General features: G+C 41.6%; 4 protein-coding genes across 5 annotated transcripts; 3 read left to right on the top strand and 1 right to left on the bottom strand.

Annotated features, from left to right (window-relative positions):
* Window positions 1–5,915: 5,915 nt before the first annotated feature.
* Window positions 5,916–11,223, bottom strand: LOC122780403 (regulator of G-protein signaling 4-like). Its single transcript, XM_044043310.1, has 5 exons — window positions 11,018–11,223; window positions 10,743–10,856; window positions 8,900–8,964; window positions 7,368–7,531; window positions 5,916–7,081 (listed from the first exon to the last, which is right to left on the bottom strand). Exons 1-5 carry the CDS (start codon window positions 11,059–11,061, stop codon window positions 6,842–6,844), a joined length of 627 nt encoding a protein of 208 aa, XP_043899245.1. The 5' UTR covers window positions 11,062–11,223; the 3' UTR covers window positions 5,916–6,841.
* Window positions 11,224–30,606: 19,383 nt separating this feature from the next.
* On the top strand, window positions 30,607–39,452 carry fetub (fetuin B). Its single transcript, XM_044044520.1, has 15 exons — window positions 30,607–30,890; window positions 31,001–31,114; window positions 31,787–31,874; window positions 31,991–32,157; window positions 32,334–32,447; window positions 32,587–32,673; window positions 33,311–34,044; window positions 34,798–34,802; window positions 36,041–36,309; window positions 36,546–36,659; window positions 36,957–37,035; window positions 37,127–37,293; window positions 38,121–38,234; window positions 38,439–38,573; window positions 39,014–39,452. The coding sequence occupies exons 1-15, from the start codon at window positions 30,681–30,683 to the stop codon at window positions 39,269–39,271; spliced, it is 2,655 nt and encodes an 884-aa protein (XP_043900455.1). The 5' UTR covers window positions 30,607–30,680; the 3' UTR covers window positions 39,272–39,452.
* A 6,305-nt stretch (window positions 39,453–45,757) lies between these two features.
* nos1apa (nitric oxide synthase 1 (neuronal) adaptor protein a) lies at window positions 45,758–189,380 on the top strand. 2 transcript variants are annotated; one of them, XM_044043644.1, is made up of 10 exons: window positions 45,758–46,206; window positions 46,473–46,544; window positions 108,638–108,730; window positions 112,186–112,244; window positions 137,917–138,025; window positions 150,654–150,789; window positions 155,325–155,509; window positions 170,853–171,014; window positions 183,779–183,944; window positions 186,396–189,380. In XM_044043644.1, exons 1-10 carry the CDS (start codon window positions 46,102–46,104, stop codon window positions 186,953–186,955), a joined length of 1,647 nt encoding a protein of 548 aa, XP_043899579.1. In that variant the 5' UTR covers window positions 45,758–46,101; the 3' UTR covers window positions 186,956–189,380. The 2 variants fall into 2 exon arrangements, with proteins under 2 accessions (XP_043899579.1, XP_043899578.1); XM_044043643.1 differs by having other exon boundaries at window positions 155,277–155,509.
* Window positions 189,381–205,720: 16,340 nt separating this feature from the next.
* On the top strand, window positions 205,721–215,549 carry LOC122780583 (uncharacterized protein C1orf226 homolog). Its single transcript, XM_044043645.1, has 4 exons — window positions 205,721–206,879; window positions 207,518–207,717; window positions 208,081–208,196; window positions 211,058–215,549. The coding sequence occupies exons 1-4, from the start codon at window positions 206,849–206,851 to the stop codon at window positions 211,671–211,673; spliced, it is 963 nt and encodes a 320-aa protein (XP_043899580.1). The 5' UTR covers window positions 205,721–206,848; the 3' UTR covers window positions 211,674–215,549.
* The last annotated feature ends 5,321 nt before the right edge of the window (window positions 215,550–220,870 follow it).

Here is a 220,870-nt window from a genome sequence, read left to right as displayed (position 1 = left end):
AAAAAAAAACAAACCTCCACGTACAAACTCCACTTTTAAAGTAAAAGTAAATCAAGCGCTGTTTTATTCCATTTCAAGTTCCTTCACTCAGCAACAAAGCGTGCAAACAGAATAAAGATGCAGTAAATATTTAGGCATATTTGCCATGCTCTCTTTCTGCTAAAGTTAGATGTTGCACAAGATAGCGGTCGGCTTATTGACCGTGCCGTGAGTCACGGGGGTCTCATATGTTGTCCTTAAATAGGCACGAAGTCGGAATGTAATCGCGAATGCAGCCACACTGATCACCTAAACACATCACGGAGGGGAAGTCAAACAAATAACTTAAGAGGAGGATGCAATGAAGATAATCTGAGTCATAATCTAATATGTTGAAGTGGACATGAATTCAAAATGGCATTAAAGTAGTTGGAAAAAGAGTACAAACGGACTAAAATGTGCATGAAATGGAATGGTGTTGCGTCGTAAGCATTATAAATGGAAGCAACATAGGACACACCAATAAAAATATCAAAACCGCAAAAGACACACATCATTTCTAATATAAAACAACACAAAAAATGCTTTGTTATCACCTGGTGCACAAGTCATACAAACAAATAAAAAAGTTGCCGGGGGAATGCACTGATTGGGAGCACAAATCAAAACCGTATTCCCATCTGGACCCAGCAGGGTGTTTGCAGGGTTGCCGGTTTGATCCCCAGCCTCTGCTACACACAGTGAAATGAGTGCTGAGTGGCTCCCGCACGTCTCACCGATGCCTTTCCGCTGCTGCCGGTGATATTGGATGAGTGGAACTCATTTTACCCTTCGATGGTTCTCCACACGCGGCACACACATTTGTTTTGAGTGTTGGTTGATTTTCTCTGCAGATGCTGAGGATGATGAGTGATAAATAACTGGATGACGAAGCAGTTACAAAGGCAGATATTTGGAACAAAACGTTTGGAGCACATTGTTCTCCAGTTCTATAAAGTCTTTACACCACTCAGTTACAGAACACACTTTAAAATGCTGCTGCTGGTCTGCAAACCAGGTCCCGAATACATTAAAAGAACATGATCCTCGTTGGGCTCTGAAATCTCTTGACTCAGGTTAGATAGTGGAGCTCAGAGTTCAAACCAAATAGGGTGATTGAGCCCTTTTAAAGCATATATAGCATCATATTTTATGCTTCAGTTTAGTCTAACTATTTTTTATTATTCTGTACTTCTGTGATAATTGAGTTGCCCTTGTGTATGAAATGTCCTGTATGAATAAAGCTGCCTTGTTTTACTTTCACAGTCTTAAACACGGAACTGTGTTCAGTCTCCTTTTCACCAAAATGTCTGAAAGACCATTTTTATTTATTTTTTTCTGTTTATGTTAAAAAAAAAAATGTATATTTCAAAGATGAAGCAGGGAGACAGTATGGCGCATGACACAAATCCATAAAATGAGGACGTTGATGTGTCTTTAAAGTCCAAACCTTTGTTGTCCACCGCAGCTCATGTTTGCCATGTCCTCGCAACCCCCCTTCACCGCCCGTCCTCACCACATGCAAATACAGAGGCACACAGGTGATACACAGTATTTGGACAAGCATCGCGTCTCCACCATTTTATTAGGCCAGACTGTCGCCTAATACCCAGCGCGTCACTCACAGAAAAGGTATTTCTCCCCCACTGGTGAAACTCTGGCCTCCTAAAACTGGATCCCTCCATTATAGGCACTCTGTCGCTGACTGTCGGGGCACCGCTTCCTCTCCTGCACCCCTCTCCATTTCTCTGCCCGTCCTGTTGTGTTGGTTTGTTTTCTCTTTCTCTCATTTCTTGGGGCTTTTCACGCCTGCTGCCCTTTTCTCGTCTATCGATTGCTGATAATGAACGCTTTAATGATGAAATCACGATGCTCCTTCTTGGACTGAATGACTGCCTTGAATGACAGGATCATACACACACACACACAGGAAGACGCGTGGAGTGGAAACTTTGCATCGATTCTGTGTGAATTACCTAAATAATGCTGTAGGCTACGCCACATTATTCAATTCAGTTTTATTTGTATAGTGCCGGATCACAACATACATTATCTCATCATCATGGAGAGCAAAGAAACCCAACAATTCACACGCACTATAGGCATCAGTGGAGAAGCAAAAGATGTGCAGCCATCTGCCTAGACAGGTTGGGGGGAAAATGGGGACAGAGATGAGGGAGAGAAAGGAGAGAGAGAGACCAGGAGCAGAAATACAACAATTGTATCAAGTTATAAGTTTAGACAAGACAGTGATGACTAGAACTACAATGTCATTTATACAAGCAGCAGCTAACGAATTATACTGATATCAACTTTAATTATAGCATAATAATCGAATTCTTGAAACTGGATCTGGATCCTGCAGCCTGCAAGACAAGGACAGACAGAAAGAGAGAGAGAGGACAGGAAGGAAAGACACAAACTAGGGACAGAATGAACAAGGTTAATGACATATAATGAAGTCATATTCATACCCTGAGTGTGAGAGAGTGTGTGTGCGTGTACCACAGGGAATTATTCCAGCAGTCTAGGTCTATAGCAGCATAACTAAGAGATGGTCCAGGTTTCCCTGAGCCAGGTCTAACTATAAGCTTTATCAAAAAGGCAAGTTTTATGTCTAACTTTAAATACAGAGAGTGTCCGCCTCCCAAACTGTCATTGGGAGCTGGTTCCACAGGAGAGGAGCCTTGTAACTAAAGGCTCTGCCTCCCATTCTGCTCTTACAGATCATTAAAATGAATACATGCCATTAAACCTTAATGTACTGAGGGTTGAAGTGACGCATGGATGAAAAGCGCAAAAGCTACTGATTGTAACAGGCCTTTAGTTGCAGGTTTCCATGGTTTCCAAGACTTCCAAGACTTCCAAACGGATATAAATGTTTTCTCATGTCTGAATTATGACAGATTTTCAAATGGTGACTGTGGCACGCCGACAAGAGAGGCCAGAATTTTTGGTCAGGGATGCATCTGTTGTTCACTCAGACAACATCATGCGGGCTAGGTGTGGAGGTTACAGCAGCCTAGATAAACGGCCTTGGGGAATAAAGTGCTTCACAACAATTTGGATAAAGAGCATTTGCTGTGTTGTTGCTACTTTAGACTCTGAAAGGCACTGAGGTTTGTTCTCTCATCTCAACTGTGTCCAAGAGCCTGACCCAATTTGGATTTATTTCTTCAGAGCGTAAACTTGTAGAACAGAGGTTTTAATTTGGATGGAAAGGAGCTGAAATGATCATTAAAGCTGTCCAGCAGAGCGCTGTTCCTGTTTTTATGACCTAAAATGGAGGTACATTGTGAAACACAGTGTGGAAATATTAAAAGAAAAAGTCTGTCCATGTATTTCCATGTAGATATGCCAGTGGCATTGATATAAAATAAACTCCAATGGAGTTTTGAGATGTTTAACCTTAATAGGGAAAAAGTCAAATTGAGTTGAAGAGCCTCCTTGCCAAGACGAGCAGCAGCACAAATAAAATACCACATTGTCAACATAAAAGACGTGAGAAAGCTTAATTCAAAACATCTTTAAAAATCCCCCTGCAGCTCTTTCGTTCTGATTTAAAATCCTTCGGTCAGATTGACCCGCTTCCGTTCCGTGGCGACGGTGCATCTAAAGATAGTCGTGTGACAGCAGAAAGTATTAACCAGTTGTTGTTGTTTTTCTGCGGAACACAGAGAGAGAAGTAATAAGGAAGTGGACCAATAAAAACATGACCTATCAGATAACCTTCATCAAGCCCTTTACTTGAGATGTGTGATGTTTGGCTCTTTTAAAGCTGACCAGAGATTTTTTTGTGACACATACTGTACGTGGAAGCCAAACCCTTGAGAAGAAACTGCAAACGATCAACAGAATCAGGTTTTTTGGGAGAGGAAAGGTAGATATTTCATTATTTATTACAGTGACTGTGCCGTGGGGCGAAAACACGGTACAAAGTGCACACATTTTGGTTTAAAGTTGTTGCTGACTGTTATATTTGTGTGCCTACGGGCAGTTGTTCATCTTTCACACCGGGCTGGGTCTCAAGCTCATGGATAAGCTGGTGTCAGGGTTGGGGAGATGACACTTTGTCCACATTTAGACAACTGGAACATGACATGAACCCCTTGGCAACATGCTGTGTCCAAAACCAGTCAGTCCAACTGGAATTTGATTATTGACGGAAGATCATTTTGCCTGAAGGACAATCAGAGCCTGTCACGTCACAGTAAATCCTAAAAGCCACGACATGATTCTCCAAAATTTGTATTTTTGCTCTCGTTATCACACGTGAGCATGAGTGAGGCTGTTTTTTGTCCTTGTCAAAGACCAAAGATGGGAGTTCAGGTCAGATGTCAGTGCACATACTTGAAAACTGTTTGGATTTGAGGAGTTGATGGTGAGGCGTGATCCTCAGACACTGATGGGCAAGTATTGATTTGCGTAGAACAGAGCTGACCAGCGATTGGAGGGTCATTGTCCAAGAGAATGAGACGTATAGTGACAGAATGAACTGTGGCTTGCTGGGGAGAATTATTGGATTTTGTTTGACCACCTGCATGGAGCACTGTGAAGAGCAGGGGGGGGTTCACCTCTGACGAGAGAGTTGCCAATCACCGCGTTGGCTAAGGCTTTAAGCTGTGCGAGCCCCCAGACCCAGGCTGGAGTAATGCCTCTGGCTTTGGGTAAGTCGAGGATCTCTGAATTAAATTCCTCATGACGGGCTGTGATCCCGGAGTTGCTCCAGGCAGCTGATGGGGGAGGAATGAGTCTCAAACATTTCAGGTTCACACAGATCCACACCGAGAACAAACAGATGTATGCAGTGTCGATTTCACAACAGGAGGTGTAAGGCAAAACCAGATGTGTGTACATGTGTACAAATGATGAACAGCAGCTAAATGAGTTATGGACACACTTGAATGTGAGTCTGCACCTCGCTCTTTACAGCCTTGGACACCCGGCCCGAGGTGGCAGAGGCAGTTCCGAGCGGGGGCACGTCTGTCTGTGATTTACTGAGCAGTCATGGCCCTAACTCTTACCTGCCCACACTGCAAATCAACATAACAAAAAAACAAAAAAAAAAAACAAGCGTCAGATAATAAAGCAATAAAACCCCATGTCCGTGTGGGGGCGGAGTGATTCAGAGACGGAGCGATTGCCTCACATTGTCTGTCTTTCTTTTACAACCAGGAGATGAGACTCAACAAACATCTATTTCTCTTAATCCTGCCCGCAGTAAATCACTGAGGTTTTTACTTTTACCAGCAGTTCTCAAACTTTTTTATTACCAAGCAAATACCACCTGAGGAAATATTGAGCTCTTGAGGTAACAACGTTAAAATACAGTGGCGTAAATAGGCAGCTATACGGACGTTTTATTCCCAATAAGATAATCTGCTCTCTGATCATCCTCCTCCTCTTCCTCACACAGACTTCACACACTGGTATAGTGACATTAAATTAAGAGCTTTTATTATTATTACTACATTTATTATTTTTGGTGTCTACACACCAAGTAGGAAAACCAGGGGTAGCACACGCACCACAGTTTGAGAACCATGGGGTCTAGCTAATCTAGAACGGACGTGTCTAGTCTGGCCAAGAGGAGGAAAAAGTGGGGAAAACAACTGTTGGGCCACAATATTCCATCTTTATATCCCAGTACAGATCCAAGTATATGTGATGATATTTCCCAAATTTCAAAGTAAAAGTCTTTGTTTTGATATGGGATTATAAAATAAAATAAATCAAAAACGGACAGAAATAAATGTGAAATGAAGTAAATAACAACTTGTGTATATAATTTACTGCTGAATATAGTACATTTAACAATTGTGAAACTATTCTAACAGATTGGGGGGGGCACATGTGGCCCACGGGGGAATGAAATGACGCCAAACGGAACACAACTCTCAGATGATGAGAAACGTGACTTTATTTGTGTAATAATCGCACATATACAATAGATAAACGACAATTATTTGCTTCACAGACGTCGTTTACTGTCATCGGTGTACATCCCAACAAAACACGGAAAGCCACCTAGAAAATACAGATTTTGCACAAATCACAGAACTAACCATTTAAATGCATTAGTATGATCTGGATGAAAAATCCATTAAACTAGTCACAATCGTTACACAACATGCAGGACATGATGAAATCATAATAAATAAACATGTCCACATCAGCTGTTCTGGTTTCATGATATTCTCTTTATTTTGTTTCTTTTTTTTGTACTTTTTTTTTTCTTTTTTTAAATGTATAACTATATTCTTGCAAATCTTTGAATTACATAACAACAACATTTTTAACACTGATGAGGAAGTCGACGAACACACACACACACACACACACAGGTGGAGCCCGGCGGCGTCGCCTGAAGGTGTTTCCTGTCGGGCGGAGGTAGCTTTTTAGATCGCGTCCCGTCACGTCGATACAGCGTCGGCGTGAGCGCGGAGAGCAGCGTGTTTGCTTTTGCGGTAAAAGCAGAGGCAACGGTTACACTTCACAATGCAAACATTGACACATCCGTATAATGTGCACATTCAAATATTAAATATTTATTCAGACGCCGACGTCAACCATCGCGAGTTTAAAAAAAAAAAAAGAATACAGGATAGCTGACGGCCGAACAATGAACGCGCGAACGTCGGCCCCAGAAACCCCGTTTTTTTCAATGACAATGGAAATCTGTCGGGCAAGAAGAAGTATCAAAAAAATAAACAAAAGTCAGCTCATGTGAACCTTAAAGCCCCACCCCCCCGTCTATACCACTGCTCTTTCTAAACCTCAACAAGAGAAGGATCAAACCCAAACCCCTTCTCGCCTTGCACTCTTATGCGCCGCCGGCCAACACCTGCCTGTCCTCTGCAAAATTGCACAGTTTCATCTCCTTCCTCTCCACCGTGGCCTGCGTCTGAAACGGGCCCTCGATCCGCTTGGACTTCAGGAAGCGCCTGTAGGAGTCCTTCTCCATCAAGACGTAGATCACCCGCTGAGCCTCGTCGAAACAGGACGGGCACGCGTTCTCCATGTTCTGCCTCGTCTCTTCTCTGGTCGCCGCGTCTAAGTTCACCTGGAAGAACACAAAGGTCGACGGTTAGTGTCCATAAACCACGGGAAGAGCAGAGGATACGGCGCATGTTACGCAACGCTGATTTCCTGTAGACCTTTCGTAAAAGAGGCGGCCCATTGAACGGTCATTAGCGCAGCAGCATTAGCATTATTCATGTGCGTGTCCACAATCAGCTGCAGTTCAGCTTAATGTAATTTTTTGTCCGTCGTCCAACTGTATACTTTTCCCTCCCTTTGCGCGCACTCTCTCTATAAATCGCCAACGTCCTTTAGAGAAAATGAATCACCTCCTGAGGCGCGTCCGTCTCGACATACTGCCGGTAGATCTGCTTGGCTTTCGTCACCAGTTTGGGAGGTGCTGTCTTCTTGTAGTCCTCGCAGGCCAGCCAGAAATGCATGTTCTCCTCACTGAACTCGGACCGCAGGAAGCTGGCGAAGACCGCCCGGCCCTCTAATACAGACAAAAAATTACAAACGTGTTTACAGAGAGTCTGCAGTGAGTGGAGGTCACGTCAAACCATGAGAGAATAACAAAATATGAATCAGAAAATAACAAAAACCAGAGAAATTTGTATTGGCTGTTGTAACAGTGCAGAAAGGTGCATTTATATTTCAATATATGAATGAATATCTGTCTTTATAATAAGTTTCTTATTTTGTTACAGTTCCACAGGTAGAGCTATGAATCAGTCGAGACAATACGTCGGTTTAAAGTGTAATTACTCTTTAATCTACTGTTTATTACGCAGGTTTTCACATTTTTGGGAACAGTAACAACAGAAAGTGAACTGCTCCAGGTCACTGAAAAGCATCTGCCCCCAGAATCGCTCACTGTTCGCTAAATAAAATGCATTCCAACTCCAGCACCCAGTTTTGGGTTCTCAAACTGTGGCACGTGTACCCCCAGTGGTACGTGGGCTACCTCTGGGGGTACTTGGCGTGGAGACAAATGATAAATCTGACTTGGCTCGGCCTATTTTACGCCACTGTGTTTTTAACGGTGTCGGAATAGAACGCACACGTGTTGGAATACAGCACCAAGAACTCCAAAGGCCAGTGTGACCTTGACAGACATAAGATACGTTTAAAGCCTGGACAAACCAGAGCTGACGGATGAGGACAGCGAGGCAGCGGGGAGGACGTGACGATGTCAAAGGTCAGGGAATGAGATCATGGAACAGAGCTGGTTTGCACTCAACTGTTTCCCGTAGGGCCATTGCTCCCCTTCCAGTGTCCATGCACACACACACACACACACACACACACACATCCCCCTGAGGGGCCGTCCACCAGTGACTCCAGACACGTAGCCGAGAAGCAGTTCATGAGAATGCAACAAAGAACGTGTGTGTGTGTGTGTGTGTGTGACTTTCTGCTTCGTGTGTGCATCATCATTTCAGGTTCAGGGGCCTCCTCTCCTCGGCCTCTCTGTTCAATATCGTCTTACTGATGGTGACAAAGCCTGAAAAGAGGATTCGCTGGGGGAGCTAATGAGTCGGTTCGTGCGCGTCCATGCACAGCTCGCACAACTGGACGAGTGAAATTGATCCGTTGGAATCAAATGTGTCCACCGGGGGCGAAATGCCACTTTTCAGCCGTGTTAGTAGCGAGTGATTTCCTGTTGAGTATGCGGCTTGTAGATCAATCGTCTAAGTTGACGGCGTAAAATCACTCCTCCTCGCTCCAAAAACTGTACCTGATTGAAATGCACCATGTTTTGTCCAACTGTGAGAAATTCACTTTTCACTGCAATTTCCGAGCGATTTCTCTGGGCCTTGGTTGACAAACAATAAAACAATAACGGTGCGTTGACGCTTACTCTCACTGCTCATGACGTGGCTGAAGGACTCCTTCCATTTCTTCACCTCGGTTGCAGACGGCACCCTACAACGCACACAGGGAGGCGTTTAAACTCAGGTCACACGGCACAGGTTCTTATGTAATTCATGAATTCATCTTCAAAAGTCATCTTTCAGTCCACTGATCAATAACGGCAGCAGATCTAATCGGACCATCAAGCCCGTGCAAGCATTTAACCTTTAAAACCTAAACAAATCCCTCGAGATTGAATCACAACAGCAACAGTGGCAAAAAATAGCCAATATAGAGCGGTTCCGATTCTGATACCAGTCGAAAGCCTCCGATACTGCCGAAAATGCTGGTATCGGTATCGGCGAGTACTGGAGTCCAGGCACCGATCCGATACCACGATACTGCACTATTTAAAGATTTAAATGCCTTTTTATTTTACTACATCATGGCTGTTCTATTTAAGAATAAATATAAAAATAAATGGCTTCCATTTGCTGTATTCATTCATGTTTTGCAAAGGGTTTAACCTGAGCAATGATAATCATATCACAGTATCACACACAGGCATAGCGTCTTTGAGTGTCTAGAAAAGCGCTATATAAATGTGATGTATTATCATTATTATTATTATTATTATTATTTATAGTATGATTTATTTTTTTTAAACACACTGGTATCGGTATCGGTACTCGGTATCGGCCGATACCGACAGCACGAGTATCGGAATCGGTATCAGGAGGGAAAAAATGGTATCGGAACATGTCTAATGAAATATCATATAACATTCAATTCTAAATAAAACACACTGTATAGCATGAGATACTCTTTGTCTCAGGTACTGTACGAGTTACACGACCCTGGAGAGGAAAGGTCACGGTAATCGTCATGAGGACAGGTCCTTAAGCTTTGGACCGCGTCCAAAACTGTCCTAATGTGTCCCTCAGGGGACATAATTCAAGATGAGGCATTGCATTGTATACAGAAAGTCTAATTACATGTCTTATTTATCACGAGAGCCATTATATACACAAAGGAAGAAAAGAGAGTGGGAAGAGACGGAGGCTGAAGTCAAAGGAGAAAGGAAACGATGATAATGACAAGTGACGTCACGCGCTGACCAGTCATTCATCTCGCTTTGTCACTGGCTTTTCATCTCTTTCCTCGCGTCTAATGAAACCTTGTAATTAAGCTTGCCCGCTTCATTCAGTGTCGCGTCGATCCTGCAGCGACATCAAGACGGAGCGTTCCAGCCTCTCATGTATTGTATTAAATATAAATCATTGTTTTTAGCTGATTTTGGTAAAAGAAGCCTTCCAATTTGACGCAAATGACCAGGTTTTTCTGCCATTATTACACTTTATTATTGTTTTTTGATTATTATTATTATGCTTTTTGATTTAGTGTATATAGAATAAGAACGAATAAGAAAACATTAATAAAACACATTTACCATTGAGCAAATAATAAAGAGTATCTTTTTCAACCACCTTTATTTTAATATGTGGTCATTTGTTTATTTTCAGAGCATTTTTTTTCTCCTCCCTTTAAATCTACATTCAGTTGTAATAGAAAATGGCAGCTGATTCTGTCCCCCCTCCCCCCCTCTATGTTTGACTGATCTTTCTATTCTGTATAGTAAACACACCTCTGTTTATTATTTTAACTAAAGTGTATCCGGTGAGTTGCTCTGGCGCAAAAGAGATCACTATCTCAAACGGTAGATAAATAAAAATAACTTTCAAATGCACATGCAACTTTTGCAACAGAGATTTTCTTTTCTTTTTTACATATATATATATATAAAAGAAAGAAGCACACAAAGTGAGGTAGCACGGAATGGTTTCCCTGACCTCTTTGCAGCAGATGATGTCTTCTCTTTCTGCTGCTTCTGCTGCTTCTGATCTGCCTCTTGGGCTTCAGGCTTCTGCAGTAAGAAGCTGATTTTGTGCTTGATGTCTTTTGCACTGTGGGAGACGCAGGTGACAGAGCAGTGAGTGAAATGCACATTTCAGTAGTTTCAAATGAGGCATTTCCCACAGTCAGCGTGCAGGGTTTTTTTTACTGTAAAAATAACACCATCATCCACACTTCTCTCCACTTGTTGATCGAACTGAAGAAGCCTTACCTTTTCAGGCATGTTGCAGGAAGTGTTGCAAGTCCTTTACACATTGCGGCGACGTAAGGGATCCAAAGTCCGTGCTGTTGTGGCAGAGGACAACAGGGGAGTCGACCGAGTGATGGCAAGCAGCAGAGTTTGTTTTTTTTTTTAAATCGCACCCTTCTTCACTGTTGAGAGAATGAGGCTGTGGGTGTCTCCTGCCCCAGCGGAAGCTTTATACCTCCACTGTGCTCACTGACAGAAAACTGACCAATCACACCAAACAGTGAGAGGCAGAGAGAGAGAGGGAAGGAGGGAGGGAGGGAGGGAGGGAGAGAAAATAAGGGGAATTTTACAGCAGATGGGATCATATGTCTTCTCTATGTGATCAAAACAACTGCTGAGACCATGACGTTTACGTTCACTGATGTTAGGTGAAGCTGGACGATGATGAGACGAGCGTATATTACATATACCATCATGAATCCAGCCTGATTCATCAGTCATATACAGTGTGTCGTTATTGAGCGACTTTGTAATCACTGTGGTCATTGATGTGTAGTGTGTGGGGTTCCTGCGCTGGGGAACCAAACTCTCCACAGTCCTGAACCCCCCCTACTCTCATACACTTAAAAATCCCTTTAAGTGACAGTAGCCTTAGCATATTTTTGGCAATGCGAGTGGGCACCTCTGACTGTATGTATGCCAGTTTCAATAAATGTTTGTGTACCCTCTACATTCCATTACATACCCCTGGGGGTACATGTACCCCAGTTTGAAGAAAAATACCCCAAATCATTAGAAGAAAAATACTTAAGTACAAGACCTTTGCTTTTACTCCACTACATTTACCCTAACTGTCTTCGACACTACCAAATAAAATCAGAAGAAGTGATGGACAAGATGGTGCCAAACACCTGGACCTGGATTTGCTGAAATCTTTCCGGTGGCGGTTTGCAAGCTCTCCATGATGCTGAACACGTCGTCCGTCGGAGAGGAATCTGACGACTGAATTCCCACAACTTTGAAAATGAACAGACACTTTTACAATTTCTGTGAAAAAAATTGCCCTCCTGCCAGTTGAAGGACAGGTGCAGTTTGTCCTTATCACGCACATGGAGGTTGACAGCACAATGAGAGGGGAGCTCGTTTGAGTCGTTTGAATTCAGTTGAAGTTTCGTTTTTAAACACTGAACAAGGTCAAACTTCTACTTCGAGAAAGCCACAATAAAGTTCTTTATTAAAACTCCTCACTTTTACCTTTACTTCTAAAATCTAAAGTACATTTTCTGGTACTCAAATATCCCTTTGTCAGGTACTTTATACTTAAGACTCAGAAAAAGAAAGCGATATGTTTTCATTATCTATACCACTTATCCTGTAAGGGTTGACGTGCAGAGTTATATTCATTTAAGACTCTAATGGTTGTAGGTGAATGTGGTTCCATGTCGGCTCGGGGTCAACATAGAGGCTACATCCACCCAATCTTGTGTTATACTCGGGATAAAACTGCCCATGCAGAGTATACGTGGGTGGTTTCAAGCCATGGAAATAGTATTGAAGATGTTACTGGCTCAGGATTTGTTTGAGAATAAGCTAAAAGTTATGGATGACCTTTTCAAATTCATGCCTCAACAGAAGAGCCTTGATCTTTGCTACGTGCGTCAAATATCAGCTCCTTTTATATATTAGGGTTATACATTCAGCTTTGGTTTCTCCTCCCGACATTGGTTGTATTCCCTGCAACTGAGTAAATATTTAAATAGGTGTAAATAAGGTGATAATTCTTCTTACTGTTTACACTGTGGTCACGTCACCTGCGTCCTCAGGTGTGTTGGAAATGGTGGAAACGACTGCTGATACAGAGCTGGAGTGTGCAAATGAAAATGTACAGTATATTCTATCTATCTATCTATCTATCTATCTATCTATCTATCTATCAAACACTACACTATTATAAATACAGGCATGTGATTAGGCAGCACAAAAATAGACGTGCTCTATGATGATGTCAATATGTCAATAAAAGATAGTTGACTTTAGTGATGGGTCAAGAACACCAACATCCAGCTTTATGATAGCCAGCTAGTTCACGTTAGCTTAGCTGCGAAGCGAACACCGCGGCATGTCAGGAGCCTGGCTACTTCGCGAGCGCTTACCCCGTTGAAGGGGGCGTTTCATGGTGCTTCTTCCATCTCGAAACAAACTAACAAGCAACGGAAGGGCTCTCCATGCAGGCGGGCGGCAGAGCGAGAGGCGCAACGGAAGCGCGCGCTACAGCGAAGTAGCTCTACTTCGTTACTGTACATCTCTGCTGCCGTGGGAACGGATTAAGACCCACACAACACCCCAATAAGCGGTGCAAGGACAAACAAAGGAAATACGTTGTGGGATATGGTATGTGTGTAACTGAGGTGCACATAGATTTGTAATGGGGGTCATGCCTTGCCTGCTCCCTGTGACCGTCAGTGTCTATTTTCTATTGAAATCGGAGGAGATTGGATGAAACCATTAGTCCCCCCACCACCTCCACCAGTCCCTTCATCCCTTATCCAAGGCCCTAGGAGGGAGGGGCCACGGCTTTAGATTGCCAGTGAACTCTATGTATTGTCTTGCCAGCTAGGATTGGCTCCCCCATGACCCTCAAATGATCAACTGGCTGCTTGGATGAATGGCTGAATGGCTGACTGGCCCGTCAGTAAACCTCTGAGAGTTCTGGCGGAGAGAATCAATGCTGATAGACTTCTATCCATCTGTCCATTATCTGCACCACTTATCCTTGAGTGTCTCGGGGGGGGCTGCAGCCAGCTGATTGACTTGATAGACATACAAACATGGTTACAGTGAAGTGAAGTTAACACTAAAGTGTCCTCCCTTTTGTGAGACGGATGATTTAAAATGCTGTAGAGACACTATAAAGGACATCCCATCAAGGTGAGAGGAGATTGTGTGCTTACACCAAACCCCAACAATCAACACATGCATTGAAAATGGTGGGCGCTCAGAGGATAACATACCATATAGTGACTCATCTTTTCTGCTGAATGTGTCCATTTTTGGAACCCATTCAGACTTCGTCATTTATTGTCTTCGCCTCGAACTGTTTGGGGCCTGTCGTGATGGAAACACAATCTCTGAGCTCCTGAAAAGACAAAAGTGCTATAAAACCGTATCGCCACAAATCAGATTATACTGTAGCTGTCGCTGCTTAACTGTGATATTTTCATATTTATAGCTGCTCTTTATAACCTGCAGAGGAGCAGCTCCCATCGGCTACCATCCCCCCATATGAAAATAAGTCAATGACATTGTACTGATTGAGATGCACACAACTGTACACACCTAGTTTCTCCTTTAATTAAATTAAATTAAATTTAATTTAATTTAATTTAATTTAATTTAATTTAATTTAATTTAATTTAATTTAATTTAATTTAATTTAATTCAGGTTCGAGTCAAATAGTTAAAAAATCGTTTCACTCACAAAAAAAGGGGCTAAAAAAATTCACCACGCCAGGAAGGGTGAAGGCAATTGGGTCGACCGGCCCTGCCAATGAGGTGTCCCTTATTTATTTTTCAGGGAGTTGGCAACCCTAAGTGTGAGTGAATGGGTGAATGGGTGAATGGCAAAGCAGCATGGGTGTAGTATGAAAGCAACTTTGAGTGGTCCTCAAGTGCTACATATAAATACAGAGCATTTACCGTGAGCTGGCTTGTATGGGGTCAACATATACGATGTAGCTCGGGGCCAGACTCCCTCGTCCACACCTTGAATAATTGCGATTCCAACAACCTGAAACTGGATCAGGGGTGAATAACCTGCTTAGGGAACCAACCCAAAAACAGGTAACAGTCTAGGTAACCGGCCTAACACCCGAGACGTATAGTATTCAACTAAAGCAAGTCCTTTTGCTGCATAAGACGCTGCTATGGACAGATATACTTAGCCCCAGAAACTGTGTGAAAGCTATAGTGTTCTATACAGAAAACTGCACTGCCTTTATGCAGTAATTTCTATTTCCCAGTTTCCTCTTGTAGCACATTTATAGCTGCTTTTATAACCTGCAGAGGAGCAGCTCCCATTGGCCACCACGACCTGTGAACCTCGTTTTGTTCTTCTTTCGCCCCCAATATGAAAATAAGTAAATGAGATGTACTGAGAGTTAAACGATGACATGATAATATTCTGATGAATTCATTCATTTGAGTCTGATTTACAAGTGAAATGTGGAAGCGTTAAAAGCTTGGAGGACGTCCAATGGTTTCCTTCTATAAAAGAGAGTGAATTCAAGCTGTGGCCATTTTTTTCCAATTGATAAAATCATAGAGGAGGTTGAAACGGTAGTTTGATGTATAAAGTGCTCTCTAAGTGATGAATGTTTTGACTTCCTATCATTTTTCTGACAGGAAAGTACTTTCCAGTGAAAATGACAACCTCAAGCTGAACACACTAATGCCATCGCTCCCATGGACGACATCCGTGTATGTTCTTTAATTTACACGGCGAACTCTTGCCCATGAGCTGGCACGTTTGACATTTCACAACGTCTCACCTGGAGAGTTTCTCCGGATAAAAATGCAAACGTCAACCGATGTGTTTCCACATTTGTGACTGACTTCCTCTGCAGCCATTAGAAGCAGAAGGGTTCAGAAATGGGTCTTACTACTAAAAAAAACATCCAATATTGGAAATACACGCTCAACAGTGGATACAGTGTGGAGAAGTTATGGAAAGTTTTGACGCGTTTCCACTGGCTCTTCTCGTCTCGGCACGACGTGGTTAAGTTGTGTTTCCACTAGCATAGTACCTGGTACCAGGTTCTTTTTTCAAGTAACTGCTTTGAGGAAGAGACGTCCGACACAATAATCAAGCCGAACAATGCCGAACTGTAGATCAGATTAAAAGACTTAACAATCCTAAAAAACGTAGGTTATTTTCCAACAATTACCAGAGAGATGTCTAAAATCTCACGATTTAACACAGGAGTCTGGTGTTTTTTAGCGCAGATGCAACGGAAACCGTGCCGTGTTGGGACCCTAGTGGAAAAGGGCCATTTGACTTTAAACTACTGGTTTTCATTCACTTCTCTTGGGTTTCCTTATCTGTTTTCTTTTCCTTTTCCCTTTTATTCCACATTCAAAATGAATAAAATGATTTATTTGTTCGTGAAGGCCGTGTACTATTGCAGAAAGCCATAGAAAGTTAAACAATAACTACTAACACACAAAAGGCAAAATGAGAATTTAAAGCTGAAAAACAACAAATGAAACAAATAAAAGTAATTAAAAAAAGAACAAAAAGTGGCTGTATGATATTTATTTGAAATAAATCACTGAATCTGGGAGCCGTATCTCATCAGGAAGGTTGTTCCAAAGTCGAAGGGCCATTCACACTGATCAGACCTGATTGTTAACGCTTCTGTTCAAACATGCTCAGAGACCGTTTTGGGGGAGACATGGCTCATGCATTCTTTTTTCATTCAACTCCTTTCTCTCTCGCCCTCGTTCTGTCTCTTCGTGTCAAAACTGTACTCGATAAAAACGCACACATTTGTCCTTGTGATTAGAAATGGCGTCTGGATGTAAAGGAGATGCGATCACGTGATGATGACAGTATGCACCTGGGACACATTTTGATGCCAGATGTGAATGTTAATACCAGGTCTGAACACACAAAAGGGCCCTAAGCCATATTACCATATTATGAGCTGGCTTGTATTGGGTCAACATGAAGGCTGTAGCTCGGGGGCCATAAACATAAACTCTGAGTCAGGAATGTTTTTGTCTCAAAGTGTTTGTTTTGGCAGTATATTTACCCTCATTCACACCTCCAATGGGGTGATTTCAACAACCTGTTTAACACAACGACTCTCTAAAAAGGCCTAAAAACCAAATGTATGGGTCTTTCCATCAGTCGGTCAGAAGTGAAGACTTATTTCATTCCAAGAGGCAACTTTGGATGCTCGTTCCGCTGCTATGGACAGATGTGTGACTGTGTGAATGCAACTCTCGCCATTGTGTCCCCCCCCGCCCCCCAAAATCAAAACATATCAAATCATCGTGATTTATTTCTTCGCCTCATCAGTGACAATAGCGATCGCGTCTCCTCATCTTGTTGAACCGCGAGGTGCAGCACGTCCAACCTCTGAAATGTGGCCACTTTCCAGATGAGTAGAACATTCTGTTCCCTCTTCACAGTTTCAATGGTTATGTATGCATTTGGTTTCTGTCAATTAGGCCTTGATTACACATTTTAATCTCCTGTTTCTCAGACAGACGACAGGATGTGATTAGAGGAGCCGAGGCCTGGTTTACACACACACACACACACACACACACAAGCCCCATGTCTCAGTTGGACTTTTCAACCTCAGCAAGCAGCAGCTGGACACAGATGTGCAGGTCCCTTGGTAAAACCCGCTGATAGACCGGGACGTGATTTAAAGAGATTAAAAGCAAAAAAAATAAAAATAATGAATTGTATTCAACAAATGAAAAGTTCAGCTTCCCACGAGGTCAAAACACTTTGAACACACTAGACGCGGTTGTAGTTGTCGATTTCAAATGAAAACAGTCACTCAGGAGCCAAATTATATTCAAAGACATGCCTTCAATGCTGTCTGGATGCTGAGTGGATTATAACGTGGGAACAGCAGGTCAAGGGGGCGGGGCATTGGTGACCTGACGGTGGTAGCACTCACATGACTTGAAACAATGTACCCACTGATATCAGGGAATACAAAATCTTAATTCCTGAAAACCCCAAACTTCAAAAGGTAAGTTGTTTGCAAAAGTACCAATATTACTTTCTATTACACAGTATTACTTTCTATTATACTGTATTACATTTATAGTTAAGGCTGATGACAATGATTTTGTCTTTTGGTTCATTTCCTGTCGAGGAACTTTCGCCTCCCTCGTCCTCATGTCACCTCACGAATATATCTGCTCAGCGCCTGATTGCTGACTATGTGATTATACATCTGTACATGTACTTTAAGTAGTTTATGTATGTTTCATTTTATTACTTTTTTCTCATTTTGTTTGCGTATGCCTGAGTGACTGCATCTGTGCCCCAGAACCTTTTCTCCCTGGTGCCATGTGAGTCTTTGGTACTTCCTGTTGTACAGATGATGACAACAGGAACGCGATCGGGGCTAGCCGCTCACACAGAAGGTCAGAGGTCACAGACTTGTTGGTAATAAATGGCTCAACACATTTCAAGGTGGAATTCTGATTTCTGAGCTCTGATTATCCATGTGTCATTGGCACTTTCTAAATTTTATACACACAAATATAATTTGAATAACCTCGCAACTTCAGAGCTTTTTTTATACCTGGTTAAATAAATATTATGATAAGAATAATAATAACAGTAATAATAATAATAATAATAAAGTAATAATAATAAAGAAGTAAAAAAAAAAACTGTGCTGACTATATATTAAGTCAGGATACACATGTCTTGATAGAGTGAGGGCAGATGAGGCGTTCAGTGTCGATGGTGTTCATACATTTGGAGCCGATGTCTTCCTCTTCCTCTGCAAATAAAAAGCAAAACATCTCTAAATGCCTGACTGAAGTGTAGTTTTGACCGAAATAAGTCAGTCGGATGAAATTGGCAACACCGCATGTTATTTCAAGAAGCCGGGCTGCTAGAGAGGCAATCATCTGAGGGGAGAGAGCGAGAAAAAACACAGGAGTTTAATGGGAGCAGGGTTCATCACATTTACAATTCTATTCCTGGCTCAACGGGTCAAGAGGATCAAAAGCAACACCAGAGTAGTGGGTGTGTCCACTTATAAACCACATCAGGGGACAGGGAATGGCTTCATAAATTATCCGCCTCCAGTCAGTTTCTCAATTCACTTCAGAGTTCTTCTGCACACCTCAGTTTGAACCATGAAAATGTCACAAAAATGAAAATATATTACTTTAGACATGTTTTAATACATTATCGGACAAGCAAATTACAGCACCCACAGCAACATGCAAATTGACAAAATTGACGTTGATCTTTGGTGCATATTATGTAATATCGGGACATCCCTAACAGTAAGCACCACCTGAGAAAGTAACAAGCTCTCGAAGTGACACCATTATCGCGGACGTTAAAATACGCTGGTGTAGGCCGAGCAAAGTCAGCTATACGGATGTTTCACAGGACGCAGATTTATTCCCAGTATAAGATCATTTGCTCTCTCATCATCCTCCTCTTCCTCACACATACTGTACTTCACACACTGGTGTCATGAAATTAGATTAAGATGGAGTGGGATACAAGGTCACTCTAATTATTATAATTATATATACCCTGGTTTATACAGTGGAGCAGCATTTCTGGTTTTCTGAAGATTTCTGAAGTACCACCGGCGGAAGCTTGCGTACCACTGATGTTATATGTGCCACAGTTTGAGAACCGTGGCCCTCGCGTATTAAATTGCTGCTGTGTGATTGGCTGACTGGATATCTCCATTACCAAGTAGTTTAACAGGTGCTCTTAATAAAGTGACTATATTTCATTTTTGTTGAAAGTAAAAGAGTTGAAAGTAAGCCGAACGCTGGAGCCAAACCCAGTTACGAGCCCTGACACAGTGGTCGAAAACTGCCGGAAAAAAGGACGCAGGTCCCTCAGAGCCGGTGTTTTTGTTGTGTCAAAATAGCACCCCACTGTGAAAAAAACACTCCTTCTGTGCCGTAAATAGAGGCAACGCATTCCATGAAAACGAAGTCCCGGGGTGCTGAGGGAATACAGCGTAAACGAGGCTGCGTGTCGTGTGGCCACGCGGACGGCGCATATTGAGTAAAGCATGACGTGTGGAGTGACTGTGTGTCATTTGCGTTCGCAAGGAATTGTTTTTTAATTGTTAATACACTATTTTAACATGCCATAAATTTAACTGCCAGATATTGAAAGTTATGGACACATTTTCTGTCCCTTGTATGGTTAAAAAAGCCCAGACAGACATTTTGAGACTTAGGTGTTAAAGGGTTAAAGAAAAACTTTATTTTGGTGGCATGAGAAGTCAAAATAAAGGTTCTCATGACGTTGAATATTTGCTCAGAATGCGCTTAATCGACATGTCACCATTATTATCCATATAATCACACAAGCAGTCTAAAACTAAAAGCCACTCATTTTGTCTGCCATGTGCTTATCGGCTTCTCCTTGGCCGGCGATGGAAGGAAAATAAATGACACACAAAAGAGCTTTTGTGGGTTAGTAATTTATTTTTTGATAATAAAGACATTTTTCAAGTCTTTTCAAGAAGTTTTTTGGACTTAAACTTGATTGAGTCTTTGTCCTGTACGCCTCCAGGTTATTTTTAACATCAGTTGATATTTGACTGATGGGATCGTGAGGTAATGAGACTCAGGAAAAACACACGGGGAGAACAGGAAATAGAACTTACCATACATAAATATAATTTAAAGTAAAACGGACAAGAGACACACGAAAATATCCAAATAAGGCGTGCAACATAAGGCGATTAAAATCATTTGCATTGCCAGTTGCTGGTCTAAAACTCAACAAGGAGGAGGAGGAGGAGGGAAAGCAGCAACAACAGCACGGTGCTCATTATCTACTGTATGTTATGGTGCTTACTGTTCTGTATCGTTTCCTATGGTCCCGCTCTCAATGAATCATTCAATTAATCCCATTGATGATCCTACAGGTTCCTACAGGTTAAAAGGTTAGAAGTGGGAATGACCCAAAGTCCAAACACCGAATTCAGCAGGATAAAAAGGGTCCAAAGTGAAGTTTCAAAAGACCTATAAGTGAAACCCAGACCCCCACTCCACTGTCAAACCTCCTCCACGTTTTGTCGTGCGTGACAGGTACCTCCGACGGTAAAGCCTCCTCCTCCGGGGGTTGACCGCGAGGACAGCTTTCATTGCGAGCCCCGAGCCGTGGCAATTAGCATATCGAACCCAAACATAGAAGTAGACTTTTCCAGCCGCAGCTTAATGAGCCGTTGCGCAGGCTGGTGCAGAGGACGAGAGACGGCCACACTGTGGCCGCATTGTTTATAGTCCTCGTCGGTAAGTCAACCTTGGCCCCCCCAATTATGAGCTGTGATGAGGCTACGTGTGGAGCTGCATGCAGGTTGAGATGCCTATCGGTGCCACCGTCGCCACATTCACGGCGCTGATCAAGCACAGTGTTTGTGCGCGGATGAATCGGTGTCGAGTTCATGCGCTTGTTTGCGAGAGCATTTTTTTGTCTCCTTGTGCACAGAAGTGATGAATGGTGGCTGGCAGAGAATGGAACACAAGGACAAACATGTTTCAGTGAGCAACGCTCTTTTATAACTCAATTATTTCAACAACAAGAAAAAGAGATTTCAAAATAAAGGTCACCTCATGATGAGAGCAAACCCGAACTGCAAGGCCTCACAGAATGTTGACGCAGTTATTGCACAAGCACTCGATGTTCTTGACTTCAAAACAACCTTGTCCTACAAAAACTCAGTCAGAGATGAGGCTGAGGGACAAGGTGGTGAAAGCGTGTTACCAACAGAAGGTGTGTTCTCCGTCTGAAATCAGCGAACACTGCCACTTGAACATGGCTATGAAATGGATTTTTGTGGTTCAATCCCCATGAGTTTCATCAAGTGCATCAAAGTGTCCTTGAGTCCATGATGCAGCTCCATTACAGTGTTTTACTGTTAGATAAACAGGGAAAAAACAATGTATGCAACACACTCTTGAACACACCTGAACTCGTTTTCAGATCAAATGAATTCCAACATCTTTGACTTAATGTTCCTCCCATGAATAACGTCACCTGCACTTGACGCAAAAAGAAAAAAAACAAAGCACACTCCTTTCATTCAGTCCTTTTCAACTGTAATTGAAATGTGCAATGGCCACTTGAAGACCCCCCATTTGCAACCTCGGGATGCAACCAAGGATTTATTTACTGTGCTGCGATAATGACGACGTTGCTACAAACATACACATCAAATAAGATTAGTAGAGTTTCTGAGCAGACGGGTCGGTGTATGGCAGGAGTTACAGGGCACTTCCTGTTTAAAAATGGCAAAACAGCGGGTAAATTCAAAATGTCCGACTTCCTGTTGTGTCGCGTTCGTGTTCGTAGGCGTGTACAGGGTCAGTCTCTTGTGTCACGTTTGAAGTTTTGAGCCGATTGGTCAATGAATGTTACAAAGTTACAAGGCACCTCTTGCTTAGTGGCAAATGGTCAAAATCCCAACGGTTGCCGTGGCCACGCCCCCTTTGAACCTGTGAGACTTGTTGTAAATGGAGGTCGTCCATTTACAAAAATAGTGTGCGAAGCGCTGTGGAGACTGTTTAAGGTCACGCGTTTCTGTTTTGTTGGTCTTCCTGTTTTATTTTGTAATAAATCTGATTTACGGTGTCTTGACTTCCTGCCCTCATGTTCTCCTGTGTGCTGATTGGCAGCAGCCCCGCCCCTGATTGTTTTCACCTGTGTCTTTGCCCTCCCCCTCCCCAAGTGCATTTAAGTCTGGTGCTCGGCGTTTGTCTTTGCCGGTTCGTCTCATCGAGCGTCCCAGCCGTGAGTGATCAAGTCGAGCCAGGAGTTCTAGTCTCGAGTCTAGTATTTTGTTTTCGCCCTGTTTCGCCCTCGTGCATTTTATTTGAGTTGATTGAAACTGTCTCTGCTAGTTGAGTCGTGCATTGAATCCCTGACAATCGCCAAGATGGGCTCCAAATTTAAAATGGCCGACTTCCTGTTGCGTTGAGGCCATGGTCTCAAATGACTTTTTTGTTCGTCTTGGGCTGGGACATGTTTCCACCGAGTTTCATGACATTTGGTGCAACTTAGTTTTGGCTTTATCCTGCCGGGTTTCACCATCGGGAAGTACTGAAATATTTTTGCAACACTTTGTCGCCAGTCCTTGTGTGTGTGTGCGTCAGTTTTCGTCCATTTTCACCAACGTTTAGTATCTCAAAAATGCAAAAAAGAAATAAATATATACATATATATATAAACATATATATATATATATATATACTGTGTATTAATTCCAGCAATTCCTTAGGGCCCTAGTGAAGCAGCTGCAGCTGTATAAAATGTGGGTACATGTAGACATATCAACACTGACGCTGTGTTTATATCATATAAACACTGACTGCTGCAGTCATTGACACAATTTGACCACAGGCCTCTCCGGACACAATCTTTAACATTATGCATCTGCACACACACACACACACACGCACATACACACACACACACACACAGTCTCTAAGTGTTTCCAGGTGCAATAATGTAACCAACGGTCAGCCGTGTGGTAACCACAGGCCACAGCTGTTGTATTGGAGGATGCCTGGGTAATATCTACTAATATCAACAGGGTTTCATGTGACAGAGAGGGGAGAAAAAAAAAGGGAACCTATGCCTACTGTGATAATGTCAGAGCCCATGTGCTTTATTATGCATCCAATTTGTTTTTAATATCACCAGATGGACTGGACACGCCTCATGTTGCTGCTTCCCAGTGTAGTATATCACACCGTGGCTCCTGAAGGAAGGTAAACAAGCCGTGATGCATTGTGGTTGTCGTTCATAGCGAGACAGCGGCGCAGAGCGCTATCAGCCGTTAAGCCGTGGCCATAAAGTGAGGCTCTACACCGGTGTGGCATGCGAGCTCGTAAAGAGAGAGAGAGCCCAAAAACACAAGCCACACCATCACACCATTATCACACCGCCATGCCTAGTTGTGTTGACACAAAGCAGGCTGGTTCCCATAATGATTTCATACAGTGCGCCGCTGCCACGTGACAATAACATGAATAAGCCGGGGCAAATCTTCCCTAATGAAGTATAAATGTAAGGATAAAAGCACACGCGTGTGTCATCTGGCTACTCAAATGGCATGTCATGAGGTGTATCATGTAAATTGGCTCATTAGAGTGCAGTTAGTGATGTTTTCTCTGTCATGGAAAATGCTATTTCTGGCTGGCACTAAAGTCAACACAGTAGAACTGATTTGGGATTGCACTTAAAGGTGTGTGTGTGTGTGTGTGTGTGTGTGTGTGTCAGACAATAGCCCTTTAAACATCACTCTCCTATCACCTGGTAACTTCTCATGATAAATCGACAAAATAAAAGCAGTATTCTCGACAACAACAACAACAAAAAGCCCAGTCTGAATCAAAGTGTATTCAAATTCTCCCGCACACCAAGTCCTAGAGTATAAACAACTCAATTTAAGGTGTCCTTCTTGACTTTAACTCCCCCCCCATGAATTATTCAGAAACTCTAACAACATGTTGTGTTCTCCCAAGGTTCATGAAGTGCTGACTGGTGGTGTCGCATGTACATCCTTTAATCATGTAGCAGAAACACCCGGCAGCAGCATCATCTCCTGCTGCTGCTGCTCTCAGCCTTTCCTTTCATTACAAAGTAGCAATTATAAAGTGGCCCATTACACTTAGAGGGCACAAAACACACTTAAAACCAAAATAACAGTAGACGTCAAGATGATGGACTGAACATGTCGCAAATGAATAAACAGTGGGGGCGGTGTCTCAGTTGGATCGTTAGTATGTTAAAGGTGCAATGTGCAACATTTATCCTGACAAGATCAGGGGAGAAATTTAACCAGAGAGTCTTCTCTCTAGAAAATAAGTGACAAAACACTTATTTTCTGTTTCTTTCTGTTAGTCACAGGTGTAGCTGTTGCATTCCAGTTGGAACCAGTAGAAACTAAAGATGCCAAATTGTGATGTTTGTAATTAAGGCCGAAACAATTACTCGACTAATCCTTTTTATTATTAATCCATTACTGAATTAAATTTAATGGGGTTTATTCCCAAATCAAGGTGGTATACCCTGGTATACTCGCACGTCAGGGTCCTGTAGTATCTCAGGGCTTATTCTCCACCTACTCTTGAGTCTTGAGGATCGAACCAGGAGAAACATGAGGGGAAATGGCAGATCCCTGGCTCAACATCTGAGGTCTCCACTTTGCTGAACCTTCAGACCCTGAAGGCCACTCGTAAAGATAAAGGAAGACGCGCACCTCCTCCAGCCCATGAAGGGGCTTCAGTTGGTGCTAGAGTGCAGCAAAGCCCAAAGATGAGCTAATTCCTTTTCATGCTTCATGGTGTTCATGGTGCGTCTCATCAGGACCGCTATGGTGCTGTGCGGTAATCAGCGCCTGCACGAACACAATAGATGCCAGACGAACACTGCTGTCGCCGTGGTTTTCGGCTGCAGTTGCGTCATAAATTGAGTCGTCACTGATCGACAAAAAACAACAAAAAAAACGATCGAAAAACCAATATAAATTAGTATTTTGTTGTTTTTCTATCTCTTTTGCAATCAGCTTTAATGTGTCCACTTCAGTATGGGAGTAAAAATAAGCCAGCGTGGACATACTGTGCTCATATAAACTTAATTTTTCACCCAAACAACTGAAGAACATGTTATATAATATCCATAAGAGTTTATGTTTACGTTCATGTGTGTCGAAGCTCTCGGCGACCCAGGCTGTATCTCCTTGAGGGAGAAGTGGCCCACCGTGCAGCAGAGTGGACATTTGATCCCAGAGGGAAGAAACATCAGCGGACGTAATCTAATTTAATCTAATGTACAGCCATTAGACGTAAATCCACTTAAACCCCCTTCATATGTTCCATGTTTATCTTTATTTCATGTAGAATTACATGAAATAACGGGGTTATTATAATCGGAATAACAGTACAATCTGAAAATAATCTGTACCTTCACCTTGTTTGATGTTTTCCTGATGCCAAACTGATGCTTTTTCCATTCATTTATTGAACAACAAATATTGGTTTGACTGGGGTTTGGATGTGGATCTGTACGGAAGAGGATCAGGGCCAACTAGGCCAAAAAATGTCCGAATTCTGGCTGGTTGTTTTACACGTGGCCCTAATCCTTGAAAAAAGTGGGACAAAAACAGTATAGCCTTATTTATATATGTATTTATTTGAATGCAAGTACTGGTATCCCGTTTATTCATGATGCGAATTGAGAGGACGCTCAAACGAATTCACCCCCACGTGCAGGTCCTTGGTTTTGTCACCCTAAATTCACCTGGTCATACCTCCCTCTGCCACCAGAGGCTGCTCAACAATCACGAGTAATTAATGAGCTGCTTGCACAGATGACCTTTGTGCATGTTCTACCAAGGAGACCAAGTCTCTGGAATTTAAATGCATTGAATGAGGAAACCTCTGCGTGAGATTAAAAGATGACATGAACAGTCTCCAGAGACGCAGTCGTCCATCATCCTCCTGGTTACTGCTGCCTAGTATGAGTCACTGACGGTATACGTCCAGTGATTGTTGAAGTCAGAGATGTGTTCCTGTTCTGCTGTGGATGTGTGAGTCTGTTCCATGTCTTCCTCTGAATCCACTCAGTGTAAATCAGTCCTAAATATTTCCCGGAGCTCTGCCTCAGAAGTGTAAGCAACGCACTGAGCAGGTCTGTGTTTGAGGAAGTGCAGTGTCAGCATTCAGCGCACTGATGTGTGATACTTCAGCGCCACCTTGTGTCCGATGGAAGACCATATAGACTTATATAAGGCACATTCTTCAATTAAAGTAATTAAATTCAATTTGGTGCGAAATTAAATTAAATTAACCATTTGACTTTTTCCTCTTTATCCTCTTTTTGTTAAATTTTAAAGTTTTAATGTCATGTTTTTTTGTTTAATTTAGAATGATTTATATTATAATATAATATAATGTAATATAATATAATATAATATAATATAATATAATATAATATAATATAATATAATATAATATAATATAATATGATTTAATATAATATAATATAATATGATATAATATTATATAATATATAAACACAGTACAGCAACACAGCACAGATGTTTTTAAGATGTCTAATGTGAACTAATGTGTATATATAAAAGCTTATTCCCTGTATCATTCAGGAAATTAAAGAATAAACTGAATGAACGTCTGAATATATTGAATGAAACTTGAACATCCAGTTGCCATGGTTACTATGATGAAACCACACACTATGAATTCATTGTAGTACGGCCTAAGGGAGGGAACGTATAATTTAAAGATGTAGTCATGTATCTATAAAGTGAGAAAATAGAAATGTATTTCAGTGTCATGTCAGGTGGTCTATGTCTCTGTGGAGTTCAAATAATCAAGGACTGTATCTCCTTTGTGTGAAATATGTAGGATTATTTTTCATCTCTCTCTCAGTTGCATATTCGCACAAATTGTCATGCTTTGTAGTTTATCATGAATAACCCTTTCATACATTTATGGACATGTTTAGAACAAATAAATACTTTTTTTTTGTACATTCCACAACAGGTTTTACAATCTTTTAAACAAAAGGGTTAAAACAGTACATGAAGCAACAGTTGCTATACATAATAATCTGTTCTTAACCCAAACCTGCACAGGGTTTTTTGCACTTTCACTTTTTGCCCACATACAAAGTCTGTGTATAAACTAGATATGACTGTGTGCTCTCCGTCCATATAATCAGGGCAGATATATCCAAATATTGATTCTTTGGTCACTGTGTTAGATTTCACCACGGCATAAAAATCGATAAAATCGACACGTTAAGATTCACAACAACAACTTCTGCAATGCAGCAAACACTGCACTCTTCTGGCCTCGTCTGAGTTATTGACCATGATTAAGTTAAACACGTGCCACGGTGTTTCTGCCCACTCACCAAATGTGCACACAGTGCAAGGTACAAAGGTTGAATTGCACAGCGGGAATCACTGATGCTCCACTTTTCCCAAATACAAGTCGCTGAGCCATCAAAAACCCGGGCCTTTTTCTGACACACGCGCCGTATATGTGACACATTTTGGGAAACGCGTGCCAGGGTGGAGGATTTCTCTCCATCTCCATCTAAAGCGTAGCTATGGGAATATGATGTCATCACATTTGTTTAGGAGGGACGTTTATGGCGGGATAATGGCGGAGAGAGTTAAGCGATGCTCCATCCACGTTCAGTCTTCACAGACGTGTTTTTTTATGTTTAATAAATTAACCATGATTTGATTTTATGATGCACGGGTCATTTTAAAAAGTCAACTAAGATACAGTTTAAAAAAAACAAACCTGTCCTGACCCAGTGTCTGGGAATGACTGGACTATTTTATTCCATCAATCAAATCTGTCTTTCTGTAAAAGAAAGTCTGTTGTGTGCAGTCAAATTGAAGCACTTTGCTCCCTTTGTCCAAATACCTCTTATGTAAGTGTACAGAACAGAAGTTACATCACAGCAGCGCCACAAAAAAAGGATGGATTTTTTTTTTTGGGACTATTCCAAGGATTCTCATTCTTGTTATAAAGGTCAACATACAGCATGTCACTGCTGTCTTGCCGGTGACTTTTACGCCTGCATCACGACGACTGACATAACGGGGAAGTGATTTCAAATGACACGTTTTCAACTTGAGTCCTCGGAGTTGACCTTTGTAATAAATGTCACCTAAATCTGAAACGCTCCAGTCACTGGGCAACTGTGTGTTTTGTTTTTTTTTTACTTTTCAGTGACTCGTGGGATTTGCAGATATTGTATCTCGTCGTCCAAACACAAAGTTTGAACGTTACATCGATTAAAGTGTTATTTCAACACCGTCGAAGCACATTTCAGCATAAAGGCTTCATCGGGGAGTCGCACAGGTCATATAAGAGCATTTCAATCCCTTGCCACTACCGCTGAGCCTCTGTTTTTCTCACGTGGAAACATTATCCTGTATCCTTGCACTCTTGTGTTACTTCTTAGACATATCTCCTCGAAGCAGAATCCTTTCTTTGTATATGGCTTGATTTTAACCACTATCCCTTGTGACTCAAGGGTCTTACTCCAGAAGAGCCATCTTAAAAGTCACCTTGACATCCTGAAGAAGGGTTGAGGCCCAAATGTATCATAAATGCATTGAACATGACCGCGACCACTAAACTTAATGTATTTAACTAGAGCTGTCAATCAATTAAAAGAAAATGAACTAACTAATCACACAATTTTCTGTAAGGAATTGCGATTAATTGCTTTTTTTTTTTTTACTTTAAACACATTATCACACATTATCTCCTGTGTAGTACACATTTGTCACAAAAAAGAGGCGTCTTTCTTATATTCTGGAATAGAAATAATAACCCAGGCCCATGTTTAAGTATGAGGGGCTGTATAGGCCATAATTCTTTTTTTACCTCACACATACACAATTTTACCTCTCACATACACTCTTTTAGCTCTTACATTCACTTTTTTTTAGCTCTCATATTCACTATTTTTGGCTCTCACGTACACAATTTTACCTCTTATTCTTTTTTAGCTCTCATATTCACTATTTTTGGCTCTCAGCTCTTACATTCACTTTTTAGCTCTCATATTCACTATTTTTGGGGCCTCATTGCTTTTGCTCTCATTCACATTCACTTTTTCTTTAGCTCTTTTCGGCTCTCACGCACACTTTTTTTTTTAGCATATTCACTATTTTGGGCTCTCACACACTTTTTTAGCTTTTTAGCATATTCACTATTTTGGCTCTCTCTCATATTCACTATTTTTGGCTCTCATACACTTTTTTAGCTTTTACATTCACTTTTTTAGCTCATATTCACTATTTTTGGCTCTTTATTTTTTTTAGCTTTTACATTCACTTTTTTTAGCCCCCATATTCACTATTTTTGGCTCTCACGTACACTTTTTTTAGCTTTTACATTCACTTTTTTAGCTCTCATATTCACTATTTTTGGCTCTTACATACAATTTTTGTGTGTGTGTGTGAAGCGTTTATGTGTGAATGCAAGGTACAAAAAAAGTATGTGTGAGAGCGGAAGGCCTTCCGGACAAGTGACGAAAAGCAGGAACTGTGAACAGGTAGCGCATCATGGCGGCTGGGAGAGAACGAGAGCGCCTCGGCCAAGTAAAGTGGCTGACATTTACTGTACTTAAGTGTTAGAAGTTAAAGGAAAAGTACTGGTTGAGCCCCTTAGCTGACGTCACCAACTCAACTTTTATTTTATAGTAACGAGTAACTTCCCTGGCTTATAAATATCACATCATTTAACAATCATTTCTAGAGCTGCCGCTAACGATTGTTTTCATAATCAATCAATCCGTCGATTATTTTTCCGATTAATCGATTAGTCATTTGGTGTTCGGAATATCAGAAAGCCTTAAAAAATGTTGACCAGTGTTCGTCAAACCGTTTTAGACCAGTACTTTATACTATATTTATAAAATAGAGGTACTTTTTCTTGAGTAGAATATTTCAGTCAAGGCCAAATGCATAACAAAAGTGTTCCTGCTGTGACTGCTTTATGTGGTAACTCGCATGCAGTTGAAACGACTATTTGTGTATCTGTATCTCTTTCAGCTCGTGACCCAATCACTGGTTTCGGAAATGAGTAAATAAATAAGAGTGTCACAGCCTCTGTTACAGGAGGAGAGGAGCATGACTGCAGGGGCTGATTCTCTCCGGACTGATAAGCTCCATTGTGCGGGGCAATACAGATAGAGAAAAAATCAGCAGATGCAGCGTTCCTTGAAATGGTCGGGATCAATGGTTATATTTACTTTTGCGGGGTCGGAGGGGGGGCTTGAAACAGCAGCATATAAAAAGGTCACTCGATCCCTCTCTGGGCATCGCTCCTCGTCCGTCTCTTCAGCGTGTGAGAGACAGACTCGTCCCAGGCCTTTTGAACCATGAAGCACTGTGTGTGGCTGTTGCTGGCGTTGGGCTGTGTGCACGTTCACGGTGCACCAGTGGAGAGCGTCGGCCTCGAGCAGGGTTCGTGCACTGACGCGTTTGCCCTGAGTGCTGCGAAGGAGGCCCTCACCAAGATCAACCAGGACCGGCAGGACGGCTACATCTTTGGCCTGCACCGGCTGTCCAACGTGCACATTGGAAAACATGTGAGTTAAGAAAGAAAGAAAGAAAGAAAGAAAGAAAGAAAGAAAACATCCTCAGTGATGTTAGGATGTTACTGACTGTGTGTGTGTGTGTGTGTGTGTGTCACACACAGAAAGAGACTGGTGTGGTTTTCTACCTGACTCTGGATGTTGTGGAGACCAACTGCAGTGTCCTGAACAAGAGGCACGACAAGAACTGCGAGGCTCGTCCCATCGACAACACACCGGTGAGAAAACACACGCTTATATAAACACTCAAGACTGTCAAGACTGTAAAATGAAAACGGTCAAAATGGCAGTAACACCTGAATGAATCAAGTTCTTTCACACTCAAGTATGGAAGTAGTCTGTTATTCCCAAAGTGTGAGCCCTGGCCCCCTAGTGCACAGTTATGGTACTGCATGTGGGCCATGCTCATTAAATACAATTATATAAATTGTATTTAAATACAGATTAAAATTATTATATGGAACAAAATAAAACCATTTAAATTATGTTTTATTTTTATTTTACCTGACCTAGTAAAGCAGGTTATATACTGCACTATAGCGATGCGTGCCAGTATCCAGCGTCAGCCGCTCGGCATACAGGCCTAACATTTCGGTAGTTGCACTCAATGTTAATGTGTTCATTTTAATTCATAATTTGTTATTTATGTGGATGGATAATTTGGCACTTTGTTGTGAAGTGAAACCTTTGCAAATATTACACGGAGCCCAGTTGTAATAACCTGAAGTGAACTGATTATTCTATATTATTGATGTGAGTCTTTAATTATTAATCCTAGTCCTGTGTGTTGATTAGAAGCATGATTTAAGGTTTGAGTGTGGACCTCTTTATAAATGTTGTAGTACACTGAGACATTATCGCCGGTGCAATTACTGTGTTTGTTTTTGCAGGTTTACGGACAGTGCAAAGCCGTCATCTACTTTAACAGGCCACACAGAGTGGTGCGTCTCATCAAATACGACTGTAAACTAAGACCAGGTAAAAAAAAAAACAAAATAAACCAAAGATTTTGAATGAAACACAATTTCTCAGCCTGAGATGTTGTGTCTTGCTTGTGTTCCCAACTCATCACCCTCTCTTTCCTCTCCGTCTAGTTCCCGCTGGTAAGGTTACTGAGGTGTGTCCCGACTGTCCGACTCTGTGGAACAACGACGACCCTATGATTCAGAAGACCGTGTCTGAGTCTCTGGAGAAGTTTAACAAGGACAGCGGGCTGAAAAAACGATTCGCCTTGCTCAAAGTCGCCCGCTCTACCTCTTCGGTAAGTGTTTTCATCTATAAGACACATTTATAACATAGCTTTTGCATTCTGGACCATGGAGAGAATATAGTGGCTGATAAAGATAAATGATATGCGACAGACATTCTCCTTTGTCCAGTCAAAACACCTCTGTTAAACCTTCCCCCCTTTGTTCCCCTTTGTGTCTGCACACCCAGATGGGCATGGCGACGTTCTACAACGCAGAGTACGCCATCCAGGAAACCACCTGTGTCAACAGCGCAGATGCAGTGGCGGCCGATAAGTGCCCGCTCATGGACTGCGAGTTCGCTGTGAGTCGAGCTGAAATTCAGATGAGAGACCTAAACGCTGTCCGTCTGTGTGTGTTTTTCAAGTCCAAATCTAAATGAACATCTCTTGTTCCTCTCCCCTCCCCTATCTCTGTCTTGTTTCTTTTTGTTGTGTCCACAGCACAAGGGCTTCTGTAAGGCATCTCGTCACACCGCTCCTGATGGGGAGGAAGGCATCACTGTAGAGTGTGAGATCTACGAGCCTGAGGTAAGACTCAATTAATGTCCCTCAAACTCCTGGCATTATGTTTGTTTTTCCTCCCAAAAGGATCGCATTTTTAAATGAAGTTTGTAAAAGTCTGTTGGGACCATGAGCTCAACTCAGCAGGAAGTCGGCCATTTTGAATTTGGTGTCCGTCTTGTTTCAAAAATGAACGAACTCGTTCATCGTACCCACATAAACAAAACAAAACAGACACATCAAAGATGCAACGTTATGAAAGCGTGCGTCAGGGAATAAAAGGCTACTTTTTGGTGAATTGCCACCATTCACCACAAAACAGGAAGTGGCCTGTAGCTTTGTCGTACGTTGACCAATCTGCACGAAACTTCACACGTGACACAAGAGACCGAACATGTCTACAAATAGAAACTTAGTCAGCCACATTGAGCCACACTCATGATGGCTCACTTCCTGTTGGACTAAGTTTCTATTTGGCCACAAAACAGGAAGTGCACCACCTGCTGCATTCATTCTCAATGGGACTCCCAAGTAAAAAGAAAAATGCCTTTACGATCATGACAATTTCATACTAAACCCAAATTTAGACATTCGTTCATCTCCATAGTGACAGTCGATGTTTATCTACCACACATCAGTAAATGTGGCTTTGTGTGTTCTCCAGGCTGGCGAGAGAGAGAAGAAACAGCACCTGCTGGGCGGCGAGACCGACCACAGCCACAACGACACAAAAACGCACAACCACGACCACGACCACGCCCACGCCGCCGACCAAGCACACACACACGACCACGTGCACGACCACACCAAGAGCCACGCGCAGCACGTCAAGACCCACACGCACGCCGACGACAGCGCCCACCACCACACCCACGACCACGGTGCGGGCAGCGCCCACAGGCACGCCCACGCTCACTCCCACGACCACGGGCACGGCCACGACCACGCGCACGCCCATCACGCCAAAGCACATAACCACAGCGGCGACTCGGCAAACCATCACCACGACTACAAGCACGCCGGCACCGAGCACACGCACGAGCACGACCACGAGTTGGCCCTGGACCACGACCACAAGCACGCTCACCTGCACGAGCACGAGCACCACCACCACCACCACGACCACGAACACGAGACCGCACACCACGACCACCCAGAGGGCACGGTGATGATGTTGCCCGCCGTTGACAAGCCCGTGACTCTGCCCTTCTTCCCCGAGAACCCCCACGAGACTGGAGTCACCCTGCCCTCCCAGCCTGACCCTCAGATCCCCGGAGAGAGCAAACCTGTCATCGAGCCCTTCCCCACCTCACTCTCAGCCCAGTGCGTCCAACCATCGGGCAATGTCAGCCTGGTGGACACACTCCTCATGGAGGACCCACGGTTCAAAGCAGATGCGTAAGACGGACCCATGGAACTCAATCAGAAACTGAACTGACCTTTGGAAACAATGTAGAAAATCAGGAAAAGTCAATTTGGCGTGTGACTCACTGAGTGACACTTTGACTGCTTCCCTGGGTGATTATTGGCAACAAATAATTGGCTTTATGCATGAAACACGTGACGTTTCCTTTTTTTCTTCATTGTGGCATCTAATAAAAGTGAGTGCATTAAATAAACACTCAACACTTTTTTCCCCCCACACATTTCCTCTGTCGGTGATCATTGTTCCTAAAATACTGACTCTGTCAATGTATAAGTGTTTTTATATCTTACATACAAATATGAAATAATAAATCATGACAATTATGAATCATTCTTGTGTCTTTGTGCAAGAAAGAGGAGGGGGGCGTGGACTGGAGGCCTACACGATCATCTATTATTCAAACTGTGGTGCAAGAGCTTTCCTTTGGTGGTACTTTGGGAGGAAAATCAAAAATACTGAATCAAACAAAAATAAATAAATAATAAGAAGTGGGACCTTATCTCTCGCTCCATCTCACTCTAATTGTGTGTGAAATATATGTGAGGAAGAGGAGGATGCTGAGCGGTCAAATGATCGTATTAGGGATGAATCTGCCTCCTGTGAAAAGTCCACAGCTGACTTTTCCTGGGTTGGTCCATTTTGGTTTTAGTTAGTTTCAGTCGTGGCTGTTTGCTCATGCTCTGTTTCCGTGTGTTCCTGCTCTGCTCCGTGTTGTTTTTCTGCAGTTTCAGTTTGACCTTATGGCCTTTTCGTAACTTTTATTTACTAAGGACTAACTTTTTGTTCCGTCCTCCGAATTTTTTTTTACACATCCTTTACAGAATGGACCAACCCAGACTCTGGGGAGCACAAATACAATCAAACACAGGTGAAACTAACAAGACACAGGTGAGACACATTAGTGTGCGGCAGACAACTGACAGGCAGGACACGACAGGAAGCAAAACCGGACAAGATGCGCACAAGTAATCCAGAGACTTGAAAAGAACTCAAGGTAAAGAAAAACAGAGCAATCCTATGTCAGGAACCATCTTGTCACCATAAACGTAATCTCTATAAACATGAATGTGCAGCGGCTAATTCGTTGACGGATGAAAGCTATATTGGCTCCAAGATTGTTCCCCAGACAGCTTTGTCTTTCTTTTCTTTATAAAAAAAAATAAAAATAAAAAATGAAAGTGTTAAGAGGGAGTAGTTAAATCACTGTCACCAAGCTAGTGCTCCCGGCTGTTTCACTAAGATTAGTGAATATCACTTTTTCTTTTCTTTTGCAGAATTAACAAGATAATACTTGATGAGTTCCACACATTTGTCCGTAGTGGGATTGATAAAGGATTATCTTGAATTGTCTTACTTGAATTTAAACCTTTTTGTGCTGGTTTTACCTGGAGGTGAAGTCCCATTAAATGTCACCGGAGAATTAAAAAGTAGGGTTTTTTTTTTTTTTTCCAACAGTTACAATAATATGGCCATTTAAATTTGTGAGATGATGCTGAAATAATGGTTATAGCTGTATGACAGCAGTTGTAGAGATGTTCAAGTTACACTCTGTTTTAGCTCTGTAGACATTTACTTCAACAGCTCTGATCTTTGCTCTGTCGCCGTCAAATACGAGTGCTTGGTTGTAAAACTAGGAAAAATAAAATCCCTATAAATGAAACCACAAAAACTATTACTTTTTAAAAAAAAATCTCTACTGTATATGATGAGCTGTCTTTTGGCTCACTTGTTACCCAGTGCACTTTGACCCTTCAGTCAATCAGAGCCAGCCATTGGCCGAAAGAGCAGCTGATAGAAGTTGTTTGTTTTATCATGATAGAGGAGGAAAGTCCACCGTCAGCCTTACGTAGGCCGCTCTCAAACTGTGTCTGGAAAAAAGTGGGATCCAACAAGTCTACCAAAGGAAGATTTTCAGGCCAGGGCATGCGTTAAGCTAAAGGTCAAACTATCTGCCCAGATAGGCTTGAGACATTTGGCTTGGTGACACTATCGGGGCCCTGTGTGTGTGTGTGTGTGTGTGTGTTTGTGGGTGTTACAGGATGAGTGTGTATCTGCTGATTCTGTGTCTGGCTTTGCTGCATCAGGAGGGGAGAGCCACACCGGACGCTCCAAGCTGCGTCAGTCCCGAGGCAGTGAGAGTCGCAGAGGAGACCCTGGAGCAGATCAACCAGGACCGGACCAACGGATACATCCTGAGCCTCAACAGACTGTACGACCTCTCGCACACTCCTGACACGGTGAGGGCACACACACACACACAGGTGCATGCAAAAAAAACCTGGAACATCATTCTGCACCAGGTCATATCCTGAGGAATGCTTAAGCATTTGCAGAAAGGTGGAGGAACACAATGGACAAAAACAGTAGTATAAGGTTTGTTGTTCTCAAGTTAAGACCTGGTTTTAAGGTTAGGTCTCTGATGTGTCCTCATCAAGATATAAGAACAAGTTTGTGTGTGTGTGTGTGTGTCCAGGAGAAAGATGGCTCCCTCTACAAGCTGACCATTGATGTCATGGAGACCAAATGCCACATTGCCAGCAAGAAACCTTGGAAACAGTGTGAAGTCAGAGATATTAGTGATGTTCCGGTAAGTGTTGGTGCATTTCCTCACTGCGGGCCCAAACCAACACATTTAAAAACATGTACTGCATGAAATGAAATGAAAACATGAACAAATGTCTGGATTGAAACCAATATCTAACTATTGCAGCAGTTTGATGGGATACAAGTGTCTTGCCCTTGTTGCTCTGTGCTGCTACAGGTCTGATAGTTTTGCCTGACAGGGGCAGAAAAATAATATCAACATCAAAAATCGTCAAACGTTACAGGTCAGCACAATCCGATGACATGCACATGCAGACTGTACACCATTTGTGTTATTCAGGTGTACGGGGAGTGTGAGGTGTCTGCCTTTGTCGACACTCGAGTCAAACTTCAGAGCTACTCCTGCGTTCTTCGAGAAGGTATGAATTCATTTTTTTTCCCCCCGTTTTCCGTGGACATTTCAATTCAACAGAAAACGTAAACTTAAACTCTGTTGGTCGTCGTGTCCAGTTCCCGCCACTGCAGTGGTCGGTGTGTGTCCGGACTGTCCCACGGCTGATAACATGAACGAGCCGGTCGTCAAGGAGACGGCCACTCTCTCCCTGCAGAGGTTCAACGAAGAAAGTCGCCTGGCCAACTACTTTACTCTGGAGAGAATCACCAGGGCCAGCTCACAGGTTAAGAAACAACACAAGATAATTATATAGATCAGTGGTTCTCAAAACAAAAGCAAGCGTGACGAGTACCACCAGTAAGCAATTCTTCCTATTTTAACTGCTTACAGATGTAAACAGACACATAATTAATGAATCAAGTTTCAGGGCAGAAGGTTTATCTTTTTTTCTTTTTGCCTTTTGTAAAGCAGTGCAAACCATTTAGTCCTGGTCTTTTCCGGCTCCTTCTCTGAAACCCCTTTTAAACCAGAGAACAAACTGTCTTTTGAAGTCAAAATCCAGAGGAATCACCTCAGGCTGGACACTTTGATCTCTACTTTCTGCCTACACTGAAGTGGTTTTGTTACTCGCCGTCTCAAAAAAAAACGACAAGTGGAACGGCGTAATCACAGCACACACAAGTCGAGCGGACAGGTTGTGAATATGGCGAGGGAGCGTGCAAACGTGCTGGTACATTAGCACACTTTTAGTTGGAGACTACTCAATGACGGCAACAAGCGGATGAAGTCGTAAAGAAATAAGATTGCTGGCTGAGTTGAATTTAGAAGGCATAATACTGAGGATCATCCTCCACCTTCACAATTTTGTGCTACTCAAGAGAAAAGCTTTATATATTGCTTCTGCACCTGGGTCAAATTCACCAATAACTATTGGTGTGTGTGTGTGCAACAATAATTCTACTTTTTATATTTTGGTTATTCTCAGAGAGTCTGGAAAACAGGCGTTTTCAATCTAAATGTTTTGAGGATTCTTACATTTTTAGGCAGTTCTTAGATGTTTAGAAGTACAGTGTGTGTCTGTGTGCATCATGTCGTTGTGTACTTTGCCAGTGGGTGGTCGGTCCGTCCTACTTTGTGGAGTTCACCATCGTGGAAACGGTGTGTTCAAAGGGAACAGATGCGAGTGAGATGAGCAGCTGCCCACCCATGGACTGCCAGTTTGCAGTGAGTATAAAACACATGCTCATTAAGACTGTGCAAGTGGACTTTTTAAAGCACCAGTGGCCGATTGTTGCATTTGGAAATTGCAATGTAACCGTTTCACATAAAATATGCATCGTATTCGTCGCGTCAATATAACTTTGTGTAAATGAGATCGCTAAGCGATGCTCAACTATTCTTCTCTGCACACTTTCCCCCCTCTCTCAGCATAGAGGCTTCTGTTTGGGCTCACACATGGCCCACGAGGACCAGTTTGAAATCAGGCCCATGGGCGGAAAGAAGGGAAGCTCATTTCAGGACAGGAAGCCCGTAGAGGTGAAGTGTGAGATCTACGAACCTCAGGTAAGCAGCATTTTAACAGCTAAAAACTTTAAATACAGACCCATTTTTGGCATATCCCATACTGGTATGAGTTATTCACATTTATGATGGATTAAGAGGCTTTTAATGTTTTAGATTTCAGACAGTTTCTGAAGTAGTAGTGGTTCCCATCCTTTTTTCCTTGAAGCCAAGTCCAAGACAAACCAGGGCCTGTAAGGGGATTTGACCCTAGGTTGGGAGCCATGGCCATAACAAATAGACAAACTCCGCACTGTCATCATGAATTTGATATATGCATGTTTATAGATTATAGGAAAATGGTTTGCAGACTAGGGAGAGCACTCGGAAATTCAACTCACAATTACAGAGTCATCGGTAAAGTTAAATCTTGATGCGTGCTTGCGCTTGTACATAAAACCAATCAAAGTGGATCATCGCGGTCTCGTCCTCTTTCTCTGCAGGCTGCCGCTGTGGAGGAACACGCCCATGCCAAAGCAGACGCTGAGCACACCGGGCATCAGCACCACAACCACACACACCTGCATCCCCACGAGCACGTGCACACGGGCTCAGCGGGCTCTGACGTCGCCGTCGCCATGCCAAAGAGTTCTCTCGGGACTGTGGTGCATCAGCCTGCTCCTGCCAGATCGTCCCCGAAAACAAGCTCCTGCCCCGGGCCGCGCAGGCACAATCTGGGCTTAGACAGTCTTAAGCTGTAACTTCCGGCTGTGCTGCATCCTTCCAGCTGTTCCTTCATGGTGTACTCAGTTACAGTGTATTAGACAAGAAATGGTAATGCACAAGTAGAGATTAAGTTTTATATAATAAAAATGCAAATGACATTGTTTGATTGCAGTAAGATTGTTTGATTATACTGTACATTAAATGTCTTAATCCTGAGACTGGGCTGTAATTATTGAGAGACATCAGGGTGCACATTCTGAAGATGTGTTTGAAACCTTCTAACTTTATAATTTTACAACTAAAAAGAGACAAATGAAGTCAGTGGCAAAGTTCTCTGTCGCTATGGATCTGTTCCTTCTGTGTTATTGGGACAGCAAAGGCCACAGACATTTAGTCACGTGTCTACTGATAGAGTAGTTGCTCTCAATGTTTTCCAATACACGCTTAAAGTTTAAACGGAGCATAAGATAAGACTGAGGAGGCAAAGGCTCCTTAAAACCCCTCATGGCACAGAATCTGCAGTGGAGAAGCATTTCTGTGGTTGACGAGGTTGCAAAACAATCTTGAACGTGAACAGCGGTTTTCTACAGGTTGTTCGTTTTATCCGTGGACAAACCCTCGATCACACTGTCTCATCCACGCTAACATGGAAGGAGGCAAAAAAAAAAACCTTATCATGAAAAATATGTTGGCTTTTCTCTACCTCATTATTGCAGGATTCATAGATACAATAGCTAGCTAGCTTTGTAGTTAGCTAGCTGCTATTATATCTAGCAAGCTTTGTAGTTAGCTGGCTGCTATCAGATAGATACGATAGCTAGCTAGCTTTGTAGTTGGCTGGCTGCTATCAGATAGATACGATAGCTAGCTAGCTTTGTAGTTAGCTGGCTGCTATCAGATAGATACGATAGCTAGCTAGCTTTGTAGTTAGCTGGCTACTATCAGATAGATACGATAGCTAGCTAGCTTTGTAGTTAGCTAGCTGCTATCAGATAGACTGTCTTGAAGTTACACTAACTCAAACAAGGAATCCTGGAGTGTATCTTTAATTTAGCTGTCAAATCTAAGTATTTTTAACTGAACAAAAAAGCAAAAATGACATTTTTAATGTAAAGTAAATGACTTCATTGTGTAAAGAAAAAAAAAAGTCAACAACTGTGCCACCTGATGTACTTTACTTCAGCAGGTAAATACTGTGCTTGAGTGTCGATTTCAATCATCTCTCTCTTCCTTTGTGTGTGTTGCAGGTGTTACTCATGTTGTGGGTCTGTTTACACAGTCATATTATGGGAATTATAATGTCCCCATGATGTATATTATTAAATTTTAAGGTGAATACGTGTTGTATGGTTAAGATGAGGTCAGGGTCAGGCCAGTCATGGATGGATGAGCAGTGTTTTGGAGATGATGAAAATGCCTTTGTTTTTTGTATCAAAATACTTAAAAACAATGTTGAGTATTTTAAGTCACACGCTTTCATGTCCACCTTTGAGTTTGCTTTTTTGTTTGATTTTGTTTCATTAGAGGTCTTTTCTGGACTTTGAATTTGTGGTTTAGTGCTATAAGGTGTGTACAACTTTACAAGGTTACTTCCTATCCCTCAAAGCGTTTCTTCTGCATTTAAAATTAGAACTTATTGATCACATTAATCTGTTGACTGATTATGGAATATGCCTGTTGCTCTCAGACATTGTCCTCTAGTAAAATACAGTATACAGTATTTTATTTTCATGCATGGCTTGGTTGCTAAAATAAGTTTGATGTCATCTGAAGTCATGGAAACCACTCTGTGTGTTGATGATGATGTCTGTAATTCTTCTGGAAATTCATTACACCTCTTGCCCCTTGATATGTTTACTGCAGTGTGTTAGGCACCGCACAGGGTCAAGAGGCCCCACAACAGGAAAGAGTGTCGCTGTGATTTGCGGTGACACTTTCATAGGCCCGAGCGCACATTGTTCCCGGTGAACGATGGGAAGCGCGAAGCGGCTCAGGGGAGCGACAAAACTCAATGAAGCTTAGTCTCCAGGGGGGAGCAAGCTGAACACAATTTCATTTACTCATTTGAAAAAGAGTTGTCACATTGCCAAGTAACACACCGAGCCGTTTTTTTTCTGTTAGGCTATTATTTACAGTGAGCGATTCCAAGGGAAAGTCAAATATAGGGAGTGCAAGCAGCAGTGTGGATTTGTTCTTTTTCTTATGACCTGCATAAAAAGTCCCAGCAACTTTTTTATCTGTTAATTTATTTCCATTGTCTGAAGGAAACCCTGACATGGCAAATGCTTTCGCGAGCAACGTCTTTGTGAAAAATGACATTGGTCTTCCTTAAAATATATTTTATTATTATATATTAATGTCTTAAATATATATATTTAATATACATTTAATTAATGTATATTTTTCTACACTTTTCTCTCTCAGGTCTGTTTCCATCCTGTAAATTAACCGACATGTGCTATTTAGGTCGACGAGTTGAGTGTGAAGCCTTCTGAAACTCAACGTGTGTCCACATGGTGTCACCCTTGCGTTTGTTTTCGCCTCATCTCACTGACCCGGCAACTGAAGCTCAGTGAAATGCTTGGAGGAAGTGTGAGTTTTGCTGTTACATAAGATGCAACTTTCAAAGGCGAATAACCTTGATGAGTTAAACTACACAAAGAGTCAGCCTTGCTCTATTGCTTTGAGACAGATGTATGAGAGGTTTGCTTTTTTTTAACATTTTCTAATCGTCTGATACTCTTTGACTCCACGTTAAATCCATAGGTTAAAAAAGAAAAAGTTGGTAATCACATGGTTTCTGTTGAAAAAGGATTTCAAGATTTGGGAAATGTAGGTCATGCAGAGCCTCAATACGTTAATGCTGCGTTATGTGAGCCTTAAATCACTGACTGTTGATCAGAGGCACAGTAAATCTGTACTAATCTACCTCTGACTTGCTACTCTGTTGCCATATCATTCTGTTGCTGTCGCACAGTTTCAGGCTAATTGAATACGTAGCCTGTCGGTATCATCATTTGTTCCACTGCTTCCCTTCTTGCCTGCCTCGGTGGGGACTGGATCTAGTCCTCATGCTGTAAGTGTCACACATCCCCCATTATTAATTAATACACCCTGAAGATGCTTGTGTGTATGTGTGTGTGTGCGCACGGCTGCCTGGCGGATGACTCACAGTCATTTGTGTGTGTGTGTGTGTGTGTGTGTCTCGGCTGTTGCATACGGTTGAGAGAGAGACGCCACAGGGAGAGTATCCAAGGTTCAGGACTCCTGCTGACACTCACTGGCCTCACACCACACACAGAAGAAATCTTAGCTCTGTTTCTCGCTGCATCCCAAAGTTTGTGAGTGTGGACTGATCCACTCAAGAGGCAAAGTTAAGTACGTTTTTTGGGAATACACCAGCTGAGAGCAGAGAGAGGAAAACATGAGTTTTCAGATGTTGTCAGATCAAAGTGAAAGACTTGTATGTCAGGGACCACAACACAGAAAGTATTATAATAATAATAATAATAGCTACCTATACTCTGGACAGGTGATTGTCCTTGGGATCTTGGTCAAAGTCAGTCTTTGTAATTTTCTTTGGCAACAGTAGGTGGCGTTGTAACATACAAGGGGCTTTCGAGGGCCTTGAACTCTTTTTTTTTAATAACTTTCAAGGATTTCAAGGACCCCGTATACTGTTCAGTCACAGCATTTCAGCAAGTTATGGGTTTTAAAACGGTGATGCATGACTTAAAAACATAAATCAAAAGCAAATGTCAGTTACCTTTAAACCATGGTGTAATTAGTTCACACCATTCTGATGAAGCCTGTAGTACGTAGTAAAGGGATTCCTTCTGTGTCAAGACAGTTGGATGCAACAGCAACACTGCGTTATAGTAAAGTAGCAGTTTGACGAGATAAATGCGCCTTTTCACACCCGCCTGGAAGTGTAGGAGGTGAACTTCCATTTCAACCGTTTCCTGATACGCTCCCGAGGATCATGTCCCAGGGTGTGGACGAGTGAACGACATTAAGTGTAAAGATATTGCATATTTTTCCGACCTTCTTCCCATGATGAGCAAATGCTTTTAAAGCTGAATCCCTAATTACAAGATCTGATGTGTTTGAAAAGCAGGCATGGATTAAGTTACGCTCCATCCTTTATAAGAGCCTTAAGAGCACACGCAGTCCCAGAGCAGAACTGGCTGTATTCACTAATAATTCCTCTTGCAGAGACAGCAGCTGCTCTTTTTTCCCCTCCTCACATTTAACCACTCCAATGTCATGAGTGCAATGCAATATTTAGGAGGAGATATCCTTGATACATTTTACACATAGCATAAAATGTGGCAACAACATAAAAACTGCATGTAACTCAGAGTCAACATTTATGTCGAGCTCTGAGAGGGTCTTGGTGATCCTGTTCCCTCTCGCACTCCACTTTCCTCATGTGTGTTAGTAAGGGCGATAATCAAGACGCTGAATGGTATGCGACACAATCCGGCGGGCACATGCCAGATTTGTACCCACGGAGAGGAAATAACACGGAACATCATCCCATTATAAGCCCGCAGGACACCATTAGCAGCAGCGCTGTCTATACTCCCAAAGAGGTGGTGAGAATGTGAATTACTGCTGCCCTACTTCTCCTTCCCTCCACGCCTGGGACCACCTTGAGGGGAGTGCTGCATCTCCACTCCCGTGGTGACACAGATGCTCTGTGCATTATAAAATGACACCTGCATTATACATAAACGCAGCACCATTGTCTCGACTGTCCTCACGTCACTCTCGCACTGGAGGTGCTTTCAGGGGACGAGTGAAAAATGTGTTTAATATAGTCACGGTGCATGTTCAAGAGCGTAATGTATTCATATTTAATAAAAAAATCACATTTTGCAGCATTGTCCTGTATCTTAAAATCACCCACTGCTGTCTTTTTGAGTCCAGTCTCTGGCGTCCAGTTTTGATATCATGCATACTTTAAACTTGACTATGACTGATGCATATTGGCATAGCTGTTCAAATCTTTATGACCAGCGGTCATTTATGCTGTTTTGTTTTGCATTCATTAATGAATATAATAAGTTATTGGTCTTTAAAAGCAAGTTAAAATTAAGATAAATATATTCCGATAATCTTTGTAAATCTCCTTTAAAAGGTTTATGTCTAGATAAGAGGATCAAAGAATTGAAAAAAATTGATTATTTCTGCTTTAAAGTTTTTTTTTACAGGTCGTCTCATGATTTCTGTATGATTTAAGCAACGCACAATTTATACTCTTCCATTTTCATATTGTATTGATATCGCAATAAAAGCCCAGATAGGTATATGGCCACTAGTTGGTAGCCTTGCCCTTTATTTTATATCATCCCCATGCAAGGATTTATGTACATGAGCCCTGGCTGTAAAACCACAGTCACATTTTATTCTGGACGAAATGAAACTAATCAGAGTAGAATTTAAAGCATGGGGTGGAAGCGTGCTCATATTCTTCTTCTAGCCTATATTCTCTGCTAAACTGTGTGTTTACAGTTATTTTTTTCATTGTATTTTGCATTACCAACTCAAAATAATTGGAGGTTTTGCAGAAATGGCACAAACACCGATTAAATTATACATAGATGAGTTGTGATGCAGTGGTGCGGCATCTTTCAAAGCGTTTGGGGGGACACAATAATCGGATTAGATTAGATTAGAGTAGGGTTAGACTTCACTGAGGAAGATAACAAAATATACAGTTAAGAATATGAAGATGCAAGATACCAAATAGGGGTAGAATGAGCAATAAAAATTGAAAGCAAAAATATGAAGAAAAAATAGTAAGAATATCATTAAGCGATCTATATACAATACACACATTTCACTAGGGAAATATAAAAAAAGGCACATACAGGATAATTAATACAGGTAAGTAGTAGGCCGGAAGTGAGGAATAGTGCAAATTACAGGTATGTGTTTGACAGCATAACAGAGTTTTATTCTAGCATAGTCTAATCTGGTCAGGGGAGGGGGACGGTCAATTGAACTACAGTCCAGCTTTTTTGGTGGAAAAAGCACCAAACTTAAAATAATATAACACTCTCTCACCACAATATGGTATTTGTGTAGAATTTCAAAATAAAAGTGTTTGTTTTTATATGGAACAATGTTTCATTCACAAAAAAAACCCTGAATAAATCATATCTTGATATAGAATGGAGGGCCACATTAAATCGATTGGAGGGCCACATGTGGTCCCCGGGCCGCGAGTTTGAGACCACTACTGTACACAGTAAATTAAAACCACTCCTTAAGTGTACACGGGTGACATTCAGGTTATTCCCGCCAGTGTGTGTGTGTGTGTGTGTGTGAGAGAGAGAGCGATAGAGAGATAGAGATAAAGGAGGGCAGGTACCAGACAGCGAGTCCCTCCTCCGCGGAGCCACGGTGAGTCTCTGTTCCAATGGAAGCAGGTGGGAACCGCGCGCTGCTCCAATCACACCCTCCCTCCGTGCGGGAGGACGGGGCGAGGTAAGCGGAGGGGGGGGGGAGGGAGTCCGGGACTGGAGGCAGGACCTAAACCAACTTCTGCACTCGTAACAGGAAAAGTCGGGGAAACGCGTCAATATCCGCGCCACTCCTGCGTCTGCTCAGCGTGTTACGGTAAACAGTGACAGGGCGGCACTTCACCGGAATAGTTGCCGCCACTTGGCCGCGGTTGAGAGCACCGTTGTCGGCGTTCAGTGCTGGGACGACTCGCTGCTATGAAGCGTATGCACTGACCGGATTTCGGGACTGTTTGGACTACTTCTTGGCTTGTTTTTGCGCTGGATTCCTCTCGCGGTTCGTTGCCTCTGTCTTACCGTGGAATAGCAAACAATTCAAAAAATAAAAATTAAAAATGCCTGCGAAAACGAAGTACAACCTCGTTGATGATGGACATGATTTGAGGATCCCGCTGCACAACGAGGAAGCCTTTCAGCATGGCATCAACTTCGAGGCAAAGGTGAATCTGCGCGAAACTTTGAAACTTCCACGCACCGTGTTATCGTCTGCTGCCTCTCCTTTTCTGTGTTTTAATGTTACTCTGTTCAAAATAACAACACAAATCCACTCAAACGATGTGACACAAGTTGATATCCAGCTGTGATTTTGAACGGAGTTAACACTGTTCTGACGAGGACTGTTTGAATTGTATTGATATGACAAATACCTGTACTTATATTAAAGTTAACATGCTGTATTTGTTGTATTTTACCACCCTGACGACAGTACATCGGCAGTCTGGATGTGTCGCGGCCGAGCAGCCGAGTGGAGATCGTGGCTGCGATGAGAAGAATACGGGTGAGTGGAAGCCCGAACGTAACTCCATTCAAAATGTTGCTTGTTTTTCCACATCCTCCTTCACCAGCTGCCATGTATATACAGTGTCACGCACCGTGCGTGTGCTTAGAAGTCATTCGAGTGCACTCTTGTATTCGGCATGTGTTTTACTCACTGAGTTGGATTGCTGCCCACACTCTGGTGAAGTTCATTTTGATGGAAGACTGTGGGAGTGTGAGAAGTGACACATCACTTGAAGAGGTTGTGGTTTGTGGTTTATTTGGAATGCTCAGTTTAAGACAACACCAGGAATGTTGCTTTCGCGCTGATACGGATTATACTTGCACATTACTATGGTTTAAACGCTGATATTGACATAATCTTAACTGTCGTACTCTGGTTATGACTTATCTCTCAAATGAAATGTGCCTATATAAAAGTGTATATATGTATAATAACTATCAAAAGATACCTAGTAGGCAGTAATAACCAGTAGCTGTAAAGCAGTGATAGCATGGTTGGACTACTTGGTGACCTTTTCCTCCAAAGCATCAGAGGACATCTTCGTGACATGGGTCAAAGGACACACAAACCACGTGCCATCATTCAGACACTGATACTGTGAGTTTTTTGTATAGTTGCGAGGGTCAAAATGTGCATCTCAGACTCGGCGCTGCCTGGCAGGACGTTCGGTCTCCCATGTGCTCCATCACTGTTTGTGAAGTTTTCTTTGAAGCGATGCACTGGAGTGTGATCCCTCCCGCTCTCTCCCGCTCCTCCCCCTCCGTGCTGTGTAAACCCAAAGATTTACAGCTTTTTATTGTAAGTACAGACAGTCGACTCAATCTCAATATTGTGTCCGTCGGCTCAGGAAGCAGCTGGATTAACAGCCTAATAAAGGTTTTTGCCAAGTGTTGTAGAAGTATTATGAGGATTATCGTGCAAAAGTGGTTGGTGTGCCGTGTTTGAGTGAGGATTCCTTTAAGAAACCACACACACATGCACACATGTGTGCCTACACGGGCGACATTATACCTATGTCTTTCATATTTTATCATCTAATCATTTTTAATTTAAACTTATTATGAAATAGCTGGGAAAGCAAGCTGTAAAGAATGAATTACTCACTATGTTTACATGCACCGCTGTGTCAACCTGCGGCGGTAGCTCGCGACTGTCGGACAACTTGCAGAGTCCGAGTAAACACGCTGAGGAGAAATTCGATTTATTGACCGTGTACTCTCTATAAGCTTGAGCTATTGAATCCGTTTCCTGTTGACTTTTTTTTTTACGTCACAGACAAACACGCGGTGAAATGGACCGTGAGATGGAATATTAAGTTCCTTCATCAGTCGGACAGACTTTGAAACAAATTATCTGGGTCTGTTAGTCCAAGAAAACCAGACTTTTGAGTATCACAATCTATCTGCCGATTTTTTATCAAGCTGTAGCTGAGCAAAGCCAGTGTCGATACACACACACACACAGGTGTCTGTGTGCGCACAGTTGGGCAAAAGGTGCAAAATGTTCCGATTGCTCTTTGCAGAGAAATGCCCTGCTCCTGTAAAGCAGACCTCCCATTGTGCTGCCATGGCAGCTGTTGTTGTTGGCAGGACAGCAGGCTTTGGTTTGGCTCCTCCACTGTATAAATGGTTTGACGCTGGCTGTGACAACACAATCGAGGGAAACCACAGGTATCCATGCTGGAAGGTGAGGTCACACTGGAGCAGCACTGGAGGCAGATGTTTTACGCAGTGTCCACTGAACGTGGATTTAAAAATAGAGGGGCCAATAAAACTTGCATGGTGTGTGCTGACATGCTCCGGTGTATTGGATGGAGAATAAGTGATGACACTCTTTTAGACTGGCGGGTCAGCATGTTATCCTACAACCACCGTTATTGTTTTAAGATATTACCAAACTGGTTATATAAGTGATATAGTGACATATGTACAAACGCAGACAAAACATTTGCTCGACACTCGAGTTACCAAAGCCAATCAGAGTAAGGATTGAGACATGGGGGGTTGCGGTCATTGGTTTCTGTTCGGTGCAGTGTCGTGCCACATTAGCCGGGGTGCCACCGAGTGGAATGGTTGGGTTTGGTACAGTACGCTATGTTGACTTTTTTGTGCGTTTCCATCAGGAATTGCACCAAATTAACCGGCCCAAACTCTTCCATCCCTTGGGGTACCAGAGTATAATGGTACAGAACGGTCAGGTCAGTGGCTCCACCCATAGAGCCAGCTAGATGTCCTCCATCCACTTGGAAGTTTTGCAAGAAATTTTGTATTTTCAAGGATTGAGCTTAAAAAGTCGGGATTGAAAAAACAGTGTTTTTATTTAATTAGGTAGTCTGGCACAAGCTTATGACTTCTTCCCTTTTTAAATGAAGTGGAGCCAGACACTGCTACATTCTTTAAAAGCAGTTCAGGGACAACCGGTGGAGGACAGAGCTCGTCTGATTTCTGCTTTGCACATTCATGTGACTTCTGAGGCCCCCGTGCAGTTTCTGAAGGAAAGAAACGTAAAATGATGGCACCCCACTGTGCCCGCTCTCCTCCGAAATTTCTGTTGGCTCCCAAGTCGGTCAGAGCTATGCTGGTTGCCAGGCGACCACCTGATGTATGGTGTCATTGTTCACCGTGTGCATGATTCACCTGTAAGCCAGTGGCTGATAACAATCTATATAACGTCATGGCAAAGCGGGAACTAGACACCTACAGTTTAGCCGTTTATTTGGTGCGTGTTTTCTCTGAACGATTCATTATTGTTCCGAGAAATAGATTTGAGTTTTGATTTTTCTTTTTTGTGAGATATATCAATAAATATTGTAGTCCATGTCAGAGTTTAGTAAAAATAAGATTAGAGGTTTAGTGAGAGGCGCCGACCTTCATAAACCTTCATACTTACACAAGGGCGAACATGATGTATAATGTAAAGATCTTTGTAAATTCAATTGATTAGTATCATCATGTGGCCAAGTCTGGCAGCGGCATGTCTGGTTAGAAAGGAGAGGAGACTTTTACAGTGAATTAAAGGGATTGATTTATCATTAATCCGAATTTGCAGGGTTCACTGGCAGAAAGGGAAGATTGAACGGCATGAGATGAGAAGATTAAATGTGTCTGAGGAGACGTCTGTGGAGACTGAAAGAGCACACTGGAGTGGTGGTGAGAAAAAGGGGAAAATGCACTGTCCATTCCTCTGGCTGCTACGCTGAACAAGGCAGGCCAGGACCTCTGCGTGTCCACTGGGCCGCTACACAAGCCTTTTAACGCCAAGCGCGCATATGCAGCTCTGGAGCGCTGACCGTTGATTCCTTGTATGATTACGATCACTTTAATGACGCGTCAACGGAGAACGATAACATGAAGACGTCTTTGAAGAAGCTTTCTCTCTGGTAGCTGTGATCTGTACTCGGCTGACGGGGCCATTTAACACGTACGTCTGGCTGCTAATTACGGGCCGAGTGATGTGCGCTCATCTGTCCCCGGGGCCTTATCTCGCACACGCAGCGCATGTACTATGACAATGTTATGAGGAATTGCCAAGACGTGTGGGATGTTGCTAATCTAGGAAATTCATTTTAAACTCATTGGTGTGCCTGTGATGATTTGCTTAGGCAAATGTCAAAAAGCAGCAAGAAGTCAACCAGATAAAGAAGCGTAAACAAATTTGTCTTAAGTCGACAGGCGTTAACTGGATAAATAAGCTTGATATGTGTACAATTTAACCACTTGGATTAATAAATGTGCATTTAAGCAGAGATTTCTTGCATAAAGATAACCCTCTGTCATCAATTATCTCTGCTAATCTTGACCACACGGCTGTTTTTCTTTACCTCTTGGTTGCAGCCTAATTTTCTTTGTCATATTATAGATTACTCAGAGACTTTCCAACGATGGATGACCAAAAATAAGTTACCCAATATAAATCTAGTAAATAAGACTTGGAAAGTAACCAATTTACTTGAAAGTCACAGAAAAGTGCTTTTACTACACTGCAAGGAAATTGCTTTATAAGCAGAGCGCACACTGAAATATATCCATAGCCACAAAATAGTGCAAACAACAGCCGGACAGGAACGGTGCCAACCTCACTTTATTAAGAGCTTGGCAAACATGGCTCCAAACATGCTTCTGTACGCTCTCCTCTCACCACGGTAACAGTGGAGCAGCAGCTCGCGGTGTTAAGACACATCAGGGGAAAAGACGAGGCTAAATGACTCTCTGTAGAGTAACACACTGTCATGTAAGACAGCGGGAAACACACCCACAAGCCTCTGGCGCCGCTTCTATCCGTTTTCTGTCGACGACTTCACATGCACTTCCTGTTTTACCCAGTTTTGTTTGAAACCATGAGATGTAAGTTCATTTTCAATCCCACTGCGGTCCCATTGCACTTTTATCTATTCTGCTTTCAGTGTAGGTGGCCTTCACTGAGAGCTAGAGAGGTTACTCATTTCCTGATTTCCAGCTGGTACCAGACACCTGTTGGTGACATTGAAGTTGCTCTGAATATGTTTGCTTGGATGTAATTTTGAGCTGAAATTATCCTTCTGGATGTCATCGAAGAGATTTCCTTTAACCGGTGACATTTTCCTCACACCTCCACCCTAATTCTGTCGAGTTTTCATTCTCAGCTTGTAAAAATTAATTTTTTTATCATGAAATGCCAATAACACAAAATTAAAATGAAAAAGTGCTCCACATAGTAAGGACTGCATCAAACATGCACAGCAATATGAGAAGAAAAAGTGCTTTTGAGGTATTTAAAAGAATCTTAAAATATCGTCTAAACAAACTGAAGGATTTGAGGGAACATCTATTTCCCTGTTCTTCTGCCACACTGTGTGATTGTGATTTTCTGGCAAAAAGGTCATTGTGTTTAAGGATTACAATCCAAATCGCCACTACGTGACCAAACACAAAGAGCAATACTTTAAAATACTTAAAAATACTTTTTTAAATACTTAAAAACTTAGTTCAGGAGTTATCATTATCACCCTCCCTGTTTATTATTTTATTGTCTAACCACCGAAGCACCGTCACTCATATGTTAACTCATCCAGTGTGATTGGAGCATTAATGTGTGTGTGTGCATGCGTGAGCATATATATACTACTGCACTACACCACAGTTGTATCGTATACAGTAATAGTATTCATTATATAGAGCAATAATTTGATATTTTTAATAGAGTTGATTGGTAATTGTGTGTATTGTGTGTTTGTATGCTGCCAAATGTACACATTTGACTTTTAGATAAAAGAGATCAAATTAATAAAAAATTTATCACATTTTCAACTACAGTTGCCATTAATCAGCTGATCAATTCTGTCTTTTTTCTTTAAAATCATTACAAATTGGATTGGGATTTTTCAGCCTATGGCCCTGGAAAACAGATTGGAAACGTTTTTATATTTACTGGCGGTTTGTTGACCCAACATTAAGAAAAATAATTAAGTAAACCGAAAATTGAGCAGTCATTTTAAAGAAATCTCCATTTGCGGCCCTAATTGCAGGCGACTGCAGTCTCGAGATGACATTGAAAAAGAAACGGTACGTACGATTCTGTTGATGGAGAAACAGGGTTACCTCGCCTGCGGTGTGTTTTGAGGGAGCTTCAAATCCATACTCAATGGACCTTTATATGGAGTTGGAGAGGAAGACGGAAATGAACGAAAAATAAAAACCATAAAAATGCATCATTTCACCCACATATTAAAACAGACAAAAGAAGATTGTTTAGAGCTGAATTGGTGAAAGCCAAATAAATGTTTAAAAAGCCATGCAGTTCTGTTACTGTTAATCATTTAAAGCCAAGCTGTTTCTTTCCTAAATAGGACTTCAGTAAACTCACCTTTGATTCAAGCGTAGTCGATCCACTGTCTTCGGGTGTGACGTGTGAGTCACTGCTGCCTCATTCAGAAATGTTCCTCCTCACGAAATTTAAATCACGAATGACAGCTGTGCAATTACCTCACAATAGAAACTGAAGAGCCGGAGCATCTGCTAGGCTATAAAGGTTATCGCTATCATTTTTTTTTAGACATGGGTGATCACCGGGGGGCTCATTAGAAACCCTGCCGTTTTCTGGAACGTCGGGGCCCGCTCATGCAGCACCTGTGCACCATAAGGAAATAAGGAAACTATTTTCTGTCATAAATTCACGGCTGTAGTTTGGTTTGTCTGGGGGAAGATAATCTCAGATTTAGAGATTTTGTGGTTTCTCTCTACCTCTGAACTCTCTTTTTTAATGTGTTTGGAAACAAAACACTTTAAAGCATCTCTTTGTGTTCTTCAAGCCCTTCCTCCTTCTGGTCCTGAGCTCAGAGATATTGTTCAGAGGTCTGCTTTTTTTTCCAATTTAGGGTCACAGTTGAAAGTTCAAAAAGTGAGTCAATAATGGCCTATGCATGCTTGATTACCCTCCCTGCCTTTCACTACTGCCACCCCTCAACTGAAGGTTTTCTGCACTGCGGGGGGTCGTACTGATGAATCGTTAGAGCCTGATGAACTTTTGTGTAGATCACACTGAGGTGTTATTCAGTTGCTTGGAGCATGTTAAAAGTGGCTAATGCTTAAGGGCCAGGTCATATTTTGGTTACAGTTTGGTACAGTACGGTACGGTTTGAAATGGTAAAGCCATGACGGATTTAAACTACAAGTCGGGGACTGCAGCAGTTCCCTGACCTCGCTTTTGAATCCGCAAAACCTTCCGACAAATTTCGGTCATTTGCGTTTGTCGCCAAGGTGGATGCCAAAATTGAAAATGGCCGACTTCCTTTTGATTTGAAGCCATGGTTACGGTCGACTTTTTTTGTTCGTCTTGGTCTATAACATTCCCACCAAGGAAATTCGGTGGAACTCAACGTATGCTAAAGTTACAGGGCACTTCCTGTTTCGTCACGAGTAGTCGAAATTCGCCAAAACGCACAGGGCCATTTTGAATCCGCAAAACCTTCCGACAAATTTTCACCCTTGATGTGCCTAGTAAAAATTGGCGCGTTTTTTAATGCCGGCAAAACAAACCTGATTGGACGTAGTGTGCAAAAAGCCAAAATGGGCGGCAAAATTAAAAATGGCTGACTTCCTGTTGAGTTGAGGCCATGGTTACTTTTTCAAGTTTCGGAAGATTCGGTGGAACTCAATTTTCCCTCTCTTTTCACCTTAGGGGGCGCTATAGAGCCCTTGAGCAACGCACAGGTCCGGGAGCTATGCCACATCACATTTTCACCACACTTGACCGCCATGCAAAGTTTCAAGAGTTTTTATGCACGCTAACCCCCTCAAAGCCATGGATATACCAATCTGAAGGATAACAATAGGTTACAATTTCGGCCCCTGCCATTCGTGGCTCGGGCCCTAATAAGATGTGAGAGTCCTCTGACCAAACTGGATTTCACTCAGCAATGACGTGTCAAGGAGGCATCATAACAAAAACAACCACCGCCTCGGTCGTACCCATGAACATGAAGGAGCAGTGGTTGGGTTACAAGTTCCTTTTTGATATAAAAGCAAGATATCTGTGTCACTACTGAGCCTGTAGGTGAAAGCTTGAATATAAGATGGGCCTGTGAATTTGAAGCTTCTCCTTCAGGCTGAGTTCATTCATCATCATCATCATCATCAGATGTTTGCTTTAAAATCCTCATACTCTGAGGCCGCATTAGTGCCGTCTTTTAAATCTAAGCGTTCTTTTATCAAACCGCCTTTTCTGACTTTATCTCCGAGTATTAGCACCGGTGCGGAGTTTAGTCTGGATATCGGGTTACTCTTATTCATACTTTCGTTCTTTTCATTGCATACCCACACATGCCCTGTATGCTGAATCCTCTTGTTTGGTTTGTAAATTAGCCATTAACACAGTTTCACATTTCTCTCCTTCCCTCAATCCCACACTTTTCCCTGTAATTTTTTCATCCCCACATCCTCCCGCGACTTCTTGGACTATTAAATAAGCCCAGAGATTAATATTATAATAAAAGAATCTGGTCTTTTAAATGTCATATTCATGGGTCCTACTTCCATAAATGTTGGCTGTTGACAGGAATTCACTTCATAATTGAAAGGTGGTAGAAATATTGCATTTGCATTTTTCCCTGTGTCTGCTTGGGTTTTCTCCACTTTCAAAGCTGATTTTTCTCCTCAAGGGTTTTCAGAAGTAATATGATGGAAGGATAGATGGGTCGGAAGTTTCCTTGATTAATTTTAGCTGTTAAAAGATAAGTGTGATGAATGATGCCCAATTTTATGATTGAGTGTTTTACATTTTTCAACAAGATAGTAATTAGTTTATTCAGGAAATTGATCCTGATCCGTCGAGTTTGAGAGTTAAACGCGCAAAGAAGTTATCCTTCTGTTTCAGGAGAGCACTCACAGACAAACACACTTCTAGCTGGCAATGGCAAACAGCCTCAGATTGAGTTGTCAGCAGTATTAAGTGCAATCTTTCTCTCCAATGATTCCTCCTTCCGTCCTTTCAATTTTTCCGCTTGTCTCTTTCAAACCCTCGGATGCTGCTGTTCTCTCGCTCATCGTAGTTCTCTGACAGGATAGCGCGATCGCGAACAGAATTCCCTTTCAGCATTTCAGTTTTTAATATTTTCCCCCCCGCACACAGAATCGCACAACCGTCTCCCCACGCGCCACGCAATTATCCACTCTCTCCTGTAATAAATTGGAGAATGTGTCGAGGCTGCGCTTCGAGCCTGGAGGCAAGACGCCGGTTATCTCATAGAGTTTGGGTGGTTGTGTGATGGAGCGCGGAATCTGCTGCAACTTTGACGCGGCTGGCCCTGCAGCGTCAACATGGAAAGGAGCTGTGGAAGCGATGCTTTGGCTGGCAGAGGGGAGAGATTTTTAGACGAAAGGTCAACGTCAGTGTAACATCAGGGTGTTGTCCATTAGCTGCCAAACGCTATCAACACGTTTTGACACACGACAGTTAAGTGTCATACTCTACGCACAGCTTAAGCATCAATTTTTTAAAGTGCGTGCAGAGTTAGTTTATCTTATCTGGGTTGCATTTTTGGCATAACGTCAGGGCTCCAGGCTCATGTTTTGCATTGCACTGCACTGGTGCGCCTTCATTTGTGTGCATTAGCACTTAATGTCGGTGCGCACACATATTTCAATGCGGTACAACAGAGCCGCAACTTATGTAAACAAGAAGATGGTGTAGGTACATATTTGTTCTAATGGAGATTGCTGTTGGGCAGATACCTTTTATCTCCATATTTCAACTTTTTTCCAACGTATTTCAACTGTTTTTTGTCGAAAAAGGGCTGGCTTGGGAAGGCTCGGGGTGAAGGTGCCTTTGCAGTGACCCCCCCGCCCAGACCTGGCCGTGGACATATGTACTCCTCCACCTTCCGCTACGCCTTCACCCGCCCCCTTTGCCCCCCTCACCGAGGGTTGTCGGTGAATCTGGCGATCGGAGTGGACTGTCCTCCGTGCCAACCGCGTCACGTCACCAGGGCGGGGAGAGGCCCGCGTAAATCGGGCGCCAGGGGTTGGCAGCGATGTCGGCAACCCACCCGACCCTTCTTGAAACATGGACCAAGGAATTTTTAGGTCGTAATTGACAGATCACACGCACAGTAATAGAAACGTCTTGCATTTCTGACAGATCACCCACTAACATTGACGTCCATTCTCGCGTTGTCTATGAAAACTCACACACGTCTCGTCGCGTTTTTGTCATCAAAGGTCCATGTTGCTACATGTGACGTCATGAAAAAAGGGGCCTCAACGAGATCATTTTTCATTGTTGACAAAAACAACACTGGTGTGTGTACCACAAACACACATGCAATGGTGACATCATTTCTTCAGGTTGGAACAACATGGGAAATCCTGTGTGACCAAAGAAATAATGTGAAACTACAACCAGTGTTGAGTTCCTTCGACCTCCCGAGACACACCTGGTGTTTATTCTTTGATGGTCTTAATTCTTTAGTTTGGATAGAATAATTTAAATTGAAAAATGTTGGACTTGCTATTACCAGCATTTCCTTTCCTGAATATCCAACAGCCAGAATTTGTATGTTAATCTAAGCTTTATATCCGTCGGGTTTTGTTGACTGCTTGTTAAAGCAAATCCCCTCAGCCAGTCTTCCCTCAGACACAATCCACTGCATGTGAGGCATACACATAGGTAGATAAAGCCAGAGCTGCGTGACCGATCGCTTTTACACTTTTGAAGTTCTCACACGGGTTGATGACACCATTTCTGAGTGTGGCGTGTCCTCCGCTCAAGTGCCAGGGGGTGCAGACATTTGGTGGCCGCTGTTAGATTGTTGTTGCTGTCTGGACGGCTGTGTGCTCTTCCCGGTTTGTGTCACTCTCACGCTTTTCCTTCACCTCGTCCCTTTGACCCTCTTGTCTTTGGTTGGAAGTTAGAGCTGCAGCCTCTGGTTCTTCTGCAGAACTGTAACAGACAAATACAGGCCAAGAAAGTGACATGGGGGGGTTTGCTGTGTAGAACTGGATGACATGGCCAAAAAGGTTATCACAATTCAAATGATATCATATCCGTATATACTGATTATTATTGTTATAAAATCAGATAATGAAATGTTATGTTTTCTTGTTCCCATCTGTTATTTCTGTGATTTTCCTAATGAAGGACAAGTAGTCAGAAACAGATTGCGATGACGTTTTGGCACCTGTACCAACAGCTCTGCAGCAGGATTCAGGGCTACTCACCGGCAGACCACACACACACACACATGAACACACACTCCTCCTCCTCCTCCAGCCTGATTTTCAGCCTGAGTGAGCCCCCTCCTCATAAAGTGTGCTCCCCTTTTGCTCTCACTGGCCTCTTTAGAATCTGCACAGCATCTACTTTTACAGTTCAAAGAGGACTATTTACGAGCTCTTTTACTGTGGAGAATGGAGTCATTTAGAGACGTGCAGGAACTAACTTCTCCCTCTGGTTGCCTTTTCGACTCTATTTTCTCCTCTTCAGGAACTTCTCAACTTTTCTTTTTTTATGTACCCGCATTGATTTCTACCTCTCTTGCTTCTGCATCCTCAACTCATCTTTCAGCTCTCCCTCTCCTCCTCCTCCTCCTCACCCTCCTTCTCCATTCACTTTATCTTTTCTCCATCATACCTCCCCTCCTTTCTCTTTTCCTCTTTCTCTTCAAACCCCTATGCCCCTCCCCCTTTACTCCTCCCCTTTGAATTTTCTCCATTCTCCTGTAGTCCTTTCTCCAACCTCCTTCCTCCCCCTCCATATCTTAATCTTGCCGCTTCACTCTCTCTTCATTATCTGCCGCCTCCTCTCCGCCACCCCCTCAACATAGTTTCAATCTTGGTTGCATTCCCCGCGTACTGCATACTTAGCATAGGTGTCATAGCTCAGCTCATAGCTTTTTTTCCTGCTTTCACACAGAGCATGTCGGCATTTCCTCATCGATGTAAGGTGCGGGGAGAATTTGACGTTTTAAACCTGTGAACCTGAAACCTAAAGAGTTCATAAAGGTGCAGAAACTTCATGTTCATTTACATGTTTGTGCTAGAATACCCCAAAGTCGAACACACGCACCCAGATAATGCCATTGGCCGATGAATTACTACTGTCTCTATGAGATAAGTTGGACCCAAACTTTAGCACACTGACAACAGCGGAAAAAAAACATGGCGAAAACAAGACTGCGTTCCTGAACTCGCAAGGAAAGAATTTACACATAAACATCAGAAATGAATGTGTGTTATAACCTTCAAAATGCTAGCAAGCAGCCGCCAACTAAAGTTGTTTTGGTCAACTGGAAACGTCTATTGCTAACAACCAAGAAAGGGACTCATCGCCACCTAGATTAGCGGATTTGGACGCACTTAATTGGGTTCCAATTGTTCCCCATGCTCAACAAAGACAGAATATCCGATAAAATGGCTTTAACCATAGCACGACCTCACTGTATAGAAACGTAACGATGGCTGAGAGTTGGAGAACTTGATAAATGTTGTTTTTCTGCCCACAGTACATGTGTTTTAGCCTCAGAAAAGCTTGGATCGTGCTGCTTCTGTGTGATATTTCCGAGTCTCGTGGTTGTTTCAGTGGCTCTCTCTTTGTAACTGGCTTCCAGCTGTGTTTGCACATTTGGGTTTTGCTCTCTGTAACTGCTCGTAGGTAATTAGTGACTCTGTGTGTTCTTTGCAAGGCACAGCCTTGTCCTCCTTCCTTCTGCGCAGCGACAGAAAAGGTCCTGACTTTCTTTTCATTCATGTTCCTGTTTGTTTATCCTCTACACTGGCACATGTGAATATCCAAGTGAGTTTTCTTATTGTGGAAAACACTGGGTTGTTAATGTTATGCAGTCATCTGCTGCTCCCAGACTGACCTTGCAGCTGCCCTCATCTATCAGACCCAGGCCTCTTCGTTATCTCTCCTCCCGTATCCTCGCCGTGTCTGCAGCTACTTTACTCCACTGTATCTTAATGCTGCCAGCAGCTCACCCAAACACTCTTCACCTCGGTTGGATTTGGGCACTCCCTGTTTCTTACCAACTCTGTCCTCTGCTTCTGGTTAACTCCCGGGAATCATTTACATCTCCTCGTTGCAAATTTAAGTCGACCAAACTAAGATAGCAACTAACAACTACACTGCCTGACCAAAAAGAAAGTCGCCACCTTTTTACAGTAGCCATTTATTGTTGGTAGTCCTCCATTAATTCCATCAATGGAGTTTTTCCTTCCCTGATGGCACGAGCATATTTCAAGATGACAATGCCAGGATTCATTGGGCTCAAATTGTGAAAGAGTGGTTCAGGGAGCATGGAACATGAGCCAGTCCAGACCTTAACTCAATTGAGAATCTTTGGGATGTGTTTGGAGAAGGCTTTGCACAGTGGTCCGAGAAACAGTGGTCTTGGTGAAAAATGAATGCAACTCTGGACGGAAATAAATCTTGTGACATTGCAGAAGCTTATCGAAACAGTGCCGAAATAGAAGAGGGTGTGACCCTTTTTTTTTTGTAGGTGGAGACTTTTTTTTTGGCCAGGCAGTGTATATTGACAGCCAACAAGTCCCTGATTATTTAAACTACTAATCGACTCATCGCATCAATTTAAGAAACCTGTTTGGGGTCGAAACATGCAGCCTAAAAGTGTAACAGATTGTTTGAAGAGATTTCCAAGTTGTCCAGTAGAAGTTGACATGAATGAAAGTTGGCATCAGAAGATTCCGATACCGATTCCGATAACGGTATCGGAAAGGCCTCCGATACTGCCGAAAATGTGGGCATCGGTATCTGCGAGTACTGGAGTCCATGCACTGATCGATACCACGTAATTTATTAGAGCTCCGTTAGCTCTGACACAGTTCTTCTTCGCCGCTCTTGAAACAGTTGTGCTGTGCTGTTTTAGAGGTGTGAAGAAGAACTGATCACCCGACACCTTTAGACAAGGAGCTAACGTTAGCTCATCATGTCGGCGATTTGGCAGTATTTACCAGTTAGCTCCGTTGTTAGCTGCACTAGCTCCGTTAGCGCGCCTACCTGTGTCCTGCGTATGTATGCCTCTGTTTTTAAAGTTTTACGTTATTTCAGAGACTCATTTTAACAATCTGGAGTCATGTAAAAACTACGTCACGCGTGTCCTTTCCTGGTCAGTCGTCATGGAAACATGAAGCTCTGCCAGTGCTGCGGTGTTTGGACCAGAGTCAAAACAAACGTACAAGCTGAAAAACGAAATAACATATCACTGGTAAAAATAAATGGTGTCCATTTGCTGTATTTGTTCATGTTTTACAGAGGGTTTAACCTGAGCCAAACCTTACCACCAATGACAATCATATCACAGTCATGCAGACGTAGTATGATGTATATTTTTTTATAACACACTGGTATCGGTATCGGTACTCTGTATCGGCCGATACCCACAGCACAAGTATCGGAATCGGTATCGGGAGGGAAAAAATGGTATCGGAACATCTCTAGAAGAAGACTGCAAAAATGGACAAGTATGAAATGTTTTTGCCATCTATGCTTCCACATGTCACTTTTCAAAGTCACACAAATCTGCTGACTCAGATTAGGTAGCTTAGCCACCGAAGCAGTGGACTAAGATCACAGACACGTGTCTGTTGTCACGTATTCACTCTCAGCAGAAATGGGTAGAAAGCAAAATGATTCACTGGGTAAAAAAAGATGGAAAAAGATGGCGTGATGACATAATCGATAATTATCGACAAATAAATTTGTTGCCGCGTTGTTTTGTCATCGATTTTTCTCGACTAATCTCGGCACCCCTAATCCAGTTAAAATGGCAGCCACATCTTCGAGCCAAACGTCTCTGTCATGGAAAAAAAGTTTTAAGATTTAACAAGTGTTTGAATGCGTCCTCCCCCCGACCATCTGAGGCAAACATTATTAAACACCAAACAGCTGCCCTGAACTCTTACTTTGTTTAATGTGAACATTTTCCACTCCAGCCGAACCACTGCCACATATGTTTTATTCACCCAAAAACAGAAAGAGAGAGAATGGGAGCACATCAGCCTAGCATTGCTTCAAATGAATCCCCCCTGCCTAGTAGATGAAAGAGAGTTGGAGAAATGGGATGAACCCGAGGTCACCAAGATTGTTAGATGACCTGAATATGTGCGTGGGCTGCAAGGGTGGAATGATGTCGCCCTCCAATATGGATTTAATGAAAACTTTTCCCCTCGGCAGATATTTTCATTAAAGCTGCTTTTGTCGGCTCTGCTGTAGCTGTTGTGTGGAGAACAACCAACAAACACTTTTCATCCCATTATTATGTTGTTGTGTCTTTAGGATTGTTTTCTTCTCTGGCTCTCTCTCTCTCTCTCTCTTTTTCTGTGGGTGTTTCCCGCCGACCATCCTCCTTATCTATTTGCTTCAACTGTGCAATTGGCAGCAATAGTACAACCGAAAATTTAAAATACTTCTTGATGTATAATTTATTGCGACACAGTTACTGTGAAAAGCTAGAGTTGTGATGGAGAGTGAACTGGTACCGAGGAGATTTGTCATTAACTGCGCTGGCATTTTAAATGTTCTATAACCGTAATCACATTGCTACTAGCAATCATTCCACATTTGTGTTTATGCAATTATTTTGTGGTGTTTACCCACAATATTAATTCCAACTGCATCCAAGTCATCCGGTGCACAAAGAAGTTGCCAAATGTATTGTCAATTTTTCCCACGCGTACTTCAGTTAGATTAACCTGTAATTAATCTACAACCCAAAAAAAACAAGATTAATTGATTTGTTTTTTTAGTCATTCTTTGCAGCCCTATCACAGTGAAGGATTATTGTGTCTCCGAGCTTTGACATCAGTCTTGGTATCAGCCCAGAATATCGTCTCACTCACTTATCACTGTGTTTCTTCTTGCTGTCGTCCTTTCACCGTTGTTTTTCACCCCATCTGACACGGCCGTCCTTTTTTGTGCCGTGGGTGGAGATGTGTATCTTGCTGATTGTCTCATTTACAGTTCAGGGGGAAAACAACGCACTAATTGATTACAGTTCAGTTCGTGGTGGCGGTTTTAATAGCATAGACACTATCCATCCCTTTTGTCATCCATCACCTCCCGCTTGCTGGAGATATCAAGCTGGAAAAGTTCAATGTCAAAGTGAAGATATAGAAATGCTAAATCACTGTCTCCCACGGTTTGACTTTTCATTTCCTCCCTGATCCTACATTCTGTCCAATATCTCCACTCTCATGTCCTGAATAAGACCGTTTGCATTGCATGTTAAAGGTTAAGTAATGCTGTCAGTGGTGGCCCCAACTGTTCCGTTCTTTGGTAACCTTCCATTAGGGTACCCGGAATAATATAATATGGTATGGTTAGACCTGCTCCACCCGTGACATTCAGCTGATTGGGCAACAACTTTACACCCTGCCTTGCGATTGGTGGAAACTGAGCAAAAATAGAGCTGCTGGATGTCCTCCATTGTCTGTATTGTTGTGTTGCGCTGGTACAACGTCGTGCTACACAACCCTGCCTACCAAGTAAAGGTACTGTTCTCAGAACAACGAACGAGTAACTTTGAGCAAGGGAGGGCAAATTATGTCTGACAGGTGTATGTGGGTCGCGCACAAAAGAAAGGGGAGTGCCAGAATGAAAGCACAAATTCGAGCAGATGAAACAAGATCACGTGACCAGATACCAGGGAGTCAATCAAGTGATGAGCAAAGGTGACGTCTGGCAAATGCAAATTTGAAAACATCTCTGGTTCACCAATGAAAATTCCAAAAATCAGCTTTGATGAAGATCCCAAGGACAACCACCCAAGCTCAGGCAGCATATTTGATCCTTTGGAATTGGTCCTGGAAAGGCCTTGAATTGGATGTCAACGGCGGTGTGGGAACCCAGTGTACCGTACCAAATTGAACCGCACGCTGAAGGTAGCGTAGCGTAAATGAAATGCAGTCAGCATCACGTTTCTTGCCCAATGTACTTGCACAATGAGATACTGTATTGTAGTTGTGTCTGTGCAAGACCATGGACCGTATAGAAAAAGTAGATGTAGTCTTCCAGCTTGCTGGTTGAGGACACTTGGTAAAAAAAAGTATGAATATAATGAACAGCTACAAGGCGCCAACTCCACTGGTTGCACAAAAGAATTCAGGTTAAATGGAAATAGATGGGAAAATGAGCCTTCTTCTCTTAGATTCATAAGGTCAGTAAACATTTTCCTGAGGAGTTCATGGTCTCAATTGCTAGTTTTGGATGTTGCTCAATGGTATCGTCCAGTATGAGCCTGGTTGCAGGTGACACCTCGGCGATGGGGTTCAGATCTGTCCAGCTCACCTGCCGTGTTGTTTCTTTCCCCCCATTTTAATTTGTTACAGTCCTTGAGTCCTTTTACCCCCCCCCGCTGTCACTCCTGGTGTCCTGAAGAATTGATCTCAGTTTTAACTTAATCATTAAGAGTGACACATGGTGTTGTGGGCGACAGCCCGGGGAACTCGTGCCAGCTTTAAATTATGGCCTCAGATATGAATTAGAAAAAAAAACACGGAGGCGCGGGTCTACTTCGAGCAAATTTATTGATCAGCATCTTCGGGTTCTTGTTGTTTAGCACTTCAGTAAATTACGCAGGGCTGTCAGTTACTCAGCTGTGAGTTTGCATGAATTCTACCTGCAGCTCTACAGCAGTGATATAGTCATGTGCTGCACTATTCCTCCCTACACCATAGTGAAACTAGTATTGGATTACTTTCCCTCACGGCTTTTTAATCGTCGCGCTAATCCCGTATCAGTAGCTACTTTGTATGCACCGAGCCAGTGCAATAATGACAGTAAATGGGGTAGCAAACAGACGGACGTTGTTTTCGTTTACAGTCTCAGTGACGACACGCTCGCATTTAACCTTGAAACGTTCTGCTAAATGTCGTCTTCGCAGCAAGTCATAAACATGAGACCAGTGACTCATGATGAAGGGATTCTGCTTGGATGGATTCGTCGTGACGGTTGTGTATTTACCGGCTTTTGTCCAGCTTGCTTTTTCAGCTTGTACTTTCAACATTCAGTTGACGATTCAACCAAGCATGGTGACAACATGCTACATTTTTAATTTATTTTACCGAGTATGGCTTTGTCGGTATCAATCCGTAATCGTTTAAGAATCATGATGGATCGGAAAATAGATGATTTCTCCATCTACCTCTATTGGCAAACATGCCAGGACCCCCTGATATGATTAATGACTGAAAGAGAAGGCTGAAAAGCTGCTACTTCCTTCCCGTCTGCTTCCTGTTTTATCAGTATTGGTTATAGCATACACCATGACACCATTTTCCCCAGTTTTGAGAAGAAAGCGGTTGTTGTTGCAGCACTTGGATTTCATCGTTTTAAAATTCCCAGAGCCTCTCTTCGGATTCTTCTGCAATAAATTCAAAGTATTGCAAACACTGTGACATCACATCCAGCTCACAGAAAGCACGATAGATGACACGGTGACTCATTTGCTGCCTACCTTCGCATTGTAAAAAAAACCCAAAAGAAACCCCATTAATCTAGGATTAATCCCTAATCCTTTAGGTGCAAAATTGATGTGACAACCGCATAGACACCATGCGCTTGTGTATTTTGACAAAGAAATTACAGTGCAATGAAGCATGAATTGGCTTCATCAGTGACTTAATTATCATTACTAATTACGTGAATGTATTCATCTCATCCTCTCTATTCATTTGAGGAAGAGACGGCACATTTCGGTTTGTAAAGAAATCCTCGACTTTGCGCATTGTTGTTTCTAATGTTCCATATTTTTATGTGGCACACATTGTGTTGTGTTAGTGGTGATGTTAAGTCTAACAGTTTAGTCCTAACTTTACATTGCAAAAAGTGATCCGTATCATTACCTCTACATGTCCTTACCCCCGCATTAACTTTGTTTTGCATTAAACGGGTCAATTTGGCACATTAAATTAAAATGATGGCGGTCACAATTTTACTTCTACAGTCTTTCTAGGCCAACGGCCAGCATATATTATTATTATTACCACACCACATTAATGTTTAAAATGGTTGGCAGTGCAACATCCAACGAAAACTTTTTAGAAAAAATGAAATCCTGCTCTTGAATGGCACTGACCTTTTTGTTTCAAGAACCATTCATTGATTCCGTCAAGTTGCTAGAGATTTTTTTCGGGTGTATATACGGTCGCTATGTCGCAGCCATTGATTTTAAAGACATTGTTGTGTTTTTCTTGGGCTTTTCTTTCATGTGAGAATATTCCTTCGTATTAATTGTGCCTTTTTCCTGTGATGAATGGTTCTAATGATTCATTTACACTGAAAACTCGTTCGTGTGAAACAAAGTCACGGCAGTTTCATGCGGCCTTGCAGTGATGACGGTACTTTTTTTGGTCGTGGAGATGCAACCAAAACCGTGCCGAGGCGGGGCGAGCCGGCGCCATACTGTAGTGGAAAAGTGTCATAATTCAAATTTGAATGATATATTGCTACAGAGTTGTATATTAGGGGAGCATTTTCATGGTATTACAATGGTGAGGCACGATGCTTGTGCACAAATACTTGCACAGCTTCAATTGTTAAACTACAGCCTTAAGGGTCCAAGTCTGTACAGTCTGTCTTGCAGACACTTTTCCCATCTCAAAGTTTTCGCATGAATCACAAACCGACATGATGAAATTTCATCTCTCTCTCTCTCTCTGCCCGCTGCATTGTCGCAGAATAAATTCAGGGGCAGTCTTCAGACCTCGACCACACGCGGTTAACCTCAAAAGTTTCCAAAACTAGCTCGAACCAATCATGTTGTGCTGTGGGCTTTGAGCCTCTTCAGGGCCAGATGCTGTGTTGAAAGGCAGCGTCAGAGATCCAAAAAAAAGGCCCATTTGCGCAACGGAACGTGTGATTATTTGTCATTTAAAAAAAACATCAGAGCAAGCATATGTTTTTATATTAGGAAAAAAAAAAGGGGTGAAGAAAGAATAACATAAACAAGAAAGTAAACCGAGATTTTTAAATCAAATCAGTGGCTTTTTTTAATGACATGATTATTTATCTGCATCTTTTTAACCAGAGAAGAAACTCTTTCAGCCGCGTTCAACCTTGCTTCAACAAGCTTTCTGTTTTCTTTCAATTCAGTGTTCGGTGAAATGTCTTTTTTTCTTTTGTATGAGGAAGGTTACGACCTTGCAATGTTATAGACGGGAAACACATAATTAAGCACTGAATAATGCCCTTTGAACAGGAAAAAAGCTTGGGGAGCGTGGGTGACCGTCTGGATTGCTTCTCGATGAGTTTCAGACTGTACCTCACCTTAAGTTGCGTTCACGCTGTGTCAAATAGGTTGTCATCATGACAACACCAGCAACCTGTAACATCTCTAATAAGAAGAGAACACCACGTATGGCCACACAGTGGAAGGAAGGTTGCAGGTTCGTGTCCTTGTCTGGGACATTCTCTCTTGGCGACCTGTCCAGGGTGTACCCTAGTGCTGGGGAGGTGTGACCAAAAATATCACAGTATTTTTCGAAATGATATCGGTTTCGCGGTGTTTGACGGGATTTTTTTTTTTTCATGCACGACTGGGTGTTAACCTCATTTTCTAATAAGTCAGAGAATATGCATTCTTGATATTCCAGGACATGATTGTGGCTGAGGTGGTGAAGCAAATTGCTCGCGTTGCCTCGCGCGGCTACGACTTTATCCCGACAACATTCGCAGAATATTGTTGTTTGATTGATGTCGCATTTTTTAAAGCCAAAGAACTTCCAAACAACCGACGTGGCTCCTCTTCTTGGCGTAAGTTATTCTGTTTCATTGTCTACTCGCTCTGGACCGCTCAGCGCGTTTATCCGTTTTGTTCAGCACTCAACATGCTGTGCTCTTGATTGTTCGGTGCAACTGCAAAACAGGCCCCTCTCAAACGATGTCCCACGGTGCGACGTTCCGCCGCTCTGTGTTCCCAACGGTTTGTACACTACACACTCGCGGGTAGTGGGTTATATGAAAAATTCATATCATAAAAAAAAACAAAAAAACCCCCAAAACACTGATAAAGTGGTAGAAAATGTATTAATGGACTTTGTAAGGAGAGTTTTAAATACTGCGGCCTATAAATGTTGTGGTACATTGCTGGTTGAACCCCGAAAGTCGGAGTGGGGTCTTTAGGACAAGCAGAAGTTTTTGATGACAGACTTAGAGCAGCCTTTGGCCAAGTGGAAAGGGAACTTGGCTTGTAACCGGAAGGTCGCCGGTTCAAGCGACCTTGAACGGTCCAACCCCCATTGCTCCCCGGGTGCTACTCAGTGTGGCAGCCCACTGCTCCTAATTCTAGGATGGGTCAAAATGAAGAGAATAATTTCCCTAAGGGGATTAATAAAGTATCTAAAAAAAAAAAAAATTAATGAAGGCACCTGGGGAACCTTTGGAAAAGCGAAGCAAAAGTTCAACTTGTTTCCAAGGCTTCTTCACTAGACGTAGAACACTTCTGTGCCAGTGCAGGGCAGGATTACAGAGGTGTTTGTGTCGAAGGGTTGAAAGGATGCCTGACCTAATAGAGCTGCAGCTGTATGTTCTTCTTTTAATAAAGTGTAAAGTGCACCTCGCCAGAAATTTTTTTTTATGTACCTCCATGCCATATTTAAATGATTAAAGAAAAAAAATCAGGTTTGTAATCCTGTACAATTCAGCAGTGTCAATCCACTTGTTCAGCAAACATGTAGAGAAGCGTCATTTTCACCATTCTGGTCTCAGTTTTATGATTTATAACCGGTGGTCCCCACAGTCCCATCCTCTCTCTCTGTCAGTGGTACCTGCAGCCCCACAGCTGTTCATCTCCTTCTTCTGTACTCAATTTCCTCTTCATCAAGAATTTTCAAACAAAATGACATTACGTCCAGTCCGGGCCGAGTGGGATGTGTTCCATGCAGGGTAATAACCTCGTTAAGGATGCCTACGTCTGTGTAAAGACTATATCTCCCATATGCTTTGGCACAGACTCGAGTGTTGTGTTTACCCCGGAGTTGCATCTGACGCGAACAGATGGGGGGGGGGGGTTAAACAAACCCCGTTGAAAGTAAGCCAGCGCGACACGCCACAGTATTACCATAAATCAATAGAGACGAACGCAGCCATGTTATGTGCTATTTTTGCAGCGTGAGTGGAGACTGAGCAAATGCCAGCACATGTGTGGCGGCGTGTACTGTACACAGAGCGAGAACCAGTGTGTGTTGGGTGGAGCAGGGAGGCTTTGTTTTTCTTATGTTCAGGATGTTTGCACTGTCAACATTTCCACTCATTCCTCCATTCTGTGGTAAATGCAGGGATTCGTGTTAATATAGTGGACCAGCCGGTTACTGTGTGTGTGTGTGTGTGTGTGTGTGTGAGAGAGTGTTTGTGTCTGTAGTGGGAGTCTGTGTTGGTTTCAGGAAGCAGTGTTTCTGCAGGGGAAATGGGAGAACAATGCCTCCGGCCTCAGAGTAGCACAGATTGGTCAGTGGAGCTGTGAGCAGGCGAAGAGCACTGCAAAGAAAAGACAAATTTTTGTGTTCAGAGACTCTCAAGCCGCCGCTGCTGCTGCTGCTGCTCTAGTGAGATTTTATTGCACAAAGACCTGTAATGAGAGCTGGCACTAAAGTCTGTGTTGTGTATCTGAAGTATCTCTGAGCTTGTATGGTTGGTCCACATATAGAAGCCTTTTGTGATTAAATGATAATAAAAATAATAACAAAAAAGATGGTCTGAACTATTGTTGGATTCTTGGTCTTGGAGTAAAAAATTTGTACATTTTTAAAGAATTACAACCACTTTTCAGATTATTTTTAGCTTCTTAAATATGAATACTCTCTGGTTGGTTTGCTCCATCTAACAAAGAAGTCATTACAACAGATTTTGGTTTGTGGACAAACAATTAGGGAATGTCATCATTTCCAGGTTTGAGAAAGATTGAGCCCTGGTTTTGAATAAAACCTCCGTTCTTGTTGTTGGAAGATCCAGCACACATTTATGGCGGAAACGCTGTGCTACAAAAAGTTCAAGTGTGCAAGATATTCCAAAACATATGCCTTCAATTAATCCACCGTGTTATTGCTGTTTTATGAAATGAGATGTTGTTTTTGGCAGTGCTTCGTGGATGGTTGGTTCTAATTTAAGGGACGCCACACAACAACTGAAGGAAGAAAGACAGGAAACAGTTGAGGAAGTGGAGGGATGGACAGTATTAACTCGGACAGCGTCAAAGAAAGTAAAGCCCCACAATGCAGTTAATTTGAACAATAAAGTCACATTTTTACGTTTGTACCTGAGGCTTCCTCTGGAATCTTTTATTTCATTTAAAATCCTCCAAAACATTGCCTTTAAACTTCCCATGGTGCCAAGCTGCAGAAATGAGCTGCTGGAGTCTTATTAGTGATTGCGGTTGACTGGCTGTTCTGGAACACAGGGAGGCTGGTTAGCTGCTCACATTCTGTTTACATTGGTTGGTTGTTTCCTTTTTTTGTCTCCCCCCTCATTAAGGGGTCCGAGCTGCACTTTGCGTTACTGCTGTATAGGTTGCACCTTGTGGCTACCTGACAGAATTCTTCACACATTGCAGAATCCTAATTTCCTTGTAGGTAAAACATATTGGCACCTGGGCGCTAACTGACCAATTATTTATTGTTGGCCAAACAAATTGTATAAGGGGAGGGATTTACCTGTTTGTTGATTTAATGGTTAACGGTCAGTGGTTTAAACATGGCTCTGGACATTTTCCCCTACTTTGCCGTCCATATATGATGAATGCAAGTGGGACGTCACTTGGGTCAGGGGCGTTCACAATCTGTCTGGAATATCCAGGACAGGGATAGTGCCCGGGCTGTGGATGAAGGACGCAGGACACTCACTTCCTGTGGACCTTTCCGAAGCTCGTGTTCTTACATCGGCTTACTCAACCTGCAACCTTGTCTCAAAAACGTTACGGTACATTCCCTCTCAAACGCACTGCGTTCCCAATTATAATTAGCAAGGAAAGTATTTTCTTGAACCAAAGCTGTGTTACTTATTCACACCGATGTGTGCATGAATGAGACTGTTTTAACTGTGTGTGGCAGTTTTTGCATCAAATTATAAAATAACCTTGACTGTTTATTATTTAAAATGGACAGTCTTCCAGTTGATAAACAACCTTTCTTTAAAATCCTTGAGATTCACTTAGATTTTGTCCGACACCATGCTAATTTTTGAAACTGGAAGTTCAAAGAGCGACCTATTGGACGATACCAATTGTCAACCTGCACTGGGACAGTATCTGGAAATTTGAGGGAGGAGCTGGCATGGGAAGTTCCAGAAAATGCCCCTTTCAGCCATTACCACGAAAATGACCAGCCCTCACATAGGAACCTTTTTAAACGTGTTGTTAGAGTTATAGGCTCGGAACATGTGGAAAATATTGACTAATTCACAATGTTCAAACACAGTTTACATCCATAGATGAAAGGGAAAGCCGAGAATCTGATTGTGCTTTGATACACTGACTTTAGAGTGGCGGGGATGGACAGATATTCTCTAAAAACTGCTGGCACAGCGGGGTTATTGACATATTTATGTTGTTTGCATACACTTGATCATATAAGTTAATTGGTATGCTAAGGAAGGTGAAGGATGGCTCGTAGTTTTATGCTGACAGCACTTTTTTTTCCCCAGGTACAACATCAGCGAAAAATGTGTGGCATGAAAAATTGGTTCGTTTGATAAATTTCAGATCACAGTTCCCTCTGCTTGTATCGGAGCGCTTACCTCTGAGATTTTAGAGGCAGTCCGATGTAATCTGACTCGTTTTTTGGCTGATATCGGACCAATATCCGTTGATGTGAGATTCCATGCAGGACATTGACATTGGTAATTCCAAGATCTCTGGCTCACCAAAGACAATTACACACGCTTTGACCAACATCCCAAGGACAATCACTTGTCCAGCCATCTTAAGCATTCAGTCCTTGAATCTGAGGGAATAGGACCTGGAAAGTCCATGAGAAGTCCTTGAATTTGGTGTCAACCAAGGTTTGGGAACCCAGAATTTACTAGCACTAATTGGTGTGTGTGTGTGTTCTAAAAAATTGTAGTTCTAAATTGTCAAACTTCACAGGGTCAAAAAACAAGTCAACAACCAAAAACAAGTGTCTCATTTGGATGAACTTGTTGCAGTGATGGGATTTCTTAATTGCAGTTTGGGTGGATGGAACCTATTAAGCTAATGAATGATAATGTTTGGTGGTTCAGTCATGTGTTTGTCATTCCAGCTTCCCATGTGTGACATTTGTCCTTGTCCACGCCTCCGTAACCTCTGGAGTGCATCCTGGAATTATCGCAGAGACAGATTTATGGTCAAATAATAACGTCAGCCCCGTATAAAATGGATGGAGCAATGATTGACCTTTTACACACTATACATTATCATAAATACCAGAATTAACAACCATATGCAAATTCTATCATTCACCAGCAGTCGTACATAGATAAACTCGGCTTTAGGTCACGCGACGAAATATAAATAATACCGCCGCTTTGAAAAAAAAAGGTGCAAATTACGAGTCAGTGTTAAGCTCCTCGGAGTCTAACCTTTCACTGAAATATTCATGAGGGCTACTATCACAGAACTTTTAAAGTGCACTGGTGAAGAAAGAAGCTGCTGTTTTCATGTCCTTCACATTCCTGTTATTGTTTGACATTGTACGTTTGTATATTCAGTGTTCTCAAGCAATAGTAGAGGCTGGGGGGGGGGGCACAGTGGCCAATAACCCCCGGATAATATCTCGGCAAGGGAGTTTGATTATGTGGTTAAGACTCCAAGGGATTATCAACAAAGGAATTAGATAAGGCTTAAAAAAAAAACCAAAACCCTATATTTATACATTCCTGTTGCTGAACTTCAAAGTAGACCTGAACAAGTTGGGGAAAATATCTAATTGCCATTTTACTTTACAAGTATTGTGAATGTGATGAGTTGATATGATATTTATTATGATAAAATGTTAGCGGAATGATTATGTTTACGAGGGAAAGTTGGCCATTGTGGGTTTAAACTTTTTTTTTTATGGACAGAAAACAACAAAGACTTGTTAAACGGAGAATAATTTCACATAGAGCTGCAATGATTCCCTCATTACTAAATGAGTCGGCAACTATTTTAATAACTGATTATAAGTTTAAAACAAGCTCTCGGATTTTGCAGCTTAATAGTTGTGAATAATTTCTGATGTTTTTGCTTCTCGCTTACAAAGAAATCACTAAAACTAAATCGTTTTGTTTTGTGGACAAACATCATCATCATCAATGCTGGACCTATCAAGAAGATTATGGACATAATAATTGTATCTGAAAATGATCGCTAGTTGCAGCCCTAATTTCACACATGGTTGAACCTTTGTTAATTTGATATTACAGAACATTTTATTGTATTATTGCCCACTTTATGAAACCAATGTATGACCTAAATTACAGCCCAAGCTATTTGAACATGTCGATTTGAACACTATCAATTGTTAACTGTTTTCATCTGCGTATTATAATAAATAAATGTGTAACTTAATTGCCAAACCACGTGTTGAAGCCCTAACCCTGCAGTCCTCAGGCTGCATCACAACCCTCCCACTCAACAGGAAAAAGGCTTTGAGTCAGTCTTAAAGAAACAATGGTTTGACTCTGAAATAACCTTTATTTTAGTCCTTCAGGAGCCCTTCCTTTGTTCCATACACTACAGTGTTAGCTGTAGCATACTCTACTTTAGCCATTGATTGTGTACTAATGGGTGGATGGGATGCCAACCCCTGCCGATGATGATAAATCGCCTGACGCAGTGAGCTGTGACAGTCTGGTTTATTCATAAAACTGTTCACCACCGCACCACCTGCAACCCTTGGCCACTGACAACAGCCAAAGACGGAAGACATTGGGGTGGGGGGGACTTTCCGAGTGTGTGTGTGTATATATATATATATATATATATATATATATATATATATATATATATATATATATATATATGTATATATGTGTATTTTTATATATATATGTATATATGTGTATATATATACATATATATGTATATATACATATATACACATATATATATATAACACATATATACACATATATGTATATATATATATATATATATATATATATATATATATATATATATATATATATAAATATACGTGTGTGTGTATATATATATATATATGTATATATTATAAAAAAATTAGAATGACAGCCTTAAGTCCACCAAATATCAATGCTGTCAATGCTGCCTCAGTGGGGTTTCAGCATTGTACTGTATTTGAATGGCCTGTGCTGAGGTTTTCCACTGATTGCCTTGATTAATGTGAGACATGCCCTAAACTTGCAGGTATTTAAATAGGTTTCACAATGGAGGTTAGAATGTCATTATTATAATTCACACACGGTGTAGATTAGAATATTGCCGCGAAGCTAATAACCGCTCCGCGTACGCGAGTGGGAGTCCTAATTGCTGTGTTTCCAGGGCAAGAACTCCACATTTCCTAATGTGTGTGTATGATAATAGACCTCGGAGTGTTTCCATCAGAATGATCAAAATAGTAATTACAAACCACTGTGAGACAAGACAGCAAACTTCCCTCCAAAGAACACAGGAATAATAACCGGTCTGAAAGCTTTGGAGTTGACAGTGAGGTTGCAAATGACGTACCACAGTCGTCTTGACTGTGGCGTCCGAATAACGATTTTGTGATACATCGTAGTCTTTTCTCGTGCGGTGCGAGAATCGATGCGCCAGGGCAGATATTATTAGTCAACGTACGCCCCATCCACGTTCAAGACTTTATGCACTTTGTTCTCTATGTTGTGAATAAATGGAGAAATCTTGCACTTTTAACTTTTCACGGACGTTTTGTAAACAGACATCGCGATGTATCGGACTCACCAAGCGAATCGTGAAGCCATAATCAAAACATTATCAACGGACATCTATAGTCATCTTTCACTGTCCTTGGTTGCCAGCGCTGAGAAACCATTCAGCTCGTTTGATTCATTTTATTGACCTTCCTTAATGGGCTTCTACTTCAAACAGAGACGACCCTGAAGCCTTCTTCCTCCTCCTCCTCCTCCTCCTCCTGACACACTTATGAGCTGTGACTGTCAAACCCAGATGTAATTAAAACCGTATCAACTGCATTAGCCACAGGAGGAAACTGCAGGCCGGAAAAATGTTGCACCTCAGCCTTTTGCCTTTTGGCATTTATGAAATGTATTTTTATTTGAGTTAAACCATTTTCATGTTTCGGTCGTGTCCTGTCTTGTTGTATTTTCAGGAAATATAATCTGTCAGTGTTGTGTTCCTCTTTTCAGACTAACAAGGGAAGTGATATTGATTTACTCCTCCAGCCAGGGAAGAGAAGTTTGGGTGTTCTCTTCCATTCGTCTCTGACCTTTTATATCCTCTTCTCATAGTCGGGAGTTAACAGTCAACAGCTAATTTCTGCCTGCTGAGGACTTGTTTTTCCACTTGAAGAGAAAAAGAAAAAGTCTCGACTACTCGTGGCAGGAGCACTGTCATGAATATAAAAGGGAGAATATTATTCTGCTGATGCCTGAAAGCCATATTCAGTTTTAAAATGGGTATTGGGGTAGTAACATGGGTCATTAGTGTATATATATAAGTGTTCTTTTCATATTTCAGTCAGGAATCTCTATGATTTCTTATGTCCTCTCTTGATTTTCCTCCCACCTGCATCGTATACGGTTGCCTTTCCCGAGGCAAGTGTCATGGGTCGCTGAACAAAAGCAGCCTCGTGAGCACAACCCGCTCTATTCGGACTGGTCTGTCGAGCCCATGTTGTGCTGATGGAGAGGACACAGGGCCTCAGGGCCGCAGCACTAACGTCTCCCCCGCCTGATTGAAACCCCTTTTTTTTTTTCATTTCAGACACTGATCAGAAAGTGCCAGCTCAGTTAAGTGGCTTGTAAGTGCTTTATAAGATAGAAAAATCACTTGGCTGCTTCACTTTGCTCCACCTCAATCTAGTCTCCCAAGTCCACTTAATTAACGTATTGTCTCATTTTCCACCTTTCCCTTGATTCTCTTTCTCATCTTTTCGTCCTCCAAACGTTCTCTCCTCTGTCATTATGCCATAAATCACGATGGTTGCAAGCGAGGAGAAATGAGAAAAATGCTCTTAATATGTATCATTTGCACTCGTCCCGCTTCCCTGATGACTTGATACGGCGCCTGATCACGCTAATTAAAGAAGATATCATCAGTGCCGCTGAAAGAATTAAGAGCTTTTTAAATTAAACCTCTTTTTCTTTTTTGCTTTTTTTGTCTTGTCCCTAAGGTTATCGCACCAAGGGTAAGACTGAAGATGTGACCTTATTTGCATTTCTGATTACATTAGAATAAAAATGCCAAATGTGCCCACAGGCCCAGGCCAACTGTAGAACAGGAGTGGAAGCGAGTCGACTGTCTGCTCGTGTGAGCGCTAACAATTAAGAGTTGTGATTGCACTTTGCCTCTGTGGTCGAGAGTCTGACAAAGCAGGAACCTCAGTGGGAAAATTCTCTCCTCTGTTAAATCACAATGTTATTGTAGTTACCTTGCATGAAACCCATATCCCATAAATGAATAACCGCTTAATGGCCAGCGGTAGCAAATATTGTGTATACTGTATGAGCTGCTTGCTGGACCCCTCTGTGTTTTGAGACCATTAAAGCTTGACAAAGCAACTTTGAGTGAATAAAATAAGGCATTTTGCCTGTTAGGACTTAAAGTGGTAAAACTTAGAGAGTGGTAGATGCACCGTGTGGACGGCGGCTTGTGGTCGGGCAAGGAGCCAACATTCAACGGGAAGGACAACAGGGTTCCCTGTGTTTGAGGCTTCATCTTTCATCAGTCCAGTGTCCTCGGGAGAAATTTTGATTAAATGTGTCACGGTGAAGGAAATTGATTCTGGCCCCTGATTGGTCATGGATAAGCATGACTAATTGCACTGGAACAAAAAAAACCCCAGCTACCTTACGTCTACTTTGAGTAGCGTTGGTGCATTGGCCGTTTGGTTCGAAAATGGACATGTACCAGTGCCGCTCACGTGATTCAATAAGGATGGATTATAAAAAGCAACAGAAAACACTTTGCTTAATATTTCATGGTAAAATGCCGGGATCAGCCTCGGTTCTGATCCTGTATGTCAGTCTTGAGTGTCTAGTTTTAAATATTGATGTGTTTGTGTAAGAACTGTTTGTAAAAACCTGAAAACATCCATCCATCCATCCATCCATCCATCCAACTTCTACTGCTTTATCCTCGGCATGAAGGTCACCACTCTATCACAGGACCACATAGAGACAAACCACCATCCACTCTCACGCTCAAACCCCTACGGTCAATTTAGAGTGTCCAACTGACCTAATCCCCAAATCTGCATGTTTCTGGACTGTGGGAGAAAACCCACGCACACATGAGGAGAACATGCAAACTCCATGCAGAAAGGCCCTTGTTTCAACCGGGTCGCAAACCTCGGTCTTCTTCCCGCAAAGGCAAGAGTGTGTTTGAAACGTGTTTTAATCTAAACTGTAAAAGGTAAGATAAGATTTTGTTTCAAGGCCTGGTCGACGGCATTGAGGATGCCTGATCGCTGAGGTTTGGTGCAGAGCTGTGAGGAAGAAGTAGACTCAGTAGACTCTATTGAAGTGAGTGGTTGTAAATCTTTTCCATAACGCTTGGCGACAGTCCTGTGACATCAGCATTTTTTTTTAACCAAGTCATGTTGCCTGGATTTGGAATGACTTCTGTGGAATTATTAAGCCCATTAATAGAAAAAGCGACACATTTTAAACACAACAGTGTTTCCGTCAGTTTATCTGTGTCTCTTCGCAGCACCAGAAAAATTAGCTTAGCTAGAAGTTAGTTTTGCTGAGGCAGCCACACAACTGCCTCATATTTTAAGACACTTGTATTGTTTTTTTCCCCACAATATATGTAGCTTTGTTTGTGCCAAATTAAGCAAAGTGAGCCTAAACTGCTGAAATGAAGAAAACTCTAGAAAACTGGATCAACGGTTTTGCACGGCTGTGTATGGAAGAAAACAATAATAATAAAGAGGTAGAACTTCGCCCTGATAATAAAAATATCCTCAAAATTATGAGATAAATAGTCGAAATGATGATATATAAACAGTCACAAATATGAGATAAAAAGTCATAATTATGAGATAAAAAGTCATAATTATGAGATAAATAATTATGAGATAAAGAGTCGAAATGATGATATATAAACAGTCACAATTGTGAGATAAAAAGACATAATTATGAGATAAAAAGTCAAAATTATGATATATAAAAAGTCAGAATTATGAGATAAAAAGTCTAAATGATGATATATAAACCGTCACAATTGTGAGATAAAAAGACATAATTATGAGATATAAAGTCACAATTATGATATCTAAAAAGTCACAATTATGAGGTAAAAAGTCATAATTATGAGATAAAAAGTCAAAATTATGAGATAAAAAGTCAAAATTATGATATCTAAAAAGTCACAATTATGAGATAAAAAGTCAAAATTATGATATATAAAAAGTCAGAATTATGAGATAAAAAGTCGAAATGATGATATATGAAAAGTCAGAATTATGAGATAAAAAGTCGAAATGATGATATATAAACAGTCATAATTATGAGATAAAAAGTCAAAATTATGATGTATAAAAAGTCATAATTATGAGATAAAAAGTCAAAATTATGATATATAAAGTCAAAATTATGATATATAAAGTCACATTTACGAGATAAAAAGTCACAATTACGAGATAAAAAGACATAATTATGAGATAAAAAGTCAAAATTATGATATCTAAAAAGTCACAATTGTGAGATAAAAAGTCAAAATGATTATATATAAACAGTCACAATTGTGAGATAAAAAGACATCATTATGAGATAAAAAGTCAAAATTATGATCTATAAAATGTCACAATTAATCATATAAGAAGTTGTAAGAAGAGTAAGAGTTGCGCATGTGCCTCTATGGCAGTCTTTGTAATGGCCCCTTCATCCGTCGCCTCTTTAGTTACATCCGATGTTAGACATAATTAAGTCTTTTAAACGACAGACTAAAAGACTTAACGATAATGTCTAACATCGGATGTAACTATAGTCACCTGTGATTAGTTAGCTCATTTAAGATTGCACATTGTGAGCGTGGTTAGGCCAACAAGGCCTTTGAGGATATTTTTATTATCAAGTTTCACCTTGATGAGCTTCCATAGCCGTGCTACGTTCCCCACCAAACCAGTCCAGTAGAGCCGAGTAGTGCTCGAACTGTATAATGGAAAATCACCAATTGATGACCTGCTATAAATTTACCTCTAAACTCTCAATAATATCTATCACTTTCATGCATGACAGAAATGAATACCCTGGAGGCAGATTGAAAACCACTAGGATTCTCATTAACACCCATTTATTACCCGTGGCTCCTTAACTGTCACTCTGCTTTGAGGTCATCTGTTTTGAACCGTACTGCTATCTCATGACAAAGTTGTTTGCTGCTAATGGTACTCTCCATCCCCCCCGTTTCATTGCCAAAACTTTCACTCAGCCCTCGCTGATCCATCCGAACAAGCCTCATCAGGACATAATAGAATTATTGCAATGTTCTTCACAGTGTGAGGTAATAACAGAGTCCGTCATTTATACAGCAGGAGGTGTACCTCTGCATATGACAGCCAAAGATCAAGATAACTGCAGTGAAGTCATAGGAAAAAATATGATTCTTATTATTTTAATATTGTCTTATAAAATAATTGTGGTCTGCTCTCTCTGAATAACCTCTCTATCAAATGTCTTTATCTGATTATTACAGTATAATTAATCCATGATGCAAAAAGTCCTGTCTACCTTTGGAAATTATGTTAAAGGAGATGGTATGGAAAAGAGGTGGATAAGGTTAAATATTACGGAAAAATATGAAAAAAATGGTTTTGCAGGTCAGGATCCTGCAAAAAATGAGGAAACAGACTGTAGTTCATGAAGTGTTGTTTACTGCGTTAGAAAGGCCTCTAAAACAACATCTGAGGAGCTTCACTCCACAAACAAGATGTCCCCCTATTTCAAGAAAGCACTTTGTCCTTTTTCTACATGGCTGCGCTAAAAAGAAAATGACTTTATGGAATGCACAGCCAGCTGAAAGCATATGGGAATAAAGAGGTCAGTGTCTGCAGTGCAGATACTAGATTTTAATTATGTATCCCTATCATGGACATTTCATGTTTTTCCGTCTTACATTTACCACTGCTTGTCATTCTTGGACTTTTTGAAAATGAATATTTGGCAGCATATTTGTTCATTGTTGCTTCCCTTTTTATCTCCTAACACACTAAGGAGATAAAAATTGGGCTAATTGAGCCCATCAGCTCCACAAAGCTCTCTTTATGCTTCTCAGTATAGCGGTGTTAGTTACTTCCACTCAGGTCTGATAGTATTGCCTGACAGAGCCATAAACAAGCATATGTTCAAAACAGATGCAGAATCATATCAACAAAAATCATTCTGCACACCACAAACTTTTCTGCACTGCTGTTGGGCCAATATTTCATGCACCTATGAAGAACATACGTGTGTAAACTGAATAAAAGTTGTGGTTCCGTCGCTTGGACTTTATTAAGTTCCGAAACCCTCCAGAGTTGTGGAATTTGTTTCACGCTGAAATTATAACAAAGGTACAGTTGCTTGTTATACCTTTATCACAGGAACAAGTCTTTTAGTTGAGCCATTTAATGATTTTCTCTAATGTCAGGGTCGGTGATTTGACTTTTATATGCCCAGTGATTGATATTGCAACTAAAAGGAATTAGCAAGCTGCTCTGACCTGCACTGAGATTTTATCACACTGTCCCTTAACATATTTTACAACTTTTTCTTGCTTTTGGTTGTTAAAATGTTAAAGTCTGATTTTGTATTTATTTATTTACTGACTGTCGGATACCTGAGGATGAGTATTGGAGCACAGTATTGTGAGTGATAGTAGCCCTTCTATTCTTACCCATCTGGACCAATAATACATGGCAACACCTGCTGGGTGTTGGGTGACCTCGAAGTAGCAGCGGTGCACAGATATCCACGAAGAGAGAAACTGGAGCAGGAAGAAAGATAAAAAGCAAGGGGAATGGTATTATGTCAGCACTAAGCAAAAGAATCACATCTTTCTCAAATTGGGATTTGAGAAAATGCAATGTCCTAAAGTATGTCCTGCATAATTAAACATGTAATGCATAGGTTTTTATCCTTACGGGAATAGTAGTGTAACATTTTGTAAGTTTAGTTTGTCCAAATCAATGAGCTTTTGTATAAATTAGCAGGTATACTGAGGATTTTTAAACTTGGGTGGAACTCCATCTCCAGGATCACCTCAAACATTAATGTTAAATGCTATGCTAATGGATGAAAATGAACGTACATCACAAATAGAGCCGACAAAGAAGGAATTAGCACGTTCACCTGCAGCCTCTGTTCCCACAGATGCTGATTGGAGCTGATAAAAACCCCCGCATGCACTTCAGGGTCATTTGACCTGCGATTGAATCCCCGATTTAACTTCACACTTGGGTTAAATGAGTCGTGTCAGTGAGCCCGTTGCGGCGTGACATCAAAAATGTACAACAGCGCCTATTCCGTCACCAGCCGTTATAAATAGAAGCTGGCACTGTTGATTCTGTGTTGAATTTATGACTTAAGCAAGTGTAGGATCAGATTTAGGCACCGTCAAGTCTCCTTAGTGTGTGCTGCATATAGAGCGGCGTGCCAAGCATATCCTCTCATTATCCCAGTCTTCTACTATGAATCACATGTGATAAATCATTGGCCCCCAAGGAGAAATAGTTTCAGCAGCATTCTATATTTATTTTTTTTTACAAAAAGCAGTGACGGTGAGAGATACCAGATTTAACGAGGGGCAAAACACATGCACCTCAGGGCCTAAACGCTTGAATATTAGCACCAAAGATTGGAAACTCAGGAACTGGTGTTGCTTGTTTTGTGCAAGCACAACTGCTCCCTTTGGTCGTCGCTGCCAATAATATCGCCCTGGGAGATGGTGGAGCATGAAGCTGGAAGGGGAAAGAGAGAACTTCTGTAGGTCATCCAGAGCAAACACAAACACACACACACACTCGCATCTAGTAGCGCGAGTGCTGGTAGTAAGAATGTCCCTGGAGACTCGCACACACACACACATCCCCACCTTTGCAGCGACTATGTTTCCAATTTTTTTCAATTACTGAGCCTCACATCTGCTGATCATTCCTCAGTCGAGCGTGAAACCGAGCCAGCTTGTCCTTCCTCGGCATCAACACCATTCTTCATATTATGCAAATCAAGGGCCAGGAATCAGAAAATACAGGGCGAGAGGCCCTGCAATTTGTACATCCACAGTGACAGTGGCAATAATGAGGGCGATGACGACAAAGGCACATAGCGGCGGTGGTGTGCATTGCCATGGCTGCGAAAGACACCGACGGGTAACAGCTGGAACTGAAGGATGATCGAAAAGGTGTAATTTATGAGAGGCAATGTAGAAGGGAGGGAGGTGCAGGTCGAGAGGCAATTGCAGTATTTAAATGGAAATGATGACAAAACTCTCAGCAAAGTGTTTGATACGACTACAGTGAAAAGTTGCGGTGGGGGGGTGAGGAACCATGCGTTAATGTGAAAGCATGAAGTCATGTTGAGAGGGTATTAAAAGAATGCGATACTGTTTAACAGCAATCTTGCAGAACTGTGCCACTATCTGTTGATGTAGCCTGAATAAATTGGCTACAATTTTTTTTGTAAATGATTTTTTTTAATACTCCCTTATATTAATAAACCGGGGTTACAGTTGTTAACCTGCGTTATTAAGCTTGTTTACAATTAGTATTGTTAACTATCTGTGCTTATGGCCTGTATTAGTCTAAAAACTCATTCAGAACCAAGTTAAGTTAAGACATGCAGAGCTGAGGATTGAACCTACGACCTTCCAGTTGAGGGACCCCCCACTCTACCACGGAGCCATCGCCAACCTTATCGCACCCTATCTTATCTTGTGTTTATATACTACATTTTTTACAGCCGTGCTGCTCATTTCTCTTCCTCAACTCTTTGAAGACTCTTTGTCGAGTGCAGCAACGCAGTCACAATTACGCTGATGACACCGGTTGTCTGGGCCACAGCTGTCGGGAGATCAGATAATATACAGCGAAGGGGAAAAGAACATAATGACAAAGGAACAGGTTGACTTCTGGACCCACTTCAAATAAAATGCCAAAGAGAGGAAAAAGTGAGTTGGCAGCATTCTGCAGAAAGAAGCCCCGTGGCTGCAAAATCACAGTGAATCTAAAGAGACACTTTAAGGCGCCACAAAAAAAAGGGAAGTGACTTCAGTTCAGAATTTGTAGTGTTATTTTTATTTGAAACCATTACAGCTACTGAAGGCAGTGGTGTAAAACTAACTATTAGCATCCAACAACAGAAATAATTGCTACGTGAAAGGTAAACAACTTTATTGTAGTGTAATTCCTACATTTACAGTTGTTTACCTAAGCTGTATAAGCATCATAATGCAGAACAGTTATTATTCTCTCTCTCTGTAGGTCAGTGCTATTGAATCAGTTTCCTGTTGACCTTTTACATCACAGCGAAAAGTGTGATGTAAAGGGAATATTTAGTTCCTTCAGCTGCCCAAGCATGAAGGTCGTCTCTTCTTCCATCTCCAAAAGTGGGTCTTCTCTGCAGCCTTCGCCATAGCTATGGTGTTTGTTTATTTCCGACAACGTAACTGCAGTTTACACGTCGTCTCCTTCTACTTCCGAGTCAAAGACCGTGGAGAAAAGTCTGTTTAAGCATATACATGCAGGAATAATCGGACTTTGAATCGAATGATCTAGGTTTGATTTTTCTCGTACACTCAGAAAACCCAAAAGTTGGACTATTCTGGTACGGTCTTGAAAGAACATAGTTGCACTTGGTTTGTTTTCATGGTGAACAATCACTCAAACATGGATTTACTCGTGTGATTACTGACGATACCTGATTATAAAAATGTGAAATGTATAAAAATCTTATTTGAGGATTGCGAAAGCTTGACATCGACGTCATTCTCTTCCGACGGTTGTTTTCTGTCGTGAAATGAAATCTTACCTCTACAAAGTTGCCCAAAGAAGACGAAGATGATTACCTCTTAGAGCTACGATTTAATACAAAGCAAACAAAGTCCTCGTGCTGTAAGACGTCCTTGAATTTGCCGTTAATGGATCCTTTCTGAGGGCTGAAGGAATGCTACCTTGTCTCCTTGGGGGTGAAAGCAACAAAGGAATAGGTTTAAAAGTATAAAAATGCCTTTTTATGCATTTCATGATGTCCTCAGTAGAGCTGCAACTAAGGATTATTTTCATAATCGATTAATCGACAGATTAATCGAGTATTTCATGAAATACTCACATTTAAGAAGCTTAAACAATCGGAAATCTTGTTTTAATCATGAAAAAAAGCTTCAAACCAATTAATCGGTTATCAGAAGAGCTGTCGGTTAATTTAGTAATGGATTGATAATCGATTCATCGGTTAATTGTTTCAGCTCTAGTCCTCAGCAGCTCAACTGATCACCGAGAAAGTTGGCCTTTTCCTGAAACACAACCTCATTAGGCCATATTAGCAGTTCTGTCATGTGTGCCTCTGCCATGGCGGAGGCTTCAGCTGGTTAAGATAACAAGTAAGCAATTTCTGTTGGTAATAGAAAAGCTGTCATTGGTTTTTTAAAGTCATGGTGTGAATTAATATTCCTCGCAGTAAACTGACCAGGCTGAGCCAGGAGTTTGGCTTAGTGTGCTTTCACATTGATTTAAAAAAACCCTCCCAATGAAAACTTAAAGCCTCTATTTCATTTTCTCCAGCTGATAAGCCCTCTCTTTTTTTTCTTTAAGTGGACCGTCTTCATTCATCAATGAAAAGTGAAAGGAAAACGTCTGTTTTCCTTTCACTTTTCATAAGTTCAGAAGCATATTAAGAAGACATCACTGGTACGAACCCTCGTAGAAGAATGATCACGAGTGACCATTCTTTTCAATTAACTCATTTTATCAGAGGTAAATGTCCCGTGCATGTGCTGTTCCAGAGCCGGCCCAAGGCATAAGCGAACTAAGCAGCTGCTTGAGGCCTCCTGATTCCCAGGCGCCCCCAATAAATGTGTGGAGAAAAACTCCCCGAAACGTTTTGACATTTTAAAGAAATGTCAGATATCCTTGATCTTAAAGAAGCTTAAGTTCTAAGTTTTGGAAAACCAAAGTCATTAAAGAGGTTTAAGAAGAATTTTATTAATCCCCTTAGGGATTAATTAGGAGCCACACTGAGTAGCGCCCAGGGAGCAATGGGGGGTTGGATACCTTGCTCAGGGGTACCCCAGCCCTTTTTGGCCGGGTGGGGATTTGAACCAGCAACCCTCCAGTTACAAGCCAAGTTCCCTTTCCACTTGGCCACAGGCTGTTGAGATACTTGTTCAGTATCTCCAAACTTCACTTTAACCCTCTTCTGACCATCGAGATATTGATGCTGCCTGCATTTATATTGATTTTATGGCTGTAGAATTGTCAAAAAAATGACACTTTCTGCTCCTTTTTCCAAGAGAACTTTCACTTTCGACATCTGGCAGTTTAGGAACTGTTATTCCTAACCGTTTAGGAATAAGATGACGTCACAAACGTCCTGAGGTTCTTCTGTAATGACAAGTATCTGGACGCAAAGCTCTATTTCTCTACTCTCCGGTATCCATCCATCCATCCGTCTTCTACCTCTTTATCCTCCACATGAGGGTCACGTGGGGTGCTGTGCTAATCTCAGCTGAGAGAAGAAATGTTCTAGATATCCCAGCGATATAATAACGGTCAAGGAGGTAATGAGCATGTCAACACGTGGCCAAAGAAGGGTTAATTACAGAATAGCAAATGAATACTACTAACCCTGTCCTCTAAGGTTTAAAAAACAAGAGCGACACTGGGTTTGGTGTAAATAAAACAACTAAAATGAATGTCATTTACAGTGATACATTTATATCAGTAATAGTTACTATTCTGAGGTGCTGGCCAAAATCCAATTCTGCTGAGGGCACCATAAAGGCTCGGGCCGGGCCTTGTTGTTCCACTCTGCTCTGAATGTGTCAATTTCTGTGACAAACTTTATTTGACTACTTGCTTACGCTGACAAACTTCCACTGACACTGAAGATGCCGGAAAGAAAGGTGTTGAGAGCGGCGCGAGCCCGGCAAAGAGAAATCCAGCAACTGCTGTCAGCTTTGATACTATTCTTCCAGGGGGAAGCTTCAGCTTTGAAAGACACTCCAATTACAGTGGCTTCACCTCGCCTTGATCACAGAGCGAGTCTGCCAGCCTGCCCTGGTTTTATTCTATGCATAAGTTCAAGAGCGCTGTCTGAGCTCCGCTCTACCTGTTTGAGCCCGAACACGCACGCATGAATACGAGGGGCATTTAGGCAAAGTGAGCGGGGGCCCCCGTCTTGCTGACAGAGTGGAAGTGCTGTGAATGGATGTGTCTAATAGCTGCCCATAAAGTGGCACTCAGAAGGAGGTGGATAAGAAAGGACGCTGAAGGTTTACCAGTCGCGAATGTGCAAAAATGCTGTAAACACTCATTTTTTTTTGCGTTTAGCTTTTCGTGCTAATGAACATCCGAAAAGTACACCTAATTTATATGCGAAAATGAATTCTGTCTAAAATGTCTGGTGTATTGTGGCATGTTTTTTAAGCTACTGAGATGTGAATAGCTGCTGCTTTGTGTGTGTGTGTGTGTGTGTATAAAAATGATAACAGTCACAGTGGAGACCAAGGTAAAAGTTATTCAGTCTTTTGACAAAATGATTTCAACATATTTGGAATGTGGCTACTGGAATCTACTAAAAACTAAATGAATTCATTGTGACCACAGCTATGCACAACTTTGTTACACATTAGGGGTGTACCAGCACACACATGTCACAGTTTGGTACGTACCTGGGTGTGGGGGTCACGGTTGGGTACGTACCTGGGTGCAGGGGTCACGGTTTGGTACGTGCCGGGTTCATGGTTTGTGCGCACCTGGGTGTGGGGACGTCACGGTTTGAGTGTGGGGTGTCACGGGGGTGTGGTCACGGTTGGTGGGGGTGTGAATGGAGTCGTATGGGTGGGGTCACGTTTGTACTTACCTGGGTGTGGGGATGGGTTACCTGACGGATGGGTTTTTGCACGTTCCGGGTCACACGGTTTGCCTGGTGCGAACAATCTTAATGGTGAGGGGGTCACGGTTGGGTTCGCACTGGGTGGGGTCACCTGGGTGGGGGTCGGGCTGGGTCTACCTGGGTGAAACAGGCGGTACGGATTGCGTGGGGGTCACAGTTTGGTACCCACCTGGGTGGGGGTCACGGTTTGATGCGTACCTGGGTGTGGGGGTCACGGTTTGGTACGTATCTGGGTGTGGGGGTCACGGTTTTGTACGGGAAAAAAAAAAACTCACACATGTATAAGACTAGCTTGTTTTCATTTATTTTGAACAGACGGTTTTGTACGGGAAAAAAAAAAACTCACACATGTATAAGACTAGCTTGTTTTCATTTATTTTGAACAGACAACAATTGACTTCAAAAATAAAAACCACCTCCTCTTATAAAAGTAAGAAATAAAAGTAAAAAAGTAAAAAAAAACTTAAAATTAGGAGGGTTCACATACTATTCATTCATTTTGTTCATACAGAGGAAAAGGAAAAAAAATATTATTTCTTTTAGGGATAAATTGAGGCAGCAACTGGCAAGTTTGGTAACTTCATTATAAGAAACTACCATTATCGGGCTGATGCCGTCTTACGTGTGTTAGCATGTCTGATGTGTTTCCAGTGACGTACCGTACCGCACGTGCAACCCATCGTTCAACAAATACAAGCGAGAAATGGAATGGATGCCAAACTGGATCGGACCTTCATTTTAGTATGCACATGTGTGGAACTATTACATGTCTCCCCACAGACTTGGAACACTTGGAACGTATGACCCAGGCCTCAACACAAGTGAACAGTCAGTGGCCACAGCGCCAATTAGTTATGTGTTGCTGTGCTGAGTCGGCTCTGGCAGCAGCGTATTGTTCGCCCGCTCCTCTATGCCGAGGTACCTGGGTCTTTTCAGTTGCTCTCACACTTGCTCCCTGAAGCTGAGACTAATATCGGGAGCAAAGCAAGCTGCCACTCAGCCTCAGCCTCTGCCTCCGTTTTCCTCTGCTGCTTTTCTCCGTGGTCTGCTGAGTGTGCATGAGACCAAGTCGGACACAACTGCCATTGTCAACCTGTGGCAGCTACTCGGACTCCACAGTCAAACTGAATCCCTGTTATTTTGTTTTTCCTTCACAGAAAACCTCCCCTGCTCAATTACCACCTTTAACCTTTAAGTTTGACCAAATGTGGCCATTTTGGATCCATTCAATTTGTGTTACTTGTTCTTTTGTTGTTGTTGACAGGGATGGTAAACATACAGATGGCAGATGAGCGCTTTCTAGCTGTTTCACTGGAGGTTGACTTGTGGCGTTTTCCAAACTTTTTTTTTAACTAGGGCCATATTTGATAACGTGAAGATTTCCGGGGGCCAATGGTCCTTTTTTTTAAACAATAACATGTACTCAAGTCTACTTCCATGTAGTTTATTCCTCTTTTGTAAGTCGCGTTGGATAGTAAATGTAGTATGAGATGAGTGCCTATAGCTGACATGCAACCAGACGTGGTTTTTTGTCGAAGCCCGTCTCTAATAATGGTCCATAAATAATTCATTATAAAACCGAAGCTGCAGGGCTGCGATTGGCCCCGCGGGCCCCTGCATTATACAGTTCTAGCATTGCTCAGCTCTACTCGTCTTGATTCTACTCGGTTTGGGTATCGGTCACATCACTTTCCATTACTTCGTCGCACCTCCACAATGTGGACGGGGTCGCCACGGAACTGCCATGACGTTGCCATGACACTCTCTGACCAGGTACCAGGTGCCATCCCTAATGAAAAAAATAAAAAAATAAAATACAGAGTGGAGTCAGTGGAGTAGTGCTGGAACTGCATAATGGAAAAGTCCCAAACACCTGGCACGAGGGAAGGGTATTTCAATCCCTGTGACTGAGCAAGACACAATGAGAGATGGTTCAAATCCTGAAAACCCTTTGCAATGACTGAAAATTAGATTACTCCGCTCTCTCGGTGGAGCAGCTGAATAATACTGTTGCAGCACTAAAGGACATTTTTAATTTACAAAAAGGTGCTTCGACATCATTCCCTTAATCATGGCGTGTTTTTTTTTTTATCAGGAGAACCATTAATGGAGGAAATTTACAATGCCCTTTACTAATGGAAATTCCTGTATGGATTATGTGATGTTTCCTTCTGGGGACAAAGAGTTTCACATGCGGAAGAGAATTACATAAGAATCTGCTTTTCAGTTGAAGAATGTGTGTATTTTTACTTTATTGTAATGGCCATTCGCCAATTTTACTCCCCCTGTATTGTACGAGTTGTCTTATGTAAGCTTTTCTCTTCAGCTTCCTTTATATCCTCTAATGGAGGAGATCGCTAAGAATCCCTATTGCTAATGCAATATTCTCTGTTCCATATCTAAAATTAGCTGCATGCGGTGACGAGGTAAGGCCTGACAGCAACACAGACAGTCGGTTTCATATCTAAATTTCCCATCCGCGCCTCGTGGTTCATCAAGCTCTAAGTGCTGTTTACTTTGTTGACGGAGAACGCACTGGTCTGTGTTTTATTTGTTTTATTTTCAGTCACTACATGGTCTGACATTGGCATATAAATGTTTCTATCTGCATCACACCTCCACCCTAGCCAGGTATATCATTAATGTGTACTAGACTTATTATACATCTTGAACAAAGCAGCTTCTATTGTTTTGCTGGCGCCCTGTTTCGAGGAGCCTTGTAATCCCCCCTGTCTAAATGAATTTGAATTTTCCAGCAGTTGCTGAAAGGGAAATTCATTGTTGGCCATCAACTTTTGAGATAGGAAAAACAAAGAGGGGCATTGGGTTGGAGGGTGCAGGGTGTGCTACGTGGGAGATGAGGCCGAGAATTCCTCTGATTGCTTTACTGATTTGTATATTGAGTCGGAAACCACGGTGGAATGTAGATGAAGCGCTCACGGAAATTGGTTGAATAAATTCACGAAAAGCAAGACATGACAGAGTGGTCGAATGGCAAGGAAGTATTTTGAGCGTTGGTTTTACACTCGGGGAAAGGTTATAGGATCAGTTTAGTTTTGAGTTGTTTCTATTTTTGAAGGAAAGTAAAATCAAATCCACTTCACAATGAAATTTGAAAGCATTGCCCATCGAGAATTGAATCGCGGTGTCAACGCGGCACCGGTTCGCGGCGTAAATGGTGGTAACCAGTCCGAATAAGAACGACATTTCTGGTGCCCGGCTATTTTACCGCCCCCGGGTGTTGCGGCGTCAACTTGCTCGCCGCTTCCTGGGGCTGTGGACATGTGTACTCGCCGCCCCTTCGGGGGCCTGTCGGTGGGACCCGGGGGACAGGGCGATCGGAGCGGACTGTCCTCATTGCTCCACCAACCGTGTCGTGCCGCCAGGGCGGGGCCCGTCTAGTCCCACAGCGTCAGGGAGGTGGAGCGTGAGTGCGCGCGATGGGACCCATGAAGATGGTGAACTATACCTGGGTAGGGCGAAGCCAGAGGAAACTTTTTAAAAGGGGTGGGGACAAATTGTTGATCATAGATAATGCTGGGTTCAAGAACTGTTTAAAAAAATACAGAGTAGGCACCGGTATTGGATAAAACCCGATCCCTAACCCTATCCAGAATAATATGCTGAATAACCAAGATCTTTACCAAAAAAAACCTTTCTACAGTCAGGTTAGTGGAATCTCAGTACTCGGGGGTCTGGGGGGTGGATAACATTCATTGACTCATTCATCAAGGTTTTGCCATTCAATTATCCACAAGAGGGGTGTGTCCCCTTTCGCTTCACAAACTAACTGATTACATGGGAACATCCCATTCTAGATTCTGCTTTGACACCTGATTTTCCATGAAATAAAGGGTTTAGATTGTGGTATGTTAACGCAACTTCAACTCCATTTTTATCAGTCACGTGTGATTCCGCTTGCTCCCTGTGAGCAGGGAGCGTTCTCTTTTGATTCATGTTTCATTTAAAAATGATCAGTAAAGCGATAAAAGTCCGACGTCTGTCATAAAACAACGTCCCAAACTCTTCCCCCACTTTAAGACAAAGTAGTTTTGCAAATGCATTGACTTGTACTGTGTGTACCGCAGATGTATGAGGTGAAACTGCCTTGAAACGGGGAAAATAATGAAGTCGTTTATCAAAAAGAAAGACACCTCATTTGCCTGTTGCTGTAAGGGTGAATGACAGGTTGTCAAGTCAATGAATCAATCAGCTCTCTTTATTTCAGAGACGTGGGCTTATATCAAGTAGTATTCACTTAGATTATTTTGGAATGGGAAAATTAAACAACGAAGCAACAAATAAACAAGCAGTCTCAACCCAGAGCTTTTGTTTTCTTGAACATATCACACACAAAGCAGCATTTGCATTGTGAACTCTAACCTAAACTCTTTGAATGTGTATAGTTCATCTGTCGGAGTGTTTTGAGGATGACGAGGATGTGAGACTAAACCGTAACAGGAAAGATGTAAAACAAAAACGTTGCGCTTGAAGACATAAAACGGTTCCAGAGCTCGGGGGAACTACAAAGTCAGGTGAATTCTCTGTTGGCCTGTCACTAAAAGCAACTATTTTTGTGTTGCATGCAGTCATTTGATTGACAAAACGTGTGTTTAGACGTAAATATCTACAAAAGCACTGCTTTAAATGCTTTTTTTGTAGCGATGTTCCAATACCATTTTTTCCCTCCCGATACCGATTCCGATACTTGTGCTGTGGGTATCGGCCGATACAGAGTACCGATACCGATACCAGTGTGTTATAAAAAAATATGTATTATGATTGGTGGTAAGGTTTGGCTCAGGTTAAACCCTCTGTAAAACATGAACAAACACAGCAAATGGACACCATTTATTTGTGATATGTTATTTAATTTTTCAGCTTGTACGTTTGTTTTGACTCTGGTCCAAACAACGCAGCACTGGCAGAGCGTCATGTTTCCATGACGACTGACTGGGAAAGGACGCACGTGACATAGTTTTTACATGTCTCCAGATTGTTAAAATGAGTCTCTGAAGTAACGCTAAACTTTAAAAACAGAGGCATACATACGCACGACACAGGTACGCTGGTTAGCTGTAGCGCTGCTCTTTTCGTTTAATAAACGGGCCGCTCCAGTTTGACGGAGCTAGCGCAGCTAACAACGCTAACTGGTAAATACTGCCAAACCGTCGACATGATGAGCTAACGTTAGCTCCTTGTCTACAGGTGTCGAGTGATCAGTTCTTCTTCACACCTCTAAAACAGCACAGCGCAACTGTTTCAAGAGCGGCGAAGAAGAACCGTGTCAGAGCTAACGGAGCTCTAATAAATTACGTGCTATCGGATCGGTGCATAGACTCCAGTACTCGCCGATATCGAAGCCCACATTTTCGGCAGTATCAGAGGCATTTCCGATACCGGTATTGGAATCGGAACAACTGTACTTTTTAGTTAATTTTCTGTTATTATAAATAGTCTTGGTGAGGCAGCGTGTTTTGTGGCTCTGGGATCTAATGATTAATTGATAATGAAATCATTATTTTGTCCAAACTAAACTAAAGTGCTCCAGCCTGGAGCACTCTCTCCTTTCTGTGCTGGGAAACCAGCGGCAGAGCTGATAAGATGGTTGAACGTGGCGCCTCTGGTCATAGCTCACCACAGATTCTGCACCAATCAAATGGTTCCTCCTCTTACTTTTTTTGTGTAGATGAACCCACGCTCATGCTGTTCATGCTTTGTATAACGGCACCACAGTGTGATAAGATAACATCTTGGGGAAAATTACAAACTAAAACATAAAACATTGGACATAGTGGCGTGAGCCCAACAAAGCATCACCGCTGATGACTCTTGATCGCATACACTGTCCATTATTTTCTCAATAATCGAGGTGTTGTTTGTTTCGTAGGGGTTTGTGTTAATGAAAGCAAGTTACACAATGTGCCGTTTTCGTATTTTCAGATCTGTGGTCGGACTAAGTCATAGCCAGCGTCGCTTCTAAATGACCCTAATGGCTAATCCTGATAAACCTGCGCAAACAATAGATGTTTGGGCTCCATTATCCTCCTCTCAGTCTTGTAAGGGAGGACAGATACAGATGCATGCTGTATCTGGAGAACACCATGCTGGATATATACGATAGCTTATTAAGATTAATCTGTAACACAGGGACTCCTTTACAACAACTCATAATTAACCTTCAAAAGCAGAAACAATCCTTTAATCCATCTCTAAGTGTCCGTGTAAAACATGGATCTGGTAATTATTTTCTAGTGAACGTACAGTACATGGCACGCTGTCTATCATCCACCTTGAGTGACTTAATGAAAGTGAACTCTGTTGTTTGCTAATGATCCTCTTGTCAAGCCTCCTCTCTAAGCTGATATTCTAACCTCGGGTGTAATTGCTGTGTACAAACAGGATGTCTGCCTTTAACGCCTGTCAGATTCTTTGTGGGCGACTTCATTAAACTGCCAATTAGAGCTGATAATCCGTTAGTGTGTCTTCTGAAGGGCTTTTCATCATGACAGTGAGCCGGTGGAAGCTCAGCCCACACTGTTATTTAATTCCAGCCAAGACTACCTTGTCGGTTCCTCCCTCCTTACTTGGTTGTCTCCCAGGGTTGCGTTTATTTTTTTCTCCTGTGTTGTCGTTGTACGTCTGTACACGCTTCTTACCGCGTTGAGGAGATTAGCGTTGCTCTGCAGAGCGCAGGTATGTCAGATATTTTCAATTTGCACACGCTGACTGAAGCAGGCAGTTGGCGCATGCCCATTGCTGCATCTCTTTATATCGCCATTTGCTTACAAGTTCACATGATGACGTTCCACAGTCTGTCTAATGTATTTAATGAATGTTAATGAATGAATGAATCGGCCTTAAATGCACTGTGAAAATGCACAGGGTGAGGCAGAAAGTACCGTGCCGCACTGATAGGGGGCAGTGCTGAGAATGGAGAATGATTTGGCGCATGGACTTACAATATATATACATATCAAGGTAAGACCATATGTGATTTTCAATTTTAATAAAAAAAAAAGATCAACCAAACACAAATTTAAATATGAATATTATTATTTTATATTAAATATGAATATTTAAATAAATATTATTTTGTTTTTCTTGCTATCATATTGTTGAATAGTATGGAATTGATTAAAGCATAATTAAATGCTTTTAAATCAATTAAATGTTTCAACTAAGGTCAATTTTGGGTTCATATATTTGTACATCCAACGTGTGCCTATAGTAGTGTCTATTCAAGTTCCAGAGGACATTTGTTTTCCTGCACACGCACTGTAAATATGACAGGATTGACTGATTATTTTCATAATTGATTCATCTGTCGAGTGGGTCCAGGGTGTACCCTCATGTGGTAGATGGGTAGAAGATGAGTGAGCGAGTGAGTGAGTGAATGATTAATCCGTCAATTATTTTGTCCATTAATCAAGTACTTTTTTGGCTTCCCAAACCTTGTGTAAAGCACAAAATCTGCAATTACTTGAAGCCATCTTGTCAAACATGCCCAATCCTGGTTGTGAAAATAACACTTTGTGCTTTAGTGTTACTTTGCTGGCTGCCTCACTCAGTATTGTGTGAGTGAGTGAGATCCTCTGGAATCCCAACCATCTTTGTTTTGTTTATTTACCAGTAAGTAAAAGTGCTAGACCTCTGTAATTGCCTCAGCCCTCTTGCATCTGTTTTTTTTTGTTTCTACCATTGTCTGCCTTGATGTTTTTTTCTCAGACAGTGCCTGGAGTCTATCAGGCTCCATCCACATGGTTCCATTTACAGCATTACTCAAATGATACCAACTGGAATTGCGAACATCAAGTGCCCTGTTATATGGCACACATAAATACACAATTCCAATATAAGCAAGCAAACAAAATGAAAACCTAAATATCTCTTCAGATCACCACCATCAGAACTAACTGTAGCTTGTGTTCACTCACATCTGGCTCAGTTCATGTTTGGAGGAAACTCTGCTGTCAGTCATTTGATGTCACATTTGAAACGGCTGTCTGGTGTTACAGTTTGGTTTTGGTGTTTGGAAATGATTAGCTGCCTTTTCTTGAGAAGTATGGTGGAATTAGTAACACCCCTTTTTTGCCCTCATAGCCTTTTGTAGTTCTTTGGATTTACGATGATCTCTGGCTCCAAACAAACTTCGCAGTCCAACGAGTGCGGTTTTTGTAAAGACCGCGACCCATCACAAAGTTACAAATAGATAAAAGGCAACACAGTGTTTTATGTAGCACAAGTAATGAAAGAAATGCAGACAGAAATCTGTTCTCCGTCCCCTTTGATTTTATGCTGTGTAGGAGTCAAATAAAGAAGGTCATAACCTGGTTTCTGCAGTGCTTACTGAGCACGTCGCATTGATACTTATGTGGGTTTTCAAGCACCACCTTATCCTCCGCGTCTCTAAAAAACAAAAAAACAAAAAAAATCACTGGAAGCATAAAACATTTAGTTTTGACTTTGCAGCGTGTAATAAAATATTAATCACTTCTAGTTACAGAAACTGAGATAGTGTCCTGGTTGAAATCTATTATTGATATATAGATATAGAGAGATTTAAATATATGTGCAGTCCTGTGCAAACAACCGTTGTAGTTTTTATGTCTGTCAAATTCCGTGACCGTTGGCATTATTTTGTATATTATTTTTGACTTGGAACAGTGGGACAGACATGGGTTTTTACTGGGTTCTGCTCCAGTTTTACGAGAGCCAGGTTTGTATTATTGTTATAGGTGGCACTGCTTGACACTTTAGCCGACAGGCGTTTCTTAATAATTTGCTATTTCAACACATCTCAGGTTTTTATACTGCTAATAATACATAACTGGCAGTCAACCCGCTCCGGTTTACAGACTGATTGTCTGATCGTAAGCAGTGGTTCCAACAAGCCACACAGAGGAGTTCAGGTTACACATGTAGGCCGTATGGTGATAGCTGGACCAGTGACATATATATGTGTGTATGTATATGTATGAATATATATATATATATATATATATATATATATATATATATATATATATATATATATATTTATATATATATATATTTATATATACACACATACATATATGTATATATATATATATACATATATGTATATATATATATACATATATGTATATATACATACATGCTTTATACCATAAGGAGGTTTCAGCAGGAGGAATTTTTGTGCACGCGCTCAACTCTAGCCAACCTTGCTGCTAGCATTACAGTTGGCAAACTGATTTGCTCCTCATCAGCAGTCCGGAAACGCATTGTTTAGATCGTACAAACAAACAGACAGGGCCCAACAAAGTGTCAAAGGGATCTCATTTTAGTCTGGTTTAGTCTGCGTTATCAATAGTCAGTGGTTCCACTTCCTTTCACCGTGTCCGTAATGAAATAAAATCCATTACAAAGGAAATAAAGCAGTAATCTCCGTAACCAAAACAGGTCATTAGCCACTCCAGTTTTACATTAGGGCCCTGACGATTCAAGTGCGACCGAATGATTTGCCGATATATATCAGTCAGTCAGTCAGTCATCATCTAACCGCTTTATCCTCCACCAGAGGGTCGCGGGGGGTGCTGTGCCAATCTCAGCTACATTGGGCGTTAGGCGGGGTACACCCTGGACAGTTCGCCAGTCCATCGCAGGGCCACACACAACTAGAGACAAACAACCATTCACTCTCACACTCACTCCTACGGTCAATTTAGAGTGTCCAATTTACCTAATCCCCACATTGCATGTTTTTGGACTGTGGGAGGAAGCCGGAGAACCCGGAGAGAACCCACGCACACACGGGGACAACATGCAAACTCCATGCAGAAAGGCCCTTGTTCCAACCGGGGCTCGAACCCGGGTCTTCTCGCTGCAAGGCGAGAGTGCTACCCACTACACCACCGTGTGGCCCCCCGATATATATATACGGCCTGTAAATTAAGTTTGTCTCTTTGTCCTTTTTGGGAAGAGGGGGAGTTCTTCCTCTGACATGGTTCAATGAGAACAAATAAAAGACTCTATAACTCTCCTTCTCCCGCTCTTGTGACTGAAGGTGGACAAAAAGTGACGGGGAAAGGTCGAATCTTATGATTTCGTCCAATTGAAAGGTCACTCCGCTACAAAGCTGTGAATTGCTCAATTTTCCCCGGGAGTCCAGCTGAGCAAAGGTAGAAGACAGACAGTTTCTAATGAAAGAATCTGATAGAAGTGTATTAATAGCGGGCATGACATGGATCGCTCTCTCTCACTCAGCAGAGGGAGATTTACTTCTGCTGGTATGTATCGGTTGTCCTGGGCGCTTATCTTTCCCTGCGCACAAACGCCACCCTACACAGGCACAGATTTATGACCTCAGAGGTAACAGATTGTCAGGAAGGAGACCTTGCTTAGATGGGAGGCAGGAAACCTGAAGACAGACATACAGAGTGGATTGGGAGACAGTGATTAAGGAGAACATCTTTAACTATATATTAACACCGTGGCAGATGACGGAAAAATTGATTTGCCTTGTTTCCTGTAGGACAACAGTCACGGAAAGTCTCCCTGATCGAGCTTAAAGACGATCCAGATATGGAAATGCAGTCACAGATTTAGTCTTGTATGTCTTAGTAATGCATATGGAAACAAACCAGGCTCTCGACTTGGCGAAAAAAAGAAAACTATCTTTGTTTTTGTTTTTTTTCTCCCCCCCCTGTTGTGTAACATCCTCATGGATCTGAATCAACAGGTGTTGACACAGAACACAGCAACTGACAATTCAACCTCTCTCAGAGGCATCACAGTCTAAATTGGCTCAGAGGAGCTTACAGTGGGTAAACAACTTGATAGATGCTCTACATCCACGGTTCTCAAACTGGCGCTACTTGTCAGAAAAACAGAAATATTGTTCGACAACATTCCGGATCCTGGATGTGAGGCTCAATGTGAGGAAGTAGCTCGCAGTTGGTTTCCCAGTTCATCCAAAAGGTTCTGTATTATGATACCATTGGAGCTCAGGGCAAGTTCTCTTACAAAGTTATATTTTTGGCCATTAAGATTTACTGGGGATTTCTTTCTAACATGTCTAACATGATCCTGATCTTCTTGGACAGATAGATTTGTCCATTTGTCATGGATTTGTTTTGTAATCTAGAGCAACTACTTGGTGCAATGTGACTGACGATTGACGCTAAATAAATGGGTCAATTCCTTGTTTTTGTGTATGTGTGCGCAAGAGTTGTTACGCCTACATTCAATATTCTGAATGTGTTTTTAAAAAAAATGTTGGCTTGATTTCAAAGTGCAGAGATTGATGAAATGCGATGGACCATGGAGTGTCATAAACAAAAATGTGAATTGGGAAAATAAAATGCCTTCTTATAAACAACCTTCAGGGAATCCTGAGATTGAATCAGCCACCAGCATTTGCAGAAGTGGGAATAAGGGATGGAGAGAACCTTGATGGTGTGGAGCAATTGTGTAAAGGAGAGAGGGGAAAGGACCCAGTGGTCTGTCAACATGGCTGTGGGTATTGGAGTAAAAAATTACAGACTGGTAACAGAGGGGAAGTGAACATGCACCGATACACTAGAACGACCAGCAGTAAATCCATAAGATAGATGAAGGTGGATGGGTGAAAAGAAAGAAAAATAACCAAAAAAATGCAATGTTTGGAGGAGGGAAACGGATGAAAGCTCTGTGGTTGGCAGTAAATACAGATGTATGCGGGGGTGTGAGAAGCCGAGGCACACTTTATCTGCGGGAGTTGACATGGAAACCGGGGGTTTTTATCAGAAGATGCTGCAGAGACTCTTCACAGTCGCGTAGATGCACAACACTGCCTGGTGCTTTAGTACTCGTAGTAGAGATACCCTATAATTCTATGTGATCTCCACCTGTGATCCTGACATTAGTGAATTTCAGAGTCTATCTGTTAACAGGAAAGGTGCTTGTTGTGTGAGCTTTTTACATCATGAAAGGTTCGATATTTATTATTTATGGAGACCCGATATGCCAGGATGTAATGCCGACTTTTACACAGCTAAAATGTGTCCTGCTTTTCTAAAATCAAACATCCATATATTCTGTTTTATGACAGTATTTTCCATTAACTATCTATACTCTAGCAGCCTGCCCTCTAATTTGTCCTGCTATGGTTTCAGGAGGGGCTGTGTTTAAGAATGCAAATGTCAAATATGCAAAAAAAAAGGTGTTATGAACTATTCCTGGAAATTCTCCTAACAGTTCCCTAGTTAAATTTCTGTTAAACTCATGTGAGAACACAGCAAAAAAAAAGCAGAATAATTACCAGCAAGTCCTCTAAGACTTGCTTGCAAGTCCAACTAAGCTAAGTGTTGTTAGCTTAGTTGTAAGCTAACAACACTTAGATTTTCTAGTAGTTTATTAGCATGCTGTCCCCATGCCGTTGTTAGCTTAGTTGTAAGCTAACAACACTTAGATTTTCTAGTAGTTTATTAGCATGCTGTCCCCATGCTGTTGTTAGCTTAGTTGTAAGCTAACAACACTTAGCTTACAACTAAGTATTGTTGGTGGAGCAGCAGCCAGCTCCCTGTTAACTTGTCACTGAAAACAAATAAAAAACGTCAGTAGGGAAATATTACTGACGACTGTCGTCTGTTTTCCCGTTCTCCTCATGCTAATAAGTCCCTGTGTGTATGCGAGTACCAGAAGCAGAGGGCAGGTACACAAGTTTTCAAGAATAAACAACGATAATCACCTTTTGACTACCTCTCATCTTCTCTATAAAGATTTTCTAGTAGTTTATTAGCATGCTCTCCCCAGGCCATAATGAACAGGTGGTTTAATAAAGCAGTTAATGGCCTTTTACTTTTTATTGCACTGACAAATGGCTTTATTCTTCACTTCGCCTGGTTCTCTGTGAACAGTGCTGTGTGTTTGTGTACTGCATGTGGGCATAGGGCAAACAAACCTTTTTTTTTATTGTAATAGAACACATTTTATACGTTCTATTACAAGGCCAGTTACCTTTTGTTGTGGAGATACATAGATTCCTACACACCAAGCTCTGTTCATTATCAATACCGCTCATCATAAATACAGAGTTCAGCTCAAGACAACCTCTTTGTAGGAGAGTCATTCAAAAAGCATTTTTAAAATCAACTCAAAAGACATTTTTACAAGTGTGCTTTTCAAGAAGTGGCACCACATTTTACTGCGTTGATTGCTTTGTTTTTTATGTAATTGCAAATAGTAAATACAGCATATTTGGCATAATAATTGTGCGTGACATTTTTGTTGAGAGCGGTGGACTGCAAGTGAAGAGACTTTCAGCTGTGTGTGAAGCAGAGTCACAGGAATGGCACTGTTTTGGACCGAACCTCGCCGTTTGAGAAAAGTGTAATTTCATATAATAGTGTTTGAGGTGTATATTCAGGGCGGCCCATCCAGCCGGGACATTAAGGACCGCTCTAAATGACATTAACTTTGATGTGAGCTGTTATCTGTGCTCGTCTAAATGCGTCCATTTAAGAACGGTTTAGGGAAATCCACAATAAATCAGATTCAGAATTAGCCTGTGTGATTCCCCTCGTGTGTCGCTGTCTGTGCTTTAATTACATGCGTTCATGTCCTCACATTATACTAGATAAACTTGTTGATATTATGAGCCATATTCCCGTTGTACCTTGAAATGGGAGCTGAAAGTGCTGGGAAGAGTGCGAGCCACGTTGCGCTTGATTAGGATTCAATGACAGTGCCGTATCAGGCGGCGATAGACACACTTGTTAGTGATAAGTGCTTTCTGTCATATAATGGTGCATACACTTAGCCACTCAAAGCCAGCGTGAAATTTGTGAAATTGCTCCTGTAATCATCTCCGCAGAGGTCAGGCTCGCAATCTGTCATGCATACTGACGTTTAAATCTTGTATGTGCCGCACAGTCCCACATTACAGCAGATTACAACACCCGCCCGTAAAAACCACCCATAAAACCCTTGACACATAAACACTTGTGCACTTCAAGACGTGACAATAACGGTTGTCGAAATGATTCCACTTGCTCGGCTACCGGGTGATAAATATTCTAAAAGTATGCATTCGTTTTCTGTCCTTTGTTGGAGGGTCTCATCAGGGTGTCACAGAACAGCAGCTAGAAGAAAATGCTGTTTTATTTCCAGCGTATTCTTCTGGTGATGAGTGATTTCTTCTCTGCAGGTTGTTCTACTGAAGCAGATGGGAGTGCTGGTTTTAAACACATCCACAGTGTTGTCATCCAAATTCACTTCCATCTATTATCAAAGTAGGGTTTAGAGAAAGGGGTTGGGTAAACCTCAGGATTCAGCATCTTGTTAGGTCTGGTGGTCTAAATAATTGTTTGGAACTTTGAAGAAGTTTAGACTTATTTATCACTTCTTTAACTGTTCTATCACAGAGAATGTGAAGTTCTTACAAAAGTTGGATTTGCAGTATTTTATTTGGCCCATCAGTATCAAATGATGTCTTTTTTTGTCCCTGTCACCTTGCCATGAGGTGAGTGATGCAAGTATTGCAAGAACAACAAAACGTTAGCTATTTATGAAAGTGTTACAGTAATAATAATAATAAGGATGCATTAGTCTTGCCCTGCCGAAACAAGGTCACATACCGTATACTTTTATTTGGCTTACTGCTTATCATACAAGCCGGTTGGGTCACTTTAGTGATCCAGGGGTTTTGGTCAGCAATGGTATGTGCCCCAAAAAATGAGGTCGGAGCACATTCCAACATGGCGATGCCAGAACTCATCAGGCTCAAACTGTGAAAGAATGGTTCAGGGATTATAAAACATTTGCCACCACAGAGTCCAGACCTTGACCCCTGCTGGAGAAGATTTAACACAGCGGTCCAAAAATGACTGCAACCATCCAATCCAGTCCAATCCAATCCACTTTATTTATAAAGCACTTTAAAAAACAATAAGATAAATAAAATACAAGAAACTGCATCATAGGCCTAGACAACAAACAATAAAACATACAATAAAACAATTAAATGTTGTAGAAAGTATTAATAAAAACAGAAAAAGTCATACAGTAAAACTATAAAAAGATAAAAAACTAATGTCTCATACTGGGTTGAAAGCCAAAGAGTAAAAATGGATTTTAAGATGTGTTTTAAATGTGGACAGTGAAGGGGTGTGTCTAAGATGCTGTGGAAGATTGATCCACAGTCTTGGCGCAGTGACCGAAAAAAGCTCTGTCCCCTCTGAGCTTCTGTTTAGATTTTGGTATCTGCAGGAGAAGCTGATCAGCTGACCTCAGACACCGGGCAGGAACGTAAGGATGAAGCAGCTCAGAGAGGTACGGTGGGGCAAGACCATTTAAAGATTTAAAAAGAAATAATAGGATTTTAAAATGAACTCTAAAATGCACAGGCAACCAGTGGAGTGAGGCTAAAATAGGCGTTATGTGTTCCCTCTTACGTGCTCCAGTTACACGACGTGCTGCAACATTTTGGACGAGCTGGAGACGTGAGAGGGACGTCTGACAGACTCCAAGATAAAGTGAATTACAGTAATCTAAGCGAGACGTAATAAACGCATGAATTACAGTCTCAAAGTGCCATAGAAGTTGTGACATTACACATTACAGCCTATTGAAACAAAGCATGCCTTAATGACCGTTTTTTGGTTGGACCGGTCACCGATAAGTGTGACTTTATTTGGCCCAGAAAATTAGTACCGTACTGTAAAACAATGGTAATAACCATGAGGTGAATAGAAACTGTTCCTAAAATCAAAATTTGTCCAAATTTTTTGGGAATTTTGAATATTTCCATGCTGAGTTGAGACTAAGTGATCCTTGCTGTTGCAGAGCGGGTGAAATCAACTTGAAATGTTCCATTTGCTCCAGATTTTCAACCAACTGCACATTCAAACAGCACTGTGGGTTTGTTTTGAAGTGATTTACAAATAAAAGTTGGATTGGATTGATTCTTTGGATCCAAAGTAATGCACCCACTAAGTGTACGGTCATTGGATGAAGTGTGTACACGTCGTGGCACAGAGACGCATAGATTCATGTTTCATAATGGGGTTCAATTATATAATTATATAAGTATATGGCCTGCTGTGTCCCAGTAGCTGCTCCTGAAAAACCACATCAGTGTCTTCATTTCTTTTCCCCCCCTTCTGTTAGCTTGCTTAGTTGCGAGTCAGTAAATCGCCTGATGATAATGATGCCGCCGCCGCCGACAGCCTCTGATGTATCATTATATATCATTATACCACCCATGACCCATGCTGTACTAATCAGTTTTGATTTTAATGACCTGATCCACAGATTAAGTGTGAGCATCATAGCAGTCATGGCTGTCCAAATGCAAAAGTTATGTTAAATTAAGTTTTTAAGGCTCTAAAATAAACTTTATTCTACATCGACATCAAACGCATTGAGATCGTAATGAGAAGAGATGCAGAGACACGCAAACCCGTGAGCCCTCGCAGAACTTGTGGCAAGTCTCACACAATTTGAAAATAAGTCAACAAACAGATAACGAGGCGTGTGTGTGTTTAGGTTTATAACCCAGGAGTTTCTGTGCAAATCGAGTTCCTGTCCAGTCTCGGCTTGTTCTGACTTTCACTGAGCATTGCTGATGAGGCCTTGAGTTCTGTCGTCCTGAATTGTACTGCAGCCTCTCATCCACGCACAGTCTCTTTGTCAGCAGGTGCAGACAGAGGTGTTTCACATTTTCCAAATTCTCTTTTACAATGACGCAAGTCAACGGTACGATAAATAGTTGCTGTAAGTGTTGAAAGTAGCGGTTGACGTTGTTGGATTGCTGCCATTCGAAGACTACATACAATACACTGAGTTGCTAAGTGTTAGCATAGATCTGTCAGGAATTTAAATTTGACAAAGCGCTAATAGAAGTTTAAACTGAAGAATCAGAGACCATAAGAAAGAAATGCACTAAGCAATGTAGATGTTTCATTTTGTATTGCGTGAGAACGCAAACTTTGCACCACTCAAGATTTTTCCATAATTGTTCTGCTTATTTGATTCCTTTTTTGAAATTCTGTACATATATACTGTAGTGCTTCTGTAATTGTCTTATGACACGCTGAACTTGTATTTCTATTTATGCCTGCTGAATACATAGTGGAGTATATCTCGTATACAGTATAATGAAATCAGCGAAGCTCCAAATCACTCCAAATCACTCCTCGAGCAATTGGATTTTTATCTTTTAACTCTGTGGGAGGAAAAGTGTTCATGTTCCAGTTGATTACTTCTACATCAGGCATTTATTTTCAGCGGTCAACTCTTCACTCTTGATAAAACAAGCGTATGTCTGTAGAGTGTAGAGAAACGGCTACGAGATGCATTCAAGTAACCTAACAAGTTCCATTACTTCCGCAAATACACATGCAGTCAGATTCATGCTGGTGCTGTCTCAACAATTAGAAAGAGACATTTATTACATATTGTGTTGGAGCAAAATGTCTTTTTAGACTTCAGTCATCATCAGAATCTGAACTCTTGTTTTGAAGCCTCCAGAATCTAGATTTGTCCATTGTTATTGTCCATGACACACTGTATTTCTATGTTTGCCTGCTGAGTATATAGCAGAGTTTATCTCGTATAGAGTGTCGTGAAATCAGCGAAGCCCCAAATCACTCCCCAGAGTAATACTGTAGAGAACAGAGCAAAGTACTACCGACTGACGGACAGGATGATTGACAGCTGCAGTGGCAGTATATTCATCCGATTGATTCATCTGAGAGAAAGTGCCAAAATGCAGGGAAAGAAAAGTTGGACAAAGCATCAGCATTCAGATGTGATTCCGAGGTGATTGAATGGCAACTCGGCAAAAATGATAAACACGATCATTCACGGTGAAAGACATTCCCGTTTCCACGACTTTGCAGTGCTGCCAGAAACCTTCAGTTTTCCTGGCAGCTCAAAGTCACTGGTCACTTCATGAGCAAATTTGAGCTTCTATGACCTTCTGCGAGACGTGGTGAAGTATTGCTGTGTTTCCATGCACTGGAATGGTAAAGCTGTAGGTCAGGCTTGCGTTTCAACTGAGAACAGTACAGTACCCGTAAGAAACAGTACCCGTACAGCAGCTCTTTTTTTCCTACACGGTTTTAGTGGTTTGTCTCAACAGGACATCAAGCTCTGTATGAGAATAGACTGTGGGTGTTTGCCTCGACTTCCATGGGATATTTACACCGATCGCAAGGGACTGACGTTTTTCTGTCGCCCAATCATGGGACCCTGACCGTACTGTACCCTTTCACTCTTGTACCCCAAGGGAAGGGTACCAAAGAATGGAAGAAGTTATTTTGGTACTATTCCTAATGAAAATGCAAAAAAGTATCTATCGTACTGTTCCGAACCAAACCGTTCCACTAGTTGAAACATGGCTTCATCGAGTTCACCTTAATCTGGTTTCCCTCACATTCTTTAATTCTTAATCCTGGATACCTTCATTCTTGCACTGAACATTCCCTTTTTTTTCCCCTTCCGACAAGCAGCACTTCCTAAAGTTAGCATTCAGTTCGAGGTGAATTCAGGAGCATCTCAAGACTGCAGGCCTTGTGACTCCAGCTCATAGAAGAGTGGCTTTTTGTATAAGATAGCTGCCCACTGCAGCATTAATGAGTGTCCACTCTCAAAGGGAGTCTGACTGTGACTGATGACACACAAAGTAGTGTGTCATCAGTGTCATAGTGTTTTATTTTACTGTAATCTGTGAGTTGATCTTAACTATTTTATCTAAGCTGTTATAATAACAGGCAGCTGCTAAGTGGAAGCCCAGGAGCTTGCCAATTAGTCTGTTTGTGTCTGCAAGGGAACCAGACTTTATTTAAAAAGAAGCCTGAAGACTGTGTGAATAAATTCAATTAATTTAACTTTATTGCACATGTAATTAATTTAGGTTCATTGCAACAGAACTTTATTGACTTATGGCATACCGCTGGTGGTAATTTTAATGAGACATCTTTCCTAAGGATGGTTTTACGATAAAGCCAAAGAGTTGATTGCAACGGTTCTAGCAACCTATTATAATTCTCAGAGGTGCATGATTCAACAATTTCCATTCGTCAAAGTGTTGAAAAAGTAAACAGATTTGCTTTCTTTTTCCATCAGAGTACCCATATTCGGAATTAGTACCCAATAGTTGATCAATTGGCTAAAATGATCATGACACGATTGTCTTCAATAGTTGCAGATTGCTGTGCTGCCTCAGCCCATCATGTATGTGTAGATGCAGATCTCCACATCCATGGTTGCTAACAGGTAGTAGCATGTCTAGCACAAATGTGCTCATTTAAGGATTACTGATGATCAATTAACCAAAACAACCCTTTGAAGACTCCATGAAACAGCACACTTACTCAGATGGTGCTGGACTGTGAAGTTAGTTTTAAGTTGGATATTCTATACTTTTGACTCTTTCCAATCTAGCTTTCCCTTAAAATGACCTATAACACCTATTTATAGATATTTTTCCTTGAAAGTCAACAAATTATTTCCATGGAGTTCCCCAAGGCTCCATCCTGGGCATTTTCCTTTTTTCAATAGATCAGAGTATGTTAAGTATGCATGTTATCATTGTTATCGGAAAGGCTGCACATTTATGTAACTGTATCACCAGGTAACATGTATGTGATATATTTATATAAAATCTTTCAATTGCCTTCCACTTAGGCAAAACGTTTTTTAACACTTTCATCTTAATGAGGAAGGAAAAAAAGTGGTCATGTTCCAGTCGATTACTTCTATATCAGGCATTGCTTTTTCTTTCTCCACTCTTAAGAAAACAAGCGTATGTTGAGTGTAGAGCCGACGCTATGAGATGCTACGAGCTCCATTACTTACGCAAATATACATGCACTTAAATTCATGCTCGTGCTGTCTCAGCAATAAGAAAGAGACATTCATTAAATATTGTTTTGGAGCAAATATCTTTCTAGGGTTCACTCACGCATGGTTTCATCAGAATCTGAACTCTCGTTTTGAAGCCTCCAGAATCTAGATTTGGCGAGTGCACCCAGGGTCTTATTGGACAATACCTGCCATCAATCATACTGGTGTCCACCCATAATATGCTTTACTTTAATATGCAGATGCTAACAATCTGCATCATGTGTTATTGGAGAAGACCCAAAACTAGTGATAGAGACCAGTACCTTCTAAAAAAATGTTGTTGCTGATGTTACAAGTTTGGAGAAAAGTGTGTTCCCATAGACTTCCATTCAAACTGACTTGTTTTTGCAACCAGCAGAATTGCACTTCTTGTGCATTGGCGCTGTCTGGAGACTATTTATACACAGTCTATGGTGGGTTTACGTAATTCAGTTGCATCCCACTCACGCAGAATACCATTCGCATGAAGAGAACTGTGGGAGAGGGAGGTAGGCAGTCACTTGGCAGCATGTGTCCTTGCAGCCACACTGGAAGCATACATTAATACAAAAAAACAACCACTTGATCCTTGCCTTTAACACCTGCACAGTATTTAATATGCAAACAATGTTTTTTCCCCACACCGTTGATTGTGGTTGTCTGCGGGAGAGCTAGTTGTAGTTGTTCCACAGTGCTCACGACTCCATTAGAGGCTACAGGAGCCGTCTCTGTCTGATTAGTGTCGTGTAAATATAGCGTGACGGAGATCTGCCGGCCACGATCTGTTCATTCAGCACGGCTGTTTGACGTTTACTTTGAGAAATCTGTTCGTCATTAATGTGCAGTATTTGATTGGAGGGGTTAGAAATGCGTGGTTATAAAAAAAAATGGTTTCTTTACATACCGCAAACAGTGGACCTGTGACAGGGACTATTGAAACACGTCTGCTCTCACACTCCAGGTTAAGTGCCTCATACAGAACAATTTCATGGTCAAACGGTTCAGAGCTTCCAGAGCTACACTATTGAGTCCCACTACTTTTAATTAATATCCATCATCAAAACAAAAATGAAGCAAAAGGTGACGACCATGTGATGATGCTTCAGTATATGGAAAGACACAAACAGGTACAATTGTTGCGTCCCAGCTCATTAGGGTTTAGGAGGGAAGCAACATAAGTAACCAAGCTGTCATATGGTTAAATAAAATAATTTAGTTTACAAAGGAGTTGATGATAATTCACAATATGAACTGGCACACAACAAAAAAAAGGGCAGAGGATGTTCAAATAAAACAAGAAGCAAATGAAGAAGAACTCTTCAAAAGAAAGAGCTAATAATGTACTTATCAGTCAAAAACAGAAATAAAACTCCACATGAAATTAACTCCGTTTTCCTTAAGAAACTCAACTATTACAAGGGGTAACAGCATCTTGTAAATGTACGACTTTAGTCTCGTAAATGTACGACTTTATTCTCGTGAATTTACGACTTTATTCTCGTAAATTTACGACTTTACTCTTGTCTTTGAATTTTTATTTTTGATTTTTTTCTCAATGTGGCCCTAATACTCCGTCGTAGTTATCAAACTAGTAGTAATCACTGCAGCACTGACCTAGATTAAGTGCATTGGGCTATAGTGTAGAGTTCAGACACAAAAAAAACCCCCAGAATGCTTCATGTTTCTTTTGTGTGCCAAGTCATTTCTCAGGCTTGACTGGGTGGAAGGTTTGTGTTGAAAAAAATGCAGCAGAAGTTGTTGCACTCAATTTCAATTTTATAATTTTCACCATTTTTCCCTGTAGAAATTAAGACAAAATGCCAAAAAGTATATACTCAGTATATGATATAATTTAATATATAATGTATTACTGAAAGTTGAGCTTTTTTATTTTTAATAAATGCATTTTTTATTCTACTTTGAACCGTTTTCATCAACACTTCTGCCAGTCTGAGATTAATTATTCAAGTTTGTATTCAGTTTATTTAAAAGGAACAAAATATCACTAAATATTTCAATTTAAACTTTGAATGTAAATATGCCAGAGTTAACAAAAGAGCTAGTTTTCATCAACACACTATCCTCTGGTGGTTGCCGTAGTTACTCTACCACTGCTTCCTCACTCAGCGGGGGAGATGCAAGCCCATGCAACATCCTGAAAATGAGACAGGCATCTAAAAATGTCAGAACAAAACAACTATGAAAATAAGATTAAATTGGATTCTGCTTATAAAGGGAGTTAAGTTGTCATTTTTACTTGAGATCAACTTGGGAAAAAAATGATCTTAAGTGTCCAAACAGCCAGATTAAATGTAATGGTATTGGTTTTTTAAAGGTTAAACTGTGTTTACGGCATTTTAAACGGAATCTTACGGTTGATGTTGAAACTTTAAAAAATTAAAAAAAAATATTTATGTCTCTTCTATGGCTCCATCGTCCACACTTCTTGACAGATATTTGGGTGCATGTCCACTTTAATCCCCCCCTAAAAATGAACACGTGTGTCTCTGTCTTTGTCTCTGCAGTACGAGTTCAAGGTGAAAAACATCAAGAAGAAGAAAGTCCACATCGTGGTCTCTGTAGACGGTGTGAAGGTCGCCTTGAGGAAAAAGAAAAAAGTGAGTGACCTTCTCGTACATTAAAAAAAGATGACATTTTTCCTTAGCTGTGTTTGATAACATGTTCTGTTTCATAACAACAGGACAATTTGATCTTGTACCAGGCTACAAGGGGAAAAACATCTACTATTTTTTGCACCAGTGATGCGAGCATAATGCCTTTGTATTCAACTAGATTCATTTTTTTTTTTTTACCCAATTTGACAGAGAATAAAACATTCTTTTTTTTAATGTAATGACTTGTTACACCAGGGGTATCAAACTCATTTTTGTTCAGGGGCCACATACATATATGTTTTTTCTCCTTTACAAAACATGACATTTCTTGAGAAATATAAGTGCAATTTCAACAATATCGTGCCTAAATGTACTATTTACACAGCACACTGGATTTATAAAGGCACAAACATTTAGTCACGGGTATCTGGAGCATTTGACATTACGTTTAGATTAATGTGAAATTTTAACAAATTCATCCTGTGGGCCGGATTGGACCCTCTGGCGGGCCGGTTCTGGCCCCCGGGCCGTATGTTTGACACCCCTGTTTTATGGTGTGGAATGTTAGAATGGGCTTGATCAAGTGATATTACTGATATGACAGGTGGCGCTGGTTTGTGAAATAATGTCGTTTTAGCCGCTCGCCTCAGGATGAGCTAGCGTGGTGCTAACGGCTAGCTCGCGCGCGCTGTGCGGCTTCGTAGCCTCTGATTTCGGGCGCTGCTGGATACAAGTGCTGGAGCGTGATGGACTGCTTGTGTCAGAGTGCTTATATTCTGACTTTAACGCAGAATTCTGACTTTATTCTCAGAATCCTGCCTTTAATTCTTAAACTCAGAACTCAAACATTTTTTTCCTGTGTGGCCCTAATCCTCTTCCGTATTGGATCAAGCCATAACCAAAACCTTTTTTTTTTCTTCTTCTTCTTCTTCCAATACACAAATTAAAAGAGGCAGAATTTAGACTGATGTGTGCTACACAAAGTCGGCCGAATCCACCACGAAAAACAAGCGCGCTTACTGTCTGGGTCCAGAAATACTCTCAATAAGCACAAAGGAATTTGTTTAAATATGGTGACGTCTTAGTTTGCAAGTCAGACGCTCAGCCAGGGAACTCAGAAAAGTTTCAACTGTGGAGAAAACTAATTCTTAATCCTGTTATTTGCAGTTTAGTATAATTGTTGTAAAATATTGAGTTAGTTTGAGTTGTTTCTGTCTCCATCTGCATGGTGGCAGATGGAAATGATTGATTTGTGTCTTTATGAGACAGCAGAGGACAAAATACAGAGACAGGATAAAGGCTCTGAGTAGGAATGAGAGTATAATAAGACACATTTACGTGATTTAAAAACAAATGCGCTGTGTGTGTGTGTGTGCGTGTGCTGGGACGCTATGTGTCTCCAGGTCCTGTGTGGCTGACGAGTGAAATCCACTGTGACAGAGTGAGATGGACCCAGGTGAGATATGGAGTGTGATAGGTGGAAAAAGCAGTCAATGGAAACAAAGACAACATTTAGCCACAGGTTTCTGGAGCTGAAAAATATAATATTTCACAAATTCACCCAGGGGGCCGTATTGGACCCACTGGTGGGCCACTTCTGGCCGCTGGGTCGTACGTTTGACACCCCTGACTTAGGCCGTGATTTTTTTGTGATTATTGCAAAAACATTGACACATAATTGTTTTGCGTTTGCATTTATCTTTGAGAGACAAACCAAGCCAAACTGCTTATTATTTTAAGTTAAGCATTTTTGTCTGTTTCATTAGTTACTAAAGTCTTTTCAAATTCAACTCCTTTCAAATTCAAATAAAGCCAATTTGTCCAGGCAAAGTCTTTTAGCAGATGAAGGCAAATCAGCGCCATATCCCCGGTTGTTTCGTGAAGAATTGGATGCCTGATTAATCTTTGCATAAACCATGGGAGTTTTTTTTTTTTGTTGTTTCAACTAAATGAAGCTGAATTTAAATTTTAGTGGCTTGGTGTTTTTTTTGACTGATTGTTTCGATTGAAAGACTTTGTGGTTTTGTATGTGTTGTTGAACTGGGTTGAACTGTTGAACTGTTGCCGTAACTGGGTTGTCTAAATGGTCCTCTTCGGAGCGACGTGTTCAGTGCAGCAGTATAAATGCACGGTTATGTATATATGCGTGGATTTGAAAGTCAGGTCCTTTTTGTGTAACACAGAATTCAGAAAGTATATTAAATGCGCGTTTAATCGTGTCAGGACTGCGTGATCCTTGATGGCGTGAGGAACTTTGACTTATCCAGGTACCACCAGTAGTTTGAACGTGGAAAATGTGATTTTTCACACTTAGGGTTGTTCCCAAAAATATATCTCCTAAGATGAATTGCTATACGGACACAGATGTTTGATGCAGTGAGACTTACTTTATCGATTATAACCATGTCCTTGTTGACTTCCCGGCTGCTGGAGGCTGCAGGTGAAAGACATTGGTTGTGGGGTTTTTTGGGGAATGGAAAAACTTCAGTTTCCTTTGTAAATGAATACTTAAATTCAATGCCGTGTGCATAGAAAACTGTGGATGTGATGAACCAAACGCAGTCATTGAACTCGTCTTGCAACAGACGATCGTTATCATACTCAATTCATCTGTCGACCAGTTTCGCGATTAACGGAGAAAATGTTGAAAAATTTCAATCAGTGTTGTCAAATGTTTTGTTTTGTCCAAAAAAACAAAGTTTTAATGATTTCTTTCTTATATGGAGCAGAAACGAGAACATTATTCACACATATATATATATATATATATATATACATATACATATATATATATATGTATATATGTATATATAAAATTTATATAGAGCTTCAGATCCAATTGAAAAGAGTTTCAGCTGTTTTGTTCTAGGTTATTATAAACAATTTTTATGCACGTAATTTTGCCCGTCTGAGAAGAAGCCTAGAGGGAGAAAGAATGTTATGAAGTGATTTGAATGAATGGCCCAATTTGAATGAGCCGATGAGGTGAATATTAGAGGTGTCCACTCCTCAGAGGCTCAATATCACATTCATTGTCTGCCTGTATTAAAATGACGCTAAATGGATGTTTAGGCCTCCACCTGTTTTTTCTTTTGTGGATCGTCTCCCCCGTGCCGCACAGCTGAAAATGTCAAGTGTGACCGTCATCGGTCTTTTGTGCGTCTCGGCGTGTGGCGGCGGAGGCAACGAGAGACCACGGACGGGAGCAACCGAATTATAGAGTCACCGCCGCTCTGTGGAGATGGAAATCAATACGAATAATTCCTCGGTGTTTGTTTTCTTGACATTTTGACTGTAACGTTAAGCCGGAGGGTAAATTGAATCAAATGGTCCGAAATTTCTCAAATATGGAAATATTATGCGTTTTCCGTGTTGTGTTTCTTAAAGTCTTGGTCGTCGTATGTTTTTTTTCTTTCTTTCTTTGTTTCTGTCTTTTAAAGCTGATTCTGTTTCCACAGAAGAAGGAGTGGACGTGGGACGAGAGCAAAATGATGGTGATGCAGGATCCCATTTACAGGTAAGTTGGCCACGGGATCATTATTTATTTATTTTTTTTTTTTGTGCCTTCTTTAAATCACAGTGACTGCCGCCCCTTTCAATCCAAACTCAATAACACAGATTGTGTTGCCTCAGGATGTCGAAGTCCTTTGTCTCCGTCTCTGCATGAGTTGACATTTTCGGAGAAAGAAAAGATATTGTTGCCTGTTGATGATTCAGTTTCACAAAGAGGGAAGAAGAGGGTGATTAGGCGTTGAAGTTTTGATTCAGCAGCGTGGTAAAAGACGATTGGGAAAATGGTACACACACACACACACACACACATACATCTGCAGTCATAAATGGGTTTTCAACAATGTATTCAGTCCTTAATATCGCCTCTTTGAAAAGAGGCAATTTAGCCGAAGCTGCATTAACGAGGCATTTTGAAAAATTCATTTTATTAATGCATGTAATGACGAGCAAAGCAGAGACCATGAAAACAATGTCCCGGATTGTAAAAACCGCTGTATTTATTATCACAATTGTGGAACTTTCCTTTTAGTTTTAATATTTCGGAATCACCTCAACTTTCTAAGTCAGCACTGTGCAAACAAATCACAGTTTCCATAGTGACAGCTTGACTTAAAGTCCACCTCACTTTTCGCACAGGATTCGTTTTACATGGGTGGATTTTTACCGCAGGACATCTGGAATATTAATGGCCAATTTGCACGGGATAAAAAAATCGCAGTAAGACTACTTTGGAATTCATCGATTATCAAAATAGTTGACAGTTAATTTCGTCATTGAGTAATTGTTTCAGCTCTAAAAGGAAGTCTGGAAAATCTTGGTCTGGAAGAGGTGGTAAGTCACTCTTTTCCCATCTAGCACTTGGTAAAAGAAGCTGCTAATGACACATGAGGTGTGGCTGTTTCTTCACTGTTCAGAAAGTGACTTTGTTGTTGCATAAAGGTTGTTAAGTTTAAATGTATTCTTTTTTTTTTGTGTTTATATGTTGATATGGCGTTGGTTAAGCCCAACTAGCCTTATAATTTGTCTTTTCTTCCAGTCATTAGGCTCAGCTTTGGTAGTCTCATATAATTGTTGATATAAACTCTTTAAACATAGTCCTCTATTATTAGACATGGATTGGTGACGCTGGACTTTGTCCCTCTCCCCATCACAGCCTCTTGTCAGCTTTTTAAAGAAATATTAATTTTGACAGGCTCATTGAAATCAATGAACATAATCTTGTTTTCTCTGTTATTTATTTATTTTTTTATTCATATCTTGCGTTTTGAAAAGGCCTGAGGCAAGAGCCTCATCCATCATTTCATATTAATATCTAAATGGGACATTGCATGGTGTTCCCAGTGAGCCCCTTTAAGACAACAACAACAACAACAACAACAACAACATCATCATTAACAAAACAGAATAATCTCTCATGAATATCACACTCTGAACGGTTAAGACACTTGTGCGGCTGTATTAGATTGATCCGAATGTTTGTGGTACTTGACAGTGTTTGTGCTGATGTTAAGAAAAACACAATCGATCCAATTAATGGCGAGACCGCAGGAGAATAGAATTGTGAGGATTTGTGTGCCAGGCAGAGAGAGAGACAGGTGAAGTTCACACAGTGTATTTGCTAAAGGGATGTAATCCTTTGTTTTGAACCCGTACCACAGCCTGTTTTTGTAAGAACAGTGTCCCACACACACACACACACAGGCTTTAGAAACAACAATTTTCACTCGACTGTGTGTGTGTGTGTGTGAACATCTCACAGCTTGCACAGTGTTATTAATATATTCACAAAGTTTCCCCCCCACATGATGGAAGACGGAAGCAGAGTATGATGTGTGAGCCTCATCCATCAGTCACTGTCGTCCACTGAGCAGAGTCTGACGGGTCCTTGTGGTGTCTCATCCTTTCTCTCGCACTATAACATGCTGCTGCAGAGGCTTGTCAAACAATTGGTCATATTTTTGAATGGATTTTCTGTTTCACTTGTTATGATGTTAGTGGATAATGATGTGTTCTTTAATGTTGCTAAAAGCCCGGCTTTTTATTCACAGATCTGTGACCGAGGCTCGTCAGACTCGGTGATAACAAAGCAGATGAAATCCAGTGGCAGATTTAAATTTACATCCACGAATGGTACTCGTACGCTTTCTTTTGTAAAGGAGTTGTGATGAGATGATCATTTTCATTTTGAAGAAAAAACGTCGTTTTGTATGGAGGTGAAATTGCATTCACAGTATTCTTACAAATATGGTCTAAGGGAGTCCTGAAAATGAAATTCCAAGTCATGTTTTATTGAATGTTAATTTGTTATCAGTATGCAAAGAATGCTGGTGATACAGTCCACCTTTATTTAAAGATGTCATAACATCATAATGACACTGGAACTAGACGCGTAACTGTAATTAATTTGCAGATATTTAGATGCATTTGCCTCAGATGGGATAGACCTTCTGTTAGCCCTTCATTTGTCATCATACACAAACAAAGCTTTCTCTTGGCCAGACGTTTAATTGCAAAAAAACACCTTAAAAGCACACACTGCAACTTTTTACTGCCACAAAATCACGCAGTTTTGGTCACAACACTTCAATGCATCATGTATTTCTTTTATTATTATTTGAAAAGTGACCCCCTGTAGTATTAAGTGTGGATATAACAGAGAGGAGGAATTAGCCTGTCAATGTAAAGCTGTGAACGATTTGGGAGTCAGACCACGGCCGGCGGAAACCCCCACGGGACAAAACATGCCATCGATTGGCCTTATGTTTGGAATTAATGCGCTCCAGGAGCTAATGTGATCTACAGCAAATTCACGTCCAGCTTTTCAAATGCAGAGCAAAATGTACATCAAAGACCCCAGACAGGTTTTAAATGCTCCTGTGTGTGTGTGTGTGTGTTACATTTTAAGATGCACAGAGACTTTATGCCATGTGTCTAAATCATTTAGGAAGATTTAGCTGAGCGGTTTCCATTTCTTGTGTGCATGCCTTTTCATCTTCAGCTGCTTTCTGTCTGCAGCCACTGGCTCGCTGCCACTGACGCCGTCCAACAACTCTTATGCAACATCAGCACTGGCGCGCGGGGGGGACGTGATCGCATTCACTACCATTCACATTTTCATTTTACTTGTCAAAGGACACACGTGGTGGTAATTTACTGGCTCCAAATCTTAGCTCTACATCTATACATCCATAGACGTATGTAAAACATTTACATAGTTTGAATGGTCTATGGTAAAATGACAATTTTTACACTTTATTTAACATTTTCCTGATAAGTTTATGGTCTCAGTTGCTAACGTTGGGTCTTCTTTAATTTAGAGGAAAATGGATAATAAAGCGTGGACACAAACGTGATTGACAGTTGGTGTCATCCAATAGGAGCCTGGATGCAGATGATGCCTCTGACCTTCAGTTTGGAAAACCTCAACATGGTCACGGGCCAGATCGCAATCGATTCTGGATGCTTCAAAATGAGATTTCAGATTCCTGTGGGTGACGTCACAAGCGGTTGCCACTTGCTCTAATGACAAAAACTCCGCAAATTCTATTATTAACATTCAAAGCTTGCTGTAACCTTTAACCTCAATATCTCAGAGACCTCCTGCGCCCGTACAACCCCGTTCTCTCCATCTGCGCCTCTTCTGCACCCAAACTCTAAAATTCCTCCCTTATGTGCTCACTTTACTCCATATCTGACTATAATTCTGCTCTCAAAACTCCACAACATTTTGTAGGTGTAGGTGTTGGCAGTTCCATTCTGCTTGACCAGGGGCTGCCCCAGTTGTGTAGTCTACATAATATGCAGGTATACGCTGTATACACACCACAAAAGGGCTAGGATTTACCGTATAACCACTTTAAAGTTGCACAATTATGCGTACCAACACCGTACTTGCACTCAAGCAATTTGTTTTTGCGATTAAAAGGTGAAGATTTCTTTTAGAAAAGTATTTAAATACCCCCCCGAATCTACATATACTATACTCACTACAGTAGACCACACTACACCACTGGGATGCACCCAATGTGTGTGTGATTGTCTGAGCTGTGAAACATATTTTAAGACAAATGACAGAAAGAGCACCTGTATCTGTCTCTGTAGATAATTAAGAGTGTGATATTTGTGTCGGTATTAGACATGAAAAAGTGCTGTTCAAGTATCGCTGCCGTGGATTTGTATATATAGCGTGTTCCCATTATTTTTGTGTTGCAGTGCTTGTTTTAAATGTAACTGTTGCAAGGAAGTTAACCTTGAGAACAGAGAAAGAAACGGTACTGAATTGTCTGAAAGTACACGAAAGCAAACATTCAATCAACAGGCACATGCAAGCCTCATACATATTTATTCCCCCCTAATTGCATTCATGCATGATTTATTTCCACGGATAAAGAACAAACCACTGTGACAAATTTGGACTTTGCTTATGAGATCATGGCAAGGTTTCCTGTAACAGGAAAACATATTTTATTATTTTATTAGTTCCATCATTTTGTGACACAGAGTTGATTTATCTTTGGGTCAGACTGTTGAGATTATTTCATCTTCCTGTTCTGTTCCTGTCACATTCTTATCACCTTTGTCAACTCAGTGTGGCATAGAAACAAAGAAATATGTATGTATGTATATATTTATATATGTATATATGAGCATATATGTATGTATATATACATATGTATATATATATATATATATATATATATATATATATATATATATATATATATATATATATATATATATATATGTATATATATATATATATATATATATATATGTATATATATATATATATATATATATATATATACATATATGTATATGTATATATATATATATATATATATATATATATATATATGTATATGTATATATATATATATATATATATATATATATATACATATATCTATATACACATATCTATAATTGTCTTGTGTTTGTTTAAGCCTCCACATTCTTTTGTCAGCAGCAGTATTCACTGTCATTACTGTGAGCCACTGTAACGTGACCACTTTGTCCATCATGTCTTTGGTTCTAATGGCTTCCTCCTTTGAAACAAATCATCAGACCGTTGCAAATGAAGTGCAGTCCTCTGGGTGTGGGTTTTTTTTTCTTCTTTTTTTTTTTCTTTCTTTTGCCACAGCTGATGGATCACACTCCTTTGCACTACTCCCGTACTGTTGTGGACATGAGCCATGAGCAAAACAATCTCGGACAATTAAGAACTATATCTATAAAGGCTTTATGCTGCCATCATTTGCATGATCGATGGAATTCAGTTATGTAGAGGAAACTCCTTCTTGACAAAACAACTGCGCACACCATCTGTTTCTCAAAAATGCCTCCTTACTTCGACAGAAAGTAAGGAGTAAGTTTATTTCAAGCTTTGGCATAAATGATACCTTTATAAAGTCACAGTAAGTTGTATTTGGTGCAATCGAATGAAACATACGATGAAAAACAAATGGTCTTTGCCTGCCATGTGAAATGTCTAAAGGAGCTTTTCCATTTTACAGTTCAAGCACTACTCGGTTTGGTATCAGGCACGTGGTTTTCCGTTGCTTCAAACTCCAAACTCCTCTGTCCAAAAAAGCACCAGGCGAGTAGTGCCAGAACTGCATAATGGAAAGCTGCCATAATTCATTATGAGCTGATCTCTTGGCATCGAAGGTGTATTTTGCAGAGGTCGCTCTTTAAATGACCACATGAAGGATAACTCTTGTGCTTGATGAGACACCGTTTCAGTCCTTGTTCAGTGCAATCACAATGTCCTCCCGACGGAGGGTGGTTACGTCCTTGCTAAAAGACTAGACTGTGCTGTATTGTCAGGGGAAGTAAGCAATTTGGACTAAGCTGTTGTCAGACAGCTGGACCACTGCAGACTCGACTTCTTTGTTTTCCAACAAATAAACAACAACCTTGGTACTAAAAGAAAAGACGAGCACAGCTGACGAACACACATCAAGACAATGACTTATTTCATAAGCTAAACTGGTATTTTACCTGCTTTACATACATAAAAGTAGAAAAAGACTAATTAATCATATTTTTTGATAATCAGCATAGGCTGATTATTACTAATTAATGGGCCAATTATTACAAATTACTCATTTTGTGTTCTCAGAGACTTAATATTCAGTTTAAACATAATTTTACTGAAAATACTGTATATATTTGAACTGTAGTGTAGATATGACATGTAGAATGGTTGCTTACTGAAGTTAATAAATTTTTTTATTATTTGTTATCATTAAATGGTTGGTTTTTTTGTCAGATGGATTGAAAAAAGAAAGAAAATCAGCTCCAATATATGAGCCAAAATCATTGGCATCAACTATGGGCCACTGGGTGCCCTGGTTTCCAAAACTTGTCTTGGGCGTCGGCCAAAGAAAAACCCAAACATCTGTTCTGCTTAAAAGCTTAAAATGATATCAAGATATTCTGTCATATCATTCATATCACAATATAGTTATGTTAACATAGTCTACATTGAGCTCGTCTTCCCCTGTTTCTGACACACAGCTGTTACCATGGTTACTCCTTGTTACCCTGTTACTAACACATGCAGGGTGGATGTCTACATGTGGATATTAGATATTATATACATATATATCTATATATGTATATATATATATATATATATATATATATATATATATATATATATATATATACATATACATATATACATACATGTATACATATACAGTATATATATATGAACTCGTGTTATTCATGGAATCCTCACTTTAGTCACACTTGTGGCATCTTAAAACTAGTCTTCTGGATATCTAAAACGGTCATATTTGTAGTTCAGTGGACATTTACTACAGTAAGGCAGTAATTCAGTAGTAATTCTAATATATTGGTAGTAATCAAATCAGTGGGGAGTAATTGCTAAATATAGACGAATGCCCATCCCATTCAAGTCACTTCCAAATCAATTCAGCCCAGGAAGAGGCTTGATTTTTAACGCCAAGACTGGCAACAGCACAGTAGACTCATCATCATCATCAGCAGCAGCAGCATTGCACTGCCTGCATTGGGATAAACGCTTCGAGCAACTGGGGTGGCAGAGGAGTGAGGGCGGTGTGAGATCTTGGCAAACATCATTTACTCGACGGAATTCACGCACTGAAGCCTTGGTGAAACTCTATTTATACAGCAACAGTTCGGCTGTTGGAAACTTAGTGTAAACACAGGTTGTGGCCACCATCACAGCAGAGGACAAAATGGTGGATGGAAAGTTACCACCAAGGAGTTGGCTCTACTGTGTCAGTAACCCATGCCCAGAGGGTGCATGTTTTAAATTGTACCTGCCGTACCGTTGAAGCCCCGGGACAAACTTAGCATCTATACTATCTATATTCACATTTACCACCTACGCACATCAAGTGGCAGCCTGAGGACCTTGTGTGTAACTACACACGCACAAATCCAATTTTATATGAATAAACCCTCACATTTACAACATTTACCAACCAGGGTGCTAAATAAGTCAATGGTACATGATTTATCCACACCACAATCTGTTTGATTTAGCACTGAGCATCAACATTTAAATAAAAACGGTTTCAATAAATACAGGAATGTCCAAAAAACAACAACATCAAGGCCTTAGTTATTTTATCCAGTTAGTATGATGGGCTACACACGCACATCCCCTTTTTATACAGATATAAAGATATACAGATTTTAGCTTTTACACAGACCAGTGAGGCATGAACATTCCCATCTTGAAGCGATGTTGCCATGGATCCTGTGATGTTTGTTTTGAATGTAGGGAAAATGGGAAGATTTTGAGAAAATGTGATGACTCTTTTTTACATGTGGAATCCAAACGTACACCAGTTTGCCATGTGTTGTGGACATGGTTGTTAATTCAGGAATGCTTTTATTGTTATTCCGCACAGATGGTTAGATCGTTTGATCAATAATTCCAAAGCAAGCTGAAAGTGTCTTCTTATTGTATGCAAGTAAACGTTGAAGTTGAGTGTCTTTTTTTTTTTTCTCAGTTGGTACCAGAGAACAAATGATCAGTAAGTTGCAAGAGCTTGAGCGATTTATTGTGAAGTCACTGATTCTTTCACACGCTCACTGAGGGAGTGGGTTCAGGAAAGCCAGGGATCATGAGGAGTGTAATCCCTTTGACTGCGTTTCTGTTCAGTGAGTGGAAATTATGCTCCAGCCGAGCTTTAATCACGTCAGTAAGCAAGTCCTCTCTGATATGATTCATTACACCGCAAAGGTTTGCTTAACACAAGCTGGTCATCATTTCAGGGAAAGAGGCGGCTTGCTATCAGAGGTGTACAGCAGGAGGTTGTGGGAGTCGGACAGAGGTTTGTTTTTGTGTCTGTAGACGGGCCCTGCGTGGTGAGGCACAGCTGGGGCTCACCCTTACAGAAACAATCTTTGATGCTGAAGCCTGTAATCTGCTACATGACCATCCACACATCTGTGATGCTGAACCTGGATCGCAGTCATCAGGTCACTCCTAGTATTCGGTCGGCATGTGCATGAGCACTTGTAATAAGGTTTACACTAAATCAGTTCCAGATGCAAATACCAAATGTGGAGCGCGCTAAGCAGCGATCCGCCTCCTGTGCCTATTCCGCTGGAAATTAAAAGGAGAATAATTCATAAGCAAAAGCAACAAAGTCAGGGATTTTTTCCCATGGTAAATAAATTAGCATGAAGGTATGCCTGTGTTTAAAAGTTCAATATCCAGGACGAGTATCTCTCTGAAACAAAGATACTCTTCTTTTCTCTGGAGATGACATGGTATTAAATCTCCCCCCATCCTGCTCTCAGACTCTGAAGTTTTCTCTTACTCTGCAACTCCAGTGTTTCCTCTTCCTGAGCTCCACCGGCATCACATGTCTAGCTCCAAGGAAAACTGTTTGTGTACCAACGCACAAAGAAAAACGACATAAATCAATAATTTGCTACCGAAAAAGTCCTAACCAAGTGGATCAGGGAAACAGATCCACAGCCTCATGAAAGAACTTGTCTCTGTTTCTTCGACATGTTAGGAGGTGAACAGCAGGTAGACGTTTTGTAGATGTATATATATCCTGTATGTGCGTGAATATCATATGCTGGATATCACAAGTGACATACCATCCTGATCTTTACCATCAGGGGGCTTCTCCACCGGTTGCAGTATAGTCAGATTTGATGTAAATCTATGAGAAACTGACCGTATTATATGAGATAACAATGGAGCCACATAACGTTCTGCACAGTGGATTATTAAAAGACAGCGTCCAGCATGAAAAAACATCTTTTAATCCCTGTATGTGATTTTATACTTTAGGGAAATTATTTCTCTGCATTTGACCCATTCTAGAATTAGGAGCAGTGGGCTACCACACTGAGTAGTGCCTGGGGAGCAGTGGGGTTGGGTACCTTGCTCAGGGGTACCCCCGCCCTTTTGACCTGGTGGGGACTTGAACCGACAACCCTCCAGTTACGAGCCAAGTTCCCTTTCCACTTGGCCACGGGCTGCCCATAAAATGTACTGTAATGAACCCGTAATGAACACTAACGTAACGTAGATTAATGATATTAATTAAAACTCGCCCCATAAGAAGATAGGAGGTAAGAGATTTGGGGTGCTTTTGTTTCATCGTTGGCGTCATGTCATCACCTCAGAAGTAACTACTGTGTCTGTTCGTCTCATGGTGTCCAGTTATTCTCGAATCCGGCCACTTAATAATCCATCCGTTTGTTGTTCATAAGCTCTGAAAAAAGTTTGTGAGGATGAAGTCAGCTATCTTAAATGCTAACGGGTTAGCGGTTAAGTCAGCTATCTTAAATGGTAACGCGTTAGCGATAAAGTCAGCCCATAAATTCTAAGGCATCAGCTATAAAGTCAGCTAGCTTAAATGCTAAGGTGCTAGCAATAAAGTCCGCTAGCTTTAATGCTAACGAGTTAGCGATTAAGTCTGCTAGCTTAAATGCTAACGATTAGCGATTAAGTCCGCTAGCTTAAATGCCAACCAGTTAGCGATAAAGTCCGCTAGCTTAAATGCTAACGCCTTAGCGATAAAGCTCGCTAGCTTAAATGCTAAGGCTTCTCGAAGCAGCAGTGGCAGTGAGGCGCCTCCATCAGCAGCGACTGCATATTTAGTAGGAATCGATTCTCAGCGATCAAACAACAATAATTCAAATACAAAGTTTATGGTTTTAAGACCCCCTATTTTGTAAAAAAAAATAAAGTAAAAAAATATGTATTTGTTTACTCGGTTTGTGCTGGGCCAAATTGTTGCTGGTTAAGTTTTATTTTCTATTATTTTCTATTTTCCTGTGGAGTCTATGGACTCGTTCCAGACCGACGATAAAGCAGGATATGCTTTCGGGTGTGGCTATGGCGCGATTGACGGCTGCAATCTACCAGTCCTCACTCTGACAGCTCCAAACTCTACCCTCTCAGTCAAACACTCATCACAATCACTTCACAAACCACTGAAGAACATCACAGTGGGTTGCCACTGGCTGTATATATGCACAATCTTTGTTTTTAACTTCTCTTCTTCGCTTTTAACTCTGCGACTCCCACTCAAGTGTTTGGTTCTTTCTCTTCAGTCTCACTTCAAAAACCTCTGTGGGAGAGGTTCACACCCACCCAATTAAAGTCAGTCTCATGCCTGAGTGTACCAGAAACACCCTGATCATGTGATATGGAAAAACTAGGTTTGATATCGAGCGCGCACACCCACAATCTCGCCACATTTTGCTTTGATATTTTTTGAGTAATGCTGATTGTACACGGAACTGAAAACCAGTTCACAGGCCGTGAAGTTTCTCGTAACCTAATTCAGTCGTGTGCAATCCCCGCTGCATCCTATCTCTGTGCTCTGAGCTCATGGACTGTCAGCGTGGATAGCATGCTTCACGAAACGCAAATAAGGAGAAAGGAGCGAAGACAGACTCCTCTGGAAGGGTCAGAAAATGCAAAATAACTATTCACTCTGACAGTTTTTTGTGTGCAACTGCCCATACTTTTGAATTCCTCTGAATCTTTGTTGCTCCAGCGGCATGGAGGACAGTGGGTTTTGGTGCAGCGCTGTCGAATGATACATTTTTCTTAACTGTGATTAATGGCAGAAGGTCAGTAGTTAAGCAAGATGAATGACATTTTTACCACATGTTTTGAATTCACAGCAATTACAAGAAAGCTACTTTATAAACTTGACTTTTCGATTCATTTCTACATCAAAAGAAGTGTAATAAGACTGAGGTGACACAATGTCCACTTCAGAAACGTTAATAGTATAGTAGGCACTTTAGTTTCCTGCACCCTGTGTAATAATAGGATCGGGCCGATAAATGAGTTTTGATGTAATCAAAAGTGTGATGAAGTAAACATTTCTTGGTTATAGTAGCTCCAGTATAAACCAGTGAAAACTGCCAAGGATCTGATTTAGGGCTGCATTAAATTATCGATTATTAATTAAAAGAGTATTTTTCTCTTTGTCATAAAACTAAGTTCCCTGATTTCACCTCCTTAAATGTGAATCATGTTTTAGTTTCTTTGCTTCTAACTGATAATAAACCATGCCAATTTATATTGTGGTCTGAATTAGTAATGTCGTAAGTTTGCGTGACCTTAAGGTTCTTCAGACAAATCTCACTTTTATTTCTGATTGATTAAACATTTCATTTTGAAGAGAAGGATTATTATGCCATTTACTTTCTTCTGCCTTTTTACTGCATGACTAATCATGAGAATGATGATATATTGATGAGGGTTAAATCAAAGAAGTCAGAGTGAGGGCTCATGACGAATGTTATTAAAGCCTAACTGGCCTGTTTCAGTACGGGAGCTTGTTCTGCACCTCTGGAGCTTTTAGTCAAACAATATTTCCCGGAAGAATAAAATATTAAAAAGCAGACATTCTGGAGTTAATCCAATTCTTTGAAGAAGTAGATTTAATATTTAGTTTTAACTGCTCATGATTGGGCTTTTTTTGCACCAGCGGAAGCTAAGTTTTTATGATTCATTTATTATTCCTTTGTAATTGTGATCTGAATCGGCTGCGGGCGTTTCGCTTTTGTTCAGAAAAAGTCTTTGCACAGCCAGTGGAGTCTCTTCGTACAACCCACATCACAGGGACCTCGTGGTCCTCTGCATTATTACAGTGCCGGGAATCGTCCGAATCTTTGACAGCCTGAAAAGCCTGAAGTGTGTCACCCCCTCCCCATAGTATAACCTACTTCCTCCCACTATGTAGATGCAATTTTAATGGGGGAAAAACACAGTTCTTATAACCCATTGCACAACACTAGCAGCAGCAATATTCCTCCAAGTCCTGTTTCGATTGGCATTTTGAATTTTAGGTCACCTGGAGATCATCGTGTCCAGATGCAACGGATTTCAGGTGTCGTCGCCGTCAGCGTCACAGTGAGAATATTCAGGACAAGACACCTTCACAACACCGTGTCCAAATGTCACAGTCAATAGCACACGTGTCGGGTAACTGTTTTGGAAAATGCGGCACTTGCATGTACACGCTTGACCAGGCTTTTAGCTAGCATTTTTTTTAGAAGGCTGCAACCTTTTCGTCTGCGCGGTCGAGTGCCGTAAGCGCAATTATTGTGGGGGGGGGTTTGGGGCGGTCCAACTCGTTTTTGATCTTCGTTTTGTCATTTTCTTCAGATTCGTGCGTCCCCACGACAGTTTTCGCCAGTCGCAGTGTGCTAACATTTTTGTTGTTGTTGTATTGTTGCCACCAAAGAAGCCAAATTCCTTTGTTGTAAACATTATTAAAAGTTTCAAGCTTACCTGTGCTTTTTTTCCCACGATAAAGGTCACCGAGACGTCATATAGTCCACCAATAACATCGCCTGTCCACGCCTCGTCACGTAACAAATCGGCCAATGTAATGCGGGATGTGAGCTAAGCGCAATTACGCGAGATTTCATCCGTAAACAAACATGGCAGCGGCGAGGCGATCGCTCCGTAGGCTTGAATCGTTCCCCAGGACGCCCTGCTAGCAAAAAGGGTTGGGCAGGTGGAGGCAGCCCTTGGGTGTTACCAGTCATGGCTATTCATGTAGCAATGGATGCTACTTTTGCTAAAGTGATGATGGCTTGGTGAAGGTCAAATTGGGTGACGAAAGCACTGGCAACCAGGTGGGCGTCCCTGTCCAAGAACTCCCATTTGGACGGTGTGGTGTTTGAGTTTAAATACATCATTTTGTTGGGTGGTGTGTGTGTGTGTGTGGGAATATTTGCATAAAGTGGTTCGATTGTCCAGGATGCAGTCCAGTTTGCCATTGTGTGGTTTGGAATGGTACATGCTCACTCACTCACCTTCTGCTGGTGCCAATCCCAGCTGACTGTAGCTATTCATACAATACGCTATGCGTAACTAGGGTATTTTCGCAGAAGAACACAACACAGTTTGTAGAGTAACTCTTTACCATAATGCAGTTCAGCAATGCTTAATTCGCCCCCCATTTAAAGTAAATAAAAAGCATTTCAGACGATTCCTCCACCACGTAGAGCATAATAGTCTGGTTGTTATGTCTAAGTGTCCATACACTAACCTGCACCTGCTCTGAGAGTAACAGAACCTCACAAAATGGTGCATTTAGAAATATCCCAACATACTAATATGTGGATATGACGTGCACGTGAGATGCTAATGCATGGGAACGTTGTTGCTATTGTGACCTATATGCACAGGAGCCAGCATACACATAGAGGGTGTTTTTTCTTACTCAGAGGCATTTAGGCTGAATAGTGATACAATTCGATATGCGATACATGGTCCACAATACCAATACTATCACAATACAACAATTCTGTGGTAATCAATACTGTATATTGCAATGTAGCGACAAAGGACGATATCTGACACACTGAAGAAAAGAAAGGTGCAGGATTTCTCCATTTATTCACAACATAGGAAACAAAGAGCATTAAGTCTATGTATTGAACGTGGATGTATTGAACGTTGTTTCAATCACAAAGCAGTGGCGTCACAACATGGTTCTATTAACTGTAAATGAAGACAACGACGGTTCAGTTGCTGGCCTCTGCCCGCTCCCTGTTTTCCATTGCCTCTGGGATTTGTATCTGTGTGTGTGTGTGTGTGTGTGTTTTAGCCTGTAAATGTGAGCGTGACCTTGGTTTATGTGAGCACATTCGCACACTGAGACTGAGGTGACTGGATGTGAAAGCCATACGCGGACATGTAAACACACACACACACACACGCCTCTGACACTAATCAGTACCCAGAACAAGACACGGTCATTTGTGTCTGGCTTTTTCTCCCGACACTGTTCTGCCCCTTCCAGTTTACCCTAATCTTGACACAGCTGTGTTTAAATTCATACTTGAGGGTCAGTATTTTCATTTACATGTTTGTTGCTGTGAACCCTGACTGAATGTTAAGAAGGGTTTTCTTCGCGGGTTGGTTTGATTAGATTCTACACATATTTAATTTTCCTTGGCAGCAGAACTTTCCTCCGTTACAGGCTGGCAGACTTTGTTTGCCCTCAAATATTGATTCCTTTAATCCAAATTCACTTTCTTCAACCGCATATTGTCTCACGGTGTTGGTTGTGTATGCGTATGTGTGCACATTTCCTCTGTATTTACAGAAGGCGTGCGTGCCGCGTAATTACCCTCCCACTCAGCTGACTGATTAATTTTTATAAACAATCACGACGATCCCAAATGCCACACAGACTCAATCATATTTATTCGCCCGTGGACCCGGCGGAATAGTTGCTTAGCTTGAATTAAAATCCGACTTGACGCGGCATGAATTATTCATATCAGATTAATGTATCATCACTGCACCGCGTTGTCAGACTGCAGATGTTAAGCATCGAGATAGTTTTGTCCCGTTCGTTGGTGAGCGTCGACTAAGTGTTAAACAACAGATTTGTCACGTCGCGTCAGATACGGACGAGCGCTTTGATAAAACTAGCGATGCGTCATCCACACAAATGAAAACTACCTGACAGCTAAACCGCCTTGTCATATTATTTTTGAATGAATGGAGTTTCTCCCCCGTTTTTGCTTGTTTTTCGTACCTCACTGTAGTGTCTGAGGCAAAAGTCTCACAGGGGAATGGTATAAACAGACAGAGTGAGACATAAACAGACATCCACATGATTTAGATGGTTACGACACTATGTGGAAAAACCATCGTCTTTTCTCAGTGTTCACCAGGTGTATGTTCTATCTAACCCTACCTACATGTCATTTATTGAGCCCAAACCACATTTATAACCAATAAAGACAGCAAACACCATCATTTCTGCTAAAAGTACCACAAATAGTGGGGATAACTATAGGAGTATTTTGGAGTTTTTTGGCTTCTTTGGTGGCAATAACTGTCAGTGAACCGGGGGAAAAACAACAACAAAAACGTCAGCACGATTCGACCGGCAACAACTGTAGTGGTGAGGGGGGGGCGCTTGACGCGGAGATCAAAATTTGAATAATAGGAAGCCTTATCTTTCATAAAGGTCGATAAATGGATGTTTGTGGAGAACAGTGTGCTTAATTCCCACTATTGGCGTATTTACAGTTGATATATAATGCCCTTCTGCTATATAAAAATAAGGACTTTTGTTTATACAAAAAAAAGATACAAAGTTACTTTTGTGAAAAATGAGGAAAAGAGGAAGAAGACAGACAAACTTGCCTGTTTTCCACAAAAGTGCACCTCAAAATGCAGGAAATAGTGTTTCAGTAACCAGCTTCTTGGACTTAAAACACTATAACACTATATTACTATTATAAAATTAAAAATATTGCTGGCAAATATTATTATATATTATATAGTATTATATATATTATATATTATATTTATGTCATGTCATGTCATGTCACTTGTCAAGTTTTCATTATGCCATGGGCATTGATTTCGGGGCCGCCAGTTTGACAACTGTGATCTAGAGTGTCAGTGCAGTGAGACAGTTTAACGTCACGGCTGATTGTGAATCAGCGACTTTCGCAAATAACAGTCCGCAGCAGGCGCTGAACGAGCGCCCGCACACAGTTAATCCATCACCGTATGTATCACGTATCACCGCACGCGGGTGTGTCGTCTTTTTAAAAATTCATGTCATTTTGTCAGAGCACCTGAGTGAATGTAGTAGTTTTTGGGCGCACATTTCCTTTCCCTGATCTCCGCTGCGAGGCTGTGGTGAGACATAAAAATGAAGTAAGAGGTTTTTTTCTCCATGATGGTAAATTGCTTTATCTTCCGTCTTAAATGTAATTACAAATGCACTGATGCGATCTGCTGCATGTCGCCACAAAGTAGCATTTAATAATTCTTTTTTAATATATATATATACATATACAGTATATAAATATATATATTTTTTAAATCATATTACCACAGTTTAAGATGGTACCTTCCTTACACATTATCCAAGTGAGTTCCTCTTAATAAATGACTATATGAATGAGTAAAGTGCGGGGTAAGAGAGAGCGAGAGGAGCTGTGTTATTGAGAGTCTGTTGTAGAAAGTGAACACGTCTCTTTATTACATTATTTAAAATACAGTGTTTTCGCCACAGGCTTCTTGCAGCATTAAAGCCCAGAGTAGGTCGCACAAATCAGCTCATGCATGTGCACACCAGCGCACACACACACACACACACACAGAAAAATAATCATTCCTGTAGGTCTGTACACTGGAGGCAGACACCACATAAATATTTCATATGTTTTGATTTGTTTTCTGGTTTCTATTCATATGAGAGGAAATAAGGGTTATCTTCTTCTTTGAGTATTGATTTCGGCGACCTCATTTAGGGAGGTTGGCTGCGACTCGGGAGGATGAGTGGGCCGTCTGCTAATCGGAAGGTCACTGATTCGATCGCTGGCTCCGCCAGTCGGCATGTCAAAGTGTCCTTGGTCTTGATTTTTAACCCAATACAGTGTGTGTGTGTGTGAGTGAATGGGTGGACGGCACCTCGGCGCGAAGCACTGTGAGTGGTTGATTGGACTATAAAACATGACAGGGTTTAGTTGGCTGACGTGTTGTTCCCTCTGTGGGCACACAGAGGTTGAGGCTTTTCCTGATAGTGAACCTCTATCTTTTCACCCCTGCCTTTTATAGTCATTTTAAATCAACGAAATGGCTGATCCGGTTGCCGTGTAACTAATTCTGCTTTATCCCACGCTGAAGTCTGAGGCTGTTTGGTTTCTTCTGTAAAATCACTGAATCTCAGACTCCGTCGTGGTTTAACTCAAAATATGTTAAAAAAAAGAAGGAGAATAATATCCTTAATAAAACATTGTTCTCAAACTGTGGTACGCGAGCTTCTATTGTATATACTAGAGTGTGTGGTCGGAGTGGATCATCGGAATTTTGTCCGGAGTGCGTAGAAAATGAAACAATAAATTAAATAATAATTATAGTCACCTTCTCTCTCGCTCCATCTTAATGGAATTCCACTATACCAGTGTCTGAAGTACATGTGAGGAAGAGGAGGATGATGAGAGAGCAAATTGAGCATAAATCCGCCTCCTGTGAAAAGTCTGTAGCCTATTTACACCACCGTGTTTTAACGTCGGCGATCCTCAATATTTTCTCAGGTGGTGTTTGGTTTCAAAGGTTTGAGAGCCACTGTCGCAAAATATAGATGTAACACAAATAATGAGCGCGTATAAACATGATAATCACATCCTGATGTGAACGCAACGATATGAGCCTCATTTCCACCAAGTAGTACGGTGCAGTTGGTTTGGTTTGGTTTGGATTGGAGCAGTGCACCCTGCTCTGGCTTGAGTCTCCACCGCGGGGTTGTGTGAGCCGAATACATAAATTACAGAGCTATTTATGCAGCAGCGTCAGCGCCGCTCGCACAGAGCCCGCAGCTGCATCGGCTACGTAAACAGTGTGATGTCATCCCAGCTTGACACGACGTAGCTTGCTGATACATTCCACGAAGAAGAAGAAGAAGAAGAAGAGCGGGGTGCAGTGTAAACAACGACCAACAGTGGATCAGTGGCGGTTGCTGGTCTTTAAAAACAAAGGGAAGCTCATTTCAGGCCCACTTATTTCAACATACACACATAAACGTATGTAAATCCTCCCCCCACGACCAAACACGGGCGTCGTGTCACATTAACAAAAACAAAAACGTCCATTCTTCCATTCGCACATTTACGTGTTTTTCTCAGTCGTCTGTTGCCGTAATGTCATAACAAGAAAGGAGGACGTCAGGTAACGCGTTGACGTCACTTCCAGACGTACCGGCACATGTAAATGAGTAAGGGCGCCACCCGGTGGTCACACTTGACAACATCCTGACCCTGAATTAATGAAAGCATTATTTCAAAGTTCAGTTTCCTGTCCAAGTATCCAAGCCCTGGATAAACGGCAAATCCTGAACGAACTAGTCATATATTTGATTGAGTTCCAGCAGTGAGCCTTCAGTAGAACAGAACAGAACGTAACTGTCCAGGAAGGACGGACATTGCTGTCTTCATCTCGTTTGACGTGTGGCCATTCGTCACTGTTGCGTATGATTGACGGCTCTCCGGTGACAAATCAGCGGACTGCAGTGCGTCCACCTCTACGCTGCAGGAGCTGGCGAACTACTCTGCTTGGCACCGCGACACAAGGATGCCATAATTGTTTGACAATGGAAACTCAAATAACAGCGCGACGTTCCAAACTTAATCGAATTGTGCCGCTTGGTTGAAACGGGGCTTGACTGACTCCTCTGTGTCTGACAAGCCCACTTGTGGTATTTAAACTGAACTTGCACAGAGAGCCCTGTAAACCCTGCACTGCATCACCAATTAGCCCAATGGGAAGAGCCGGGCTATAATTACTGACCAAAGGCTTTGTCTGTTAGCTCCTCCACTGTGATGCTGATTGACACTAAACCTCTCCATCAAACCCAGCCCTCTTTACAGACTGTGTTAATTAGCCCACATTAGGACAGGCTAATTATAAGTCTGTCTTTAACCATGCTGTAAGTCCAGCCCCTCGTGGTTTAACACTGTTTGAAAAGGCAAAAGATGACGCTTGTGTCATTGGGCCAGGTGTTTGAGGGACTGTCCGTCCCGACGTGAAAATGAGTCAAAACAATACCCCCTTGCGTTTTCGTGTGGACCACTAATTTGGGAAAACGATGACGTCATAATCCCGCCTCTCTTCGCTTGGCATTCACTGTCACCGTCTTTGTCGTCGTCGTCGTCTTGGAAACTGGTATTCTGGTATATTCGCTTTATGATGACTTTTGTTTTCTTTCCGCAGTCGGTCTTGCTTTCAAAACCCCCATGACTCATTGTCGTGATAACCGTTCAGTGTCACGATGTTTCATGAATGCCCGACGAGATTATATTTATGATACGTGGTCCCACGGAGCTTTAACAAAAAATGGCTTCTCTCTCCCAGTGCTGCGAGAAAAAGAATGAGTCATTATTTGGTTGCAGCCCTCATTTCTGGAGTTCTTGAAGATGTTGCTTGACAAATCATCTGGACAGACCGTTTTTTTTCTCCTCAACTAGTTTTATGCACTTCTTTTCTTTCTCGTGAAGTATGAAACGTCCCGGCCAGATTGAACTTTGTTTTTGGTCTCGCCATTTCGAGAGTAGAATGGTGTCTTGGGCGATTATTGCACATAGCAGAAAAATGTTCCACGACAAATTGCATAGCACCTGGTGTGAACACGCTGTAAGGATACAGGTATTTTGGCCCTGGATTAGAGCTGGTGTTGTTCCATAACAAGCACTTCTTGTTTTACTTGTTTCTCAGGCTAACCTGTGTGTCCGCTTTGTGTTTTTGATTCCCAATGCCTGTTCCTAATTCTTCTCACCTGTGTCTGGTTAGCTCACCTTCCCTCAGGACGTGTTTGCCTTTGTTTGCTGTCACTTCATCTTTTCTGTTATCAGCTAGTGTCATTAGTGTTGTGCTGTGTGTGTTGCTACAATGGCACAACAGTGGCTCCTGAGGAAGTTACTTCAGAGGTAATTTTTGACGCATTTTATCAGGAAAACCATTGAAGGAGCTAAATGGAACTGTGCTTTTCCTGCTGTGACCTGTCAAAAAAGGCCAAAGGTTATAAACACGGTTATAATTTGTGATAAACTTTAACACAGTGCACTACAAACTTTTTATACCAAGTACCAACAGAGGAAGCTTTTTAAATAACTGCCATTTTGCCGTTAAGCAAGACTTTATTTTGCTGTAAGATTGATTATGTGAGATAAAAACCTTTTAGCCAGAATGAAGCTAAGATTAAAAGCACTTTATTTTATTTATTTATTTATTTATTTTAACAGCCAGTGGGGTATTTTAATAGATCTGCCCAGTGATACACCCACTCCAGTGTTTTGACACTCTGTAGCATGCCATACACTTAAGATGACTATGGAGCTTTTATAGATTTCCAATAACAGGAGCTTTTTTAATGCTGAGAGATGATACTAATCCAGATGTGGTTGGATTTCATTCCTGGACATGATGCTGTTGCCAAACACACACACACACACACACACACACGCCCAGCTGGATCTGGCACAGGTGCATTATAGTATTGATCCACACTCAGTGTGTGATTGTGTGTGTGTGTGTGTAAGGCTCAGTGCCTCTTAGGTTTTGATTTACAGCAGCCACACTTCACAGGCAGCAGTTTATCAAAGGGAAAAATGAATGAGGACTCCAAAAAGAAGTTCACTTCGTTACTCGGACATCACATCACATCCACCTGCGTGGTATACTGTCAACAAGAGAGGTTCATTAACAAGGTTTGTTCAGACTGAGCTCAGATTGTGGTCGCTGGGTTTTCAGTAATATAGTGGTAGTAACACACTTCCTCTCAGAAGTTAATAAGTACCAGGAACAGTAACTGAGTTTATTTGTGTGCTTGTTGATTTGGTTTTTTGTCTTGTAGTGTTTTGCTGATGAAGTTGTGACTGCAGCAAATTAAAGCAACTTCATCCAGTACATGTACATGACAACACAGAAAAGAAGTACTTGTGTTAGACCTTTAAAACACATCTAAACATCTTAGTCCAACATTTAAATTTCTCAAAGATTGGGCTAACACACCGACATAGACAGTGCCACAGGCGAAGGCAACTGGACTAAGGTTGGGTCTTTAAGGAAGTTTCGCCCGTCATCCAAAAGGCTTCTTCATGTCTGATTTTGGTGTCCACTGGTTTTTGAACCCTTGGTGGCACCTTGGGGTCATTCACATAAACAACATGTGATTTGTTAAGGTCACATGGGTCAAGGTGTGAATCGGGGGGAAATCGTTTGAGGAGGGCCCTCAAGACAGCCCTCAAGACTCCCACACCAAATTCAGAACTCTAGACTTTTGGATGAGAGGCAAAACCTCAGAAGTCCAGTTGCCTTCATTTTTAGCACTTAAAGACGACCATAACCTGGATGACGGAACCTTCACAGACAAAACCAAGACAATATTGCAGTCTTGAGAATGGGCCGATAAGTATCAAGTGCTAATGGGGGTGTTTTCAGAGCCCCCTTGTTTTCACTAATTTGGATTAGCCCAACCCACACAGGGTGAGTGACTCGTCCCCACAGGTGAACCCGGAGCCCGGGGATTAGCCTCGCAGACGTACTTAGCTCCCCTAAGGAGCTTCAGGACACATTTAAAACACAGAAGGCTCTTGGCATGGCTGGTTTTTGGGGTATAATTAAAAGACAGAGGCTGTTGAAAGTCGACAGGTGGCGCTGATTTATGAAATAATGTTGTTTTAGCAGCTCGCCTCAGGGTGAGCTAGCGCGGTGCTAACGGCTGGCTCGCCGCTCGCTGTGCGGCGTCGTAGCCTCTGATTTCAGAGGTTAAAGATATCAATATCAGATTGGGACATCCCTATTAAGCACCACAGTTGCTTGGACAGTGGTGAGAAATTGTTTGTTGTTGCCAAGATGATCAGCACCATGGACAGTGAGTTACATTGACTCTGACGTAGACTATTGTTTGTTCTGGTTACATTATACACAGGATCGCTAATAACACAATAATTCCCTCTGTGTTAAGCTTTTTGCAGGCTTAATTCATATGACTGATGCTCCTGGTTCAGCTCCGAATTATCTGTGAATTAAAAGTTCCTTTCGGGTTGTGATTGAGAGCTGATCTAACGTCTCATTGTGTTGCGTTTCGTGATATTCTCACTATTTCTATTATTGAGACTCGTATCAATGCGTATACTACACGTACGCTTTGTTTCACTTGTATCATGGTGCATTTTCACTGCATGCAACAATATTGCCATGGCGTAGGAGTCAAACCGCAGTATATATCCTATATTTTTTAATCAATGTAGCGAGTGAAGTGCAGAGTTTTTATGTTGCTCAGCACCCCCTGCTGAGAATATGTACACAGTAGCTCAGCTGTGCATGGACACGCACTGATTGAAAGCCTCCCACTGCATTTGCGTTGCCCTGTTGTCGTTCCCTCTTTTCCTCTTTTGTTATCTCCTTTATTCAGGAGACGACCTCCGTCTCTTTTCTTTTTACGTCTGTCCTTCGCACACTTAGCCTGCGCTTCTTTTAATCCCCTCCATATGATCGCCACCATGATTTTATTCACGCCATGTTGTGTCAGGATTGTTGTTGAAGTTCAATGTTGAACATCGCCGCTCTTTCTAGTCTTAATCACAATCTAAACCCATTTTCACTCATTCACATACATTCATTCTGTGCCTCTGTACAGTATATGTTTAAGTGTTTACTTTATATCTGTATTCTTGTTTTTCTATTCACAGCAGCTGACAAAATCCACAGAAAATGTCTCGCGTCTTTTTGTTTTCGTCTTCCCCTCTTTTCCCACGTGTGGCTTCATGAGTAGCTAATGTGATGTGACAGGACCTTTAACATGACCTCTGCACCTTTCCCCTGAAGCCCTTTTTCCCTTAAATGTTGCTTCAAAGATGCTGAATAATGACGGGGAGGAAGAGTGAATGGATGTGCGATCGTTCACGATTCATTTCTCACTCACAGTTGGTAGCGTTTTATTCATGTCTTTGGCCTCCAAGAATGATATTATCCAGATTGGCCGAAATTAAAATGGATTAATATTTACAAAATGGGTAAATCTTTTTTCATTGGACAGGAAAAATGTGCCCCATCATTCCCTGGGTGCGCCGCTCACCCATTGATCACTGAGTCTGCTTTATGTCAGAGACTTTATGTCTGAGCTGCCAAAACCTTTCAATGCAAACCGCTCATAGCACTTTACATTAAGTAAAAACACACATTCCCTCCTGTCCTCACAGATCCACTCATAGTGGAGATTGAACGTTTAAACAGCGGAGGCGAAGGCTTGGTGCTCTGATTGATTTCGCCGCTAACCGTCTTTGACTACCGCTGTTTCAAGCCTGTCACTCTTATTCCAGCGCGATCTGCGCGACACATCCTCACCTGGACGCTTGGCAGCTGCTCCTTGTTTGGAGACGGCTGATAGAGACGCGTCCTACTTGTCTTCCCGGCGCTCCCTTTGGGAATCTGTCAGCCGCGTTAGCAGTCTGCTAAGACTCGACTTTCTCTTCCTGTGTCTCGTAAGAGCTTCCGCTTGTCTGGTGGCACAATACGTTTCATTTTAGCGCTGCCTACAGTTAGTTTTAGATTGAGACACAGTTTCCCTGCAGGCAACAGTTTGCAGAGCCTTTTTTCTCCTGCTTCTGATATAAAAAAGAAAAGGAACAGAAACCAACTGGGACATAGATTTTTATCACAGTGCCTGAAGGTTGGGGAGTGGAGGGCAAAGAGTTGAAACCGGGGGCAATTAAAGTTTTTTTTTGCAAAGATCAGTGAGTAAGGAGTGGCCAGTTTTTTCGTAGATGACACGACTTGATAACAGAGACCCCCGCGCTGTGTTTGTTGATAAGACACAGCAATGTTTCTGCTTCCTCCGTTGTTTGCCTCTGTGCAATCCCCGCAGCATAATGTCGCCTCACGCCTGAGAGTTTTTCCAACAGCTGCTCCGTCAAAGGATGTGTAATTACATTTTAGCTAACAGGTTGTCAGACAAACTATATATGCAGTGCAGGCATCACCGGCAACTTATACCATATGTGCTGCATCCCTAATAACTCCTAAAAATAACCACTTGGACGGACCTTTTTTTTTGGTTTTGAACACACTGAATAATTCATCTGTTACGTGTGTGTGTGTGTGTGTGTGTCAGGACGAGTCCCGCCAAGATCCCTGTGTCTGGTATTTTGACAAGTCTGCTAAGCAGGATTGACAAAGTGCAGTTAGTCTGGCTCGCAGAGAAAAAGGCCAAAACAAAGACGACGCTCATGATTGCAGAATGGCAAGACGCACACAGCTTATAGTCACACAAACATGTTGCATTACCGTTCCGTCTTAACGCCTTGCTTTAGCCTTGTTTTCCCTTGTCTCAGCGTGATAAATGGGGTTCGATTTCCAGCCGAGCACATGAATATGACACTAATTGCCCAATTAAGGATCTGTTCTGCCTGAGGTTTCTTTAACTTCCCTCGGCCACTTGATGTTTCCAGTTCATTAACCTGTTACGATACCCTGTTCTAAAACCCTCAGCATTATTTGAAAACTACAGGGGCTTTGCCAAAAAAAAAGTGATGTCCTCTAAAACCTGTTTTTCAGCCTCTTACACGGACAGATACACAGAATGAAGGTGTCTGCCATCACAAATTACATCCAGTGTAGAGCGCGATCAATAATATAATATTAATATATATAGAATATAATAGTATTCTATACTGTATAATATAATATAAGATAATAAGTCGCACGCGGCCCTATAGTGGAAACAACTGTCATTTTAGCTAGCGCAACTCCCAAAATAAATATTATTTCACAACTTGTGACAATACAATTGTTAAGGTCCTGAAGGTAATGGCTGTTGATGGTTAGTGTTGATTTTGTTTACTCATGTTTATTGATCCGGCGGTGTTCACTTGTTTTCATAGCAACTGTAAACATCCTGTGTTATATCCGGCGATCAAATCTGACGTAACACCCTTTCAAAATCCGAATTCCGGGTCCAAACGCGTGAACAATTACGATCACCTCTTTCTTCAGTGAGACGATCTGTAACATGTCCGATACGCTGTTTGTTTGTTTTTAAACTCCGATCTGTTCAAAGAACGGGAAACTACGGAGCCCTGGAGGTTAGGGTACTAAGTCGCACGTGCACGCTAAAAAAATATATATATATAATCCGTCTATGTCACCTCCAGGGCTCCGTAGATCAACTCCTACAGTGTTCTTCATCTCTTTCCCATCTAAAAGTTATTACTTCCTATTTACCCACTCTGAAGGGTATTGTGTATCTTTCCACTCTTGGTTGCATTCAGTCTCTGCCCAGCAGGAAAACTCTATTTTCGTCTCGAACCTTACTCCCATGACGTCCTCTTTCAGACAGGCACATTTTTTTGATGTAATAGCATTGCATCCTTCTTCTCCATTCCCACTGTGGATTATGCCACTGTTTTTCTTTCAAATATCTGTTGTGTTTTTTTTTCTTTTTAAACTTGGCATTGTTTACCTGGCTGTCAGAGAGTATCACTGATCTTTCTCTCCCATAATCCCCCATAAACAAAGGAGAAAAGTCTGTTAATGTCAGTGTGTTTACAAAGTGGATCTCCACTCTGTTGTAATCACAACTTTCAGAACTTTGAAACTTTTAGAAAACTGAAAAACTCCCCCTTTTTATCTTTTTTCGCAGGATATTCTACGTTTCGCACGACTCCCAGGATCTGAAGATCTTCAGCTACATCGCCCGAGATGGACAGAGCAACGTCTTCCGCTGCAACGTCTTCAAGTCCAAGAAGAAGGTGAGACAGACAGCGGTTCACCTCGAGTCTGACTCAGAGACCAGAGTCTACAGATCTCCCTGAGTTTATTGACTGAAGCATTTGGCCAGACTCTGACTCTGTTTTCACTGAACCTCGGTGGATACAAGCGCCAAACGTCTCAAAGTAACTCGAAACTCGTAATGGATTTGCCTCCGAGCCTTTATTGATCGTTATAAATTAGCCACGGAAACACTCCATTGGTCAGCGTTGAAGATTTACCTCTGGTCGACGCGCGTGCGTTTGAAACATTAATGCCACGTCATCGGAGACAAATGTGACCCTGGTAAAAATGTAGCTATTTTGTTTTAAGCAGTTCAGGTGCCCTTGAGCAAGACTCTTAATCCCAACCTTACTCGAGTGGAGCTGCTCAGTGAAAAGTAGGATTTTCACGTCGATACACACTCGTCGGCCAGTTCTTTATGTCGGTGTGGTGCATCTGCTGCTTCGAGGTCTGACATGTTGTTCGTTCAGAGACGGTCTTGTGCATTCAGAGTCACTTAAATCGCCCTTCTTCTTCTAGTCCCATGATATTTGAGCAAATCCTAACTTAACATGCAAAAGTTTAGGGATCGTAATAAAGACACCGGAGAAAAGGATAACAGTGAAGGCAAACGGCACTGATCGAAACACTGAAGTTGACAGACGAGCAAACTGGCCACGCCCACCAGGTCCTTAGGGGGGGTCTGTACCCCAGGTTGGGAACCATGGTATAAACACACAACACAATCTGCAAAAGTTTGTGTTGTTTTTTTTTTAACATTCATTACAACACTAGAAACACTGTGACCACATATAAATGCACCTGGGAGGTTTCTGTTATCATTGCTGTTACCAAGCAACCAATAAGAAAAAAAAACACATGTGCAATTAGTAGTAAACCGAACTGACCGTGCTGACTTCAGTAAGAATAGAGTGGTGGTGCATGAGGTTCATCAGGAGGATGAAGGAGGGATAAAAGGAGGACATGTGAACAGCCCTGAGTGTAAACAGCGTGCAGTTAAAAGGACAGATTCTCATCAATTAGAATGCAGACGTTGAATTTGAAAGCATTATATAATTGATGAGAAACCCGATCGTAACTATTTATTCTTTTATCTCATCCAAGGCTCTCTGCAGTGCCGCCATATTCTCCTGTGTCTAAAATGAAACTTGATCATTTATAATACAGACAAAAATCTTTGTCAGGGACGTTATTATTCTAATGTGAAAGTGAATTTTATATTATATTATTATGGGGCACACGTGTATCAGAAATGCCTTCAGAAATCACCTGGCAGCACATGAATGTAATTATGCGCGTTAGAGGTCAATTAGAGGTCACATTAAGGTCCGATTAGTTCACCGCCACGTGTGCTTTCACCTGTATTATCAGATTACACGGGACAGTGGGGGGAGAAGACGACGAGGGGATTCAAAAGGAAGTTTACGAAAAACGAGGATTAAACTGAGGCGACGCGGGAGAAAGATGCAGGATGAACTGACTTAAAACAAACAAAAAGAGCGAAATGAGAGTGAGGATATACACGTCAAACGCGCAATAAAAACGTCACATGAGGTTCATGTGTGGTTTGGGTCGCGAGTGCGCTTTTCGTGAGAAGTTGGGAGGGCAAGATTTAGAACGAGATGGGGCAGATTTTATTTCCCTCTTAACTACCAGCAGTCAAAGAATGACCGCGCTTTAAATCACTGTGGCATAAAGACACTTTAGCGGCCTATCACTTCCAACACTTAGGCAGCCTGTGTGAGTCAGTCTCTCTCTCTCTCTCTATCTGTCCCACTCTGACTCCTGCTCTCTCGCTCTTCCTCTTCCTCTCCCTCTCATCGACAGTTGAATAGAAGCTAATGAACGACTTGGCCTCTGCTGTGTCGAGCTGAAGTGAGCGCGATAAGAGCCGGAGGCCAGAGGGGTTTCATTCAACCGCTGCACGCTGCTGTGGCTGAGAGGTCACTGTATCTGTGTATTATGTTTGACTGTGTCCATGAATAAGTTCATATATGACTGTATTCCAGTGCTTTTTTGAAAAGCTTCAATACCAAGAATAACAGCGGGAGGGATTAGTCAGTTCACTGTTGTTGTTTTTTTAACAACCCACACTTTCAGGTTTATTTATTTCTTCTCAGCCAATTTTCCAAGGATATTTTTTGGTTTATTATTAAACGTATGAGCTTGAGTACCACCAGAGAAAATACAGAGCTCTCAAAGTAACGCCGTCATCGCCGACGTTAAATCACAGTGGTGCAAATAGGCCGAGCAAAGTCAGCTGTGCGGACTTTTCACAGGAGGCAGATTTTTTATTCCTCCTCTTCCTCACACATACTTCAGGTATAGTGATACTAGATTCAAATCCTCAGCTCCACTCACATACAGTAGAATCAGTATAAACCTTCAAAACGAAGGCATCTAATTCAATTTAAGTGTTATTGCTTGTCATTTTCATTAACTTTCAAATGTACGATAAATAAATAATAGAGCGTGAGGATCCTTTATTGGCCCTGATGGTGGGTGCTTCTGTCTGAAACAGTTGGTTATTCAACGTAGAGTATTTGTGAACGTCTTGGACTATGCCTGTACTGATTCTTTTACAGTGACTCTCAGGCATTGTTGAGGTCAGAATAACCTGGAGGAGTGTTTTTTTTGAACGCCGCTGCTGCCAGAGAGGGAACCGTTCTAGTCCAATTTATGGAAACAGGTGTCGAGCTCTGAAAGACGGAGGTGTGACGGATATAAATGTCAGAGAAAATGATGGTGATGATCGAGTCGCTGTAATTCTGCACACCGTGAAAACGTAGAACAGTCTTTTGTTTATTTACGCTGACATAATGAAGACTCACCTCTTGTCTACAGCTGGACGTGCGGAGGAGAGAAGTGCTACAGTTATCGTGCCAAGTGTTTATGGAATTGTCTCCGTGTGGATCGATGCCCTCTAACCATATGCTGTCATTTAGTGTTCAGGCTGACAGGCTAAACCTCCCGCCTTCCACGGTGACTACACAGACCAATTACTCCTGAAATGCCTTGCTTATTATTTTTGTTTTCCAAGGTACAGCATTATAAATCAAGGCAGTTTCAGGTCACATATATTAGTCTGTGGAGTGAAGAAGTGCGGTGGGTTTATATCTTAATGTCTGCAGGGTGTAATACCGCCGACGTGGCTGAAGCGCCGCAATTCATCCTGAGCTGAGGATCAATGGTTTCTTACACAAGCGTTGAGTGATGCAGCCTGGTTAAGATAGTTGGATTTAATATCCTTTCAGCACTTATTATTGAATATCCATATCTCAGAGTAATGATGCCTCCATCTTAAGTGTTTTGTCCCCCTTTTTTTTTGTACCTATTTGCCCAGGCTGCAATGCTTTTGCAGCAGATCTGGGATTAAATCCTAGTTGAGCAAGTCAGTGCTTACACACTTTTATTGACGGGAACACAGGGTTAGTTACCACCAGTCCCATTTTTTTCATTTTTACCCCTTGGAAGTCAGTCACTGGGGTTTCAGTTAACATTTTAAGGGTGCCCAACCCTGCAATTCAGGCTTTTAGCTAGGATTTTTTTTTTAGAGGGTGTCCATTTTTGTTTTTGCGCGGTAAAGACGCGAGTATTGCAATTTTGAAATTCATAACTCTCTGAAACACTACTTCCTGTACTTTTTGTGTTTAATTCTTACACTATTACTCGAAGCTGAACTTTACTGTCTGTCTTCTTAGTAACTCAGTATCTTGAAGCAAAAAAAAAATATTATCCTTATTTTTCTTATAGCCTTCATATTATAATCAACTGAAAATATGTCAATATTTTGTACTATGTACTATATGTACTATGTTACACACAACTACTCTGCTTGTAATAACAGTTTGTAAAAGGTTGTGCAAAAAACACATAAAAAGAAAAAAAGCCATTGCCGACCATGCTGGCACTGAGCGATCGTGTGTCCGTGTGTGTTAGTAACTCTTGCCTTGTGCAGAGTGGAAATGGAGCTAATGGTTCAGAAGAGTCACTGAGGCGTCATTGAACTGATTTTCACTCACTCCACTTATTTCATGCACTTGCACCAACAAACGCAGAGGCTTTCCTTTGATTCTTGCTTATTTTGGTCTCTTAGTTTTCACCTACACTTCTCTCGGACATTTGATCTCTGCCTGTTACCTTTATTCCATAATACTTAATTAAAGGTCCAATCTGTAACATTTTGGGCGAACAGTGACGTGATTTCACCGTCAACGGAGGCATGTCTGGTTGTAGCAGGTATACATTCTGAATGTCTTCTGGTGAAGATAGCAGACTGTTCAATAAAGCGGCAGCTTGGCCGAGGCGCTCGACAGCGTTCTCTCCCAGCCGTCATGATGCGCTACCTGTTCACAGTTCCTGTTTTTCCGGTCACATGACCGGAAGGCCTTCCGCTCTCACATAACACACAAACAGTGTATGTGAGAGCCAAACATAGTGAATACGAGAGCTAAAAAGAAGTGAACCTGAGAGCTAAAAAAAGTGAATGTAAAAGCTAAAAAAGTGAACGTAAAAGCTAAAAAAATTGTATGTGAGAGCCAAAAATAGTGAATGTGAGAGCTAAAAAAAAGTGAATATAAGAGCTAAAAGACTGTATGTGAGAGGTAAAAAAAAGTGAATGTAAGAGCTAAAAGAGTGTATGGGAGAGGTAAAATTGTGTATGTGAGAGGTAAAAAAAAAGTGAATGTAAGAGCTAAAAGAGTGTATGGGAGAGGTAAAATTGTGGATGTGAGAGGTAAAAAAGGAATTATGGCCTTTACGGCCCCACACTTTAACTTCACTCAAGCAAGTCCACTTGCCTACAGCTAACTCTTAAGATTTGTATGAGTGTAGAATTGTTTTAAAATAAAAAAAAATGTTGTCTTTTTTGTAGCACTGGATTATGAGCTTCAAGCAAAGGCTTGGCACGACAGAGTCAACCTTCCTGCACAAGTGAAAACTTACAATGCTAACAAAATACAATGACCTTCTCTAATTATCCTTAAAAATGACAATGAATCCTTAAATCTGTCATTCAGTGATCTTACAAAAGACACAGCCAATTTACTTGACTACTATATTTTCATATTTAATATATAATTAATATGAACAAGTAGAATTGAGAGTGTAAAAACAGAAACAAGGGGTAAAACATGAGCGTTTAAGTTGAGACTGGGCACAGATATGAAGGTCACCTCGATGTCTTAAGTTGACCATTTTCTTACATTTTCATTTGGAAATCCTCCTTGTTCTCAGATGTTTTAACCAGAAACTCTTTATGGATTGCGGCGCGACAAAGCAATCGCGGAGTGTATCGATGGCTCTGCTACTTGAGCACATTATTTTGTGTAAGGTCCTAAAGTTGATCAAAGTGGCCTTAAGAAAGGTCTTTAAAAGTGGTCAATTTTGGCTTTGTTAATCCTATTCTGGTAAACTAAGGCCACTATAGTTACCTGAAACATTGACCTAGCGTGCTACATCAGCTCGGCACATAGCGAACAGTTTCCAAGAAAGAAGCCAGAGTTTCCTTTCAATATCTTTACTTGAGAATCACTGTAAAATATGTAATCATACGTCGTCTCATCATATCATTTTTAACTGCATTTCATTCACTTACAAACATAGCAATAGCATGTTTAAACGTATAGAAACAAGTCCGCTTAATGCTAATTTATATGGGAGATTACATTGCGATGCTAGCGTATTTTGGGCTGTAATCTCTCTCTGTAAATGAATGAAACGTTCTCTAAATGCACACAAACTGAACACAAATATACCTCACAGACAAACGTTTTGTGGCCATATAATACGAATAAGAAAATAAGCGTTACTGTTCCTTCTGCCTGTCTGTCTCTCCCTGACTTCCTGTTGTCAGAACCGGCTACGGAATCACGGAAGGCACAAAACTAACACTGCCGCAGGAAAATCTCTGTGCTAAACTCCAACCAAAAACCAGAACATCACACTTTTGTTTGTTACACTCTGCCGTCTCACCAGTAGATGTCACTAATTCATACACACTGGACCCGTAATGCGGCGTCAGTGATGCAGCTCAGACAGTTAATAAGAACATTAAACAAATACCCAGTGTGCAACGTGCGTGAGTGATGAATGTGTGAGTTGTCGAGGGATGTACGGTGAATGTGTAAACACAGGAAATGAGAGAGAGAACAAATGAATGAGCTCATCAGCAGGGGAGAGAGAGTAATCACGAGTAAATCCCTCACCATATCCTCTCATTGTTTACCCCAGATCTCTTTTTTTTTTTTCTCTTTTGCTAGATTTCATTATATTCCCCTTTGTCCCATCTCTTTGCTTGCATCAAGACTTCCAAGCAGACAGCGAAGGCACCCCTGAACCGTTGTGGATGCAATCAGCGTCTCACTTTTTGACTGGCCATTATCCCCATAGCGACTGAGAGAGGAAACTTGGCTGCAGGGAAGCAGCTCACTGGCAGGTTTGATGTATGGAGAGCAGAGAGAGAGAGTGAGACACCAGAGAGGGAACATTCACTCAGCTGAATTCACGGAGAGGGAGGGAGAGAAATGATGGGGAGAGACGTTCAGAGGAAGGCAGACAGAGGCAGTGACACATGTCCAACTTAGGAACCATTTCACATCTTTCCAGCAGGGAGTGCAGGCTTTGAATTTGAGGCGTGTTGAGAGAAATCTCTAAGAAGTCATGTTTGCTGAAGATCTTTTGGAGAATGAGTTCAGGGGAAACAGTCCTGACAAAAGTTTTTAATATGGACTTGGTCCCCTGTTGCCACTCTTCTTGGAAGACGTTCCTCAAGATTCTATGTGGATTTGTGTCCATTCATTCACTCCGTGGAGCATTGATGAGGTCAGGCACCGATGTTGGACGAGAAGGTTCTGGCTCACCACGATCTCTGTTCAAGTTCATCCACAAGGTACTCGATCATGGGATTGAGATCAGGGCTCCGTGCGGGACCACTCAAGATCTTCCACAACAAACACCCTTGCTTTCGTCATGTTGGGGTTAGGAATAGAAAAGCTTGGTGTAGTGGTTAGCCCTCTTGCCTTTTGCAGTAAAGACCTGGGTTTGCAGTTTGCATCTTCTCCTCGTGTGTGTGGGTATTCTCCGGGTTCTCCGGCTTCCTTCCACAGTCCAAAAACAGTCCAAAATGGGGATTAGGTGAATTAGACACCCTAAAATGACCGTAGGTGTTGGTGTGAGAGTGAATGCTTGTTTGTGTCTACGTGTGGCCCTGTGATGGACTGGCGAACTGTCCAAGTTGTGACCCCGCGACCCTCATCGAGGTAAAGTGGTAGAAAAATGGATGGATGGATGGAATGAATAGAAAAGGACCTTCCTCAAACTGCTGCCACACATTCGGAAGCATAGCATTGTCCAAAATGGCTTGGTATGCTGAAGCGTTAAGATTGTCCTTCTTTGGCGATGAGGGGCCCTGACAGAAACACCTGAATTCAATACTTAACCGGTGTGACCAAATACTTCTATCCATAGCTGAATATAAATATCAAGAGGAAAGACCTCTCCAGTTAATATGTGGTTACATAAAAATGAAGAAGATCATGGTCTCAGTAAAAAAAATACTTCATAGGGAAATATAACGGACAATATTGAGTCAACTTTTATTCAAATAGCCCAATAATATCACACATTTGCCTCAAGGGTCTGAGTCGCTCCCTTTATTGTCCCAGCCTCCTTCATTACTACGATACAGAGCAGCGTAGTTTTATGACAATGAGGCTTAACTACTACGCTGATACATTGTTCTACATTTTATCCTGAAAGACTCTCTAAAACAATAGCCGCCTATAAAACGCTGCTGGCACAGTTCTACAGGCGCAGAGAGGAAAAAGATCTCACATTTTAACTCGCTGTATTTTTGTTTTAGCTAAAATAAATACAGCATATTACAACACGAGCTGCAGATACGCTGCACTGCAAATGTCCACAGTGGCCCTCGGATACGCACATCTCTCTGTTGCTTACTGCACCGACACTTAAAGACTACTGTGTTCACTGCAGCATATTAACATGCAACGTTTGTGCCTGAAATATCACATAGGCTGTTATTATGACCACCACCTAGCGACCCTGCAGACATACTGTATGTAACGGGTACCTCTTTGTTCTACTCTTTCTGTGGAGTCCATTAATATTTGTCCGGGGATGTATATGCAGACCTCTAAATAATGAAAGTGCTCTGAAATCTGGATCATTATCACATTTTCAAATCAAAATGTACCTGGACAACGATATAAGTGCACAATCTCTTTTATTATTTCTTGCAAAATTCATGAAAATGTTGAAAAAAACATCCTGTATCTGCCCTTTAGTTCATTTTAATCCTGGCACAGACAGACAAATGGCACTGGAAATAAAAGAAGCAGTAATGGTGATAATCTTCAAAACCCAGATTACGGTTGGCTCTTTTCCACTGTGGTCCTGGCTCGCCTCGCCTCGGCACAGTTTCGGTTACATTTCCACTCCAGAGCAGGTAGGGCTTTTAAGTCCAGCAGCAGGTGCCAGGTAATGAGTAAGTACAGGTCCACTGTAAAACATGGCACAACAGGTGTCGGACATAACAGGTGTCACGATTCTGCAAATCCTCGATTTTTGATTTTAAGGTCACGATGCGATTGGATTCCCGATCCTTTGCTTTCGGAGGTGACATCGTGAGATCGTGACACCCCCTAGAATGTACCTGATTTCCTCAGGCACGTCATTCCAGAGCCTCAGGGCTTCAACTGAAAATGTTCTGTGTTCTTTAGTTTTCCACCAGCCTTCTGAGACAGACAGCACACCACTGCTTGAGGATGTTGAGATAAGGAAAAAAGAGCAGCATCAGGCACCGAAAGGTCACACAGAGAGAGAGAGAGAGACTTTGGAAAGCCCTGAGTCATTAAGAAATTGAAATAAATCGTAAAAAAAGGCCACTTATTTATATATTTTTATTTATCGACGTGCGGATGAGGATAGATTCACCTTTTTTGTGTTGACCGATAAGTTATATTTCGGCCCGTTCCATGTGATTTTAGGACGGGGACTTTCCCAGTCGGTCAAAGTATGTGAGCTTTCCTGTGCGTTCGCGGCTTTCATCCCCGCGTATGACTAATCTCTGGAAACGTCTTCAAAGGAAAACAACATGTGCTTGCTGTCGGGCTGAGGCCCAGCGTGGAGTGAAAAAAAACATGAATAGAAGGGGTCCACAGAGGAAAAGAGGACGAGACGGGAGTGATTCATGGTTGAAGGAGAAGAAGACAGAGGAGAGGAGAACAGTGTGGTTGAAGGGAATAAGCAGCAGGCAGCGGATGCCTTTCCAAGGACAGACCGTACATTTCCATCTTTGAACAATGTCATAGCAAGTTTTAAAGCAGTTTGAACCTTAAATTGATTCCACCTGCTGCTTCCCATAAAGATCCCTACTAAACAGACCAACACTCCTGGCAGTGTTTTTGTATTGACTCTGTACGGTTGATATATTGTGTTTTTTTATATATATATATTATATAAACGTCAGCTGAAGCATTATCTCTGTTGGAAAAAAGGTGTCAAAAGGGACAAATGGGAAGCTGAAGGTGGTTCAGGCTGAAATCGGTCTTCTTAATTCACTGTCATGGGGCATGCTCTCTGGTTGACTGGCCCTATTTTTCACAACCTATTTGCTGTACAACTTCTCGTCTCCGCCGCGGTACGGCGACCCACCCTAACCCAGGAGCCCCTGTTTCCTGTTGGTTTGTGGCTGTTTGTGTCAACCAGGCGTCAAGCTTAGTATGAGGAGAAGACTGCGGGCGTTCGCCTTGACGACCGTGGGATGTTAGCACCAATCGCCAATGTCCAAGGGAGTGACATTGTTCTGTCGCCCAATCAGCTCACTGTCGTGGGTGGAGCCACCCAGATTTTACTCTGGTACCCCAAAGGAAAGGTACCAAAGAATGAAACGGTTGTGACCGGTTATTTTGGTACCATTCCTAATAGAAACGCAAAATAAATATGTAAAATATTCCACTCCCTGGACTTCAGCCACTAACATGACTTAACCTTAACCGAACCACAGTTCAAATCTTAACAACTGACTTAACCAGTTTGACGTTTCTGCCTCATTAGGACCAGGTTTTGGTCTCCATAAGGACAACTGGTCCTGACAATGGTAATGTTTATACCAAAAAAGATACTAAATACACAGTGGACACTCAGACATAATGCATTCCTTAGCCCCTTACCCTAACCATAACCATCTAAATGCCTAATCCTAACCGTAACCCTAAAACCAGATGGTAATCCTTTAGATCAGGGGTGTCAAACATACGGCCCGGGGCCCAGAACCGGCCCGCCAGAGGGTCAAATCTGGCCCACAGGATGTATTTGTTTAAATTTCACACTACGATTACAATCTAAACGTAATGTCAAATGCATTATTTTTCACTTCTAGATACCTGTGACTAAATGTTTGTGCCTTTATAGATCCAGTGTGATGTGCAAATAGTACATTTAGGCATGATATTGTTGCAATTGCACTTATATTTCTCAAGAAATGTCATGTTTTGTTAAAATATCCTTCATTAAATGTAAAACAAAGGAGTTCTTTCCGACCCACTTGAGATGAAATTGTGCTGTATGTGGCCCCTGAACAAAAATTAGTTTGACACCCCTGCTTTAGATGTATCTGCTGGTTTATAATACCCGTTAACCTTTTGAGTATTTAGACATAGATACTCCTCCTCCTTTTCCCATTCTGTCTTTATATTTTATACTCACTGCAAAAGCTTTGAAGCCTTCAAAACTAAAGTCTCCCGACATATTGAAATTGGGAATAACAATGCGTTCTCGAGTTCTGAGTGGCATCGACAAATGACTTTGGAGCAACCACAACCACCAAACAAGTGTTCTCGAGGGTGGAATCTGAACTCAAATACCATGAGTGTTTTTTGGCACCACTTTATCGAAGCGTACCTGATTGATCATTCCTCGTATGTTAATTAGAGTCTACAGTTTGTTCACTGTCATTAAGAGACAGCAGTAGTAGCAGTAAGACGACGTTAAGGACAGGTACTTCTAACCCGAACCCATCTTTGCACTTTTACTAAAGGGAATAACACAGTGAAAGCGAGGCTCATCTGAGATCTATGTACTGTATTTCTATACAGACTTGGGTGGTTGTTTTCCACTTGCTGGGTGTCCTCACTATAATCTAGTAAAACGAATGTTGTTCTAAAATACAATTACACAAAGGCAGTTGAGTCAGTGTTGTCAGCACTTGTTGCCGTCGGTTTTCTGAAGCTGAAGCAGCATTTTTATAGCATAAAAATAATTAGAATATTAAATCACTTTGTGGGAACACACACACACACACACACACACACACACTGAGGCCAGACTTCACTACTTTTCAGAGTTATTCCGACACCAAACCAAAAGGCTCTTTGTACCGAAGCCAAATCCTCAGACCTCAGATGTTGCCAAAACTGGGCTCAGGTTTGAATGTAATATTTATTTGGTGGTGTTTTTTTTTCCATCCAATACTGAGCCTGAGGTCACTTTGTGGGACCAAATTCAATTTTTGCCCCACAGTTGATAACGGGGACAAGAAAGGATTTTGTTTGTTTTTAGCTTGTTTGGGGTCTCGATGCCGCTCTGGCTTTCAGGACACGCTGAATGTGTTCATTCGGCTGAGGATGAGTGTTGGTTGGAGTCAAGGCACCGGTGCTTTTTTAAAAAAAAGGAATCTGTTCTGCCTGCACGCCTCTCTGCTATGGCAAGCCAGACAAGAAGAGAGAGCAGACAGAGAGAGAGACCTAAGCTGTTTCTCATGACCTGCCGTGTGTCAGAGTGAGGGAAGAAAGAGGGAGAGGCAAGACACAGCCGAGTCCATCACCCTCTGGTTAAAGTTAAAATGTAATTGCATTTGCACAGTAGGGCAATTGCTTCTTTTTATCTCATAATTATGACTCTTTATCTCATAATGTAGACTTTTTATATCATAATTATGACTTTTTATCTCATAATTTTTACTTTTTTATCTCATAATTTCAACTTTTATCTCATAATTTCAACTTTTATCTTATAATTTCAATTTGTTTTCATAATTTCCACTTTTTATCTCATTTCCACTTTTTATCTCATAATTCTGACTTTTTATCTTAGAATTTTGACTTTTTCATCTTATAATTTCTACTTTTTATCTCATAATTTCAACTTTTTATATCATAATTATGGCTTTTTATCTCATTATTTCGACTTTTTATCTCATAATTTCGACTTTTTGTCTCATATTTTGACTTTTTATCTGATAATTTATACTTTTTATTTCATAATTTCAACTTTTTATCTCATAATTATGGCTTTTTATCTCATAGTCGACATTTTAGCTCATTTTTTCGACTTTTTATCTCATAATTTCGACTTTTTGTCTCATATTTTGACTTTTTATCTCATATTTTCGACTTATTATCTCACAATTTCGACTTTTTATCTCATATTTTCAACTTATTATCTTATAATTTCGTCTTTGTTATCTCATAATTTCAACTTACTTTGAGGATATTTGTATTATCAAGGCTAAGTTTTTTTTTTAAATGTGTTCACAGATTCTTCGGAGGTGTAACTTTGTATTCATGTCCCTCCTTCTCTCCTCAGAGTCAGGCCATGCGCATCGTTCGGACGGTCGGCCAGGCCTTCGAGGTTTGTCACAAGCTGAGTCTGCATCACACGCAGCAGAGCGCAGACGGACAGGAGGACGGCGACAAGAGCGGCAACGACTCCTCCATCACAGGTACACACAGGCACAGACAGACACCAGACCGCCGTAACAGGGACTGTGATAACATATTTAAATACATCTTCAGTACTTTAATATCTTCTTGGAAGACTTTCCTCAAGATTTTTTAATGTTTCTTATGGGAATTTGTGTCGAGTCAAGTTCTTCAGCACCAAACCCAGTCAAACCATGTCTTTATAGTCCTTGCTTTGTGCACTGGAGCACAGTTAAAATAGAAAATGTTCTTCCTCAAACTGTTGACACAGAGTCGGAAGCATAGTCCAAAAATGTCTTTGTATGCTGAAGATTGTACTTTATTGGAAATTCTGCCGTCACAGAAACAGCGGTGTGGCAGATCGTCTCAAACTTAACCCTCGGTGCACAATTTCTAGCTCCACATGAGGAAATCTGAGTAATTACCCTCCGCTTGTGTCTTTGTACGTAACATCAGCATTGTGTGAGCTAATTTGACGCGCTTTTGTAAATAAATGTAACAGACGACAGTTTTAATTTCACTCCCCCTGCACATTACACATCAAAATGTAATCACGGGAACAGTCGCAATTGTATTTTTGTCACACAAAACAAAAATAAACACCCCGGACAGAGTTCACACAGCCAATATATAAATATAACTAATAATAATAGTATTTATGAATAAAAGATACAGTTGCACAAAGGTAAATGTATTCTTTAGTGTGAAATTTTCACTTTAAACACAATTTGGCATCTCACTTTTACCGTGAAACAAACTAATTATGGGATAAATCAGCTGTTATGACCCGCTGAGCTACGCTGGCAGGACAACAGTAGCAGCTGTCTTATTAAATGTGTGGCCTCCCTCGCCTGAAGATTTGTGTCTCGTATGCACCTTAGCAATTTATGTGAGTCGTTTACACTAATGTCTTTATTCACAATTTACTTTTACATCTTTTATTTATTATTCTGTACAGCACTTTAATCCACTGTGGCTGTTTTAAAGTGTTTTAAAGTTGGATTGGATTGGACAAAAAATAAAACCGTTTCTTATCTCATAATTTCGACGTTTTAGCTCATATTTTCGACTTTTTATCTCATATTTTCGACTTTTTATCTCATAATTTCGTCTTTTTGTCTCATATTTTGACTTTTTATCTCATATTTTCAACTTATTATCTCATAATTTCGACTCTGTTATGTCATAATTTCAACTTACTTTGAGGATATTTTTATTATCAAGGCTAAGTTTTAACCTTTTCTTCTCGCAGAAATGGGCTTCCATAGAAAACACAAAGAAGCACTCGTCTAAAGTTTAATACCTGAAACAATCAGAGGCAGAATAGCGACGTCATCAAAACTTTTACCTCCGCAGATGTGCAAAGCTTATCCGACGAGATAAACAACTCGGTGCAGAATTTTTATTTTTAGGTCATTTAATTCATTTAAAAAAAATGTAAAAAAAAGAGAAAGAATAGGCCATGGTGGGGATTTATTCATTTGAGCCAAACCCGGCTAACACCGCAGACACCTCGCATTGCGGCTGACACATCGCACAGACAAAGCACATTAACACCTACAGAGTTCCTCTAACCATATGTTTTGACAAAGCACCAACAGATTGTATTGTGTATGCAACCCCACACACACACAAACACACACAGGCGCACACTCACTCCTGTCTGCATTGTGCCCAAGTTGGCAAGCATGAGAGGACGATGGTGGAGTGAATGTCACGGATGAGTCAGCCCACAGAAAGACAACAGCGTTGGTGGGCCGAGCTACTTTTATCCGCCGCCACGTGTCCGAATGAGCCGCAGCTCGGGGGACACGTGGCCTGTGAGTGGGCTCTGAGAGGACGGACGCGGGGTTTTAGCAGCTCCGAGAGTCGCTCTGTAGTTCCAGCGGTCACAAACCTCCTGACCGGGACGTGGAAGTGTCACACTGGGCCACGTTATCGCTGCAACTCCGTGCGGCTCTTCAGAGACACGAGCCGGCTTTCACATGCTGATAAACCCCCCACCCCCCGAGATCGCGCCGACACAATACCTTCACATATGCTCTCACAAGGACCCCACATGCATGCAAATGGAGGCCTATACACACACACTTCCACACTCACTGTCATGGTGGGTTAAGCAACACAAGAGCTGCCGTGCACATCCAATGAGCTTATCTGGAGAACTAATGATCGCGGCAATGAAAGGGAGAAAGGAAGAAGAGCGGGGGAGATAGTGGATTAGAGAAAGGGAAATCTGCAAGAAGGCAGCCGGGAGAGGAGGAGGGAGAGGGGATGGTTATTGGAGACAAAAAGGGATGTTGGGATCATGGCGAGGAGTAGATTACAGTGAAGGAGAAGCGATGGGGAAAAGAAAGTAGAGCAAGTGGTTTTTCATTCTGTCACTTGTACATAACACTGCAGCATGCAATTTCAAAACAATGGGATATTATAATGTCGCTCAAATGTGCACAGTTCCTCAATGTTGTTATGTTGTAGAACGTACAACTCTCTCTCTCTCTCTCCAGAAAGATTCCCCTCTCCTGTCTGCTTAACTGACACTGTAAAACTGAAATCTGTGATTGGAAGTAAGGGTTTAAAAAAAGAGTTGAAGTCGTAGAGGAAGGAAGAGGACAGGGAGACATGTCAGCGGTGTAGAGCAAGAGGAAGAGATGACAGTGTGTGGGTGTCACATTGTCGGCGATAGGGAGAAGTAATATAATGGATCGACGGAGAGAGAGTCAGGCGGGGATGAAGGTGGGATAGAGAGTGACGGTATGAGGTGAAAAGGAGAAGGCGGAGAAAGATGACAACAGACCACATGAAAGAGATGAGAACGGATGAAAGCGCACAGAAATCGGGGCCAAATTAAATTGCTCTGAAATACGTATTTAATATCTGATCACATCACAAATGCGCGAGAAATGTTTAATAAAAACGAAATAACTGCCAAGGCAAATCAAACACGCTTGAAGGAGTTAAACATTTGCGCTTGTTACTTGGAGCGTGAATGAAAAAGAACAAGAACTAAACGGAGAAGAAGAGTAGCGTAGATAAAAAAGGGAACGGACAGAAAGTGCCGACTCCTGTTAATAAGCACTTTCAACTTTTCTTTCATAATCAAGGATAAAATGTCACCTTTTACTCTTTTCCCTTTTATCGCTTTTTCACGTTTCACATGATTCGACTGTGAGTTGTTTCCCCCGCACGTTTGACGTTTAGGAAGCGCTTCAGCTTATTTGTAGTCCAGCTCCTTCATGAAAGTTGACTTTCAACTTTGCTCCACATAACAAAGAAACCATTAAAACACAATCATTTCGACGTTCGAGAACATCATTTTCTGACATTTTTAAGCGATTACTCGATTAATCGTGAAAAGAATCGTTAGCAGTACATGTGCACCTCCTCATACTAGATTGTATCTGCCGCACTGCTGTAGTGCTGCAAAACACAGAAACTTCAGTTCCGAATATCAAAACTGCCCACTACCAATTAAATAAAACACACAACTGAAGACAAGGCTGAGACAGTAACAGTAAGATTTATGTGATAAGAACATTGAAAAACAATGAGGAGAAAGCAAGCGCACAAAGAAGCAATGGCTCCTTTGAACCTGGTGCGACACAATAAGGTGTTTGTTGCTTCACGAGGTCAGGAAGTGAAACAGCTGAAGACACAAATATGACAGGAAGTACGGATGAACATCGGCAAGGGGAAAAAAATAAATAAAAAATCAGCGTAACCACAGGAGATGTCTTTGTTGACATCATCGGAAGCAATTATGTAAAAAACACGATTTAAGTCTCGCTATTGTGGAAGAAAAAAAAACGTCCGTGAGAGTCGGTGATCAATGTCTTTTTCTCGACATGAAATAGTAGAACAAACGCGGGTTTTACTCCAGTTTTAAAGAAGTCCTAGAAAGTTGTTGTTTTTGTTTGTCTTAAGACTGCGCACGTCCCCCGTGTCTTCGTTAACATATGTCGTTCAACACGGTCCGGAGCGCTCGAGGCAAACGCTAAAACTTCATTTGCAGAAATCCACATTGGGGACCTTTTGTGAGAAATGAGACTTTTCCAGTGTTGACCTTATGACAAGACGCTGCAAAATGATCGGAGCATGTTCAGCAGGTTCGGCTGATATAATACGATGATATAATACATGAATCAAAAAGGGAGTTGTCACCAAATAGAAAAAGTTGAAATGTCTCGATGAATGTTTGACCGAAACTCGACAGAAGCAGCCTCCAAAGGCAAAACAGTTGATAGTTAATTACTGTATATTTTGAAGCACACTCTAAATCCCATTGAGACCTGTGTCTCATAAAACAATGTATTATTATTGTTCAAAAACTAAAATCACAAAATGGAGACTGAAGAGTGCTGTCAACATTGTATAGATACTATACTGTATATGTGTGTGCATTTACTGAGAAGGGATTCAATCCGCTCTGTCTCTTAACCGAGTGTGTCTATGTGTGTCCACCCATGTGTGCGTGTGTACATGCTCATGCCCGCATGTGTGTATGCAGGCGTGCGTGCTCATCCACCTGTGTGTGTGTGTACTTTCCACGGCTCAGCTCGGGAAATAGCGGGCGCGGAGAAGGCCGCGATAGTCGCGGAGGAGACGGACATCGACGCCGAGGAGGCGACCGCGGCGGTGGCGCTGCCGCCGCCGACCGCGGAGGAGTTCGACCTCAACAGAGGAGTGACTGATCTGGACGCCACGGCCAGGACTCCTGAGATGGAACCCACAGAAGACAAGGTAAATCATCTGAAAGTGAAGTTAGAATCACTAGAAATGACAGTGTCCGTGGGTCTTGAGTGGGTCTCAAGCCTCTTTTCCATGATACACCTTGACCTTGCTTGTGTTTCCCAACATCTGTTTCCCGGTCAACTCTCATTGGTTATTGCGGGGGTTCTGCTCACGCACATCGAACCAGACTCAAATCAGAAGACACCCATGATTATACAATATGGCCAATTATTCTCTCGTGTTGGTACAGTTGTGTTCGAAATAATAGCATGTGTGTGTTTAAACACGTGAATAAAGCACAAAATCAAAACATGAAGAAAAACTACTTTGCAGAAAATGAAGAAAAATGAATAATCAATCGGCTGTTCAAAATAATAGCAGTGTATGTATTTTCCTTTAACTGAAATATTGATTTAGAATATACTGTGCAGCGTTCCCAATGCGTCCAGATAAAAATGATTATGAGGATTTAAACACACCGCTGTTATTTTGAACACAGCTGTATGTGGTAAACGGAGAGCAACAATAGAGGACAGCCAGCATTTTTGCTTTTCCTGCGTGGAATAATGCAGTTTTTCCCCTAACGTTGCACGAAAGTGACGATTCTCTGTCGACAAATCAGTGGACTGCAGTGCTCATTGCTCCTCCCTGTACAAAACCTGTGACTTTCTTTGACCTTTTTCAGTATTTGACAATGAAACGCACAATAGTTCATGAAGTACCGTAGTTTACCGCTTGGTGGAAACAGGACTTTGTTCAGTAATGATTTAAAGGCGACATAGACCGGAAGCTCCAATTAACGCTGCGTTTGTGTGTGTATCTGCGTCATTACCTCGTTTATGAAACCCTAAAGTTTCAGAACAAACAGTTCAGCCACTGCTGAGAAAATATTATTGTATTGTTTTCCTGGGCTCTGCGAAGCGAATCGGCACTTCCTTAATTTGATGTCGTCATCAAAAATCCTCACCACTCCTCTCACCACCGTAGCGCCTCCCGGTGCGGGCACTAGTCCGGGCACATCCGGTTGCGTACATTCAACCGCAGAAGAAGAAGAACTACTCTCGTTGTAGCTGCTGAGATGCAGAGCATCCACCGTGCCAGAGGGGGAGCTGTGTATCTGAGAGCGGGCCTATCTATTACGTCACTTCCAGGTACCTGGCCAATCACAGGACAGTGGGAAAGCTCTCGTTGGCTGGCCAATCACAACACAGTCCACATTCTGGGGGTGTGGTTTTGGTCTGAAACAGCGCGGCTGACGAGAGCGTCAGTGAGGAGATATTTTGATCGGCTCGTTTGCAGCGACTAGGAGGTTTTTAACCATGAAAACAAGTTAATATATGTAAGTAGACCTCCATAACTAACATATATGTGTGATACAAGCATTCGATGTCGCCTTTAAAACGGGATTGTCAACTGAAGATTTGTCTTTCGGAAAAAGGCTTTGCTGGAATTTTGGACTTTGAGGGTAAAGATAGACGGAGAGAAAAGTGAAAATGTTGCTTTTGTCCTATTGAGGGTCCGGGTTAATACTCTCTTTCTTTGGTCCACTGATTCGGATGACTTTCATTCAGGAGGGGTGTAAAATCTCAGTCTATCACTTTATACCTCTCTGTATCTGAAGAGCCGAAAAGCTGAATGTGTGACTTTGAAATCTCGATGGATTTGACCTGAACATGTTTTTCAGCCGTTGGGTTTAAAGACCGGAGGCTGTAATGGACCACTGTTTTTGTGCTTGGTGACCAAATGGAAGGCTGTGACTTTCATTGACTCTTCTCAACATTTGATAATGGAAACACACAATAGTTCCCAAGTGGAAAGTAGTCGTTTGGAAAGGCTGAAAATGTTGGACTTTGAGGGAAAGGATAGACAAAAATATGTGAAGATCCTCTTTAGGGTCCAGGTTAATACGACTCTTTCTTTGGCCCACTGATTTGATTTGAATGACTTTCATTGAGAAAGGGATGAAATGTCAGTCTGTCTCTCTAGAAAAGTGACTGCTATCTGAAGACCTGAAAAGCTTCGAGCTCTCAAAGAAAATGCTGAATGTGTGACTCTCTAATCTGTTGAATGTTGCCGCTCTTCTTATATCGCAGACTTTTTTTCAGCCGCTCAGTTTAAAGGGCACCCAGAAACACCGTGTCATTTTGGATTTCATTTGATGTTGGGCACTTAATAGGAGCTTTCTTTGAAAAGTAACTCACATATAAAGCCAAAGTTCAGGGAATTTTTTTTTTTAGAGTTACTTAACGTAATTAGTTATGTGGTTTATGCGTATTTAGTGAGTACCTGAATTGCTGCAAATCTCGAGTTTATTGTCACATAAAATAGTTTTTAAAATGAAAGGAGGTGGACAGTTGAGGTGCTCACCGTGAACTCAACATCCAGCGGAGGAACTTTATTGCAAGTCATTCCTTCCTTTTAATTCTCTGTGTCCTGTTTGCTGAGCCAAAGGCACGTAAACAAACCTTGAGGTAAACACACTGTTCACACATTAAGTTTTTGCGGTAAATGGGAGAAAGAAGAGAAGACGGAGGGAAAAAAAAAAGTTTGGGTTTGGAAAACTGGCAAGAAAGTTAAATATCTGTCATAAAGGTGGATTTCCAGTGTTTACACAAGCCTTTGAAATGTTCTATTTTCATGGCTTTGAGGCTCCCAAGGCCTCCATTTAGACTTATTCCCCCGGCCATGTTTAAGTTAAAATGACACGCTTTTATCCACCAGGAAAGTCCAGTAACATAAAGCCTGTGTAGAAAGATATGAGCTCTCTGTCCGTCAGTGTCCTGCTTCTATTCAGAGGCTGTCGGCAGGATGACGGCAGCTGAGCCCCCAGACTACTGTGCTGCAGTCGTCCACTTCACCGTGTTTGTGTTTGTTTTTTTTCATGTGCAGCCTCTCCGTGTGACAGATTCAAATACAGCTCTGATGAGACCTTCTGCTCCCAGGGCTGTGGAAACTCGGCAGTAATCTACCTAATATACTTATGTGTGTCCTCTTTTTTGGCATAAACACTGACTGGCGAGGAGAGCAGAAAACTGGTCAGAACCTAATTTCTGAGGAACTCGTTAGGTTAAGGTTACAGATAAAGCTTCGTTTAGCCTCTCCACACTTGTGTGTACAAGTGTGTGAGCACGGCGGCTGTGGCTCAGGTGGCAGAGCAACACACAGGCTGGGATTTACAGTCATTTGCAGAGGAGTGATTGTGTACTTGATTGAGGCAGCATAAGGAGGACACTGCATGATGGAGGGCAGAGAACGAGGGGATACAGGGGTGATGTTTACTTACTGATGATTACTTTTTTTATTTTGAGATGGCAACAACATTCAGATTGTTTTTTTTTTATTCTCAGGGTGTTGTGAAGGTTGGAATATTGTGTTTTGTTAAAGCAGTACGGTGAAATGATTGGTTTTCACAGGTGGCAAGATGCTACCTTGCCCCATAAATGTCAGTATTCCCTGACTCTCCAGAAATGATTGCATGCATATAAGTGAAATACCTCTAAGAAGGGGTTTGGCCTGTACGTTTGTGTTTGTCGTTTGTTTTCCTGTTGTCGCCGCTGCTCCTGGTTTTTAAAAACGTAACAAATGCACACCCTGAATTGAAGCCTCTATAGACGAACCCGGCCCAGCTAACCTAGCTGCAGCATTTTGTAGCTGAGAGGTCTGGATTTTAATTCAAATTGTAGGCCTACTCACTAGCAACAGACTTAAGAAATACTCCCAAAAGTACGAGTACTCCACAGTGAATTACAGTAACGTGAGTCGTTGTCGTTATTTACCTCCACCACTGATTAACTCGGCTACTTGACATTTACATTGTGGTCATTAGGTTGCGCTAGTTAGAGAAACTTGCGTCATATTATACAATAACACCACATTGAATTATTAATTTACTCAGTGTGACCTTAATAGAAGCGTCTAACGTGGGCTAGCTAAGCAGCATTAGCTTAGCTGGCATTACTTTTTCACTGTGTTAAGCTAGGTAGACGCCACCGCAGCAATGGCGGCTTGTTTACTTCTGGTTCTTGGCCGGATTCTTCTGTAGAACAAGGCTCTTGCCTTACAAACATAAATGGAACACTTTTTTTTTAACAAATTAAAGTCTAAGATGCAAAATGTCCTACATACAAACGAAATGCATCGTTCTTTCACATTGTGTGTTGAAAAATACATTCAAACTGTATTAGTGAGCACTACACCTTTACTACAATAATCCAATGGGAGCAAGCGTTCATCTAAAAGGTTTATTCTAAAGTGATTATACACAAGGGTAGTACATTCAAAACTTCTATTTCTGCCTTTTAAGACACCTTGTTTTAATTTAAAGACATTTAACCAGGTCCATAATCGGCGTCTTGATAAAGTGATGAAGTGGCCTGAAGGCCTCAGTGTGCTTTAGAGTGCTCACCCATGGATTAAAAACCTGGGATCTGATTTTCTCTCCATTAACGTGTTCAGAAATGATAAGACGTCCGATGACCCACTTCACATCTGAAGCTCGCCGAAGCGTTAAAACCAACAACAATCAAAAGCAGGTACACACAAATCGGCGAAAATAATGAAACAAGTCAGCCGTGTCAGACAACAAAGCTGCTGCTGCTGCTGCTGCTGCTTACCTGAAAAACAAATCATTGCATCAGCATCCATCACTGAACATTTTCATGCAGAGAAGCTGTTGCCTGAAACGATGCCAGCTTAGGAAAACACATTTGCAGCATTTGCCAAACTTTCTTCTCTTCAGACAGCGTCTCGAAAACCAGGCCTGAGTTTACAAAGCTTTTCAGTCAAAACGCCAATGAGAACACTCGTCATGTCAGGCTACAGGTTCAGAAACCAAATGAACCTGTTCAATCACACCAGAGCAGGAGTCTCTCTCTATCAAATGAGATCTGCTCCCTCCTTTAACGTGAAAGTTACGGGGCTTTTCATTACAGATCCTGATTGAAAGCAACATAGCGTGAAATCACTGAAACAACGAGCTCCCAGCGATGACCTCTATTCTCATTCTCATGTCACTGGGAGAACAAAAAAAAGTGTGTAGCCGCTTTGTGTGGCCGCTTTCGTGCACATTATACGTGTCCTGTTTCAGTTTTTTTTTTTTTTCCCCTATGTGACAAATTAAAGGGGGCGTGCAAAGGCAAGTGTGTGGGTGGAGCTTCGAAAGATACATGTGCGACGCATCTGTGTTTGCGTTTGCTTGTATGTTCCCGAGCATGAGGGGATCTGATCCACTGCAGGCCTCCTCTAGAAGCTCATGAAAGGGAAAGCGGTGTTAAAGTTCACTCTCCTGCTGTCGGCTCTCCTCAGACTGACAAATCCCTCAGTGTCCTGTGTAAAAAAAAAAAAAAACAATCTTCAAGAGCTTTACTTTGAAAAGACTTGCCTGCAGGATCACAGAGGAAGAGAGAGAGAGATTGGAAAGACAAAAGTCACAGTTTGAAGGTCAATTAATCGCACTGTTTATTTCTTTATTTTTATTTCTTTATTATTTATTTATTTAATTGTTTATTTTTGTTGGGGGGGTTTTCGGCGAGACAGGCGGTAATCGATGGTTTTAATAAAAAGCACCGGTGCCAGAAACGAAAATGTCAACGCTGATTTTCAAGCATCCAAAAACGAGACATCTTCCTTTACATCAGTTTTTAAAGCTCCTGTTCAAACGCAGACCTCAGTGCAGTCCTTTGAGCGTGTGTGTCTGTGTGTGTGTGTGCGTGTGTGTGTGCGTGTGTGTATGTGTGTGTGTGTGTGTGTGAGATTTAAAGGGAAGGTTGTGCAACAAAGCTTTGATGGAGTTTTTTTTTGTTTTTTGCCTCTGGCCCACTCTCAGATGCTGTCAGGCAGGTGTAAACACTCTGATCTCTGAAGGTATTGCTGTGGGCAGCTCTCCACTGTCGGCACTCCTACACACACACACACACACACACACACACACACACACACTCACATCACATCATTAATTTACCTCAGTTGGCCCAGATCTGAAATTACAAACACACAGTTGAATAGGAATAATGGGCTCAGGTAGAGGAGTATCCCACTACAGCCAACCTCCAACCGAAAAACAAAAGGGATGCTCTGAAAACACCCCTATTAGCACTTGGTACTTTCCCCCTGATGAAATTAACCATAGACTGTATGAATTTTGGTCGAGTCAGAATAAATCGACCAGTCGACAAGGAGTTTACAGCCCTACTTTACACAATTGCAAACATTGAGAAAAACACATTAATTCAGCAAGAAAAAGCCGATCTGATGTTTTCTCCTGTGTGGCCCCTCACTCAGTCACACAGTCGTTTCATCCCCCTCGCTTCCTCAGACAACGGTTCTCTCTGGCGCCTCTAAAATAACGATATTGTTGCCTCGATCTTATAGCCTGTACCTGGCTTGGGTGTGTGTGTGTGTGTGTGTGTGTGTGTGTGTGTGTGTGTCTGCAGTGCCGTGAAGCAATGTATGTTTCTCTTCAGACCTGAGACTTCACAAGATACTCAGGACAAGATCAGGCAGCCCTGATCTTGCGAGGCTGTTTTCTTCCCCCCCTGCTAACAGACAGTTGAGGGAGTGAAATGAAATGAAAGAAGTGAAGACATTTGTAGCAACCGATAACGATATAACGGCCAATAACGTAATCATTTAAATGTAATAAAACCAATAACGTAATAAATTGCCAATAATGTAATAAAGTTGCTTTTTAAACAAAGATATCCGACCTTATAGATACCTCTCCACCCTCAAACGCCCCTCCACAGGAGGCCTAAAGGAGCATTCAGGAATCAATTTGGATTTATACGTCACTCTTAGGGTTCCATTATAGTACCCTGCGTATCCAACTCTGTGACCATACAGACCAACCATCACAATGACTCTGAAGCTGATAAATTTGAATAAAAATCCTGCATAGTTCTGCTTTAATAATGAAAGGACTCCTTATTTACACTTATTTAAACAGACAGCTGTTTAAATAACTAAAAGCGTGCCACTAGCTTTTAAAATGTAAACTGTGATTCACTGATGATCATCACCCTGATGAAGAGTTTGTGTAGTGCTCTTGAATGTTCTTTATTTCCACTTATTACTGAGAGTAGTAATAATGCTTTTGTTTTTATGGTTGTTGTTCCTACAAGTTATTGTTTTGTCTTAATGACAGTTTAATTACTTGGTTTAATATATGAACGGTGCTGGGTTTGAGCAAATTAGTATGCAAATGGAAAAAAAAAAAAAACTCCCACATAAAACTCCTGCAATGTTCTGCATGGCCGTAAACAAACCCCCCGGAATACAGCATGTTTTTAGCTTTAGATGTTGTTGCCTCAATTTTTAAAGCTCTCTCTCTCTGTGTTTCTCTGTGTTCTGCATCCTTTTATTTAACAGTGAACATCTACTTCTCCTCTGCTCTAAGTACATGTCTTGTGTTTCAGGGATCTAGCTATTTTTTCTCTGGCTTTCTTCTTGGCAGCCTACAGGACAGAGACTTCTCTTTACACTAGTTTCTTTTCTTCACACACACACACACACTTACCTCTTACCCTAACCTCAACCATCACAACGAAATACCTTATCCTAACCTTTAACCTAAGCCTAACCCTAAAACTGCGTCTTAATCCTCAAAAAGCTGTTTAAGGCCTGTGTGGACCAGCCAAAATGTCCTCACAAAGATAGGTTTGGGCCACACAGCTTATTTAAGACACACACACACACACACAATGGCAAAAACAAATGCATCATGTTGACTTTCCACTCACTGAAAAAAAAATCAGTGGGTTTGTGCAGGATTTTTTTTTGCTGACTGGTTTCCAATTGAAGGACGGTACTTCTTTTTTCTTGAAAGCCTTGCAGATATTACAAATATAACTCAATGTGACGTTTGAAACTGGGACTGTAGATACAGCTGAGTCACTGCAGGCTTCATCAGGATGATCAGACTTAAGTCTGGCTGAACATTGGTGGCATATAATAATGCCCACGACTGACTGACGGATGTACGTAGACTATAGGCCTACGCGTGCAGAACAACCACCGAGTCTTAATTCATAGCGGAACAACGAGCGAGTAAAGTGAAGCAAGAGAGAGCAAGTGACAGGCAAAGGAAAATTCCAAGATCTATGTCTCACCGATGAAAATATCCAAAGGACAGTCACGTGTCCAGATGCAGAGCGTGCTGCGAATCAGTAAAAGAGGACGCCGTCATGGACCAAGACAAGTTGCCCTCCCATCTTGAGCTGTGTCAGCACATTCAGTCCTTGAATTTGATGGAGTTGGTCCTGGAAAAATCCTTGAATTTGATGTCAACCAAGGTGTGGGAACCCTATTTACTATTACATCATCAGGGAGTGCCGGTCTAATGTCCAGTTCTGTATACTCATTGCAAGTACATGAACAACTGAAGCCAAATGTACAGTTTGTCTATAATATGAAATAAGCAGTGTACGATGTGTTCAAGTCTCCACTGGGTCTAACGATCCCACACATTTCCACTTCCACACATGGCCTTTGTCTCCCCCTGTTTACGCCTCCGTCGCTTGTATTTCCACTCCATTACCTCCACTCCGTACTGTGCTGACGTTCAAAATCTTTTTTTCCAAACACAACAATGATTTCAGCGGGAATGGAACATTCCGCTGCGAAGGTCCATAACATCTCAGAAGAAAAGACTTCTGAAAATCATCCAGGTTCTGACTCAGCAAAAAAAAAAAAACCTTGGGGAGCAGCATATCAAAGTGTCGAGTGCAAATAGATCAGTTCTTTACATATTTAAATGTAAAAATGAGGTTTAGGTTATACTGAGAAACACACAGAGAGTGGTGTTGGTGTTTCGTGGTTTTAAAGTAACGGACAATTTTGTTTTATATTTAAAAGTTACACAAGCTTTGACTTTAAATCATGCTGCTGAATGTCAGGAGTCAGCAGGAGAATGATTTCACAGATCATTTTATTGCAGTGTTTTATGTGAAGAGGGTGAAATATACAAATCCTTTGTGTGTTAAGGCGAAAGAAAAACAACAACAAGCCCCCGTCAGACGGTTCAGTCCCTCATGTTGCTGTTGAAATTGAAAATAGCCAGTGGGCAAAATGGAAATTGAATGACAGCACAGCTGTGCTACATACTCTTGTTTCCCAGCAGCAGATTATTATTATTATTGTTATTATTATTAAGTGAGGCCTTGTTTATTGAAAATATTTACCTGTTACCCAGGGGTGTCAAACTCATTTTTGTTCAGGGGCCACATACAGCACAATTTGATCTCAAGGGGGCCGAACCAGTAAAAATAGTAAAATAATAGCATAATAACCTTTGAACAGCAAGAACTCCTTTGTTTTTTCTCCTTTGTTTTACATTTAATGAAGGATAATTTTACAAAACATGAAATATCTTGAGAAATATAAGTGCAATTACAGCACACTGGATCTATAAAGGCACAAACATTTAGTCACGGGTATCTGGAGCATTTGACATTGCGTTTAGATTAGTGTGAAATTTTAACAAATTCATCCTGTGGGCCGGATTGGACCCTCTGGCGGGCTTGTTCTGGCCCCCGGGCCGTATGTTTGACACCCCTGCTGTTACCCGATTCACCAAAAAACCCACTCCATAACAAGAATCATATCCACTTTTTGTGAATCATGTCAAGACATTTGCGAAGAAAACCAGGTTCTCGCTAATAAAGTTTGAAAAGACACACAGTAGAGCTTAATTAGGACTTGAAATGTTTTAGAACCTGATATAAACTGCATCGATCAGTCGATCTCGTCAAAATGTTAAGAGTTAGCGTTAAAATACAGTGGTGTGAATAGGCTGAGCAAAGTCAGCGACGGCAGCTTTATTCCCGATAAGATCATTTGCTCTCTCATCATCCTCCTCTTCCTCACTTATACTTCACACACTCGTAAAGTTAGATTAAGATGGAGTGGGACTCTAATTAGGGCCCAAGCCGCGAATGCTGGGGACCGATTGTTATCCTTCAGGTTATTATGATATCCATTTTTGAGGAGGTTACCGTGCATATAACCTCTTGAAACGTTGCTTGGAGGTCAGGTCTGGAAAATGCGATAGTACCCCAAGGTGAAAATAGAGGCAAAACTGCGTTCCACCAAATTTCCCGAAACTTGGTGGGAAGATGTTATGGACCAAGACGAACAAAACGTAAACCCGCGACCATGGCCTCAACTCAACAGGAAGTTGGCCATTTAGAATGTTGGCATCCGTTTTGGCAATTTGCACGCTACCTATATGAGCTGGACACGTCAGAGGCGGAAAATTGTCAAAAGGTTTTGCGGATTCAAAAGTGAGGTGCTGCACTCCCCGACTCCTACCACAGTTTGAGAACCATGGGCTCAGACCACGGGTGTCAAACATACGGCCCGGGGGCCAGAACCGGCCCGCCAGAGGGTCCAATCCGGCCCACAGGATGAATTTGTTAAAATTTCACACTAATCTAAACGTAATGTCAAATGCTCCAGATACCCGTGACTAAATGTTTGTGCCTTTATGGATCCAGTGTGCTGTGTAAATAGTAAATTTAGGCATGATATTGTTGAAATTGCACTTATATTTCTCAAGATATTTTATGTTTTGTAAAATTATCCTTCATTAAATGTAAAACAAAGGAGAAAAAACAAAGGAGTTCTTGTTGTTCAAAGGTTATTATTCTATTATTTTGCTATTTTTACTGGTCCGGCCCCCTTGAGATCAAATTGTGCTGTATGTGGCCCCTGAACAAAAATGAGTTTGACACCCCTGGCTTAGACAATCAAACCTACCTGAAAACAGCCTCACAGAGCACATAATATTAATGCCTTGTCGTTCAGTAGCAGTGATTTGGCTGCCGTCATCTGCGTGACTTGACTCACCCACAGACAGAGCTTGTCATTTATTTCCCCCGTGATGATTTGGGGGTAATACAGATAAAATACACTTGACGTGTATTAAAAGAAATTGTTCTTTCACTCGGAGCTCAATGGCAACATGTTTTACTCGAGGCTCACACTCATGTAAAGACTGGACTATTATATAATGACTGTAATTTGAGTCGATGGTTTGATCTGCTATTATACGTGATCTTGAAGGCGTTTTCCCTCCACCCCTGAAGCCTTGATGCGGTTCTACATCTGTAGCTCAGGCTGTTAACAGTGAGAGAAGACAGACCACGTCTAACCTTTTAGTGTTTTATTGTGCATGTGTGAGTGTGGGAGGGAGCGAGGGAGCGGCGTGTTTGACAGACACATGGCGACGAGTGTAATCACAGCTGCAGGAAGAGAAATAAAGACTTCCTGTGTCCCGTCTCATCTGTCTTTAGTTTCCTCTCTGTCTCTTTCTCTTTCTCCTCCCTTTCTCTCCATTAGTGAATATATGAAGAGGCTCAAAGATGAAGACAGAGTCTGCCTGCCTGCTAAGAACCTGTGTGTGTGTGTGTGTGTGTGGGGGGGGAGGTTGGATGGTAATAGCTCACTTTCCCTCAGGCAGACCAGACCAGAGCAGTTATTGTGAGGTATTTCAGCAGCAGATAGTTTTTTCTCCATCTTCTTAAACTGAGTCCTCTCCTCTGTCTCCCACGTCTTCTCAATTAGCTTAACTGTAGTAAACGCTCCGAGGATTCGGTGGGTGAACAGAAATGAATTGTTGTTTTTTCAGACGTAAACGCAGACACGGGGAGACGATAGGAGTTATTGAGCGTTCAGGCCGTCATTTACAAACTGATGCATCGTCTACGCACGCCACACCAACCAAACCTTACGGAAAAGATACTGTCTCAACTCCAGATTATGTTTTTGTGCATTTGTACTACAAATCTGTGGATTCGTTTATTGATTCGTCGATGAGTGGTTTGGTCCATAAAATGTTGAAAAATTTGAAGACAATGGTCTTAAATTGTCTTGCTTTGCCCACAAAATTGTAATGATTCCATAAAACCAGACTTGTTGTTTTCATAAAAAAAACAAAAAACAAATTCATTAACAATAGATGGATCTGAAATATGCGACTCATTTACACGCGGTGTCAATGTGACAGGGATTTCTAAGCGCTTGTTTTTTGTTTTTGCTTTTTGGCTCAAACTGATCCCGGATGGTGATGAATGTGGTTACGTTTTAGGCGCGAGAAGCAACTGATTAGAGCTCAGAAAAGATCATGGTTGTTTCATGTTGGTGTCATCATCCTCGCTGTTAAAAATGCAGGGGACATTTTTAATGGCGAGGATGTCTGACGCAAATATTCTAAAGTTTTGGTCTTGAACTGTCTGCTTCAGTACATCTCACTCCCCCAAACACACACACACACACACACATTTGAAATAAATGATACCATATGAAACCATTTGTTCACTAGAACATAACATTTCAACACCTCACGTTTTATTCTCTGTACATAACTGACAATTAACATTTTCCATGGTTTGCAATAAATACATAAGTAAATAAAAAAAATTCTGGGAGACCAAGCTGCTCCTGATTAAATCTAATGAGTGTGGGCGTTTCCCTCTCTGATTAGTCGTAATCGTGCTGGAAGAACGGAAACGGCAACAGAAACTGTGCTGAGCGCAGGATGGATAATGAATTCCATGGTCAAGAACGATCTGCTACAGTTCCTGTAGGCAGACACACACAGCCCGTATTATATGGGGATGGGTGGTGGATCGGTGGTAGAGCGACTTGAGTATTAACCGGAAGGTTGAGGGGTTTGATTCCCCGCTCTACCGCTTGCTGATGTGTTCAGGCAGCATGTGAAGGGGTAGGAAAGTTGGTACACCTGAACCAACTTAAAACACTTTACTTTTTATCTTGTTATGTTTTATTTTAGTTTCTGAGTGTATGAGTGAACGGGTGAATAGCAAACACTGCAGTGTAAAGCAGTTTCAAGGAGTCCTCAAGACTAGAAAAGTGTTAAATACGCACCATTTACCATATTATTTGAAAAGCTTTGAAAGAAAATGTGCCGTATCCTCTACCAGCTCTATCGACCATTTTTGAAGGATGCACTCAAGACATCAGAGAATCCGGAGAATCATTTCCTTTCCAATCTCTAAAGCTGTTTGGGGCCCACTGTGCTGCAGCACTTTTAAAATGATGGTAATGGGCTCGAGGGGACGCTGTAATCACAGGTCAAAACAAGGTGGCAGAAAAAGACGAAATGTTCACAGTCGGCTTGTTTCACTGCAGCTTTTCAACGTTTTGGCTACTTCTTCTTGAACGCACTGTGAAAGCCGCACAGTCTGGGTTTTATGATCACCTGACCTGAAACCCGTTTTTATTTTTATTTTGAAAGTATTATTTTCGTATTTACGAGTTGGCCCGCAGGCTGGATATAAACTGTCTCAGTGCGTACTCTCACAGAGAGGCTGCCCAGCCACGTACTGATGGCACCTTCCAACCTGTTAACTTGGATAATTTTGTCTCATTAACCTTTGAGATCCTGCTCAGACAGACTATCAGTCACATCTCCCTTACGTGAACAGTGTGTGTCACTGTGTGTGTGTGTGTGTGTGTTACCAGAAGGTGTTTAATGGGAGACAGATGGTGAAGTGTTCTGGCAGTGATTCCTGTTCAAGCAGGTTCATGTTCAGTTTTTTATCAGGACAACTTTCCTGCGTGGAAACGGTCAAAGTCACTTTGACGCACCTTGTGTCCCGTGTAAGTGATGTGACAGAGATTGGATTCAGTCAGAAACATCATTGTAATGATGACACAACAAAAGGTGTCCGATAACCGGATGCTGTGGATCTGCTGAAATTAGTGCCCCCCCATTGTTTGTTATGCCGCCACCCACTGTTTCATGCCCTGCATTGCTTGATGTAGACTAGGCCTACGCAGAACAAGCGGCGAGTCATAATTAGGGATGTCACGATACTAAAATTCCAAAATCGATACTGATACCGATACCCAGGAAAATACTTGATACTCGATACCATTTTCGATATCGGAGAAAAAATTACCAAAGATTAAGAGGTTTTTAATAAAATTAAAACAAAGCAACACCAATCAGCAACAATAACAAAACATTTTTTATGAAGGTGCTCTTATTAGCAATAGTCGCTAGCCGCTAGCTGATTAGCTTAATGATAACTCAACGGACGTAACGTTAACTGTTTAATGCTTAAGTGTGGTTTACTCACCTCTTGAAACTTTGTCGCCACCATTTTGTAGCATTGTTTGCATATTAGCTTGTCGGGGTCCTTAGCCTTTTTGGTCATTAGTCTCGTGTGCAAAATAATTCCAGACGGCACTTTTGCTTTTTCCCTTTTCCGCTAAAACGGCCGAGAAGGTCCTCCAGCAGCAGAACTTGCCATTGTTATCCAGCTCAATGTTGTGAGGGTCGATTAGCTTTCGACGTCGTGTTCTCAGCTGCTAGAGAGAGACGAGCTGCGTGTCTAACTTTTTACTGCGCTGCTGGGTCAAGTTGCTTGTAAACTGGAGGAGGCTAAGACGTCACTGTTGGTATCGATACTTTTGCAACTTAGTATCGTATCCGATACCAATTTTCAGTATCGGTTACTATTTGAGTATCGATTTTTTTTTGACAACCCAAGTCATAATTACTAGCAGTGTTGTGGACACTGTCCTCTCTCTCTCTCTCTCTCTCTCTCTCTCTCTCTCTCTTTCTACCGGTGACGTGAGATTACATGCAGAAGAAGAAGAAAGTGATGCCTGGGAAATGCAAATTCCAAGACCTCTGGTTCACCAAAGAAAATGATAGAGACTGACTTTGACCCAAGATCCCAAGGACAATCACTTGTCCACATGCAGAGCGTTCTGCAAATCAATAAAAGTGGACCATGTCAGCAAATTTGTTCTGGAAAGCCCTTGAAAAGTCCTTGAAATGGATGTCAACCAAAGTGGTTCTTGTGTGCAGCTAGAGACTGTAACAAAAAAATGGACGAAATGTCCTGTGAAAGTTGGGTTTATGCCATTTTTTCTGGCCTCTGCCTCCTTTGTATCCGCAGGAGAAAGACAAATATGTTTGATTTGTAAAAATGACATAAGGACACAAAAACAATCGGGCTGCTTGATGACGGTGGATGAAGGAAAACCATGTCTCCAAGCTCATTACTGTTGGAGTGGATCATTTTTGGTGTCGCTGATTTGTTTTTCTCAGCCCCGCTCGTTCCACTCCGTTGGAAGTAATCAACATTTTTACATTTCAAATTCAGATTTCATGTTTTGATGATGACTCGACTTGTTCTCTGGGGCATTTTTGCCCTGATTATATCGAGTCATTCATCAGCGATATCATTTTTTTCCACTGTGTTTTTGCATCCGCAACCTTGAAAGTTTTTGTTTGTAATAATATTGTAAGTTGGACATGTCTCGAGCCACAAACATAACTTTGTCTCTCTCTCTCTCTCTCTCTCTCTCTTTCTGGTCTCAGGCTTCAGAGGAGGCCTCTCTGCTTATGTCCACTCCCAGGATGCTGCTCCCTGCCTCGGGCACACTGCCACCAGTCGCCCCCCTGTCTGTCCACCACCAGATCCAACTGCTCCAGCAGCAGCTTCAGCAACAACAACAGCAGACACAAGTGGCTGTAGCACAGGTACGTCTCCCACACACACACACAAACAAACACACCCTGTGCAATTAGGCTGGAAAAACAATGCATAACCTCAATCCTTTGATGGGGAAAAAGATTCATGCTCAAGTGTACACATAGAAACCCTTTGTCTAACAAATTATGGAAATGTACAGTTTGTGTGTAGTTGACGTTTTCAGGTTGCGAAAACAGTTAACTTAAAACTGTAACCTCAGTTTTCCCCGAGTTGAGAACCATCTTCATTCTTTTCTTTGTTACATGCCCACCAGTGACACTTGCTAGCGTTAGCGCAACTGTTAGCAAAGATGGCGGACACTGTTTACATCCTGAGAATGAGGTCCCGTCCCCGTATGATTGGGTCTAAAAAGTGTGGAACTAGTGTTGCAGTTTCAAGCCTCGGACCAAGGGTCACTGGTGGGAACGTAACAAAAAAAAAAGAAGATATTTCTCAATTCAGGGGGAACTGAGGTTGGGAAGCACAATTTTTTAAAAATACTACCCCTATTCTAGTAATACAAAGCTAAATGCAAATTGGTGAAATATTCCTTTAAGCCTATCAGCTGCACACCACTGGGTTTTTCATATAGCAGTGTTTATTTATTTAGTCCTCCTAATCCTCCTTTCAGTCTTTGGAGAGGGCACGCTTCAATGATGTGCTCCATTGTCTGCTCCTCCCCACTAGCACATAGTGGGCTTGGGCTACTGCTCCATTTGTGAAGGCTGGCCAAGCATGGGCCATGTCCAGTCCTGAATCTATTGAGGGTTGACCACTGTCTCCTTGGGAGGTCTGTGCCAGGGACCTGTTGGGTAGGGTCTGACACCAGGTGTTTCTTGGGGACCTCCTTGGGTTGAAAATGTCTGCATGGACTGGTAGATTGGGGCATTTTTTGGGTAAATGCTGCTCACCGGATGTGTGGAGGTGCAATGTTTGATAGGGAGCCAGGGGAGTGGTGTTGGACTGCAACTGCAACATTGTGCTAGTAAAGTGAGCTATGACCGAAACCACAAAGAAGCGCCCTCGAAAAGTTTCAGAAGTTGATGGAATAAATGCTTCTTATCCCACAAACTACAAACAGAACAGAAAACACCAACCTTTTAAACATTTCATTTAAATCACCTCGCTCAGTGACTGGACCGTTGGAGAGCTTTCTAAATAATTATATTTAACCTATATTTAAGTGGATGCACGCTACATGTAAGCCTGAATGGACAATTGTCCATACTGAATCCTTCAGTAAATGGGATTTTTTTTTTTTGCCCCCCTCCATTGTTGAACACTGCATGTGATGAAGTGAAAACACTCAAGGGTCAGACAGATCAACAACTCCCTGCAATCCAATCTGGAATTGGGAAAAAAAAAAAAACAGTCACCCAGTCTGAGTGGCTGCAGTGACAACAACACACACTTGTTTTTTATGTCTTAGTGAGGACACATCACAGATATAATGCATTCCCTAGCCCCTCACCTTAACCCTAACCATCACAATTAAGTGCCTAACCCTCATTTTAAACCCAATTCTAGCCCTAACCAGAGATAGGGATTGCAAATTAGCCTTGGCTTAACATCCTATATGATGTGCATTGTCCCTGACAAATTTTGCATAAATTAAACAAATAATGTACAATGACAATTATCTGTCAGACTCAGCTCAAACATACCACCCAGCAAATCAGGGTGAAAGACACTAAAATAATCCCAGGTGGTGCAATGTCTGTGTGAGGGAACACAAAATCAGTCATTTTAAGAAGAAGTTATTCAGAAAAGTAAAGAGTTTGCGTATAAAGTTAGACTCCAAAGACGAACAAACTACAAAGTGACGAGTGGGTAGAATTTAGAATGCAGTGTGGGAGTGTGCGGTTACAGCAGTCCGGGTCAGTTTGGATCACTGAGGAAACCTTGCTAAATGGCAAAAGAGCCAAAGTCAGACAGAAACACCTCTGGTTAGAACATTGTCATTTGAAATATACAGTGTTAGCCGGCCACAGTGGGTTTTGACTAATTAAAAAAAAAAACACTAGACTTCTGTCTTTACCAGTGGACAGTGACCTCTGGCTTCACCAAGGTCTAATGAATGGCTTTTATGTCTGTGCACGTTTCCTCCGTGTGAGTTGTCAGCTGTGGCAGCAGTCTGTCGAGACGAGGGAACCGTTTCGGGGGTGAGACGACAGTTTAATCAGGATTCCCGCATCTGTCTCTTGAAGCCACAGAGCCTCGGCCCTTGACTGTGTGGGACACTTCTGGGTCAAGAGTGTGTGTGTGCATGAAAAGCCCGGTTTTCAAGCACGCTGACAATACTGTGCCGTGTGTGTGTGTGTCCTTCATGTCTCTGTGAGGTCCAAAAAACTTACAAGCCTATCTTTGTGAGGACATTTTGCAATTTTAAAGGGGAACAAAATGCCAAATTGCTGAAACACTGGTTTTACGTTAATATTACAGTGGTGTGCAGAGACACAGAAACATGCAGTTATGGTAAATTAAGTTCTTGTCAACAGGTTAATTAGTTACAAATATGACATTTTAATTTGTAACGGCAACACTATTGCGCTTCACATCCAAACACATAAGGGATTCACAGCGTTATGATCCCACATGTAATCCAGTGTTACTCTTAAAAAAAAGTTCTTTTCACTCTCCTCCACAAACTTACATTCATAGACTCATGATCGCTTTTTTTTTTTTTACATTAAAGTCATTCAGCTGCTGAAAGTGTGTGTTTTACTCTTGTGTGTAATGAGTTGTTGGATGATAAAAAGCAGTCACAGTCACTGTAGACTGTTACAAGAACGGCTGCAGTTCCACAGGCTGATAACTCCATCTCCATAGCAACACCTCCCTCTCTCTTTGGGCCCTGCTGCTGTGGGAAACTTCCCAGATTGGCCACGTAAGGATGAGAAAAGGCCAAAAAGTTGCTCCCGCTTTGTATTTTCTGACAAAACTTCAGTGTTATAGTGAGAATTGTCTGCAGCCCGCTGACATCTAAAGGGCCACTTAATGCCGGGGTCAGACTACATGACACTTTTGTCTTTCACGATGTCACTTTATCAGTCACAGTGGCACGTGACTTGGGGTCAAATATGACCCCCAGACCAATCCTCGTTCATGACACATCAGGGGATTGAGGCAATGAGATGACAATCATCGTCATCATAAGAGGCAGGGGTTCTGTTGCCAAAGCTCAACAGAATGTTCTTTGGTGTCACTATTCCACCCAAGAGCAACAGCAGCAGCGTCCTCTCAGTAGGTTACGCCGCATCGTAGCATTCCTCTGTTATCCTATTGGTCAACGTCCGGGAGCACATTGTAGATGTCAGACTAGGCGGGATTATAGAAACAATTCAGAACACGCTCTGTTCCTTATAATAATCAGGTCTGTCGGAGTGGATCATGAGAAAATCACTTGAAAATCAGCCCAAATTAATTTAGTCTGGTCTCCGACACAAGATGCAAAATCAAAAAAAATGTGTGGAGAAACTTGGAGAAAAGGCCAGAGGTCGTTTTTGACCTTCTCTTGTGCCCATTGCTACTAAGCAACCAAAACCTAGGAGCTGCTATGATGACTGAAGTTGCAGCTCCCTCCATTTATTTTCTACTGTTCCACTGGCATAGGGTGAAAGTCAGGGTACAGCCTTGGACAGGTCATTCAAATACTTTTTTTAGAGATACTTTTTTTTCTTTTGGTGTGCGCACCAGGAAACAATCGACAAACTGGAACCTTATTTTTTGGTCCCTTCTGAATTTGTGAACGGGCAGAGGTAGTGGCTGTTTTCATCTCTGCCCTCACGGTCCCACAGGGCCACGGTGACAGTATGTGTGATGTTGAACTCTGCTGCAGGGACTATAAGCAGAAAAGGTTCCACTTAATGTCCCAGGTAATTTCATGAGCAGGGCCCACAGTAATCACAGCTCACTTGGAAAGTGAGTGGAAATGGAGACCTTTAATGAAGAGTGAGAGTGTGAATCGACTATCTGTTTCAATGTGGAGCGCTCGCTTAACACTGCATTTACCTCTCTGTGTCTTTTTTTTAGTTTGTTTACTGATCTTCTCCTTCATTCGTCTGGATTACAACACTTGTGGTTGTAAAATATGGGTGAATACTAGTGCTGTCAAACGTTTAAAATTAATGTAATAGTTAAGTCACAATTAATCGCAAAATGTGTGTCAAAATATAATTTTAGATGAATTATAGAAAACATCTTCAGAGAACATCTTCGTTTCTCACAGAGCTGCACAAATGTCACACATTCATCCTTTTAAATATGTTTTTTTTTTATGAAAATGAGAATAATGATGTAAAAATTTACGGAGAATTCGAATCAGCTGTGTGGTATTTCAGACTGGACGTGCTGCGATGATAGCTCAGTTCACAACGACAAAACTCACAGATGACCTTGGTCTCGTCAAAGGAACCATTTGGCAACTTTTTTAACGTAAACCTTCCCTTCAGGATCTTATTGGCGTCCATTTTGATGTCTCGCACTTGCCATCCACTCAAAAACGCAACATTAGCCTACTACTCTTTTAGAGTTGTCCCGATATAAATTCCGATACCAGTATCGGAATTTCCTCCGATACTGCCGAAAATGTGGGCATCAGTATCGGCGAGTACTGGAGTCCATGCACCGATCCGATACCACGTAATTTATTCGAGCACCGTTAGCTCTGACACAGTTCTTCTTCGCCGCTCTTGAAATAGTTGTGCTGTTTTAGAGGTGTGAAGAAGAACTGATCACACGACACCTGTAGACAAGGCGCTAACGTTAGCTCATCATGTCGGCGGTTAGGCAGTATTTAGCAGTTAGCTCCGTTAGCGTTGTTAGCTGCTCTAGCTCCGTTAGCGCGCCTACAGTCAAACTGGAGCAGCTTGTTTGTTAAACGAAAAGAGCAGCGCTACAACTAACCAGCGTACCTGTGTCCTGCGTATGTATGCCTCTGTTTTTAAAGTTTAGCGTTACTTCAGAGACTCATTTTCACAATCTGGAGTCACGTAAAAATGATGTCACGCGCGTCCTTTCCCGGTCATTCGTCATGGAAACATGAAGCTCTGCCAGTGCTGTGTTGTTTGGACCAGAGGGTTTAACCTGAGCCAAACCTTACCACCAATGATAATCATATCACAGTCATGCAGGCGTAGTATGATATATATTTTCTTATAAAACACTGGTATCGGTATCGGTACTCTGTATCAGCTGATACCCACAGCACAAGAATCGGTATCGGGAGGGAAAAAATGGTATCGGTATCGGATCTCTATACTCTTTGGCCGGCTCGCAAGTGTGTGCAGTGTGCCTGTTGCTTTTTTTCCGGTCTAGCTAGATCCGGTGTGGTGTTGTAGTTTTTGCTAACGTTACGAGTTGTTGCAACAGCATGTGAACTGAAAACTACTTAAGTGTGCTAGGCCAAAAAGAGCGTTAATCTTGCAATTAAAAAAAATTGTGCGTTAATAGTGCGTTTAAGTTCAGCACTAGTGAATACTTAAGCAGGACACTGCTTGCTCTGTGCGTCCTAATTTATCTTCCTCTCTTCTTCTTGTTCCTCTTTTATTAACTTCCTCCATATTTATCTCTGAGCTCTTCCCCATCCAGACCTTACAGTCACCCGTCTCCATGTCCTGCTGAATCTGTTGTTCATATTGGTTAATCTTTCTACCGACACTTTGCAGACTGTTCTCTCACTTCATGGAGCAATCGTCTGCCATTGTGTGAGCGTTTCCTTGTCACTGTACGAAGCAAAAAAAATAAAAAGCAAAATTTCAGTCTTGTCCAAAACTGAGATTAAAACCAGTGTTGGACGTCGTTCAAACACTTCCACATCAAAGGGACCTGGCGTGGGAAGGCAATGCAATAAGTGTAATCCAGTGTGAAGAGTACATCCTCAACCATTGGAACGTTGTGATCCTCCCTCCTTTTATTCCCCCCAAACATTATTACATCTGCCACACATTCCCTTCAAATTTAGGATGGGATTTTTGATGTAGTGATTCCAGGTCGCTGTAATGTAATGTGACATAGTTTTGACCCACTAAAGGTCTTCAATCATGAATACATTCCCTTCAAATTCAGTAGACACATTTTAGTGGGACTCATAAATGGAACGATAAGAGTTTAGTCGTGAAAGTCCAAGGTCACACTGACATCTTCAGCCATAACTAAGGAAATGTGTTGATCTTTTGTTAACTTCAACATCACATTTCTCTGACCAGTAGCAAGGTTTCTGGTGGTGTAGAACCATCAGGTTTATTTATCTTCACATTTTGTCTCTGACAGTTGCTTTCGTCGTTTTACAGAAGAATAACAAATCATCTTTGTATGGATTTCCTGTCAAAGTTTGACTTCCTGGAAGTGCATCTTTGGATTTTGGCTCAGTCCTGGTTCTTCCCACTCAGTGAAGCTGTCTGGTTCTTGCACGTCTTCTTCTTTCCCAAACAAGAAAAGCCAAGTGACCTTTCACCTCGGGCAAATGCTTCTCTGCAGAAGAAATGGTTTAAAACCAGCACGTTGGAACGTTTTATTTGCTTTGATACAATCCATGCAATGCTCACTTCAGTTAGTATATTGTAGATCTAAACGTTTGTGTCTTAGTAATTTAGGTTGATTTCACTAAATCATTGTCGTACGTGGACCAAATAAATTCGAAGAGTAAATCATTACATTACATTACATTATATGTCATTTAGCAGACGCTTTTATCCAAAGCGACTTACAAAAGTGCATTTAAACATTTGGGTACAAATAAGAGCTAGAAGTAAGTAAGAGCTTCAAGTAGATCAAACTATGAAGTGCTAGTCAGTCATAAGTGCGAAGTACAAGTTTGTTTGTTTTTTTTTGTTTTTTTGTCGTCTTAGTCAAGGTAGAGTTGGAATAAATGTGTTTTTAGTCGGCGGTGGAAGATGTGGAGGCTTTCAGCTGTCCGGATGTCAATGGGGAGATTGTTCCACCATTTGGGAGTCTCGAGTTCTGCGAGTGCCTCAGCGATCCTCTCAGTGAGGGGGCAGCGAGCCGGTTTGCCGATGCAGAGCGGAGTGGGCGGGCTGGGGTGTAGGTTTTGATCATGTCCTGGATGTAGGCTGGACCGGATCCGTTTGTAGCATGGAACGCAAGCACTAGAGTCTTGAAGCAGATGCGAGCAGCTACAGGAAGCCAGTGAAGGGAGCGGTGTAGCGTGGGAGAATTTTGGTAAGTTGAAGACCAGTCGAGCTGCCGCATTCTGGATGAGTTGCAGAGGTCGTATGGCACATGCAGGAAGACCAGCCAGGAGGGAGTTGCAGTAATCCAAGCGTGAGATGACAAGAGCCTGGACCAGAACCTGTGCCGCCTTCTGGGTTAGAAGAGGCCGAATCCTTCGGATGTTGTGCAACATGTATCTGCAAGATCGAGCTGTTGCAGCAATGTTGGCAGTGAGGGAGAGGTGGTCATCAAGTGTCACACCCAGGTTCCTTGCGGTATGAGAAGGAAATTGAAATCAAATCCAATCCATCGTGAAGCGTCTTTCTTTAATCTGTGGATATTTTCATACATGGCCGTTCTCAAAGAACTCTTTGAATTCTCTCTTTACATCATGTTGCATTTGTTCTTAAAAACAACACGGGCACTGGATAGAAAATGAGATGGAGACCAGCAAGTTTGGCGTCCCTTGGGTTTAACGTTTCTGAATCGCAGTTATTCTCAATTAAGTTATTCATTTATCAGCGAGAGATTGGTTTTGCATTGTCGAGAACTGACGGTTGGGAAATGAACCCGGTGGAGTTGATGTTTCAAATTGTCGCGAGAGAGAAGGAGCGTTGGAAACAGGGAAATTGTGCGTGGGCCGCGTTTTTTGTCACGGTGAACAGTTTCGAACAAAAGCCGGCAATAAAAAAGGCAGCAAGACGCTAAATACAGTCTGAAGGAGTCACTTCAGTCACTTCAAGCTCCTTCAATTTCGCGACACTCTCTGATAAGAGGGGAGAAAATATTGGGGCGGCAGCAGGTTTTGCTGTCAAGGGACCAGCGCGGTGAAGCACAAGTGGTGCCCCTTTTAATTGGCTCTTTGTCTGATTCCTGCTTTTAGGAAGAGGTTTTTAATTCTTCTCTCTTAAAAGATTTAGAAAGAAAATTAAAGACATAGTTGCTCTAAAGTGACGAGTTATGCATTGGAGTTTTGTTCCGTTTATTTTGGGATTAGACCTCGGCCTGGCCCTCCCTCCTTTTTACGCGTAAACAGTGTTTTCACTGTTAACGATTCAATTTCCCTTCCTGTTTTGTTTTTTTTTTCTCCCGTTGACTCACTACACTATAATTATATAAACGAGTGAATTAGGTCCGTGGATGAATGTGTAATGGAGAGGGATTAAAAGTCTCTCGTTAGCAGTTGCGTCACCGTCATACACACATTCACAGAAGATGCAATACATGTGGAAAATGAAGATATAACAACGTCACATTTCCACATCTAAGAGAAACTATGCCTGTCACGTCAGTCACGTGACGAATATGTCACATGACCGTCTAACAAGTGAGACAATTATTGTTGTCATGACTGCATTTGTTATACATCTTTTCATACTTCTGCAAGACACTTGTTTATGTATATTTTCAACTGGGTTCCCATGGGTCCTTGAAATCCTTGAAGGTTTGTGAATTTTGAAAAAATTATTCAAGGCCCTTGGAAGTTTTGGAAAAGTTGAAAGTGCTCGAATTTTGCGCAAGAAAGACGCTAAGTTGATATTTAGGTAAACGTCTCCCTTGTTTGTTACGACGCCACCTGCTGTTTCATGCCTCGCCTCGGCACAGCACGGTTGAGTTGTGTTTCCATGAGCATAGTACCTGCTACCAGGTACTTCTTTTTTTAGTACCTGCTCTGCTTTGTAGTGGAGATGCAACCTAAACCGTGCCGTGCCGTGCCGAGGTGAGACCATAGTGGCAAATGTGCCAGAGAGAGAAAATGACGACGTGATGCCTGGGAAAGTCTGGGAAAATTCCAAGATCTCCGTCTCACCAAAGACAATTTACAAAGACTGACTTTGACCCAAGCTCCCAAGGATAATCATTTGTCCAGATGCCGAGCCGTGCTGCAAATCAATAAGAGTGGACACCGTCATGGACGGAGAGGCACTTACAAGTCGCGCGCCCCATCTTAAGCTGTGTCAGCACATTTGGTTTCTTGAATTTGAGGAAATTGCTCCTGCAAAGTCCTTGAATTTGATGTCAACCAAGATGTGGGACCCCCCTGTTTCCATGTTTAGGTAGAAATATTTGAATGATATTTGAAAATTCCTCAAGTATCTCTGGGTTAAAAGTATCTGAGGATATCAAGGCCAGTGTATGTTTACACTGACCTCACAGACGTCAGTGGAGTGTAGACACTGGATTTTTATTTGATTTTTATTTTTTTAACCCCTCAACAGCTTATTTGATCTATTGTGAACGAGATATAAAGAGAAAATACACCTACCTACGCTTTAATAAATTACATTTTTGCAGGTGGGACAATGAAACTGCATATTCACATGCAAGTAAATAAGTAACAACCACACACACAGATTCTGCTGTAATAATTTAGGCACTTTTCATTATTTCATTATTATATTCTTATTAGCAGGACCAGACTCCAGGATATATATTTCTGGTCATTTGCAGAACAACACAAGCTTTACTGTTGTGCTGCCGCCGCTGCTTCAGAACGAGACTTTTTGATCAAATCTCCAAACATTTGTCTTTAAAGTAATCTCGTGTGGCATAATGTTGCTTATCTTTCCTTCGGCCGCTGTTGTTTCCACATTAGAATAACTCCAGTGCATCGCCACACTGTGTGACATTGAGTTTGAACAACATCAGGACAAATGTGACTCAAGCCCCGAAGGCCTCAGTGAGAACTGAGGAGGAGCTGCCAATGCAACTGTTAGAGTTGTGCATCAGTGTCGAGCGCCAATCCTCCGTAGATCGAGAAGGAGCTCCTGTCGGCTGTAAATGACACCACCACAGTCATCATCTGAGTGTCAGTCTCTGCAAATGAGGTCTGCAGAGGCTGCCTGGCCTCCACATGCTCTGCAATCCCCTTTGACTGTGGCTAAGTGCAGGGATAATGAAAGCAGATGACAGTCTTCCTCAGCACTTGTTTTCTCTCTCTCTCCCTCTCTGATGAGTGGAATGCAGGAGGAGGAGGAGGAGTTGGAGGAGACCTTGGGACAAAGGCTGTGATTTTTGACTCCCATCTCGTGCCTCACTGCCTCCTTATTAAAGCTGTGATGAAAAAGTCATCATGAGCCGAGGCAGTTTAAGGCGAAGAGTGATGAGCAGCGTGAGTTAACGCGGCGCACTGTAGTTCATTTCTCGAGGCTGACCTTCATTCCTAACGCGACATACGCGGAGTCGTGTTGTTAAAGTTCCGTTACCTCTGTCTGAGTGACCGCGAGGCACACATACGTTACATTATCTGTACTGTCGCAGCTATCTTTGAGATAGGCGGACAGGAAACCATAGTTTATGATAAATTAGCAGGTTTTATAATGAATGCACCCACGGTATGAATGTGCGAGTGAATAGGTGTGAATGGGTGAATGGTTAAGCCAGTAAAGACTAGAAAAACACGAGATACATACAGACCATTTACTATTTCAGTAGATAATGATGATATTTTACAGAATTTCAAAATAAAAGTGTTTGTTTTGAAATGGAACGATATATAGTTCACAGGTATTTTAAAGAAAACTTTTATATTTATTTATTTATATGTTTGTATATATATATATACATATGTATGTACATGTACATACATATATAATGGAATCTTAGGTTCATTTGTAAACTGTAACACTGATCATTCTAATTATGAAACTATGGATATCTTTTAGGTATTTCATGCAGTATAAGTCATATTGAAAAGGTACAATAACATTAAAGTTAGCTGGACAAATCATTCCACTTTTTATTATTTTGTTTTATTTATAAGTGAATGACGCACATTATTAATATTGCTGCAATGATGGGCTAAAAGTTTCAGTGTTTCAGAAACTTGTAGTCATAACCCTGTAATAGTGCTTCACTGCCAGTTATAGTTAGTTTCTTTTCCTTTTGATTTGTGTCTCATTGACGGCAAAGGCCTCAAAGTCTCCGCGTTACCACAGTAATGAGTTCTGTGCGACCACATCAGGCTGAAACGAGAGACTGGGGAGTGATTCGGAGTTTCTGTGACTGTACCTTCAACGTGACGCGCGCCCGGTGATTCACTGCGCGCCCAAAATACACTGCGACGCTAATAATCTGCACAATTTACAGGCACCTGCTCAGACACATAAAGTATTGATTTAACAATTTATATCCGCAAAGCAGAACGGTGGTAAAACATTTCCGTCTTTTTAACATCTGTCACATCTGTCGCTGGGTATAAAAGCTTGTTTCACACTCATCCAACGATTCAAGGTCTTTACAATGCATCCATTTAAAATAATTGAAAGCAATTATAAGCTGAGGAGAGGAGTCACTCCTATTTGAGTTTGGACAGGACTTTCAAAGTAAAGTTGGGAGTCACTGCTGATACAAACCCTGTGTGTGTGTGTGTGTGAGAATGGTGTCTCTTTTCATTTCCTCTGCTTTTATATGAATAAGTTTAAGTCTAATATAGAAGTTTCATCCATTTTTTCTTGGGATTCAATTGAAATGGAGCATGTGTGTGTTTTAATCTCGTGGACCGCAGACATTTGCGTCAGTTTTCTGTCTGAGTGTAAGTAATTACATTTTATTATAAGGGAAATGGAGAGAGATCAAATATCAGAGAAGCTGTAGATTCATATACTAGACAGACTATGCTAATTATTTTGATATGTATTTCCTGAAATTGGTCAAATCATGCAATAGTCATGTCATAGTTTCCTAGAGACGGGATCAAAATCACTGGTTTGGATGTCAGAGATAAAAACTTAAATCCGTTGTAACTCATATAAAAGTCATTAACAGCATTTTAGCTGATTTCTTCTTTAAATGGAGAAGAATATTTGTGACACAGTTGGAGAATTGTGTCCTTGAAATGGCACAAAGGTGTCTAAAACAACGGTACTGACTGTAAAACATAACATTTGCTTTTATCAAACCCTTCACGTTACAAGGAGCAGCGCTGCTCTGTCGAAATGTCACTGACTGATGAACTCGTCTCCGAAAGTGCAAAACTTTCCAACGTTCCGTGTTTTTTTTTGTTTTGTTTTGTCTGTTTTTTTTTTTTACTTCTTGACACTTACTGTGATTAATTACCGTGCAGTGAAAATGCAGAATAAAACCATCAATCACTGCCACTTGCTGAGCTGACTCAGCCGGATCCTGATGAATTAGTTACAAGGTCTAAAAGTCTAAATAACATCTATGCTTGCTTTTGACGTGTGCAATTGCACTACACATACTTTTTTTGGCATTTTTTATCCCATCACCCCAAAGCAAATTTGCAACTGTTGAACAGTGTACAAGAAGTTTGCCATGAGCAGTTTCCAGTGGTGCATTACGACTAAAATGTAAACTGTTTAAATATTAATTCAAGGCTATCACTCTTTGATTTCCACTGATATAAATGATAACATACAATCAATTTATGACTTATCAATGACATAATAATTGCTCATCCCTTTCCCTGATTTTGGTCAAAATCAGTTTATTTAGAGAATAGTTGTTGCCGGGAAGACTTCACTGTTGATTTTACATTTTCTTGCAGTGGAGCTGTCACCTGTCATGTGTGGGAGCTTCAGTGCCTGTTCTATGTGCGCTGGTGATGCGCGTAATCATTCCCCTCCTCTCTCGTGTGCAGGTGCACCTGTTGAAGGACCAGTTGAGCGCAGAGGCCACAGCTCGTCTGGAGGCTCAGGCTCGAGTTCATCAGCTGCTGCTGCAGAACAAAGACCTGCTGCAGCACATCTCCCTGCTGGTTAAACAGATCCAGGAGCTGGAGACCAAGATGTCTGGACCAAACATAAGTGAGTGGATTGTACAGTATATACACGGCCTTCATTCTGGAGTGTATACATGGGCATTGAGAAGGAGATGTAGAAAGTACTAGAGACCAAGTACTTCAGTAGAAGTTGAAGTGTTCTTTAAGCACCACACTTAAGTGGAAGTACTAAAGTATTCAACATCTGTTGTTAAAATATCTATATTTACCCTGGTGTATAGATTCTCGGACGACGATATATCATCAACCCGATATTTTGACCCACTCTTCCCGATCCGATACTTGTATAATACATTAAAAAAATGAAGAAGAGCGAAGAAACAGATCCAGGATGTCCCTTATTTTTTATTTTATTCACCTTACTTTATCATTTAACACTTATAAACAGAGCATTTCTGTGAGGTAGCTTGAACAATCAAGTAACAACTAATGTATGCATGGCCAGGATATACAATCTAAAAATTAAACATTACAACTAAAAGTAGCCTCCTGACTAAAATGGACTATGCCACGATGAAACTGTATTTACTGCAACTGCACTGCAAACTGTTCTTTCAAAAAGAAAAAAAAACAACAACAACAGATGATGGAACTATGACCACAATAGTGTAAGGACAAGAAATGATAAAAGAATACGCATTTATTTATTTTTTTTAGAAGTTATTTCATTTCAAATGTTAAGCGGTAATAATGTTTTCATGTATTGTATGTGTATTGTTTTGTGTAGCAGTGTAGCTCACAAAATACTATCTGTGATGAGAAGTAGCGCATACAGAGAGGTGTGCTTTCTCCTTTTGGCCACAAGGGGGAGTATCTGCTAAAGTGAGCACTGCTCCGGAGGCAAGCACATGTGTATGAGAACAGTTTCCAATTCCTGTTGAAATATTATAGGTCTGATAAAAAAAAAAAAAAATTATAAATATACATATATATATATGGATGTAACGTCCGATTCCGATCGCGTCTGAAACCAAATGATTGGCCCCGATTTCCGATCACGTGATCGGATCGGGCCATCCCTAATTATTAGTAGGAGTCTTCCCTTGGGATTTTTTTTGGGATGTATATTATTGTTATTATTTTGGTGCTATCCCATCTATGATGTTCCTGTCTGCTCGAACCGTTTCAGGGGCATCTTTACACAGCCTGCACCAGGGGTGCTCACTATTCCCAACCATCCATCCATCCATTTCCTACCGCTTTATATTCCACAGAAGGGTCACGGGGGGGGTGCTGTGCCAATCTCAGGGCCACATATAGAGACAAACAACCATTCACTCTCACTCCCATGGTCAATTTAATGTCCAATTCACCTAAACCCCATGTTTTTGGACTGTGGGAGGAAGCTGGAGAACCCGGAGAAATCCCACGTATGGGGAGAACATGCACTCCATGCAGAAAGACCCTTGTTCCAACTTGTGTGCTAACCGCTACACCAACCGCGTGGCCCCCTCGCTGTTCCCATTCACCCTGATCAACTGAATGCAAATGTTTGTCATTGCAGTGCAAACTTTCTGTTACATTTATGCTCACAATATTTACAGTGAAACTTTTTAACTGCTTTGACTTGATTACTTCTTTGGGCAGAGTGGAAAAAAAAAAAAGAAAAATATAATATAACGAGCTGCGTAAGAAGCATTACTGGCTCCCTGAATCATCACTGCGCCGGACAGGAGCCGTTCTTTCCTCGGAGAGAGAGTTTTATTATTCCATTGTTTACGACTGTCACAACAAATGATAATTTAGCCGGTGGCTTCAGCCTTTCCAAAGCTGTAAAATGCCTGTCAGAGTATCTTTTAATGTATTTATCTGTTACTTCAGCTGGATTTCTTGGATCATAATTTTTAATGTCTAATGTAACTTAAACAGCACACCCCTCCCTCCCTTGACCAGCCCCGTTTCATTCAAAGTTATGGGATGGAATCACTGTATCTGCATCTTTTTTTTTTTACATGAATTGCCCTCATTCACTCACTCAGTTTGTTTACATGACATTAGGAAAAACAAATTATTGTATTAGTCTGACTAAAAAAGACACATTTTTAAAGTACAGTCTGACTTCATTCGTATAACATTGAATTACTCATGGGTCACGCTGTGGTACAGTGGCTGACATTGTTACCTCACAACAATAAAGGTTTTTTTCTGTCGGTCTAAATTCTAAAAAAAGAAGGCTATGCAGTGCATGTTTGAGCGTGTCGTCTCAGTGATGACGAAATGCTTTGAAACGCGTTTTTTTTTTTTATTCATGTTTTATTTTTTCATAGCCACTACAAAAAAAGTGATTTATTAGTTAGAGAAGGATTGATTTAGTCAGGCTTTCTGAAGAGCTGCCATTCACAGTTATCTGTGTCACACGCTAGACGAATTTAAATGAACGGTGGCAACTGTGAATATGATAGAAATATTTCATCTGTCTCATCTGCTCATTCATCACTCATCCTGCTTTTTTTTCCCCCGTGTCTCGTCTCTCCAGTGGGCTCCCAGGACAGTTTGCTGGAGATCACCTTCAGGTCCACGGTTCCTCCCGTGATCTGTGACGCCACGACCCCGAAACCCGAGGTGACGGCTCTGAACCTGCCCGCGCTCGGCAACAGCGACTGGACCAGCAGCGTCTTCTCGTCTTCCAACGGGACTCTCGGAAGCCCGCTAGGTAGGGACCAGTGTCTTCTCAAACTGGAGCGTTTCCGTTTCCTCCCGGGGCCCCCGGGGCCTTTGCCGACTCCTCTACGTCCCTCGCCTCCCCCGCCGCTTAAGCCCAACAGGCTAGAGATCAAAAGTCCCGGGGTGTGCGAGGGCACGACGGAGTTGTTCTCCGATGACTTTGCCAGGTTCCGCGAGTCGGGCATCGCCTCGGAGTACGAGTCGAACACAGACGACAGCGACGACAATGACGATGAGGGGGAGGACGAGGGCGAGGGCGGGGAGGAGGAGGTGAGCTTTGGCTGGGGGACAGACGAGGAGACGGTGAGGCTGCTCAATGTGCTCAACAGACAGACGACACCCGACTGTCTGGGAGACGAAATAGCAGTGTAACGCATACAACGGCTCTTCCCCTAAAGAATCCGTCTAAACACAATAGCCTTCTACAATATTCGTTCACTCACTTCAAACCAAAACAACACGTAACAGACTATCTTTTATCAGAAACGCTCAACAGTCTATAGAGAAGGATTTGCCAGTATCCCAGATAAACAATGGCCCACTATTTTTATATGACACCCAGTCAACCTTTCATTAATTACGTTCATTCATTTTTATTTTATTCATCTTCATAATTGGAATAATTGGTCCCTTCAACCTGACCATGAAGCAAATGTTACTGAATAATAAAGGAGTTAAGTCTCAAAACATTTTCAAAGACGCAAAAACAAAAAAAGATCACAGCAAATAAATCGAAGAGATGTGTCAGATTATAAACTAAAAACAACAAAAGAACTTTTACCACAGAACTTCATCATAAGCAGAACTGGCAGGCTGTGACTTCAAACTGTCTTGCACTATCCTACTTTCGTTAATCCCTGATGACATTTTATGACTCGATATATTGAATTTTTCAAACGCATACAGCTCCTTTAATTTAACAACAGGATGGAGACAAAATAAAACAAAGAACAGCAGAAAGCGAGACATTTTGTATGGCGTTGTACACGTCTTCAATCTGAATCTCTCCAATGGAAATATCTTCTTCTTTATGTATAATTATAGTCCCATCGCCGCTCTAATCCTGGAGCGGTGATACGGTCACAGTTTGACATGACTTTTAATTCATTCTTGCAGGGAGCACGAGAGTGGGGCTGTAAAGATTTATGAGTAGACACGTTCTGGGTCGACTCATATTCTGATAAGTCGACTCTTTGCCGTGTTAATTTCATGCAGTCTATGTATGGCGGCTGTTTTCAGAGAACACCGCCCTTGTTTTCAGTAGTTTGGATTAGCCCAACCCACAGGAGACAGAAAGATTAAAGAACGTCCGGTGGTTTTATTTAATTTCGAGCGCGTCATTTTAGATGGCGGTTAAAAAAAAGTCAAAAACAAAGTGTCTTTGTTATGTTGCGCCGTCCGTTTTGAGTATGTAAACATATCAGATTTGGCATATTCCAGTGTTTTAGTCTAATAATCATTGATTTGTTTTATAATATATATATATATATATGTAACGGCAGCGATCTATTCAGTGTCGCTCTGCACCGAGACAAATCATCTAAATATTCCTCAACAGTTGATATTAATGTTGTATAGTATATTTTCGGAAATCGAAAACGCACGGGATGCAAACCGCTTTCAGAGCCGTCAGGGCTTCAGTCGACCAAGAATTTCTTTGGTTGATTACAGCCCTACACGAGAGACTCCAGAAGTTGGCTGTAGGCCGCTGAACTTGATTAAGTTAAGGTGAAAATGAAATTCTTAAGGCCATTTGCCTACAGCTAACTTCTTAAAATGTGGATTGTTAGAGATACACACACACACACACATGAATAAGCACACATGATAAACTTGGACATTTTGTCTTACTCTGGTATAGTCCTCTGTTGTCTGTCACTAACACAAGGAGACAAAGATTTGCTTCATGTTCAGTCGCGTGAGATTACGGTCACGTCTGTAATCTCATCGTCTGTAAATCTCTGTAAGGCTTAAAATGCTCTTGCTTTCCTTTTCCTCCTTTTGTTTTTCTTCCTTTACCTTTTCTCTTTCATTACACGCACCGAGGTTTGTATCCATACATCACACGCACAGACACACACTCCCTCACAGACGTCTTCGAACTGGGATTAAGAAGATCTCGGAGGAGTTGTCACGCAAAGTCTATCTGTCTGTGTACGTGTGTGCGAGCCCTCCATCACGTAGCTCCTCTGGTTCTCACGGTGAACACTCGCTCACGACATCCTCCCGTCGAGCGAGTTCAGGGGCACCAGCTTTGGATTTGTCAGGATCGGGAAAGCGTCGCTGTCCGGCAGGAACAAGGCCACGGGATTTTGTTTCCCCCGCGCAGACTGACGAGCTCTTGTCCTTGATGTTGTGAGACGTGACGGATGAACACCTGAGACACATTTCGGACTCGGCTCGAAGACGAAAGAATCAAAGACTATTTTTAGACAAACCGGACAAACTTTGTTTTCTACGTCATCCCACTGCTCCGTCCTTGACTTCTGGCCGGCAGCCCTCGTTTTATTTGTCTCCTCGCTATTTGTTGGTAGTCGGAGCATAATCGCACTGTTGTCCACACATTTCCCCGTGTTTTAATTTATGTAAAGCCGGGATTAGTCGGACCGCGAGGAACGCTGTCTGTTTCCCTTTTTTTTTTTCCATCCCCGCAAGCAGAAACTCTCCCCTCGTGCAGGGAACAGCAGCTCATACAGATGACAGCCAAAAATTGGTCTTGTTTGTTTAAACCCGGCTTTGTGTATGGCCTCCAGGCTCCATGCCATATTAAAGTGTTCATTTGGTTTCACAAGGAAAAGCCACAGAGTTTTTCTTTCATGGGGTCTGTCAGAGCAGCACTCCGGGTCAGGGTGGTGCAGTCAGTCCGGTATTTGGTTACAGCAGATGCTGCAGAGATTTAGATAAGAGCTTTAGCCCCGATAGGATCTTACCAATCTCGCGAAAGTCGATAATATGAACTCCCAGTTAGCCACTCACTTCTCTGAAGCTGCTTGTACTTAAAGCTTAAACATAGATTCCATCTGGGATTTGATTAAGTTTGTCAGGAAAATTGTGCCAAGTCACTCAAAGGTACCAAATGTGGTCCCGATCCAAAATCAATATGTGGAAAACACCACATGGGGGAGGGGTAATTGATCCTCTTAATCTCTGAAGTTGCTCTGAAAGCAAACTTTGCGGGGTCAGACTTGAAAACGCACCTGACGATTCGTGGCTCGATCTAAAAAATGCAGCTGACGCACTCGGAGGGGAGGACACTTCCAGCGGCATCGGTGACTGACTGACTGACCAACAGCACTCATTCAAAGAAAGCAAAAGCACAGTGACATTTCAGACCCTCTCAGAAATGATGATCATCAGACATTTGTCAGGGTCCTGGATTGAGACGTGCTAACTCCAGTGGAAGCTTTTACCTGTTCGTTTCAAGATTAAAGGAATACTTCACCAATTCACATTTAGCTTTGTATTACTAGTATAGGGGTAGTATTTTATTTCTTTTTTAAATTGTGCTTCCCAACCCCAGGTTCCCCAGCGTAGCTAATATCTTCATTGTTTTCTTTGTTACGTGCCCACCAGTGACACTCGGTCCTGTTAGCGTAAGCTGTTAGCAAAGATGGCATTCTGGGAATGAGGTCCCGTCCCCAATTAGCGTTGCAAGCGCTCAAGGCTCGGACCAAGTGTCACTGGTGGGCACGTAGCAAAGAAAATAATGAAGATATTTCTCGACTCAGGAGAAACTGAGGATGGGAAGCACAATTTTTCAATACTGCTACCCCTGTTCTAGTAATTCAAAGCTAAATGCAAATCGGTGAAGTATTCCTTTAATTGTCTGCACATGTGTCTCAGTTCCTAATCGGGTTGTGTTCAGACTAAATCCTTTACATTTATTCCAGTGCCTGGGAGTTATTTGATGACTCAGATGTGCAGATACTGTATATTTACCGCAAAGGTCACTGACTAAATTCTAGCCGTGATGTCATGGTTTATGGTCACTGATTAATAAGCAATGGGCTGCACCCTTTTATTACATCCCATATCAATTCTGTATTTTAACATTTGCGAGAAATTACCTGAAACATTTCCGTGTCTATAAGTACAAGTTTTTTTTTCCCCCCATACTTTTATTTACCTCCTTGCTTTTTAATGTTTCTCCTCCTCTTTTGTGACATTGACACTGATTTCTTCACCCTCTCATTACAGTCAAGATTCACAACTGAATTGAATAAACGTATGGTTTAAATGAATGGTCTTCTTCATACCCCCCCGGTTGGGTTACCGTTGCCCTTCCTACTTTCCTCTGAACTCTTGCACTTTCGCCACTGGAAAACTGGATATTTGATTCTGTTCTGGAAACCCGTAAATCCCGGAGACAGTTATTTGTGCTATTTTTCCCAGTAGATCAGCAGCTTCTGAACTATACCCAGAGCAGCCTGTGTAACGTCTCAACAACCGGGGCATTCCGACGCAGGGTGTGAACATCAGCAGACATCTACGTGCCTATTTATTTTGATAAAGCTTAGAAAATGATCATTTCATTGCGTCATTTCATCGTCTTGTCCCCCCAAGGTCAAGTGTTTCTTCCAGACCTTCTTTACTAACCTCTTCTGGACACTTTTCTTTAGTAATAGCCTCTTCATTTAATATTCTCTGTTTGTCACTTTTCTCTTTTTCTTTTATATCCTCTGCATTTCTCTCACATGACGCTCACTGTAACCTTATTCGCTTGTCATCTCTTCCAAATGTCACACATCTCTATATCCTCCTCGGTCCCTGCCCTGAATTTATATGTTCGTGTTGTGTGGGTTGCAAAAGATAAGTCCTGCCCTTGGCCCTTTTACCTCCTCATAAGATGCTGGAGATCAGTAATCATTAAACATTAAAGACCTGTGGTGAAGGAGGAAGAGCAGCTTTTCAGTTGTAGTTCTTGTGTAGTTTAAAGTTTGAACTAAATCTTTATGACCCAGCTCAATTCTAAGAGGACGACGCATGGATTATTTTATTTTGCACAGAATGGATTTGGCAGTAGTCGAGGTATCTGTTACTTAACATAATAAGTGACTGTGGACTGTGGATTTTTGGGTCTGTACTTGAGATGGACAGTTTGTCTGAAGGCCCCTCCGAATATTGATATCAGGGTCAAAAGTCACTTTCCTAGAAATCTATATTTCCCTTTGAAACTAAGTCTAATAGAAGATGATCAACAATGAGCCACTTTAATACACAAACTGGCCACTGCACAATATCTAAAATAAGTCTTCTGTCTGTTTTTTGCTACAGGCATTGATTAATGCTCATAAAATGACAAAATAAGCTCATGTGTTGCATTTAGAGCCATAAACCCTTCCCCTTATTTAGTGTTAAAAGAAGTCTTTTAAACAAATAAAATGTCCCCCGTTTGGTATTAAACACTGTCTTTTAAACTGCTGACTTGCCGAGTCTAGTTTGAGGTTCAATATTTCTCGCTTCGCCTCCCTCCTGCTCTGCGGTTTCCTCCCTCCTGTCGTTATTGGTTAATCGTCCTCTGGGGCTTGTCATTGCCAACTTCAGGCCGTGTTTGCACCCAGTCCAACCAAGCAGAGCTGTGCTGCTGACTAGTATCAGTTTCCACATTAAAGGCGTATGTGGTGTGAGGCTCGGGTTAACGACGCAGCCTGGCAGCGAGGAAGCGGCAGCCGATCAATGCGCGTCCTAACAAGCTTAGTCTGTCACTTGCAGGGACGCGGGGGTGCATTTGCCTCGCACTTAAACCCCATTTTTTGAACTAAATCTTTATGACCCAGCTCAATTCTAAGAGGACGACGCATGGATTATTTTATTTTGCACAGAATGGATTTGGCAGTAGTCGAGGTATCTGTTACTTAACATAATAAGTGACTGTGGACTGTGGATTTTTGGGTCTGTACTTGAGATGGACAGTTTGTCTGAAGGCCCCTCCGAATATTGATATCAGGGTCAAAAGTCACTTTCCTAGAAATCTATATTTCCCTTTGAAACTAAGTCTAATAGAAGATGATCAACAATGAGCCACTTTAATACACAAACTGGCCACTGCACAATATCTAAAATAAGTCTTCTGTCTGTTTTTTGCTACAGGCATTGATTAATGCTCATAAAATGACAAAATAAGCTCATGTGTTGCATTTAGAGCCATAAACCCTTCCCCTTATTTAGTGTTAAAAGAAGTCTTTTAAACAAATAAAATGTCCCCCGTTTGGTATTAAACACTGTCTTTTAAACTGCTGACTTGCCGAGTCTAGTTTGAGGTTCAATATTTCTCGCTTCGCCTCCCTCCTGCTCTGCGGTTTCCTCCCTCCTGTCGTTATTGGTTAATCGTCCTCTGGGGCTTGTCATTGCCAACTTCAGGCCGTGTTTGCACCCAGTCCAACCAAGCAGAGCTGTGCTGCTGACTAGTATCAGTTTCCACATTAAAGGCGTATGTGGTGTGAGGCTCGGGTTAACGACGCAGCCTGGCAGCGAGGAAGCGGCAGCCGATCAATGCGCGTCCTAACAAGCTTAGTCTGTCACTTGCAGGGACGCGGGGGTGCATTTGCCTCGCACTTAAACCCCATTTCCTCCAAGTAACGAGGTTTAACTTTCCTTGGTTCCATTTGGAAATTGGGATTAGGCAATTTCTTGCGTTTCGGGTTGTCGGGAGATTTAAAGGTGTCGATATAACACTGTGGTCTGGCGCCTTAAGAGTGGAGTTAGACACACTGCACTGGTCTGTAACGGCAAAAACACAGAAAGTTTGTTTCCTTTTTAACGTCGGCGTGCAGTGTGTACTGCGTTGTGCGGGTTTGAGGTGCGACTTTTAACAACTTGCTTCACGGGGCAGCCCCTCGAATCAAGCATCCCTCATCCCACAGTGCGCCGGTGATGGAAGCCGAGTGCCTGGCAGTCGGTTTCAAATGCCCCATCATCGCCGTTTGTACACTGCGCCCCCGTAATTGATGAACGCAAAAGTACCGACGAACGGCTCCGCCCGTCTTTCGGCGCAGCGAGTACAAATGGGCCTCAAGACTCTAAAGTGAACCGGCAACTGCTCCCGGAGTTTATGGACAACGTAGGGAACCATTTATTCTAAAACTGTAGACGAAGCAGCAAAGTCTCTCTGGCCCAAACTGTGAAGATTGCTTGGCTGGTGAAAAACATTCTCCTTTGACCTCAGTCCAGCTGACAAAGTGAGTGATGGCAGAAAAGTCTTGGAAACAAGCAGAAAGTGAAGCTGACTGTAGGCCAGGCCCAAGAAGAGACACCAAGGTGGATATACGTGTGTGTATATATATATATATATATATATATATATATATAAATATATTAGAGCTGGGCATAGATTAATTTTTTTAATCTAGATTAATCTCACTGCAATCTTGGAGTTAATCTAGATTAATCTAGATTAAAATGGCTCATTTGAATTCTTCTTCTGCTAAGTGGCGCTCCTCTGTTTTCATCACACCTAACATTAGGAGTAGGACAGAAAAAGTATATCAGAGTAAGATTGCTAGTAGTAGTAGGCAACTATCAGCAACTAATCAGCAAAACGTTGATAACGTTAGCTAAAGCTATACCGCGTGAAGTTAGTTTCAGGTTGGATATTCATTCAGACAGTTGTCGGACGCGACGGTTGGATATCCAACCTGAAACCATTTTCACCGTGGTAAATTACATAGACCGTTATAAAACAAAAAATGACAATAAATTACATAAAGTAACGTTACCTACATCCGCGCTCAGCCAGGTCAGAGCCTTCTGGGCCAGGTATACATCCGCGCTAACATATCAAAGTGAAATTCATAGCTTGCTCACTATGTGGACCCAGGTCCCAGACCCAACTTTGAGAATAGATTAACAGCGATAATTTTCTTATCGCGCGATAAGAGTCTCGCGTTAACGCAGCACGTTAACGCCGTTAACGGCCCAGCACTAAAATATATATATATATGTATATATATATATATATATATATATATATACCAAGACTCCAGCAAATGATCATCCAAGGCAAAAGTCAATATCACTTTCACTGGCCTGTTAAGAAGCAGACAGTGACACCCAGCAGCAGTGGTTGACTTCGTGGACGCTCTGGGAGTGTTTGGGGTCCAATAATAAGTCCGTGTAACGTGGGGATGAGGTGACCCAAGGTTACTAATAAAGTGTCGGAGTCAGCAGCAAACCACTGAAACAATAAAATCGCCTTCCCTCATGGCTGAGCTGTAAAACCTGAATATGTTTGTCACTTCCAGATAATGACACACATAAACTATGGTCTTTTATTGTGCTCGGCGTCTTTTAATGTGTTTGTTTCGCACACAAAAGGCTCCACAAAGAGTTGCGTCCTGTGCCATGCAAGGAAGTTGTTGTTGTTGTGTCGACGGCGGCGCGCGCGGAGTTAGTGGGTCACGCGTAGACAAACACGCGCGGCGCTAAAAATCAATGACCCCGCCCGCACCAGAAGGGCAGAGGGAATAACGGGCTTTAAAAGCGGAGCAATTAATCCCCCTGACCTCAAACATTTAACGGTCTGAGCCAAACAGCACTACAGTCGGAACATTTGGACTGGCGACCTGTTGAATGCCACTGTTTAGTCTTCCGTTATCCTCTTCTTGCGTTTGCCTCCTTACTCACGCAAACGCCCATCGACATTTGGAGGGCAGATTTCTGCCGCGCGGCGACATCTGGACGTTGGCCGTCTGCTTTGATGTTCCCGTGATGCAGAGCTGGCAGCGGCAGCTTGGTGTGGTCCATGACACGGAACATGTGGCTCTCGTGATCTAAAGGGCCGCGAGCGCACAACCGATCCTGAATCACACGCGGCAGCTGGAAGCCCCGTCTCCGCCACATCTGCCCGCCTGTTTCCCCTGTTTTCCTTCTGCAGCTTCCCTTTGTGTTTCAGACACGTTGAGAGTCGGCATCGGCCCCAAAGAAAACAGCTGCTTCTGTGAAAAAACTGCACGAGAAAGATAAGAGATGCCTCTGATCTATCTGCAGTTTTTAGTCGGTAATTTTTATTCTGTGCTTGATGTGTCAAGTTAAAATGAGACGCGCCGGATGAGAAGAAACCCGCTTTCATTCATATTATCTCACTAACTCAAATAAGCAGCGTTTGTCTCACTTGTGAGGCCTGTCATCCTTCTGATTTACTGCCCGCCTTATTCCTATTTGGTCTGGGTTTTTTTTTTTTTTCACGTCTGATATCGAGCCGCTGAGAGAAAATGTCGAAGTCTTTCCCTGTTCCAACAAAACCCAGTCACAAAGATCCACCTGGCAGAAATGAGGAAACATTGAGAATGAAAATGAAGATGTATGGATATTGGGTAAAAATGGTGAATTTAAAGAAAGAAAACACACTCTCCTGCTGCCTCTCCATTCGTATAGTTACACTTGTACCTTTGACTCTTAGACGCTCACACGCTCTCCGGGGAGGTCCTGGGTTCAGACAGGCAGCGATGTGGCAAATGGCTGAATGAATTATTGATCGGGTGACTAGAGAGGGGAGCGAAGGCACCCAAACATGTCTGGACACAACCACCTGCTGTCTGCTCTGCATTTTACCTCCCAAGTTGTCTGTCTAGTTTCACACTACGCGCAATAGAAACCTACTTTTTTACATCACGTTAGCTTTATGTCTCTTTATATTTACATTTTTTTGTAGAACACCATATTATAACTGCTGAAAAATCCACCATTTCATACTCCTGATGCTTTAACTCTCTCTCTCTCTACATATATATATATATACATATATACATATACAAAGTTATGTAATTGTTTGCCTCTGCTGCGTCTAGTTTGGTCAGTATTTTCCCAGAATGCTTTGTAAAGGGCCAGTAAAAGGAGGGGTAAACACCGTAACGCTGGCTGTAACTGAGATGAAGAGGGGAAAACATGTTTCACATTTCCTCCCTCTAATTTGAACCCGCCATGCGCCGTTGGCTGCGTCACAGTGCGGTTTGAGGCAGCGGCGAGAGTAGATGTCATTCTTCTTCATGGGATGGATGTTTGTCAAGCCTGTTGAACGTAATGTCACAAAGAAAAGAAAGACTTCAGTCTGCGGGCTTATGGAGATGTGGATGTGTTTGTTGCAAATATTGAATCAGAGTTGAGGCATGATCAATAATGCACCGGGTGTTGCTTTTGCAAAGAAACACAGAATTCAAATTCAAATTAAACAACCATGCTATCACAATTAAGATTTTCATGATGATATTTACCGGAATTTAAATAGTGAAAGTGCTTGTTTTGATATGGAGTGACGCAATAAAAACACATTTATGATGCAAAACGAATCTATTCATATCAAAAACAGAGACATTTATTTAATTAAAATAACATAAATAATAATGTGGACAGCTGTAATTAAAAGACCAAACAAGCTTATGTATATACGTAATTGAATGTTGTATGTAATGCATTCAATCCTGTGATAATTATGACTTAATATTACTGTTATAAAGACGCCAGTTTGACACATCTGTATTAGATGATACCAGCTGTCAGTCACACTCGTGACTCCATTTACCTGCGCAGGAAACCGTTTACTGACATTGTAAATAAAGCGACAATGACTTCCACAGACTTAAATTCAAATCTGAATTATTGTAGAGTCGCCCCCTTGTGACTAACTGCTACTCCCACCTGGACTTTACTTATCAAACCCGGAGACCGCGTCCATTTTTATGCACAGTTTATGTGACGTAAGCTCTCTTCTTTGCATTTATATTCTCAACAAGTGGATAAATAAGACGTTTTTATTGCTTTACAACTAAATGAAAGTGCAAAAGAAAAGGAGCTTCTCAGTCCGTGTGAAGTGCTGAGGCCGAGGTAATTGTTCTTCTATTGAACAGTCTGGGGCAGAGCGGCTCAGCCCCCGTCTTGATTTCTTTTTCTTCCTTCCTTGTTTACAGAAGCGGAGATGGTGTGGAATTATTCATATCGTCTACGGCCGCGCCTCGTCAGTATTAGAGATGTTAGAGATGGGAGGTGTGGAGAAGGATGAAGAGGGTTTTAGCTGCGCACAGGCATGAGCCACGTTTTAAATATTCATTAGTTTTCACGTGAGAGTTTTTTTGCTGCTTAGGGAAAATACCGTCTCTGCAAGTTAAATTATCCCAGCGGTTACTACCTCAGGTAGAGAGAGGAGAAGAGGAGGAGATTGGTTAGTTTTGTTAATGTGCTTCTGTTTCCTCTGTAGACACTGAGGGTCAGACCAAAAGGTTCAGCATCTGTCACTGCAGGACAGATGTTGAATTATGATATTTTTTGGGAATGGAATTTTAACTTTAGTTCCCAGCTTGGTTTATATCTGTATATATATGTGTATGTATGTATGTATATATATATATATATATATATATATATATATATATATATATATATAATTTTTCTTCTACTGCGAGGAGAAGAGGAGCAGATTTCCTCAATTTAGCCTGATGCGTTCTCTGAAGAATATGTCGTTTTATTAAATGCTTTTAGTGCGATTGTGACTTGAATTTGTATTTTTAATGATCGGTAGCTGGGGAAATACAAAATATATGAAAGCATACAGTATATACTGTAAATTGTTAATTATCTTTCCCTAAAAAAAAACACTTAGCTGTCCCGCTATCATCACAAATTCCTCACTGTTGTCAATTTCAATCCAGAAATAGAGAAGGGTGAAGACAGAGAGATGGTGAGTCAGTCAGAAAACTCACAGTCCTCATCAGTCTGAGAGACAGAGTCTGACTCTCGCCACAGCCCTCCCACTTTAATCATTCACACTATAATGAAGCAAGATTAAAAATTGATGAGGGGCTCTACCTTTTCATCTCTTATGTGTGTGTGTGTGTTGGAGATGGAGAGAGAAGCAGGTATATCTTCTTCCCTGCCTTCAAGCGACAGACATGATTGGCCTCTTTTGCAACAAGTGTTATAAAACACACACACACTTTAATGTAATACATCAGTTATAATGGCTCTGTCTGGCCAGGGAATTGGTGTGTGTTTCTGAGTGTGTGTGCGTGTGTGTGTGGTCACTCGTCTTTCACAGCTCTCCCTCTCCAGCTCCTCTCATCAGATGAGCATGAGCAGACAAACTCTTTTCATTTGTGACAGACGACCTGAGGCCGTCTCTCCATCCCTGATATTGTGTTTTGTTGCGGTTTATCGTCGGACTCCTTTTGACTCTTCCCTTTGTTTACGTTTCTTTGCGGCTGAGTAAGTTTTGGTCACTGGAAAGGACCCGTACGTAGCTGTAGAGTGGCACTGTGTCTGAGCTGTCGTGTGATTGATGAGCGTCTCCTGCTGTCAGGCTTCAGATTTAGATGTGAGGCTGTAAACAGAGGAGATGCAAAAGAGTTGTTCTCTCTTCCATAATGTCCAGAAAAGAAAAGAAAAGAAAGAAATCGAAACGGCAGTATCTTTTCCTTCAGAAAAAATGACTTTGGCTAAAGAATGGAGATTGAGGAATTTGGCGAGGGAGGGGGCAAAGGAAAAAAGATTTGCAGCAGGAAAAAGGAGTTAAGTTGTAGACATTTGACCTCTCATCCTCTCAAGACGCTTCTTATGTTCTTACTAACTGGTGGAGAAATCCAGGTGTTCAGCCTCACTTTCAGGTTGTTAAGTTCACCTGAGTCAAGGTGGACAAGAGGGTCATTAGGGTCACATGAGAGACACAGGCCTAAGAAACATTTTTCCATAAACAAGGCATAATTTCGAGAAATGTCATCATACACTCGGGAGTGTATATGCCAGGCCTGTTTGTGGCGCTGTCACAGAAATACACTGTCTCCACACGGTTAGCAGGGGTGAAGAGTTAGGTTTGAGAATTGGCGTATTGGCTGTAGACAGAAATGGAACATCCCAAATTGAACATTCCATATAAATAAAAAGCTGATTCTCCTAAACTTCCTTGTGTACAGGTCCACTGTCTGCTCATATGTTGGATTGATCGATTGATTGGAAGCGAGTTCAGGACAGCATTGGAGGTGGCTCACAGATGGTGTCTTTATAGACATGTTTCCCCTTGAGTGGAATGGTTTACGCTACGTATCGTTTTGCGTCTCCAATTCGGAATAGTACCAAAACAACCAGGCCCAAGCGTTCCATTCTTTGGCACCCTTTCCTTGACGTCTTGTTGAGACTAACGGCCACAAACGAAAAAGAGCTGCTGGATGTCCTCCGGTGTGGTGCGTTCAATGTCATTGTTCAGTGTCATCGCACAGTTACATGCTACTTGGTCATTGGGCACACCCCACCTACCAAGTAAAGGTACTATTCTCAGTCGTGTACCATTCCAAATGGTACCCAACTGGACCGTACCATGATGGAAACACAGCATCAGGCCGTTGATGATTCCTCCAGATCATTGCTCAGTAGATGTTGCCGACTCTTTACTGCTGTGTCTGCTGTGCATTTATGGCTGTTTGGTGTGAAGTTCAGTCATCGGCGTGTGTATTTGCATATGTAGCAGGCGTTAACGAGTGTGTGCGCGCCTCCTTTTATCTGTGACGTCAAAGTGAGCAGAGCTAATTACGCCACGCTTGTTGCTTCGAGACGTTGCTGCTTTCTCCCGCGGAGAGCGGCGGGAGCCGACTTGGCCTTTTGCCTCTTCCGCATGAAAAATGATAATTGCATTATAATTATCGCTCTTATTATATTCATTATGGTGTCATTATCATAATAACAGTATATTATACTCGTAATGAATCCCAGTCATCCCTTTGTTAAGATGGATGAGCCTGTAGCGAAGTACACGATGTAGAATTAAGATGCTGATATCCGCCGTGTTGGGAGTTAACACTAGACTGAGTGTATGTGGTATGTAACCATGACAACACAGGGTCATTTATCATGGACCCACAGATAGAATGCATGTAGGGACATTAAGTTTGTTGTATAGTGTACTTTTAAAGGGTAAGGGTCTGTAGAGAATATTCAGTTTAACACTAACATAATAATTGTGTTTCTAGGAGAACTAGGAGGTGAATACATGTGCGGTGTGAAGCTTTTCTCAGCGTCAGCAGCTTTGCTCTGCTCTCTCACCTGTTTGGCTACAACCAGAGTCACCTTTTTCCAAGGGGGTCGTCTTTTACAGGACATTCCAAGCGTCAGCGTTTTAAAATGTTATTCTTTGAAGAATCTACCTGAAGCTAAGGTACTAAGGTCATGACGTTCAGTTTAAATTAGTGCTGCCATACAATTCAAATATTTAATCACAATTAATCAATTCATCGCATTGATGTCATAGTTAATCGCAATGAATTGTTATCTATTCTAAATGTCCCTTGATTTCTTTTTGTCCCAGTGTTTTATTCTCATTTTAATGCTCTTATCAACGTAGAAAAGTGAATCAGCTTGCTTTGTGCAAGTGTTTTTTTTTTATTGAGACAAAACCTCTGCATATTTTGAGTGATACCTCTTATTGCGAGAGCCGCACAATAATACGAGAGGCTGAGTATCAGCCTGCAGTGCTGTGAATAAAGTGCTGTTGGAGTCCTGTGGTTTAATGTGTTGTTGCCCTAATGAGCTAATCCGAGCTAAAAAAGCTAGCGGTCGCCGGTGGTCACCTTACGACAGTGCGGGGGTCTGCTAGCTTAACTGAAAGCGTTAACCCTGCTACTCTTTGGCCGGCTCACGTGCTAGTTGTTTTGTTTTGTTTTCGGTCTCGCTAGGTCCGGTGTGGTTTTGTAGTTTTTCTAACTTGTTACTAGTTGTCAATAACAGCATGTGAAAAAAACTACAAGGTTTGCTCAGCCAAAAAGAACGCTAATCTTACGATAAAAAACATTTACGCCGTTAAAATGGGTTAATGCCGTTAATAACGCGTTTAACTGACAGCAGTAGTTTAAAGCCCACATAGACCGGAAGCTCCAATTAACGCTGCGTTTGTGTGTGTATCTGCGTCATTACCTCGTTTATGAAACCCTAAAGCTTCAGAACAAACAGTTCAGCCACTGCTGAGAAAATAGTGTTGTATTGTTTTCCTGGGCTCTGCGAAGCGGATCGGCACTTCCTTAATTTGATGTCGTCATCAGAAATCCTCACCACTCCTCTCACCACCGTAGCGCCTCCTGGTGCGGGCACTAGTCCGGGCACATCCGGTTGCGTACATTCAACCACAGAAGAAGAAGAACTACTCTCATTGTAGCTGCTGAAATGCAGAGCATCCACCGTGCCAGAGGGGGAGCTGTGTGAGAGCAGGCCTACCAATTACGTCACTTCCAGGTACCTGGCCAATCACAGGACAGTGGGAAAGCTCTCATCGGCTGGCCAATCACAACACAGTCCACATTCTGGGGGTGTGGTTTTGGTCTGAAACAGCGCGGCTGACGAGAGCATCAGTGAGGAGATATTTTGATCGGCTCGTTTGCAGCGACTAGGAGGTTTTTAATCATGAAAACAAGTTAATATATGCAAGTAGACCTCCATAACTAACATATATGTGTGATACAAGCATTCGATCCATTAATTAATCCATTAGTTATCCTTAAAACTAATGGAAACCCAAACGTTTCAAAATGCCTAATACATGTTTTTGTAAAACAGATGAAATGGAGGAAAAGGAAATCCTCATTTTTCACAAACTGAATCCAGTAAAGGTGTAATGAATAACCAAACATGAACCCAAAACCATTATTAAACTGATTGGTAAAGGTCCAAAGGCGTGTTTTTAACAGTAAAACAGAACATTTCTGATTTCCAGGACGCCTGAACATTACACCAACTGGGATTGTAATGATGTATTCAGATACATAATTCAGTATTTTAAGGTGGAGTTGGTCTCCCTTTTGCTGCTTTAACAGCTTCCAATCGTCTTGGAAGACTTTCCTCCAGAGTTTTATAGCTTTTTCCTCAAGTGACCCTATGTGAGTTTGTGTCCGTTCATTCTGTGGAGCGTTTATGATGAGGGCAGGCACTGATGTCGGACGAGAAGGTCTGGCATCATCGAAGGTGCTCAATGTGGTAGAGGTCAGGGCTCTGTTCGGGGCCCGTCAAGTTCTTCCACACCAAACCGTGTCTTAATAGTCCTTTGTGAAGTGTTAAGATTGTCCTTCCAGCCTGATTGAAACACCTGAATTAAATACTTGACTTGGTGTGTGGCCAAACTCTTTTGCCCACATCGTTTTATTTTGTTATATTTAAAGAGTGAAAGACTCTTCTCTGGAGACACAACACGTTCAGACACAAAGGCCAAGCTATAATTACACTGAAGGATGAACATGACATTTCCCTGTCACGGCAGATTTCCCATTTCCTTAGTGTTGCAGCGGATTGCATTATCATTCCCGTGGATTCTGCCCGGCTGCTGGTACATGAGTGGGAGCGACAGCGCTCGGCTCAGTTTTGTTGACTCTTTCATTTTGTGCCCAATAAATGTCTCACTTTATCGCGCCTGCTTCTCATCTCGGGCTCGGTCTCTCGAGGTGCAGCGCGAGGTGACTGATATCGTGTGGCGAGACTGTTGAAATTTAATTGGGGGGTTACGTCGTGAAAATAGCCATCCCACCTCAGCTGGTGTTTGATTAAAGCCGTTAATCCACAGCAGCTCCTCGAGAAAGAGCCGGGGAGAAAGTGCTGGCTCCGCTGTTAATGAACCATCATTGTTTCAGATGGACTCCTTCAGGCCGGTTTGTAAGCAAGACAATGAAACACACACTAATCCTTCAGAGGTTACGTTTACTTTATCACCGAGGGTTTTCTTTTTATTACTTTTGGTCCAAAACAGCAAAAAAAAAGAAGTAACATACTCTAGAAATAACAAACATTACAGAACTTAAAACTTTGCCATCTCTCTAAATGTTACTATTCTGCACGTTTCTCAGTTTCTCAGCTAACTCTTTCCATTTATGAATAGATAGTGTTAGAGTTTCTTATCACATCTTATTCTCTCCCAGTGCTTTAAATGAAAATATTATTTTATAATCTAATTTTCTCTTGAACTCTTCTTTAAGAGATTTATGTGTATGTTTAGCTTCCCGGGGAAATTCCTCTGTTTTCAATTCCTCAATTTTCATGCGTAGTTCAGCTTCTTCGTGTTGTTTTTTGTCGAAAACAATCCTCTACAGCACCTACGTCTTCACCCGTTCTATTTTGAAACTACAGTTTACAACCTGGGGCCCTGAGGCTTTCGGGAGAGTTAAAGTGAGGCACGGACAGCTACACAGTGTGAGCTTAAAGCGAGGAGGTGCATGCTGGGGTCGTGAAAACAACAGGAAGGCAGTTGTTTTTGTTTGGCCTTGCTCACCGGCGCTGTCAGGGGTATTTTTCACACGTAGACGGACTGTTTTAGATTCAGCGGATAATCAGAACCCCGTATCACACCAATTAAAACCCATTCTTTGGTCCACCTTTAAATTTGTGACCTCTGAACGTCTGTGACCATTACTGCGTCAGCAAGTCTGAGCAGGTAAAAGTCGCGCTCAACTCCTTCTGGATCCGAAATCTTAATTATCAGTCGGATTGTTTCTTGAGAAACCGCAAAACCCCGTTGAATGACCCGCTGATGGATCCAGTCCTGATACTTAGGACAATGTGATGCTGAGTAGCTCCTTGTTTGTGAAACCTATCCTAAAGTACAATTCCACAAAATTCCTCATTTTAATAAATTTAATAATAATAATCATTCCTCATTTTCCTCTTCTAAAACAACAGGTTAGTAAATGTATGACTCTTTTCTTGTAAATTTATGACTTAAATCTTGTAAATTAACACTTGTTCTCGTAGTCTGTGAAATTTTCCTTTTTCTCAATGTGGTATAAAAAAAAAGGAAATATCTCAAGAGTTACCTTGGTTTTGATTTTATGGAAGAACAGGACAGTTTTTATTCATATACACTGTGAGAACAGGAACAAGTGCTGTTTAGTTTTGCATATAAACCACACTTTATTCTTTTAGTGAGTGTTGTGCATGAACAGGGGTTTGGGTTGGGGGGTTCTTGGACACAAGCAAAGTGGGTGCTTCAAGGAAAAAGGTTATAGCCTATAGCTCATTCACTGTCTCCATGGCAGCAACATGCAGGACTTCCTGTGTTGGGGGTGTCTCCCACAGTGTCTCCCACAGTGTCTGACTTTTTTACTTCAGGACTTCAATTCTTGCCACTTTTACCAACTTTTGTTTAACTTGTGTAGTCATGTTTGCCCAAATGAAAATTCCCCACTGGTGATGATGGTGCAGACACTTGTGGGAAATCACCACACCTTCAGCATGAAGTAAATGGTCAATAACTGCCAGATATTGGAAGTTTTCTCTGGTCTTTTTATCCAGGCGGACATCTTGAGGCTCAGGTGTTAAAGCAGGGGTGTCAAACATACGGCCCGGGGGCCAGTTCCGGCCCGCCGGAGGGTCCAATCTGGCCCACAGGATGAATTTGTTAAAATTTCACACTATCTAAACGTAATATCAAATATAATATTTTTCTCTTCCAGATACCTGTGACTAAATGTCTGTGCCATTTTAGATCCAGTGTGATGTGTAAATAGTACATTTAGGCACGATATTGTTGAAATTGCACTTATATTAATCAAGTAATGTCATGTTTTGTAAAAATATCCTTCATTAAATGTAAAACAAAGGAGAAAAAAAGCAAAGAGTTCTTGTTGTTCATAGGTTATTATGCTATTATTTTACTATTTTTACTGGTCCGGCCCACTTGAGATAAAATTGTGCTGTATGTGGCCCCTGAACAAAAATGAGTTTGACACCCCTGTGTCAAAGGGTTCAGTTGTTATCTGTGCGTGAATGCAGGTTTATTGAAAAGGCGATAATAGTCGTTGTGTTCCATCTCCTGCTGTCTGCTCTGAGGTGTTCAAAGGCGGTCAGGGCTTCTTGTCGCTCACCTACACATCGTACACATGCAGAGGAAGACCCTGTTCCACCCAGATTCACTTTTGTCAGCCTCTGACAGACTTCACATCAGCTCTCTGAATTTCTAGGTTGCCTCAGATAAAAACATGAGAATAAATCAAGAACGTGGGATTTGGGAATACATTTCTGGCACAGTTTTACAAATGCTTGAAGTGCGACCTCTTTTTCACACCAATGTTACGTAGGATATTGTTTGACTGATTCTTACGGTTGGGTTGATTTGTGTGTCATTGCTGTGGAAAACGAAAACTCACGTCTAACAGACAAATCTCTTTTTTTTTCCTTCAAGTGTTTTTTTGCACCGTTGAGTCTTTCACTTCAACGTTCCTGAGCTTGGACAAGCTGGTCCCCTCTGCTCTCGCTGTTGACACTGCGGGGGTTTGCACAACACAGCCCTTCGCTCGGCAGCCGCTGAAAACAGCAGATTTGCATCCGCTTACGGTTTTACGGCAGAGTCTGAGCTGCCTCGACGGACGGCGCCGCTGAGAAGTGCTCATAAATAGTGATGATAAATCGCATCAGTGTGGAAATGAGCCAGACTTAGACACCTGGGCTCGTTTCCAAGGAGCCGACTTCACCTTTTCTTTTTGAGCTTTTTGAGATGAGAGCAAACCTGTATAAAAAAAATCCTTTTAAAAAGCACTCTGTAAGGCGTCTCGACACAAACATCTTCCCTTCAGCAATGACCTCTTCATCCTCTTCGTCGGGCGCTAAAGAGGGAAGAACATGTGGCCTCGTGCGGTGGAATTAATGCGGCTCATTTTCATAGCACTTGTAATGTGACGCTATCGATCGCGGGACCGCTCGTTTCACACAAACGACCTCGCCGGGTAGAAGGACGATTTTCTCCTTATGTCAGAGTGCATGTTCAAGGGTACGTTGACTTAACTGAGCTGCATCATAGTACAAACTATAGCACGCACATTTACCTGTAGCTCCACGCATGTAACCGGTGTAATCGGTGTCTGCAAACACACATTCGCTGTTGCATCGCTGTACACCGCGTCTCTGCCGCAGTCATCGGATCAGTTGACTGCCCATGAGTAAGTGCCAGCTTGCTGTCATGTAAATTGTATCTCTCTCTCTCCCTGTTCCTCTCATATCTCATATTTTCCTTGAAGTAACTCTGAATCTCTCTCTCTGTGTCACACTGATTCATCATTTTGGATAATGTGTCATGTTTTGGCTCCTGGTTGAGATCCTTGCTTGTTGCTGATCTCTCGCTTTGAAGAGAAACGTGAAATGAAATATGCGTTTGTGGTGTGCAGGTGATATTTTCCCTATTATCTGGCCAAGATGATGTAGCCGCTGCCCATTACCTCCTCCTCCTCCTCCTCTCGTATATAATGATGTTGGTGACAAAGCAAAAACTGCTACTTTAGACGTAAAGTAATCCAAAAATGTGATCCCTCTATGTCTCATTAAATGCTTTCCGAGAAACATTTCTCTCAAAGAGGTAAGACGTTGTCCCGGTGGATTTACCACCACCTCATTTCCCTTTTATGTTTTGTTTTTGTTGTTGTTGTCTCTGATCTTGCATTTTGTTCCAATTATTTGCATGTCACTGCAGTTGTTTCATGTTTGCATTTACACATTATTTTATGATATTTAATTGCACGATATGCAGTGTTGTTGTACAGCTATGCAAACCTTTGTGTGTCGCATATCTCATGAAGGTGTCATAGTTTGTATTTCATAGATGTAAAGCATCATGATGTGTGCATGTCGTATGAAACAAAAAACAAACACTCAAATTCCCTGATGCTGTCGTCCCGTATGTTTTTGATGCAGCGTTTCCAACTGAATTTACACTCATTACAATGAACAGAACCGGTGCGGCATGCTATTATTAGCGGCGCCGCGTTCCTTTCATTTTCTCTGAATTTCGACATCTCCTCCTCAGAGAAAAAACATCCCACTGATATCAGCTTATTCTTCTCCTGTGAGCCGCTTTGTGGCTCGTCTAACATCTTCATCTGGAGCGTGTGTGTAGCTGCGAAACCACAAACAAAACATCCACTTTGTGTGTATTTACCCATTTTCCCCCCTCTCTCTCTCTCTTCTCTTCCCTCGTCTCCTCTCTCATTTCCCCAGTTGATCAAAGCATGTTTCAGAACTCCACTGCTCAGCAGCAGAGTCCCCAGATTTCCAGGCCAGGTCAACCCTCCTCCGCCCGACGCTCCCTGGCATCGGCTAATCCTAATCTGGGCTCTGGAAGTGTCGACTCTTCGTCCTCCGGAGGCCAGCATAGGCTGAAAAATGCCATTAATCTTGGCAAGGCTGTCGGTGCGAAGGTTAGTGCGATACAAACAGAAATGGAACGTCGAGTTCTGCACGTCCAAACACACATACAGCCTTTATTATGTATATATATATGTATATATATATATATACATATATAGTATATATATGTATATACATATATATACTATATGTATATATATATATATATATATATATATACATATATATACATATATATATAGACTTTTTGAATAGATGTTACTTAATTGTCACTATATTGAAACATGGGTAGCCCTCACTGAGGTATAATAGTTCATGTTTAATTTTCATCCAAGGTGATAAATGTCTTCACCTGCTTTCTTTCCTTGCTTCTTTCCTCCTTTCCCTCCTTTCTTCCTTCCTTATACTTCCAGGTCAATGACCTGTTAAGGCGGAAGGAGCCCAGTCATCACGGGGACATCGGCGTCACCGAAGTCAACAAAAATGTCGGCGCTGTTTGGAGCTGCATGGACCAAACGACGGCCAACAGGTGTGTGCGTGTGTGTGTGTGTGTGAACCCGCAAACATATCCTTTATTTCAACACAAACATGTGATTTAGTGTCAGGTATTTTGGTCTGTTTTTTGAAGATATTTGTGGGTGTTTTTTTTGCCTTTAATAGACATTAAAGGGGGAGGACATGCAGTAAATGACCATCACTGCAGGGGCCCTTGTCTATGGGGAGCAGTTCAGCGTCCTGACTCTTATTTTTAAAACTATAAAAGCATCCATCCATCGATCCATCCTTTTTCTACTGCTTTATCCCCCAAGGAGGGCCGTGGTGGGGCCACATAGAGACAAACAACCACTCACACTCACACCTATGATCAGTTTAGAGTGTCCAATTTTGCCTAATCCTCATATTGCATGTTTTTGGACTGTGGGAGGAAGACCCACACACAAAAGGGGAGAACCGGGCCTCGAACCCCGGGTCTTTTTGCTAGACCATAAAAGCATTTAAACATAATTCTATATATAACATAAAGTGAACTGAAAGACATCATTTTATTGAAGGCAAAAGTGTCAGAAGTTTCAATTAAACATTGGGTCTAACTCTAAAAAAAAAACCTGAATAATTGAAGGTTTTGTCAAATGTGCTTTTAAATGAGTGATGACACATCAAAGGCGTCTGTGAGGGGTCTGAAATTGAAAACAGTGAACTTTTTAAGTTTCCCTATGAAAGATTAAGAGTGAAAATGGGTTTTTCCTAAATTTTGTATTCGCCACTCACACACACACTCCACAGAAGTCGTGTGTGGACTTTTCCTGCACTTTGAATATACATATTTACCAAATGATGAACTTTAAAGACTTATTCAAAACGAGTTCTGACCTTTTTCGTTCACGATTCATCTTAATTTGGATTGTTATTCACATTCCTGACAGACACTGAAGATGTAGTGGGAAATATTAATGTGGTCTAATTATTTCTTGGTCTAAAATACAAAAAAAAAAAATGCGCCAGTTTATTGTTTATTGTTTTTGGTGCATGGCTGTCAGCTGTGGTGAAAGATCATGCAGCTGTAATTGTTAGCGCCGCGTGACGATCGTTATCCTGGTAATTTTCTGTCAGCTTGAGAAATGAAAGTGTGTTTTATGTAAACACTTTAATTGCACACAATTATCATCATCGCTGTTATCCTGAAGAGGGGTGAAAGTAGATTTAAGATTGTGCTGCTGCTGCTCTGCATATATCCATCACATTTAAAGGTCCAGTCTGTAAAATTACATTTATTAATTAGATTACACTTAATTTGTGTACAATCACTGGATTGTATGAATTGTTGTTTGTTTCATTTTTAGACTTATTATTACAGTAGCCCACAATGGACAAACTTGACATAATTTTGAGTTTTGATGCTAACGGAAGGCTACGTAGGGAAACGTGAGGTGAGGAAACAGTTTACGCAACTTTTTTCAAAAATAATCATTCAGTTAAAATGTGACCAAATTTGTTTCTAATGCTGTAATGCTGCCTTCACGTGTTCTCGGAAATTATGGTTAATACGAGTTCCCGACGTGCAAAGTGCACATGAACGGCCCCTCGTGATCTAAGTATATCACGTACAAGAAACAACTCAATTCCAGGGAAGAGAGCATGGAGAAGAAGTGACGTTAGGGTTAGGGCCAAGCTGATCTGGTAAGGCCATAGAACAGGCAAAAAAATGTCCCGGTAAAGGCTATATTTCGTAGTCGGCCATTCTTGTTCAGCTATGTCACATCCGGCACTAAAGCCCTCCGAAAAAACCTCTGAGTTTATTCTTGTGTCGGACGTCGCGCTCGTGACTCTTCCAGTTAGAGTTGTTCCGATTCCAATATCAGTATCGGAAAAGCCTCCGATACTGCCAAAAATGCTGGTATCGGTATCGGCGAGTACTGGAGTCCAGGCACCGATCCGATACCACGATACTGCACTATTTAAAGATTTAAATGCCTTTTTATTTTACTACATAATGGCGGCACTTTAATTTGTTTTTTTATAATTATTCCTATATTTATTTAAGTTCCTGTTGCACTACTGTTTTTTATAGTTAAAAATAAATATAAAAATAAATGGCTTCCATTTGCTGTATTCATTCATGTTTTACAAAGGGTTTAACCTGAGCAAGGCCTTACCACAATGATATCTATATATACATGTGATGTATTATTATCATTATTATTATTTATAGTATGATTTTTTTTTAACACACTGGTATCGGTATCGGTACTCGGTATCGGCCGATACCGACATCACGAGTATCGGAATCGGTATCGGGAGGGAAAAAATGGTATCGGAACATCTCTACTTCCAGTGACGTCACTCTCTGACCAAACGGTGGCCGGCACTCTGTCGACGCCACATTTCATGCGTCCTAAAACAAAGCATCAGGTACTATCACGGTACTATCACTAGCACTTGTAATGTGCAAGAATTTTAAAATGGAAAACACCCTTTGTACATTTGCCCTGTTTGTTGCGATGAAAGCTGTATGACTGTATAGAGAGAAGGGAAATGCTTCTGTCTGTAAATATGCATTGTATACGGCTGATTCATGGTGTTGTTTTTGTTATTGACACCACAATAGATCAGAAGCTTTGTCTCATTATTTGAACATAAATTGCAGCGCTGAGTCTCTGCCTCCAAGAGTTCCGTGCCTCGGCTGCTCATCGCGTTGATAAATAGGCCAAATCAGTGGACCAGTCTTCTTTAATGACACCTTTATGTTTTCAGCACAGAGGTGTTTGCCGCGTACATCTTCCCCCCCCCTTTTATGTCTTTGCCTCCCGTGTCTCCCCCCCCGTGCCCTCGCTGTGATGTATGACACCACACCAGTTTTATTTCACCTGTGACAATCTCTTACCTCCACAGTCACGTCTCCTCCTTCAACTCCTTCCCTCGGCTGGACCCGCCGCCGCCGTCAGGGAAGAAGCGCCTCCCACGAGCCTTGAAGACCACACAAGATATGATGATCTCCTCCGACCCCGTGGTCTCCTCTCCGGAAGCTGCAGACACCCCCTCATTCATGCCCTCCCCGGGAAAGACGCCTCTTATTTCTCAGGAGGAGGAGCAGCAGCGGCGGCGGCAGGAGGCCGAGGCGTCGGCGGATATCGATGTGGAGAAGAACGCCGCTGCTCATTCTGAGCTGACGGGGCGCGACAGCAAGGCGGATGGAGTGGCAGGTGGGGAAGATGTCATAGAAGACAGGAGCTGTGACGGAGACATGGAGGAGCTCCAGCTCCAGCTTCAGCTCTCTGTGCCAGACCTCATCCACAAAGACCCGCCTCTGCCGGAGCCCCGAGCCAAACCCTGCGACGTCTGGCAGAAGGCGTCAGGGCCAGACTCCCGGCTGGCCTCCACCCCCTGCTCCGGGAAAACGGCCTGTCGCATCAGCCTGGGCGAGGAGGTCCTGCTGGGGAACGGCAAAGGCACCGCAGTGGGCGCCGAAGACGCCGAGCCCCACCCGGACCTGCTGTCGTTTGAGTAACAAGCAGAGCCGAGATACGAGCTCCAGATACCACTTCAGTATGATTCAAAAAGAAAAGTTTGGAACTGGGCGCAAACGTCTGTGGCGTTAATTTCAAAGGAGGATGAAATATTCACTCACTGCCACTTCTCATTAAATATACAAAGCTTTTTTTGCTTTTCGGGGGGAAAAGGGAACAAGAACTTCCAGACGGCGCGGCTCAGAGCTCAGATGAGTTCAAAATCGAAATGATACCGTAAAGATGTGCGAGGTCAGTCGGGCCATACGAGCTTATTACTTTAAAGACAAAGACAGAGCAGTGATAGAGAAGGACGCTTCAGTTTAGTGAAGATTTAAACAAAAACAAGTAAGAAAAAAAAAAAAAAAGAGTCTTTTTACCACGTTTTATCTCTTATGACATGTTAACAATGTCAGGTCTGCTTTCAGTCGTTGAAACAATCGCGTTATCGTGTAATGAATGTAACTTTTATGTCGTGAGTTATCACTTAAAAATGAGCTAGTGGTGAGCATGAAAGATTTAGTACTGATTTTCTTTTCCTTCTACAGTGTTGAGCTATTTTATTATTAATCATCATTTAACTGCAAGCTGATCACATTTTAATCCACATAAAGGGACACTGTGTTACAGGATTGTTATTAATTCATATTATATAGACGCTGCTGTTTGAAACCAGTTATCAACGGCAACTAATAGAATATTATATATATAGATAGATATATAGATATATATATTTCATGTAAATGGCAGCGTGATGGGAAACTGACTCTGGAGAGGAAGAAGGAAACAAAGTGTGGGAAGCTGAATTGGACGAGGACGTTGTTAGAGGAGGCGAAGGTTTTGGGGGAAGTTCCCTTTCAGTTCAGTCGAGTAGAATATTCCGATCACGATTGCAACCTTTTGACCCTGGACTTTATCCATATTAAATCATCCTCTCTACCTTTGAATTCAAATGAGCTGGTCCTCATCTGCACTGACCTTTAGCAACGTGTGTGGCGCACTCGGAGAGAGCGGAGGGGAGGGGAGGGGCTTTTGAACCCTAAAAAGCTGGAAAACACGTGAAGTGAAAGATAAGTTACATGAATGAGATATTAGAACAAATCAAACAGTACAATAACTTACTTCTGAAGTTTTTATATCTGAGTGGGGACACATTACACACACAATCCCCACCACCTTACCCTAACTTTAAGCATCACAACTTAGTGCCTAACCCTAAAAAAAAACACATCTTAACTCTGAAGAAGCCCTGAAGAATATTGAAGCAACAAAATGTCCTCACAAAGCTAGATTTTTTTTATTTTTTTAACCAGAAACATGGCTATGGCCTTATTAGGACCGGGTTTTGGTCTCCACAAGGACTCTTTCATGCCACAAAAAGGTCCTATGTTAACCATTAACATATCATTTCTTTCCCCTACCCTGCGTTTTAATATCATAAACTCTTTATTTTACATGATTTATACGTTTAAATATAGTGTAGGTGACACTGATGAGCGCTGACAGCGGCACACTAGTTTATTCATTTAGTTCCCGTCGGCAGGTAAATTAGTTACGGCTGATATTAACACCGTCAACACGTGACTCAACCGTAATGTTTTGGTGCTTTTTTGGTAAAAAAAAAAAGAAAAGAAAGAAAAGTCAATTGGCTCCTTTTATTCGGAGAAAAAGGTCAATTATTTCAGAATTTGCAACTAAGCTTAGATCTGATGATGCGATGCCATTAACCAGCCTGAGCTGAACTGACTGAACTGAAAGTGGATTTTTTGTTGTGTGTGTGTGTTTCTCCCAAAACCAGACAGACTGTCAGGATGAATGAGCAGAGAAACGTTGATTATTCTTTTATATTTTGAAGTACAAAAGAAGGGCAGGATAATTAGTTATCAGTGGAAGCGGATGAAAGATGTGTATTTTATTCAAGCAGATTGTCGAGTGACAGACCAAAGGCACACATTAGCAGCTCAGTCAGACAGGTCGAGTGTAAATAATTCTTTCTGAAGTTGACATTCCCTCCTCCTTTATTTCCACTACATCTGCTTATGAAAGAGTGAAAACCAAAGTCAAAGCATTTCTGATGTTTTTAGTCGAAATTCGTGTCATTATGCGTTGAATCGTCTTGACTTTTCTGACTCTGGACGTCGAATGGAAAACAATCACACACAAACGCACACAGACCCCAAAGCTGGAAGTGACCGCCGCTGCGTCCTCAGACGAGAGTGAAGCGGACACAGAGGCAGCTGTAGTGGTGGTCGGGTCACGTCCAGCAGCAGAATGAGAGGAATGTGGAGCCTGGACTCTGACAGAAAAGACGCCTTTGTCTCGCTGACTTTTGTCTCACGCGTGTTTTTGGAAAGGTCACTTCGGACGTTTCACACGGACCAAACCTAGAAGTCAGTCAGTCCCAAACATGTTGTTTTCATCACGTTATCGAAAGTCTGGACCGGAGCTTTCCACACTTTTTTTTTAAAGTTGACAGAAGAGCAAATTTGCACATAATTTAACAACTTCTCATACTGCCATTTCTGTGACTCCCAATATTATTTTGAAAAGGTAAATCAGCTGCCAACGCAGATTAACACATTTCAGAAGAAATCTCTAAATGAGGTGACTGGACAGGGCTTGTAATCAGAGGGTTGCCAGTTCCAATCCCCCTGCCAGGTCCAGTGCTGTGGTCCCTCAGAGCAGGGAGTCAATCCCACTGCTCACTTTTATTTGGACACTCAGGTTCCAGCCGTTTCCTAACCTGGATTAGCAGATTATCTATCTGCTGTTGTGATCCCTCGAGAGCAAGAAGCCAAAAGGACAATGTTTTTTCTTTTTAATTTGGGCAAATTCATTCTTTAAAGCAACTATTTTACCTTAAAAGAGGTGGAGACTCCGTTTTATCAGCTTGATGTAGAGATTTTATTGAAATCGCCCTGATCAAAACACTAAAAATAGGGCAATAACATCACAGTTATACATTTAACATAGAGATTTTTGGCTTTATGCTTGATGTTATACCCATTTTCTGTATTTGTTTCATGAGGCACTGTAGATTTTTGGGCCTGAATTGCAAAGTCAACAACAGTGAAATTTAAATCACATGCTGCTCAATCCAGATTATTCCCACAAACGAGACCAGAGAGACACAAACGCAGAGATTACTCATAGAAAAATCCCCACAATTAAGTGAACTATTATGCTCAGGAATGACTCCATCACTGACAGTGACATGTAGTGAGGTTGTTTTTAGGATAATCCAGTCTGATAATCCAGTCTGTCTCATCTCACAGGTAGTTTTTATGTTGTTGTTTTTTTTAAACCTCACAGATTTAAATACACACATTCACACACACACACACAGAGACTGACTGACAACAGCAGCTGTACAAATTTCATGAAAAAAACCACTAAACTACATTTCTTTTGTATTATTTTCTTTTATAATGAAGGAACAACGTTGTAGATTTTATGGAAATATTCCAGCGTTTTTTTTTGCTCTCTGTTGTTTTAATATGCAAATGAATCTTAACTCTTAACAAATGAAGGATTTTTTTTTATTTTAATATTCCACTTATGGCCGAGTGTCTATCCGTGCCTGACAGATGAAAAGGAATGATCTCGCTTTCTGTGTTTTTAGGAGTTGGTAAATAGGTGTTATGTTTTGTGATGAATGAATGAAGGAAGGAAGTGAAATCACGGCACAAATGGAACACGGAATTCATTATTATATATTTACACTGATTGAAGAATTGAAAATATGCCACGGAAAAAAATCTACTATTTGTATTTTCCTAATGTATCTTTCGTTCTTTTTTTTTTTAAGAAAATCTGGGGATGTAATAACTTTTTTGTAATCTTTAAAGAAAACTGGAAATAGATCTAATCATGACTTCGCTGTTTCGTCTTGTGTCTCTTTGTTGTGATTTGTCTCAGTGTGAAGAAGAAGAAGAAGAAGAAGAAGCCTCTGTTCAGATATTCTGAGCATATCCTGTGTTTCACGTCTTCCCGTCGTCTCATTCCCGGCCCTGCCAGCAGACTTCCTGTTTACACGGCACTGTTGTCTGTGTCAGTCCTCAGCACAGACGGGGCTCCTGTGTGTCCTCTCTCCCGTGGCAGTGGCGGGAATGAAACAGCTGGAGTCACTCTGATGTTTCATTCATACGTGTTTGTCCCAATTCTGGGAATTCCTGCTCGTCTTCTTGGCATCTTTCTGTTTGTTTGTTTGTTTGTTTGTTTGTTTGTCTCCCTCTGCTATGATGAGTTCACCCCAGAATACAAGAGGAGAAGGATCCAACGGCGGCGGCACGCGACACTTTGTTTACCTGTCTCCTGCATCGGCGGTGTAAAACAGCCACTTCTGACACACAGGTCTTGTTATTGTTCAATAATTCATGCGCGATGCATTTATTTATTCCCGGCAAACAACTCTAGGCCTCCATGCATCGAGAATCATCACTTGTGGGTCAGTGGGCACATGTTTTATCATGAGTTTCTTAGCCAATTATGCGGAAATCAGTACTCTTGATCCCTGTCCAGTTGGCGTATGACAGCACCATCTTTATGGGACTCTAAGCTGAATTTGATCGGGGGGGGCGGGCCCTTCTACCACATCAGAGTAGCCGCTTCCTGTCATATTTGACTAATTAACAACTTATGTATTAAAAATATCAAAATCATTTCTTATGTTTGTGTAATGGTTAATACACCAGTATGTAGAAGCTCTTAAACCAAAATGATATGTTTAAGGCTAAAGTATAATAATTGTTGAATTTTCAAATGTGCTGTTTTACAGGAAAAAAAACCCTGAAAAAATAGTAAAGCACACGATTATTTCTTGAGGAAGATGTCAATTTATAATTATTATTTACTTGCATTCCTGAACAGAAAAAACTTGTTATAGTCGTTAAATGTGATGCTTGATTAAATAAATAACAATTAAACTTTTAGTTTTAAGCGAGTTTGTGAAAGTTTTCTAAAAATATTTACGTTTTCTCATTTTATGACCGGTGTTCTAATAAATGCGTTAAGCACTGTACGTAAATTGCATTAATTATAATTGTGTTATTTACACCAAACCAGCGTCCCTCTTGTATTTCTCAGCATTAGACGGCAGTGACCTAGTAGTAATTTGCACTTTATAGTATTCAAAGTAAAACACCGTCCATCTACGTTTGCTTTTGTCTCTTTTTCTCAGAGTGGAGAACCAGTGAAGGTGGTGAATATCTTTCAGATAAGAAGCGCAGTGTGATGATCACACACGTATACATATGTATACGTACAGCTGAGGATTTAAGAGACACATAAATGTTGGAAAAAGAAGGGAATATTCTAACCTGAGATTATATCCACTGGCTGCTGACTTCCCCTCGCTCCCTCCACTCTTTGAACTTGACCGCGCTCCGTCTACGGAATCATCAAAATGGACGGATAATCATCATGATTGTGTTTGTGGTACATTTTACAAGCTGCAGAACAAAGTGCTTTTCCAGATGAAAGGGGAACACAGAAGAGTGAAAAAATCCGACTTTCTTGCTCCACATCCTCCCGAATAATAAAAACCCCGAGCTGAGAATGTTACAAGAGCGCCAAGCTCATAAATAAACAGATCTAAGGGCAATTTGAGTGACTTATAAATCATATAAAGATGAAGCGTAGTCGTGAAAGACAACTCGAAATAGTCAGAGTTAAAAATAAGTGATTTACATAAAACACAGGTTAATTGTATTTCAATATGTGCAATAATATGTGACACAAAACTACTGCAACCCCCAAAACACAGTGACGCAAACGTTTCAATTTAAACACGTTTTCTTAATGACTTAATAGAATCCATTTCTTACATACACAGTACCTTTAAGTTATTTTCTTATGGTTTCGTTAGTGTATAAATACAGTTAAGTGGAAAACAACTGGCCGCTACGTAACGACAGGCTGGACTGTCAAATAAGTCAGGTAACCATGACCTCTTATGATCGGACGGAAGCGTGATACTTTTCAAAGTCCTATGAAAGATTGATGGATGCTGCTGACCTCTGACCTCTGAGGTTTCAGTCTTGAAATCATATAAAGATGAGGCGTAGTCGTGAAAGACAACTCGCTAAAAAAAATAAGTGATCAATTTTACATGAAACCCAGGTTAATTGTATTTAAATATGTGCAATAATGACTTAATATGTGAAAGTACAACGATAATGGCATGTTAAAGAGGCAGTATGTAAGACACACACACACACAAATTACATTTTAAAACATAAAATACCTTTAAAGTTTTTAAGTTATATTCTTTAACATATTGGTTTTGTTAGTGTATAAATACAGTTAGTTAACTGTCAAAAGGTTCTGTTGAAGCTGGATGGCTACTGCTGCTGACCTCTGACCTCTGAGGTTTCAGTCTTTATAAGAGTAACGAGAGGTTTCTGTTCTTACTTTCAAAACTGCGACTATTGCCTGTGTGTGAAGGTTTAAAATGTAACCAAGACATTTTATGTGTATATATATATATATGTATATATATATATATGTATATACATATATATATATATATATATATATATATATATATATGTATATATATATATATGTATATATATTTATATACACACATATGTTTAAGATTGACTATGGGCCACACGGTGGTAAGGTGGTTCCTGCCTTTGCAGCAGGAAGACCCGGGTTCATGACCCAGTTTTAACAAGGGCTTTCTCCGGGTTCTCCAGGTTTCCTCCCACAGTCCAAGAACATGCAGATTTGGGGATTAGGTACTCTAAATGGACTATGACTATGTCTCTGTGTGTCCCTGTGATGGACTGGTGACCTGGCGCTTTTCACCCTGTCTCAGCTGGGTTTGGCACCAGCGTCCCCACAGCGCGGAGGATCGAGCTGCAGAAGATGACGCATGGACAAGACGCAGCCACCTGTGGAGGAAAGTGACTCTGCACCATTTGTCCTCCCCTCTCTCTCTCTCTCTCTCTCTCTCTTAGTGTGTGACTTTTCAGGTCATCCTCCACTGAGCCCCGAAAGAGCTTCATTCACACAGAAAAAGTCATCATCAAAGCTGCTGCTGGATGGACTGATGTGAGAAGGTCATCATGATGTTCACCAAATCATAGCTGAGGGAGCAGAGGGAAACGGCTCAGTTTATGTCATAATTCAAAAATGCTAAATTAATATTATTGTCTTTCTAGTATTAACAGTATACAGTCTACTTCTCACATTTATGACGTCAGTAAATGTGTTTTTCCTGAGTTTGTGATCTCAGTCGTAAGTTTCAGCTCTTCTTTAATGTCACTTTTGTTCCTCTCCTCCCCCTTGAGGCCCGATGACATCTCGGGGCTTAATTGCTCCTGCCTCACATGAGTCCAAAACTCTCTCACGTTTTTTTGTTGTTCACTCACAGTTTGTCAAAAAAAAAGGACAGAACGCGCACATCTTCTTCACCGCGTCCATCTCTCAGCGTCTCCCTGAATGAGGAGGAGGATGCTGAGGAGTGAATGGGAGTCAGCTGCGTCTGTACAGAGGTTTTACGTCTAAAACTGTGATTTTACTCGGCTGTTTAATGTGTTTTTAGTTAAATGGGCACATTTTTTTTCAGGAAAGAAAAGGGATCACCTGTCAGTGTGATATCATTGTTTCATTTGTTCTCGTCTCACTCCGAGTCCCCACTCAAATGAAATTGATTTATTTAAGGGAAAAATATGAAGGCTGCATGAATCTGAATGAATGAGTTTTCTCTTCTTTCCCCCTAAGTAATGAACAAAGAATAATCAAGTGCCTCTCACACAAAATTCATAATAACAAGAAGAAGAAGAAATAAAAAGTAAAGGCACAGTAGTGGGTCACAGTATCTTGCATCGATTCGTCTCTTTCATGCATGGGGAACTTTTTTTTAAGAAACTACATTCAAAGTTAATTACTCTCCGAGGTCTATCTCACAGGACCTAATCCAAAGAAGACGTTTCACAGTCGCTTGAACATCAAACGGTTCCCTAAATGTAACTTTCATTAGTGTGGCAGCGGAGTGCTCCGAGGCCACATTTTCAGGGAAATGAAGTGAGGAGGACTCACTGTGTCGGTTGCTCACATCAGGAGCAGCGACTCTGCACTGTGCCCTTTTATCCTTTTGTTAAACCTGTAAGAGTGTTACTCACACACTCTGTTCATTTCTACTTTCACCACTTCATTTAAGAGGCTCTCTCTCTATATATATATGTACATATATATATAGATATATATATATATGTTTGTTTTTTAATATTCATTTTCACTTTGATACTGACAAAGATTTAATAACAAATCTAGTGATGTATGTCAAACTCGGTCAAACGGTTCCATCTAGTGGCCAACAGAGGGCATGTCCTTTTAATGTGATGTATAAAAGTGACTCAAAAAAGACCTGGAATAACATTTAATGAGTAGTAGACCAGTGATTCCCATTTTAAATTTGTTATTTTTCTTTTATATTACCTAGTATAGCAGGTTATATAGATATATATATATGTACACTATATACATTTTATGTTTAAGTAGCCAGTGTCAGTCGGTCAACGTAAGGGCTGCAACAATATTTTGATTGTTAATTGATGACTAAATTTATCATCAATTATTTTCAGAATCTATTAATCGGTTTAGAGATTTGTTTTGTTTTGTGGGTTTTTAATACACGCTTTCTGATTTTTCAGCTTCTCAAATGTGAATATTTTCTGGTTTCTTTGCTCCGTTTGACCAAAAAAAATCATTAAAACTGAAAAGACGTTTGAGAACATCATGATTTCCAGGTTTGGGAAAAACTGATCGGCATTTTTCAACATTTTCTTACATTTTATGGACAAAAGAATACTCTGTTAATCGAGAAAATAATCAACAGATTACTCGATTCTAAAAATAATAGTTAGTCACAGCATACAGGCCGAATATTTCAGTATTGCCATCCAAGTCCTGTGCTTCAAATGGAGCTCATTGACCTGCAGTGCAGCTCTGACCTCAAAGCTAAGTTCAGGGAGGTGAGTGGATAAGCAGACAAGCTTGGGCAATTTGAGAGAATTATTTGTCTCATTTTGGACGACATACTAAATTATGACTTTTTGTCAAAATCTGGACGACATACTGAACTATGACTTTCTTGTCTCATTTTGGACGACATACTAAACTATGACTTTTTTGTCACATTTTGGACAACATACTAATGTATGACTTTTTTATGACATTTTGGACAACA

The sequence above is a fragment of the Solea senegalensis genome, linkage group LG14, assembly GCF_019176455.1.
Source record: "Solea senegalensis isolate Sse05_10M linkage group LG14, IFAPA_SoseM_1, whole genome shotgun sequence".
In the NCBI taxonomy this organism is placed as follows: domain Eukaryota; kingdom Metazoa; phylum Chordata; class Actinopteri; order Pleuronectiformes; family Soleidae; genus Solea; species Solea senegalensis.
This window is presented reverse-complemented; position numbering and strand designations above follow the sequence as displayed.

What these genes read in the sequence shown, in the direction of transcription:
- LOC122780403 (XM_044043310.1), bottom strand. Translation starts at nt 11,061, where the DNA reads ATGTGTAAAGGACTTGCAACACTTCCTGCAACATGCCTGAAAAG. An exon ending in ACATCATCTGCTGCAAAGAG is followed by an intron (nt 8,965 to 10,742) that starts GTCAGGGAAACC and finishes TGTGCGTTGTAG; the next exon opens with GGTGCCGTCTGCAACCGAGG. An exon ending in AGACGGACGCGCCTCAGGAG is followed by an intron (nt 7,082 to 7,367) that starts GTGATTCATTTT and finishes GTGTTCTTCCAG; the next exon opens with GTGAACTTAGACGCGGCGAC.
- fetub (XM_044044520.1), top strand. Translation starts at nt 30,681, where the DNA reads ATGAAGCACTGTGTGTGGCTGTTGCTGGCGTTGGGCTGTGTGCACGTT. An exon ending in CGACTGTAAACTAAGACCAG is followed by an intron (nt 31,875 to 31,990) that starts GTAAAAAAAAAA and finishes CTCTCCGTCTAG; the next exon opens with TTCCCGCTGGTAAGGTTACT. An exon ending in CCATGGACTGCCAGTTTGCA is followed by an intron (nt 38,235 to 38,438) that starts GTGAGTATAAAA and finishes CCCCTCTCTCAG; the next exon opens with CATAGAGGCTTCTGTTTGGG.
- nos1apa (XM_044043643.1), top strand. Translation starts at nt 46,102, where the DNA reads ATGCCTGCGAAAACGAAGTACAACCTCGTTGATGATGGACATGATTTG. An exon ending in TCTTCAAGTCCAAGAAGAAG is followed by an intron (nt 138,026 to 150,653) that starts GTGAGACAGACA and finishes TTCTCTCCTCAG; the next exon opens with AGTCAGGCCATGCGCATCGT. An exon ending in CACAAGTGGCTGTAGCACAG is followed by an intron (nt 171,015 to 183,778) that starts GTACGTCTCCCA and finishes TCTCGTGTGCAG; the next exon opens with GTGCACCTGTTGAAGGACCA.
- LOC122780583 (XM_044043645.1), top strand. Translation starts at nt 206,849, where the DNA reads ATGCTTTCCGAGAAACATTTCTCTCAAAGAG. An exon ending in GAAACATTTCTCTCAAAGAG is followed by an intron (nt 206,880 to 207,517) that starts GTAAGACGTTGT and finishes TCATTTCCCCAG; the next exon opens with TTGATCAAAGCATGTTTCAG. An exon ending in GCAAGGCTGTCGGTGCGAAG is followed by an intron (nt 207,718 to 208,080) that starts GTTAGTGCGATA and finishes TTATACTTCCAG; the next exon opens with GTCAATGACCTGTTAAGGCG.